This window comes from Pelobates fuscus, chromosome 9 (assembly GCF_036172605.1).
Source record: "Pelobates fuscus isolate aPelFus1 chromosome 9, aPelFus1.pri, whole genome shotgun sequence".
NCBI classification, from domain to species: Eukaryota; Metazoa; Chordata; class Amphibia; order Anura; family Pelobatidae; genus Pelobates; species Pelobates fuscus.
In genome coordinates, this window is record NC_086325.1 from 71,173,043 (window position 1) to 71,461,400 (window position 288,358).

The window sequence follows — 288,358 nt, forward strand, 5'->3', positions numbered from 1 at the left end:
ATTTTCTAATATATTTAATTTGCATGTTCTAGGAATTAGTTTGGTTATGCCCAGAATTTTCTTAATTTCGGCCCAAATTTCCAAAGACTGAGCCAACGATATTAAACAATTCGGCAAGTCCGTCGGGAGCTTCCCAGGGTCTGACCATATATAAGAATAGAGACTAGAAGCATGTAAAGCTTCAGATTCCATATTATACCAAGGTTCAGAAAAAAAATGTGGTTCTTGTAGAGTGTATATATGTCGTATAGAATTAGCATAATATAAGTTGATAATACTTGGAAAGTTTAGTCCGCCCTGAGACAATTTTTTTGAGATATTTTTTTGACTTATTCTAGGCTTTTTATTTTTCCATATAAATTTATTAATGGCAGATTGAATCATCAATAGCCACTCCTTAGGGATTTTAAGAGGGACCATTGAAAATAAATATAACCATTTTGGTAGAATATACGAGTTTATAATATTTATTCTACCTGTCCATAGAGTTTCTAAGTTTTTCCATTTTTTTAAGTTTTGATTCATATCTTTCATTAAATGCATAACATTCCTCTCTATGATGTGGGAGGCATTAGCAGGGAAACTGAGACCCATATAATTAATTTCTGTATCAGTCCAAATAAATTGATACTTTTGGGATAGCCTTTCCACCTGAGTCGAAGATAAATTGATGGTTAGAGCAGTAGATTTTGAAACATTTAACTTGAAATTAGAGATATTAGAAAAATTATCATTTTCTTCCATTAGTGCTACTAATGAATCTTCCGGAGATGTAAGAGTGATCAAGGCATCATCGGCGTTTAATGCAATCTTAATATCATAAAATTTCATAGGGACCCCCTTTATTAACTGATTATTTCTAATATTAACAGCGAGGGGTTCGAGAGATAAAATATAGAGAAGTGGCGACAAGGGACATCCCTGTCTTGTTCCGTTTTTAAGATCAAACCAAGTCGAAGTAATATAGGGTAATATATAACATAGGGTAATATAGTTTGATTAATATATAAAGTGCAAATGCAAGATATGTGCAAATATCTCACTCACATTTTACTGAGCCTGTGAAACACTGGCTCAGGTAAATCAGCGTAGATTAGACACAGTCCAATGGATATGTTCTCCACCATATATGAGAGAATATGAGAAAATTCGAAGTTAAAAAGACATCAATTTATTTTAAAAAATACATAAAAGTTCTTACATCAAAGTAAGGTGCCTTCAGCAAAGAATATTTCTCATTGAGTTCACACACAACGCATTTCAACTTAAAAATCTTCCTCAGGTGTTTAGGATTCCCCTCCCTTCCACTGTTTATATATTCGAATTTGGTGCCATCTCTGCAGTATAGCTCCGCCCCCAATGTGACGTCATCTTTGTAATCATAATCGGAAACTCGTAGCTCTGCCCACTGACGTCTGCCTGGTGACGCACGTGACGTCACTGTCAGGATCGGGACAGGGATCCAACACGCAGAGTACAAAGTGTAGTAGGTACGTATACCGGACCTTAGAATGGCCGGACTTAACGTAAGGAGTAAGTAGAGAATGGTCAGAGGCAAGCCGAGGTCGAGGGAACGAGAAGACAGGTAAGCGAGAGACAAGCCGGGTCAAAGGATAACAGAGATAAGCAGAGTGATACAAACAAGCCGGGTCAGAACCAAAGAGACAATAGACATACAAGAGCACTGAGTGACTAGACTGGCTAGAACCACGACAGGGCAATGAGCAAATGCGGCAAGCTCTATTAAATACCCCGGTTCTAGGAGGTAATCACACCCCCGACGAGTCCTGGTTCGTGTTCAGGGTTTGAGTGACAGGTCGAGCCGGCTTGGCGTCATGACGTCGGCTACTGGGCGTCACGTCATAAAAGGGCGTGTAACCGACCGGAGGGACCGCGAGGAACGGAGGAAACAGCCCTTCTGAACGGGAAAACGTCTAAGTCTCTCCTCTTATCAGAGGTAGAGACTACAGGTACCCTGACAGTACCCCCCCCCTCAAAAACGCCCACCGGGCGGAAGCATCCGGGACGAGATGGAAAGCGGGAGTGAAAAGCCCTGCGGAGGCGAGGAGCATGAACATCCTCCTGAGGTACCCAAGTCCTCTCCTCAGGACCATATCCCTTCCAGTCGACAAGATACTGCAACCTCCCTCGAGAAATTCGAGAATCGATGATGGAGTTGATCTCGTACTCCTCCTGGCCCTCAACCTGAACAGGACGGGGAGAGGAAACAGAGGAAGAAAATCTGTTGCAAATTAACGGTTTCAGCAAGGAAACATGAAAAGAGTTAGGGATGCGTAAGGCAGATGGAAGTACTAGACGATACGCAACCGGGTTAATACGAGCCAGAACCCTGTAAGGGCCAATGTAACGAGGCGCAAACTTCATAGAAGGAACCTTTAAACGAATGTTTTTTGTGCTCAACCATACCCTATCACCAGGAACAAAAACAGGAGCCGCCCTTCTGCGTTTATCAGCGTGTTTCTTGAACAACATGGAATTGTGTAGGAGAATTTGTTGAGTCTGATCCCACAACTTCCTCAGATTGGCAACATGAACATCAACCGACGGTACCCCTTGGGAAGGAGAGACCGAGGGAAGAATGGAAGGATGAAAGCCATAATTCATGAAAAAGGGGCTAGAACGAGTGGAATCACAAACAAGATTATTGTGTGCGAACTCTGCCCAAGGAATCAAACCGACCCAATCGTCCTGATGTTCGGAGACAAAACAACGCAAATATTGTTCAATTTTTTGATTGGTACGTTCAGCAGCTCCGTTAGACTGAGGGTGATAAGCAGAAGAAAAATTCAATTTGATGCCCAATTGAGAACAGAAAGATCTCCAGAAACGTGAAACAAATTGGGAACCTCTATCAGAAATAATTTCGGAAGGTATCCCATGTAAACGAAAAATTTCTTTAGCGAATATTTCCGCCAATTCAGGAGAAGTCGGAAGTTTAGGTAAAGGCACAAAATGAGCCATCTTAGTAAACCTATCGACTACAGTGAGAATAACAGTCTGTTTTTTAGAAATAGGCAAATCAACAATAAAGTCCATGGCCAAACCGGACCATGGTCTTTCTGGAATGCCCAAGGGCTGTAATAGACCACATGGAAGAGTATGAGGTTGCTTAGTCTTAGTACAGATCTCACACACTGCAATGAAATCCTTAATATCCTTTCGTAAAGAAGGCCACCAGAAATCTTTAGAGATTAAGGAATATGTCTTGCGAATACCAGGATGCCCCGCCACCTTACTCTCGTGGAAACACTGTAAGAGCTCCCTTTGGAGTTCAGGGGGAACGAAGTGTCTTGCCACAGGAGTCTGCCTAGGTGCCAGATGTTGCAACTTCATGATACGGTCAAGCAGTGGAGAATGAATTTTAAGACTTGTGTTGGCGATAATATTGCACTTGGGGACTATAGAGGACAACACTGGCTCAGACACAGTAGAGGGTTCATATTGGCGAGACAAAGCATCGGCTTTAGAATTCTTAGAACCAGGTCTGTAAGTGAGTACGTAATTGAAATGGGTGAGAAATAAAGACCAACGAGCTTGCCTGGATGACAATCGCTTGGCCTCCCAAATATAGGACAAGTTCTTGTGGTCCGTCAAAATAGTAACAGGATGTAAGGTCCCTTCCAATAAATGTCTCCATTCCTTTAAAGCCATGATAACTGCTAGTAGTTCCCTGTCACCAATGTCATATCTGCTCTCCGGGCCAGATAGCTTTTTGGAAAAAAAAAACACATGGATGTAATGGTTTATCCACACCTAACCTTTGGGACAGGATAGCGCCTACACCTGTCTCTGAGGCGTCTACTTCGAGTAGGAAAGGCAGAGTAGTATCAGGGTGAACTAAAATTGGTGCGGAAGCAAAAAGTTCTTTGAGGGTTTTGAAAGCAAGAAGTGCTTCAGTAGACCAATTCTTAGTGTCAGCCCCCTGTCTGGTCATATTGGTGATAGGAGCAATAATTGACGAGTAACCCTTAATGAAGCGCCTATAATAATTGGAGAATCCAATAAACCTCTGAATGGCCTTGAGACCCTTAGGTAAGGGCCAGTCTAAAATGGACTGGAGTTTATCCGGATCCATCTTAAACCCTTCCCCAGAAATCACATAACCAAGAAAGTTTGTCTAGGACTGATCAAAACTACATTTCTCCAGTTTGCAGTACAAGCCATGTTGAAGAAGTTTGCGCAAAACCCTTCTGACTTGTCTGTGGTGAGTCTCAATGTCCCTAGAATGTATAAGAATATCATCCAGGTATACAATAACGCAGTCCTGTTGAAACTCCCTAAGAACTTCATTGATTAAGTCCTGAAATACTGCCGGCGCATTGCAGAGACCAAAAGGCATTACGGTATACTCGTAGTGCCCATATCGAGTGTTGAACGCCGTCATCCACTCGTGACCCTGCTGAATCCTCACCAAGTTATATGCCCCTCTGAGATCTAACTTGGTGAAAATCTTGGAACCCTTTAAACGATCAAAGAGCTCGGTAATCAAAGGAATCGGGTAGGCATTTCTAACGGTTATTTTGTTCAAACCTCGGTAGTCAATGCAAGGTCTCAGTGTACCATCCTTCTTTTTAACAAAAAAAAAACCAGCCCCGGCAGGGGAGGAAGATCTCCTAATAAATCCTTTGTCTAGATTTTCACGAATATACTCCTCTAGGACTAAGTTCTCTTTAGTAGACAAAGGGTATACATTGCCCCTGGGAGGCATGGTACCAGGGAGTAGATTAATCTTACAATCAAAGGACCTGTGTGGGGGTAAAGTATCGGCCTTCTTTTTGTCAAATACCGCCTTTAAGTCCAGATACAGTGGAGGTATTTGTACTTCTGTAGGGTCGGTAGACTGAGTGGATGCATTAACTATGCAAAGCGGTGAGACTTTCTGTAAACACTTCTCCTGACAATTCTGACCCCATGAGATTATCTCCCCTAATTCCCAATCAATAATAGGGTTATGTCTCTTTAACCAAGAATACCCCAGGACTATGGGAACAGAAGGAGATGAAATGAGTAACAGAGATATGTCTTCCTCGTGTAAAATACCAACAGTTAAGTTAACGGGTATGGTTTCACGAAAAATCACAGGCTCAACTAAAGGTCTACCATCTATGGCCTCAACTGCCAAGGGCGTCTCCCTTAACTGAGATGGAATAGTGTGTTTAGTGACAAAAACTTGGTCGATAAAGCTCTCAGCAGCTCCGGAATCTATCAATGCCACAGTCTCTACTACTCCCCTTTCCCAAGTTAAGGAAACGGGTAGCACAAGCCTATGATCTTTATAATTATGAGTAGAGGACAAAATAGAAACACCCAAGGCCTGTCCTCTAGAGAAACTTAGGTGCGAGCGTTTCCCGATCGATTAGGACAATTTAGGCGTAAGTGACCTCTGACTCCACAGTACATACACAGCCCCTCCCTTCTCCTGTACTGTCTCTCCTCTTCTGAGAGATGATTATTGCCTATCTGCATAGGTTCTGTAAAAGGTAAGGTTTTGATCTCAGGACTTAGAAATGAGGGAGCTAGTTTGAAGGAAGGTCTACAGGTTCTATCTCGAGTGTTCTGTCTCTCTCTTAAGCGTTCATCAATGCGAGAGATAAAAGAAATTAAATCCTCCAAATTCTCAGGAAGCTCTCTAGTAGCAACCTCATCAAGTATTACATCTGATAATCCGTTTAAAAATACGTCTATATAAGCCTGTTCATTCCACTTAACTTCTGTCGCCAAGGACCTGAACTCTAGTGCATACTCCACAAGAGTTTGGTTATCTTGTCTAAGGCGCAACAGTAATTTGGCTGCATTGACCTTTCTACCAGGAGGGTCAAAAGTTCTTCTAAAAGCAGCTACAAAGGCATTATAATTATATACTAACGGATTATCGTTTTCCCACAACGGATTGGCCCATCTCAGAGCTTTCTCAACGAGTAAGGTGATAATAAATCTGACCTTTGCCCTATCTGTAGGATAGGAACAGGGTTGTAATTCGAAGTGGATACTGATTTGGTTTAAAAAACCTCGACACTTCTCAGGAGAACCACCATAACGTACAGGTGGGGTAATACGAGAGGAGGCACCTACAGTGGCTACCTCTAAACCTGAACTTACAGGGGAGCTAGAATTATTACGCATCTCTTCTGGTGGGTTATTAGGACGAGATAATAACGCCTGTAGTGCTAAGGCCATCTGATCCATTCTATGTTCCATGGCGTCAAACCTAGGATCGGAAGGGGCAAGCAGACTACTTGTACCTGCAGGATCCATTGGCCCTGTGGTAATGTCAGGATCGGGACAGGGATCCAACACGCAGAGTACAAAGTGTAGTAGGTACGTATACCGGACCTTAGAATGGCCGGACTTAACGTAAGGAGTAAGTAGAGAATGGTCAGAGGCAAGCCGAGGTCGAGGGAACGAGAAGACAGGTAAGCGAGAGACAAGCCGGGTCAAAGGATAACAGAGATAAGCAGAGTGATACAAACAAGCCGGGTCAGAACCAAAGAGACAATAGACATACAAGAGCACTGAGTAACTAGACTGGCTAGAACCACGACAGGGCAATGAGCAAATGTGGCAAGCTCTATTAAATACCCCGGTTCTAGGAGGTAATCACACCCCCGACGAGTCCTGGTTCGTGTTCAGGGTTTGAGTGACAGGTCGAGCCGGCTTGGCGTCATGACGTCGGCTACTGGGCGTCACGTCATAAAAGGGCGTGGATCCCTCGCGGCCGGCGTGTAATCGACCGGAGGGACCGCGAGGAACGGAGGAAACAGCCCTTCTGAACGGGAAAATGTCTAAGTCTCTCCTCTTATCAGAGGTAGAGACTACAGGTACCCTGACAGTCACTTCCGTTCTGACGGCGAGATCGGCCTCAATAGTCTTCCTGGTGTCTCACCCTCACACAGGAAATCCTATTGCGGCCATATTAGGGTATTACTTATACATATAGTGTATTTTTATTTAAACTTTGTACATCCATTTACATTTATTTATGTATGGGTGTAAGAAATATATATGGTTTTATTTTGTTCAGTTATACATGCATATATATATATATATATATATATGTTATATGTATATGTTTTATGAACTTTGCCAATCTCCAAAATGGCCGCCGGACTTCTTGTATATTGTTTGGATATTTGAATTAACTTTATGCATCCTGTTTGAGGACATGAATTTATATGATTTCAGAAGATGGTCCTGCAATATGGCCGCAATAGGACTTCCTGTGTGAGGGTTAGACACCAGGAAGGCTACTGAGGCTGATCTCGGCCGTCAGAACGAAAGTGACGTCACGTGCGTCACCAGAAGTGATGCGTCACTTGATGGATGTCAGTGGGCGGAGCTACGAGTTGCCGAATATGATTACAAAGATGACATCACATTGGGGCGGAGCTATACAGCCGAGATGGTGCCAAATTTGAATATAGAAACAGTGGAAGGGAGGGGAATCCTATACACCTGAGGAAGAGTTTTAAGTTGAAACGCGTTGTGTGTAAACTCTATGGGAAATATTCTTTGCTCAAGGCACATTACTTTGATGTAAGAACTTTTATGTATTTTTTTCAAATAAACTGATGTCTTTTTAACTTTGAATTTTCTCATATTCTCTCATATATGGTGGAGAACATATCCACTGGACTGTGTCTAATCTACATCGATTTACCTGAGCCAGTGTTTTACAGGCTCAGTAAAATGTGAGTGAGATATTTGCACATATCCTGCATTTGCACTTTATATATTGATCAAACTATATTACCATATGTCAGCCACCATTTTTTACAGCTGTATCTGATAAAGAATATACATAAGGGTATTTATACAATCCTATACGTGTTATACTCACCATTTCACTGTGTATAGTTGGTATTTTTTCACAGTGTGCAACACCCACTATATGTTTTCTATGTTCTGAGATTGTATGGTGGAATTAGGTGATTGATTTCACTGTGGGGTTGGATGCACCTTCCTGTTTAGCGCCTATTGTGTGTTGCACTCTGTTTTCTTTTTTGTAGATTTGTGTTAGCTAGGTTTTTATTGGTCCATGTCACCACCACAACCCCAAAAAGTGCAGAAATGAGACGACCAATTGTGGACCAAAAGTGATGTTGCCAAGTTTAGAGCAATTAAGAATGTGCCCCTAGAGCTGGCAAGCCACACTTTGGATCTGCATGATCTACGAGAGCGGTTCACGTGGCGCTCCAGACCAGCAGCGCCAATCTGGAAAATCCTACCATACCAGATTGCATATCTACAGAGTCTGCACTGATGTTCCTTTTCCATTTTTGCATGGCATTGCTGTGAGGATGTGATGTCATATTTCTTCTTCCCATTGCAAGAAGGAAGTTGTGTGTCATGTTACCTGGTCATCCTGCTTCCTTCCTGCACCGCCACCACTCACATTGTGACTATGCATCGTTGTCATAAATGACACAGACCACTCCATCTCTGCTTAAATATAATAAGAATGATTCAAGCCTGTATTTAAAATTGTACTGTAATGTGTTGATCTGCGACTTTTGGAAGTTTGAAACTGACTGAAATAAACTCTGATTTCTTATCAATATTTTGTAATGTTCTAAATTATCCAGACAAAATTTATTGAGTGCAGATTTTTTTATAATGTGAGACATCCTTGGGTGCCTGGCCAACACTTCAAGGATGCGCTGATATCTTGCATATGTCAGAAATTGAAAAACGAATTAAAAAGACCATAACACTCCCCTGGCTCCCTGTTCCTCTTCCCCTCTATTAGTTCTGCGATCAGTGCTTCTCTCTGTACCAACCCCAGTCCTTACAACGAACTAGAGTTTCCCAATCTTGTCAGTGGGACATATCTGTGCTTCTCCTGGAACTGTATCTTCGCCGCGAACAGCACACCGCTCCGGTCATATTTACCCATGGTTCTCACTACTTTCCCAAATCCCTACGAGATCGCTTTTTGGAAGGGAGTTACAGTCCATCAAGGGAAACAATCGCTACCTATGAGCCAAGGGGAGCCCCCTTGTCTTGGCCTACCAGAGACACCATTTAAACGCCAGCATGTGACACCAAACGCCTGTAACTATTTTCTGCCAGGACTGTTCTAGCGGCCAGTCTAAAGTTATAGGGGTGGAGATTCCCCAAACCTCCAGGGATCAGGGTGCTTTTTGGCCAGATTGGGCGCTCCAACAAGAGCTATTTGAGAATATATAACATGTCCGGAGCTGGTATAATGCAAATCTTTGGAAATAAAATACAGCAAAAGATTGCAATATTAAGTACAAATAATAGAATTAGGAGTATCACTCACAAGTGGAGAGCCATTATTATCATATGGCTCGGATGGAAAGCGTGGAAGGAGTCTTGAAGGAGGTCCAACTCCTATTATCTCCTTGGTCCTCTATGTATACCTCTGGCAATCTAGACACAGGATGCTGAAGATTTTCTTCCAAAATTTTTGGTAATATAAAATCTAATGAATAAAAAAAATAGGTACAAAACCTCAAGTGGTGTATGGACAATATAGTCCTAAAACGTCCGAAATAGTCCAAAACGCATTTCGCCCCTATAATGGAGCTTCCTCAGTTGGTTGTGTTGCTCATCTGAGTTCCCATTCGCTTTAAATTCACCACCTTCCCGTTACTTTCGGTTTGACGTTTTTGGTTCGCCATTACCGGCGTGTTTCTCCCTTGGAATGCATCGTGCATTCCAAATATCACGTGGGCATAATTCTGGCATCAGGAGATGATGTATACGTGCTGATTTGAAAGTGTCCGTGTTTATTATTTAGAGGGGGAAGATTTTCTGTATTAGGCTCTCTGTATCCGGGAGATAATTAGTTTAGCAAGAGTTGAGTCAGTTATATCATAGGCACAGAGATGCCTGGGCGGGACATGTATGTGATGAATGGAGACCCCATACTGGGAATCTGTGCATAAAAGGCTGCATTCTATGCAATAAAAACAGTTGTTCTTTCCAGCATTATGTGTTGTCTGATGTCTGGGGAAGAGCGTTATAATCACTGAATGGTTCTTATTCCAGCTGGGATAAGTATCTAACAGAGGTATCCAGTCGAGTTACCAGGGTGTCGCTATACGGAGTAATGAAATGCGCATGACACTTGCATAAACTAGTCATGTAAGACCCTTTTGGTATCATTCTAAAAGCTGGGACTCTTTGGATTTTTGCCAGAAGCATCATCTTCAAGTGGACACACTGTGTAGGAACCTTCCCGATTAATCTGAAACTCCTGGCAGGGCTATAAAATTGGGCTTCTCAGCCATGATAATAAGCCTGGATGTAGTTCTACAATAAATTGATCGGTGTTGTATTACTTTATTATTGGAAATTTCTTGTATATTGTGTTATCCTTAATAACTTGTAATTATAAAAATTACACTGTTTATCCCTAAATTAAGAAACTTGTATTATTTCACCCACTCAATTGGTGTCATATCCTGCATCCTTGAACCTTGTAAAATAAAAGCAGAACAAAGCCCTTTGTCATTTCTGCAAAAAATCCAACTTCAAAACCTTGCCCTGTTATGGTCTATTGTCTCATACAGTACTTTCTTATTATTCTTATTGGCTTTTCCAGTTTTGACTTTTGTTTTTTTCCCTTGACTACGCTCTCCTACGCATTTCTGACCTTGGCTTGTCCTGCCATATTGTCGCCCCCATCTGTAAGCATGTTACTTTACTGTATAAATGTTAAGCACAGCCATTCTAAGTGCTGGTCATATACTATGTGCTCTATACTTTTTGCTATGGGGATAGTTACCCAAACCTAACAGTAGGAAGGAAGGGAACCATCAGATTGCTATAGCCTACTCCCCACAAGACAAAGCAAAAATGTAAGAAAACAGGAAAATAAAAGTAACAAAAGCAACATATTTTAATGTTTTTGGATAAGTGTATGTGCATGGCATTGTGCATATGTGTTTGAGTGTGTTTATCTGGTAATGTGTATCTGTGAGTGAGTGTGTGTAAGCATCTGCAAGTGTGTCTGGGAATACATATATATACACGTTAGTGTCTGTGAGTAGGTATCTATGTTTCTGGGAGTGTGCGTTGAGGCAGGGGGATGGTGCAGCAGCCAGTGGTTTTGTAAACCAGATACATGACAATTGCTTTTTAATTGCTTTTTAATACAATGGGATCAACAGAAATAAGGTCTCTCCAAGATTACTGAACTTACAACCTAACATTAATACACTCAACTAATTATATTAAAGGAACACTGTAGGCACCATAATCACTTTGATCGAGGTAGAGCTATGCATCCACATTGAGACATACCAATTCATACCATAGCACTCAGGTGATACTCTAAGGTAATTTGTTCTGTTACCCCTGGTAGGGTGTGAAGTGGAGCATAGCTCTTCTTCTGCCATTTTGTCATTGGAGGCCACCGAGGATAGAGCATCTCTACTAAATGATGTGAGACCTGATGCCCATGGACTCTGAGCACCATAACTACTTCAAAAAGTTGAAGTGGTTATGGTGTGTACACCATTGCTTTATTGGACCTAATCACATTAACATGCCAACTTAATCAAATTAGCATACTGCCTTTACTTAGCGTATTTTATTGAAACCAGAAGGAAAAATACGTCAACAATAGTCCTAACACTAATCAATTTACACAAAGTTAACATCCACCAGCAAACAATAACAGTCTCTGGAGTGTGAAGAAGCAAACAATCTCTTCTGGAGTCAGTGGATAGCCTGTACTGTTACAATACACCATTCTATTTCAGAGCCCAAATCATAGTCTCTAGGCCCATAGTTTTTTGGAAAATGGCTAGCTGACAAGTCTCTCCACTGGCCATACGATCTATGATGCAGAAGGAGTGATACAAATGTCTAAAAGTAATATGACAGAAGAGAGGCAAGGGGCTCAGTAGCACAGGAGATGAGACATGCCATCACATATCCCACCCCTCCCCCTTGAAATCTGGTTTAGTACCAGATCCTGAGTCTGTACCTAGTTTAGTCGGCTCACAAGCAGTTTTTTTTTCTTACTTTAACAGTCCATGGTACCCAATCTCCAATAGTATAATGTAAAAATCAAAATAAAAAAATACTAAAATAAAATGGTGCTACAATCACCTATGTGGGCCACACTACCACAAATACAACAAGTGATAAAATAAAATACAAATGGTGAGAGCACTCTAAAATAATATTACCCAAACTTGGTCAGTCAATCTAAAATAGTAAAATAAGAGAGAAAGACATAGGGTAATACAGTTGAGATAAAACCATATAGTCACAGGTGTTGGTCTCACTCAAATATATAGAGCCACTTTAAAAGCTGGCTCAAACTTCAAGCTTTGAAATCAGTGGAAAACAGGACTTCTCATAGGAACTTCCAAAATTTCTGTGTCTGGTACCTCCAAATTCATTCAGGACGCCGAATGTAGGGGGTTACAAATAAAATTTATTGAAATAAATATAACAGAATAAAATAAATCGGAAAACAAGTCCCATAAAAGATAAGTCCAGTCCCTCAACACGTTTCGGCTCTCGCCTTCATCCGGAGTAGATGTGAATCTTTTCTGCTGGGGAGAGGTGATGACTGCATTGGCTCACAGAATCTCCCTGTGTTGATGGGCAGGCATCCAACCCGCACTACCACATATGTAAACATGCTGTTGTTGGTGAGGAGGGTCAGCTGCACCATGAACCTCACTCTGTCATTAGGGATGGGTGCAACGTTCGCCAACTCCCTGGTCCTTACTCTTTCATTGGGGAATGGTTCTATCAGCATCAGCTCTGAAAGACCAACTATCTGTCACTGAGTAGATGTGTTGATTGCACCATCTCTCTGGTCCTCACTCTGCCATTGGGGTGGGGTGCTACCTGCACCGACTCCCGGCGCCAACATTCTTTGTTCGGGTGAGATATTGCCTGCTTGAGCTCTCAAAGATACATTCGATCTATAAGGAGACAAATCTACTAGAACATTCACCTACCTACTATGCACTGCCGCTGGTGAGAGATGCCAATCACACTGTGTCCCAGAAAAACACTCTGTCGCAAGGGAGTCGCGCCAACTGCATTGACTCCCTAAGTCACATCAGAAACTACATTATCTTCAGGTTGAATCCAGGCAGTGGTTGAAACTATATGAGAAGGGATATCCCACCTCTTGCCCCCACTTGTAGTGGAGACCATTACTCCTAGAATTTACTCTTTCATATGATGAATACAATGCAGAGAAGGGAGTTACATGCCCATGGTGCTTCTAATATGAGTACAATATAGAGAAAGAAGGTACCCGCACACACAGAGCTTATACATAGTTGAATATGATGGTCATTAAACATAAAATGTTGCCTATGCTCACAGAAATTACATTTAAAACATTTGTTTTTACTTTTTATTTATTTGCAAGAATTGCTTGTCACGAGGTATTAGCAACAGCTGCACATTACTACAGTCACCCACCAAGTAACAACAGTCAAAGTGATGAGGTGTTACAAGGAGCAAAAAAAAAAAAAAAAATACCAAGTATCAATACTAGATTTGCTTTCCAATTACTATGTGTCTCACAAGTTGAGATACCAACAGTGTCAGGTAGTTTGACTAGACATTGCATCTGTAAAAGTGATTGTGTATTATATGCAACAGTGTACCCTACAGTACAGTACCAGTAGTAACAAGCTTTAAATATATGGTTAGACCGAATAGGTCTGGGGTGCCCGTACGGTCAGTCTACCAAGATAATAATAACAACATCTTAGTGGTACATTGTAGACAAGTTTATTGACAAGGAGGATTAACACACAGTATAAGTTATGCAGGAGAAGCGTGGTTAGCAACGTGTTCAACACACTGTATACCTTACCTTTGTAAAAATGTCAGCCAGGGTTCCCACACTTCTCTATATTGGGGGTACGTACGGGTAAGAGAATATTGTTCTTGTCGAAGAAGATCCTAAAACAGGGAAAGGTGTTTGGTCTTAACATCGTGTGTAGTACAGTGTAATTCAAAGGCTGTGGACGCATGGTTGCCAATTAAAAGTTGTGACTTGGAATGGATGAAATGGGATAGTTGTATATAACAAAATTTTGAAAAGCAGAGGGCTTTTTGTTTGGCATGAGGTTGGCCAGTGATTTGATACCCTGTGTGTCAAGAATGGTGACTAGAGTTGACTAGTTGACCCAAGGAGAGGTGACTATAGTTGAGAAAGGCTTACATACTACTAAACATAACATGCTACACTTGAGATTGCATTTTGGTGCCGGGAGCCTTAGTAAGAGGGCCCTCTAAGCCTTAAGCGATGAAATAATAATTATTTGAGACTACATGTATAAATTAAATACAAATTAAAATGTTAGAGTGAGACATGAGATAGTATACTTACGGCTGTCTCTATCATCCAATTCCCTCTATTGGGAGACAACCCGAGTCTGCAGGTGGGCAATGGAGGGCTGCTGCAGCACAGGTGCGAGTAAGGGTGTCCCTCCAGTCCCAGGCTGGTGTGTAGATCAGAATCTCTCTGACACAAACTCGGTGGCTTCTGGAGCCTGAGTTTCCTCCACCTCCTCTGGGAGTGCCAGAGGGCCTGATGGTTGGCTGCTGCTTCGGCGTGTGGGCCTCCGCTGGCGTGGACGATGCTTCTGGGTCAGGACCCTTGTGACCTTCAGCCCGGGTGGGCTCGTAAGAGTGAGAGTAGGTGGGTATACGGGTGCTGAACTTGAGGGTGGCCCCTTCACTCCCCGCTGCCTGCATCTCTGTTCATCCGTCACTGGCAAGTCTTGCTGCTCAGTCCAGGCTGCCTGCGTACGCTCCCATAGTCTCTCCCAGAAGCGTTGGAAGATTTCTTTTAGGAGCTGCAGGGTAGTGTCATGATGAGTTCTTGGCGTGAGAGCAGGTTCGGCTTGTGTGGTGAAATAACAGCCGCCATCTTGAGTGCTCCATATGAGGTTTGCTGGTTTTCTGCTTGAGGCTCAATCAGGACAGACAGCTCCATACGCCCAGTGGGGACCGGGATATCCCCCGCCGGTCTAAATGGGTGGGGGGAGGGTAGGAGAGCTGAAGGACTAGTGTACGAGTTTGCAAGCAAGAAGAGTGGCTGCCTCTCCCCGGCTCGATCCACAGAAAGCCTCAGCAAATTAGTACGGGTTCCCGGTTGGTTATGGTCTTCAATCGGGTGTCAGAGAGTTCACACGGGTGTCCCCAACTCATCCGTAGCCCTCCAGAGAGTGGACATGCTGATTATGTGGGGTTATTTTCCCGGATTTGTGCTGATTTTCAGGAGCTTGGTCTCAGCACGTCTGTTCAGCATGGAATCTAGGCTCTGCCCCAGAAAAGGGTTTACTTTCCTCAAATGATCAGTTGCACTACCTGAAATCTAGATCTATAGATTCTATACAATTTTCACTCGATGATTTGTAGTATTTTCACTCTAGGAACTTACCGGATATGCCATGTGATATGCAGATCATGGATATCTTCCTCCGTGGCTCTAATCCGGCCTGTCATAGTGCCCTAAGAAGGCTTTACGTTCTGTGACCATTGTAGTAAGTTCAGATTTTGAAGCCAATGGGGGTTCAGGCTGCAAGGTGGAGATGGATCCTCTAAAAGGTCTTTGTCCTTGTCGTCCAAGGACAAAATCAAGCCTAGGGGGGAATCAGGCTTGGGGTTGGCCATCTTAGGCCTACATGGCTGGGATAAAAGTAGACCAATATCTTAGGTTTGTCCCTCACTGGGCCCTCGAGATTTAGGGTAATGTTTTCCTCTGGTACCTCTGCATATATATTTTGTGCTGGTGGAATTGTATTGAAACACTAGCTACTTTGCCTCTCGTGTATATTTCTATATTAAACATTTTTTTTTTTTTTATTTTATTTAAAAATGGAAGATTATCACCACTGATGTACAGACTACAGCAGTTGACACACAACAGTCTACTGCACTATGTTAAAGTTTGTTTCTATATAAAAACGCACGCTTGTTCACCTCGTGCGAACTTGGATTTGTCTTCAGAATTCTATTTCTAACCCTGTTGTAATGCATGATTTCATTTGATGTCTTGCCTTGGAATAAATTAAGAATTTGAAAAAAAAAAATGGAAGATTATTGCCTTCTTGTTATAATATTTGTCTTGCTCCACACAAAGATAGAGATAAAGAATTAAAAAAAAAAAAAAAACATCAAACAAAAATACAACACATGAAGTCCAAAACTACTGCATGTTTCTAGCAATGTCACAGGTAATGGAGTTTCAGACCCAAACAGAAAGATCTTAAAGGGTTATTTACTAAAGTAACACATGTGGGGCATTCACAGTGAATAAAAAGTGAATTTCAAATTTAAGTCCAAAATAGCTGCAATGGAGAAAATACTCCAACTAAGCCATGCTTACAGTTGGGCTATTTTAGTTTAAAATGTTAAATTCACTTTAAGTTCAATTTGATTTGCCAAAATATCTCACTTTAATAAATAACCCCATTATAGTGTACTTATACTTTGTTTGAGTAAATATTTAGGATTTTTTTATCAGAATAAATCCATGGAACTATTCTCATTTATAGAAAAACTGTTCAGCTTGTTTTGTTTTTCCACCTCTTTTCTTCTTACTCCCACAGACTATCATTCCGATCTTCTGCTTTAGTATACTAGCCACTCAAGGACAAATAACTGAACATTAATAATTTGTCTTGACGTCATTTGAGCTGGTTGAGTTAGAGTTCAGGAAGTAACATTGAAATGGCATTTATTGCTTTTTGGTAAAGGTTCTTTTAAGAGAGGAACACAATATTTTTCATTTTGATACATTTTGGGCTCATATCTTAAGTTGGAAAATTTAAACTAACTTACTTATTTAGAGGAAAAGCATATTGTCAAGATTGAAAGTCACTGGTCCATTCATTGTTTTTTATATAAAGGAAATATTTTGCTGATGAGCTCTTCTCAGGGCCGACTGTAATATCGATTGTACCCTGGGCAAGCATTTGCTTGGGCCCTCTGCACCCTGCTCCCCCCCCCCCCCTCCAAACCCCCAGCTCTGTGGCATGCAATCACGGCCTCCACCCCAGGCTACTGATGGAACTAATGTAGAGAGGGCTGTGGTACAAGAATGTTTTTAGGGTCTCCCCTATAGCACAAAAGTGGAGAAGAGATGGATACCCATCTGTCGTACAAATCCGACGATGCTATGCCAGCTGGGGACAGGGCCGGCCTTAGGCATTTAGACGCCCTGTGCAAAAAATCTTAACAGCGCCTCCCCCCCGTCATCCATGTATGCTGTTATGTTTGTGTTGTCTGTGTATGTAATAGTGCGTGTGATGACTGTGTGTGATATGTATGCTATGTGTGATATTTGTAATGGGTATATTAACAGTGTGTGATATGCATGTATTGGTTGTATGTGACACACACACACACACACAGAGTCAGACGGCCATACACACACAGGAAGACATCCACACACACACAAGCAGACAGTCATACACACACAGGCAGACAGTCATACACACATACACACAGACACACAAAGGCAGACAGTCATACACACAGACACACACAGACAGTAATACACACAGACACACACAGAGGCAGACAGTAATACACACAGACACACACAGTCATACACACAGAGGCAGACAGTCATACACACACACACACACACACACACACACACGCAGACAGTCATACACACAGACACACACAGGCAGACAGTCATACACACAGACACACACAGGCAGTCATACACACAGACACACACAGGCAGACAGTCATACACACAGAGGCAGACAGTCATACACACAGAGGCAGTCATACACAGTCACACACACAGAGGCAGACAGTAATACACACAGACAAACACACAGAGGCAGACAGTAATACACACAGACACACAGTGGCAGACAGTCATATACACACACACACACACAGACAGTCATACACACACACACACACACAAACACACAGGCAGATAGTCACACACACAGAGGCAGACAGTAATACACACAGACAAACACACAGAGGCAGACAGTAATACACACAGACACACAGTGGCAGACAGTCATATACACACACACACACACACAGGCAGATAGTCATACACACAGAGGCAGACAGTCATACACACAGACACACACACAGAGGCAGACAGTCATACACACAGACACACAGAGGCAGACAGTCATTCACACACACACACACACACACACACAGACAGTAACACACACACACACACACACACACAGAGGCAGACAGTCATACACACAGGCAGAGAGTCACACTCACATGACAAGCACACAGTTACCTGTGGAGTTCATTGTGGAGGCAGTGCAGCTCCTGGTGACTGTTTGGTGGGGAAGCAGGGACTCCTTCCTGCTTCCCCTGCAGCAGTTTTCCGGCGCTTTTAGCTCCGCCCCCGCCGCACGGTAAGCTCCGCCCCCGCTGCAAATGTAAAAAAAAAAATATATATATATATATATTTTTTTTAAATCGGCTGTGCGGCCGCACGGCGCCCCCTGCTCCATGGCGCCCTGTGCGGCCGCACAGCTCGCACACCCCTAAGGCCGGCCCTGGCTGGGGATCTACCATTTTGCCATTCTTGTAGGGATGTATTTGTGAGCACTGTTTGTGAATTTGAATGTAATCATGTTTTTGTATAGAGTATATGTGTGTGCATGTAGGAGTGTATTTGTATGTACTGTTAATATTGGAATGCAGCGGTATACTTGTGTGTAGTGTTTGCGTTTGAATGCAGGAGTGTGTGTTTGTACGCAGTGTTGGTTTTTAAATGCAGTTGTGCTTTTGTGTATTGAGTTGGTGTTTGTATAAAATGTTAGTGTTAATAAAGGGGTGTGTTTGTATGCAACATTTGTAATTGCATGCAGGGGTGTGTTTGGATGTAGTGTCTTGTAAATGTATAGTATCGGTGTGAGTGAAGGGTGTGTTTTTATACAATTTTGGAGTTTGTATTCAGGGGTGTGTCTGTATGTAATGATTGTGTTTGCAGCGGTGTGTTTGATTGCCTGGATGTATGCACATACATACTAACACAGATATACATACATATTGACACAGAGATACACACATAAACACACTGATACATGCACACATTTTAACACACTAATACATACTAACATAAACACACTGGCATATATACAGGGAGTGCAGAATTATTAGGCAAGTTGTATTTTTGAGGATTAATTTTATTATAGAACAGCAACCATGTTCTCAATGAACCCAAAAAACTCATTAATATCAAAGCTGAATATTTTTGGAAGTAGTTTTTAGTTTGTTTTTAGTTTTAGCTATTTTAGGGGGATATCTGTGTGTGCAGGTGACTATTACTGTGCATAATTATTAGGCAACTTAACAAAAAACAAATATATACCCATTTCAATTATTTATTTTTACCAGTGAAACCAATATAACATCTCAACATTCACAAATATAAATTTCTGACATTCAAAAACAAAACAAAAACAAATCAGTGACCAATATAGCCACCTTTCTTTGCAAGGACACTCAAAAGCCTGCCATCCATGGATTCTGTCAGTGTTTTGATCTGTTCACCATCAACATTGCGTGCAGAAGCAACCACAGCCTCCCAGACACTGTTCAGAGAGGTGTACTGTTTTCCCTCCTTGTAAATCTCACATTTGATGATGGACCACAGGTTCTCAATGGGGTTCAGATCAGGTGAACAAGGAGGCCATGTCATTAGATTTTCTTCTTTTATACCCTTTCTTGCCAGCCACGCTGTGGAGTACTTGGACGCGTGTGATGGAGCATTGTCCTGCATGAAAATCATGTTTTTCTTGAAGGATGCAGACTTCTTACTGTACCACTGCTTGAAGAAGGTGTCTTCCAGAAACTGGCAGTAGGACTGGGAGTTGAGCTTGACTACATCCTCAACCCGAAAAGGCCCCACAAGCTCATCTTTGATGATACCAGCCCAAACCAGTACTCCACCTCCACCTTGCTGGCGTCTGAGTCGGACTGGAACTCTCTGCCCTTTACCAATCCAGCCACGGGCCCATCCATCTGGCCCATCAAGACTCACTCTCATTTCATCAGTCCATAAAACCTTAGAAAAATCAGTCTTGAGATATTTCTTGGCCCTGTCTTGACGTTTCAGCTTGTGTGTCTTGTTCAGTGGTGGTCGTCTTTCAGCCTTTCTTACCTTGGCCATGTCTCTGAGTATTGCACACCTTGTGCTTTTGGGCACTCCAGTGATGTTGCAGCTCTGAAATATGGCCAAACTGGTGGCAAGTGGCATCTTGGCAGCTGCACGCTTGACTTTTCTCAGTTCATGGGCAGTTATTTTGCGCCTTGGCTTTTCCACACGCTTCTTGCGACCCTGTTGACTATTTTGAATGAAACGCTTGATTGTTCGATGATTGTCAGGGTACCTGAGGTCTCTACCTCCGAAAGAGGTAGAGACTTAGCCGTTCATCCATCCGGACGGTCTGATTTCCCCCTTCCTCGCGGTCTATCCGGTCATGCAAAGCCGGCCGCGAGGGAGTGACTCCCTTTTATAGCATGACGTCCGGAAGTCGACGTCAGGACGCCAACCCGGAACGACCTGTCACTCAATTGCTTCAGGACCAATCAGGACGCCTCGGAGGCGTGTTTACTTATCTGAACAGGGCCTTTAACAGTGCTTCTTTCATTAGCTCATTGCCCTGTCGTGGTTCTAGCTTGTTCTAGTCACTCAGTGCTCGTGTATTCTAGTTATCCCTTTTGGTTTTGACCCGGCTTGTTTGCTCTACTCTGCTTATCTCTGTTACCCTTGATTCGGCTTGTCTCTCGCTTACCTGTCTTCTGTTACCCTCGACCTCGGCTTGTCTTTGACCATTCTCTACTGTACTACTTACGTTAGTCCGGCCATTCTAAGGTCCGGTATACGTATCTGGCTACTGTTTGTACTCTGCGTGTTGGATCCCTGTCCCGATCCTGACAATGATCACGCTTCAGAAGCTTTGCAATTTTAAGAGTGCTGCATCCCTCTGCAAGATATCTCACTATTTTTGACTTTTCTGAGCCTGTCAAGTCCTTCTTTTGACCCATTTTGCCAAAGGAAAGGAAGTTGCCTAATAATTATGCACACCTGATATAGGGTGTTGATGTCATTAGACCACACCCCTTCTCATTACAGAGATGCTCATCACCTAATATGCTTAATTGGTAGTAGGCTTTCGAGCCTATACAGCTTGGAGTAAGACAACATGCATAAAGAGGATGATGTGGTCAAAATACTAATTTGCCTAATAATTCTGCACTCCCTGTACACACACTCAGATACACACATTTTGATACATACTCTGGTACAGACACAGATACACACTCCAATACACACACACACAGGTTTACATGCAGGGTTGTATTTGTGTGCAGAGTTAGCATTGGAATGCTGGGATGTAGTGATGTACCGAACTGTTCGCTGGCGAATAGTTCCCGGCGAACATAGCATGTTCGCGTCCGCCACCGCGGGCGAACACATGCGGTGTTCGGTCCACCCCCTATTCGTCATCATTGAGTAAACTTTGACCCTGTACCTCACAGTCAGCAGACACATTACAGCCAATCAGCAGCACACCCTCCCTAGCAGACCCTCCCACCTACTGGACAGCATCCATTTTAGATTAATTCGGAAGCTGCAACCATTTTTTTTTTTCAATTTATTATTATTATTTTTTTTTTTAGTGCATATAAGTGTTACAAGCAGATGCTCCCCCAAGACACTCTGTATTACTGCAGATACTCCCTCCAGACACCCTGTGTTACTGCAGATACTCCCCCCAGACACTGACACAGAGCAGAATAGGGACTGTTCCCCCTACATAGGGTCACTTGGCAGATATGGATTGACACCTATCCTAAGGATCCCTGATAAACACTGACACGGAGCACTCCATGGGTGAAGATGGATAATTTTTTTTGGCGCTCTGGTTTTTTATTTTATTTTTAAGTTCGACGGGTATGATGGCTTTTTATTTGGCCTTTTTTGGGGCTGAAAAATGAAGATTTTAGAAAAAAGAAGACGCCAAATGGTAAGTTTAATTTTTGTTTACAGGTTAGTAATTTTATCCCCCCCTCACTATTTTTAGGGTGAGGGGGGTAGGTAGGGGCTTTTTTATTTGGTTTTGTGACTAGGGGCTTAGGGACCCCTAGTCACCTTTGATGGGGGAGGGGGGGGGGATTTTCATTTAGGGCCCCCACCCGCCACTCTACAGACACTGCATACACTCTACACACACTGCAAACACTGCACACACTGTACACACACACTATACACACACTATACACACACTATAAACACTGCACACACTATACACACACTGCATATACACTATACACACACTGCACACACCCTATACACACACTGCACACACCCTATACACACACTGCATACACCCTATACACACACTGCATACACCCTATACACACACTGCATACACCCTATACACACACTGCATACACCCTATACACACACTGCATACACCCTATACACACACTGCATACACACTATACACACACTATACACACACTGTACACACACTGTACACACACTGTACACACACTGTACACACACTGTACACACACTGTACACACACTGTACACACACATTTAAAAAAAATTGCAGTTGTTTTTTACATTTCAAAGTTGGGGAGGGGGGTGCCAAATAAAGGATCCGCCCCGGGTGCCAAATGCTCCAGGTACGCCCCTGTATAGAGGGGAGCCATGTTACTCTGTATATAGAGAGGAGCCATGTTTACACTGTATATAGAGGGAGCCATGTTATTTTGTATATAGAGGGAGCCATGTTACTCTGTATATAGAGAGGAGCCATGTTTACACTGTATATAGAGGGAGACATGTTACTCTGTATATAGAGAGGAGCCGTGTTTACACTGTATATAGAGGGGAGCCATGTTACTCTGTATAAAGAGAGGAGCCATGTTTACACTGTTTATAGAGGGGAGCCATGTTACTCTGTATATAGAGGGAGCCATGTTATTCTGTATATAGAGGGAGCCATGTTACTCTGTATATAGAGGGAGCCATGTTTACACTGTATATAGAGGGAGCCATGTTTACACTGTATATAGAGGGAGCCATGTTACTCTGTATATAGAGAGGAGCCATGTTTACACTGTATATAGAGGGAGCCATGTTTACACTGAATATAGAGGGAAGCCATGTTACTCTGTATATAGAGGGAGCCATGTTACTCTGTATATAGAGGGAGCCATGTTACTCTGTATATAGAGGGAGTAACGGTATATAGAAGGAAGCCATGTTACTCTGTATATAGAGGGGAGCCATGTTTACACTGTATATAGAGGGAAGCCATGTTACTCTGTATATAGAGAGGAGCCGTGTTTACACGGTATACAGAGGGGAGCCATGTTACTCTGTATATATAGAGGAACCATGTTACTCTGTATATAGAGGGAGCCATGTTTACACGGTATATAGAGGGAAGCCATGTTACTCTGTATATAGAGGGAGCCATGTTATTCTGTATATAGAGGGAGCCATGTTTACACGGTATATAGAGGGAAGCCATGTTACTCTGTATATAGAGGGAGCCATGTTACTCTGTATATAGAGGGAGCCATGTTACACTGTATATAGAGAGGAGCCGTGTTTACACTGTATATAGAGGGGAGCCATGTTACTCTGTATAAAGAGAGGAGCCATGTTTACACTGTTTATAGAGGGGAGCCATGTTACTCTGTATATAGAGGGAGCCATGTTACTCTGTATATAGAGAGGAGCCATGTTTACACTGTATATAGAGGGAGCCATGTTACTCTGTATATAGAAGGGAGCCCTGTTACACTGTATATAGAGGGAGCCATGTTACACTGTATATAGAGAGGAGCCGTGTTTACACTGTATATAGAGGGGAGCCATGTTACTCTGTATAAAGAGAGGAGCCATGTTTACACTGTTTATAGAGGGGAGCCATGTTACTCTGTATATAGAGGGAGCCATGTTACACTGTATATAGAGGGAGCCATGTTACTCTGTATATAGAGGGAGCCATGTTACTCTGTATATAGAGGGAGCCATGTTACTCTGTATATAGAGGGAGCCATGTTACTCTGTATATAGAGGGAGCCATGTTTACTCTGTATATAGAGGGAGCCATGTTACTATCTGAGGTGGTTAACTATGATTGGCCCTGGCATGTTTGTTAGTCTGGCCTGCATGGTTGTCTGGCATGAATAAAACATGTGCAAATGGGGAGTTTGCGGTTGTGCAAATGGACTGTTTGCGGATGTTTGTGGTGCGTTAAACGGGGAGTTTGGTCCGTCACTGTGAAGCGGGCGTAACCCTTACACTACCTGATCGATACAACATCATACCTGATGTTTTAAAGCACGTTATTCCAAACAATTTAGGAATGTTAGGGGATTTCTGCCCTTTATGGATTAAAACCAGACTCTGCATCAACTGTGTAATTTTCCATGGGAGTTTTGCCATGGATCCCCCTCCGGCATGCCACAGTCAAGGTGTTAGTTCCCTTGAAACAACTTTTCCATCACTTTTGTGGCCAGAAACAGTCCCTGTGGGTTTTAAAATTCGCCTGCCCATTGAAGTTCGCGAACGTTTGCGGAAGTTCTCGTTTGCCGTTCGCGAACCGAAAATTTCGTGTTCGCGACATCACTATTGGGATGTATGCATTGCCACTAACACTGAGATACACACAGGAACACATACAACCATGCAGTGGTGTATTTGTGTGCAATGTTGTTGGAATGCAGGGGTGTATTTGTGTGCAGTGTTAGCGTATGTGTGTGCAGTGTTGGCATTGGAACGCTGGGATGAATGCATTGCTACACGCATAGATACACACACACATACATATACATACACACATGCATGTACGCATACACTTTGACACACAAGTACTCATACACAGGTCTACATTCATACAGATACACAGACACATATAGCCAGATACACACACTGACACAAGCACATACAGAAACACACCACAGCCAGATACACACACACACACACACACACACAGACAGATACACACCACAGCCAGATACACACACACATAGCCAGATACATACACACATACAGCCAAATACACACACTGACATACACACACACACACAGTCAGATAAACACATAAATCCAGATGCACTGACTCAGACCCAGGAACACACATGTCAATTTACATCATATTTTAGCCACCCTCTTGTTTCCTTACCTTTTGGGTACAGAAGGGGGGCTTCCCTGGGGTCTGGTGGGAGCTGGATGGCCAAGGCTGATGGGAGTCTGACTTCCTCAGTCCATTTCCTCCTCCAGTATATGCCTCCTCCACCTCCCCAACGGCACTCTTATTTGGGAGGAAGTGATCTCACCTCACTTCCTCCCAGCAGGCAACATAAAAGGGGCCCAGGCAGGGCTGAGGGCCCCTGATTACATCAGGTGCTGCAGTCCACAGGGTTTGGATGCCGGTCCCAAAGGGCAGCTACTTTGGGCCCCCCAGGAGTAACTGGGCCCCGGGGCAGCTGCCCCTTTTGCCCCCCTTTAAAGACGACCCTGTTGTCACTGGTAAAAGTTTCCAGCCTTGCTAACTTTATTACATGTTAATATAGCACCTCAGTTACACCTTAGTTTATTCATCTGAAAAGAGCACTCTTTAATTAAAGTGAAAGAACAGTTTCCAACATATAAAATCCAAATTTTTTTTTATTGTATCTACAAATAATAAACTATTTGATATTACATGACTGTTTGTTCTGCCTTATTAGAAACATATGCTGCCAATATATGAGAAGACAGTCGTCTTAAATTGTTAATTTTTCTTCTCAGTACATGTATCCTATATTTTATTACATTTAATCAGGCTATGACATTTAGATTTTACCAGGCTCATTCTTCTATTTTTAATTTTATTACCTTTACTATTCTCCAAGGGCAAATGTATTTTTTTTCTTATGCCATTGTTTATAGACATATAATTTATATTTTTCCTTACCTTCACAAACACCGTCTCTCCAAAGTGTTTTCTTTCTTATATAGTTTACTTTTTATCTATTATTTATTTCAGTTATTCTTGGAAACCAACATAATGCTTGCCTTCTTCTAAGAAAGTGTCCAGAATGTTGCTGCATCACTAATAAGACAAAAGTAGAAAAAAAGAAAAGATAAAATGTTGGAAATGTTCATATATATTTTGGGGTAATGTTACCCTTAATATAAACAAAACTGTTAAAGGAACACTATACACACTAACATGTATTTCTGATCCTATAGTATTAAAGATTATGTAGCCCCCATGCCCTTTGCCCTCCCTAAATATAGTATATTCTTACCTTTACTCCAGATTCCTACTGCTTGTTCTGCCCCTGATCTGCCTGCTTGGCTGAGAGCATCAGAAGTTGTATTCTGAGCCAATCACAATGCTTTCACATTGCATTGGCTAAGACCGTGAAAGAGGCAGATCAGGGGCAGAACCAGCACAAGTTAAACACAACCCTTGCCAATTAGCATCTCCTAATACAGATGAATTGAATCACTGCATCTCTATGATGAAAGTTCAGTGTCTCCATGCAGAGGGTGGAGACATTGAATGTCAGTGATGCACACTGTGCAGCAATTCCACAGGAAGCACCTCTAGTAGCCATCTGAGAAGTGGCCATGGAATTATGCCTAGACTGTAATGTAAACACTGCATTTTCTCTGAATGGGAATGATTTTACTCACCTGAACAAATACAATAAGCTGTAGTTGTTCTGGTGACCATAGTGTCCTTTTAAGATTAGGAAGATATGTAGTGCTAGGCTTGTGTGACAACATACAGTGTTAATTGATAGCACTGATAGCGTAGCTGACTCGGATAACTTTTCCAATTTAGCTTTGCCTTAAATTTTGAGTTCCCAACAATTTACATTTTAGTAAATAACCCTGTAGGGCAGTGTTCCCCAACCCAGTCCTTGTGGACCACCAACATCCAGGATTGATGTATTTCCCTGTTTTATTCCAATGGAGATACTGACAAAACCTGGACCGTTGGTGGTCCATGAGAACTGGGTTGGGGAACACTGCTGTAGGGGACAAAGAGACACAAAAAGGTGCTGGGAGGGAAAAGATACACAGAGAGGCTGGGGAAGAGGAAACAGAGACACACAAAGGTGTTGGGAGAGAAATACACACAAAGTTGGCAATTTTTGTTTTGGGTGGGTGGGGATGGAAGTAGCTGGTCTTGCCTAGGGTTCAAAATAGTATTGCACTGTCCCTGCCCAGAGCACCTCCTAATCAGTATTCTAAGCTCCCTGTTCCTGAGGCCTTGTAATTTTCCTGACCTGCCTCTCTACTGATTTATTTCCTGGTTTCTGACTCCGGCTTCCCTTCTGAACACGTTTTCTTGCTTGTCTCCTCCTTCTTGTAAACAGGCACTTGTTTTCTTATTAAGGCCCCAGTGCTACCAATGACCTATCAGGACCCTGTTCTCACCTTCGGGTGCCTTCGAGGGTCGTGATTGTAAGGGAGTGCTGTTCCGCTGAAACGTAGTTCCTTATCAACACTCAAACTCCGGCAGGTTGTCAAACTAGGTCTATATAGCATCTTACCAGCACAAGACCTTTTCCCTGTTGTGGTCTGCTATAGCCCAGGAGTGCATTCTGTTACTTTTCTCTGATCATCCGATTATTTACTTTGGCTTATATTTTACTTTTCTCATTTCTCCAATCTTGATCTAGGCTTGCTTACATGTGTTGTTGTCACTATTCTGGGCATTGCTAGTGATACAGCTTTGTCCTAATAATTCGCCTGGTCTGTGCTAGCTGTAGAAAGTTAACTGGTGTCTCAGAAGGCGTACCCACAGGACCCAAAAATATTGACTGTTCCGACGAAAGCGGGACAGTTGGTAAGTCCGAGCTTGAAAACAGGCCAAAAATCCCTGAGGTCAAAAGGATTACGTAAGCAGGCTGTGTATCTGTCTGTGATAGTCCCGGGGAGTGACCTCCCCCATCCGCAGCACCATTTTCTTGCAAACCAAACATCACGAATCACAAAATGTGCCTATAATACCAGCTCTGTACCCATTACTGTACAAAAGTAGAGTTACCTCATCGCCCAACTTCAACTACATCTAATTTCTACTGAAAAAAAATGTGGGGAGTCCAATCAAGGGCAGTGTGATGACTTCAAGACTGTGGATGACCAAGTGTGAACCAGAATAATAAAATCACATTTATTTTTTGTTTGACTGCCCTGATTGAATTAGGAAAACTACCAAGTTTCCCATGTTATACCCCCAGGGCACACTGAGCCTTCCATCATTGCTCTATTCAACAAAGGAATCCACAGCCTCTCTATGGGCCCAGTTTGCCTGGCATTGGGTTGGTGACGTCATCGCCGCCAGCAACACCTATACCCCCCGCCTCCCCTCCCCCTTGCTGTGCCGTCCAATCGGAAGCGTCCCTCCAGCCAGCGGCCGTCCAATCAGAGACGTGCAGCGAGGGAGGTGGTAGAACGCGCCAATTCAACACGTCCCACCCTTTCCTCCTCCCCGACAAGATGGCGGCCATTGCTTTGTTTGTGGTTCTCCGCCGTGCAAAGGGTCTGTGATCCGGGGTCGGAGAGGGCGGGCCTGGCAGTCTGTAGAGCAGCAGAGCGAGGGTCCCGGGAGACGAACACCGCGCAGCACATCCCCCGGAGGAAGATCTCACCGAGCCGGGTTACAGGCCTCACTGCCGCCCGGGTTACAGGCCTCCCAGCGCACTCTTAGCTCCTCCCTCAGGCTCTCGGGTGCATGGCCGGGCGCCGGTGAGAAAGGCCGAGCGGCGGGTCGGAGCCTGTGAGAGAGATGACAGCGGAGCCCAGGAGGTAGGCCTCAGCCGCGATTACCGTGTGCAAGCGGGGAGCACACTAACTCAGCATGCTGGGTAGAATATAATAAAGCAGGATGGAATATTGTATAATATAACTCAGCATGCTGGGTAGAATATAATAAAGCAGGATGGAATATTGTATAATATAACTCAGCATGCTGGGTAGAATATAATAAAGCAGGATGGAATATTGTATAATATAACTCGGCATGCTGGGTAGAATATAATAAAGCAGGATGGAATTTTGTATAATATAACTCGGCATGCTGGGTAGAATATAATAAAGCAGGATGGAATATTTTATAATATAACTCAGCATGCTGGGAAGAATAGGGCAACTCTGTCTATAATATAGCAGGATGGAATATTGTACAATATAACACGGCATGCTGGATAGAATATGGCAACTCTGTAATAGGATGGAATATTGTATGATATAACTCGGCATGCTGGATAGAATATGGCAACTCTGTCATAGGATGGAATATTTTATAATATAACTCAGCATGCTGGGAAGAATAGGGCAACTCTGTCTATAAAAAAGCAGGATGGAATATTGTACAATATAACACGGCATGCTGGATAGAATATGGCAACTCTGTAATAGGATGGAATATTGTATGATATAACTCGGCATGCTGGATAGAATATGGCAACTCTATCTGTTAAATAGCAGGATAGAATATTGTATAATATAACACGGCATGCTGACTGTAATATACAGCAGGATGGAATATTGTATAATATAACACGGCATGCTGAATATAATATGGCACTACTATCTGTAATAATATAGCAGGAAGGATTATTGTATAATATGACACGGCATGCTTCTATGCTTAGAGATATATATATATATATATATATATCTCTATCTCTATCTCCTCTCTACCTGTAATATGGCATGCTGGCCGGTTTTACAGTATGAAACCCTATGGCGGCATGCTGGCCTGTTTTACAGTATGAAACCCTATGGCGGCATGCTGGCCTGTTTTACAGTATGAAACCCTATGGCGGCATGCTGGCCTGTTTTATAATGTGAAACCCTATGGCGGCATGCTGGCCTGTTTTATAATGTGAAACCCTATGGCGGCATGCTGGCCTGTTTTATAATGTGAAACCCTATGGCGGCATGCTGGCCTGTTTTACAGTATGAAACCCTATGGCGGCATGCTGGCCTGTTTTATAATGTGAAACCCTATGGCGGCATGCTGGCCTGTTTTATAATGTGAAACCCTATGGCGGCATGCTGGCCTGTTTTATAATGTGAAACCCTATGGCGGCATGCTGGCCTGTTTTATAATGTGAAACCCTATGGCGGCATGCTGGCCTGTTTTATAATGTGAAACCCTATGGCGGCATGCTGGCCTGTTTTATAATGTGAAACCCTTTATCTGTAACGGAATGCATGCTTTTTAATATGTGCTACATATTTCTAACATTCGTGGCAAGGTAGCATGCAATACACATGGTTTGTAAAATATGAATATATATCTGTTACACACTACATGTGCATTGCATGCTTTAAGTATGTTAGCTTTGTTGTATCTACCTGCAATTGTTGGGCTGCGTTCTCCACTGCTTTATCAAAGACGTTGGTTGTTCCTTTTTTGGTTAGTTGATATATTTTAATAATGTGATATGCATCGGGTGCAATATGATTTTTTATGAGCTGTTAATACGTTATACCAGTTTAACTGATGGAAAGAGTGGTCATCTTGGCTTTAAAACAAATTTTATATATATATATATATATATATATATATATATATATATATATTTATTATTATTATTGTTGTTCAAATCATCCACATTTGAATGCTAGCCCTATCAAGGAATCTTGTTTGCCTCCCCTCAAGGACAAATAACTGAACATTATTAATTTCCCTTTCCATCAGTTGAGTTACAGTTTGGAAAGTGACTTTAAAATGGCTTCTGCTGCTTTTTTGTAAAAATCGCATGTTTTTACAAAGAAAATACATTACTATTTTGTTACATTTGTGGCACGTGACTAAGAAAAATATTGCTAAAGTTTATCATTTGGACGAGTAACAAGCTAGTGAAAATTGGACATCCCTGGGCCATGCAGTATTTTATATTTGAAGGAAATAAGCTGTTGTAAATTTCCACCTCTGCACATCTGTGTTGCAGAATATGCACCTCCCTGACCTCTTAGTTTATTTGGTGTTGGGGATAGTACCCTGTTTTTCTTTTATTTATTTTTAGGCATCAATGAATGGAACAACTTTGAAATATAGAATACAATGTTAATATTGAGATTTTGTCAGTTATAACTCATTTTCATTGTATAGGTATAAATGTTTATCCTCGTTATTTGACACTTGGCTGCTAAAACGTATTGGCACATCTACAAATGTAAGGTCAAACTTTAGTCCTGAAGTAGTTTCCTGGCCAGAACTGCCATGCATGCATCTAATATATTTCAAGCATTTTTATTTTGTATTTATTATCGAACGTATTCTGCAGTAGTTGGGGGGGGGGGGGGGGGGAGAAGCAGTCAATAGCTTAGACATACCAATACGAAGGGCCCTGCTATAAGCTAAAGACTGCATTAACAGCACTTTTATGCCACTTAACCAGGTTACATGTTTAGATGGATTTTGCTGGGTGTTGTGCTTGATCCCTTGACTCATTTGTAAATAACATGGCAGCACATTAACACACAAGTATATTTAAAAAAAAAATATATATATATTTTATAAAAAGACAACCAAGTGTGTTTTTTAGGGGGCGTGGTGACATCTGTAAACATGGTGGCCAACATCCGTTTCAGTTCCTGGCAAATTAAGTCACTAGTGTACTTTAATGCATTACCAGGAATCTGTGTACCAAGCATTGGATTACTCTATATTGATCTGTTTATTTGTGCATTTAGGTACCATAGACATATATAGTGCACCATGGAAGGTGTCTGTTCACATCTGCCTTTGCTTGACTTCTAATTGTAAATGTAAAGCTGTTTGAAACTCTACCTGTTCCCCCATTTTGACAAAAATTGTGCCTATACTTTGTCCTCTAAAACCCCCATTTTGATTGCATTGGAATGTCAAACAATTTCCAAAGTAGTTAAAATTGTTTACCTAAAGGAAAAACTATAGTCCTCAAAATAACTTTAGCTTAGTGAAGCCAAATTGTGTATGGATCATGCCTCTGTAGTATCACTGCTCAATTCTTTCCATTTATGAGTTAAATCACTTCTGTTTCTGTTTATGCAGCCTTCCCTTGGCTGTGACTGACAATCTGCAAAATGGTTTCATTTTCAATCAGATAGAAACCTTTACAGTAAGTTACATCTCCTGCTCTGTAAATTGAAAGGGACACTATAGTCACCAGAACAAGTACCGCTTAATGTAGTTGTTCTGGTGTGTATAGGTAGTCACTGCAGGCATTTTACTGTAAATACTGCCTTTTCAGAGAAAAAGCAGTGTTTTCATTGCTACCTAGGGATAGTGGCAGTCACTCAGTGAATAAAGATGCTCAAATTTCCCCATGGGGATGCGTCGGTTCAATGCATCTCTATGAGGATTTGCAGATTGTCTCTGCCCCACCAGATTGTCTCTGCCCCACCTCCTTGGCTGAGTTCATGAGAATTACAATCTCAGCCAATTCAATGCTTTCCTTTGGGTGAGATCAGCTGAGATTGTCATTTCTGCTAATGTCCGTCAAGTAGGCGGATCGAGGGTGGGGTCCAACACAGCGAGTCAATAAAGGATAAGGTTTTACTGTATTTAAAGGACCACTATAGGCACCCAGACCACTTCAGCTTAATGAAGTGGTCTGGGTGCCAGGTCCATCTAGGATTAACCCTGCCTGCTGTAAACATAGCAGTTTCAGAGAAACTGCTATGTTTACATATGGGTTAATCCAGCCTCTAATGGCTCTCATTGACAGCCACTAGAGGCGCTTCCGCACTTCTCACTGTGATATTCACAGTGAGAAGATGCCAGCGTCCGTAGGAAAGCATTGAGAATGCTATGGACTGGCTGAATGGGCACGCGGCTCTTGCCGCGCATGTGCATTCAGCCGATGACGTCCAAAGGAGGAGGAGAGTCCCCAGCGCCGAGGGAGCGCTGGAGAAAGGTAAGTGTTTAACCCCCTTCCTCCAACTTCAGTCCGGCGGGGGCACCCTCAGGACACTATAGTGCCAGGAAAACGAGTTTGTTTTCCTGGCAATATAGTGGTAGTTTAAGGGAGACCAGGGGGATAAATGGTATTTTAACACTATAGGGTCAGGAACACAAACATTCCCCCTCCCCTAGCGTTCCTTTAATTGCATACTGGAGGCTCCAGCAGTGTCTAGCAAGCTATTAACAGGAGATAAGAAATTCTAAACTAAACCGACTTTGCTATAAAGGAAGTATAAACATTAGATTACTCTTTACAGGAAGTAATTAGGAAGGCTGTGCAAGTCACATGCAGGGAGGTGTGAATAGGACTGCATAAACAAAGTGACTTACCATAACTCCTGAATGGCAGAGAAATGAGCAGTGAGATTGCGAGAAGTGAGATTGCAGGGACATGTTGTATATACACAATTGACTAGTGTCCCTTTAAGACAAAGCTGGTTTAAGATAATTTTCCTACGAATAGCATGTATCCATACATCAGGGTGTGTATATATGTGACGTAAATGTTACTCATACCACCATGACCACTTCTGTGATTTGCAGTGATCAAGGTGATAGGAGTCTGGGTGTGCAGTGGTTCAGCTGGAAACGCTTGGGTGGGGTCCTGATGAACAGCGAGCGCCACATGCTTCCTAGTGCTCATCCAAGCATCCCCATAGGTAAGCTATGAGTCAATGTTTTCCTGTGCTGGCTTCTGTGTCACGAGGCTGAGTCTTACTTGGTCAATGCAGCAGAAGCACTTACAGTGGCAATCAGTGGTTTAACCCTAAACATTGCTTTTTCTGCAAAATGGCATTCATTTTCCCACCTCTGTATGTTTACACTATTTAACCCATTAGAGGGACACTATAGGCTCCCAGACCACTCCTGCTAATTGAAGTGGTCTAGGTGCTGTGTCCGTGTCCATTTTAACTCAACAGTAGTAATTATTACAGTTATTGAGAAACTGCAATAATTACTATTCAGGGTTAATTCCACCTATAGTGGCTGTCTACCAGACAGCAACTAGAGGGACATTCGGGTTGTTAGGCGACTTTTGGTCTTATAACTGATGCTGGACATCCTCACGCTATGTGTGAGTACATCCAGTGTCACCCAAAACCCCATAGGAACGCATAATACATTTACTATCTGGCTGTCCTAATGCGTCACTCAGTTAAAGGGACACTAGTCACCAGAACTACAGCGTAATGTAGTTGTTCTGGTGAGTATAATCATTATATGCAGGCATTTTAATGCAAATACTGCCTTTTCAGAGAAAAACATTGCCCCTAGGAACACATCCAAGTGGCCTCTCCTCAGATGGCCACTGGAGGTGCTTCTTGGCTCAGTGCTGCACAGTAGGCAGCTCTGCAGTTCGTGGGGACTCTGAATTTACCTGAGAGAGAGATGCATTGGTTCAGTGTATCTCTATGAGGAGGTGCTGATTGGCCAAAACGGCAGGGGCAGGGGGGCAAGCCACCTTTAACCCCTTAAGGACTGAGCCAAATGTACACATTGTGAACAAAACGTAAACAAAACCTGGCAGGGCTTTCATTTAATATCAAATATTTAGCTATGAAACATAATTTAATATGAAATAAATGGGAGAAAATAAGAAATGTTATTTTTTTAGTTCTACATGACATTTTAACTGTCAATGTCATAATACTGTTTGCTTTTACTGCAATAAAATACACATATTTATATTCAGCAAAGTCTCACGTGTAAAACAGTACTCCCTGTGTACAGGTTTTATGGTGTTTTGGGAAGTTACAGGGTCAAATAAAGCACGTTACATTTGAAATTGAAATTCGCCAGATTGGTTAAGTTGCCTTTGAGACTGTATAGTAGACCAGGAATTAAATTACACCCATAATGGCATGCCATTTGCAATAGTAGACAACCCAAGGTATTGCAAATGGGGTATGTCCAGTCTTTTTTAGTAGCCATTTGGTCACAAACACTGGCCAAAGTTAGCGTTAGTATTTGTTTGTGTGAGAAAAATGCAAAAAAACGCCAATTTTGGCCAGTGTTTGTGACTAAGTGGCTACTAAAAATGACTGGACATACCCCATTTGCAATACCTTGGGTTGTCTACTATTGCAAATGGTATGCCATCATAGGGGTAATTTTCATTGTTGGGTTACCATAGGCTCACAAAGGCAACGTAACCAATCTGGCGAATTTTAATGTGAAAAAAATGAAACCCAAGCCTTATATTTGACGCTGTAACTTTTGAAAACACCATAAAACCTGTACATGAGGGGGCACTGTTGTACGCGGGAGACTTCGCTGAACACAAATATGTGTTTCAAAACAGTAAAAAGTATCACAGCAATAATATTGTCCGTGTAAGAGCTGTTTGTGCACGAAAAATGCAAAAAATCTTCACTTTTACTGGCGATATCATCGTTGTAATAAATTTTACTGTTTTGAAACACTATTTGTTCAGCGAAGTCTCCTGAGTAAAACAGTACCCCCCATGTACAGGTTTTATGGTGTCTTGGAAAGTTATAGGGTTAAATATAGTGCTAGCAAATTCAATTCCCTATACTTTCGGCATGGGTTGTCAGGCAGGTCCCGCTAATTGTAATTAATTAAGATACCTAATTATGTAAAAATATTACATAAATATATGTGTAGAATTAATGTGTGTATGGTATGTCCTGAAGAAAGTTCACAACGGTGGACTGAAACGTCGACCCTTTTTTTGACACACTGGAATAAAGGTTTTTACTTTTTATTTACTCAAGTCCTAGAGTGCTGGCTTGTATATATATATATATATGTGTGTGTGTGTGTGTTTTTTTTTTAAATTTTTTTTTTTTTATTTATATATAGGTACCGTATATACTCAAGTATAAACCGAGTTTTTCAGCACATTTTTTGTGCTGAAAAACCCCAACTCGGCTTATACTCGAGTCACTGTCTGTATTATGGCAATTTACATTGCCATAATACAGACAGGGGGCTGGCAGCGAGCGCTTACCTCTCCTGTAGCTCCTGTCAGTTCCCTCCTCCTCCTTTCAGCACCTCTGTCAGCTCCCAGTGTAAGTCTCGCGAGAGCCGCGGGGTCATAGTGCGGCTCTCGCGAGACTTACACTGTGAGCTGACAGAGGAGCTGCACGAACCGGCACGGAGGAGAAGGGAGCTGACAGGAGCTGCAGGAGAGGTAAGTGCTCTCTGCCAGCCCCCCTCCCTCCCCCACTGAACTGCCAATGCCATTGGACCACTAGGGAAGGAGAGCTCCCAGCCATGTATCAAGCAGGGAGGGGGGACGAAAAAGAAATACAATAATAAAATAATAAAAATAAATAAATTATAACAACAAAAAAAATCTAAATAAGAATAAAAAAATATTAAAAATGCCCACCCCCCCACTAAGGCTCTGCATTCACACACTGCACTCATACGCGCACTGCACTCATACGCGCACTGCACTCATACGCACACTGCACTCATACGCGCACTGCACTCATACGCGCACTGCACTCATACGCGCACTGCACTCATACGCGCACTGCACTCATACGCGCACTGCACTCATACGCGCACTGCACTCATACGCGCACTGCACTCATACGCGCACTGCACTCATACGCGCACTGCACTCATACGCGCACTGCACTCATACGCGCACTGCACTCATACGCGCACTGCACTCATACGCGCACTGCACTCATACGCGCACTGCACTCATACGCGCACTGCACTCATACACGCACACGCACACTGCGCTCGCTCGCACGCGCACACTACGCACAGCGCACGCTGCGCACGCGCACACTGCGCACACTGCGCACGCGCACACTGCGCGCTCGCACGCGCACACTGCGCGCTCGCACGCGCACACTGCGCGCTCGCACACTGCGCGCTCGCACACTGCGCGCGCGCACACTGCGCGCGCGCACACTGCGCGCGCGCACACTGCGCGCGCGCACACTCATACCCACGCGCACGCACGCTCATACGCGCACGCTCATACGCGCACGCGCATACGCGCACGCGCATACGCGCACGCGCATACGCGCGCACACTCATACGCGCACACTGCACACTCATACGCGCACGCGCACACTCATACGCGCGCACACACTGCACACTCATACGCGCGCGCGTGCACACTCATACGCGCGCGCGTGCACACTCATGCGCGCGCGCGTGCACACTCATGCGCGCGCGCGTGCACACTCATGCGCGCGCGCGTGCACACTCATGCGCGCGCGCGTGCACACTCATGCGCGCGCGCGTGCACACTCATGCGCGCGCGCGTGCACACTCATGCGCGCGCGCGTGCACACTCATGCGCGCGCGCGTGCACACTCATGCGCGCGCGCGTGCACACTCATGCGCGCGCGCGTGCACACTCATGCGCGCGCGCGTGCACACTCATGCGCGCGCGCGCGCACACTGCACACTCATACGCGCGCACACTGCACACTCATACGCGCGCGCGCGCACACTGCACACTCATACGCGCGCACTGCGCACTGCGCACTGCACACTCATACGCGCGCACTGCGCACTGCGCACTGCACACTCATACGCGCGCACTGCGCACTGCGCACTGCACACTCATACGCGCGCACTGCGCACTGCGCACTGCACACTCATACGCGCGCACTGCGCACACTGCGCACTGCGCACTGCGCACACTGCACACTGCACACTCAAAGCAGTTTTAGTGTATAGATCATTCCCCTGCAATTTCACTGTTCAATTCACTGCCATTTAGGAGTTAAATCACTGTTTCTGTTTATGCAGCCCTAGCCACACCTCCCCTGGCTATGATTGACAGAGCCTGCATGAAAAAAAACTGGTTTCACTTTCAAACAGATGTAATTTACCTTAAATAATTGTATCTCAATCTCTAAATTGAACTTTAATCACATACAGGAGGCTCTTGCAGGGTCTAGCAAGCTATTAACATAGCAGGGGATAAGAAAATCTTAATTAAACAGAACTTGCAATAAAGAAAGCCTAAATAGGGCTCTCTTTACAGGAAGTGTTTATGGAAGACTGTGCAAGTCACATGCAGGGAGGTGTGACTAGGGTTCATAACCAAAGGGATTTAACTCCTAAATGGCAGAGGATTGAGCAGTGAGGCTGCAGGGGCATGTTCTATACACCAGAACTGCTTCATTAAGCTAAAGTTGTTCAGGTGACTATAGTGTCCCTTTTAATTTCATTTTATTTTATTAGTTATCTGTTAAATGATGTAGGAGATGAGAAAATAAGACAAGTACAGCTTCTGAAAGAGGAGGAATCAATGAGAGGAAAGTTAAAGGTGACAGAGTAAATTTACATAATTGATTAAAAGGGAGCTAAGATGGAGGTTTTGTGACAAACTCATGAGGTTAACTGTGTTTGAGGAGTGATTTGTTAAATCTTTTTTGTGAGCTCCGGATAAATGTAAAGCAACGAAGTCATTTTATTTTGTTGCATGTAAACCAAATAATTTGGAGAAACTAACCAGCATCTGAATCCAAAATTGGGTGCTCTTTTTATATTGGGTCATTATCAGATATGACCCAATCTTTCAGAGTTTAAAGGGACAGCAGAGGCTCCAAAACAACTTTAGCTTAATGAAGTAGTTTTGATGCATTAGTCATGCCCCTGCAGTCTTACTGCTTAATTCTCTGCTATTTAGGAATTAAATGTTTAGGAATTGTTTATGCAGCACTTGCCACACCTCCATGCTTGTGACTTACGCATAATTTCTTATCTCCTGCTTGTCTAATAACATTTTAAAGCTTGTAGGAGCCTCCTGTATTAGATTAAAGGAACACTAGCGTGCAGGAATCACTGTTTATTTCACCAACCCTCCTCTCCGTGGAGTTTAAAGGGACACTCCAGGCACCAAAACAACTTCATCTAAATTAAAAGTTATGGTGCCAGCATGCCCCTGTTCTCTAACTGTTTAACTCCAAAGTTGCCTCCAGCATCCGCTTTTTAAGCCTTCAGATTCAGGAAGTGCGGTATGCCGCTGGGCAGGTTCGCCACTGGTAGAAGTGCCTCTGGGGGCCTCCTGGCAGCTTAACTTCATTTAGATGAAGTTGTTTTGGTGCCTGGAAAGTTCCTTTTAAAGGTGGTTTTACTCGCCTTTTCCTATTCCTCATCGTTCTTGCCACAGCAGGCCCTGCCTCCATATGAAAACATCGGGAGCCCTTTGCACTAGGGATCGACCGATTATCGGTTTTACCGATATAATCGGCCGATATTCGGTATTTTCGGCAAAATCGGTATCGGCCAATAGGGATACCGATATTGCTGATAATACCTCCCAGGACCGCCAGGCTCATTACAAGCCCGGCGGTCCTGGGGGGGTGGGCAGCAAGTGTTTACTCACCTCCCAGCAGCACCTCCAGCTCCCCAGTGTAAATCTCACGAGACCCGCGGCCAGCTCTGACGGCCGCGGGTCTCGCGAGATTTACACTGGGGAGCTGGAGGAGCTGCTGGGAGGTGAGTAAACGCTTGCTGCCCACCCCACTTCCCTCCCCTCCCCAGCTAAGCCAATGCCACTGGACCACCAGGGATTAACATATCCCCCCTCCCTGGCAAGGCAACAAGCAGGGAGGGGGGGACAACAAAAAAATCAGTAATAATAATTAAATATATAAAAAAAATAATTTAATATAAAATTTTTTTTTAATAAAAAATGCCCCCTCACACATACACTCTATTATTATACACATACACTACACAAACACACTGTGTATATAATGCAGTGTTTGTATAGTGTGTGTATATATAATGCAGTGTGTTTGTATAGTGTGTGTATATAATGCACACTACACACACAGCATTATATACACACACAGCATTATATACACACACAGCATTATATATACACACACAGCGTTATATATACACACACACAGCGTTATATATACACACACACACTGCGTTATATATACACACACACTGCGTTATATATACACACACACACTGCGTTATATATACACACACACTGCGTTATATACAGTGTTTGTGTATATAATGCAGTGTGTGTATATAATGCAGTGTGTGTGTATATAATGCAGTGTGTTTGTGTAGTGTGCAATATATACACACACTATACAAACACACTGCATTATATACAAACACACACTATACAAACGCACTGCATTATATACAAACGCACTGCATTATATACAAACGCACTGCATTATATACAAACGCACTGCATTATATACAAACGCACTGCATTATATACAAACGCACTGCATTATATACAAACGCACTGCATTATATACAAACGCAGTGCGTTTGTGCAGTGCACACTACACACACACTCTGCATTATATACACACTATACAAACACACACTCTGCATTATATACACACACTATACAAACACACACTCTGCATTATATACACACACTATACAAACACACACTCTGCATTATATACACACACTATACAAACACACACTCTGCATTATATACACACACTATACAAACACACACACTACACAAATACACACACTCTGCATTCCTTATATACACACACTACACAAATACACACACTCTGCATTCCTTATATACACACACTACACAAATACACACACTTTGCATTCCTTATATACACACACTACACAAATACACACACTTTGCATTCCTTATATTCACACACTACACAAACACACACTTTGCATTTAGTATATACTGCATTCACTTTATGCACACTACCCACACACTACACAAACACTCTGCCTTCATTATATACACACTAGACAAATACACACTGCATCCACTACACAAACACACACTGCATCCACACCACTCACACTACACAAACACACACTGCATCCACTGCACAAACACTGCATCCACTACACACACATACACAGCTCCCCTGTCTAAACACACTGCATCCACTACAAGTGGCATGTATATTTTGTGCATTTACCTTTAGAAATAGTTTTTTATTTTCCAAAATGGTAAATGTACAGACTATCGGCAAATTATATTGGCTATCGGCCTGACAGTTCACAGAGTATCGGTATCGGCTCTAAAAAAATCAATATCGGTCGATCCCTACTTTGCACATACATGGCAAAATGCCACCCTGCACCAATTAACATCTCTTCAGAGATGCATTGAGTTAATGGGGAGCATTTAACACCTCCCTGCAGAGCGTGGGTGGTCATCTAAGTGATTGCCACGCGAGGTGTAACTAGCCGCTGCCTTTTCTCTGAAAATGCAGTATTTACAGTGCTAAGGACAGTGCTATAGACACCAGAGGCAATACATTAAGCTGTAGTGGTTTAAAGGGACTATAGTGTACCTTTAAAATGCAATTTACGCAGCATGAGATTAAAAACAACAAAAAAAAACCTTACAAAAAAAAGTTAACTGATTAAAAATGAAACCACTTTTTTTTTTCTCACTTCTTCATGCAGCCGGTGTCAGTCCAACCAGTGGAGGTGTTGCTAAGGCTGCAAAGGTGATTGTAACTATTCAGTTTTCAAAATAATTTCCCAAGTCCCTAAAATACTTTTTTTTTTCTCCCCCTTTTTTCCCCCTAATTTGTATTTTATTGAGTTTTCACACACAAAACACACTTTAACAATTTATGAGAGAAATGGTAAGTTATAGACAACGGTGCAACAGTTTCTTGTTCTAGTCTATCTGTGTGGTTTACATTTGTATATTGCAGCTTTTGGGGACCCTCTCATGGGCTAGTATGTATGTAGGCTGCCCTGGACTTGTGGTCGCTCTTTCCCCTCCTAGGTTAACTGGGTGTTAGTGCCCACCCATGCAGCAGTGTTAAATTAGTACCTATATATAGTAACTATATACAGATCCTCTGAGTGTTCCCTGTTTTGTGGGCTATGGAGGAGTGTAACATGTACTTGTCCTGGTTCTAAGAGGTCTTAACTTCCCTTATCTGGGCTAGCTTTGCAATGTCATGCAATGGATAGTCTCCCTGGGGCTTGCGTGGTTGTAACGGGGAACCTGCGTCGGCCGTGCGACTGCTCTGGGTATGCAGTGTGTGGGGGTTTAGCGGCGAGCGCCAGTTTTGGCTTTATGGGCCCGCTCTGGATCCCTCCCGGCTACCTGCAGTCGTCTGAGAAAGGCCGCTTGATCACCCTGGGGGGTTAACCTTAATGCTTCCCCTTCCCTCTGGGCCACTAAGTATCCCTCTGCTCCCCACCGATATTTGATGCCTGCTTCCCTCAGTTATTTCGTCACTGGCGTGAGGTGCCTCTTTGCCATTAGTGCGGCAATGTTTATCATTAAAGGACCACTGTAGTGCCAGGAAAACAAACTTGTTTTCCTGGCACTATAGTATTAATAGGTCGTCCCCTCTCTTGCTTGGCTGAAGGAGAAGGAAGGGGTTAATCCCTTACCTTTCTTAAAGCGGCACTGTCATGCCGAATCCCATTTTTTTTTAACCCTCCTCCCGCCTCCACTACATCCAATTGACCCCTTAGTCACCCCCAAATGCCCCGAAGCCCCCACATTACCTATTTTTTTATTATTTATCTTCTGCCCCGATCTTTATTCAGGGCACCGCCATCTTTGTGTGGGTAGGTGAAGTCCCTGTGGGACACGTCATTTGCCCACACTAGACAGACTGTAAGATTCCCGCACATGCCCAGTGAAACACTTGGACATGCGAACGGGAATTTCGTCTATCCATTCATTCATTCATCAGACAGACGAATGAATGAATAGAAAAAATCAAACGAACAAACAAACACTGAATATCAGTGTTCGTTTGTTCGGTTTATTACAAGGAGGGAGCTACCGGCGTGCAGCTCCCTCCTTGTAATATGTAAAGACAGAAGCGGCAGGGAGCTGTGCTCCCCACCACTTCATAAGCCCCCCAGGTCCCCCCCTCACTCTATGGGGGTCCCCAAGCCCCTAGTCACCCACCCAAATAAAAATGCCCCTACCTACCCCCCTTACCCTAAAATATAGTGAGGGGGGGGGAAATAAAATTGCTAACCTGTAAAGTAAAATTAAACTTGCCATTCGACGTCTTCTTTTTTCTAAAATCTTAATTTTTAAGCCCCAAAAAAGGCCAAATAAAAAACCATCATACCCGTCGAACTAAAAATAAAATAAAAAAAAAGACGAAAAAGAGAAAATCCGAGCGCAAAAAAAATAATCCATCTTCACCCATGGAGGGCTTCGCGCAGACTGAGCTCCGCAGTGCTCTGTGTCACGCTTGGAAAATGACACAGAGCACTGTGATTGGATGGCTTGAAATCCATCCAATAAGAGTGCTCTGTGTCATTTTACACAGCGTGGGAAAGTTCTTTGGAATTTTCCCACGCTGTGTAAAATGACAAAGAGCAGTCTGATTGGCTTAAACCCACCAATCAGTGTTCTTAGCCTAATTGCAGGGTGGGGCAAGGCTTTATAAGCCTTCCCCCGCCCTGCGGAGTTCAGTCTGCGCGGAGCCCTCCATGGGTGAAGATGGATAATTATTTTTTTGCGCTCGGGTTTTTTATTTTAGTTTTAGTTCGACGGGTATGATGGTTTTTTATTTGGCATTTTTGGGGGCTGAAAAATGAAGATTTTAGAAAAAAGACGTCGAATGGTAAGTTTAATTTTACTTTACAGGTTAGCAATTTTACCTCCCCCTCACTATTTTTTAGGGTGGGGGGTGGGGGGGGGGTAGGTAGGGGCGTTTTTATTTGGGTGGGTGACTAGGGACTTGGGGACCCCTAGTCACCTTGGGGGGGGGGGGGGAGGATTGACTTAGTGCCCCTACGCGGGGGTAGGACAGTAGGTCCCCCCACTCATTACCATTATGGCCCCCACCCGCCGCCTAGGGGTGGGGGCCGGGGTGGGGAGGACAGTAGGTGTCCCCCCGTCCCCCCCCCATTACCATTAAGGCCCCCACCCACCGCGCAGGGGTGGGGGCCGGGGGGGAGGACAGTAGGTGTCCCCCCGTCCCCCCCCTTATTACCATTATGGCCCCCACCCACCGCGCAGGGGTGGGGGCCGGGGGGGGGGAGGACAGTAGCCCCCCCCCCCATTGTAATTTAAGGCCCCCACCCACCGCTCAGGGGTGGGGGCCGTGGGGGACAATAGGTCTCCCTCCCTTATTTTACTTTAGGGCCCCCACCCGCCGTTTTTTGTTTTTTTTTTTACAGTGAGCAGCCGAATTGCGTTCTAAAACAAACGAACATACTGTTCTCATTCAGTTAGAACGCAATTTCGGCAGTTTCGTCTAAAATGACAGGAAGCATCGCGGGAACACAGATGAAAGGTAAGGATTATGGGAAAATTGCTCTGACCAGCGGAAATGAAGCACACTTTACTCCTCCGCTGGTCAGAGCTGGTCAAGCGGAGGAATCCTCCATAAGACAAAGAGTCCCTACTTTGTCTTATGATTTTAAAGAAAGCTAAAGAAGACGGGAAGAAAAGAATAACAGATCCTGAGAGAGGGGGAGAAGAGGAAGAGATTGAGGAAAGGCAAGTTCGGCATGACAGTGCCGCTTTAAGAGCCGGGCTCCCTCGGCGCTGGGGACTCTCCTCCTCCTTCGGTCGTTATCGGCTGAATGCGCATGCTTCTCAACACTTCTATTTTTAAATAGCCATGAGCTCCATCTTTGTTATATAAAACGAAAGAAGCGATTGCATGAACAAAATTTTGTCCAACAAGCAATTCATTCTTTGTTTCATTCATAATCTGTATTTGTTTGTCTTTCTACAAATGGACAAATACCTGAAATTTGGCTAAAAGTTCAGTTTTTCTGTGAAAAATGCACAAAAGAAAACCGAACACTCTTTGGCCAGTGTGTGAAGTGACTACTGAAAAAAGACCAGACATAACCCATTTTGGATACCCTTGGTTTGTCTACATTTGCAAATGGTATGCCATGGTGGGGGGTAATTTTCATACCTTGTCTGCCATACGGTCTCAAAGGCAACATACAACCAGCAAACCAATCTAGTTACCCTTGGTTGTCTTTTTTTTTTCTTTCTTCAAATGGTTTGCCATGATGGGGGTACCGTATATACTCGAGTATAAGCCGACCCGAATATAAGCCGAGGCCCCTAATTTTATCCCAAAAAACTGGGAAAACTTATTGACTCGAGTATAAGACTAGGGTGGGAAATGCAGCAGCTACTGGTAAATTTCTAAATAAAATTAGATCCTAAAAAAAATATATTAATTGAATATTTATTTACAGTGTGTGTGTGCATGAATGCAGCGTGTGTGTGCATGAATGCAGCGTGTGTGTGCATGAATGCAGCGTGTGTGTGCATGAATGCAGCGTGTGTGTGCATGAATGCAGCGTGTGTGTGCATGAATGCAGCGTGTGTGTGCATGAATGCAGCGTGTGTGTGCATGAATGCAGCGTGTGTGTGCATGAATGCAGCGTGTGTGTGCATGAATGCAGCGTGTGTGTGCATGAATGCAGCGTGTGTGTGCATGAATGCAGCGTGTGTGTGCATGAATGCAGCGTGTGTGTGCATGAATGCAGCGTGTGAATGCAGTGTGTGCAGGGCCGGTGCAAGGATATTTGCCGCCGTAGGCAAACATTTTTTTGCCGCCCCCTCCCCCCCATATGTCCTGACTTCCCCTCCTCCTCCCTCAGTGGTCCTTACCTCCCCACCCCGTGTTCCTTCACTCCTCCCCCCCAGTGGTCCTGACTCACCCCTCCCCTAGTGGTCCTGACTCACCCCTCCCCTAGTGGTCCTTACTTCCCCCTCCCCTCCCATAGTGGTCCTTATCCCACCCCCTCCCTCCCATAGTGGTCCTTATCCCACCCCCTCCCTCCCATAGTGGTCCTTATCCCACCCCCTCCCTCTCATAGTGGTCCTTATCCCCCTTCTCCCTCCCATAGTGGTCCATATACCCCCCCCCTCCCTCCCATAATGGTCCTTATACCCCCCTCCCTCCCATAGTGGTCCTTATACCCCCCCTCCCTCCCATAGTGGTCCTTATACCCCCCCTCCCTCCCATAGTGGTCCTTATACCCCCCCTCCCTCCCATAGTGGTCCTTATACCCCCCCTCCCTCCCATAGTGGTCCTTATACCCCCCCTCCCTCCCATAGTGGTCCTTATACCCCCCTCCCTCCAATAGTGGTCCTTATCCCCCCTCCCTCCCTCCCATAGTGGTCCTTATACCCCCCTCCCTCCCATAGTGGTCCTTATACCCCCCTCCCTCCCATAGTGGTCCTTATACCCCCCTCCCTCCCATAGTGGTCCTTATACCCCCCTCCCTCCCATAGTGGTCCTTATACCCCCCTCCCTCCCATAGTGGTCCTTATACCCCCCTCCCTCCCATAGTGGTCCTTATACCCCCCCTCCCTCCCATAGTTGTCCTTATACCCCCCTCCCTCCCATAGTGGTCCTTATACCCCCCCTCCCTCCCATAGTGGTCCTTATCCCCCCCCCTCCCTCCCATAGTGGTCCTTATCCCCCCCCCTCCCTCCCATAGTGGTCCTTATCCCCCCCCTCCCTCATATAGTGGTCCTTATCCCCCCCCCCTCCCTCCCATAGTGGTCCTTACCCCCCCTCCCTCCCATAGCGGTCCTTATACCCCCCCTCCCTCCCATAGCGGTCCTTAACCCACCCCCTCCCTCCCATAGTGGTCCTTAACCCACCCCCTCCCTCCCATAGTGGTCCTTATACCCTCCCATAGTGGTCCTTATACCCTCCCATAGTGGTCCTTATACCCCCTTTTTTTTTTATTATTAATTTTTTTTTTTATTATTTTATTTCTTTTTTTTTTTTTTTTTTTTCGTCCCCCCTCCCTGCTTGATATATGGCAGGGAGGGGGGCTCTCCTTCCCTGGTGGTCCAGTGGCAGTTCAGTGGGGGGGAGAGGGGGGCTGGCAGAGCTGTACTTACCTTTCCTGCAGCTCCTGTCAGCTCTCTCCTCCTGCGCCGTCCGTTCTGCTCTTCTGTCAGCTCCCAGTGTAAATCTCGCGAGAGCCGCGGCTCTCGCGAGATTTACACTGGGAGCTGACCGAGGTGCTGAACGGACCGGCGGAGGAGGAGAGAGCTGACAGGAGCTGCAGGAAAGGTAAGTACAGCTCTGCCAGCCCCCCTCTCCCCCCAGTCTGTATTATGGCAATGCAAATTGCCATAATACAGACTCTGACTCGAGTATAAGCCGAGTTGGGGTTTTTCAGCCCAAAAAATGGGCTGAAAAACTCGGCTTATACTCGAGTATATACGGTAATTCTCATTCCTGGGCTGCCATACAGTCTCAAAGGCAACGTAACCAATCTGGCAAACTGAAATACGCAAGTCTTATATTTGATCCTGTAACTTTACAAAACTCCATAAAACCTGGGCATGGGGGTAGTGTTCTAGAGCAGGGATAGGCAACCTTCGGCACTCCAGATGTTGTGGACTACATCCCCCATAATGCTCTCACAACCAAAATGCTAGCAAAACATCATGGGAGGTGTAGTCCAAAACATCTGGAGTGCCAAAGGTTGCCTATGCCTGTTCTAGAGCAATAAAACATAATGCTGCTGATGTCATCAGTGAAAGGGCAGTTTCTTTGTGGACAATGCAATAAATAAATATGAACGCTTACTTTGGCCAGTGTTTGTGACTAAGTGGCTACTAAGAAAGACTGGACATACCCCATTTTAAATACCCTGGGTTGTCAACTTTGTCAAATGGTATGCCATGATAGGGGTGAGTTTAATTTCTGATGGGCCATACGGTCTCAAAGGCAGCATAGCCAATCTGGAAAATTTCAATGTGTGAAAACTGAAAAGGCTCTATTTCACCATGTAACTTTACAAAACACGATAAAACCTGTACATGGGGATAGTGTTGTACTTGTGAGTATTGCAGTAAAAAGCTAGCAATGTTCTGACATGCACAGTTAAAATGCCACGCTGAACTAAGGAAATATTTTTTAATTTCTCAATTTTTCATATCTAAATATTTGATGTTAAATTAAAGCCCTGCTTCTCCTGAACACAATGATATAGAAGTGTGGGTGCACTTAATATGAAAGAGGTGAAATACTGTTGAACAGACATGCAAATGAAAGGTTTTGTCCTCCCCCTGCCCCCCCATGAGTGGAATATTGTCCGCCCTGGCCCACACCCCTGAGCTGCGGATGGGGGGCCCTAAAATAAAAATGTAGATGGGGAGGGCTATTGTGCTCCTCCCAGCGCTGAGCAGTGGGTGGGGGCCCTTAATGAAAAGGGGGGGCTGTTGTCCTGCTCCCACCCCTGAGCAGCAGGGCACTCGCACACAACCAATTGTCCTTCCTGTTATATTTTTATGTGGATTTTTCTGCAACCCCCACCAAACTATGTGGAAATAGAGGTAAAGAATTGTCATTCAGTTTTGGCTTTTACAAGTAACTGAATGTAGGAGAACTTTATTCGTGCAAGTAACAGATATTCGATACAGAGTATCGGAAACTCTGCAAACCAGCAGTGTGAGTTAGCCTAACATCTTTTGGTTTCTATTTAATTTACTATATACCACCATTGAGCCTGAATTCTTTCATGTTGGTCCTCTGTGTCCAGATGTAGCGCAACATTACTTAATCACGTATTCCCCTTGTCTTTTCCAAACTAATTATGCACAATTACCTTAAATAGAAATGTACAGCTTGCAGCTGATATAATAAACAGTTGAGCTTTGATACAGAGTATCTGAATGTCATGTAAACCTAGACAGATCAAGGATAAATGTCATTCTGTTCAACTATATACATTTGCAACAGCTCCACCTGCTGTTTAGGTTAACAAATGCACTCTTATATGATGTTGAAGCACAAATATTTTGAACATTCCTTCCTTTAATTCAGGATTTGTAAAATAAATCTGTCATAATGTATTTTTCTTTACAACACTAGTTTGAGTACATATTATTCTTTAAAAGATATTGAGTGGTTAAATAGCTTTTTATGTTTGTCTACTCAAAATACTTAATTTGTATTGTGAATTATGAGGTGCATAAAATGTCTACTAGATTCAGCTTCACTTGTGTTAAACTTTACATGGTCCCTCAAAGATACATATAATTAATATATATATATATATATATATATATATATATATAAAACACATACACACTGTAACTCCAAGTCAATCATACTTCTGTGAAATCAAACTGTCCACTTAGGAAGCAACACTGAGTGACAATCAATTTCACGTGCTGTTGTGCAAATGGGATAGAAAACAGATGGGAATTATAGGCAATTAGCAAGACACCCCAAATAAAGGAGTGGTTCTGCAGGTGGTGACCACAGACCACTTCTCAGTTCCTATGCTTCCTGACTGAGGTTTTGGTCACTTTTGAATGCTGGCAGTGCTTTCACTCTAGTGGTAGCATGAGATGGAGTCTACAACCCACACAAGTGGCTCAGGTAGTGCAGCTCATCCAGGATGGCACATCAATGCGAGCTGTGGCAAGAAGGTTTGCTGTGTCAGCGTAGTGTCCAGAGCATGGAGGCGCTACCAGGAGACAGGACAGTACATTAGGAGGGCAACAACCCAGCAACAGGACCGCTACCTCTGCCTTTGTGCAAGGAGGAACAGGAGGAACACTGCCAGAGCCATGCAAAATGACCTCCAGCAGGCCACAAATGTGCATGTGTCTGCTCAAACAGTCAGAAACAGACTCTATGAGGGCCAGACGTCCGCAGGTAGGGGTTGTGCTGTGCAGGACTTTGGCATTTGCCAGAGAACACCCAGATTGGCAAATTCGCCACGTGACAGAGTCTGGAGACGCCGCGGAGAACGTTCTGCTGCCTACATCCTCCAGCATGACCGGTTTGGCAGTGGGTCAGTAATGGTGTGGGGTGGCATTTCTTTAGGGGGCCGCACAGCCCTCTATCTGCTCGCCACAGGTAGCCTGACTGCCAGTAGGTACCGAGATGAGATCCTCAGACCCCTTTTGAGACCATATGCTGGTGCGGTAGGCCCTGGGTTCCTCATAATGCAAGACCATGCTAGACCTCATGTGGCTGGAGTGTGTCAGCAGTTCCTGCAAGACGAAGGCATTGATGCTATGGACTGGCCCGCCCGTTCCCCAGACCTGAATCCATTTGAGCACATCTGGGACATCATGTCTCGCCTCCATCATCCAACGTCACGTTGCACCACAGATTGTACAGGAGTTGGCAGATGCTTTAGTCCAGGTCTGGGAGGAGATCCCTCAGGAGACCATCTGCCACCTCATCAGGAGCATGCACAGGCGTTTTAGGGAGGTCATACAGGCACGGGGAGTCCACGCACACTACTGAGCCTCTTTTTTTTTTTCTTTATTTTATTCGTGCAGATAAGTTACACGGGGATGTGCACTGCCACAACAGCTGGTACCCAAATTATTTTAAAAGTTTTTTCTATAATTTTATTAATATTAGACTTTTTAATTAATTTTATGAATCGAATATGAAAAACTACAAGCAAATAAAATAAATAACACTCTTATTGAAAGTAACACAAAATTGACCAGAAAATAACTTAAAAAACCAATGTAAATATAAATGTTTTGTTATATAGGACTAAAGAATAATATATTGTTGATATTAATGTAATGTCAATCTACATTCTTCATTTAGTTCTATGCAACAGAATCAGATTTAAAAAAAAAAAAAAAATTGTCTGTGTATTGCAGTCAGTTTATAATGTAGATATGTGGGTGTAGAATAGTCTCCTGTCTGTAATGAACTTTTCCATTTTCACTCACTCAGTCCATGTGTTACAAAGCATGTCATGTTACACATTGACTCTGCAGCTTTCCTTAACCAATAACACTGCCAAACAGGTCTCACACTCGGCCCATACTCTCTATAGAGCTTAACATTATTCCTGCCCTCATCCAAAATGGCTGCTCAGTAACTCTCACTTCCGGTGACAACATATCAGTGTTCTGTAATAGTGAAGGAGTTCACATCTGCAGTGAGTGCAAGCATTGTGCTCCAGGGACAGACCTAAAGTGGCTTTCCTGAGGACACTGGAGCAAGGAGAGGGAGTGGATACAGGCCTGGGAGACCCAGTGCGGTGGCCATTACAATATCCATAGTAACAGTGTGTTTATATAGAGAGATAGCTGTAGGGTGCTATCGCGGTACCGTACGCAGGGGAAGCGGGTGGGCGCAGCAAGGAGAGAGGTGTGATTTTCGGCAGATTTAACCCATTTTCGGCCGCCTAAATTTCGGTGCATCCCTAGTTATGATGATCTGCATAGGGAGAACCTCAGCATTCAGCCTTATAGCTGCTAAAACTCTCCTTGCTGTTAAGGTAATATTAAATAGTTTTGTGCGTGTCTTGAGAGACCTTCAAAAGGGCGAAAAAGTAGAAATTGCCAAAGATTCAAATCCAAATGTCTTTGAAATATTTTCACTGCTAGATTATCCTTTTTTATTTGCATATAAATGTCATCGATGGGAGTAAATATTTAAGACTTTTTTTTTTTATTCCTTTTTTACTTTAGTGAAAGCAAGTTGAATACATTAATGCAAAAGCTTCATGAGTTTCTAGCTCACTCCTCAGAAGAGGACACAACTTCTCCTTCAAGACAATCTGTGAGCAAAAGTGCAGGTGAGTGTGGGTAACTTAAAGTGGCACTGTCATACCGAACTTACCTTTCCTTTTGTATTTACCATTACAATAGGCAAATATCATTACTACTAACAAGCAGCATTTCTAATTTCGAGGATTTTGTGACACACTTTAATCTTGTTTATGATAGCTAATTGCCTCAGCTAATTAACCGTTTTATAAGTTAGTAACAAAGTTGACACTGGAGACAGATTTGTTTATTTGCACCACCGCTTAGTGGTGGGGGCCGGGGGGAGGACAATCGGTCCCCCTTATTGTAATTTAGGGCCCCTATCCGCAGCTCATGGGTGGGGACCGGGGGGGGTTGGGGCGGTCGACAATAGGTCCCCCCCATTTTAATTTAGGGCCCCCACATGCCGCTCATGGGTGGGGGCCAGGGTGGAGGTCAATAAGTCCCCCCTCCCCCTCCAGGTCACTGCACATCTTAAGTTTTATTTCATATGTCAGGTTTGCAACTATTTACAAGTGCATGTTTGCTCATTCCATTTGTTTTCTTTTTACCAAAGTAGTATTCTAGCATTTTTCACACAGTATATATTTGCCAATAAACCGATATGGTATGTTAAAGAAATACAAATAATTTTTTAAAAATTATAATCAAAATTCTGCAAGACACTCAAAGTGTGTGCTCTTTAGAAGGACATTCCTGTTGATGGTATATTTAAACATCAACAGCAGAAGAAACCTTTTACTAATTACTAATGCTGGGGTAAATCTGGGGTGGGCTCTTGACAATACCATGGGCTAATTTCTTTCCAGCTCTAGCAGCAGCTCAAGTGGAAGAAACTGAACACATTGCAGTGTGGTGATAAGTAACAGCCAATTTAGCTGCTTGCCATTTATAATGTAAATTCTCATAACTGTAAACTATGCAGATATCAGTGGCAAAGATATTATACATTTTTTCCCCCAGCACTGTTATGTACATTTGGTGGGTAAATTTAAGCATCTAAAAAAAAACAAACAAAAATAAATCCAAAAGTGATGTTTGTGTAATAATTTTATTTGAAAGAGCAATTGACAGAAACTGGTACTAGGCATCCTTCTATGCTAGTGCATTTAGAGTCATATCAAACTAAAATAAATGTAGTCCTCATAGTAGTTGGCATATTTTCTTAGTTCATACACCGGGTAAATTATATTAGGTTTTTTAGGTTTTTACCTATTTTATTTCAAATGGTCCCATATGTATTTGAATCATCAATACTAAGGTTAATTTGTCTTTGCTACCGTATATACTCGAGTATAAGCCGACCCGAATATAAGCAGAGGCCCCTAATTTTACCCCAAAAAACTGGGAAAACTTATTGACTCAAATATAAGACTAGGGTGGGAAATGCAGCAGCTACTGGTAAATTTCTAAATAAAATTAGATCCCCCCAAAAATATATTGAATATTTATTTACAGCGTGTTTATAATGAGTGCAGCGTGTGTGTGTGTGAGTGCAGCGTGTATGTGTTAGTGCAGCGAGTGTGTGAGTGCAGCAGAGCCTTGGTGGGGGGGTGGGCAAATATTTTTATTTTAAATTTTTTTTATTTTTTCATTATTATTTTTTTTATTTAATTTAATTATTATTATTATTATTATTAATATATATTTTTTTTTCGTCCCCCCCTCCCTGCTTGATATATGGCAGGGAGGGGGGCTCTCCTTCCCTGGTGGTCCAGCATTGGCAGTTCAGTGGGGGGGAGAGGGGGGCTGGCAGAGAGTTTACTTACCTGTCCTGCAGCTCCTGTCAGCTCCCTCCTCCTCCGCGCCGTCCGGTCAACTCTTCTGTCAGCTCCCACTCTAAGTCTCACGAGAGCCGCGGCTCTCGCGAGACTTACACTGGGAGCTGACCGAGGTGCTGAACGGACGGCGCGGAGAGAGCTGACAGGAGCTGCAGGACAGGTAAGTAAACTCTCTGCCAGCCCCCACAGCCCCTGTCTGTATTATGGCAATGCAAATTGCCATAATACAGACTATTGACTCGAGTATAAGCCGAGTTGGGGTTTTTCAGCACAAAAAATGTGCTGAAAAACTCGGCTTATACTCGAGTATATACGGTATTTATGTAATGTTTACCAATCATTGAAATATGGCTGGACTGGTATAGATCTCTAGGTTATGCATTCTAACTTGCTAGTAGATCAACACACAAACTCCTTGTATATCTCTCAGTAAATTAGAAGACATATAGTTATCCTGGTGTGCTCTGCTCCTATCTTGCTTAGAGCCACATAGTCTTTGATTTCTCTACATGCCTTTTTAATGGCGGGCATTCAACCTAAATAGCCACTGATTGACCTAAAATCATTCTTATGCTGTACTGTGAGAGCCCGGTTATTAAGACTTTATTTAAATCATTTTTTTATTTTATTTTTTTTAAACCTAAAGGCTCATTCTTTTGCTGGTTGTTATAGTTTTTTTACCTTTGCAACCAGATGTTTTTATATTTGAGTAATATTTGGTTTTGACATATTTGTTCATTTTAAAACCTTTTTGTTATGACAAGTTTATGTTATCTCTGTAGTCACACATACAATTAACTTGGTTTAATGGAATTTATTTACCTAAATGTACATATTGCATGCATGTTCAGTTGCAGTGTGTATATATGTGTGCGTATATGGTGTGTATGTGTGTACATATATATTTATTTATTTTTTTTAATATTAAAATCAGTTTCTTCTAATAAAATTATTTTAAATAAATTCGGATTTAAATAAAATTCTATATTTAAAATGTTGTTGTGGTGTGTTTTGTTTTCTTCTTCCTCCATACAATCCACTGGTTAGCAACATTGTTCACAATCATGGGATTGGGAATAAAATTTGGATCCCTATGCCATTAATTTATTTCTTCACGTGCAGATTGATGGAGGAACTGTGACACCTCAATGTACATGAATGTATCAGTGTTGCACAGCAATAATACCTAAAGTGACCATTTGGTACATAAGAATGCCAAGAGTTCTAAAGCAATTGAACTCAAGTTAATTGTGGTGTGTATGAGTGTGATTCACTTTATTGCTATGGAGCTCTGTGACAATCATATACATTACACTTTTTTTTTTCTTTATCATAGATGAAGTAGTAAATGTCCAGCTACAGATATCTCTAAGTAGTAAGGTGAAAAACACATTTTATGGTTTTGTCTTGCCATTTTATTAAAATACTTTTTTTTGTTTTTAGTTAAATCAAAATCCCTTCATAGACTACAACCAATGGACAATATGGAAGAGGTAATGTTTTCTGTGGGTTTGTAATGTACTCTCTATTTTTTTTGGTGGTGGTTTAAATAAATAAATAAATATCATTGTTTGAAGCTGCCGCAGTGAATTTATGGCAAAACAGCAATTGGCTCAGTTTGAGCACAGAGGCATACATACTTTATTTGGCACCTCGTGTCTGTGGCACAAATTCCACTGTAAACGGTGAGGGAACCTGTTTGGGACGAATGGTATGTATATTGTGTGCTTTCTGGCTGTACAGTTAAGCAAAGACAGGCAAATAGATGGAGTGGTTGTTCTGCACATAACTGCAGAGGTTTACATCCGAGGATCTCCATGCTAAGTTGTGCAAAGAACATAAATAGTTATGGTGCTTGAGTAGTCAATTGCCACATTGCAGTCCTTCGGGCGGAAACTCTGTCCTATGTTTACAGTTTTAGAAAGCATCACACTTCCATAGACAGATCTCCTATGAAACATTAGTGATGTAGATATCTATGCAAGTTCGTTGTTTCTAAAAGTTATTTCTTGTATGTCTCAAATGACCTATAATTCATGAATGCAATGAGATAACATGTACATTTTAACGTTTTGGCATTCTAGACTAAATAAAGCTGATTTTTTTTTTTTTTAAATCTTCTAGATTTTACATTAGGGGTTAGCGACGTTCGGCACTCTAGATGTGGACTACATCTCTCAAAGCATAGTGGAGAAGTAGTCCACAATATCTGGAGTGCTGAGGGTTACCTAACCCTGATGTAAAATCTAGAACATTTTTAAAGACTATTTAAATAAAAATTTTCATACTAATTTTTCCATACAGGAAAGCAGTACTTTAGCAGCAATGATTTTCTCCTTCAGTCTCCTCCTTCTAGGACAGGCTGCTTTTATCCCTAATTTTCAAATTCTAATCTAATTTAGTATCACCCTATGTGGCGAAACCGACCTCGCCACGTGTCCTTGGAGGGGGCTGCTTGCCCGCCTCTTGCCTTTGGACTATGGACAAGACCTTATGTGAATGTGTTAACCCAGATAGTTATGCCATGGAGCCCATTCGTGTAGTTAAAGACTTCGGCTCCGTGGCGAGTGAACTGTGTGAGTAGGATCTGCGCGCTATTCGGTAGTTTTGTGCGCGCAGATCCCAGCTATCTGGGGATAGGTGAAATGTCTGCGTGTTATGTGTAAAAGGTGAATTTATGTATTTTAAAGTGTTTTACTGTCTTTGTGCTCCCATGTGCTCAATGGAGTCTGTCTCTGTGCTGGAGATAATTGAATTACTTCTCCAGCACAGAGAAGGCTCTGTAAAAACCCATCTGAGCTGGAAAGCTAGGGGTTTTAAAAGATACTGGTCTGATCCATGCCATTTTTTAATATGTTGTTCCCCTGAATGGATTGATTGTGGATATGTAATTTTGTGTGAATGTGATGTATGGTTTTGAAGTTATAAATATTGTGTAAAAAGTATATTTTAAACTGTATGAATAATGGGATTATGTGTCACACTAAGGGGAGGGGATGTGTGGGAGGTAACATCTATGTCATTGGTTATTTTATGCCTCCCCCTGGGTGTGGCCTGTATGTGTACTCTTGTAATAAAAGCCAGGCTGGATGTGCCAGTCCAGAGTTCCTGTTTTACCCTCAAAGTGAAGTGTCGTCTCATTATTGGGGGAAGGATTGATTGCATGCTGTTCCAGTTGACTGCTAGGAGTGTAAGCCTATTCGCATGGTTTTTCCTATTCAGCTGTATACAGCATTCATATGCTAGAGAGGATTTATACGCTTCTCTGATTCGGTGGTTGTGGTGTCTGCTGCAGTGCTTGGAGTCCTCAGGAAACACTAGGAGCATCCTTTAACGGAGGTACCCAGTCGGGGTGCCAGGCGATCCGTTACACCCTAGTCCCTCTTTTCATGAGTATAAGTATGTATTCGGTAGCATTGGTCACGTTTTAGACTTACCTGCAGTAGATGTGGCGACTAGGGCAAGTTGTAATCCAGGGAAGGTGCATACTGGGGGGCCTACTCATCCAGGTGGGATCTCTGTGCACTGTTGCTGGGTGGCCAAGGGTTGAAGCACCTACACTGCTGTAGAACCTTGTTGCTTCGGTGGAATGCATGCTTAGATTGGGAGCCGTAGCATGCACTCTTATCTATTTAGCTTTCCATAACCCGGAGGGCAAATTGTAGTCTAATGCATGCCCACGTTCTTCTAATGATACATTATCGCAATCAGATCATAGGGCGCTTGACTGAAAAATTAAAATCTAAAAAAAAAAACCCTGTAAAGTGTTCAAGCCCTTAGTGTGGTCATAAGAAGAGCAGTTTGGGGGCGGAGTCTAACACCGCACCGGAGCAGACGCCATTACTCGGCGCTGCGAGAAAAATAAACTAAAATCCGCTAACATCGGGACCACGCAGCGAAACCCATGGTCTCAGGCACTGCTGCAAACCGACAACCTCATCAATTAGGCTGATGCCGGTTTTTTCAACACCCGGCACGAAAACCCGAAAACGAGGCGGTAAGGCCTACCACATGGGCGGACAGCACGGGGATCAAGTGGAGAGGGGCTGGCCGTGGTACATACCCGCCTCAGGAGACCAGCAGACAAACCAGCACAGTGCAGGTGAGATGGGATGGAAAACCCAAAAACCGACCCCAGTCACCACAAAACCACGGCAGGACATTAGCCAAATGCTACAAACACCCAGGGTGTCGCAGGCACCCACTCCCCGTGAGGCCTCACCTGAGGACTACACATATGACAGCCCCCCACCAGACCCCCATGGGCCAGAACCCTCACTGGCACCAAAGGACTGTACCCCAGCCATGAAAGGGGACATTCAAAACATGCTGGCAGGCCTCCAACACAACCTTAAACAAATGTGTCAAGCAGATTTGGCAACGCTCACCACAAAAGTGCAGGCAGTGACCGCACGCACTCAAGCAACGGATGGATACATAACGGATCGTAAACACAGCATCCACACAATGGACGACAAGATCCGACAAATGCAAACTGCCCAGGAAAATCTCTCCAACCAAGTCCACCTACTGGACGACAGGAGCCGACGCAAAAATATAAAAATCAGAGTGGTACTAGAGACCGTGCCACTAGAGGAACTGCCCCACTACATTCGACGCCTAGTGTCAGAGGTACTGCCGACGAGACAGGCTAAATCTTTCCTATTTGATGGGGTATGCAGAATTTCCAAATCACCGCAGGCCCCTAGCGCAGATCCAAGGGACATTATACTCGGATGTCAAACAATGTCAGACAAGCTCGGGCTATTGGCGGCACTTCGGGGGAAGACCCCATTGGAGTTTGAATCATGCCGACTCATTTTTCCAAGACTTAAGCAGAGCCACACTCCTATGGCGCAGGGACATGCAAACGGTTACCCAAACCACTTCACGCAGCTGGAATAACCTACAAATGGGCAACTCCCAGAACCTTATGGGTGACTGTAAATGGAGAACAACACAAGGCCAGGATGGCCAAACTATACTGGACATATTGGGACTCTCAAGCCAGAGTAACACGACAGCTGCTCACCCTCAATCAAGGAAAGCAGACAAGGCTATAGTCTTCCGGCCCAGAGAGACGGGAACTCCCTTCGCATGATCCAATGGTCCAGTAACAACCGTATAGATCTGCTCTACCTTTCAATTTTGTTTAACCAGTTTATTTTAAGTTTAATTATGCTTTAGAAATTGCAAACACATTGCTCCCCAAAGGCGGAGAGAAAACCCTCACAGGGGGACATGCACACAGAGAGCCACCAATATCTAACCCACGCCGCGACTAGCGCTATAGCGCGACTTGGTGGTGCGCACTCACCTAGGCTCTACACTACATAGGATTAAAATAGATGTGCCTTTTAAACGGCGATGAACAGCGCTAACACATAGCCCTAGTATATCACGAGGATACATTTCGCCCTCAATGCAATCACTTGCTATGACATCCCTGCATATAATGTTATGCTCTGTTATGTTTTATCTTTTTGTTCCATGACGTGTCTCACAAGTAGAGAAGTTTCTCACCCTAACCAGCCTCACTTCTAAGCAGCACACATACACTCCCTATTACACTGCAAAACTGGCTACTTCACTTGGCTTCTCCTGTATACATGTACAAGCTTCCGAAACAGTACATAGAAACGTACCAGGTTTAAAGTTGACTCAAATGTTATGCTGTATCTAGAACCGTTATGTAACAAGTGCCACATTTACTCATGCTACACCACTGTTGTATTCTGATGTACACGAAAGAGTCTGTGAAAGCTGTTGTGGCAATGCAGACTCTGATGTATTTACGTGCACAACAAATTTGTTTTTTGTTTTTTTAAAAGAGCAGTTTGGCTCAAATCATATACAGCAAACTTGGAATTTAAGTGTTCTACAAGAAATGCCTTTCAAAAAGAAGAGAATATATGGCTCACCTTTGGAAGATGTAATAAAGTGCATGTCCGAAGCAAAGTCTTGCCTCAGGAAAAAAAGACTTGGTGGAGCAGGAGCCTTTTTAAAAAAAAAAAAAAAGTTAACGGGGCCAACAGTAGATTCAAAATTAGAACACCTCATATAAAGGCGATAAAAGCAAAAGTAGGAGGCAAGTTTTATTCCCATCAAGAGAACAGATAGTGTTAAACTATGGACACCCTGTAATGTTTATGGAAAAACTTACAGCACATTTCCTTTGCTTCAAACCTGGTGAAAGAACAAAACTTACTTTCAGAAACATTAAAGCTGCTAAAAAAAAGTTGTAGAAAAAGTTCTGTTCAAGGAACAATTTCAGGGCATTTACTCCAAGCTATTTTTTGCACAAAAAATTGTTCTTTAAAATTTGGCCTGTATTATTCGTAAAAAGGAAAGAACAGATGTACAGAATACCTGAAATATCTCTTGGAGACTATTAGATCAGTAACTCGTTTGCTGCAAGTTAAAACATTTTTTTGGTTATGTCAGACCTGAATGATGTATATTTGCATTTACCAATTGCAATCTCATCAAGAAGATACCTAGGATTTTCAGGCAAAATGTTACATTTCCATCTCAGAGCCCTGCCCTTTGGTTTGGCTCCGGCTCCAATAATTTTTACTAAAATTCTTACGCTGAGAGCAGCGAAACGAAGGAAACAGAAAATTTTTATGTTACCTAACCTAGATAATAAATTTTTTTAGAAGCAAGTTCCAGAAAATAGTTGGAAATAAAAATAAATATTCAGAAAACATTAATACTGCAAAATTCGGGGTGGATGATACATTCTTGTGGTTATGGTGCTTAGTCTTTGGCTGCAACAGTTTCTCTTTGAGAGGTTTTGGGCCTGATGTTTAACCTTAAACACTGTTAAAGTTACACTATAATCACCTAGACAACTTTAGCTCAATGAAGCAATTTTTGTGTATAGATCTTGCCTCTGAAGTTTCACTGCTCAACTCTCTGCCTTTTAGGAGTTAAATAACTTGTTGGTTTATGCAGCCCTAGCCACATCTCCCCTGGCTGTGACTGACACGGCCTGCATAAAACCAAAATGGTTTCATTTACAATCAGATCTTAACTTGCTTTAAACGTTTGTATCTCCTGCTCTGTAAATCGATTTTAATTGCATACAGGAGGCTATTGCAGGGTCAAGCAAGCTACTAACAGAACAGTAGTTAAGAAATTCTAAATTTAACAGAATTGGCAGTGAAGGAAGTGTAAACATTAGACTAATATTTACAGGAAGTGTTTTAGGAAGGCTGTGTACATTTTTTACATCCCTTTTAGCATATATATTTTTTTTGTTACTGACCACCCAATAACCTGATTCACCTTTTTTTTTTTATTATTTTTTTCAGGGAAATAGTTCTGAAAAATCAAAAGTTGTGGGATCATCTCGCTCAAAGAGGTGAGTTAATCGATGCGTGTTAAAAAAGTCACATTTCTCATATCATTCCTTCTGTAATCCTTTACGTTTACCAGTAACATGCTAAGCCCCCTCACATAAATTTAGACTTTCAGCGAACTGACAACTTTCCTTATCTTAATGATAAAGGTGTTCTGAGCCAGGAATTTTATTAATTGCTTAAGTTAGTGACCATGCAGAGAAAGATTAGACTAGGCTTGCAAAAAACAAGACCAAACTAATCCTATTACCCTTGTTTGAATTAAAGGGACACTATAGTCACCTGAACAACTTCAGCTTAATGAGGTTGTTCAGGTGAGTGCTACAGCTCCCTGCAGCCTTTTTCTTGTAAGCACTGTATTTTCATAGAAAATACAGTGTTTACATTGGAAGCTTGGAACACCTCTTGTTGCAGTCAGACGGCCACCGGAGGAACTTCCAAGTTCAGAAGCCCTAAAAAGGCCTCATTCACGTCTGACGTATTCACGCATGGGTGAATACTTCAGACGTGCTATCAGCACACAAAGCACTGTGAACGCGCTTTGTGTGCTGAGGCTGTCAGCACTGCGTGGGAGTGGCTTCAGCTGACAGGTCTGAACAGGCTGAAGACCGAGGAGGGGAGGATTCAAACAGTAAGTACATTTATTTAGTGAGTGTGGGTGGATGGATTTGGGTGATGGGAGGGGATGGATTTGGGTGACGGGAGGGGATGGATTTGGGTGACGGGAGGGGGATGGATTTGGGTGACGGGAGGGGGATGGATTTGGGTGACGGGAGGGGGATGGATTTGGGTGACGGGAGGGGGATGGATTTGGGTGACGGGAGGGGGATGGATTTGGGTGACGGGAGGGGGATGGATTTGGGTGACGGGAGGGGGATGGATTTGGGTGACGGGAGGGGGATGGATTTGGGTGACGGGAGGGGGATGGATTTGGGTGACGGGAGGGGGATGGATTTGGGTGACGGGAGGGGGATGGATTTGGGTGACGGGAGGGGGATGGATTTGGGTGACGGGAGGGGGATGGATTTGGGTGACGGGAGGGGGATGGATTTGGGTGACGGGAGGGGGATGGATTTGGGTGACGGGAGGGGGATGGATTTGGGTGACGGGAGGGGGATGGATTTGGGTGACGGGAGGGGGATGGATGTGGGTGACGGGAGGGGGATGGATTTGGGTGACGGGAGGGGGATGGATTTGGGTGACGGGAGGGGGATGGATGTGGGTGACGGGAGGGGGATGGATGTGGGTGACGGGAGGGGGATGGATGTGGGTGACGGGAGGGGGATGGATGTGGGTGACGGGAGGGGGATGGATGTGGGATTGGTGGGAGGGGGTGGATGGGTGGGGAGTGAGAATGCAAACACACTATATATTATATATATATATTATATATATTTTATATATATATATATATATATATTATATATATATATATATATATATATATAATATATATATATTATATATATATTATATATATATTATATATATATTATATATATATTATATATATATTATATATATATTATATATATATTATATATATATATATATATATATTATATATATATATATATATATATATATATATATATATATATATATATATATTATATATATATTTAGGAGGGGGGCGGGCACACAGCGCGCTGAGTGTCTTCATAGGGCGGCATTCAATGACCCTCTATGAAGAACGGGATAGGTGCACCACATCGCGATGACTCTTCTCTCAGAGAAAGAAATCACACACAAAAATATGATAAATGTAGTGAGTATCAAAAAAAGTGCTTGAAAAACAAATAAGCAAAGTAAATATACTTGTGTAAAAAAGGACCAACTGTCAGAACATCAATGGTAATTCCAAGATTACACGTCCACTTGAAATCTAGATACACTAGCTAATAGACCCAATACAGTGTTGTAAAGAATTATATATCCCCAAAGAAAACATGCAAAACAAATGCGTATTTTCTTTTGAGGTTTATCTAAATTATTTGTAGCGGTTTCATGAGGGCTCTTTTAAGCATAAAGGTATATAGGAGCTTAACCCGTTCACGAAAGGTAAAGTTCCTGTAAGTGAACTTGTCATCCACTCCTCCATTTGTAGAAAACACTCTTTTAAATGTAGAGAAAATGAATTTCTTGTACTTTAATATTTTTACATTTCTCTTACATTTACAAGCAAAAACCTAACTTGTTGCCAACCTGTTTAATCTTAAATTTATTAAATTGAATCTGTTGTTCATTGACCTACTGTATACGATTGCACACCCATAGAAAATTAAGCCAGAATTTTGTTTTGTTTTTCCGAACAGAAAACCTAGCATTGTAACAAAATATGTTGAATCTGATGAAGAACCGGCACAAGAAGAAATTGCAAATGCTGAAGCATCCAATGAAAACTCTGATCATGAAGTTGATATGGAAAGTTTACCCTTAGGTATCTTTATGAGATTTTTTTTTATATATTTTCTATATCCTTTACATTGCACTTCATGATTTTCATATGATACATATTTGTTTTAATGAAGTTCATCTGCCAGTATACTCATCCCCACTCCTTTAAATCACAGGTCACAATCAGACTTGAGGCAGTCTTGGAGTAGACCATCCAGCTAGCTACATGTGTTTAATTGCTCTGGCACCATGCCACAGTGATTGTATGCCAACTGCAACAGAAAAAGTTGATAGTGTTAAATCCTGACACAATTATGGCATGCATTGAGTTATTGCTGGAAGGTTCAAGCATTCCCGCAGTATTGTTAATCAGTCTGCACTAGCCTCGGATTGCTGTTACAGGATCTCACAACACACTTATACACTGATGTAGGCTCTGTACCTAGTACGCACCATGATGTGTACCAGGCTAAACAATACTAATTAGCATGTTATTTTGGTTGACTTTTTGGGCTAAACCACTAGTGTGTGTGAGTTGGTGTTGAATAGGGTTTCCTAGGGTAGTGATGTTGATCAGTATGGTGACCGAGCTGCTTCAAAAAAAGATTCTCTAGGAAACAAGCAAAATGAGGGCATGCCCATTGCTATACTCTGGAAATGCATCAGAATACAAATCGGGTCTTAAAAGTAGTAGAACACACAAGATCTGTGAAGTTCAGTATGTACGTGAAATAAATTAATTTACTACTAAATTCAGCAGAAATCATGAATGAAATGGCCAAGTGAAAACATGTCCCATATTAAATAGCCCATTTGCCATCTTGTAAGAGTAAAGTTTGGCAATAAACACTGAAGTGGTAAATGTCCCTTCTTCTAAGGAGACTTTCCTGTAAATAGGAAGGATAGTGCCGTGCTGTCCAATGCTCTTTTATTGGACGATATTTAATTATTGCTGAAGTACAACATCGTGTTTCTCTAGTTGCTCATGTTAATAGAATATATTCACGTTTCTAGTGTATATCTTCTGTGCAGAAAAAATCCTCCGCATTTTGTCTAGAATGTCTTGCTGCAATAAAGGGACATTTTTAATTGGCAAGACTACTTTTTGTAGAAGATGGTCATTTTAAAGCGTTACTTTTTTCTAGGTACTGTTGTGGTACAGCCAGAGCCTGTTTTAAATGAAGACAAAGATGACTTCAAGGGACCAGAGTTTCGGAATCGCACTAAAGTGAAACCAGATGTACCTATAGCTAAAAAACGTACAGGTAAACATGTGAATGATACTTTGCTTTTGAGTATTCAAAGAATGGCCTATTACAATGTAAAATAATACAATCTATAAAGTTTTATTTGAAAATTGTTAGACCATTCTTTAAAATGACGCTCAGGCCCACACCCGCTCTCCAAAAGGAGCATGTCCTAAAGATAAAATTTACATTATTAACATTGTCTGAATTTCAAACCCAGTCAAAAATTATAGTAAGGCATGCGGTGGGCTACTTTGTGTTATTGTTTTTCCTAAACTTGACAAAAAGCACAGTTACCTTTTTGTCAAGCCCACATCTGATACCAAGGATAGTAAAAATGCTCTTTTTACGGGAGCACCCTGCAATATTCAAGGATACTCAATAGACATTAGTGTTCGCGCACATTCACAAAAGGGAAATGCTGACGCCTGCCCCTGGCTGCTGAAGTGCCAGGAACTGAAGAGGACCAGCAGGGAAGAGATGGCAGGGCCTGAGAGGGATAGTTTCAGGTGAATATAACTTTCTTTTCCTGGCATCCCCTTGACCATTGCACTTGAAGTCTGTAATTGGACAGACACAGAAAGTCTGGCTGGTGTTAGAAAGGGAGGGCTATGTATGCATATATACATTGGTGGTATATCAATTGAACAGTGAATTTATTTTGTATTCAAGCTGTGGAATGTCCCCTTTTAAGTTAATTATAACATATAGCTTGGTAAGTGACCAAGTGACTTTAACTGCATGTGTTGATGCATTCTTTTTCTAGAGGAAGGACTTCATGGGATTGTCAGCTGCACAGCATGTGGGCAACAAGTGAATCATTTCCAGAAAGATTCCATTTACAGGCACCCTGCCCTAAAAGTACTGATTTGCAAGGTATAGTACAAATAGCTTCTTTAAAAAGAGGGGGAAGTGAACCTCATTCTGAATTTATTCAATCCTTTATGAGCACCACACATTTTCATAGAAAAAAATATGTACACAAGCAGTGCAAAAACAGTGTTTCAGTGCAATGTTATAGCAACAATTTTTAAGGCATTTTATTTGGGGATAAACTATTTAGTTTTCCCATCCCAAGGTCTCATACAGTTAAACATGAGAGCAGAAAAATAAAAAAAATTTTAGTCCCTAAAAGTGATTCTCCTGGTTGAGAGACTTTCACCTTTCTTTATCAATCCCCACTTGTTTTTAAAATTGGCGATTTATTCACTTTCATGTCTTGGGGCATACCGGACTGTCATGAGCACAAGTGATTTGGCTCTTATGAAGGGATTACACTACTCCTCTAGTGAATGAGATATGCCAACAAATTTTAGAACAGAGGACAAGCTAGCTTACGATGGATGATGGTAAAGGCTATATTTACAAAAATTAAGGCATAAGGAAGAGTTTTGCAGACATTACATTTTCCCTACCCAACAATTCCAAATTGTTCTGCTGGCAAAGTTAGGAATTTAAGTTTAGGAATATCTCTAGAGGCACGTTTAATAAAACCAATCTCAAAGGAACTTGGTCCACTTAAGTAGTGACTTACAACTTTGCTTTCTATTATAATATATAATCTTTTATGCAGTATTACAAATATTCACGTGTTTTGTTTTCGTTTTTCTTTTTTTTTTTATCTTAATTTTCCTTGTAGACCTGCTATAAATATTACATGAGTGATGACATCAATCGTGATGCTGATGGGATGGATGAACAGTGCAGGTGAGTGCACAGCATTCTGTGTGTGGGATTATCATAAAGATTTTTATTTTATTTTTTCTGGTTATTTTGCTATGAACTAGACTTAAACTTTACATTTATGTGATGTTGTCCAGGTGCAAGAGACAAGTTATTAAATTAAGTTAAACAAATTAAATAAAAAAATGAAAATACTTTTAGAGCCTTTCCCCATTGTGAATCCCAAATAGTTTTTAACTTTAATTAAATTTTTATTTTTTTGTGGAGTGAGTGGGTGGCTGTGATCAGATAATCCTAAACTAGTATGTTTTTCTGTCTATCCAGATGGTGTGCTGAAGGCGGGAACTTAATCTGTTGTGACTACTGCCACAATGCCTTTTGCAAGAAATGCATCCTGCGAAATCTTGGCAGAAAGGAACTGTCCAATATGATGGATGAAAATAGCAAATGGGAGTGCTATATTTGCAAACCTGAACCTTTATTAGACTCTGTTGCTGCATGCGATAGTGTGTTTGAAAACTTAGAGCAGTTATTACAACAAAATAAGAAGAAAATGAAAGTTGATGACAAGAGCAAAACTTGCGATCAGACGGATTCGGATAAACGGACCTGCAATGGTCAGGACAAAAAGTTTGATAGCAAATATTCTGGTTCTATAACATACGCTTATAAAGCACTGATGGTGCCAAAAGAAATGTTGAAAAAAGCAAAAAAACTAATTGAGACAACCACAAACTTGAATAAAAGCTTTGTACGTTTTTTGAAGCAGGAAGCTGAAAATTCTGAAAATAGTAGAAAAGTGAAGTTAAGACAACTGAAAGCTTTCAAGTCTGTCTTGGGTGACCTCAAGGAGGCCCACTTGGCTTTAGAAGAAAGCTTGGCGACTGAGATTCATTCAGTGAATAGGCATAAGACGTCAAAGAAAAGCAAAGATGCAAGCAGTGAGAATAAACTAAAAGAGAAAAAGTTGAGTGATGAAAAGCACAAAGAAAACAAGAAAACGTCTCCTACTGTGTGTGAAAATGCAAAGGTTGCAAATTCTGACCATGCAAAGCACAGAGAATCTACAGAAAATGGTGTAGCTTGCATGGAGGAGGATTTAGATCAGAATAAGGAGAATCCTGAAACAATGGATGAAAGTCCTAAAAGTACATGTGATGAAGTGACTGTAAATGAAACTGGCGCTGCGGATATGCAAGCAGAAGATTCTGATATGGATGCAGAGAATGAAGAACAAGAAGGCAATATAGAAGAAAGTGAGATCCATCAAGAAAATACAGATGCAGAGGATGGGGGGAACGTCAGAGATACAAAGGATAAACCTCACAAAAAAAGAGATAAGCAGAAGGACAGCTGTAAATTGAAGAGAATATCCAAAGAAGACAAGGGAGATACTGTAACAAAGGAACAGCATTCTAGCCATAAATCAGAGAAAGAGACTGTGAAGAAGTCTTCTGATGTAAATAGTGAGACTCTTAAATCCACAAAATCACGTACTCCTCAGAAAAAGTCCAAGGGTTCTGATGATAAATTTAAGCCCAATTCCAATAAAGCCCTTGACTTGGATATTGTGTCTGTTCCTTCTTCAGTGCCAGAAGACATTTTTGATATTGTGGACTCCGCATTGGAATCGAAAACTAACCAGAATGATTCTGAAAATGTTAGTTCAAAAGCAGGCCTTTCAAAAAACAAGAGTGATGGAATAGTGGCAACAACACCTGTTAAGAAGGAATTGATAGTAAAGCTAACACCAGTTTCCTTGTCAAATTCCCCTGTGAAAACAGACCAAACAAACTCTGCAAAGTCCTCAAAGAAGGGAAGTGATTCAGAAAACGAAAACAAAGGCAATGTTTCTTCCAATGAACATGATGAGCAGTCATCTGGAAATGAGGAAGAAGAATCCACGCTTAGGAGGTCACCTCGTGTCAAGACCACTCCTAAGCGACGTCCAACTGATAAAAAGCCCACCACATCAAATACAGAAGAAGAGAGTAATGACACAGACAAAGAAAAACCAAAATCAAAGCCAAAAAAAGAAAAAACTGTGAAAGCAAAAAGTAGTTCTTCAAATGAAAGTCCAAAATCAAAACTACCTAGTATTAAATCTGAAATCAAAAGTGCCTCTGATTCTGATGACATGCCGGAGGTCCTTAAAAAGGCAGCTTTAATGAGTAACAGTTCTTCTGAACCTGATAGCAGTACCGAGGCAAAGGCTGATAAAAATGCAGCGGCACTTAAAGAAAAATCTGCAAAGAAGGACTGCAAAAGAAAAAGGAAGAGCTCAAGTTCTGGTTCAGACATGACAAAAAGGACTACTAGAAATTCCACTGCTGCAAAAAAGAAACGTGTTAACCATTCAGACTCTTCAAATTATGACTCTGAGCTAGAGAAGGATATAAAAAGCTTAAGCAAAATCGGGTCTGCTAAAAAAGGCAAAAAAAAGAGGGCAAAAGAGGAAGAAAGTGGTGTATCATCAGAAGAAAAAGATGATAAAAAGTCTAGAAAAGTCAAAAAATCTCCTAGTCGGCAAAGCAATGTGGCAAAGAAGAAAGCTTCATCGTCTTCTGACATGTCTGAAGATGAGCAGGAGAACTTAAGCCATGATTCCGAAGATGGAAGTGGGGATGAGCAAAAGATTGTGCCACTGGTTGAAAATGAAATTATATCGGCTGCTGGATTTTGTCAGTCCTCAGGTATTTTTTCTTTTTAATAAGTATGTAAACACTACATTATTTAAATAGGTAATCTCTTTTTGGAATCTAAGCATAAGAATCATTCTCCTGGGTTTTCCCCTGATGTTATTCTGGTCACTCATTGAGGAAAATAAGTCTCATTAACCCCTTAAGGACACATGACATGTGTGACATGTCATGATTCCCTTTTATTCCAGAAGTTTGGTCCTTAAGGGGTTAAGCTCCCTCTGTCTATGGTGGGGATAGTATTCCTTGCTTACATTCTGGGTACATTGCAGTTCAGTGATGAGAACATTATGACAAAGAATAAAAGAACCTTATGTTCATTTTACAATTTTGAAGAGTTTGTGGAAACGCTGAGAGGTTTTTACTTTTCCAGTATTTTGTCTTATTTTTGGGGTTTTGGATTCTGGTAAGAATTTCCTAATTCTATTTACCATTAGGTATGCTAGGTCTTCAGAAGTAAATTATATGTAGGAAATACTGGAAATTGAATGAAGGATGAGCCCAGTCTTCACAACTTTTTTACACTGATAAAATGCCAGATATGATTTATGCTTGTAAATGGGCAAACCCTTAAATTGAATAAGTGTCCGACTTTAAAGACTATTTCAAACCATAACCATTCCATACTTGTTTCTCTTATGTTTAAGTACAATTACTACAATTGTAGTGCTTCATAATCAGAGCCAGATTGTAGCATAGGGCCTTGCATAGTTAGCCATAGTCGCTCCATGTGCTCAATTTTTACATTTTTAAATATTTTACACTCCCTCTCCCCCCCCCCCCCCCCCACATTGTGGTTATAGAGTACCTGCATATTAAATGATTGTTGTACAAAGGGTGATTAAACATACAAATGTAGATGTCCATGCTCAGTTAAGTTTGAAATTGGGTCTACTTGTACAAATTGTGCGTCTAAACTATTGCACAAAGGCACAACATAGAAAAAGTTGTACAGATAGTTTATAAAGGTTGAATATATATATATATATAATTTTTTTTTTAAATCAGAAATCAAATCCCTTTGAATAAAGTAACTTTGGTAGCGTGCATAGATCTCATCCTAAATAAAGTGACAAATAGTTGGAATAGAGTTTACGGTATATATGCGAGCATTTTACAAAGCATAAAGGAAAAAGAGCAGTAAAAGTTAAATATGTAACGAGTTATGAAAGTAGTTGAGGGTTGACTTGTTTACTTTTTATTTGCAGAATATATGTGTGTGTGTATGTATGTATGTATGTGTATATATATATATATATATTTAAATTATTTGTGTAAAAATGTATTTATTTATTTTTTTTCTTCTTGGTCATCAGAATATAACATAGTAGCTGCTAATTGCTGTTGGGATAATGAATAATGAATTGTTGCTTATGAAGTTGGCTGTAGATTGTGATTTTTTTTAATTTTTTTTTTCTTTAAAAGCTGAAATATCTTTTACATTTCCAGGTGATGAAGCAGTTACAAAATCAGGGGCTGTTGCTGCAGAGGATGAGGACGATGATGACGATGATCCTGAGAATAGGTATGATTCCAACCATACGGACTTAAAAAAGATTATAACACACCCTAAGCGTGGGCCCAAAGCAAAGCAACGGAAGAGCAAGCAGGTTGTACAAACCCGGACTTCCTGCCTTGTAAAGACTCGATTCCAGGCCGCTCAAATGCTTGAACGAGTGGCCAGCAAACCAAGGCCAAAAAAAAGAAAACCAATGAAAAAATAAAACTATAAAGTATTCACACACCTTGCATAGGGTGTGTTATAAACAGAGGCACTGCCTGTTTTTGTGTTTTCAAAGCTTTAAGGAAGGTATTGTTGGTTTGTCTCAAAAGATACCATGCAACGTGGTCTCTCTTCATTGTGGACTTCCATTATCTTAGTTACTTCTTGATGTTTTAGGAACAATAGTGCAACACCTTTGCAGTTGGTGAGAAAAAATGCTATATATTAAAAAAATATGATCCATCAATACAAAAGCCTTTTTAATTTTCAAGTTTAGGACTGGAATTGCTTAATCACCCACTCCACAGTTGTGGACAGAATTATATTCTCCACTACAGTATCGTAATGCACCAAAGTGTAATGAATACCTCTTGTGGACGTGTATGCAATCCTACCGGTTTAAATCAGTCATTTTTCAGCCAAGTTTTCATTTAGATTTCTACCATTTTTGACAAATACTTGGCTAGTTTTAGCACAGCCTGAGTAATCCCTAGAAGGGCTCTGCTATGACAACTTTTTGTGAATTAATGTTTTGTGATATCAGACAACACACTCCCTAACAAAGTGTGTAATAGATACAAAGGACTGCTTTTCCTCGGGAATTCACATGAAAACAGTTAATGCCCAAGTTGTTCAGTCCCAACTGGGTAGATGTATAACATTTGTGTAAAAATGAACAAATAGTAGCTGGAAAATTATGTAACACTTTTACCAACCAACTCTCCCTTTAAAAGCCATTTACTGTTTTACCGCAGAAGTAATTTGTTTTAATTGAATAACATTTTTTTTTTTTTTTTAAAGTACTGTTAGTGCAACATTTTCCGTAGCTGAATTTCTTAAAGTTTTGTATCTTGTGTTCTGACCACTTTTTTTTGTTTAGTTGAAGTGTCTGACTGAACACCAATCCAGATTCTTAATGTAGTGGTTTTGGTCCATAGTTGCCGTCCCGTTACTTTGACCCTGAAAATTATTAGGGGTTCTGTGAAATAGCAAAGGTTACCTTTGGCTGAAAACAAACCACTAGTGACTGTCAGACAGCCACTAGTTGCATTTGCTCCTTACATCCTTTGATTTTCAAAGGACTTTATGTTTGACGTCACCGTGCAAGATGACGCTGAATGTAGTTAATGCTTCTCTATGAGAAGCATTGAATTGGTGGATTGAGGAGTTTGCCACATGTTAAATGTTGCCTTGTTTCCACTGAGTGGATCGGTTCGGGTCGGTACAGTTTGGAAGGTTTAGAGAATGGTCCAGCCTATTCTGGTGTGCGTTTCCACTGCAAGTCAGACCTTCAGGGGCAATGCAGGGTTTAGAAAAAATGCTCTTCCTGTCCACCAATCAATAGATTGTATAGTAGCTCTGCCCTAACCGAACCATGCCATTTCCTATGGCCCTACATCTGAAGCAGGACCCTGAATGGTGCAGTATGGTTCGGTTGTATGGGCCACTTTCATAATGGAAACACTCAAAATAGCGAACCGAACCGTTCCGCTCAGTGGAAACGAGGCATTAGTGTCCTTAATGCTTCTCTGTGAGAAGCATTTGACTTGGCAAAAGTTATGCTTGCCTTCACTGGAGAAGGATTTGCAGTCACAGCACTAGAATAATCTTTTAATAGCTATTTTAAGGTGTTTTATTTGGGAGTGGACTGGTAATCTAATCATATAATAAAAACAAATATATTTCTTTAATGCACAGTATGATTTGTGGTAAAACCTGCAGAGGTTGCTGGCTGACCTTCAATCACTCACTACAGCCTCCTGGAATATGTGACTCAGCTTTATGTGAATTTAAAAGCAGAAACCTTTAGTTGGGCTTTTGTGCCAATTCACACACCTTGCCCTCAGGTGCCTCATCAACTGCTGGCAGTACACATGACCTCCTTGATCTGCTCTCAAGAGACCAGCATGGGCAATGTAAAATGGAGGTGATCAGTTATACTTTATGACAGCAAACCTACTAAGTTATTTTATTTAATACAAACTAAAGTAGATGTTTAATGTCAATGGAAGTACTAAGTAGAGTAAACGGTTTCTCTTTAGATACCACTGGCGTATCTGCCACAGTGTTTTAAATGAAGCTTTGTGAGTTATCATTAATGCCTTGAGCACACATTCTATAATTATTTAATACAACTTTTAAAGGCCCTTCATATTCAAAATGTGCAGCACTGTTACTACCTTTCCTTACACCCATCCCAACAGAGTAAAAACACTTTTATAATACCAAAATTGGTACACTGGAAATACAGCAGCTTTCTCCATGGAGAATTCTAGTCTATTTTGCTATATTGTATTCAGCTTTTTTGACCTTAAATTCGTATATCACTTTGAATTGTCTTTGCATAAAAGAAATTGTTCTAAATTTTAAAAAGAAACCCTTAAAATACATATTAGAGACAGATTTGGGGGAAATAAAAATGCTTGTGTTATCAACTGTTTGCTACCTCAAAGAAGATTAAAGGGACACTATAGTCACCTGAACAACTTTAGCTTAATAAAGCAGTGTTGGTGTATAGAACATGCCCCTGCAGCCTCACTGCTCAGTCCTCTGCCATTTAGGAGTTAAATCCCTTTGTTTATGAACCCTAGTCACACCTCCCTGCATGTGACTTGCACAGCCTACCATAAACACTTCCTGTAAAGAGAGCCCTATTTAGGCTTTCTTTATTGCAAGTTCTGTTTAATTAAGATTTTCTTATCCCCTGCTATGTTAATAGATTGCTAGACCCTGCAAGAGCCTCCTGTGTGTGATTAAAGTTCAATTTAGAGATTGAGATACAATTATTTAAGGTAAACTACATCTGTTTGAAAGTGAAACCAGTTTTTTTTTCATGCAGGCTCTGTCAATCATAGCCAGGGGAGGTGTGGCTAGGGCTGCATAAACAGAAACAGTGATTTAACTCCTAAATGACAGTGAATTGAGCAGTGAAATTGCAGGGGAATGATCTATACACTAAAACTGCTTTATTTAGCTAAAGTAATTTAGGGGACTATAGTGTTCCTTTAAGATAATGGAAAATTTGTGACAAACTTTCAATTCTTTCTTTTATTGATTACTCTCCTGCTTTTTGTAACACTTTGGTTAGCCGTCCTTGAAATCTAAAGTGTTTAACAAAAGACAACTGGAATTTTGCTGTTTTGTGAAACTTGTTTTAAAATGAAACAATACCATAAACATGTTTTCAATCTATGTCTCTTCTCCTGAAACAGTATGAGCACAGTTCCTACATAAGATCTTTGACTTTTGAACGGATACTGTGTTGTAAAGGATTTATAGTTCTCATGATTTCATTTTGTTATGTGATCTGTTATACAGTACTTACGTATTAGCATAAATCCATTAATGAAAAGTGTTTTTTTTTTTAATCTTTTTTTTTGGTTTTAGATTTGTTGTCTTTTAAAGACAGGGAATTCCTGTCCCTATTAGGTTCAATGCAAATAAAACCTAGCTGCTTTTTTGTGCCCACATATATCAGTACCTTCCAGCTCTAGTTCTTCAGCTGCTAGATTGATTGAATCTCCTTGGTCCTCTAACCTTCAAAGCAGACCAATGACTATGTAGGTTGTAGTTCAGCAGCTAGAGGTCCTGGACGTGAAATGAATAATATTTATTGTTCAGATTCATGGTGTTTAGTTTCTCTATGGGTTTACTGTTTGAGTGTGAGATGCTTGTGAAATTCCACATTAAGAGTATTGAAGCGCTGGTCTGACTTGTGTTCTCTTTTAACATTAGGTATGTATGCTGCTATTAGTTGAAGAAATCTAAATATATATCATATCTATCTATCTATATATATATGTTAATTTCTTAAAACGAAATATTTAATATTTTTCTACATCTGATTCTCTCAATATTTTTTTTGTCTTAAAGTCAGGCCCACTACCTGTGAAGTATTTTATTTTTATTTTTATTTTTTTTAAACTGTCCATTACTGAAGGAAATTAGGATAGCCATTTCCAAATCTTAGTTTTAAATTTTTAATGAAAACACAGCACTGGTTTATTTCTACTTTCTTACAACACAAGGTTGGTAAAAAAATATTTTGGTACACATAGAAGGTGCACACTCTGTTGCAAAAAGGTTCATCTTTAATATGCTTTTTATTTTTAATTATGCTTTTTGCATTGCATACTTGATTAACCAACTTTCTTAAATAATGAAAGGGACACATTTTAATATTGAAACAAGTCTTGCACATTTAGTGATAATACAGTTAAAGGAGGAAAAAATGTCAATCTTTATTCCTATTGGTGGAAGGCACCAAACATACAATCACAATATATCTGGAATTCAACTTGTGGTCATTGACCAGCATATCTATAAACTATAAACACAGCCATAATCAAGTGAGGCTCCCATTTCCCTTTTTATTGAGCATTAAGTAATGTGGTCTGAAAACTCTGCACACCTTGTAAGTGATTCTCTTATTTACATTATGCAGATTGGGTGATCCCAAAGCACCTCAGGCAATCAAACACATTGATTTGTATATTGTGATGTGCACGTTACTTGTATTACTTTGTAACAGGGTTAATGCTACAGTGCTGTGTACTTTATTAAATTGTATATTTTCTTTTACTTTCTGCTGCCTTTTAACTGGTAATGTTTAAACTGCAGTATTATTGTTGACAGGCATGTGGTGTTTAAAATGCATTTTACTTTGATGAATGCAATAAATTTTTTGAAACTTTTCTTGTCCATGCATTTAATTTTATTTTTTTTTCTCAATAAATACATCTCGCACAAGGTGATGCAAGCTCAACAGGGTCAGTGTTTCTTTTAAAGCTTCTTAAAGTGAGCAAGAAACAAGTTTTCTGGGTAGTGCAATCTTGTTCTTTTGTTTTGGTATTATTCACTTGTAAAGCTTTGAGAAGATAGAAATTTGTTTTGTTTGATCCTGACGTAAAAAATAAGTAAATATTGAACAAAATATACCATAACACTGACCAAAAAAAACCTGCAAAGTAATGATTTTAATTGCGTTTATTTTATTTTTTTGTACTTGATATTTTTAAAATAATTACTGGAGTGAAAGTAACATTTAATTTTTTTTTTTTTTTTCATTCTACAAAAACATTTATACAACTATAACTCAAACATTTCAAAGCAAATATTATGACTGTAACATTGAAGATATTTCACAGTGAGTTGCAGTATTAAACATTTAAAAATAGCAGACACAGGTCCTACTACTCCAGGGTGGATAAATAGATTTTGAAATTAATTTAAAAAAAAAATCTTAATCAGTATTTTTTTATTTTTCAAACACACAAAATTTAAAGTAACAGTCCAGGCACCATAACTTCATCAGAATGACGTTGTGGTGCAAGAATTTCCCCAGGCGCTGGATTATCTCAAGGGGCTAAATTGTTAAAGTATGATTTAAACCCAAAGTGGTGACTCCGATGCCCATCTCCTTTTGCTGCAGTTTGATGCCCACAACAGGAAGCCGTGGACAGGGACAATACTGATAGGCTGAGTGCATCAGAGTGTGAGAAAAATATGTAAGTTTCTAATGCTATTTTGTGAATGGGTAGCTACAGGGATACTAAGATTGTGTGCGGTGCCACTGTCCGAGATTCTGGATTCGAAGCTGAAGGAGATGGGCAGAGCGATCTGGCATAATACTCCGCACTTTAAGGTTAAACCGTGCGTTAACAGTATAACCCCTTCAGGTAAGCAGGCACCTGTGGACCTCCTTACACCATAACTTCATTCTGATGAATTTGTTATGGTGCCTGGAGTAATGTAATTCAGATTTATTTTATATAATGCTTCATCTAAAGTTTTCTTAATATACCTTAGTCCATATGTTATTAATCATGAAATAGGGGTGTGTGTATATCTCTCTCTCTCTCTCTCTCTCTCTCTCTCTCTGGACTATATCCACGTAATGTTTTCATTTATTCAATAAATTAATTTCATTAATTCAATTAAATTCATTCACAATGCAATGTTCTCCCAGAGACTCTTGAAAAGTTTTTTTTCCATCTAGAAGGTATTACAGATGCTTGAATTTGCTGTTCTCAAAACATACATCAGTCCTCTTGCTCTGCAAATTTATGTACTCAGAAACTCCACCTTGCCTCTTAAGTGTTTAGATTCGAGAAGTTTAACAAATAGACCATTCTTGGAGTAGGATAGATGTGCACAAGATGCCAAGTGTGGGGACGGGTAAGCAGTAAAAATTAGTTTTGGGATGTTAGTGTCTATAGCTTGAGGCTCATTTCCTACCTTGAAGAAAGAACTTATAACGCCAGTGAAAAGAGCTTTAGGGAGTATTTTAATGAAGTTCCTCTACCTATGGGTAGATCAGGCATGCTTGCCAAATGCCCACAATATAACAAATGAAAGGCCTGATTAAGTTATTTTAAAAATTTAAACCACCTTCTGGTTACATAGAAAACCATGGTTTAAATCAAATATTACTAAATAGTGATTTAAATAGACTTGATCTAAATTATATCCACCCTGTCCAACACACAAATAAAATATATCTGGTTCTTGCATCAATAATCAAAGCAAAAACTACCATAAATTACAAAAGAAAAGCAGATGGTCATTCAAGGGATCTACAAGTTGGTCGTCAGATGATTTTAATAGTTCAGTTCAAATTTTAAAAGGAAAAATTTAAATGGGCACTCTTTATACTCTAAGCGGCTGTTCTCTGAGGCTGTCCCACTTTTAGGAGTTTTGGTTTGCAATGCCTTGAGTGCCCCAGACTTATGAACTCTGGATCTTCTTCACAGATATCTATATATATCTCAGAAGTCAGTACTTCTGTAGATCTGATATCCGTTCTGTACCTCGTCTTTGATGGATTGTCGACTGATGCTCCTCAACCAATGAATGCTGTCAAAATTAGGCAACCTTAATATTCCTAACTTTAGAAGGGGGAAGCTCTTCTTTAGCGATAACTGTCAAGAGAGACTGACCTTTGAGTATCTGGGAGACGAGATTAAAAAGGATTTAACTCTTTAAAGCTCCTGGCGCCATGACTATTACATTGCTGTGTAGTAGTTATAGGATTCTTAAAGGGTACCACTTTTAAATTGTTCTGATAGCTGATAACCAGTGGTCTCTGTTTTTGTTGGGTGGATTGTAGACTGGCTAATCTGGCAACAAGTATAAAACACTACAACAAATTGCCCTCAACATGATGATGGATACATAGGATAATGCCCTATCTATCCAGAAGTATTGGGGAGAATGGTGTTATTTCTCAAGTCATTATTCTGGACTATGCTGAGAAATCCTGCATTTTGGATATGGAGTAGGCTAGGCTATTTCTTAATCATGAAGATTTACATGCTAATACTCATGATCACTGTTTTGATTTGCATAAAGGGAAGGCTGATGGTCACCAAAAAATAGTCTCATAGCTTATATTTTCTTCGGTGAAGATGGAGATAAAGGTGTGTGTGTGTGTGTGTATATGTATATATATGTATGTATATATATGTATGTATATATATGTATGTATATATATATATATTATACACATAGTTATGTTTTACTATTGATAATTTCTCGGTACGGTTGTTCTGATTTATAAAGAGCTAACATGTTCAACAATGTGTTAGATAAATTCCACTTTATGAGCATATTATGAATTATTTATTTAGTTTTTTTTTCTTTAAATTTTTTTGGCAAGTATTTATATATATATATATATATATATATATGTGTGTGTGTGTGTGTGTGTGTGTGTGTGTGTGTGTGTGTGTGTGTAATATTATATATATATATATATAATTTTTTTTTTTTTTTAACACTTTAAAAAAAAGTCCAGATTTAAGTAGAAATCGTCACATTTAAAACAGAGGGCAGTAACACCTCTGTAGCTGTCTAGGATAGCCAGAAAGATTTTTCTCTGCAGAGCTGACCGAAGTGGCAGTCGTGCTGGGCTACATAGCGCCTACCTCACCCTTCTCAATGAGATGCACTAGAAAGCCATGATCCCACGCACTTGCGGCTCCAGTCCAAAGGCTGAATGAGAAGCCTCTTACTAGTCAATTCCTTTGCACGTAAAGCAGAAGTCTGCTTTGGTTAAAAAGGGGCTTACAAAGGTTGCAGTCATCAGGTCAGTTGTTTTTTGTAAGCTGCCCCCCCCCCCCCCCCCCATCTTTCTTTGTATATCCCAAAGAAGACTTGCAAGAACTTTATTTTTTTTGTAAAGTAAGTAAAATAAAATAGGGGAAATAAAGGAACACTCAGTTTTATTTTAATAAACTTTCCAAGCACGAAAACTGTAGTGTGTTCTTGTGGTGCCCTGGCACTCCTTTTTTTTCTTCTTGCATATAGTCTACTGGATGCTACTCCCCATCTCCTCTTAGCAAGTAAAGGCTGGAAGCTCCTGCAGTGCAGTCTAGCTCACTGCTGCAACTACCACCTAGAGTGAAACCAGAAGTGTTGCCTGGTGCACCACAGTTAAGAAATCAAACCATTGCCAAATGGTGTGGCTACTTACATTGACGTGGGGCAGGGGTTGCTAGGACACATTTTTAGAAATTTGTACTTTAAACTTAGTTTTTCTTTTTTAACAGACATTAACTTGCATTGTTAAGGGTCTCTAATAAGTTCTGAATTTATATTTTATGTATATCAGATTTTTAAACTTGTTATGCCACATATTCAAAAGAGACTTATGATCTTGATCTTATTAGGTACTCACTGCCCTGATTTCTACAACACCTTGCTCATTAGGTGCAGTCCTCTCAATATCATGTACTTCTGGACTGTAAATCGGAAACCTTATTAAAATCTAAATGAAAAAGGTGCAATTATCCCATACTTATCCTGACAAATTGTATTGAATATTTACAATGCATCTAATCATATTGTATATACATGCAAAAATAACTACATATAGAAACTTAAAACAATACTCAACTATTAGCACTTTTTAATCTTAATTGCTCAAATAAGTGGTGATCATGTTGTACTGAATGGATCACCAGTATACTAGCCTAGACTTTAGAAGTGGTAGCATGTATTCCAGTAATTAAGTGGACTATCTTTCTTTGGGTCTACTGACCTATTTCTGCTATATTTTATTTTTATAAATACTGTAAAGTTAAAATGTCAAAAAAAAAAAAATCAAATTAAATACGGTACATGTTTTATGGAAGGCAAAGTAGTACATTTTATCTAAGCACACATGTAAATTTATATTAAGACTTCCCTCTAACATTTTTATTCTCAAGCAGTCCTGATACCTTAGAATATTTTATAGACCATAAAATACCGGTGTATATACTTTTGTAACAGTTAAAATATACTTTTATTTATTTTTTATATTCCACTGATTTCTCATTCAGCTGTTTTACATTAAATTGGCAAAGTTATGTAGTTTTACCTCTCTTCAAAGAAGAGCCACATTCTATTTCCTACCTTCTTAACAAAGGACTAAAACTGTAGATTCAGTCTATACTATGGAGGGACAACATAGTTTAGTCACCATTTGTTTTTCGGTGACCGATCAGGTCCAAACTCCTTCTACACATGCTATATTGCAGTTTCCATTATCGTGAAGGTAATGTATGGAACACTCCTTAGTAACCGCACATATTTTCCTGTTTGTGTTGGACATTGCCCACTCCGAGGCCTTTTCAGAAGTTTTGTGGACCTATCTTAGACTTGTTACAAATCTTTAAGAAGTCTATAAGAGGCCAGTGCCGCAGTACATGCACAGCTGGTGAGTTGAGTGTTAGTCTGCTTGGCTCAGAGAGTATGCCTGGCTTTCTTCAATTCTCCTTTAAACTATATTTTAAAGTAAGCAAGGTATTATAAAAGTGATTCCACTTGAAATTGACATTCTATAAAATAAGCCTACATGGGCATGCAGTTTAACCCTAAGGCATGTCACCATGTTAAAGTGCTTTAGAAAACTGGAGTGTTCCTTTCATTCTTGATCATTAAATCAGATCACTTGTGATTTTAAAAAAATCTATATATTGCAAAATTCTGAACAGTTTATAGGGTGCACTATATCTTTGAACTTGTATGGGGGAAGTTTACAATAAACTGAACTTCTTTTTGCCGCCATCTTCTGCGTAATTCCTGGCAGTCTCAAACTGTGTCCAATCTTGTGTTAGAAACCAGAATATACAGAAACTGCTTATGGAAGACCGCAAGCTGGGTGACGTTAACAAGAGCCAATGCAATTTTTCTCTCCCATACATAAAACAAGTATTGGCATCTTGCGCATTAGAAGAGAACATGCATATAAATGTCTGAGGTGAAATGGAATTTAAAGTTACATCACAACATTCGTATTTTAATAATTTTCTATATTAAAAAAAAAATCTGTCTTTTCCTTCAGCTGGTGCATTCACTTGGGTGGTTTTAAAATACTGTCATTGTAATAGTCTAATTCTAACATTGTATAATATTTGCATTTACTGTCAGAATTTTCCAACCAAAAATGTTCTAGTGTTACCATCCAATTTATCAATCTTTCAATACCATATCTAAAGTTTTTAATTATACTACTTTGAAATATAAATGTCTTTTTTTTTTTTTTTTTTTTTATTGTTGATAATCATGGGCAGTAAGACCCTATTCCATACCGTTCTGTTTTAAAGGAAATGTTAATAGCGTATTTGTACTTATCACTTGGCAAAATAAACACACAAAATGCCTAAATCTCTAGATATGTGAAATAACTATAAACCACATAAGGAAAGTTTCATTCTCTATCTCTATTATTCTCATACAAATTCAGATTTCAAGAGATTTAAAACTTACTCCATAATAGCTGTATTGCAGTATGAAGTTATCAAAACCACCTCTAGTCTGTTTGTAATGCTGGCATATACCATGCCTCTGCAAATTAGAAGAATTCAATAAATGCAGGGTTTATCATGGTTAATGGTTGGGCGATTTGTAATTTATTTATTTTTTCAGTGATTTAAAACAAATTGTGGCAATGATGTTAAATAGACTGCAAATTTACAAATACATTAATTTAGACTTGTCTTTGACTGAGAGTGGATAGTGCATGCATATTACATTAACCTTTTTCAAACCACCTTCTGAAAATCATTGACATTCATAATTTATCATGTTCATAACAATTGTTTTGTTTGTCAGCGCCTTAGATTGTGAATCTCAAAATAATTTTTTTTTTCTTCACTTCATAGGATTGCTAAGAAAATGCTTCTTGAACAAATTAAGGCCAACCTTTCCTCTGATGAAGAAAATGATTCTTCTGATGATGAACCTGAAACAGACAAAAAGGCAGCAGTGAAAGCATCTGCTAAAGCGGAAGATAATGAGGGTAAATATGTACAAATAAATGTTTTAAGTGTTTTTTGTTTTGTTTTTTTCCTCTTATTCTTTCACTGTCAGAGGTTTCCTTTTGCAGATTATATTAAATATTTTCTTACTTAACCCCTTGAGGACCAAACTTCTGGAATAAAAGGGAATCATGACATGTCATGTGTCCTTAAGGGGCTAAAGTGACTGTAGGCAGTTTAACCAGTTCATCTCATTGAATTGGTTACAGTGCCTGGAGTTCTTTGGTATGGTACTTTCATACAGTGTTAAACTAAACTGCTCAAAAAATAGTTAAACACTATGCAAGGGTTCCTGGCCAGCTAAAGACCAGCCCTTACTGGAGGTATAGCTAAGGCAGAGAATGCACGCTTCCTACTTGCTGTATCAATTCATACCTCCAATGGGAGATGTAATAGCCTAAAGGTGGTAATCTGACACTCTCAACCAATCACTGCCACCCGTTGTCACTCAGACTAATGCTTCCTCGTTAGCCCAAGCAACGCAGTGGGGATTGGCTGATGGAGACTTGATTCGCAATAAAACATTTAAAACAGTTTCATGCTGATTGGAAGGATGGCATCAGGGGACTCTGAGACTATAACCATTTCAGTGAGATTATGCAGTTAGTGTCCATTTAAAAGAGCATTCCAAACATCATAACCACTACAGCCCCATTAATGGTGCTCTGGCACCCTCTGAGATTAAGTAGACAAATAGTGTGACAACTTACCCACGTCCTGCTCTATGCCCTTGGCTTCCGCCTTCTTCTGCTTGAAGACTCTGGTTTCCTTCACTGAGCTTAGCAGGGTTGAGTGTGTCAGCCGAATGCCCTGAGCCAATTAGTGTGGCTTTGTAGTGTGCTGTGCTTACCGTATATACTCGAGTAAAAGTCGAGTTTTTCAGCACATATTTTGTGCTGAAAAATCCCAACTCTACTTATACTAGAGTCAATGTCTGTATTATGGCTTACATTGTCTTACATTGCCATAATACAGACGAGGACCGCCGGGCTCATTACAAGCCCGGCGGTCCTGTTGGGGGCTGGCAGAGAGCAGTAACTTACCTTTCCTGCAGCTCCTGTCAGCTCCCTTCTCTCTCCTCCGGTCCGGCCAGCTCTTCTGTCAGCTCCCACTGTAAGTCTTGCGGTCTCTCGCGAGACTTACAGTGGGAGCTGACAGAGGAGCTGGCCGGACTGGAGGTGAGAGAAGGGAGCTGACAGGAGCTGCAGGAAAGGTAAGTTACTGCTCTCTGCCAGCCCCCTCCTAAACAGCCCATCCACTGGACCACCAGGGAATGAGAGCCCCCCTCCCTGGCCATGTATCAAGCAGGGAGGGGGACGAAAATAAAATTAAGTAATAAAATAAAAAAATATTACAATAAAAAAATTATTAAAATTAAAAAAAAATAAATAATAAAATTAAAAATAATTCTTAAATATTTCTTTTAAATATTAAAATATTAAAAAAAAATAATTGAAAATAATAAAAATGCCCTCCGCGCGCACACACGCGCACACACACACACACACACACACACACACACACACACACACACACACACACTCTGCATTATATACACACTCATATATACACACAGCATAATATATATATACACACACACACACTCATACAATCTGCATTATACACACACGCATTATATACACAGTGTGCGTATATAATGCAGAGTGTGTGTTTGTATGAGTGTGTGTATAATGCAGATTGTTTGTATGAGTGTGTGTTTGTATGAGTGTGTGTATATAATTATAAAAATCACATAATTTCATAGTCCCAAGTTTTACCCTCGACTTATCCACGAGGCATAGCATATTTCACAATTGTTGGTCACCAAACTGCACTCTACTTATACATGAGATCGACTTATACACGAGTATATAGATCAAGTGAGACATTCAGGGGTTCTTGCTAGAGAAGCTGGATGCAATGTGGGCACCCTGGATATTCAGGTAATGTGTCAAACTGTTCTTAAATGGTTTGACTAGTTCCTTTGGACGGTGACAGGGCATATCTGGCCATATAGCAAATACAGGAGATTTTTCATATCGAAGAAGTGGCTTAGGTGACCAGATGCCACATTTGCTTTCTTACCTTTAAGTGTTTTTTTTTTTTTTGTGCAGAGTTAGACAACCATATGTGCACTGCCACAACAGCTGATGCAGACATATTACAAACATTTGCTAACCGTGTAATGGCATTTAAAAAAAAAAAAATTGCACTTTTTGGTGTAAAAGGGGTAACCAGGATTAATCTATTTGCTTTCTAGTTGTAGCTCTAAGAGATTGAATGCTGTGGGGTGTTAGTCGATGCTAAGAGTGTGGTTGGACACGGGCCCGATGGCATTTTGAACCGCTTTACACTATTTCTCAGTGGAACTAGAACATTATTACAATAAAAGGATTACTCTCCTTTAGGAGGTATATGGACCGTCTCAGTCTCAGCCTATGCCTGCTGCAGAACTTGGCATGAAGAGGACAATATTTGTAACATCCTACGAGCTTCCAGCGGTGGTGCTGGGACAGGTAGGCTCACTAGCCATAGGCTTTTCAGGAAGGCACAGGAGTCATCGGGCGAGGGAAGTCGAAGGCTGTGTCTCCCTTAGTGACTGAGGGAATGGGTTGGCCCCCCAACTGTACCTGATGACTTCTTGGAGGGTCAGGGTTACCTGACTATAGGAGCGCCTCCAGTCCAGTGTGGCTTTATCTAAATCCTGAAGGATGGTGAGCTGCATCTTTTCGAATTTGAAGGGGCTCAGTCTTGAGTGCAACCACAACTGCCATCTTGTCGCGGAATGAATAGAAGCAAATGGCAGCTGAAGCTCTTGTGGACTTGAGGAGCCTGTGGAATCCCTCTGAAGGGGTATGTTTTGCTTGCCTGGGATGCAGGATTGCAGAGAGTAGCCTTCGGAGAAAGTGGGGAATCTCTGTCATCAATTGATTCAGCAAGGCCCCTTAATGTCAAAAAAGGGTGGGGGAGAGGGGGATATGTAAGTGGATTTCTCCTACTTGGGGGTTAACCCCTAGTGAAATAAATTCACCAAAAATACAAAATAATAGAAGGAACGTAGAGAGAAAAGACAGGAAAAATAGGTAGAAATAATCCTGATAGAGTGGGTTTCCCTCAATCTGGAGGGAAACTAAAGTGGGAAAAAGTGGGTAGTTAATTCCCAACAATAAAACTTAGCTTTTAATTATAACTAAAAATAAAAGTAGCGGTTGGTATAGTGACCCAACAAAACACAAATATAAATATATATATAAAAAATGTGGCACCAGGAGACAGTGGAACAAAACAGTGAACCACTGTGACTTACAAAGTCGAAAGGGTTATACTGTTAATGATACAAAGCCACCAAAGTGTATACAGCGGTGTAAGCTGCTAACTAAATTCCTGCTATAGAGTATATATATATAGCAGAGCGTCTGTGTTCAAGCGGTATGATCATTAAATAGATGAGCTTGCCGTTTTCAAAACACTATTTAGAGACATTATAGCGGTAAAGTAGCTGTATGGATATAATTGACAGTTTTACCAAAACACTTATGTCAGATATTTTGTAGAGCGTGGTGCAAGCGGTCTGTAATGAAATAAGCTTGCCGTTTATAATGCACATATATATAGACGTTTAGGTAGTAAGTAGCTGAGTCAGTATATTGGCCAAATTGACCAAACAACTTTTGGCAGATTCTCAGACTGCTAAACCAAGGTTCTGAGAGGGACCGGTAAATTTGCAGTATTTTAATCGCTAATACTGGTAAAGTGTGAAAGGATGACTGAGCTACTGAAAAGCTCAAATACAAAACTGATACTCAAAAGGGGAGGTGGAGAGAAAACTGCAGATAATATGGTGTATAGTAAAGGAGACTATCTGCCTGTCACTAGTGACCCTAGCAACTCGTTCCTTCGAGGGCACCCCTTGGCAAAAAGCCTGATTTCTCCTGATCGCTAGTGCAGTGATATAAAGTCCCAACCTCCCAGCAGAAAGCCAAAACAGGCTAGAGAGAAATTTAGCTGAACTTGCTTCTAGATAGAGCAGATGAGTCAGTGTTGCCGTGTGTCTAACCCTGTTAGAAAATCTTGGCAGGGATAGAATGTGACACTGATGATGCAGTGTGCTGGATAACGCCAGGTGAGAGCCCCTTATTTTTATATTGGCGCCGTGTGTCGTCAAGCATGTCAAGTCTGTTCTGCAGGATCTTGTGGGAGGCCTGGAGTTTCTGGACCTGTGTGCTTGGCAGTTTGTCGTTGAATGGCTGTAGATAAGTCCTCTTCTGTGTCTCTCACCCGGTCAGTGACAGCCGACATGTCTTCTCGCAGTATTGCCTTATCAGTGTGAAACCAGGAGCGCACATTTTTCAGGAGGTTCACTGTCCCTTTTAGCGGCTAGTGGTAGTCCATGGGCACTATGGATAACTGATCCCTGGCCTCAGGTATGTTGTCTGGGACGTCCAGAGGTTCCTCCTCTGAAGTAGAGCTGTGGGAGTCCGGTATGGCTGCCATCTTAGGAGTAGGCCGCGCCTGGAAGATTTGCCCAATCCTGCTCCCGTCTCCCAGTTGGGTTTTTAACTTTTGATCATCTTCCCCATGACATCGCACAGTTCGGGAGCACTTTTGTGTACAGATCCCCACCATGCTGCGGGTAGGATTTGCCGCTAAGAGTACAGAACACCGCAGGCATGAGACTACTCGCTGTAATGGTCCGGCCACACCCCCTCGCCTTTAAAGTGACACTCCAGGCACCCAGACCACTTCTGCCCATTGGAGTGGTCTGGGTGCCAACTCCCACTACTCCTAACCCTGCAACTGTAATTATTGCAGTTTTTTATAAACTGCAATAATTACATTGCAGGGTTAATTCCTCCTCTAGTGGCTGTCTACTAGACAGACACTAGAGGGAACTTCCTTATTTCTAGCAAAGATTTTCTTTGCTTGAGCGTCGCTGGACATCCTCACGCTGTGTGAGGACCTCCAGCGTCGCTCATTTCCCCATAGGAAACCATTGAAAATCTTTTTCAATGCTTTCCTATGGGGAGCGCTAATGCGCTGCGCGTTAGGTCTCCTCGGCCGGTGGGCGGAATCAGAAGGAGGAGACAGCGAAGTGGGACATCTCTGCTGCCTCAGGTAAGTGAGTGAAGGGGATTTCACCCGTTCAGTAACCGGGGATTGGTGGGTGGGAGGGAGAGGGTACCTCCAGTGCCGGGAAAACTGTTTTCCTGGCACTGGAGTTTCCCTTTAAGTCTTTAAAAAATACTTTTTTTTTTTTTTTGAAGCATTACTCTCTGGTCAGTGATAGGCTGAAAATGTCAGCTGACATTCTTAGACCATGACTGCAGCTCAAGCCTTTTCTTTCGCATTTGTGAAGAGGCACAGAATAGAAAGCTGGCCCTTGAAACTACACTTAATATCAAAACAGTTTAACCGTTAGAGGTAAGAAGATGCCAGTGGACACCTGGTTCCACAACCATTATATTGACGTAAAGTTGTTTTGGTTCCAAGAGTGGCCCTTTAAGAGGATTCTCTAAGCACCAAAACAACTTTTGCTTGATGAAGCTCTTTTCATGTATAGGCCATACTCCTGCTGTCTCCATTATCTGCCATTTAGTAATTACTTTTGTTTGTTTATACATCCCTAGCCACATCTACCTGCCTTTGATACCCAATGTTCTACTCTTATATTTAAATATATTGTCATGCTTTATTTCTTTTTTCCTTTCAAGCAGAATTAAAGTCAATCAGTATGTTTATCAATCCCATGACAATTTCATTCAGTAGTTAAATTTTTTTTAATGGAAATTAATGAGAAAACCTTGCATTTTCTGCTTTATCAGGTGATGAGGATGAGGATGAAGATGAAGATGAGAATGGAGAAAGCTCAAACTCAGATAGTGACTCTGAATCTTCAAAGAAGCCAAGATACAGGCACCGTTTATTGCGACACAAGATTAGCTTTAGTGATGGAGAGTCTGGAGATGAAAAGGGGAAAAAAAAGGAAAAATCTAAAAATTCCAAAGATGGTAAAAGAAGAAGTAGAAGAAAAGGTAAGCTGTACTTGAGGGGCATTCCAGACCCGTAAAGCACTTGCTGAAGTGCTTTATGTAGGAAGAGTGTTTTTTTTTTTTTTTGTTTGTTTTTTCCAGAAAGTGCAGATTTCAACAGAAATCAAACATTTTAAGCCCATGGCTTTCAATCAGACAACAGGTCCTGTTACTTGCTAGCTGTTCAACTCAGTGTAGCTAAACAGGCAGGCAGTCTCTCAGAGCAAGCAAAGACTTCTCATTTAGCTGCATTGGGAATCTGTCATTGGACAACCACAGAAAATCTCGGCTGTTTTAGAAGGGGAGGGCTAGCAAAGGCTTCAGACAAAAGATTTACAACTTTTGCAACTTGTTTTTAGATATACCCCCAGTGATAAAATACATAATTCGATGCATGCATATTTTCAATGGGGATTTATCTACTAGACAGGTTCTGGTTTGTGGATTGGAGTATCTTGTTAAATACTAAATTAAAACATACAAGCAAAAATATAAATATATAGTCGTTTTATGCTGCTAGCCAGGCGTTAAGTCAGTGTACCCATCAGGAGTGAATTTCTACTTTCCAGGGTTAGATTGTCACTTGCCAATGGATAGGAGAGAGTCTGAGCCCTATATGTTTGTTATATACAGGACTCAAAATTTCCACTAGCCATTGGCAAATGCAAATTCAGGCAAGTAGAAATTCACATCTATTAAGACCTAGCCAGTAAACTTAAAATTGTAATGTATATCATTTAAATATGGAGATGTATATTAAATTTGAAAGAGCGTGCTCAAATGAAATCTTAGTTAATATACTTAATGATATTATGAAACCAAAATCACTGTGAGCAGAGGCTGTAATCGGTCTCCATAAAAAATTACTGAAACCAGTAAAAAGACTTTAAGACTGCTGAGAAAAATCGTATTGTAATAACAAATTTTAGGTATATATGGTATGCATCACTTTGAGACAACAGTCTCATTTAAAAGCTCTAGATTTGAATGAGACAGTTGCCTCACACTGAAAGTTGAAAAAAAGGTAAATAAGATTTATTTTTTCTGATTTTGTTGCTTTTTCTTATGCTTCCTGAACCCACTCTATGATGAGACACTGATCTAACCAATCGGTGTTCTATCCTTAGGAATGCTGGAAAAGCGCATTCGGCATGCCTGACTTTCTTGCACATGTGTAGTTCGAAAGTCTTTTCACTTGCAGCATCCTGACAAGGGGAGAAGAGGGAGTCTGATCAGTATGATCATGCAGAGCAGGCTTTTGTGTCAGGTTTCTCTCTCCTGCTGCACAGATGACCTGTTTCTGTCATTACTGGATTGGTCTGAAACTGAGCTGGGTGGGTATGAGGGAGGAGGGGGCAGGTGAAGCAAGTCCCCTAGCTAAAAAGTGTGCCCAAAAATGCAATCTGACAAAGTTTATAGTAAGTTTTTATAAACCTTTATTACATAATGTTAAGTTTTTCTTTATTTATTTTGGTTTGTATATTTGTGTTTCCTGGTTATAAAATTAAAACCTATTTTTTTTTTTTTTAATTCTTTATTTTTGAAGTGCATGTTAGAAATAGATGACATAGTATACACTGTGAAATCAGCATTGAATTGACATGTTCAGATATTGTAAGTGTACAATGAAATCTACACTTTCTTAACAATAAGATGGTAGAGGAACACAGTGCAAGGTAAATACAACGTAAGGGTAGAACATAAACAGGCTGCATGCACTATAGAAGAGTAGCTGAAGGTGAAAGAAGACTCCCAGAGGCACCCCAGTTAAGTAAGCAAAGAGTTCCACAGAAAAATAAGTCCCAGCAACATTTGGTGTTAAAACCTATTTTTTAAATGAGGCATGTCCCTTTTAAGTAGCTGTCCTTCATAGTCCTGTGTGGTGTTTGAAGGACAGAGGTTAGTGCAGTCCTTGGTATGTCTTGTCTAAAGAAAATTGATGCCTTCCTCTCCAGAGGTTAGCATTTGGTGACAATACATAAAATGTTATGGAAGAATTAAAAAATAAAAAGTGACATCCATTTCTGAGGATCTTGGAAGTGGAAATATTCATTGTGTTATGTCATTTAAATACACTAAAGTGCTGTTGTGCTGCAGACCCATTACAATGGCTGTTCTTATTAGGGATTGACCGATATTTTTTTTTTAAAGCAGATACCGATAATCTGTGAACTTTCAGGCTGATAGCCGATAACGTGCCGATATTCTGTACATTTAACATTTTGAAAAAATGTGTAAAGTGAATGCAGTGTGTGTGCGTAGTGTGTGTAAAGTGAATGCAGTGTGTGCGCGTAGTGTGTGTAAAGTGAATGCAGTGTGTGTGCGTAGTGTGTGTGCGTAGTGTGTGTAAAGTGAATGCAGTGTGTGTGCGTAGTGTGTGTAAAGTGAATGCAGTGTGTGTGCGTAGTGTGTGTAAAGTGAATGCCGTGTGTGTGCGTAGTGTGTGTAAAGTGAATGCAGTGTGTGTGTGTTTCTGAAGGGATGTAATTTTTGTAAAATGTAAGTTGTGTAAATTTTTAATTTTTTTATATTTGTTTTATTTATTTTTTTGTCCCCCTTCTCTGTTTGTTACCTGGCCAGGGAGGGGGGCTATGGCATTCCCTGGTGGTCCAGTGGCATTGGCAGTGCAGTGGGGGCCCGCAGCAAGCAGTTACTTACTTCCCCGCAGCTCCTGCATCTCCCTGTGTAAATCTCGCGGTCGATCCCTAGTTCTTATTACTGTGCCACTGTACTTTACCCAATAAACCACAAGGTGTAATGGTGTTCAGCGTTCAATTATCCATTTTCGTTATGAAACATTGGGGGACCCCATTAAACCAGTATAGCCTGCTTGATGTGGTTCTAATATAGATTGGATTAAAATGTTTCTACTTAAACTACGCAAGATAATAGATGGTTTTTGAATGATGGGTACACTATTTTTTCCTACTTATGGCTGCTATCTACTCTATGGTGTTACACTTGTGTGATGTTTTTTTCTGTTGACTGAGCAATATATACAATTGAAATTACTTTTCATGTGCTGTTTCATTGTTGGTGTATTATACCTGTACAGTGAGTTATTCACTGCAAACATGTTTATTGGCAACAATACAGGTTGAAGCAATTTGTATTTTCTTTACTTCATATTTTGTGTAATTGTATTTATACACTTCTAAAGAACTTCCGCAAACTAGTAGTTCAGAGGTTGAGAGTTTTTCTATAAATTTAACAGAGAATGTATTATTGACCCATGTGTTTATGTATATTTCTTGTGTTCTTCAGTGACCAGTGAAGAGTCTGCTTCTGAAGAAAGTCAGTCTGGTGTTAGTGAATCAGTAACTGAAAGTGATTCTGATGACCAGCGCCCTCGAACAAGGTTTGCTTTCATTTTTACGCACACAAACTTGTACAATAACACATGAATAGTTTTGGGTTATTTTATCGCTTTTTGCACTGTTTTATTTTGTTGTTGTTTGTTATATTTATATATTGCTTTCTTATCTGTTATATAATTATACTAGAAATTCCAAAGGTGCCAATTCTGTGTTTTTATTCACTTGGGTTATGCAATTAAATAACTATATTGCCGTTATTCACTTAAAGGGAAAACTCAAAGTAAATTTAAAATATAAGTTCAAAATAGGCAAACTGGAGAAATTCTGTAAGCCACCGATGCTTTCACTAAAAAGGAAAGAGGGTGGTGGTAATGTGGCGCTATGATGTGCTGCTAAAACCACAGTAAAAATCAACCACACAGTTTCACAGAAAAGCATAAAGCAAAAAATATATAGGATATATAGTGGATAGCGCACTGATGTAACCAAGAATGTGTATTAGAGTATTTTTATACAAATAAAAAATATAAAATACATATACCCATAAAGCTGATCTTTATCCAAATGTCTCTGAAAAGAGTAAAGCTTATATAGGGCAATATCGTACTGGTAAATATCCCAATATCAAATATATGTGTACAAATAGTAAGATTTCCTACTCACATTTAAATGAGCCTGTATTCAAACTGGCTCAAGTATATATAGGCATGAGTAGGATATACAGATCAAATCCTTCAGTTGGTATGTTCCTCCCCGATATGTCTGAGGATTGGAGATCAAAGAACAAATGTGAGGAAAAATGTTTAAAACATTTATTATAAAATGAATAATAAAATCTTACATTTAAGAAGTATAAGTTCAGCACAAATCAGCACAACGCGTTTCGGCTAGACGCCTTCATCAGGTGCATACAGAATACAGGCTCATTTAAATGTGAGTAGGAAATCTTACTATTTGTACACATATATTTGATATTGGCATATTTACCAGTACGATATTGCCCTATATAAGCTTTACTCTTTTCAGAGACATTTGGATAAAGATCAGCTTTATGGGTATATGTATCTTATATTTTTTATTTGTATAAAAATACTCTAATACACATTCTTGGTTACTTCAGTGCGCTATCCACTATATATCCTATACACCGATGCTTTCAGTTTACCTACTCTGGCCTTAAAGTGACACTGTCACCTCAACACCTCTGTATTATATAAAGATCAAATCTATATGAAATACTCATATTGACTGCAGTCAAAATATATACTGAAACAAAATAGTGTCTATTTTGTCTCTGTATTTTTCCTCCGTTTGACAAAGCTTGACGATGGGCAGAGCTACCGCCGACCAGCTTTCCCCTTACTAGTGACGGCTGTAGGGAAATTATCTTTTTGTGGAAGGTCTCGCGGGATCCTCCATAGACATCACTGCTTTACTCTTCCGCATGTTGAAACGCCAGGAACAAAAGAGGAGTGGCAGGAAGACTATGGCAGCACTCTCAAGGGACAGGGTCAGCTAAACTCGCCTTTGCCTGCCACCCCTGACCACCGGACCCTCAGCGGCAATGTCACCAAATTAATTCACTGTGAATTTACACTTTCATGAATAACCCTGTTACATACTACATTTAGAAGTACTTTAACCATGATTTGTATTTTAGATCTGCAAAGAAGGAAGCAGAAGAAAACCGTAGCTACAAGCAGAAACAGAAGAAGAAAAGAAGGCGGATTAAGGTTCAGGATTCCTCCAGTGAAAGCAAGGTACCATCTATTGATATTGTCTCCTCAGTTAATTCTAGTGAAAGGGAATGACAGTGAAACAGTGCATCAGGGGTTTCTGCTTGGTGCACATAACACCTGTCTTGCAAAGATTCCTCACTGAGCTGCATTTGGAAGTCTGTGATTGGACAGTTACAAAAAGTCTGGATGGGGTTAGAAAGGCTTCAGACAAGTGATTTTTTTTTTTTTGTGTATTTGGGAAGTCGATTGTCCCTTTATTAAATTGTCTAGTTTGGTTGGAGTCTGTGACCCTTCTTACATCTCCCAAATGTTAGCCTTTTCTGTTAAAAAAAAACAAAAACCTTAAAATAAATATCCGGAATCGTTGTTTAATCTATGTATTTGGACAGAGTCCTAAACGTTGGGACAAAAACTTGTTGGAACTTTAATATAGAACATGAATATGACTGTGCACTTGTTTCCTTAATTAAGTGGGATTACTTTTTTTCACCTCATTTTTATTTCTATATATTTTTTTTTTATATATATGAAACACCAAAGTTCACGGGTATGGTGTCAGTATAGTTGATTTTGTTATTGGTTATTAGACATGGCCTGGACCTGATGCATACCAAGAGATCGCTCAGTCATTTTTTTCAAACATTTGTGACTTACAAGTTAAAATAAAAAAATTTGCAGATGTGCTAAACTGTCACCTACTTTTTCCTCAAACATTTATAGTGATAGATGTTCACGGTTTTGGATATTTCAGCAGTAAGACTTTAAAAATAAGTAAAAAATAAATAAAATATATATATATATATATTGGCTTAGTGGAAAATATTCCAGGCCAAATATAACCCAGTTTTTGAGTGCTACAGGGGAAAAAAAAGAGAAGTTTAAAACATTCAAAAAACAAAAAGAAATAGGCCATCACCAGCAGCTGTGAGCTCATGGTATTTATGTTATATGTAGTAGTATAAGCAAAACCAGTACCATTAACAATGGACTGAGAGTAGGACAAGCTCATAGCAACTGTAAAGCAGCTATCACATTGATAAACCCCTTTTATGGTTGTCAGAAAGGGAGTATTTAGAGCATTCACTTATGTTTGTGTGCCACTGCAGCTTGGGCTTCCCTTCACAGCTTTGGAACGGATGTCAGAACATTAATGTTGGGACCTAAACGTACAAAATGTTGTATTCGTAGAGAGAGGAGGAAGTGAAAATTATTCTTGTGGTGAGGGGTGGAGGAACAGGTCTAAGGCTGTGGTGATATTTGCAGTTATAAATAGCTTTATGCATGGATACTGGAACCTAATTGCACTTTGGGGTTTAACCGCTAGAGGTAAGCTGGCACCGTAACTTCATTCCAATTAAATAGTTATGGGAACTGGAGTGTTCCTTTTAATAACAGGTTGACCATTTAACTATGCCCGTTTATGTAAGCAGTGTCATCAGAAGTGATTATTTCTAACTCAAAGCAAAATGAGTCTCTTTGCTAATAAGGCTTCAAATGAGGTGTTCACTCTATGTATGAATTCCCTCCTTAATCAAGTAGCATATGAAGGTCTTTCCTTTGCTAACCCTTTAAAAGTTATTTTGGATCGGTTTTGTTTAGAATTTTTTTGTTGTCCAAGTATTGTTTTTAATGAAAGCCTCTCAAGGGTAGAATTTAACATTTTGTTAAATCATTTACTTTCTTTTTCTTTTATTTTATTTTCATGTTCCATGTAATCTCATGTGTTATTTTTGTTAAAGAGCAATTCAGAGGATGGAGACAAGGATGACGACGACGACGACTCAGATTCAAAATCTCCAGCCAAAGGCAGAAAGAAAATTAGAAGGATTCTCAAAGATGATAAGCTTCGGACAGAAACTCAGAATGCCCTGAAAGAAGAAGAAGAGAGAAGAAAAAGAATTGCAGAAAGAGAGCAGGAACGTCTGAAACTGAGAGAGGTAATAGAATCACAAATGTGTTTCGTGCATTGTCTGTCTTTGTGAACATGGACATATTGGGACCGTCCTAGCAATGGATCTGCCGAACCCAGTGTACTAAAGGATTTTCTTGATCATCTTCCCATGTTGTGCAACTGCAAAACCCTGTGGTTGACTTTCAGTATGAGAGGGTTCAATGGGTTTATTAGGAAGCTTGCTTTTTTTTTTCTCAATGAAGTAGTCTGGGTGCAGTGGTCCTATCATTTTAACATGTATAGTTTGGAGGAAAGGTGAGACAGGAGGGGGGTGGGGGGAGGAAAATATGATGGTAACATTTAAATACATAAAGGGAATCAACACCGTAAAGGAGGAGACTAAATTAAAAGAGTAAAAACTACCTCAAGAGGACATAGTCTTAAATTAGAGGGGCAAAAGTTTAAAAATATCGGAGAGGGTAGTGGATGCATGGAATAGCCTTCCAGCTGAAGTGGTAGAGCTTAACACAGTGAAGGAGTTAAGCATGCGTGGGATAGGCATAAGGCTGTCCTAGCTAGAAGATCAGGCCAGGGACTAATGAGAGTATTTAGAAAATTGGGCAGACTAGATAGGCTGAATGGTTCTTATCTGCCGTCACATTCTATGTTTCTATGATACCTAAGTAGGTAGGGCAACACAATAACATTGAGAATACATTTTTGCATTCCTTCTTCTGTAGTGTGCCTTCATTACCTTCTTCTTGGGCTAAAATCTTTTACTGTGGAAAAATATAAACAAACTGTTGCCATCATCATTTATATTGATTAGGACATGTAGTAGTTTTTTTATTTTTTTATAATTCTTTATTTTTGTAGTGCAGATAACATATATGCAGATAGTGACATTATATCAAGATTAATACATTTCAAGAAACAAGACATTTTTATGTCTAAGTGCCTTTTTTGTTTTTGTTTTTGTTTTTTTTTGGTGTAGTAACTGTTAAACAGGTATAATACACAACTCGTCAGAAGTCAAACATTGTAGGGTAATATTATGATATACCGACACTGCAGCTGTATGCTTAAACTGCATTAAAATCAAGCTTGCTTAAGATAAGTTAATGTTGCTAGTGTGGAGATTGACCAGCCAGGGGGCCCCTGCATAATTACAGTGACATGCCAATGCAAATCCGAAGGGAATAATGAGAGATAACAGAAATAAAAGTATGATTAAAGAAAATTAAGACATTTCACATTTGCCGTATACTAAATGAGCCAGTCTCCCGTCAGCCCACATCCTCCGATGGGAAACACCTTTCTTTTTCTGGCCATATCGACCTTTTTGTATTCAGCCTGGTAGGGTGTCATTGCAGTGCCCGCTGGAGGTGGTGATGTATGATAATCAGCTCTGGACATGATCCCCCGGGAGTTCCAAGCTCTCAGGGAGGTTTCACTCGCAGACCCCAGCGACACAGACCAATGGATGAGCACGCTGCAGCCTGGTTCTTTTGTGGGCGTACAGGTTTCAGCCTCCAGTATCCGGCCCGTTCACGGGTTGACGTCTGACTTGCCATGCGGTAAGCCCTGAAGTTATCTGCTCTGCACCTCATGTTGCTGAGAGGAATGTAAGCTCTGGTGGATTTTTCTCCAGAAATCATAAAAGAGCTTGTCAAGCTTGAGTAGGGTATCCGCTGGTTTGCGGCTGCGATCTGGAGGGCACGTGGTGTATGCCATTAGGGTGGTGTGCTGGCTTGACGTAGCTTTGGTTCAGCTCCGAGGGGTGTTGCAGGCTAGACAATCACCCCCACCAGTCCAGGGTGGGGGGGGGGGGGGGGGGGGGGACTGGGCAGCAGGAGAATGCAGTGGGTGTACAGACCCTCACAGACAGGGAGAGCGGCCGTCCGCCTAGGCTGCACTTCTCCCTTCGCCAATATCTGTAGCTGACACTGCTTTCAGCTGCTCCCAAGTAAACCGTCAGATCAGGGATTCAGTAAGTCCCTGCCACAAGCAGATTAATTCTGCTGGATGGCCGTAGTTAGGCAATAGTGAAGGCCAGACGAGGAGCTCAGGCAGAACACACACGTCTGGTTGCCATGAGTGTCAGGCCCTGCCCCCAGGACATGTAGATTAAATCCTACTCACACTGCTTTTTTTTTTTTTTTTTTTTAAACTTTCCAAATAATTTTCAGAAAGTTGCTGAACATGTCCAATAACCTTCTTCTGTTTTTGAGTCCAGTTTGTAGACTTTCTTCTCAAATGAATAAACCGTTTAAATTTAATCTTTTATAGGACTTGTTAAGGAGTGGGTTTGTCAGGATGGTGGAGATAGTCTTATGCTTCGCTCTTTGTCACGCGTAGGAAAACTACATAAGACAAAGTAGTCCCTACGCTGTCATGTTTTATTGAGAAACCGATCAGAAATGAAGTAAACGAGAATAAACTCTGAAAGAGGAAACTATGAGAGAGGCAGGTTTGAGGTGACAGAGCCACTATGGAAACACAGATAAAAACAAAGAAAACTAAAAATTATATAAATGTTTTTAAAACAAATGAATATTAAATGGCTAACATAACCGAACATACTTAGTAGCATAATATTACTGTCCACTGTGGTGGTTATGGTGTCACGAGTGCCTTGTTACCCTCCAGGGGTAAGGAGGTAAACTATTTGGGTGTCGGCCACTTGCCTCCTGTTCTGCTGTTAGAAGCTGCAGTAATGAGCTAAGCCTGAGTTGGCTCTGCAGCCCCAGCTCAATGGTGCTAGCAGAGGCTACACACTTCTGGTTCCAAACAGTACCCAGCGAACCCCAGATAAGTTGTCAGTCTGTTCAGATATAATACTGGCACCATAACCACTAAAAAAGGTGTAGTTTTAACTGTACCTGGAGTGCTCCCTTAAATAAATCAGGAATGCTTGAGATGTAATTAAGACGATCATAATAAGAAATAAAAATATGTTTGAGGTGACAAACACTTTAAATGCACTGATAACGTTTTGCTTAATAATCCTCATAATAATTTGTTTACCTAATTCAAGACCAAAAAGAGCATACTAGTAAACTTGCATTTAGATTGTATAGGAATGCTTTAACGATTTAGAAAATAAATTTTCTTGATTTCATTGCATGTATTTAATTTGCTTGTTTTTTTTTCAGATGGTCGTCGTTGAAGATGCTTCTCCTGTCAAGTGCCCAATAACAACAAAACTAGTATTAGATGAAAATGAAGAGACAAAGGAGCCTATGGTTCAAGTTCACCGGAGCATAGTTACAAAACTTAAACCTCACCAGGTTGACGGTAAGAAATGCTTAGCCTACTTGTAGCTTAGTGATGGAGTAATGTGAAATAAATTGAACCATAATTTAACGTGATCCCTGGTGACTAGCAGTTAGTGATAGTTCTCTGTGCGCACTGTTGGCCAATACTGTTCAGGAGCTACTATCTGAAGTCAAGCAGAATTCAGGGCTGTGCCTTTGTATTGCTTTCTCTTGACACAGTTGGGATATAGGGGAGACCTATCTATTTCTATATTACTGCATGATGCAGTGCCTGCATCTTGGCTGACCAGAGGACCAATTGGGGGAGATCTTTTGATGCCATCTGTCCATCAGGAAGATCGATTTCCAGCTTTGAGTCACATTATCTATGCTGTGGTTTTGTCAAGTCTTGGGTTTACTAATATTTCTAGAGTCTACTCATTTTACTGTATCTTGTTCTATTGATAAATTGTATCTTTCCCACTGGCATATGTCTCTGTATAGTAAATCATTTTGCCATCACTTGTATTTTTGTTTTAAATGCTTCTTCAGGTGTCCAGTTCATGTGGGATTGCTGCTGTGAATCTGTGAAGAAAACAAAAAAAGAACATGGTTCTGGATGTATTTTGGCTCACTGCATGGGTCTTGGGAAGACCTTACAGGTACATTTTCAATATGTTGTCTAGTGTGAATATGTATTGCATGTTGCAAATGTCTATTTTCACATAATGCAATTTTTGTAAGAATTTAACGCCTTAATAATTAGAGAGGAGGTTTATCAAAGTGTTCTAAAAAGTGGTGCAGAACTATAAAGTCACCAATGAAATGTGCATGCTGGTTCTGCTGGTTTCTATGGTATTGCCCCACTTTCAGTAATTGAGATCACTTTTTATACAGCTTCAGTGTTTCCAGATACTATCTGCATCAGGCAATTAAATGGTTGGCATATTCCTACTTCAGGTTAAAGTTAAAATGGACATATCATGTCAAAATGAGTGATAGTTGTAGAATTCAACTGTATATACTACTACTGTCGACTGGTTTATACGATGAGCTTTGTCATATTTTTTTCACCAAAATTACAAATTGCAGTTTGATTATATTTCATAAGATAAAAAAGGTGCGCTTTACCTTTAAAAAAAAATTTTTTTGTGCAAATCAGTGCATATAAATAGTGCAAAAGTGTCTATTCAGTACAATCACACTCAATATAACAAATGTGCAAAATTTTGCACATTTGTTATATTGGGCGTGATTTTACTGAATAGACACTCTTTTGCACTATTTATATGCACTGATTTGCACAAATTTTTTTTAAAGGTAAAGCAAAGCGCACTTTTTATCTTATATTCTTTGTACGGTGTTTTCTTGAGCTTATGCACTTTTAGGTGCTGCTCTACCTTCATTTTTAATATTTGCACTAATATATTTCTAATTTTAGCGCCTATATTGCTTGTTTATTCTTTATTTCTTTGATTATATTTCATGTCTGTCTGTAAAGTACAGTAGAGCATACGTGTGTGTATGTATATATATCTATCGATCAAGATCAGTGTGCCTCTGAACAAAAGTTGCACTTGCGATCCTCATAATAATCTAAAAGCTAATATCGGAGTGTTTTTTTTGCGGTGTTTTCTGCCATGCATATTTTTTTTTTTTTTTAATACTAAAATATTCCTTTTTTATTTATGAAATAGTTTTAGTATTTTGTCAAGTACACAATTAAGGACAGTTTATAGACAGAACTATTCATCACTGGAAGTGTTATGGTGCCTTCATGTAGAATTTTTTTGTGTTCTCATTTAAAATGTCCCCCCCCCCCCTTTTTTTTTTGGATATATATGGTGGCATAAAGTTCACTCTGCTAAAATATATGGTTATCGATGTATAGTATTTTTTTTGAAATGTTACTCAGAAGGACGATAACCTACATTGAATGGCACTATATGTAACAAAATGATTGCTTAGTTGTTTTTCATAGTCTTTTGATAATATTGAACATGATTGCATAGGAAAGATGCCTTTAATGTTACCAGCATAAAAGTTTAATGTCAAATTTAGTAATGCCATAATGTTTCTAAGTAATTTGAGCATGGAATGCTGTTAATTCTCTTGTTCCCTTTACATATGTTTAGGTGGTCAGTTTTCTTCATACTGTACTCCTGAATGACAAGTTGGAGTTTAGCACAGCTATCGTGGTGTGTCCCCTAAACACAGTCTTAAACTGGATTAATGAATTTGAGAAATGGCAAGAATGCATGGAGGATGAAGATAAGCTAGAGGTTTGCCCTGTGTATTTTAGTACAAAGTTTTGTTCCGTAAAAAAAAAAAAAAAATCTAGCTAGCTTTAAAAAAAATAAAAAAAATAACTGGTTATTATTTATTGACTTCACAATAAGAAGGCATGCCACTTCAATTCTAAAACACACGAAGCATAATGACAAACAATTAAACTAACCTTTTGAAAAACCTAAACCTTTATTGATCTATACATATACTTGCATATCTGTTGGTGTGTGTATTTTTGGTTCTACAAGCATTTAAAATAACATTTAGATAACAATAAGGCCTGCAGTGTTGTAATCAAGATCTCTTGGACGTGCTTGCAGTTCATGTCGATCTCGTAAATCTGCTCTATAAAGCTTTCTGCAGTCTAGTTTTCAAATTCATAAAAATTTATTGGGGCATGACTCTATTAACCAGATCCTCGTTTAAGCAGGTAAAGTTGCTTTCATGTCATGAGACTGGTGCATTAAAGGGACACTTGCATGAAGAGTGTACCCTATTTTTTAAAATGTATTTATTTTTTGCCAAAAATGCAGATTTCACTTTTATAAATTAAGCTTGTTGCACCCTCTGGTCCTGTTAGTTCATTGTTGTTTAGCTCAGTGGCAAGCACCTGAGTCCTGCAAAGATTTCTTATTGAGCGTAAGTGGAAATTCTCTAATTGTTAGCCACAGAAAGCCTGCCTCGGCTTGGGAAGAATGGGAATGTCTATGCATCCGGCAAGACAGCTATAGATTTTGCAAGCTGTTTTTATGTATATTCCTAGTGAAATAAATACATAATAAAATGCATGCATGTTTTCATTGGGGATAAATCTTCTAAACAGCATTGTTGTTTTTTTTTTTTTTTTGCATTGAACAATCCCATGAACAATTACAAAGACTCTTCAAAAGTCTAAACTATTTACTGCTAGTACTTAGTCAGGACCATTCAAATATGTCAAGGGCCTTTATTATATAATTAATTAATAAGGCCAGAAAACTTTTACTTTGTAAGTTGTTTGTGTACAGAATTGGACAGTCCTAATACCACTTAATCAAAAATGTTTTGTGATCATCAGGTCATTGAGCTTTGCACCATAAAACGTCCTCAAGAAAGGGGGTACATGTTGCAGAAGTGGCATGATGACGGAGGCGTTTTGATTATCGGGTATGAAATGTACCGGAACCTTACCCAGGGGAGGAATGTAAAGAGTAAGAAGCTTAAAGAAATTTATCAGAAGACCCTAGTCGATCCAGGTGAGGCATCTAGTCATTCTATTTTACTGTTCATTGTAAATATGATTGCAACTAGATGACTGATATATTTTAAAATATATGTTTCACTGTTAACAATTGTTTACCAGATCTCAAGTTTGGGGGGGGGTTAGGGGGGGTTTGTAGTTCTATTATTGTGCATTGATTTTTACAAAACAAACATGGGCACACCTTTTTAAATTGCACCTTCATCTGCACAGTATGTCCAAATCAATACATTTTCTTCAGCCAAATAAATACACTTCAGCTGGAAAGCTATTCAATGCTCCCACTACCTTCTCAGTAAAGTAATACTTCCTGATATTATTTTTAAACCTTTGCCCCTCTAATTAAAAACTGTCCTCTTGTTGTGGTAGTTTTTCTCCTTTTAAATATAGTCTCCTGCTTTACTGTGTTGATACCCTTTATGTATTTAAATGTTTCTATCATATCCCCACTGTCTCGTCTTTCCTCCAAGCTATACATGTTAAGATCCTTTAACCTTTCCTGGTAAGTTTTTATCCTGCAATCCATGAACCCGTTTACTAGCCATTCTCTTACTCTCTCTAAAATATCATGGCTGTAGTTGGTCTGTTACATCATTCCATTTTTGTTTGTATAGTCCTGATTATGAGAATTTCCAGAGGTGTTACGGTGGACAAAAAAACACTGACTTCAATCTTTAATATTCCTCTATTAACAAAGTAAAAATGATTTGGTAGGTGAGAGTCCATTTAAATGGCTGCAGGTTAAAAAACAATGCAATATTTGAACCTATGTTATGAATTGAAAGTATATATTTTGATATTATTTTTGGACATTGTGTAATGTTTGATTTTTCTTTTTTCTTCGAGAGCAACTATTTGACCTTCAGGAGAACTTGAAGTTTGTTTTCTTTAGTGTTGTGCATTTTAGATTGAGTCCAACATTGCACAACTCAGCCACCTAAAGCAGACATAACGCACTGTTACCGTCCAGTAGTTTCTGGCCACAGCACACAGGGCTGAAATGCAGCTGTGCTATTATTTGCATCTGGTTATGGTGGTGAGTCAGAGCTGGCAATGAATCTGGTTGCCAGTAAAAGGCGGCCATGAAGTGTTGCTCTGGCTCACTGCTGTGACTTTAAATAGGAAAACATTAGTTTGCCGAGAACCATTTTAATTAAAAACATGAAAGTTTGGGGGGTGGGGGTGGCAAGGCTTCATTAAAGATTTGGGTTTATAGTGTGTATACATTTGTAGTGTGTTTGCATATGTGTGTACATTTTAGTTTGTCTAGTGTCTAGGGCTGTCACATGTTTATAAAATGTAAAAGCAAAGCTGATTGATTTTTTTTCTTTATTTATGATATTTTTCCTTTTTGACATTTTAACATAAAAAGGAAGTACAGAAAGGAGAAACATAGACATTAGATCAGAGAGGCTGCATTTCCAAATAGTATAAAATTGTTAGACAACCACAATACACACAAGAATATCTTGTAATTTTAGTGTTGGTCAATAGCTTGTCGGGTGTCCCAAGTGCCAGCCTGGGGTGGTGGGGTGTACATTGTTACACATGTTCAGGGAAATACCGTGTTGGCTGAAGAACGGTGAGGACCACGTGAGTCTGTGATCGGAAGTCCACCACCATCGAGCTTAATAGCAGGCTTAGGGTGGGTACACAGATGTATGCTTTAGAATGCGAGCTATAGGTGTGTTGATAGCTGGAGCAAGACCACGTATGTATTTAGTGGTTTGAGGATCCTTGGCTCCTGTAGCCCGTAGGGTATGATAGGAGGATGCGCCGCCCTAGTAAGCGGTCGGTAGTTTCAGTTCAGCTACGTACAGGGAAGTGTGCGTAAGTGTTAGCGATTAAAAGTTGGTAGTTGAGTAGAGAGGCAGATACTGGGGGGAGAAAGGGTTTTTGGTAGGGATCTAGGTCAGCAATGCGGAGTCGGGTATAGGGGTGATGGGGTGTGGGGGGGGAGACAAGGAGGGGAGAGCAAGAGAAGGGGAAAAAGTTTATAAAAAAAGAAGAAAGGGGAGAGAAGGGCGGATTTGAGTGATCTCTCATTAAGGGCCTCGCTGGGGTTCCCGCCACACCCCCTCCAAGGATGACTATTCATATGGGAAGTGGAAATTCATACAACCAGTGTTCCCATATTTTATCTCAGTGTTTAGTGGTATCGTGAACAAGAGCAGAGTTTTTCCATTTTCATGGCGTTGTTTATTTTGCGTTTTATCAAGTCAAGAGAAGGGACATCTGGACTAGCTAGTGCTAGTTTGGCGACTAGTTTGTTTTGGGCACGTGTGGAGTGTTTTTGAGGCGTCTAGAGGATCCACAGCTATGGGTCCATCGGTGCAGTACCTGGTATGTGAGCTGCGCTACCTGTTGCCACAATGTCGCTATGTGAGTGCATTCCCACCACAAGTGGATGTATGTGCCTTGGCCTGTCTATTCGGAATGAACCCCACTTGGTCCGGATAGCCGTGCATAGAAAAGCTCCGATGTCCCTGGATCCCGAGCCGTGATCGGCATTAATTTTTTTAGCCTTCTTGCCCATGGTGTAAGGCACTCAGGAAGCGTTGGGTGGCTTGTTAATTGTGCCGTGTGTCACCAATATTTAGCGTTAGGGTGGATTTCTTAGCAGAGCTACTGCAGGATGCGTCCTACTCGCTCGGGGTGCTGGCTCCGCACCCCTGCCCATAAGATTTTAGTCGAGGTCACCGATTCTTTGTTTAGGGTGAAGTAATCAGAGATGGTCGGCGAAGTAGACTCCTGAATAAGAGGGTTATGTAGTAACAATGGGTTCAATCGCCAGGACCACCTTCTGGATGTCTGGTAATGTGAGAGTGAACGTGATGTCGGCATTATCATACCATGTGATGGAATCAATGGATGCAGATCTGACCATTGGGATCAGGGAGGGGGGAAATTAAAAACATGTCGATGCTAGAGTGGGACTGATGCAGGTGGGGGGAAAAAAAATGTATAGTCCCGAGAGGCTGGGTGTAGGGATCTCCACACGTCGACGAGACGTGTCTGTGTGAGAAAAGGTTTGTCAGATTTGGCAGGGGTGGACTGGAGTCTCAGGGCTCTTTTGATCACTGAAAACAATCTTGGACACCTGTGATAATTAGTTTGCCAGGTGAGCCCAATTTAATGAAAAACTACTAAAGGAGGGTGTAACACATTATTAAGCAGAGCACAATTTTCATGCAATATGCGGAAGAAAAAGGATCTCTCTGCTGCCGAAAAGAGTGAAATAGTTCAATGCCTTGGACGAGGTATGAAAACATTAGATATTTCACGAAAAGGCACCCAGACCACTTCAGCTTAATTAAGTCGTCTGGGTGCCAGGTCCATCTAGGATTAACCCTTTCTGCTGTAAACATAGCAGTTTCAGAGAGAGTGCTTTCCTATGAGACTGGCTGAACGCGCGCGCATTCAGCCAATGACTGGAAAGGAGTAGCAGAGTCCCCAGTGCCGAGGGAGGCCGGCACGGGGAAAAAAAGGTAAGGGATTAACCCCTTCCTTCCCCCTAGAGCCTGGGGGGAGGGGGGCCCTGAGGGTGAGGGTGGACCCAAGGACCCTATAGAGCCAGGAAAAAGTGTGTTTTCCTGGCACTATAGTGGTCCTTTAAGCGTGATCATCGCACTATTGAGAGATTTGTGGCTGATTCAGAGCACAGACAGGTTCATGCATCGGATCAAGAGAGCAGCTGCTAAAATACCATTACATAGCAGCAAACAGATATTTGAAGCTGCTGGTGCCTCTGCAGTCCCACGGACATCAAGGTGTAGAGTCCTCCAGAGTATTGCAACTGTGCATGAACTTTCTATTCGGCCACCACTAACCAATGCTCACAAGTAGAAACTGCTGCATTGGGCAGAAAAATACATGAAGACTAATTTTCAAACAGTCCTGTTCACTGATGAGTGGATATCAGCACGGTTTTATGAAGCACAGGTCGTGTCAAACTAACTTAATTGCATTCTACGAAGAAGTAAGTAGAAGTATAGATCAGGGTGTTGCAGTGGATGTAATCTTTTGGACTTTGCCAAGGCGTTTGATACAGTTCCACACAGAAGATTAGTGTTCAAACTCAAGGAAATCGGTCTAGATGAAAATGCTTGTTCTTGGGTAGAACATTGGCTTAAGCCCTTAAGGACCAAACTTCTGGAATAAAAGGGAATCATGACATGTCACACATGTCATGTGTCCTTAAGGTGTTAAAAACAGAGTACAAAGAGTTGTCGTTAATGGTAAATTTTCAAGCTGGACAGAGGTGGCAAGTGGTGTCCCGCAGGGGTCTGTTCTGGGACCCCTTCTATTTAACATGTTTATAAATGATCTTGAATACAGCATTGAAAGTCATGTTTCAGTGTTTGCAGATGACACAAAACTTTGTAAAATAATACAATGTGAGCAAGATATTACTTTGCTGCAGAGGGATTTAGATAGACTGGAGGACTGGGCACTCAAATGGCCGATTAAATTTAATGTTGAAAAATGCAAAGTTATGCACTTCGGCGTAAAAAATACACAAGCAACGTATACCCTTAATGGAAGCGAATTAGGGATAACACACGAAAAGGACTTGGGAATTGTTATAGACAACATACTATGCAACAATGTGCAATGTCAATCAGCAGTGGCCAAGGCCAGTAGGGTATTGTCATGCATGAAAAAGGGCATTCATTCTTGGGACGAGAATATCATTTTGCCTCTTTATAAATCACTGGTAAGACCACACATTGAATATGCTGTGCAATTTTGGGCACCTGTTCTAAAGAAGGATATTATGGCACTAAAAAAAGTGCAGAGGTGGGCTACAAAATTAATAAAAGGAATGGAACATATCAGCTATGAAGAAAGGTTAACAAATTTAAACCTATTTAGTTTAGAAAAACGTTGCCTGAGAGGGGATATGATAACATTATACAAATATATTCGAGGCCAATACAAACCATTGTGTGGAAATCTATTCACAAACCGGACTTTACATAGGACACGAGGTCATGCGTTTAGACTAGAAGAAAGAAGATTTCGTCTAAGGCAAAGGAAGTGTTTTTTTACTGTAAGAACAATCAAGATGTGGAATTCTCTGCCTGAAGAAGTGGTTTTATCAGAGTCCATACAGATGTTCAAACAGCTACTAGATGCATAATTGCAAAAACAGAATATTCAAGGATATAATCTTTCAATGTAGGGTAATAACTGCTTGATCCAAGGATAAATCTGACTGCCATTCTGGGGTCAAGAAGGAATTTTTTTCCTAGCTTGTTGCAAAATTGGAAATGCTTCAAACTGGGTTTTTTTGCCTTCTTTTGGATCAACAGCAAAAAACAAATGTGAGGAAGGCTGAACTTGATGGACGCAAGTCTCTTTTCAGCTTTAACTATGTAACTATGAGTGCCGTGCAACCCTGGATGGTCCAGATGGATTGGGTAGTGGATGGTTGGTGGACAGCCACCCTGTTCCAACAAGGCTGCGACATCAGCAAGACTGGTGGAGTCATGTTTTGGGCCGGAATCATGGGAAGAGAGCTGGTCGGCCCCTTTAGGGTCCACGAAGGTGTAAAGATGACCTCTGCAAAGTATGTGGAGTTTCTAACTGACCACTTTCTTCCCTGGTACAGAAGGAAGAACTATGCTTTCTGTAATAAAATCATCTTCATGCATGACAATACACATCTCATGCTGCAAAGAATACCTCTGCATCAATGGCTGCTATGGGGATAAAAGGAGCGAAAGTCATGATGTGGCCTCCATCCTCCCCTGACCTCAATCCTATTGAGAACCTTTGGAGCATCCTCAAACAAAAGATCTATGAGGGTGGGAGGCAGTTTACATTCAAACAGCAGCTCTGGGAGGCTATTCTGACATCTTGCAAAGAAATTCAAGCAGAAACTGTCCGAAAACTCACTCGTTCAATGGAGGCACAACTTGTGAAGCTGCTATCAAAAAAGGGTATGTTTAAATGTAACGCGATCTGTAAAAAAGTTAAAATGTTGTTATATGTTTGATTGAAATAGCTTTTGATTTCAGTAAATATGCTGCAATCACAACAAATGACAATTTTCAGTTCTTTGCAACCTATAAAGTGTTTTGAAACTTACTGTGCGTAATAATTTGGAACAGTGCATTGTAAGTTTATTTTTTTAAAAATACTGCTATCATTAAGAGGTTTGTTCAATAAAATGTAATTGTACTCTTAATAGTTGATAACATGATAATTATGCTGACTGTTATTTACATCAATTATTTAGGTTAATGAGAAAAATAGAATATGCATAATAATTTGGAACAGGGTGTAGGGATTTCTGCCAAGGAGGCCCCAATGTAGCTAGGTCAGGGCCTGGGGGGTGCAATATGTGTACAAGTCAGGACTATTGGTAGGTGTTTCATCCCTGTGAGTGGGTACTGATTATAAAATGTAGGGTTGTAGGGACAAACGGGCCCCCTAGCCAGCTCTCTGTGACTATGTGCATGTTTGCACAGTTGGGTCAATTAGCTTTTCAGGTTCTTGTAGAGGGGGCTATTGGGGAGTGAGCATAATGTCTAACCCCTGTAGGTTTAAGTCAAAAGAAGATAAGGGGGGGGAGGGGGGGGCTTTTACCAAACAAGGCAGCATTAGGGATAGGACAGGAACGGCCGTTGCATTAAGTAGTGTCCATAGCTCCAGGTTCCACTTTCAAGTGTTCGTGTGGGATGAGCACCATGGTGCCGATGGTGGTCTCTTCCAATGGGGCAGACTGAGTGGAAGGGGCCCTCCCCTTGCTTGTTCCTGGTTAGGCCTTGGGCGCCGCTTGTGGTGGATGCAGGTTGATGAAGTAATGGGATGCCGAGGTGGTTTGCGAAGTTGGACTTCTCTGCGGAGCGTGTAGGTCTGATTGTCCTTCCGCACCATGAGTTTAAACGGATGGCCCCACATATATTTCCATCCATGTTGGGTCAGAGAAGCGGTCAGAGGTTTAAGCTGTCTGCGTTTCCGCAGGGTGGATGGTGCCAAGTCCTGGAAGAAATGCAATTGCGGGCCTTGGTATGATGGTGGTTTGTCGCGGGCTGCAGCCATCAGCCTCTCTTTGGTTATGAAGAGTAGTAGCTTCACCATGTCCCTCGGCATAGCAGGGTTAGGCATTGGAGGGCGCAGTGCTCAATGAGCTCAATCTATAGTGAGCTCCTTCTCTGAGGCCTCAGGCAGGAGGGAGAACAAGATTTCCTTGGTAATGGGGAGGATGGCGTCAGGGGGAATTGTCTCGGGTAGGCACAGGATTCTGATATTGTGCCGGCGGGACCGGTTATTCTGGTCCTCCATGCATTCTTCCAATTGTACTATCTGGTCTTGCAGTGCGAAGATCTCTTGTTCTTGAGCCTGGGATTTCTGTGTAAGGCCAGAAATGTCCTGTTCTGTCTGTGAGGTGCGTGCCTCGTGGTCGTCTCTTAGGCCCGAGACGTGTCTCCAATTCTGCCGCCTTGTTGTCCGTAGATGTTTCCCAGAGTAGTTTCCACAGGTTGCCCATGGTGAGGCAGGTTGATGGGTCCTCAGAGACATCACTGTCCTCCGTGTCCGATATGTGTGAACCCTGGAATAAATACGGCTGCCCCTGTTCAGAATTCAGTGGCCACGATGTTTCGCAATTCGGGAGTTATTTCTGCTTCTTTTGGCCTCCCATGGTGGCAAATCGTAGGGTATCAATTTGTCTGTGTATATCGGTGTCAAAATCGGGTAAAAGTGCAGTATTTTTGGCTGATGGAGGCAGATTGTGTGCTCAAGGGAGAGGGAGCTCAGGACTCACACGTCCGTCTTCATTGGCTGTCAGACTCCACCCTCTTCTTTATCACTTTTAAAGTGTTTTCCTCAGTAGGTAAGGCAACTAATGTGTTTAGCATCATTGATTTGTTATTTAAACTGTCATTAGTTCTCTAACATTTTCATTCTAAATGAAGTTCTCAATATGGAATAGACTAGAGCAAGTAAGGATATTTTGTGGAGCATTGGCAAGCCATATCAAACGCTCTATGCGGATACCAGTGTATTTATATTTATATATAATCAATCTTACATTTGTATGTTGATAAATTTATATATATATGTATTACTGCTAAGCAAAAAAAGTTATTTGCCTTACATTTTTACCATTCAATTTTCTACAATTTAATTGTAACATGATCTAATGGGATCTTAGTTCCTACAAGAATTAGGTAGATTAATTTATTTTGGTTGGTATTTGTATTTAAACGCTAGGGTGTGTATATAATATATGGTATAGTTTAAAAAAAAAAAACTCTCTAAGGAACCTAATAACTACAGTTTGGTGTTGTGGTTCCTTTACCTTTAGCACCCTATGTTTGGCTACTGGTTTAATATCAAATAGTTGAATGGTTTAGTATAAACCAGAAAGACCACTCTCATCTGCATTATCGTTGTTAAATTTGTCTAAACTCAGGAGTACACGCTACAAAGAATGATGGGTAAGAGAAGGGGGGAGGGGGGGTGCCATGTGCACCACTTGCTGCCTGACACAGGGAAAACTGCCCTCTGTATGCTGCTATGCTTTATAAACTTGAGGTAATAGATTTCATTAGTAAATCACAGCATATGTCCTCTTATGTTGCTGTTAACAAAATGTTTGCTTTTAATATCTATCACATTTTGTATGTAAAGTTTTTAAGGTTGCAATAAAAACCAGTCATAGACTAGACATGGACTTTGAGACGTTCTTACTAGGCAATGTTACATAACTGAAAAGAGACTTGGCCCATCAAGTTCAGCCTTCCTCACATATGGTTTTGTTGTTGATCCAAAAGAAGGCAAAAAAACAAGTCTGAAGCACTTCCTATTTTGGAGAAACTAGGAAAAATACTTCTTGATCCCAAAATGGCAGTCCGATATCTCCTTGCATCAAGCAGCTATTACCCCACTAATTAGAAAATTATATCCCTGTATGTTATGATTTTGGAAGTATTTATCCAATTGCTGTTTAAACATCTGTATGGACTCTGATAAAACCACCTCTTCAGGGAATTCCATATCCTTATAGTTCTTACTGTAAAAAAAACCCTTTCCTTTGCTTTAGATGAAATGCGTGACCTCGTGTCCTATGCATAGCCCTGTTTATGAATAGATTTCCAGGTAATGGTTTGTACTGGCCCCAAAATATATTTGTGTAATGTTAGCATATCCACTCTGACGTGCCGTTTTTCCAAACTAAAGAGATTTAAATTTTTTAGCCTTTCTTCGTAACTAAAATGCTCCATTCCTTTTATCAATTTTGTAGCTCGTCTCTGCAATATCTTAATGGACAGAAGGCCTGCAGTGCCAGAAAGATCACAAGGGATAGTTTACTTACTAATGTAATTATATTATGCAGTGTAAAGTCCAAACTTGGTATCTTTAAATCATGAAGATGCACATGTGCCAAAGTTTTTTATTTTTTATTTTATTTTTGTGAATAGAATTTTGCCTATACAAACACCACAAAATGACCTGATCTGTAACCCTGACCTTGCTGTCAGTATCTGAAGTCATTAAAAAAATTATATATATATTTTTTTTAAAAGTGATCAATTGACTGTGCAGACTTAAATCTTTTGTGTTTTAGCTCCTCCTCCCCACCTCTTTCCACTGCTTGTTCCTGTTCAATATTGCAGATATGTGCTTCCCCTCTGGCTTAATAGAAAGTTGAAGGGTTTTGTTGTAGCTGCTTTGTAAACCGATCAAAAAAACATTTAAAGTTTTTTATTGTTTGTTTTTTGTGCGTGCAGTTTTTGCCACCTAGTAATATTTAGCTGTGTACAGAGGAGGTAAGATGGATTTCATTGTAACCCTCCTAATTGACACAAGCAACTCATTTTTCTGGTTTGTATTAGCAGTGTATAATTCATTTCTGCCAAGGCCAAGAAAATAACCTGGAGCTTGATTGCACTTGCCTTTGAATTCTATTTTAATAATGCATGCATTCATTTTTGCTTACTTGGATTTAGCACAAGCCTGAAGGCTTCACATTTTATGATTCCAATGAAGGAGTGCTTGAGAAATCTATGCGCTCTGTCATCTGTGCTCACTTGTAATCCAAAGTATCTTTCTTTTACTACTTTGCACGTCATAAAACAGGAAAATGCTTCCCTTCTCCGGAACCTTTGCTTGTGGGATTGTGTGAAGGAATAAAGAGCACAGCGTGATTCTTCTTAATGATTTAGTCCATGTAGCAGAGGCCTACATCTACTCACTGGGATGCCAGTTTGTGGTTAGTAGTTATCCGGTGCTAATGTTGCAAATATATTTCACTTTAACGCTACCACCTGGTGTAGAAACTGGTTTTGAATAAAGAGAAAATGGTTTTTCTACCACTTTGTGTGAATGTGGGAAATGCCACAGTCAGAAATCCATTTTAACCTTTTTTTTTCTAGATCGTGGTGTTTAAAACTTTGTCTAAATGTTTTCAAAAGCAGTTAACCTCTCAGAATTATCAAATCCGTTACCTGCGAGAATGAAAAATGGAAAGAATTACTTATTTTTGTTAATAATTAACGGAATAACTTTGCTAAATCCAAGTTTGTCTTAAGTAAAATGGTGTGAGAGAGGATCAACACTACATTTGAATTAATATTTAAACCAATCCAGCCTGCTTTTGAATTTAAGACAATCATGAGCTGTTACTGTGGGAAATTTGCAATGTTTGTGTGTGTAATATTTTTTTTATTTTTTGTGTGGCATTGTTTTAGAAGTTTTCCAAGATGCTGCTGGCATTGCATAATGTTTCTTTTCTTTTCCAATGCTCAATCTCCCCCCCCCCCCCCATTTTACAGACAACGGGTTAAGCTGGGTTATCAATATTTATACACAATGTGGCAGACTATTTCAGGGTAAAATTGCTAAGCTGGATTCTGCAGTATTTATGCCAAGTGCCCTATTGATGGCGTTTTCTGCTTTAACCGTGCTCTCACTCTGTCTAATGAGTGTAGGATTAATGAATCCTAAAAACAGAAACGTCTTTAATTTGAAGGATTTGCTTATTCATATTTTGCTTTCAGGAAGTTGGCGTATTATCAGACTTTTTGTTTTTCAACCACTTTTATACAATGAACAATATTCTATTTAACATGCTTAGCCTGCAAGTATACTAAAGTATTACCTTCAAGTGCCAGAGGAATGGTGTGGAAAAGAGTCCGTTTTTTGTTTCTGTGACTGATACATTTTTTATAGAAATGTTTATATTCTGCTAGAATATCTAGCAAATGTATAATTTAAATTTGCTAATTTAATTTTAACATTTACAGTTGTGCTATCTGCAGTGCACTGTGTACAACCATTCAATGCAAAAAAGTAACCCCTATGCACATGGTGGCTCTCGTAATTCACTTGTATTACAGAGGGTAACACTTTAAAGTCAAGTTTGATTTGCAATTTTGAAATGATTGCAACACTACATAATTAAAAGTTTAACAAAGTTAAACAAGTCAATTTTTTTAAACTTGTAAATGTCCTTTGAGTTCATAAAATTGTGTATTATGTATTAATTGATCACTCCAATTTCAATATATTTCCCATCGGTATGGTATGTCTGTTATCTGGCTTAACACTTCCATGTGAAGTTGCCTTTGAAATTATTAGGAGCCCAGTTCAGATCATTTCAGCTTGGCAGAATTTGCAAAAGGCTCCAATCTAAGCTCTGCCCAAATAATATTAGAAAATAGTTTTAACCAAGCTGCAACTTGGAGTTTAGTGCGCAAGTTACAACAGGTGTGTGTGAAGTTTGCTGTTTATTTCACATGAAATAATGGGTTATGCCATTAAAGAGACAGTTATTTGAAAATACATTAGGTGTTTCCGGTCTAAAGGGTAAATATTATGAACTCTAAAATGTACCTTAAACTAATTGACTCGCATGACCAAATCCTTAACATACTTGTTTCAAACTAAGTTTTTGTGTAGCTTTTTAAATATCCTGGTGGACAGTAAAATTTGTATAAGGCCACTTCGTCTAAGAATTGCACGTAGCTACTTATTAAAAATAAAATTAAAAAAAATTGTATATAATGTGGTTTGCATATTATAATGTGATCACACAAGCTATAGTATGCCCCATAACTTGTCTAGTACCATGTCATGTATAGTATTTGGTGATATTCGTTTTTTTTGGTAAAGTTTCCTTCCCTACTATATACTGGGTATTACATCACACATTTTTGCACTAGGTTTGAGAGACATTTGAAAGGTCAAAGCCTTACCTGATTTTAATACCAAATAAAATAATGCTTTTCTGGATTAGTGCTTTCATTTTATATCTACTAGTTTTGGCAAAATATTTTATCAATGGTATTGGTGTCAACACTGTCAAACCGTTCGGTTCAGTTATCAAGCATCTTATGACCATTCTAAGCACATGACCATGATCTAAGTACCATTTATATTACAGTACCATCTCTAGTAGTGCCTGTTAAGTAATAGGCTTGTTTTGCTTCCCTCAGGTCCTGACTTTGTTGTGTGTGATGAAGGGCACATTCTGAAAAATGAAGCATCTGCTATTTCCAAGGCCATGAATTCCATAAGAACGAGAAGAAGGATCATACTTACAGGAACTCCCCTGCAAAACAACCTCATAGAATGTAAGATATTTCGGCTCCTTTAAATTGTTCTAAATAAGAAGTAAAAATTTAAACACTTCCTTTATTTTACTCTAGATATTGATGAGAAATGAGTTTGTCCTTTTGAGTTTTGCTTGTCTTGTTGCTTTCTGGTTATAGCATTTTGTTTAAAATAGTTCTTGTGATCTATGTGTAGCACTTCTTTTGCAAGTGGCAACATCAAAAGCATTGAATTCTTTTCAGAAAAAAGGGAAGTGTAGCTTAAAAATAAGCCTGCTGGCTCTTATTTTTATTTTTGCTGTTCTCATGATGGCCAATAAATTGAGACTGGACATAGGATTTTGACATCTCGCTAAAGGGGTACGCTAAAAAAACACAAAGCAATTCACACTGCATCTGCTAAAATAACACAGAACATTGACGTCTGTATTTTCTGTCCAAAGCTATCCAACCTTGCATGGCAATGGTAGACTGTGATTGCCAAGAACAGGTTAACCCACTGTTCTCAGTCTTCCAAGGTTGGAAAGATAATGTAAATATTATCCATTATTCAAGCAGCTACAGCAAGGCCATGCTTTTGAACCTGGGAAGAGCACTGGTTTTTGTTAAGTTGCTCCAAACCTCTTGGTCAGAAAACTATAATAACCTCTACAAGTGCCCCTTTAAAAAGACTAGTTTTCTTGTACATTCATGAAGAAAGAAAGCTATCATCCAAGAAACACGTGAATGATAAGATGTCCTCTAGAAATATATCTAACCTATTTTATGTATTGATAAAATCTCCAGCAAATTTATTTAAAGTGTATTCTTATTTTAAGATAGTAAGTTGCTGCATATGCAGTGGCATACCACAAGCTTTTTGTACGTTAGTAGTTGTGTGTGCTACAGCAGTTCTTGGGATCTATTTTCATAGAATTCTGCTCAGGAGGAGACCCAGTAGGTGAGCTAGGTAAATTACATTATGCTTGTTTGTGCTACCAGTCCATCTCATTTGTCATTGGTAGAAGAGTACTAATTGTAGTTTTGAGGTTTTATTTATTATATACTTTTTTTTTCTTTTCTTCATTTGCAGATCACTGCATGGTTAACTTTATCAAGGAAAATTTGCTTGGTTCGGTTAAAGAATTCCGAAACCGCTTCATAAATCCTATACAAAATGGTCAGTGTGCAGACTCTACAATGGTAGATGTTCGAGTGATGAAGAAGCGTGCTCACATCCTCTATGAGATGCTCGCTGGATGTGTGCAGGTGTGTTAATGTCCTCAGCTGTGATGTTAGACATTTTTGTCCTCAATAGGAGAATCACAGGATATCTCTATTTTTAAATATGTAATTATCAGTCTTACCGTTTTCACATCAGTCTTCATTTTCCGCCTCTTAAAATGTATCTGCAGTTTTCCTAGAAATTCAGCTCTTCATGGTTTCTCATTCTGTCAGTGTTCTTTCAAGTATTCCAGTTGTATTTATTTTATTTATTAATTTTTTTTTCCCTTAAAGGGACATTAGAGGCACCCAGACCACTTCAGCTCTTTGAAGTGGTCTAGGTGTAATGTCCCTTTTCCCCACATTCTTGCAATGTAAAACATTGCCGTTTTTGAGACCAAGACGTCCTCTGATAGCCAGCAGAGGCACCTCCTGGATTCTAGCTGACTGAGTCCCCTTAAGCAACACTGAACATTGCATGAGGACCAGCACTGGTGAAATCCACATAGGAAAGCATTGATTCAATGCTTTCCTACGGAGAGGGCCCAATGCATGCATGGCACTTGCTGCGCATGCGCATTAGGTCCCTTCATCAGATGATGCCGGAGGAGGCTTAACCTTGGTCTTGATAGCCACTGGTTGTGTTTTAATAATTGAAAACGATGCTTGTGGTATGTTTTGTCAGCTCGCCTAAGCCTTTTTGGTTCTTAGCTGACTAAAAATAACAAAGTGCTTGCATGCTAGCTCCAGTGAAAGCACTGATATGAATTCTCGTAAAGTCTGAATATGGCTAGATTGTTCTGCAGCTACTCCTGTTCAGTTTCTGATGAATGGAACTGCTAAGTGAATACTTAACTGATATTTATAGGATATGTTCAGCATACCCACAAAAAATTTAGATTTTCAAGATTTGCGAACACCTGTCAACTATTTCTTACTATGGGCAGAGCTCACAGCAGGAAGCTACATGCAGCAAACTAGAAACTTCAAAAGGGAATGTATAGAGTGCATACTATGGTGGTTAACTCAAGCCTGAAATGTCCACTACATATTTTCTACATTATTCACTTTTGAGTGTAAGTCACATTCTAACGAAGGTTAGAATTTGCATCAAATAAAATGCAGTTTTTACCTTGTTTTGACTGCAATGCAAATTCACAGATTTTTGGTGAGCCTTCTGTTCTTTGATTTGCCCTGCTTGGGATGTGTCCCCGAGCGGCAGTCTAGTCAGTGACGTTGGCTGCTCCCCTCCTCCCAACCTCAGCACTAGTTTTGTCTATTTTAATTTTCTAAATGTACAACTAATTTTTTGATCCCTGATATAATAACTGTTTGGTATGTGTGTCTTCTTGCATTTCAGAGGAGAGATTACACCTCTCTCACAAAGTTTTTACCACCGAAGTATGAGTATGTTTTATCGATTAGATTGACTCCGATTCAGTGCAAGCTGTACCAGTATTATTTGGACCATTTGACAGGTAGATCATAAATTACTTTTGTGCTTGCTCATGCATGTAAAATAATGGATTATTGAATTAAGATTCATCAGATCTTGTTTTAATAACTTTTTTTATTATTATATTCTAAATGGCATATTTATACTGTTTTACATAACACCAGGATAATTATGTCAGGATGTTTTTTGGCACTACTTCACTTAAGGTTTAGTTGCACATATACCATAACTATGATTTAGAGAAGTTTGTTTCAAATTAGAGACTTGCCCATTTCAGATTTCTCATTCCCCTACCAATTGCAAATCACTCCCATCTTGACAGACCATTTGTATTCCATTATGGATTATTGCCACAAACAGCAATAATAATTTCACACACACAAACACACTCTAATTTTGTGGTGAATTTTACAAACTATTCACTTCCACAGTCATGATTCCTGATTTATTTTCTACTACGTTATCTTAATGTATCTTAATCTTGTTTGCTGGCAATCGTAGGGTCACATTTTAGACATCCTCAATGTTAAAGGGACACTCCAGGCAACAATACTACTTTAAAGCATTTGATAGGTTTTAATTAATATGCTGTATTTTTTGCCATGCTCAAATCTTTATCGTTTTTGCATAAAATAAATAAAATGTTTGCAAAATGCTGCACCATTAGCCTGCCCATGTAGCCACACACCTTCACTTCACACAGCTCAGTCACTGACCGTACTCCATAACCTGAGCAACAAAACAAACTGCATACTCAGGGAGGCATAGAGCAAGTATATTACTACCAGTTTATAGCTTCTCTGACTGTTTGAAGCCAGGTTGTGAATTAAAAACTGCTCACTCTATGCTGTTGGGGCTGACACGGTACATACGTTTGATATCTGGCATGAGGGGCATGTCCAGGGAGGCTGGCTTATGGTCAGAATTCCACAAAACTTTTTATATTTTTTGTTCACTTTGTTTTCCTAGCACTATAGTTTCCCCTTAAGGTGACAGGGGCACTGCATCCAGACCACTTCAATGAGATGAGGTGGTCTGGTTACTCAGTGTCTTTTTAATAAGGTCAAAATCTTTCAAATGCATTTTAAAGTTGTTTTGGTACCTGGACTGTCATGGTAACAAAGGCAGTTAACCTATTCTGATATTCAATAGTAGGTTCCATATTCATATTGCCCCATCATTGAATACATTTTGCAAACGGAAAGCCCTCAAGGCTATTTCACATGTCTGAGTGTTTTTCAGAGTTAAAAACCACCATCCTAATTCCACTTGACAGAGAACACACAGAACTTAAACTTCAATAACACTTTTTAAAGCTAGCTGCGTTTTGTGCCCGTTAGCAGTATGGTTTCACATTGTATTAATGCTGCAGCATAGAGCCTTCCTCAATTATTTTATATAACAGGTTTTGATGTAGCTGGAGCAATTTGTTACGTACTTGTACCTTTTTTTTTTTTTTTGCTTAGAAATCATATTAGAATACTTTATTGTGCAAAATGATACTATACATTGTTCTGAGCTGTATCACTGATATTCCTCTGCAGCCAAATCAATTGCAGTGTTAGTGTAAATCATATCAGCATATGCCTTTGCAGTACTGTTTTTCCCTTTATTGCATTCTTTGACTGAAGAAAATGTAAGTGGACATTTGAGTTTTGAAGATTTAAAAAAACGACTCCAGTGTTGGATTTGAACGTTTTTCTATAGTTACTGTAGAACTTTCTGCAGCAGATTTCGTTTTCCTCCTACCCTCCCTTGCTGGAATTGGCCTCTGAAGTTTAACAACTTTAATTTGAAAACAGAATGATATCATAAGCCTAATTACAGTCTGTACCAAGACATGATGGACAGCAGATGTTAAATTTGGGTACAAAAGTGTACCACTCTCAATTGTTTTGCTTGTGCTTTTGTGCAGTTAAGAGATGCCTTAGATAGTTTGCCAGCAGCTTTTTTTTTTGTCTTGAATTCTGTACAGTCTATTATCATTAGGCTGGATTTGATGGCAATAAGATACCAATTCAAAAATATTAATAAATCATGTTGCATTAGTAATGCCGCTTTACCCTCAGGGATCTGAGTAAGTAATCTAATAAATGCTAAACATTTCTTGTAAGGTCTTTATAGAGCTATCAAGTTTTTTTTTTTTTTTTTTCTTATATAGTTTAAAATGCACTCATTTCACAGTAGCTTAAAGTCTGAAAATTATCAGACATTTACTAAACACTTTGTTTATATAGTAACAATCTATTTAGATACCTGATTTTAATTTGAAATAACATTTGTGTTGAACATAGAGCACCACAACACCAACAATTAATGTAGCTGATAGTTTACTGTTGTCAATTAGTTGCAGTATTTTGTCTGCAATGCATTTAAATGGGTCATCTCTATCCTGGAGTGTTTGTGTAATGTATATAAATTACTTTGCTATCATCACAATCGGATCCCTAAAGTTCTTTTTTCCAGCATGAAATATCCTTCTTTATTTAGCTTTGGCTGCTTTTTACATTTTATTTGTAAACCTGGCTGAAGCGTGCTTCTCTTTTTTTTTTTTTTCCAACCAGCTTTATTGCTGGTGCTCTATACATCTCCGTTGTCATTAGAGAAGCTGGTTGTTCCGTTTTGGAATAGAATTCTGACCGAATGTGTATATGTTTTGTACTAGTTATTGTTTTAACAGAAATTTATTTTTATAGTTCAAACACACCTCTTAAAAAATAAATAAATCTTAAAACAAAAAACTAGTGACTTGTGGGCAGTTACTCACATAAGTCTTTGAAATTCAAGCATTGAGAAGATCTGTTTTCACAGTCGGATGACATAAATAAGAGCAACATTAAATGGACACTTCAGACACTTAACCCCTTGAGGACAGAGGCAATTGTCAAAGTTCTGAACCGAAACAAAACCTAGACTTTAAGCTATCCTTAATACTTCTCTCATATTAAGTGCACCACACTTTTTTAAAAACATAGGTACCCCTACTAAAATATAAGTGTGTGTGTGTGTGTGTGTGTATATATGTGTGTGTATGTGTGTGTATATATGTGTGTGTGTGTATGTATATAATATATACATACACACACATACAGGGAGTGCAGAATTATTAGGCAAATGAGTATTTTGACCACATCATCCTCTTTATGCATGTTGTCTTACTCCAAGCTGTATAGGCTCGAAAGCCTACTACTAATTAAGCATAGTAGGTGATGTGCATCTCTGTAATGAGAAGGGGTGTGGTCTAATGACATCAACACCCTATATCAGGTGTGCATAATTATTAGGCAACTTCCTTTCCTTTGGCAAAATGGGTCAAAAGAAGGACTTGACAGGCTCAGAAAAGTGTGAGAAAAATAGTGAGATATCTTGCAGAGGGATGCAGCACTCTTAAAATTGCAAAGCTTCTGAAGCGTGATCATCGAACAATCAAGCGTTTCATTCAAAATAGTCAACAGGGTCGCAAGAAGCGTGTGGAGAAACCAAGGCGCAAAATAACTGCCCATGAACTGAGAAAAGTCAAGCGTGCAGCTGCCAAGATGCTACTTGCCACCAGTTTGGCCATCTTTCAGAGCTGCAACATCACTGGAGTGCCCAAAAGCACAAGGTGTGCAATACTCAGAGACATGGCCAAGGTAAGAGGCTGAAAGACGACCACCACTGAACAAGACACACAAGCTGAAAAGTCAAGACTGGGCCAAGAAATATCTCAAGACTGATTTTTCTAAGGTTTTATGGACTGATGAAATGAGAGTGAGTCTTGATGGGCCAGATGGATGGGCCCGTGGCTGGATTGGTAAAGGGCAGAGAGCTCCAGTCCGACTCAGACGCCAGCAAGGTGGAGGTGGAGTACTGGTTTGGGCTGGTATCATCAAAGATGAGCTTGTGGGGCCTTTTCGGGTTGAGGATGGAGTCAAGCTCAACTCCCAGTCCTACTGCCAGTTTCTGGAAGACACCTTCTTCAAGCAGTGGTACAGGAAGAAGTCTGCATCCTTCAAGAAAAACATGATTTTCATGCAGGACAATGCTCCATCACACGCGTCCAAGTACTCCACAGCGTGGCTGGCAAGAAAGGGTATAAAAGAAGAAAATCTAATGACATGGCCTCCTTGTTCACCTGATCTGAACCCCATTGAGAACCTGTGGTCCATCATCAAATGTGAGATTTACAAGGAGGGAAAACAGTACACCTCTCTGAACAGTGTCTGGGAGGCTGTGGTTGCTTCTGCACACAATGTTGATGGTGAACAGATCAAAACACTGACAGAATCCATGGATGGCAGGTTTTTGAGTGTCCTTGCAAAGAAAGGTGGCTATATTGGTCACTGATTTGTTTTTGTTTTGTTTTTGAATGTCAGAAATGTATATTTGTGAATGTTGAGATGTTATATTGGTTTCACTGGTAAAAATAAATAATTGAAATGGGTATATATTTGTTTTTTGTTAAGTTGCCTAATAATTATGCACAGTAATAGTCACCGGCACACACAGATATCCCCCTAAAATAGCTAAAACTAAAAACAAACTTAAAAACTACTTCCAAAAATATTCAGCTTTGATATTAATGAGTTTTTTGGGTTCATTGAGAGCATGGTTGTTGTTCAATAATAAAATTAATCCTCAAAAATACAACTTGCCTAATAATTCTGCACTCCGTGCGTGTGTGTGTGTGTATATATATGTATACACGTGTGTGTGTGTGTGTATATATATATATATATATATATATATATATATATATATATATATATATATATTTATATTGTGTGTGTGTGTATATATGTATGTATACACACACACACACACACACACACATTCTATGTTTATATTAGTTATATTGTTAGTTCTATATTGGGGAATCTGCCTGACCAACTATCAAGCCTATCCAAGTAATGTTGTCGCTGTGTCACAGCAATCACATGGCTCAGATCGGCTGGGTAATTGTCTGGGATTGCCGCGGAAGGGAAGTAATTGGGCTGGAATGAGGGCCTCATCATTGGGGTATCCTATTCTGTCCTAACTGCATTAAAGCCTTCCTTTTGTGGGACGGCATAGCACACCCTAAAGTTGAGTTAAAGCTTTCTCAAGCGCTTTGTGTGTTTGTTTTTTAAATTAAATATTGTGTTCACCCCTGTCTGTCTGACCACCAGTCTTGTCACTTCCTGGTTACTTAGCTGAATGGACCCAAACTTAAGAAGCAGGCAACCACTCTCTGCCTTGCGACTTTAAACTGCATTGGGAAGTCGGTGATTGGATAGCCTGGGCTAGGTTAGAATAGTGCATGTATGCCCAGCATGAATCCTCTTATTCTTACTTTAAACTTGTGCAGTGTAGCCTGACATATTAAGCTTTAGCTATGCTCCTGTTTTTCTCTTGTTCGATTTTTACATTATATGTCATTGCAACTCTGACTGTACACTGCACAACACTCGTGAATTCTCTGAATTCTCTCCTTAAAAAAAAAAAAAGTGCAATACTCTTGACATGTCCTGTCCCATATATGCAATGTCTTTGAAGTATTTTCTCTTGATGATGTCAGGCTTGTCTGTCTATCTACGCACTACAAAAATATATAGCAAAACCCCAAAAAGTTATGGTGGGGAAAAATTGTGATTGAAAACCCCTTCCACCTGAAGTCTGAAAGCAAAACTTATGACTTGACTATTGTGCAGATTTTTGTTTTAACATAGTATTGAATGTATATAGATATATCTATATCTATAACATTTTTGTAATCCAATACTTAGATTTTCAATCCCAATGAAGCATATAATAGATCTGTACATGATTGCCCTTGTTACTTCACCCAGCACACCAGTTACACAGTGAACCGGTTCACTTTTTATTTCCTACATGAATACTTCACTCTAACACTGTTGAAATACCACTTTTAAGAAGTGAATATTAATAGTTTTAAGTTAAGATACATTCAGCTGTTTGTATGTTTCAACATGCTGGAGGTAGATGTTAAAGTTGACATGTCCGTTACAGAGTTTTTAACATATATTCACTTACGGGTGATTTATAATTTTTATATATTAACCCCTTCAGGACGGAGTCAATAGTGCACGTTCTGATCAAAACAAAACGTAAACAAAAACTGGAATTTGCGCTATATGTCTGTTCAACCGTAATTCACCTCTTTCATATTAAATGCACCCACACTTATTATAGATCATTTTGTTCAGGAGAAACAGGGCTTTCATTTCATATAAAATATTTGTATATGAAACAATTTATTATGAATAAAATAAAATAAAAACTGAGAAATTTTAATTTTTTTTTTTAAATTTGTAGTTCCGCCTCACATTTTAGCTGTAAATGTCATAATACTGTTAGGTTTTACTGCAACAAAATGCACATATTTGTAATCAGCTATGTCTCACGAGTCCAACAGTACCCCCCATTAACAGGTTTTATGGTGTTTTGGAAAGTTACAGGGTCAAATATAGAACGTTCCATTTTCAAATTGAAATTTGCCAGATTAGTAATGTTACCTTTGAGACGGTGTGGTAGCCCAGGAATGAGAATTACCCCCATAATGGCATACCATTTGAAAAAGTAGACAACCCAAGGTATTGAACGTGGGGTATGTTTAGTCTTTTTTTAGTAGCCACTTAGTCACAAACACTGGCCAAAGTTAGCGTTCATATTTGTTTTTGTGTGAAAAAAGGAAAAAACTAATATTTGGCCAGTGTTTGTGACTAAGTGGCTACTAAAAATGACTGGACATACCCCGTTTGCAATACCTTGGGTTGTCTACTTTTGCAAATGGTATGCCATCATGGGGGTAATTCTTATTCCTGGGCTACCATACGGTCTCAAAGGCAACATAACTAATCTGGCAAATTTCAATGTGAAAAAAATGAAATGCAAGCCTTATATGTGACTCTCTAACTTTCCAAAACACCATAAAACCTGTACATGGGGGGTACTGTTATTCTCGGGAGATTTCACTAAACACAAATATTAGTGTTTTAAAACAGTAAAACATATTACAACAATAATATAGTCCATAAAAGTGCCGTTTGTTTGTAAAAAAATGCAAAAAACTTCACTTTTACTTAAAATATCATCGTTGTAATACAATTTACCAGTTTTAAACACTAATATTTGAGTTCAGCGAAGTCTCCCGAGTAAAACAGTACCCCCTATATCCAGGTTTTATGGTGTCTTGGAGAGTTACAGGGTCAAATATAGTGCTTGCGAATTAAATTCTCTGCTCTTTTGCCCTGTGTTGTCAGGCATGTCAATCAAATTTTAATTAATCAAATGACATAATTATGTTAAAAAATTACTTAAATATACACGTAGAATTTTAATATATATGCATTTATAGGTATATAAATTCTACTTGTATACTAATGTAATCTTTTATGTAATAATATGTATTTATCTATATATATATATATATTTGCGGTTATTTGTATTTTATATATAGATAGATATATATAGAATGTCATTCTAAGTGTATTCTGTTTCCAATATATATATATTAATAACAAAATACAGTTAGAATGAAATTACATATGAATATATAATTTATTTTAAATTTTGTTTCAATATTTTATTTTTATTTATTTATTATTGTAATTATACGTATATATATATATATAATATATATATGTAGATCTATTATATATATAATATATATACATATTATATATATAACGTCATTCTAAGTGTATTTTAATACTAATATATATACTAATATTAATATTAAAATACATTACGTATGACGTTACATATATATAATATGTATATATATAATATATACATATATTATATATATATATATATATATATATATATATAAAAATGCATTTAATTTATTTTATAATATGTTTAATATTTTTTTTTTACACTACCTACCAGCAGGGGGACTGTCTAATATTTTAGACAGTCCCCCTGCTGGCAGATCCATAGCCAGCTATAGGGGGCCATGTGATCGCTCTTTGAGAGCGATCACATGGCCCCCGGGGGCCTCATTTGCCGGAGGGGGGCTGCCTGGGCTCTCAGACAGCCCCCCAGAAGAGGATCGCGGCGGAGGTGAGTACCTCCTAGCTCCTGGGGCTGCAAGCCGTTACGGCGTTCTATGCCGCCGCAACGGCTTTAAAGCCCTTTAAAGCCGCGACGGCATAGAACGCCGTAACGGCGTTAAGGGGTTAACAAAGATGAATTTGTGAAGTATTTAAAATAAATTACACTTGGATATCTCTGTATTCTACCTGTTTGTGCCTCCATATTGATTCTTTTGTCTTTCATTTTTATTAACTCAATGCATTGCACAACATAGTGAAAGAAAACAAATAAGAGAAATTAAAAATGTTTATATTTTTCCTCCTCGTTAACATAGAATGCCATAGCTGTGGCTTGACTGAACTGGCTTGCGATGTCATTTGCTAAATCTTCAATATACATTTAAACGATAACTTAGCATCATATGAAAAGGCTTTACACAAATTCTGGGTTATTTGTCAGTATTTTACGCATAAGTGTAATTTCCAGAGAAGTTAGTTTCTCTTTAGTTGTACTCATTTTATTGAACTTTTAAGGATGAAAAACTGACGCAAGTGTAGAATCAAACCTGTGAGTCAGATACTGGAGCCCTGTCTTCTGAACCATCTCAACCACAGTAAATCCTTTTTATTTTCAAGAAAATACACACTTGAAAGTGAAAATGTTATCCATCAAGACACACCTCGAGAAATATGCATAATTCTTGGCATGTTAATTGACTTTTTTCATAAAGAAAAATTTAAAAAAAGTTAAATTAAATCTGTTTATTGGGACTTGAACAGCATCCTGTTTTGCCTCTATATTTTTGAAAGGTGTTGGTGCAAATCCTGAAAGTGGAGTCCGAGGCAAATCTGGAACAAAGCTTTTCCAAGACTTCCAGGTTTTAAGCAGAATCTGGACCCATCCATGGTGTCTGCAGCTGGATTATATTAGTAAAGAAAATAAGGTAAGACCTATATCAGACTACATACATTTGTCTGTCATATGTTTTCCCAACAGATTGTGCCAAATAATGGTTCGAAATTCAGTGAAATAATGAAGAAAAAAAAAATTGTGTGTATGCATGCTATAGATGTGCCTACATTTCTTTCATCTCCGTTCAGGTTCCCTTATGTATCAAGATATATGCCCATTATTAATGCTTTGTTTAAGATGATGTAAGCCAGACTTTTTCCCAGTGACTATACAGATGTTTAGATAGCATTTCAGTTAAAACGACTGTACTTGCTGGCAAGTAAGCAAAAGATGTCATATGCGCTTTACAGGGCTATTTTGACGAAGACAGCATGGACGAATTCCTCGCATCTGATTCTGATGAGTCTTCAATGAGTGTAACCTCTGAAGAAGAAGTGACCAAGTAAGTTGGGCAGATGGAATTGGCCTATTGATTGACATCTGCTTTCAAAATCCTGGTATTGAAGGGGTTACATGGCTTAACAGATGTGCCATTCAATTTTTCTCTTTGATTTTTGCAATTAGTGTAATACTGTTATGAATATAATCAAAGTTGGCCTTTACAGAAGAGTGTTCTACCTACCAGAACGATTATTTTTTGTTTACTTTCTGTTGCCAGAAAATCACTTAACAATAACGTAATGCGAAAGATCACCAGGAATTAGTCAAACAATCAAAGATAACTTCCAACTGATCTTATTTGTGGTTTTGAAATATTCTGCCAAAATCTGAATTAAATTTACGAAAGCAAATGGTTTTTCTTTACACACTTTTGTAAAAGGTATTTTCACAGCATATGGCCAATTTTAGTGCAGTAATATTTTGGTCATCTAATTTGTGGCCTCCGCAAATTCAAAACCTTTGCAACCAAGTAAACGTTATTGATAAATGTATTTCAATGCAACAAAACAGTACATAAATTCATTATAGGAAAGTTATTTACTAATACCATTTTATCCTTTAGGAAAAAAGCAAAAGGGAAGGGCAAACAGGACAGCAGCTCTAATGATGAGGAAAGTGACGACGATGTTGAAGTCATTAAAGTATGGAATTCAAGGTCTCGCGGAGGAAATGGAAATGATCCAAAACCAGATGATGCTTCAAACAGCGTTCCTGTTAAAGCTGAAGAGAGTAAGTAGAAATTTTAAACTGTGAAGAATGCATTGTTGTGGAAGATTCTATACCAGATCTCATCTTTAAGAACTTTGAAATGAGACCAATAAAACCTGGTACGTTTGAAATAAATGCTTATATTATTTCATGTATGTATTTTGTAAAATGTGTTTCTATTAAATGTCAAACTATAGATGGTTTAAATTCATCTTTGTCTTTAATGATGCTAAATTTAACGCGGTTCTGCCAATGCCTGGGGTCTTTGCATGATTTGCAAAGACCCCTGATAGTAGTAGAAAAAGTTGAGATTTACTAACCTAAACCTGTCCCTTGTAAGCGCTACATTCCTCTTCCATTTGGTCCTCGACAGCTTCTGACATTTCAGCTACCTGGTGCCGACATCAGCACAGTACTCTTGAGCATGCACAAGAGTACATCATTAAGGTCTATGGAGGATCCAACATAACTGCGGGATCCTCCACAGAAAGCGTTTGATTTCCCTTACAGCCGTCACTGGTGACGGTTGGGGGAAAATTACAAGCTTGACTGCGGAAACTCTGCCTTTATGTCAGCTGGTGAGAGGCTGAAAACGTCAGCTGTCATGATCAGCCTGTCACCAGCTGCTAAGGCAAACCTTCCTGATATGTACAGAGGCTAAAGACCAGCATCAGGGGACCAACTTTCTGAAGGTTATAGGGTGCCCCATATGAAGTTTGTGGAGATTGAATTATGGGGTGTGCTGTATTCCTTTTAACCCCTTAAGCACCGGGCTTTTTTTGCGATGTTGTACATTTGCGACCAGGCATCTTTTTACACTTTTGTGGTGTTTGTGTTTAGCTGTAATTTTCCGCTCTCTCATTTACTGTTCCCATACAAATTATATATTGTTTTTTTCAGGACAAAAGGGGCTTTATTTACATACCATTATTTATATAATCTCATGTAATTTAATTTTTAAAAAAATGAAAAAATATGATGAAAAATTGAAAAAAATACATGTTTTTTTACTTTTATGTGAAAAATCTTTTACTCATCTACAAAAGCGAATGAAAAAAAACTGCTAAATAGATTCAAAATTTTGTCCTGAGTTTAAAAATACCCAGTGTTTACATGCTTTTTGCTATTTTTTTGCATGTTATAGGGCTATAAGTACAAGTAGGATATTGCGGTTTCAAAACATACATTTTTAAAATGTATCAATAGTGACATTGTAACACTATTATCTGTCATAAATCGCTGAATAACATCCCACATGTACATATTTTTTTTAAAGTAGACAACCCAGGGTATTCAATATGGGGTATGTCCAGACTTTTTTAGTAGCCAGTTAGTCGCAAACACTGGCCAAAGTTAGCGTTCATATTTGTTTGTGTGTGAAAAAAGTAAAAAACTAAATTGAACTTAATTTTGGCCAGTGTTTGTGACTAAGTGGTTACTAAAAAAGACTGGACATACCCCATTTGCAATACCTTGGGTTGTCTTCTTTTGCAAATGGTATGCCATCATGGGGGTAATTCTCATTCCTGGGCTACCATACGCTCTCAAAGGCACGTAACCAACCTGGCCATTTTCAATGTAAAAATATTTGACCCATATATTTGACCCTGTAACTTTCAAAAACGCTATAAAACCTGTACATGGGGGGTACTGTTATACTCAGGAGACTTTGCTGAACACAAATATTAGTGTTTCAAAACTGGAAAATGTATCACAACAATTATATCATCAGTAAAAGTGCTGTTTGTGTGTGAAAAATGCAAAAAAAGTCACTTTCACTGACACTATCATCGCTGTGATATGTTTTACTGTTTTGAATCACTAATATTTGTGTTCAGCGAAGTCTCCCGAGTAAAACAGTACCCCCCATGTACAGGTTTTAGGGTGTCATAGAACGTTACAGGGTAAAATACAGTGATAGCAAATTAAATTCTCTGGACTTTCGGCCTGGGTTGGCAGGCAGGTCCCTTAAATTGCAATCAATAAAATAACTTAATTATGTAAAAATATTACATAAATACGCACGTAGAATTTAAATATATATGCATATTTATATATTTGAAGTCTACGTGTATATTTATATAAATATTTATGTAATTTTTTATATGGACATATGAATAGTTCGTATTCTTTTTATTTATTTATATATACATAGATATATATACAATTTCATTCTAAGTGTATTTTGATATAAATATATATATATTAATATCAAAATACAGTTAGAATAAAATTTCGTATAGATATATAATTTTTTTTTCTTTTATTATTATTTTTTTTATTTAATTTACTTATTATTTGTATTTTATAATAATATATATATACAATATATATAGTTATTATATATAATGTATATACGTGTATAATTTAATTATACGTGTATTTTTATATTAATATATGTACATATTAATATAAAAATACACTTAGCATGACATTATATATATATGATATATAGACATATATTATATAGGTATAATATATGTCTATATATCATATATATATATACACATATATAATATTTTTTTTTTTATTAACTTTACCTTTTTTTAAATGATTTTACATTTGCAGGGAGACTGCCTGTCAGCACAGACAGTCCCCCTGCAGGCAGACACTAGGACACCTATTGTGACCATGTGGTCGCCCTGTTGGGCGATCACATGGCCACAGGGGTCCTAATTCGCCATGGGGAGACTGTCTGGGCTGCAGGCAGTCTCCCCACAACGGGAGCGCCGCCGGGGGAACGACGGCGATCGGGTAAGTACATTTTAAATTAAGGACGGTTCAGGACCGTCGTTGGTCGGCAATGGGAAAATGCCGATGACGGTCCTGAACCGTCCCGCGTCCTTAAGGGGTTAATGCTGAAAGATTGTATATTTTCCTCTTTGGGTCCATGGTATTAAATCCCAGTTGAGCTGCTGGCATCTACTAAATGTGGTAAGAACTCTGTGCTACCTAGCATGTTTGGTGCAATGCCATCATGTTTTGCTGGAGGTCCACTGATCTCCATCTGAGCTCTGCTTGATGCAGTACACTGAATAGTGCATTACTGGCTTTGCTACACCAGAGTTCATGACTGGTGTGGCGAAACCAACCTCGCCACTGGGCCCTGGAGAAGCCTGTTTGCTAGCCTCCTACCTGCTGACTATGGCCCCTGGGTTATTTGGGGCATATTGTACTGTATATTGCTGCTACTGGCCCTTTTAACAGCATCTATGGACATATTGGGACTTTTGGGACTACTGTCCCTTTAAGACTGTGATACATATTCTAGTGTACTGCCTGTAATATTATATGTGTATTAAGTTTAACCTGGGATATGTATGCAGCATTCATCTGATTGTTCGGTAGAATCACTCCATTTATTATATTGAGTGAAACTACCGAACAACCAGACCACCCAGGAATAAGTGTGCCTCCAATTACAGTTTGCAACAATGTTGCAAACGGGTAATTGGCAATCAGTGTAATGTATTCTTTGTCCTCTGGGTGGCCGCCATTCGGGAAACAAACACGTGGCGGCGGCCATCTTAAACTACCGAACAGCGGTGTTTTCCCGTCGAGTGTCTGGAACTAAAATCGGACACTTGACTAGGCAAACACCGCTGAGACCTCCATACTTCCAGAAATTCGTATGGAAACTACCGAATGACCCACCGTTCGGTAGAAAGAACCCCATAAACAAGGGAATTCATTCAAACCCTCTCCAGGCTCTATAACACAGGCAATTCGCCTGTTTTCATTCCCTTGTTTGTGACCGACCGCAGGGCCAAAATGCATGGAACTGTTTTCGGATACTTTACCCATGCGGTCGGTCAAATCTTTGGAACCCCATATCTCACGAACCATTCATCCGAATTACTTGAATTTTGGATATGTTGTCCCCCTGAATAAGGGCTATCCAGCGATGCTGGATTTAAAGGTGTACCCCCGGGTTTTGGGGTACATCCAGAACTTGGCTGAAAAAGTGTACCGGATAATTGAGTTTAATGTTATCTGAGGGGAGGGGATGTGTGGGCTGAACCATGTATGTGATTGGTTATTTTATGCCTCCCCCTGGGTGTGGCCTGTATGTGGATTAGTGTAATAAAAGCCAGGCTGGATGAGCCAGTCCAGAGTTCCTGTTTTAACCTCAAAGTGATGTGTCGTCTCATTATTGGGGGAAGGATTTATTGTATGCTGTTCCAGTTGACTGCTAGGGGTACAAGCCTATTCGTATGGTTCCTATTCAATGGTCTACAGCATTCATACGCTTGGGAGAATTTAAAGGTTTCTTGGATTCGGTGATTATGGTGTCTGCCAGAGTGCTTGGAGTCCTCAGGAAGCACTAGGAGCATCCTTTAACGGAGGTACCAAGTCGGGGTGCCAGGTGATCCGTTACAACTGGTAATTGCAGTTGTTTTTAAAAGAGTTCTTTGTGTAATGCCAAAAAAAGAAATTAAATGCAAATACAGCATCTTGTTTTTAAACACTTCGTATGTATTTATATGAGAGACTTTTTCTTACCTATTTCTTTATCTACTACAGGCAAAACTTTGGCCGCCTCGAATCCAGGAAGTCCAGCTGCAGCTGCTGGCGCTGACTGGTATAAAGAATTTGTAACTGAAGCAGATGCTCAGATCTTGGAACACTCTGGGAAGATAACAATCTTATTCGATGTTCTCCGCATGGCAGAGGTGTTGGGAGACAAAGTGTGAGTTCTGTTGCTTGTACACTAATATTTATTTGTATACATCTTTAAGTAATTCTCTTCCTGCCTCTTATTGTTATCTAGTATTATACTATTGAAGAGGGACACTGCTACACCTGTCTTTTCAGATAGCCATAGTGACATATTTGTCCTTTTACAAGCTTATAATCTTATTTTAATAGAACTGTTCTAGGTAAATGCTATCTGAGTACACAATGGTTTAAGGGGCACAATCTTGATGAAAATATTCATAATTAGTGGCATACCTGGGGGTGGGAGTGAGGGAGGGGTTTAGAACATGTCCGTATTATTCAATTTCTTTCCAACGTCTTTTTAATACTCAGTGGCATCCTTACTCATTAAAGGAACACTATAATGTTAGGAATACAAAGCTGTATTTTTAACACTATGGGTCCCTCTTCTCCCATCCCCAGTAGCAAATAAAGGGTTAGTAATCCTTTAAACATTTAACTGATTCCAGCATCGATGGGGGCTAATGCACTTGCACATTAGGCCTCCCCATAGAAATGTGTTGAATCAATGATTTCCTACAGGGTTTTTCAACACATTTGTCTTCCTCATGCAAAGCGTGAGGGAATCCAGCATCGTTTCAGAGTCTGGTAGACAGCCACCTAACCCTGAAAGGTAAACATTGCAGTTTCTCTAAATTTGCAATGGCTTACATTGCAGCGTTAAAGTGAAATTATTAGGAATCATTTAAGTTGCCTTAAATTGCTTCTATATACTTTCAATAGACCATACATCATGAAGATACATGGTATATAAAATATAAAGGTTTACTTACTCACTTTCCCACTGTTCCAGCGCTGCAATATTCATGCTTCATGGGTATTACTCTTCATCCACATCTGAACCGCCCTCCACCTCCTCTTTTTTTTAAATTGCCCTGCTTGGTACCCATCCTCAAGCGGATCAAATCTCATCAGTGACCGTGCCGTGCTAAATTGTTTGGGGCATGACGGGTGTTTTTTAAGGGAACAGGGACACTGTAGTGTCAAGCTCAAGAAGTGCCAAATAGTGTCCCTACATTGGGTGATGGCACTTGAAATTCAGAAAATGTATCTAGCACCTCACAATTGTTTCAAAACCCACTACTACCTACTAAATGCTTTGACTTACCGTAGGTTGTTACTGTGCAAAAACAAAGAATTTCGGAAAAGTTTCAGATTAGCTAAACTGAATTATTTTATTTCTGAACAGTGCATATACACATTTTAATTATCTATACCAGCGATTCCCAATTGGTTTTCCACGGAACCCTAGAGAACACAATCAGGGTTCCGCCAAAATTTCGGAAAACAAAATGGCCGCCTGCCTCAATTATCGTGGTGGCCATTATTGCGGCATGCAGAGCAGTGATGCCGGAGCCATAATATGACATCACTCCAGCATCACTAAAGAGGTGCACGAGGGAGCTGAGCAGGAAGATTACTGCTGCCCACACGCCAGCTGCTTAGCCCAGCAGCCCCACTGGACCCTAGGGCAATAAACATGCCAGCGAAATGTAAAAATATAGTGTGTGTGTGTCTGAGTCTGATAAGGAGTTTGTGTGTGTGTGTGTGTGTGTGTGTCAACGAGTGTGCCATTGTATATCAGTGTGTTTGTGGGTGCAAGTGTGTGTGTATGTCACTGCGTATCTGTGGGTGCAAGTGTGTGTGTATGTCACTGCGTATCTGTGGGTGCAAGTGTGTATGTATGTCACTGTGCGTATCTGTGGGTGCAAGTGTGTGTGTATGTCACTGTGCGTATCTGTGGGTGCAAGTGTGTGTGTATGTCACTGTGCGTATCTGTGGGTGCAAGTGTGTGTGTATGTCACTGTGCGTATCTGTGGGTGCAAGTGTGTGTGTATGTCACTGTGCGTATCTGTGGGTGCAAGTGTGTGTGTGTCACTGTGCGTATCTGTGGGTGCAAGTGTGTGTGCAAGTGTGTGTGTCACTGTGCGTATCTGTGAGTGCAAGTGTGTGTGTGTGTGTGTGTGTGTGTATGTCACTGTGCGTATCTGGGTGCAAGTGTGTGTGTCGCTGTGCGTATCTGTGGGTGCAAGTGTGTGTGTGTATGTCGCTGTGCGTATCTGTGGGTGCAAGTGTGTGTGTCGCTGTGCGTATCTGTGGGTGCAAGTGTGTGTGTGTATGTCGCTGTGCGTATCTGTGGGTGCAAGTGTGTGTATGTCACTGTGTATCTGTGGGTGCAAGTGTGTGTGTGTGTGTGTATGTCAGTGTTATCTGAGTGTGTATTTGTGTTTATAAGTCACTGTTATCGGAGTGTCTGTATTTGTGAGTCATTGTGTGTCTGTCTGTGTCAGATATATATATATATATATATATATATTATTCACACACACACTGGCGCACATACTTTGGTGCACACAATTTGAGGCACACACACACACACACACTGTGTGTCAGTGTGTGTATCTGTTTGCCACTGTGTGCCAGATAGTTACACACACCCGGGACCTACAAAGAACTACAGGTGGCAGGGGTGTGGGGGAGTCTCCACATGTTCATAGGGTTCGGCTGATCTATACATTTTAGAGAACATTACAGGTCCACAATAACATGTATTTATTTGGGAGCACTGAAGGCAGTTGTTTTTTTTTTTTTCCATACTATACATTTTTCTATAGTGTTTTCAAAAGTATAATCTAGTTGGAGGAAGTGAGGAACGTTGCAGTATAGTGTGTGACAAGCTTTCAAATAATGGCTTTAATCTATTCTAGTTTTAATGTATCCTTAGTTTCAATCTTTTTATTGTCCTGGAGCAGTTTGATACACTTTGAATATATGTAGTTACTTGCATGACATTTAATTTATGAAACGTATGAAAAGAAAATTAATTAAAATATACAGCGAAATACACTAAAGTAATCTTGACGCGCTCTCTTCTTTATAGGTATTAGGGCTCGGAATTATTTCGATAGTTTCACTATATTCTTTAGCAGTATTGGTTGTGAAGTTTTTATTTAAAGATAAATTAATATGCTCAATTAAGAGATTATACATAAACATTTAATATACTGTTTAAAATGGTTTGAGATCTGTAACGCTGCTTTATTTTTATAGATACTGTAAACATCAAAAATGCTTTTAATTGTCTTGATTGCCTCATTGAATCACTACTAAAATAAGTACAATGTGTACAATGCCCTTCAGATAGATTTCCGGCCTTTTGAAGATATCACTAAATGTTTTGTGTATTGCCATAATCCTGTTTATTTCAAATTACTTTTTTTTCTTTCTTCAGTGACTTTGTCCTGGTTATTGTAATCACCATTTTTATTTTTCCTGTTCCAATTGTAGTTTAGTTTTCAGCCAGTCGTTAATATCTTTGGATTTGATAGAAGATTTCCTGGAATTGGCCAGTGCTCCCAGGGAAGAGGATGATGACAAACCCAATTTTTATAAAGGTATGCAACTTGCCATAAATCTTTCATATATATTTTATAGTAAGAATGCAAATTGACTCTAACTTGTGTATGCCCTCTAAACTAAAATGGTTAAAACACATTTATTTCACCTTGTGTTGCAGCTGATTCACAATAACTGTTTTCTTTTATCTTCCTAGGGGAAGGGAAATGGTATAGAAATATTGACTATTACCGTTTAGATGGTTCCACCTCAGCTCAGACAAGAAAGAAATGGGCAGAGGAGTTCAATGATGCCACCAATGTGCGGTGAGTAGTTTCGTAGTTTCACTGCAGATTAGTGCTGTGTGTTTATTATTTTAAGTAAACAATTGACCTTATTTTATTTTTTATTTTATTTATTTTACCAGAGGTCGTCTGTTCATCATTTCTACTAAGGCAGGATCACTTGGCATAAATCTTGTGGCTGCAAATCGTGTGATCATCTTTGATGCCTCATGGAACCCATCATATGACATCCAAAGTATCTTCAGGGTTTATCGATTTGGGCAGAACAAGCCTGTCTTTGTGTACAGGTTTTTGGCACAGGTATTTAAAGAATTTTAGTTCAAAGTGAATATTTCTTTCCTCTTGAACATTAAACAAAAGTTGTGTGAAGAAATGGACCCCAGCAATGCTTTTTTTTTTTTTTCCACCTTTTTTTTTTTTTTTTTTTTTTTTTAAATCTAAGCATTTGTGGTTTGATTCTATGAAAATAATAAACTTTATCCTTACTAAACTTGAGTAGTGTAAATATATTCCAAGATATACAATGACCAAAATGCTAGTTAAAAACAGCTTAACTTTTATAGACTTGCTTTAAAAGTAATACCATTGTAGGGTCAAAATAGGAGTATGAAAAAAGGTTTAAAAATGCCCTGTATATTTCAGGCTATATCCCTTTAAATTAAAATACCCATTCTTGAGGGATTTTATCCAGTCATTTGAAGATTTAAGGAATCTGGTAATTATTCTAGTGATGAGATGGTAGCTATGGTGTTAGCTGTAGTATCACAGTTATTAGACCTGCCCAGCAACTACTGATAAATGCAGACAAAATGTGATCTTACAAGTGAAGTGGAAGCTGTAATTAATGTTTTTGTAGTCTGTATGTAGTACAGTATGCAGTACTTGCTGCATACTGTATGAGAGAACATTTTTTGAGTGTCCTATTTCAACGTTGTGCCTTATCAAATCATTTACTAAACAAAATATCTAGAAACACAAGTTAGAGGTTAAACAGTCATATGGCAGGGTAAAAATGTTTTCTGTTTAGATTTGGCTTATGTAACTTTACCTCTGACATAGAGCTTTAAAATGCAATTATGGCTCGTTTAGGAATCCTCACACATAGTGTTGCAAAACTTTAGATATATTTAAAGTAAAACAGATACTTTTATGTAATCAATGCAGCAGTCTTCTATTTTCAAAAGTATCTCTGGTGAGACCAAAACAATATAAAAGTGGAGAAGACAAGACAATTTAATTCACACATCTATTGCACTTAACTAAAAAAATAAAAGGATATTAAAAGTATATTGCAATTTCACCAGAACATGGTCTAAATGCCATATGTGTTTCTGTCATATTTTGTTTTCACTATTTTTATTGTATTTATTTTTTTAGCTTAAGGTTATATATTTTTAATTTAAAATACTTTCAGGATTAAAATGTTGGCAGGGTGGACTAATCGAATATGTAATTACAAAATAAATTTTAAAAAATAGTTTTTTTCTTTACAAGGGTACCATGGAAGAAAAGATCTATGATCGACAAATTGCCAAGCAGTCATTGTCATTTAGAGTTGTTGATCAGCAACAGATAGAGCGGCACTTCACAATGAATGAATTGACAGAACTTTACACCTTTGAGCCAGATCTTTTGGACGACCAAAATCCTGAAAAGAAGAAGAAGCGAGAGACACCAGTGCTGCCCAAGGTAAGCGCTGCAACAGTTTCCCCGACATCTTTTGCTCTTCTGAATAAGTGGAATTATCTTCTTTTCATTGATTTTGAGAAGTACTTTCTATACTAATGCTTATTAGTGGTACTGTACGCAGACATAAAGTTTAGTTTTATTTATTTGTAACTGGTATTGTAGGATTTTTATTTTTGTCAATGTGTGCTTTTAACAAAGATTTGTCTGGTATTTTCTTTTCTATCTATGGAAATTTTATACATTAGAAGTCATGCTGCCCTTTGTGGCAATTTAGAAATCTCTCCTACTGTCAAACACTATTATTGTCTTTTTTTTTTTTTTTTTGCATTTACTACATAGTATTTAGTCAGGTCTCCAAGCTGCAAGCATTACGTTATTTTTAACTGCTCAAATGCTCAAACTGAGATTAACAAATAAACTCCCCCCCCCCCCCCCCCCCCCCCCCAAAAAAAAAGTGACACATGATACACCTCTCTGGGTAATCCATGTGTTAGATTGCAAGCTATATCAGACATATATAATGTTTTCTTGGGGCACAGCATTGTTTATATTGGCATCTCATCACACAAAAAAAAACCTGTGCTCTCCAAATAACCTTTTATGTAATATGAGTGTTTGGCACAGCACCAATGTTGGATGGCCAGTTTTGTAATGACCCTCCAAGTACATTTCACTGTTATTGAAAGAAATGAGGAGATAGGGCATTGCAGTGCTTCTGGCATGGTTTTGATAACACTTATATAGAACGGCAGGCGTGTTCTCTGGTGAACTTAGTAGACACCAGAAGCGAGACTCTCTTCCAACATTAGGTGCATTATAATAAACACCAAAAGCTTTCATGTGTGTCCACTGAAAAGAAGAGGTGTATCAGAACCTGGACAAAAACAACATTTTGCAGAAGCAGTGCGAGCTACCAGACGTCTGCTGTGCATATTCCAAGAGTAATTCTTTCCTTTTCACATCAGAGATTCTTTGAAAGGTAACCCGCTACCCTCTCCTATTACCCCTCCTCCCCTTCCCTTCAAACACACACACTTATCCAGCACAGATCTTTCCCACAGACAAAGAATGCCAGAGAACCTAGTGTGAACTGAAGCTTGACTTGAATATTATATGACTTGCACGTTAGAATAATGGCTTTTCCTTCAGAGTGGAAACACGTCCCTTTTCAAGGAGAGATTGATTGGATGTCTTACCTTGCAGATCATATTTAAGCTAGAAAGATAAGATTTAATGAAGTAAACAAGTTTTTTTTTTTTTAACCTCTTTCACTGGTAATGCTGTTACAGTGCTTTCTTTGCCCTCTTCCCCATTAATAGAATGCTTTCGAAGCAGACCACCAACAATGACCTTGCAGCTGTCGGGAGAGTTTTAGGGGGCAAGTTGATATTGCTACAGCCAGCAAAACACATCTTAGGCAGAACCTTTGCATTCCTCAGCACAGAGACTTTCAACACTAGCCCTGTGGCACACACCAGGCTCTTTCTTTTTTTTCCCCCTCTCTTAATTGCAGCTGAAAATGTTTTACTTCTCAACATAACATTATTTTTTATGTTCTTATGTTTGTTCTTGAACAGGAATCTTATGTGCATTCAATTTTCTTTTTCTTTCAAGTACAATTTATCACTGTCCACCTGTATTACTTAAAAGTAACCTAATTTGTGCCAGAGGATATAGCTGTACCATTGAGCTCATTGTTCCATACCACGGAGACATGGGCAGGAAACTAGTGCTATTTTGCGAAGTATGTTCAGATTGTGCCGGACTGAAACATAGGCTTTAGATGCAGAAAGCAAAGGCAACTTTATTTCGCTTTGCAACCCAATCAAATTGTCAAGGCTTTTCTTTACGGACAGACTAACCATGTAACATTTTTAGCATTGCAAACAAGGGTGGATGAATGTACAGATAATTAAGAGTGAAGACATGTTTAATTGAGTTAGAAGTAGTCTTTATTTCAAACAATAATTGCTGGGCACAGCTGCTTCCATACCAGTTTCTGGTGATTGGAAACTTGGCTCGTGGAGCCTGAAACTAGTTGGAAAACCACAAATACTTGCACTGGGTTATTAAAATTATTTCACTCAGGTTGAGGGGTGTTGTACCTCCCCCCCGCGCCCCCCCCCCCCCCCCCCCCCGTCTCAACATCCTTCCGATAGTTAATCTTCTTAATGTGTGATTAAAGTACTGTCAGAAATATTTTCTCATCTTTAAGTGTTTCAGTTCTCTGGTTGTTAATATTCATTATTTTTTATATATATTTATATATATATATATATATTTTTTTTTTTTTTTTCGTTGTCTTTTATATAATGTTTCACTTTAAGTCCCTATCCGCATTGTTAGATGCTTCATCATAACTTAAAAAATAAAAATACATCAACTGCCACTAGACTGATTGTAAATGTATGTGCATGACATAATTGTAACTAAAATAGAAAAAATAGTTTTGTTAGCGTTTTACAGGAAAAATAAGTTCACGTATCCTTACAGTAGTTCATATTCTAATTTTGCTAGAATGTTTTCATCTACGCACTAACCAGCAACTTAACTTGGCTAGAATAATGCATGCATAACAATATACTTCTTAGAAATAATTTTTCAATTGTAGTTTAATTGTTGAGAGACAGAGCTTGCTGTGCTGAGTGACTGCTTATTCTTCTCATCAGATTGTGGTTGATTATTTTTCTTGTAATATCTCAAAATAACTCACTCGGCAGTGCCTATGAATCCTAAAAATATGAAAAATTGGAATCCATTATTTCAAAAGACCACCTGTTCCAGACCGGCGGTCTGTTTTGCATGACCTAGCGTCCCATTTCAGAGACTTGGTGATTTTCATCCTCCCCACCATCAATTTCTTACTAGCCTAACCCTAGGATGCTGAAGTATTGGATGCTCAAATTTCAGCCCCACATTTGTTCTGTGCGGGAACAATCTTTCCTCTTTCTTTTTTTCCCATGCTACTATATGCAACTTATTAACGTATTATTTCCAAGCTGATTATCCGGCATTTCTGTGTATGTAGTTAATGCTGTCTAATACCAGGCTTAATGTAAACAGGTGGAATCCATGTGCCCAACCTCCATATTATGCGACATATTTGGATTAATTTTTTTTGGGGTGGAGTGTAAGAGGGGGAGGGACAGCTTTAGGAGGGCTGAGAGAAATCTTGATACTTTGCCATTATCCCTGCAAAACAAAATAAATACTCGTGCTGATAATAAAACCTAAACAAGGATAGTGCCTGTTTATCTGTTTTTTTGTTTTTTTAAATTGTTTAACAATTTTTTATTCAATTTTTGACAATGGAGAATAGTGCACACACTACCTCTCTGCTGCTTGTGAAGTTTATTATAGACCCTGCTCTGTGCCCTCACTAAGGAACTTGCCATACACCCGTTATCTTGTAGTAATACACGAACGAGAGTCATGATCCTAAAGAAACAACTGCTGTAATAGTTTGCTTAAATGACCAAGTTTCAGAGCTGTACTGAGGCACTAGTCTCTGGACAATATTAAGTAGACTGCACCATCTTCCTTATTAACTAGAATCTCAAAAACAAAATATACAGTCATACACTTTTTTTCTGCCACTGTGATTGATTCATATGATTTAATCCTGTTCAACCCTTAGACTACAAGCTCAGATCACGAACTGTGTTAAGCAGACTACCAGACACTTTTCTAGATTGGTGATGCTGGATCTATTAACAGTAGTATGTGTACTATTTTAACTTGTGCCCCATTTTCTCTGTGCCCATTGTTCAATGTTAACATTGAAATTATTTTTGAAAGACACCATAATTACCCTGTTTTGACTAATTATGGTCGTGTCTATTACTTTATTTTTAACCTTTTTCTGTCTATAGCATTTGAATAGACATAGACTCTATAATTTAACACAAAACTGTGTGGTATAAGAAAAAATGCTGTTTTTAATCATCTTTATTAACCTGCTGTAACAAGTAAAAGAAAAAATATTTCTTACAAACCTAGACAATGTAAGTAATGCAGAAGTGTTATTCTGTGTGACACCAAATGAGAAATCTGTACTTCATCCTTTTAATTGTACAAATGTTCATGTACATATGCTTTTCAATCCCCCATGCCGAACTGCTGAATTCCAAGAGTGCGTTGGTTGTTTTAATAATGTACAGAAATGTTTTCGAAGTGTTATCTACATCTACGCACACCGTATTAAAATAAATATTTTTGTCCTGTAACAAAATAGTTTTAAATGGATGCACTTGATGTAAGAGGGGTACATTTTGATTGACCAAACTTGGGAAATATGGAAAATATTGTAGCTCTGTTCATTAAGATTCAAATGTGCAATGGTACTTTAATCCTTTGCATAGTGAAGTTGGAACCTAGCTGAAGATATTATTGCGGAAATGTTGGTGCTCGGACAAGTAAATCTATATAAGAAAAACAGATATGGGGATACGGCTGTGGAATCTAAAAAGAACATACACAAAACATAGTTTAGTACAATTTTAACAAATGTGCGCTGTACAAAAATGCACTCACAAGAAGTAGACTTATTATGCACTCAAAGGGTGCCTCCCCGATGTAATTGGGGGGCTATGGATTCCTCTCCGCAGGAAATCAGGACCACGAATGGCAGTATAAAATAGCAGCTCTCCTTATAAATCAAATAAAAATGGTGAAACAGTCTACGCTGGGGACACCCTAAGTTACCCAAATATAGTTGTCCAGATATATCAGCGAAAATACCTTTCGACCAAGTAACGGAATTACCTGTCGGTACCTCTAAGGTACGCTGAAGCAGACGAGTTATTTAGCAATATGTTTATCGTAGTTCATTCATTAATGCCTAACGTATCACTATGTTCGTCAAAAAAAAAAAAAATTATGTGCAATTTCTCTATGCCACTGTTTTACCCATATACGTTTCAATATAAATGCACGCTGTTGTGGCGTATGTAATTCAGATGTAATCACCTGCACACCAAAAATAAAGAATTCAAAAAAAAAAATGGTGAAACAGCAGTAGTTGTGGTCTTACGCGTTTCGTCCCACACTTGTAACTTCCTCAGAGACCATCAAATCAAAGTAAATTACAGATGGTTATACAAAGATAACAGCCTAACAATTCCCACCCCAGAGTCCCTTTAAATAGGGCTAATCCCTGAGTTCATTGGTGGTTCAGAGGGTTGTTTTCTCCTCTGTGGCCCTACTGGTTCCCTTCTTGCACTGGATAAATTTACTTTGATTTTATGGTCTCTGAAGAAGTTCCAAGTGTGAGACGAAATGCGTAAGACCACAACTACTGCTTTTTTTTTTACTAGTTTTATTTGATTTATAACGAAAGCCACTATTTTACACTACCATCCGGAGTCCTGATTTCCTGCTATCCTGCATACAGCGGAGAGGGATCCATAGCTCCCCCAATTACATCGTAGGAGGCAGCCTTTGAACGCATGATACATCTACATCTTGTGAGTGCATTTTTGTACATTACACATGTTTTGCTTGTAGTCTGGTCTAAAGATCATTACCTGGGAAGTGATCCTTGGGAGGCTGTCCTCTTGATTTACCTGATAAGTATATTGCATACTTATTTCACACTATTCACACGTGATTGTGGTGATAGTATTGTTTTATTTTCTAAAGTAAATATATATACAGTCTTGGCTGTATGCCCCTCAGATTCACAATTTTAATGTCTTACATAATTTTCCCTTTTTATTTTAGGCAAAATACATCAACCCACATTCACCAAGTTTCTGTAAATTATGCCATAGCTCTTTGGAAGGGTATGGGTTAATAGATACGTGCTAAGTCTGGCTATCTTCCCTGGTGCTGGCAGATTATATATGACAGGTTTTATAATTGAGAGTTGGCAGCTTATCACCAATCTCAAAAATGTAATAAAAATGCAGCTTTGAAACGTTAGCTTTATATGTGGGTTTTGTTTTTTTTGCCAAGTTGTGTAATGTAGATCACAAAAACTGATAGTGTTACTCCAATTTTAATAATGGTATGTACTTGCTAAGCACTGAGTTTGCTTTCTTCTGTTATGTTGATTGGATGCAGGGGCCGCTGTAGACCTGTTGATCACATTGTATATGGGGCATATAGTGAATATTGCAGCTATGAGCTGAAAGGAATTGATGGAACGTAAAAATGACACGGGTGATGATAGGTCTGAGCAAAAGCACATAAGTCACAAATCTGGGTAAATGTGCTCAATTTGACAGCCCAGTCTTTAGTTTCTGTTTGCCTATTGTTCTGATAGGTATCTGTGTTTTCTGCTTATTTCCGAATATTCATATTGTATGTGGCAGTACTGTCATCGTAGGTTTATCTTCTGTACCAAAAGAGGGATTGCTTGAAATACAGATTAAGCTGCTTCTGAGACATTCAGTTATGCAGTCCTTGATTGTGCAACAAATCTCGAGTTTCATTACCTGACATGACCCTGCAGTCTTGTTTATATATTGAATCATATTTTTTGATAATTAGAGCCAGCAAGTTTAACGATCTGAGGAATAGTGCAGAGGATAAAAAAAATACAACCAGGTCGCAATACTAAAAGAAATGATCCATGGAGTGGTCAATAATATGTTTGGACCCACTCCATTCAGTTATAATCACTGATGTACTTGACAGCTATTTGGCAAGCAACACAACTATTGTAGTAATCTTGTCCTGTGAGTTATGTTTAGTGCTCTGGCTGGTGAAGTGGTTCAGATGGGATTCCAGGAGTTATTCTTAGTTTTTTGGCATTATATTGTGCCAAATTGTTACGTTGAATTTTATTTAGTGGTCAGTGTACAAGTTAGTGTCTTGGTCTGTCTGAATCCATATGTGTATGACTAAATATGTATTGTAATGTAGCTGGTGACCAAAATAGTACCAGTGGTTATGGTTATGTGCACATGCAAACACGCACACTTTTTTTTTTTTTTTTGGATCAAATCTTTTTGGAAGTGGTTTGACAAGAAACAGAGCTCTTCTCCGCACCTAAAGCGCAGCTTCTCTGCAGCTGCACAGATAATGCCAGAAGTTACACGTCTGCTTTATCCGCATGAAGCCTAACTTTATATGGTGGTTTATGGGTCACAGATACCCACATTTGATCTTAAATTGTAGTTTGCATGCCTTCTAAAGTCAGTTTAATTGTGTTTTCAGAGGGTTACACTGAATAAACAGATTTGTTTCTAGAGGCCGTTCCTGGTCTTTCAGAGGTAATGTCAGTCAGGAATTGGCCCCTGGATTTAGCGAGTTGGAGGTTTGTTAGCAGGCTAATTGGTTTGTTTTAAAGCAAGGCTCGCTATGTACACTGCCAAAGGGAAAATTGTTAAATAACTTGCAGACCAGGAGCTCTTCTCTCATCCATGTGTGAGATGTGATTAGATGAAATTAAACCTGTATAGGCCCCCACTCAGCAGGAGAGGGCTTCATTTTGTGCGACTGTAATTCCAAAGGTAGGTTGGCATATGAATGGTGGACTTGTCATATGTGACTGGGTAGGTCAATGGTAATAGTGGTTTTTTTTTGTATGCTGCTGGGTGTGCAGGAGAATATGAGTTGGATAGGTAAATTTGACTAGGTTAATGCATTTACTGGTCGATGTATTGAAAGTGAATGGAAGCTGGGAGATGTACTAGGTGGCTCTAGGTAACGGCTGGAAATAGATTGGAGTCATGTGTAAGGTGGATGAAAGAAAGCTTTATCCTTGTCATAATTTCTTCACCCAATGCACATCAGCAAAAAAAAAGAAAATTTTTTACTTCGGGCATGCACTTGCAAACCCACTCAGTCTTTCCTAATTCATTGACAGATTTAAAGTCAAGTTAATGAACATAAATGGCACCAGGTTGCCTTGTAGCGCAAATACTTGTGTTATAGTATGGTGAAACAAAATTAGTTCTGGGTATTGCTGACGAAAGCCAAGGGCACTGTGAGTATTGATCTCTTACTCATAGCCATTACTGATTCTTTTAGATATAGATGTATTATTTGCCTAACCATTCTAATAGCTAGACCTGCTTTGCTTCACCAGGATACTGTGCTTGCTGAAATGCTGCAAAACAGGAAGGAGCAGATTGTGACATACCATGAACACGACTCTCTTCTGGACCATAAAGAGGAAGAGGCTCTATCAGAGGAGGACAGAAAGGCAGCTTGGGCTGAATATGAAGCAGAAAAGAAGGTTGGGCCTATATGAAACACTTAAATAATTATCAATCTTTATATTGTCAGTGTGTGTTTTTGCAAGTAATGTATTCTGTGGGATTAATACACATGTTCATTTAGATTATATAATGCACATCAAACAAATATTACATGTGTGAATGATATAGCCCTATAAATGCATATTTTTGAGCTCTCTAAGAGCATCGGTAAGTAGAAGTAGTGGTCCATGGTTTAAGCCTGGCAGTCTAAGAGGGGCACAGAGATTTCTAATCTTGTGTGTCATTTTCTTCTTTTTTTTTTTTTTTTTTAAATTTGATGCCTACTTTTGTTACATTTGGCTAAAACGGAATCATTTTAATATTAAAATATGTTTCCACTCTTCCACCATTATAGTGTGCCCTGATCAGGGTTGGGCTAATTACAGGAGCTAGATAGCCATGTTTTATAACATCTTCACCGGTCTTAATAACCCTTTTGTATCTACTAACAAAATTAAAAACAATTAAACCAGCTGATATATTCTACAGTAGAAATTATTGCTTATTACTTAATTTTCTAGGTTAGACATTGTAAGATGTTTGTGGAATTTAGCCAGTGAAAGGTTGTATCAATAATCAGAATTCTGCTTTGGTTTTGCTGTGGATATTTATTTACCGTATGCCACATATTTGGATGGTTTACCCGTACAATCACCTTTCCATAGATACCAGTTAAAGAAAGAAGGCCCAGGCACATCAATGCTCTAGTCATGGTCTAGCTAAGCACTTATTTGGCGAATGTGAATTGAGTGCAGTTCCTTTTGTTTTTAATGTGATCGCCTTTAGAATAGAACACATATGTAGCACTTAAATGAAAAGATCACATCGTAATTTGTCATATTGGCTTAATTCTGGCATCCATTTTATGTATTGCTCCACTTACATTTTTAGTATATGTACATGACTTTTCTGCTTTCCTGTTGTCTGGCATACACTTTTTTTTTTTTTTTTTTTTTTTTAAAGTCTGTTATGGACTTAAATGTTTTTATGTGAAATGTTACCTTAGGTGGCATCTGCAGACTACTGGTAACTTTCAAATACAAGAATTTAGTTGTTACATTACATAAACTCAGTGGAACTACTATTTGCCTTCACCATAGGTTTTAGATCCCTGTTTGTAGAATGAAGTTGTAGCAGTTTTTAAATGTGTGTGTATGGAATTGTGTTTGTGGGGTCTGAAAAATAAAACTAAATGTAGACATCCACAGCACTGTTATAGTTCTATGCTGGAACTTTTTGGCTCTTACCATCATTCTAGTAAATCTGGACCAAATATATCCCTTGCACTTCTTAGCATAGAAAAGGAGGAGAAACCGAAACAATATTTTGTATTGTTTGAGTGATATGTATTTTAATTTTGTGAATGGTTTCACTGCTAGCAATGATGGACCTTGTGTTATCCTATGCTCCAATATTGGTAATCAAATATAGCCAGGTACTGGCAGACTCTGCACAATTTTATTGTGGGGGGAAGCTATAGGTTTTTCACTTTCCAATTTATGGATCCAGAGAGGGACAGAAGGCAGATGTCCCCAAGCGGTTTCAAAATTGACAAGTGAATTTTATTTTTACTCATTTTCTAATAGGTAGGAAATTAAACAATATTTGTCTCTCTGCAATAAAATGTGTGTCCTGGCTGTATTTGGGTTGAACTGGATGGTTCTGTCCATTGCTAAATCTTTTGAGATACATTTTTAAATGAAAACAGAGCATTCAAAGGTAAGGTTATAGGAGATTTTCAGTGTTTATAATCTAAAGTAATTACCAGAGCTATGATGGTTCCCCTTTAAACGATGCCTGTTTGTTATTAAACAAAGCTCTAAAATAGATTTGTACAAATCGAATTAATAATAAATTTATTTCATATATTTAATTTTGTATTTAAAGGGCTTGACCAATAATTTAAACATGGCAGCTGGCGCTGGAATAAATTATGCACAGATGAATTTCAACTCACAATCTCCTTACATGCCCTTAAACTTGGGAGCATTATCTTCACTGACTAATCAGCAGCTTGAGGTAAGAAATAAAATCTCAATGTAATATTTAAGAAGCCTACGGTGTTCAAATGACAATTTACTGCATCAGTGTCCAAGACTATATAGGCAGCTTGAACAGTGAAGCAGAATCAGCCTGATTATTCCAAGGATGTCTTAGCTAGCAGATACATTTCTAACCGTTTGCAACAAACATACATTTAGGCATGGTTTTTTTAAGCAAGTAATGTTTCAGTATCACTAATTTGATCATTCCATTACATGCAGAGCCCCTATCTTGGGTAAAAGTTTTCCATTTAAACAGTGAAAATTTTAGGTATGTGCCTGATTTTTAAGATGGTTAGGATATCACACTCTTTTTAGGATATCACACTCTTTTTAGGATATCACACTCTTTTTAGGATATCACACTCTTTTTAGGATATCACACTCTTTTTAGGATATCACACTCTTTTTAGGATATCACACTCTTTTTAGGATATCACACTCTTTTTAGGATATCACACTCTTTTTAGGATATCACACTCTTTTTAGGATATCACACTCTTTTTTAGGATATCACACTCTTTTTTAGGATATCACACTCTTTTTTAGGATATCACACTCTTTTTTAGGATATCACACTCTTTTTAGGATATCACACTCTTTTTAGGATATCACACTCTTTTTAGGATATCACACTCTTTTTAGGATATCACACTCTTTTTTAGGATATCACACTCTTTTTTAGGATATCACACTCTTTTTTAGGATATCACACTCTTTTTAGGATATCACACTCTTTTTAGGATATCACACTCTTTTTAGGATATCACACTCTTTTTAGGATATCACACTCTTTTTAGGATATCACACTCTTTTTAGGATATCACACTCTTTTTAGGATATCACACTCTTTTTAGGATATCACACTCTGGTTCATGGATTGCAGGATAAAACTTACAATGAAAGGTTAAAGGAACTTAACATGTATAGCTTGGATGAAAGACGAGACGGGGGGATATGATAGAAACATTATAGAGAGAAGAGAGGAATACTATGGAGTGGGTCAAATCCACACCTAGATTCCTGAGGGGTTACAGAGATATCAAGGGGCATGAACCCCAAACACTAGGAGAGAGAAAAGACTAAAGTGGAACAGTAACACAACTACAGCCGAAGCAGTAGGGTGTCTATTCCACTAGATGATATCTCTAAATATAAGGTAAAAATAATTAATTGTGGGATATACCCTTTATTAAGCCGCTTGCGGACAAAACAGACACACAGTGATGGTGAAACACTCGTGTAAACTAGAAGTGAATTAAAAAACTAGGTGGATGCGGTATTGGATATTACCCAGTAGCAGTAAAGTTAGTAGAGAGGGATATCTGAGATATAGTATTAAGTAGATGCGGTATACCGTATGTTCTATATTCGATCAGATATTTATAACCCCCTCACCCATACATGCACGTAGGGTTTAGTAGATATCCTGGCTTTTTAAACTTAGAATGACAGTTCCTATTTTTGACTCAGTTTAGAGATACATATAATTAAGAACGGACCCACAGAGTCTCTGTGTGGACGTGTCCGTCCAGAAATGCTACTCTAAGTATACAGCAGTATGGTAGTGCGTACGGAACTGTTCAGTCGATGGGGACAAGAGTCAGAATCCATTAGTTTATATATATCTCTAATGGGTACACAATAGGAGCCTTGGTATCGAGTTAAGTCAGGTTTAGAGTATCACAGAGGCAGACGTCATGTATTGTCTAGTAGCCTCCGGATGGTAGAGGAGTAACCTGGTCCCCACTAGCCTTTATAGTTGTTCAGATCGGAACACAGATTGTGAACCCTGCTGAACAGCTGATGCTACAGGGTATGCCTGGGCAGCTTATATGGAGCACATCTATATACAGTCTCCTCCAAGGAGGTCAGCAATAATATTTGGCAATTAAAGTATATATACATATGTACAATAGTAGAAGATGTGTAACACAGCCGGTCCAGTGTTTATGTACACTTATTTAAACTGCTGCTTCGAGGCAGCCTGCCGCTAAATTGTGCAAATAAGCATTCCAGCTAGCTAAAATACCCTCACCCTCCGGTCTGACTCATGAGTATATTTGATTTCAATAAACTGCTGCTTCGAGGCAGCCTAGCGTTAAATAGTCCCCACTGTCTGACTGACTAAGGAGATATGAACTGCCTCAAAGGTCGTCTAAATATATATATGAAGGCACAAACTGCAAAGCCCCCTAGTACAATGCACTGCCAGGACTGGATATTGCTGTTGCTGATTGAGAGATTGCTTATCACTCTGGTCGAAGCCCAGTCACCCAGTCCAAAACATTAGCAGGCTTCCCCCATTATTAAGTTAGCCAAAAGCATCCCCCAGTATTAAAAACAAAATACGGCAAAAACGCTCGACGCGCGTTTCGGCGTGCTCACACGCCTTTCTCAAGAGCTACTGGCACAGCTGAGGGGAAGTGAGTATATACCGAGGCAGAACCCGCCCTCCTACCCGTGTCTTCCAATTAGCATGGTTGCAGGCGGACCGGGGGCGGGGTTACGTCTCGATATGCGTACTCGTTACTCAAAGGTTCATTCATTAAGGAATCGAAAGTCTCTAACCTATCAGTTGCGTTTGCGGTCACCATGGTGACATGCGTCGCTTTGTGATGTGCGCGCGCAGTGTCTAATAGCTGCACATAGTCCTAGGTTTTAGAGACTCGGTTCCAACATTCAGTCACCACTAGATTAGTCCTAAGGAGATAGCGAGATAGCTGAACTGACTCTCGATCTTTCTGGGGGAGTTAGTTCAAAGAGTCGATCCGCTTGTTTTATAGGGGAATATATATTGTGGTTATCCCGATCTAAATAAAAAAAAAAGGTTAGATCGCTATATCTATTCCAGATAGAATTCATTCCCGATAGGATTCCGCTTACCAGGGCAGTCACTCTAGTGGAATGCTGATGTGTGTAAATGTACCTTGCTCACTATTACTAGTGAGTTTACTGAAGTTCAAAAATGAAAAATAGAAGATAACTTTACATTTATTTTATCAATCATTTACATACGTTAACTGGTATGGTAGATTTGGCCAGAATTTACTAGAATCATTTTTCAGTAATGGACCCAAGTGTACGTAGATCTATCTAACTACTTGTCATTATCTTAGTATTTTGAACCTGTGCCAGGTGTAGGGTATATATAGTATGAAATTATTATATACAAATCAAAAGGTTATTATAATTACACATTGACAATATATACAGGTGAGGGTTTATTCTTAAACAGAATGGTTCCCTTCATTTTCTATTATTTTTATCATTATTCATGTTGACTGGAAAAGTGGTGTTTTACATATATGTGTTGCATGATTAGAGAGGTCACAGAGTTGGAGGTAGATGGATCTTGTGTAGATGGTTATATATAAGGGGAGAATGAAAAGCCTTCATTCAAGCCTTTCGGGCTCAGAGTCTTGAGTTTATAAATCCACCTACACTCCTTTTGGCGTAAGAGCTTGTCAAAATCGCCTCGTCTCTGATCGCGTTTTACCCATTCCAATCCACAAAACCTAATCCCACTCGAGACACCTTCATGAAAATTCTTCAGATGTCTGGAGATTGGGGTTTCCATGCGGTTTTTTGGGGACCTTACGTGCTCTTTTATCCGTTCCTTGAAAGGTCTGAAGGTTTTACCCACATATAGCATACTGCAACTACAAACTAGAAGGTATACCAAACCAGCTGTGTTGCAGTTGAAAAAATGGGTAATCTCAAACTCTTGTTGTCCGTCACTATCTTGGATTTTCTTTGAATCGCGTAAGATATATTTGCACGCGACACATCTGCCGCACCCGAAAGAGCCACATGGGGGATTGCGTCCTAACCATGTTGTTTTACTCTGTTTTATTGAAAAATGGCTTGGTACTAGCATATCGCGGAGGTTTTTGCCTCTACGCGCTGTGATGGTTGCTTTAGAGCTGAGGACGTCTTTCAAGTGGACATCCTTCAAAAGGATGGGCCAGAATTTCTCAATAGAGTTCTTCACTGTGTTCCAACCTGTGTCAAAAGTACCAATCATACGAATGAGTGTATTAGATGGTGTATGTTTCGGTTGGTCTAGGATAAGGTCCTCTCTATCCATTTCCAGGGCTCGTCTATATGCCTTTTTCAGACATTTATTTGGGTAACCTTTCTCGCGGAATTGTTGCCTTAGTAGGGCTGCTTTTATTTTAAAATCCGATAGATCTGTACAATTTCTGCGTATCCTTAGATATTGCCCAACTGGTATGCCCTGCTTCAGAGGCCTCGGGTGATAGCTGTCCCATCTCAAGAGTGCATTAGATGCAGTTGGCTTCTTATAGAGAGTTGTTTTTAGAGAGCCATTAGTGTTAATAGAGATGGTTATGTCCAAGAAGTTTAGTGATTGCCCCCCAAATTCTGCTGTGAATTTAAGGTTCTCCTCGTTGATATTCAGGAGGGAGACGAACTCATTGAATTCATCCTCTGTGCCCAGCCAGACAACAAAGACATCGTCTATATACCTGAGCCATGTGTGTATTTTAGGTATGTATGTTAGGAGGGTATCCGATTTCATGATTTGCGACTCCCACCAGCCCAGATGGAGATTGGCGTAGGAGGGTGCACACGCCGTGCCCATCGCTGTCCCCCTTATTTGATGGAAGAATTTATCATGAAACAAAAAGTAATTGTGGGACAAGATATACCTTAATAGTTTCAATACAAAACTTGTGTGTAGGGTATGGATTGGGCCTCTCTGATCTAGAAAGTATTTTGTGTGCTCGATGCCTCGTTCGTGGGGGATTGAAGAGTACAATGCCTCAACGTCAAGGCTACATAGTCTTGCTGAGTTGGGTAGTTGTAAATTCGAGAATAGTGATAATGCCTGTTTTGTGTCCCTGATATACGAGGGGAGTTGTTCCACAAAAGGTCTTAGTATTTTCTCGATATATAAGCTACCATTCTGTGTTAAATTGTCTACACCGGAAACGATGGGACGGCCCGGTGGATATTGAGTGTTTTTATGGATTTTGGGCAGGCAGTAGAAGGTTGCTATCCTGGGACAACGGTTCAGAATGAATGCATATTCGTCCCCGGATAGCAACCCCCCACTGCGGCCCTCATCCAGTATCTCTTTGTATTTAGACAGAAAGAGATTTGTAGGGTCAGTTTTCAGCAGGTTATATGTGTCATCATTTCCCAACACTTTCTGCACCATGTTTTCATAATCAGATGTATTCATGACCACCACATTGCCCCCCTTGTCCGCTGGTTTAATAACCAGCTGGTCATTTTCTTTCAGTGACTTCAGAGCTGTATATTCAGTTCTGGAGAGATTATCATTGGGGAAGGATTCAAAATTACTGCTATCTATACCTTCGATTTCACTCTTCACTGCTTCTAAGAATAGATCCAGGTTCCTGAAGCTAGAGAAGTTTGGAGTGAATCGGCTCTTTGGTTTCAATTTGGTATAGTCTGTATGTAAATGGACATCATTTTCGTCCAAAAGAGATACTAGTGTGTTCACCAGTGCTAGGTCTTTACAAGATAGACCGTAGGCTCTTGCTTTTTTCTCTTCGTTGATGGTGTGATATTTGTGTAAAGCTAATTTACGTACGAATAAATGTAGATCCTTGATCCAAGTGAATTTGTCGAAAACGGGCGTTGGTACAAATGACAGTCCCCTCTCCAGAACCCTAATGTGATGTATATTCAGCTCAAATGTAGACAAATTTATCACATGTTGTTTTTGTAATGGGGTTGGTGGGGCCTAGGACTATGTGCAGCTATTAGACACTGCGCGCGCACATCACAAAGCGACGCATGTCACCATGGTGACCGCAAACGCAACTGATAGGTTAGAGACTTTCGATTCCTTAATGAATGAACCTTTGAGTAACGAGTACGCATATCGAGACGTAACCCCGCCCCCGGTCCGCCTGCAACCATGCTAATTGGAAGACACGGGTAGGAGGGCGGGTTCTGCCTCGGTATATACTCACTTCCCCTCAGCTGTGCCAGTAGCTCTTGAGAAAGGCGTGTGAGCACGCCGAAACGCGCGTCGAGCGTTTTTGCCGTATTTTGTTTTTAATACTGGGGGATGCTTTTGGCTAACTTAATAATGGGGGAAGCCTGCTAATGTTTTGGACTGGGTGACTGGGCTTCGACCAGAGTGATAAGCAATCTCTCAATCAGCAACAGCAATATCCAGTCCTGGCAGTGCATTGTACTAGGGGGCTTTGCAGTTTGTGCCTTCATATATATATTTAGACGACCTTTGAGGCAGTTCATATCTCCTTAGTCAGTCAGACAGTGGGGACTATTTAACGCTAGGCTGCCTCGAAGCAGCAGTTTATTGAAATCAAATATACTCATGAGTCAGACCGGAGGGTGAGGGTATTTTAGCTAGCTGGAATGCTTATTTGCACAATTTAGCGGCAGGCTGCCTCGAAGCAGCAGTTTAAATAAGTGTACATAAACACTGGACCGGCTGTGTTACACATCTTCTACTATTGTACATATGTATATATACTTTAATTGCCAAATATTATTGCTGACCTCCTTGGAGGAGACTGTATATAGATGTGCTCCATATAAGCTGCCCAGGCATACCCTGTAGCATCAGCTGTTCAGCAGGGTTCACAATCTGTGTTCCGATCTGAACAACTATAAAGGCTAGTGGGGACCAGGTTACTCCTCTACCATCCGGAGGCTACTAGACAATACATGACGTCTGCCTCTGTGATACTCTAAACCTGACTTAACTCGATACCAAGGCTCCTATTGTGTACCCATTAGAGATATATATAAACTAATGGATTCTGACTCTTGTCCCCATCGACTGAACAGTTCCGTACGCACTACCATACTGCTGTATACTTAGAGTAGCATTTCTGGACGGACACGTCCACACAGAGACTCTGTGGGTCCGTTCTTAATTATATGTATCTCTAAACTGAGTCAAAAATAGGAACTGTCATTCTAAGTTTAAAAAGCCAGGATATCTACTAAACCCTACGTGCATGTATGGGTGAGGGGGTTATAAATATCTGATCGAATATAGAACATACGGTATACCGCATCTACTTAATACTATATCTCAGATATCCCTCTCTACTAACTTTACTGCTACTGGGTAATATCCAATACCGCATCCACCTAGTTTTTTAATTCACTTCTAGTTTACACGAGTGTTTCACCATCACTGTGTGTCTGTTTTGTCCGCAAGCGGCTTAATAAAGGGTATATCCCACAATTAATTATTTTTACCTTATATTTAGAGATATCATCTAGTGGAATAGACACCCTACTGCTTCGGCTGTAGTTGTGTTACTGTTCCACTTTAGTCTTTTCTCTCTATGATAGAAACATTTAAATACATTATGATTATTATCATTTGATATATATAGCGCCTTCAGATTCTGTAGCGCTGTACAATGGGTGGACTAACAGACATGTAATTGTAACCAGACAACTGGACGTACAGGAACAGAGAGGTGGAGGGCCCTGCTCAATGCGCTTACGTAAAGGCAATCAACACAGTAAAGGAGGAGACTATATTTAAAAGAAGAAAAACTACCACAACAAGAGGACACAGTCTTAAATTAGAGGGGCAAAGGTTTAAAAATATTAGGAAGTATTACTTTACTGAGAGGGTAGTGGATGCATGGAATAGCCTTCCAGCTGAAGTGGTAGAGGTTAACACAGTAAAGGAGTTTAAGCATGCATGGGATAGGCATGAGGCTATCCTAGATATAAGACAAGGCCAGGGACTAATGAAAGTATTTAGAAAATTGGGCAGACTAAATGGGCCAACTGGTTCTTATCTGCCGTCACATTCTATGTTTCTATGGTTTTACGTTTTGAGACAGTGGCCATTTTTTCATGTGAAAGCAATGCATTCAATATAACTAGTCTTCTTGGGGGAAAATAGGATGTTGAACACAAGCTATTAAAGGATTCTCTTCATATCTGATTTGTTTCTGCTCTCAAGGATCTCATTAATCAAGGCAGAGAAAAGGTTGTGGAAGCTACAAATAATATAGCATCGGCCCGCATTCATCCATTGGATGACATCATTGCAACAGTGGTAAGATGTTTAAATGTCAATTTCTTGTTTATTTTTTATTTTATACATGTCTCATATATTTTACCTACTCGTGTGCTGTGCACTAAATTCAAATTTTTATTTTCCAGTGGAAGGAAAATCCAGCTTTCTCAGAGGCACAGGTTCAGTCTCTGGCACTAAGCAGACAGTCAAGCCAAGAGTTGGAAATTAAAAGAAGAGAGGCAATTTATAATGATGTTTTGACCAAGCAGCAGATGGTAAATATTTTACCCGTTATCTCATGTAAATTTGCTTTTTGTTTTTATGGCCAAATTGAAGACTAGCTGCCTAGTTAATAAACACAATAGGTGTTTTGCAGCCTTTTCCTTAGGGTAGAACCCATCCTGTTTAGTGCATATTTTGAAAAGTTATTTTCCCACCAATGACCATTTAATAAAACAATAGAAATAAATATGCAGTTGGCGATTTTTTTTCAGGTGATCTTTATTTCTGAAATTACCCTACATGTTTATCATTGTTCTGTATCCTGTATATAATTATACAAGTATATACCCAGGGCTCATAATGTCCACTTGCCACTGTCTATTAGCAAGTGAAAATTCAGCCCTGACAAATAGTTCAGTCCTGGTAAACATGCCATGGTGCCATCAATAGATAGTAATTTTTAATGCATGGTTACTAGCATAGGAGTTGGAATTTTGATCTCTGATAAAACTATGTATAATTTACATTTCATGTATGAATTGGTGCTTTTACCGATACTGTAGTTTGCCAACTTGACAGTTGGCTATTAATGATATACTTTTGTTTACGTGTGGCCCATTTGGATGCAATATTTAAGAAATTTAAATTATAAGCCAACGGTCCAGAAAACCTGAAAGGGACACCCCAAATGAAAACTTGCATCCATTTAATGTATTTTTTTTCCGAAAATCAGCTTGCAAAACCTACAGTTATCTTGTCTGCTGCCTTTGTAAACCCTCCCTGATTTTCTGTGGCTGTCCAATCAGAGAATCCTCAATGATAAGTCTTTGCAAGGCAGGTGCTCTGAGCAATTGCTGCCTCTTGAGTTTAACTCCACTGAGTTAACGGAACCAGGAAGTAACATGACCTGTTGTCTGCTTTTTAGAGCCATGGGGATTTAACTATTTTTATTTATAAAAGTGTAAATTTCTCTTGAAATCTGCACTTTTTGCAAACTGAAAAGAGGACACATTTTTCACACAGGTTTTCAACAAGCTAAAGTGCTTCAGGGGTTTAGCGTGTGCCTTTAATTATAACCGTTAAGGTAGCAAGAGGTTATAGGCCTATCCTGGCACCTTGTCGATTGTATAGTCAACATTTTATTTTTGTAGTTCAGAACAGGTTCAATTACAGACACTGGCAGGGTCAGCATTTTTGAGCCCTTACCAAAGAAGCAAAACACTATCCTTCCTGCGGAATCCCTTTGACTTTTTCATGCAAATGTTTCCTGCACAGTTATATCCAGCTACAGGCTTCACACAATTAAAAATCATTCCAGCCAACAGGTTCCAAGTTATTCGGGGTGCACATTGCTTAGGAATGTACTGGCCTCTGCACTGCTCTGGACAGATCAACGGCATTCCTGTTTGAAATGTTCGCCATCAGTAAATTTTTGTTTCCACTTGAGGGTTGTCAACTTTTTTCCAATGCTGTCTGAGGAATTGCCCCTCTTCAGAATATAATGGAGAAACCCCCCACAAATGAAATCACTGTGACAAATGTGTGAATTTCTTTCTCCTTTTTCTCCTTTGCAGTGTAATATGGCCAGACTGCGTGTGGCTTGCATTACAATAGTTAAATCATGAACAAGCCATAACTGCGTGGCTTTGCCGCCTGAGACAGGGCACTTACAGTAATTGTCCATTGGATACCAGCCATTAGTGATGGTGATAAGTTTAATGGCTTTCCCATCTGGTTGTGTGTCCCTTACTAATTGATTTCAGACCAGAAAGTATTTTTTCTTCACACTGGACATCTGAGATTGAAACACCATGCTCTTTTGTTTAGGATTGCATTATATTACTTTTATTAGTCACCAAGCTTTTTGTAGGTTTCCTTTTTCTGCAAAGGTCATAGTCATTTTGTGCTGTCTTTAATTTTTATTTTTGGCACCCCTAATAAACCTAACAAAATGTACGATCATGCTAGCTATTGTCTAAAAGCATAGGTCAGTGGATTCTTTCTACCCGTGTTTTGTGGGATGTGAATGGTTTAAACATCAACTCTGTTAAATAATGTTTAAAAGCCCCACTTTACATTGAGAACCACTTTTAATTTAGCATATTGCATGTGATTACTGCCATGTATTTCATTTCCTAGTCATATGTTAAAACAGTAGACAGACTTTACAGTGTGTATCTATTGTGGGCACTACCATCGATAAGTCTTTTTTTTTTTTCTTTTTTCTCTGTGCAGTTAATCAGCTGTGTACAAAGGATATTGATGAGCAGGCGCTTGCAGCATCAATTCAACCAACAGCAACAGCAACAGTTACAGCAGCAGCAGCAACAACAGCAACAACAACAATTTGCTTTCCAGCAACAAGCTGCAATGAGCCGCCTAATGATGCCGAAGGGCTCAAACATGATGCTGAACGCTTCTAACTATCCGCAAATGGACATACGAGGAATGTTCCAACCAGGGATGCAGACGCACCCATTGCAGCGCCCTCCACCCCCAATGAGAAAAAGTGCAGGCGGTTCCCAAGCGAAAAAAAATTGATTTTGCACTAGACTAATCTTACATGGACTGTTTTAATTAAAGCATCGTTTTTCCATTTTGTGTAGGAATTGATGGCTTAATATACCTTTGCTGTAAAAAAAAAAAAGAGAGAAACACAACAGTTTGGTTTTGTTCCCTTTAAAGGCCAAACTGTATTCTGTATAAGCTTTGCTGTGTAATTATTAGTTTTTGTTAGTTACTTTTCGGTTCGAGAAGAGTCCGCAGGGCTGCACGGAACTTCTTGCTTCATTAGTGCAGAAGAGACATGTTTTCAGTGAAAACACGCCTTCCGTAATCATACCAGCTACTCCAACTTACATTAACCCCCTTTTACTTCAAATTTACAAAGCCACCCTCGAAGAACACTTATACATGTCAGAAGAGATGTTCTTCAGAGGCGGAGCATATCACCGAAGGCCACTACCTAGATCACAAGGGCCTTGACAATGCCTGTTTAGTGGCAGATGTTGCAAGAGCAGCAAGATTAGGTTTGTGGGTTGTTTTTTCTTTATTTATTTTTTGTGTGAGAACTTCTTAATCACCTGAATCTGTTTACCCACTCTGTTAAATGCATGCAGATCACAAACTACTTGACTTCGCTGCTGCCAGGATTGAAGCGCATCACAGTGCATAGTTACTCTAAGGAGCATACAAAAATATTAAATAAAAGCCACCATATTTGTCCGCTGAGTTCGTATTGCTTTAGTCTGTGTAGCGTTAATTACAGAACCATTAGATTTCAGAATTTTTACATTTTTAAACTTTCTCGAAGACAGCTGGTAAGCTCCTTTCTCGCCCTTGAGATTCATGTAATAGTATTCTTACGTCAGTCGGCTTTTTAAGGTTTCATCTGCATCCCTGTGCCTTTGTAAATAGTTTAGTTTTTTTGCTTTTTTTTTCCTCACTTTTTTTTTCCATATTGTTATATTCAAATATTAGTTGTTTACAGGAATAAGCTTTCCTGCAGCCGTATTTGTCTACCCTTATGTAGGGCAAATTGTTAGAATTTATTTTCTTTGTATTTTTTACGCATTTCAACTTTTACGTCTATTTGTTCTTTCATTGAGAAAGAGTGTTCACTTGGGATTGTGACAGCAAATGTCTAGGAGGAATTATTTTTGTATGAAGTTTTGAGTCTGTGTGCTAATGGCATTCAGACCTCTGCTACTATTAAACTCTCCAATGGGCTGCAAATGTGCATTCATCATTTACTCCAGTGTGTGTCCACTCACTATAGAAGCAAACTTCCGGATGGAAAACCTTTTTTTGTTGTTGTTTAAACCTTTTCTATGCGTTTGAATAGCATGCTGAAACATCCTGTAGGCTGCAGATGAGGAATAATAGGTGATCTTAACTTTAAGTGGCAGAAGGGGGACGCTAATTTACACACTTTTCAATAAGCTATGTCCCGACTAATTTACACTTAATTGTGCTCACAAATAATATCTCAATATCATTAGGTGTATCATGCAGCTTAGGCAAGGTGATACTATGTTCAGCCCAATCTATTGTTTGGTAAAATTTAGGCTGTTCAGGTTCCATGAAAAATACCTTAATTAATATGTGACAATTAAAGACCGCTTTTATTCTTTAGAATGGTGATCTCGGTGGGTTTATTCCCAACTGATATGCAAAATGTAGGCCAGAATATTTTTGCACCATCTCTATTTTGGTGGTTTGCCAGGGGTACATTAATTTGGAATATGCAGATAAGATTAATCTACAGTAAGGAATTCGACACTAGCGGGTTGCATATGTCAAAGTATTTTTCACTATGCCTAATATTTAAAATTAACACTGAATGTCTTGAAAATACTTTTACAGGTTGACCCTACAGGGTTATGAAGCCATCATAGTCTTCAATGCACTTGAAGTGGAATCATTCCCCTTCGAATATAGCTTTTCCTGCAATTGTTCCTTTTGAGGTTTGAAATATTGAGCAATACCAAAAATTTCATTTATTTCAATAAATAAATGAAACTTTCGATCATTCTACCAACTTTCATACTACTCTAGAACTAGCACTCATTTAACTATTCAAATGCACTTTTCTGTTATCTTACCAAAATTACCAACATGACAGGTAATCATATATCATATATATGATCACTCACGTATAAAATATCACAAAAAAAGTGAAGAACAAAATGTTTTCACCATTCAATTCCAAACTAGATTGTATATGCCCAAAGTAAGATGTAATGCCCACCATTCTCTGCTTGAGCAAACCAATTACTGAAGTCACAATAAAAACCCGGAACTTCCTTTTAGAGTGCTTTCCACCACAGAGTTATTTAGATGTCATAGATATTGTGCTATTTGTCTTTATGGGACAGCTCACATTCCTGTTTAATATATTGTTCCCATCCTTTTCATGAGAGGCTGCATCAGTGGTTGAGCACTGTGTATTGATTGCATCTAACATTGCAAAATACTAGTTTTAGCTCTTTGGAAATTCACAGTTGATCATGTGCATGGTATTTACTTGCGTTGCAGATGCTTAGTAAGTTGTTTTTTTTGTTTGTTTTTGTTTTTTTGTGGGAGCTATAGTGAGAGTATTTACTTTTGCTACTATGCCATGACCAGGAATGAGTCCTCAAATTATTATTTTAGTGAAGGAAACTCCCCCAAAACTATTTTATTTAATTTAATTTTTTTTTTTTTTTATAGCATGTTAAACCAATTTTAGAATGATTCATCTTGATGGATAAGTATTAATAGCTCTGCTCTACCATATAGAACACAGTCACTTTCTTTAGTTTTTGGTTCATTGTATGTTTACGTGTATATTTTTGCACATGCATCCATACATCTTCTTTTGTTCTTTTATTTTTGTGTAGTGTTTTCTGTTAACATACGTGTGCACACAGCTGACTAGAGATGTTTTAGAAAAAGTAAATTTCTTCTCCTTTTTCTTTTCCACATGGGAAGTATCACTCAGTCTCGTAGAGTCTTGAATTTTTTTTTTTTTTTTTTTTTTTAAGGACCCCTTAGTAATAAACTGACATTTTTGTTTAACACTTTGAGCAACAATACAAAGATTTTATTGCTTAGAAATAAGAACTCCTAACTTAAGTAAGGATCCCCTTGCTCAGCAGTAAATTATGACCTGTCCTTAAAGATAAAAATGACAATTTCTTTTGTTTCATAATACTTATCTGGTTGATTAAGCACAGTGTATTTGCCCTAGGTGAGGGGGCAGCATGCAACTATTGACTGTATTATTTGCATGCTGCTCATGACAACCGTAGTGCAACAACTGCTAGTGCACCCTGTATCTTCCTGTTCGGCACTAGCACCTTATTCAATGATATAATTTTTTTTTAATGCTAAATTGAGTGTTTTCTCTATTTCAAAACTCCACTCTGTGTTTCAGAAGTAACAGTGTGTTAAACAGTCAGTCATGTCCTGAAATCGGTTTAAGTAGTGTGACTTGAGTGGGATTTTGGTTTGCTTTCATCTTGGCACAAACGTTTTATAACCATCAAAACAGTGAAACTTTTTCATGGTTTCTGGTCTTATGAGTTTTTCTATTATGGAATTCCGCCTGGCATCAGATTGTATTTCTCAGTTTGCAATGGTATTAACATTATCCTTTCCATTTAACAAATGTTTAATGTTTCCTTTGTAGTACAAAAAAGTTTTTCTGAATGATGTTACTGTAAGACTTATTTCATTATTTTTTTTTCTTTTTCTCCACTCGTGACTTAAAAGAAATGCGTTTTAAAAAAAAAAAGTTGCTCCGGAAGATAATCTGCCTTTTGAAGGGACAGCTGTTGACATAATGTCCAAGATAATCTGCATACTAAATTAGGTGGATATCCTACTAACCATACTCTTGGATGGAAACTAACAAAAGTGCAACTTGGACCACTCATATATTAGTCACTAGAAATTCTAGCTTCATATACTATTTGTACGTTTAACATCAAGCTTTAACAAATATATAAAAAAGACTTTGGGAAGATGTGGAAAAGCTATTTTCCTTTTTATTTTATTTTAGAAGTTTTAACTAGTTGCATTTCAAACAGTTGTGTACTACATTATTGCCTGCTAAATTTTCCACATTTTGAATATGTTAATTTGGATGTAAAGCGTTTTGGCTCTGTATTTGTGATATTGTACATGTATGTCTCAGTTGTATAGTAGTTTCGGTCCATTTAACCAGCTTTGGCTGCTGCAATCATACAGCTGTGAAGATTTGCTTTTTTGTTTTCCTTTCCTGCTTTTTAATTTTCTGTATTTAATATCCCAAAGTACTGTAGAGAGTCACTTCTTCCCACAATTTTTTTTTTTTGTAATCTACTGAAGGACTGAAAATTGTGTTTTTAATGAGCAAGCATTCTGGAAATATACTGTGTTTTCACCATTCAAAGTGCTGTTTAGTAGTTGAAACTTAAAAAAATAAAAAAATATATTTAATATCTCATTTAATAAAGTGACCAAAACAATTTTCCAGGTTTTGTGTTATGTTTGATGACCTAGGTGTTGGCTAAATTGAACAAGGTTATTGTCCTTGCAAAATTTGACAAAAAACGGAATGTTTAATACTGCACACAAGAATTATCATCCTTGCGCATGACAATCTAAACAAAGCTCAACATACATTCAGGACAGAAATAAAGGAATGCATAAAGGGCAATGATTTATGTAGTATTACACAGTCCAAATATACGTCAAAGACTTAAAGGAACAGTCCTAGCACCATAACAGAACAGTGCACTGTAGTGGTTACGGTGTCAGGTGTGCCCTGGTGTTTTTTAATGCAGATGAAGGGTGCTTGTAATCCGACAAATACTGTCTTGGGGAGGAAATTAATTTCTTTCTTACCCATTTGTTAAAGGAACGCTATAGTCACCTAAACAACTTTAGCTTAATGAAGCAGTTTTGGTGTATAGATAATGTTTCTCAGGTTTCACTGCTCAATTCACAGCCATTTAGCTCTGACACAGCCTACATTAAAAAAACAAACTGGTTTCACTTTCAATCAGATGTAATTTACCTTAAAACAACTCTCTCTTTCTCTGTAAATTTAACTTTAATCACATACAGGAGGCTCATGCAGGGTCTAGCAAGCTATTAACATAGCAGGGGATAAGAAAATCTAAATTAAACAGAACTTGCAATAAAGGAAGGATAAACTTTAGATGACTCTTTACAGGAAGTGTTTAGGAAGGCTTTGCAAGTCACATGCAGGGAGATTTGACTAGGGTTCATAAAGTGATTTAACTCGTAAATGGCAGACAATTGAGCAGTGAGACTGCAGGGACATGATCTATACACCAAAACTGTTTCATTAAGCTAAAGTAGTTTTGGTGACTATAGTGTCCCTATATCAATATCTTGCACTTCTGATGAGAATAGCTCATGATCTGAGAATTTACCACGTTGCTCTTACCGTTTTAGAATATGATGCTTATAGAGCATCAGATTTTATAGTTGTGTGGTATAATAGTCTCCTGCTTATTGTCTTTAGATACCATTTTTGTAATTCCTCTCCATAACACGCAGAGGAGTCAATCAAGTGGTCTGAGTTTGGTGCAGCCACTTGAAATTCGTCCAGACACAGCCTTGTTCTTTGTTTTGCTTTGGTTCTGTAATCTATCCATCCTTCTCTTCAGTAATATTAAAAATTATGGTTGATTCTGGGTTTAAAACGGGTCTACAGATTGTTCTGTGCTCAATGCATTCCCTTACTTATAACCTAAAAAAAGACTAACTTGACTACAACTGAGTCTTATCAAAAAAAGAGTAAATTATGAAACAAAGGTAACTAAACCTAAATATAGGAAACTATAGACAAAATCAAATATATAAAAAAAAATCATCTAAATTAGAGAATTAATGTTTTCAAAATAGTTCAAGATATTTAACAAACCCTAGTGGTTACCGAGAATACCTCTTTAAATTCTCATTGCATATGGCCCAGACACTTTAAAATGTCTTAAAGGACCACTCTAGGCACCCAGACCACTTCAGCTTAATGAAGTGGTCTGGGTGCCAGGTCCAGCTAGGGTTAACCCATTTTTTTTTATAAACATAGCAGTTTCAGAGAAACTGCTATGTTTATAAATGGGTTAAGCCTTCCCCCAAAGCCTCTAGCGGCTGTCTCATTGACAGCCGCTAGAGGCGCTTGCGTGATTCTCACTGTGAAAATCACAGTGAGAGCACGCAAACATCCATAGGAAAGCATTGATAATGCTTTCCTATGCGACCGGCTGAATGTGCGCGCAGCCAGCCGACGGGGCGGAACGGAGGAGGATCGGAGGCAGACAGCTCCCCGCCCAGCGCTGGAAAAAGGTACGTTTTACCCCTTTCCAGAGCCGGGCGGTAGGGGGATGCTGAGGGTGGGGGCACCCTCAGGGCACTATAGTGCCAGGAAAACGAGTTTTCCTGGCACTATAGTGGTCCTTTAATGACCTTTTCATCAGTCCTATTAAGTATAATTGTTTCCTTAAAATTTGATTTCATACATATTGGCACCCTTGGTAAGTACAAGAAGTATAGAAGAAAAATGAATTTGAAAATTGTCTATTGTTTAACATTCTGATCTTTTGTTAAAATATACAATGCAGAGATTCATTGCTCTCATACATATCAATTGCAAACACAAGTTTAAAAAATGAAAAAAATCTTATGCTGTATAATTAATGGCACCCCTATGAATTCATACGAGAAAAATAGATTGAAAGTATATTCCCAGTGATAGTTTATCATTTTTAGTACACCTGGGTGACTGTGAACAGGAATTTGTTCAACCAGGACTTACTGTTTCAGAGGGTATACATGAGATAATATCTAGGTGTAACTTCTTTAGTTACCACAAATATGAAAGATAGGATAAGCGCTAAGAAATCAATTAATATAAACGGGGGGAAAAAAGCTGCTAGCACTGAATGTAAGGAATACTCCCAACACCTTACTGACGAGAAGCAAAACTATACAAAACAGGTTAAGCCCAATAAAACAATTATTTGGAAGCTAGTGACTTGGAATCGTCCAGGCTTCAGTCGGCGATGAGTTTATGTAACAAAACAGAAAATAACCCCTCAAAGGGACACATTGCATTGTTTACATTGCAGCTCTAAGTCTGCCCTCTGTGGCTGTCTAACAGACAGCCACTAGAGGGCTTCCGTAATCGAAACCGACCTTTGGTCGATTATCTGACGCTGGACGCCCTAAGTGTCAGAATTTCTCCATAGGAAAGCACTGAATAATGCTTTCCTGTTGGGAGGTCTAATGCACGTGCGGCCATTTCCATGGATGCGCATTAGGTCTCTCCCGCCAGCAGAGCCTGACCCAGTGCCAAGGGACATTGGCACTGGATTCAGGTAAGTAGCTGAAGGGGTTTTAACCCTTTCAGCGACATGGGATGGGGGTCACTCCAGGACTCAAGTGCCAGAAAAACGGGTTTGTTTTCCTGGCACTGGAGAGTCCCTTTAACCCCTTAAGGACCAAACTTCTGGAATAAAAGGGAATCATGACATGTCACACATGTCATGTGTCCTTAAGGGGTTAAGGACAGCTTCAGAAGCTTGTCTTACCCTTAAGGACACAAGCATTTTTGCTGTTTGGTTTCAACCGCAATTTGCATCTCTCTCATTTATTGAACCAACACATAATATATACAGTTTTTTAGAGGACAAACAGGGCTTTAATTTGATTTCCCATATACATATATAAATTCTCATTAATTGTGTAAAAAAAACAAAACATTTTTTAAATGGGGAAACGTGTGCATAATATGTTCAGCTTAGGAAAAGTAATTCAATATAAATTCATTTGTGTCTTGATTTATAGAGTACATAATACCGGTATGTATAGAATTTAAACTTATTTAGAAAGTTACAGGTCACAAAATACAAGGACTAAAATAAAATTTAAATTTGAAACAATTTTAGAAGTTGGTATGTTTGTTTTGTAAGTTTAGTAGTCATCACAAAAATCTAAATTGCCACACAAAAGTATATATTTAAAGTTGACATCACGGGCTATTTACCGAAGGTTATTTTGACACTTTTTACGTAGCCATTTCATCGCCAATCTCTGCTAAATATTGGAGCAAAATTGTGTTTTTCTTTATTTTGGCATATACACATATAACAAGGTTTTTGTAATGTGTTTTTCGTTAAACTGGTGTGGTGTGTGCCATCCCTATACAGAACCCCATGTTGTGTTCAGCTACATCTGCTAAGTATAACGATACCCCCATTTTATGCCTTTGGAACTATTCTGTGAAGTGACAAGGCTATTTCAGTTTCTATAGTTAGAATTTTCATACATGAATTTGATGGGCCTATATCTCATTTTGGAGTATTAAATCAGTTTGTTCAAATAACACCACAAAGGGTATCTTAGATGGCGCATATTGTGCCTTAATTTGTCACAATTGTTTCACCAGTTTGTGGTGAGAAAATAATTAAATTTTTTACATACATTTTTGCTGGGTATTTCTTACACTTGATATGTACCACTCTCATAAAATACCCCAAATGATGCTCAGTTACATCTTCTGAGTAAAACAATATGCCCAATGTATGACCTAGACACTTTTGTGACATTATAGTGCTGTAAAAGAGACGTGACAAGTTCAGGTTTTTAAGTGTTATTTTTCATAGATGGTGTTGATGGGTCTGTGTTCCATTTTGGAGCACTTTAGCAGGCAACATATTCCGACTACACCATAAAGGCATACCATTTCCTGGCTAATCCTGGCAGCATCACTTATGGGTAGCTTCACCCTCAGTCGGATCAGGACAGCAAACAATTAACTAGACTGTAGGCATAAAAAGGTTCGTCCTCCCTCCATACCTCAGTGTTTTTTCTGTTCTCAGTCGGACAACAGGAATTTTATTTTGATTACTTTTTATTTTTTGGCCACCTCCCATGTTTACCGTGAATTTACCAGATAAAGTTCAGCTTCTCTTCATCTGAAGAACTCTGTAATCAGGCTGCACGGACAGAACTAACTGAGTTTGTTGTGTTCAGTTTACATACTGTTCTACAAGAGTGGAAACTGGAGAATTCTAATGACAAGTATAGTATCAGGGGCTTGTATGCTTTTCATAATTACTTATACTCATAGTAAGTTGTGCTATATGCAGGGGTCGGTTATCCTTAATAGCCCCTTCTATGAGCTCCCATTTATGGAATTTAGTTGTTTTTTTTCTGCTCTTTTTCCATAGGAGTCAAAGTTTTTTGGAGAAGCACTACTTGAGTAGAGGCTCTAAAACCTGTAGGAATGTATTAGATTGCAATATCAGTGTGGCGAAAGTAACCTCGCCACTGGTTCTTGGAGGGGCCTGCTTCCAGCCTCTTGCCCCAGGACTATGGCCCATGTATTAGACCTTGGTTCAGGACTGTGGTAAGGCTTTGTTCGTGCCTTTTACCCTCTATGGTTCGGTATATGGGGTTTACCAAACATTAGACTAATGCTGTTCATATACCAAATGAACTGTCGAGCAGACCAACCACCCAGAACAGTCGCGTGCTGCTTATTACCCTTATTGATTTCACTAACCGCAATGTTCTAGCTGGGTGGCCGTCGTTTGTATGTGCGAACACATGGCAGCGGCCATCTTTAGTCGCGAACACATCCAGCGCTGTTTGGTCATTGAGTGCATGGAACTGTAATCGGACACTCGACTGCGCAAATACTGCTGATACTTCCATCTCTACATATGTTCGGCTGGATTCGTATGGGAAGAGCGGCGTTCGGTGGGAGCAAGCATCCAAACGAGGAATGTAGACTGAACCTGACCAAAAAATCAAAAAAAAATTTGACTGTACTAAGTATTCCCAAAAGAGACCGACTGCACAGCCTGAATTCATGGAACTCTTTTGGGCAGGAGCTTCGTTTGCGGTCAGTCAAAATATGACTTCCATGGAAATCCTGAACCGATCTGGGTGATTTTTAGATATGTTGGTCCCCCAGATCAGGGTTATCAGGAGATATAACTATATTGGGGTTTTCGTGTGTTTTGGGGGTATTTTTAATATGTTATATTATATTTATATGTTATAATGTGTTTTTGTGTCTGGAGATAATTAAGTTAATACAGTACTTGACTCAATTATCTCACAGGTACAGAGGAGAGCTTAACCTATTATGTATGGAAGTGTCCTGAATATGAGAGTCAATGTAATTGTGTATTTGTTTCTACTGTGGTTTACTCTCAGGTCCAGGGGGGAGTGCCCCTTGCATGGGGGCCTGCATTTAAGGCCAGTTGTGGCTACCATTAAACGAGTTCCTCTTCACCCTCAACATAGAGCCTCGTCTTATGTGTGGAGGAGACAGCTATATTCACTCTGGGGATTGCTATATCACTATACTCCCCATGGATTATAATCACTTGCTTTTAAGAGCATATTGCTACACTCTCTTGGAGGAGAGGCCTACCCACTGGAAGCTGGATCCTGGTCTTGGGTCCAGGGTGGTTGGAGGACAGCGAGACCCCAACCAAGCTGTAATGCTGGAAGTGGGGACTACAGTGCTGATGGTGTCTGGTAGGAGCATTGTAAACAGAAAATGCTGATTGGGGGGAGTGTGCCCCTCTCTTTTCTGTTGTTTGAAATAAAGTAGCATGATTGGATGTGAAGCTGAGGGCATTTTCTCCTGGTGTGCTCGGTTCTCTGTAGAAGGGAGCCTCATGGTACTTTCATTTTCGCACCAATTCCGCCGAGCAGCGCTGATGTCAGTGGGGAGCCTCAGAAGATGACGTCATCAACATGCGCCTTACTTGGTTCCAGCGCGCGCATGTGCAGTCCCGGGAAATAGGTACTTAAACTCTCAGATAGAAGTAGTCCCTGGGCATGCGCACAAATACGGAATGTGGGATTTAAAGGGATATGAAGCGAGATTCAAATTCTGGTGCTAGTTTGTTTTTTCCTGCTATTAGAAAGTGCTTCCCAAACAGTTTATTCTGCTTGAAAGTTAAGAGAAGAATTATTTAGAAGCCTTTTTGTTTTCTTTTCCTTTTTGGTTACAGTTTTCTTAATTATAAAAATTGTTTCTTCTTAGTATGGCTTCTCCCTCTGCCTTAAGACATTGATAGCAGAAATAGTTGAACCAAATTTAAAAAATTTCTTGGGGGAACTAAAAAGAGTGCCAAACGGTCCAGTAATATATTTATATATGGCCTTACTATTTTACAGTCCCATCAAAGTGCTGGAATCTTCCTAGAAAACCTAAAGAAAAGACCAAAAGATGTGTGAATTGCAATGGGATTGCTATGGAGGAGAAGAAATTGTGCAGGTCATGCTTATTGGATGCTGCTGAAGAATGTAGTAGAAGGTATTCACCTCAAGAAGATCTTTAGAAAATGGATTTCCCAGGCTATCGCTGACGGGTTTAAATCAACATCAGAAAAATTTATGCCAGCCAAGCGTTACAGACATGAATCCGGGACTTCTGAATCTGAAGATAATTCGGATTTCTTGTCTCTGATGAAGAGGATGAGGAGATGGATCATTTGTCTAGATCATGGGTCGTCAACCTGGTCCCTACCCAGGGCCGGACTGGGGATATGAAGCAGCCCTGGAAAAAAATCTATGCCAGCCCCATAAGTGGGGTGTATATAATATATATATATATATATATATATATATATATGTATTAATTGAAATAGTTGGCTGCACTCTCAGATTTCCTTAAAACGGAACTTTTATTGAAGTATTTAAGAGAAGATCAACGTTTCAGTCCCTCTTGTGGACTTTCATCAGGATCATGAGGGACTGAAACGTTGATCTTCTCTTAAATATTTCAATAAAAGTTCAGTTTTAAGGAAATCTGAGAGTGCAGCCAACTGTTTCAATTGCCGGGATACTGGAGCCCTGGTGATGCACCCGGTCACACAACTTTGAAGCCTGAGTGCAAGGTACAACAGCATATATATATATATATATATATATACAGGGCTGCCATCAAAAATTTTGGGGCCCCTGACACAGCTCAAAGTCTGGGCCCCCCGGTGTCCAGTCCGCCCAAAGTGCTGTGCCCTCTGCCCAGTGTAGAGAGACTGCTGTTAACTGTTTATGTTAAACAAAAAAAAAAAATGTCCATACTTTACTTCTTGTTGTCTGTATCTGGCGGCCTGCGTGCCTCAACAATAAATTGTACACATTCTCAATAAAAACAGATTTACAAAAAAAAAAGATTCCTGAAGAAAAATTACGATGTCCCAGAATCTGATGGGTATTTTGAGGACTTATGGCCCAATAGACCTACCTTTCTGGTTCATTCAGCTATTAAAGGGGTCATCTCTCAAGAGTGGAGTAGACCCGAAAAAAATGCTACTCTGAATAATAAAACCTCTAGAGTTTATCCCTATTCTCCAGTGGATTAAAAATCTTGGATGTCTATTCCAAAAATTGATGCGGCTGTAATCCGTATGGCCAAAAAGACTACACTACCAGTAGATTGGATGGCATACTTACGTGAACCCATGGAGAAGCGTTTGGATGCTGATTTGATAAAAGCATACCTGGCGTTGGGTTCTGCTCTACACCCGGCGGTTGCTTTAATTACCCTTTCTAGAGCCTTGAAGGTATGGCTAGAGAACTTGGAAGAGGACATTGCAGGCTGTTGTCAGCAGGGAACATCTCATTGAAAGCTTGAAGGATTTCCATTTGGCTACTGAATTTTATGCAGAGGCATCACTTGATATCATTAAGATGGTGGCTAAGGGTATGGCTCTGACTGTCGCTTCCAGAAGGGCTTTGTGGCTAAATTCCTGGGGTGCAGACTACGCGTCAAAATCCTCTCTCTGTACTCTTCCATTTCAAGGAGATTTGCTTTTTGGTAAAGTACTGGATAAAGCCATCCAAAAAGCAGCTGATGGTAAAAGAGCCTTTCTCTCGTCAATGGAAAAATAAGAAGTTTAAAGATTGTTCATTTCGAGACAGTAGGACATATAGTCCAAGGAGAGAATACTCAAGATAATTTAACTGGAGATTGAATCAGCCTTCTTCTTCTTCCAAGTTCTCCAGGGGTAGAGGAACCAGATCTTCTAACAAGAACTTCTGAAGGTGTGCAGGTCCAGCCAGGTGTCGTCTTCAAAAATGGTACCCTGTCTGGATCAAAAATGTCTGACTCCTACCAGCATGATTACATTTAAGCATTAGATCTTACCAACCTTATATGTCGAGGCTGCCTTAATGTGTATTATAGCTCCAGCCTCACATAAATTACAACCACTCTCTCAAAGCTCAGGCAGCCAAGAAGAGATGTCTACTCATTGTTTTAGTTAACCTGAGAAGAGCTTAACTGCTAGCATTCAGAACTGTATCATTATCAGCCATCAACTACTCAAATAGTACTGTTTTGCTTAGCCGGATAAAATTTACATGCCTATTTACAGTAGTCACTAGCGTGTATCTGATGTTGGCTTAAACAGTCAGTAAACTCATTACCATCGTAACAACCACTTACTTATGCATGTATAGTTTAATTAAGCCAAATCTATGTTACTCATCCTAAGAACCCTTAGCGTGTCACTACACAAAATTGTGCTGATAACTCTGCCATGACATTGTATACCGATGAATAGCTTGTACTCGCTGTCGTGGCGCTACAAGCCTGTTTTGTAACCGTATGCACAAGAAAAATAAAGAATTTAAAAAAAAAAAAAATGTCTGACTCCTGGGTTTTGTCAATAATAAAAGCAGGATACCGAGTCGCAAGAGGAATAAAAGAAGCAGCAATGAAAGAGTGTATCAAGAAACTGCTTCTACAAGAAGTAATCTAAGACGAAACGCGTTGGATTGAGTATATTATATATATTTTTATTGTATTTGTTTTTATTTATATTTGTTCCTGTATTTACACGGTACTTCAGCTGATACACCATCTGCATATCTATCCATTTACCATCTTGGTCCACTTGCTAGTGGAGACATGCTCGCTGATTGTTACCTTGATGTAAGTACAATCAGTGAAATAAACTTTTGATATTTTTGTACAGTACTACTCTATGTATATTCCTTTTGTATCCCTTTGAGGATCTAATATCTGGAGGATTTTTACCGTACAAGCCAGACATTGAATTGCTACACATACCCTGTAAGGGAGACAAGCGCAGAACAACTATACTTTTTGTAAGTTTTCTACCTCCTGGATATCTAACTCTTTGTCCTTTCATACTTCACCATATTGTTCCATTTTGTTCTAGATCTGTTGCAAGATCCCGCCCTATTTTAAGGTTGTATCTTCTATTTGATGTGCTATCTCTCTTTTTAGTGGATATTGCTTGTTTAGCCATATTTGCTATTTCTGTTTTGGTATTATTGCTTTGAGTGAGTGAGGTACACTCTTGGTGATAGCACATTCTTTATTCTTAACTTGGATTAAGGTTATAGTACACACCGTTTGCAATTTCTTGTATTTTTTCCTCACTTGTTACTATACCGTATATCCTCATGGCATCAAATAATGTTTTTAATGAAATGCGTCAAGAACGCAACAAAAGAATTAACTCACTATTTCATCAAGAAATTTCCCCCACAGATAATACCCTTTCAAAAAAAATTCAAACACTTGAACATTTATTAGAAAAAGAGACAAAAAAATGGTGGGAAATCACTTCATTGGAACAGTATTTGGCATCAAATATCATTCCAAGAGGCCTTAGAATTTTAAAAACACCAGCCTATGGAATGGAAGATAAACAATTAATGGAAGAATGGTTTAAGGCGAGCGATGAGTGTTCCAATAAATATATTCAAAGTCTGATAGACTTTCAAAAAAGGTCTTTAAAACAAATAGAAGATGAAATACAAAAATTAGAAAATGAAATTATTATTCAAAAAGATACCAAAAATGTAGAAATTAATTATAAGACTTTAAAAGATAAGATAAAAATAATAGATGACAGAATTGCCACAACTAAGTCATCAAAATTTAAAAGGGATCAAACAGACTATAAAGAAGGTAATATTAGAAACTGGTCAAAAAACAAGTTGTTCAATGAACCTCCTAACAGATATTCTTCTAATAGACAGAGATATCCCAATACTAGGTATCCTCACCATACATGGAAGAACTCAAAACCATCTCAAAAAGCAGTTCCAGAGACATCGCAAAATTCCTATACTTTTCCACCTCCTTCACCTTTTTTAGGAAAAGGGCCAAAACCAACCAAACCCAATTTAATCCCTACCAGAAACAGATTCCAACACTTCAGTTCCCCTCAAAAAAAGAGATCACATATAGAAATGGAAGAATCAGACCACCTAGTATCCCCAACACCCACTCACAGATTCAACCGAAATTAATGGAGGGTATCTTTAATATCTCCGGGGTAGATTTAACCATCCAAGAATTATCACTTTTGGAAAAAGGCCTGAAGTTCGCCCCTACGGCAGGCGCAAAACCCTTTGAATTGTTTATTGACAATCAGAAGTTTCTTAAGAAACTAACTGTAAAACGTTTTTTTGAAAAGAGGAAAAACATGGCATCTTGTGATACCACCATCCCCACTTCAAATAGGGTGACAGATCCGACGGATATGCCCCCTATTTCAACAGACACCACATTTGTTCATTCCAACCTTAAAAACAAGTCCAACTTCTATCCTACATTTGAGAGAGGGAAGTTTTTGGAAGTTTTCAACGAATTGGTTCAAACAGACTTGGACAAAATCCAAAAGAAAGAAGAAGCGAGACACAAATTTAAATATAATTTAACAAATAAAGAAAGACAAGCTCTAAATAAATTAAAAAAAGATTCTCAAACGATATGGGGGCTTCAGAAACAGAATGCAGCGTTCGACACCAGATTGGCGATATTGGAAGATATGCGGCGCAAAAACAATTTAAAAATCCGAGGCATCCCAGAGGCTATACCCACAGAGGAGCTTCCACATATGATGAGGCGCCTCATGACAGCATTGTTGTCTCCACGACAGGCCAAAGCCACGACTATGGAGGACTGTTTCCGCATACCAAAAGCACCGAAAGCACCAGCAGCAGCTCCGAGGGATCTAATAGTCCGCTTCCGCAATGGCAGGGACAAGGCGGCTATGCTCACGGCCCTCAAGGACCGGGATTCTTACACTTTTGAAGGTACGCACATCGCCTTTTATCCAGACCTCTCGGGAGGGACACTGGCGTGGCGGAGATCCCTCAGACCAGTTACCTCCCTCCTCAGGCAGAAGAGCATTCAATACAAGTGGCGGCTGTCACGCACCCTATTAATACTGCACGGAGAATCCCAGCACACAGTCCGCGACTTCACCAAGGCTCAGGCTCTATTGCATACTATAGGACTCTCCATGGACTCACTGCCACCAGACAGATCCCAAAGGCCCAATCCTGCACCTCCACGCTGGGACCCGGCAAAAGTGACCGCATTTGTACCGCGGAAGCCTCCTCCGGCCGGAGCCGCAACGGTCACCACTTGAACTTTTGAACTCTTGCCTCTATTACGGGGTACCCACCACCCGTAGCTACTCAAAGTTACCCTAAGCTACTATAAGTAATGTTTTATATGTTTTCTTAGCACTTACTCATGTTAGGCTTCACCCTGGACGCAGACACATAAGCACACTCTCGTAGAGCGACCCTCTGACCGCACACCAACCCCCCTATACCCGACTGACTCGCACCAACGATGGACACAAGCAGCCCCTTAACCGGGTGCCAAACTCCTGGCCCCTGCGATAGCCCAAGCGAGACTAGCAAACACTGGCAGTAGACACTTAGCAGACTAGAGCCTGGAAGGTACCATGTCTTCCGTGAACACCCACACCTGTGGCAAGAGCTTAGTTGCCCAGACATCACCCTCACCCACAGTGTTTACGGATGGCATAACTCTCTACAACTGTCACATACCTTCAGCAGCATACCCGACGCATCAGTCACCCAATATGACCGTTACTATGTTACATATATCCTGCTTTACATAACGACGTTTCACATACGGTATCTCTCTAAACAAAAAGAATGTGCAGAATTAATGTTAGCCATGTTGGAACTGTATATTAATGTTTTGCCCTGGAATGCTATTGTGGCACCAAGGGCCCATTTGTTCTTAACCGCACAACAAAAATAAAGAATTGAAAATAAAAAAAGATTCTCAATTGGTAATTAAAGAAGCCGACAAGGGAGGGAGCACAGTTGTTATGAGTAGACAGTACTACATGGAAGAAGCCCTTCGCATTTTGGAAGATAATACAACATATAAAATTTTAGAACAAGATCCTACCAAGCCCTTTCTGGATGACCTCCGGTCTTTACTCCAAAAAGGACTTGATAATAACATCATTTCTACAGAAGAATTTAAATATATTTTCAACCCTACATGTAAGATAGCAATCTTTTATTTTCTCCCAAAAATCCACAAAAGTTTGTCCTCCCCCCCTGGCCGCCCCATTATCAGTGGGATAAATTCGTTATCATGTAACCTCTCAGAGTATGTGGACTTCTTTTTAAAACCTTTTGTACCATTATCCCCTTCCTTTATTAAGGATACAAAACACCTCTTACAAACTTTAGAATTTTTTGTCTGGAAACCGTCTTATATTTTGGCTACAGTTGATGTAACTGCTTTATACTCCAACATTCCTCATCTTAAGGGTTTAGAGGTAATTAATGACATACTTGTCCAACAAAATACCTTCTGTCCCATTCAGATTGAATTCCTTTTGGCATGTATTAATTTCGTACTAACTAAGAATTTCTTCTGGTTCGATTCTAGGTTTTTTTTACAGCTATGTGGTGTCGCCATGGGGACGAGGTTCGCCCCCAGTTTTGCCAACCTGTATGTTTCCCATTGGGAGTCCTTATGCATACGGTTGGGCCCACAGCTGGGGGGGAACCTTGTCCTATGGCGACGCTACATAGACGATGTACTTATTATTTGGGAGGGTGATGTAAATAGTTTGGAATTGTTCATTAAGAACATCAATTCCAATCAATACAATCTAAAATTCACCTCAAATATACATAAAGAGACCATCGATTTTCTGGATCTCACTTTGTATGTAGAAGCAGGATCATTAAATACAAAAACCTTTTTCAAAAAAACCGACTGTAACACAGCCATTAAAAAAACTAGTCTACATCATCCTACGTGGCTAAACAATGTCCCCAAGGGACAACTAACTAGGATACGAAGGAACTGCTCCAATATACAAACTTTTGAAGAACAGTCAAAAATAATAAAACACAGGTATTCGGAAAAAGGGTATAACACACAACACATAGAAAAGGAAATCCTACATATAAAAGGAAAGGATCGTTCAGAATTTTTGGCTGATAACAAATCAAAAATTAAAAAAGATAACACCCATATAGAGTATGCATTCATCACTAAATACAACATACATGCTAATAAAATAGAAAAAATCTTGAAAAAACATTGGGCAATTTTAAAAAAAGATGAGGTCCTGGGCAAGGTCATACCTGATCGACCAACAGTTATTTACAAAAAAGCCGATAATTTGAAAAACCAATTAGCTCCAAGTCTCCTACCTATACATAATCCCAAGCCTAGTAAAAACTTCCTGCTTTCCCAAAAGACGGCGGGATTTCACAAATGTGGTGCCTGTTCTACATGTACGTACCAAAAGAAGAAAACCACGACCTTTATAGGTACTTATACAAATAGGACATATTCCATTAAAAAGTTCATTCACTGCACATCCACATATGTAATATACTTATTGCAATGTGGGTGTGGAGCACAATATATAGGCAGAACCACCAGACCAGTACAGACCAGTACATGCTGTGCAATTTTGGGCACCTGTTCTAAAGAAGGATATCATGGCACTAGAAAAAGTGCAGAGGCGGGCTACAAAATTAATAAAAGGAATGGAACATATCAGCTATGAAGAAAGGTTAACAAATTTAAACCTATTTAGTTTAGAAAAACGTCGCCTGAGAGGGGATATGATAACATTATACAAATATATTCGGGGCCAATACAAACCATTGTGTGGAAATCTATTCACAAACCGGACTTTACATAGGACACGAGGCCATGCGTTTAGACTGGAAAAAAGAAGATTTCGTCTAAGGCAAAGGAAAGGTTTTTTTACTGTAAGAACAATCAGGATGTGGAATTCTCTGCCTGAAGAAGTGGTTTTATCAGAGTCCATACAGATGTTCAAACAGCTACTAGATGCATACTTGCAAAGACAGAATATTCAAGGATATAATCTTTCAATGTAGGGTAATAACTGCTTGATTCAAGGATAAATCTGACTGCCATTCTGGGGTCAATAAGGAATTTTTTGTCCTAGCTTGTTGCAAAATTGTGCTTCAAACTGGGTTTTTTTTTTTTTTTTTTTTTTTTTTTCTTCTCTTTTGGATCAACAGCAAAAAACAGGTGTGAGGAAGGCTGAACTTGATGGACGCAAGTCTCTTTTCAGCTATCTAACTATGTAACTATGTAACTATGTCAGACTCCGAGAACACTTCAATAACATCAGAACTAATAAAATAGAACATAGTGTCCCAAGGCATTGCAACACCTGCACATCCTTCAATTGGTCCAATATGATTGCCATTGGCATAGACTCTATTGAGAAACACTGGAGAGGAGGTAATAAAATGCAGGAGTTAGCCAAAAAAGAGGCGCAATGGATATATAATTTAAAAACATTGAAGAACGGGTTAAATCAAGATATTGACCTCATGGGATTATTATAATATTCCCAGTTAGGCATTCCCTTCTTCCTCTCTTTTTCTTTAAGTTAAATTTCTGAATTTGGAATAACACATTAAATATGTATCTAACTGCCATTTCCTCTTCTTTATAGAATATCTAAGGAGGGTACGCCTCTAATATTGCTATTTTTATATGTGTGCAAGTTGGAAATCCCATCGTATTAACATATATCTGAACACACATGTCTGGGGTTTATCCTGATTTCATTTGTCTCTTTTGGAATGTACATATATGCGGATCTACATGATACCTAACTTCATTATTCCATACTTGGTATTTTTTTTATATATTATATATATTTTTATATATATATATATTTTTTAGAATTTTTGTAAATAATTTTTCTCGGAATATATATAATAATAATAATTTTTTGTAGTTTTTTTCCCTTTATATACATATTTTTTCTTTATTTATTTTTATTTTTATTTTTATATTTATTTTTATTTTTATTTTTATTTTTCTTCCCCTCCTTCCTTTTTTTATATATATATATATTTTTTAATAACATTTTTTCCATTATATATATATATTTTTTATTTTTATTTATATTCTTTTTGAGAGTACCCAGTGGTTAATATCTTAATAGATGCCAATGGTCTCTTTTAGATCCGCATAGATACCTTTTTATTAAGTCTGGATTCTTATCATTGTACTTTATTTTATATATTTTTTATTGTATATGTTCTGTTTCATTTTGGATTGGTTATATATTTCTCATGGGGGTTCCGGCTGTCAGTGAGCGTTTTTTACGCCCACTGCCACCCGGGTTTTGGAGCTCGTTTCACTACATGCGTTCCACGGTTGGAACGCAAGAATCATTATGATGATATGCGTTCCACTGCTGAAACGCGGAAGTACGTACACGCCAGTAAGGACGTACGACGTCAATCTAAGATTGCCCAATGAGAAAGCGGATGACGGAAACCCGGAAGTGCCCGATCCCGCTGTTTTTCGGAAGACCAAATAGAAGTCACCTGGAGCCATGGATATAAAACAAGAACTTTTCGGAACAGCACTCACATCCCTGAAGAAGTCTTCTAAGACGAAACGCGTTGGATTGAGTATATTATATATATTTTTATTGTATTTGTTTTTATTTATATTTGTTCCTGTATTTACACGGTACTTCAGCTGATACACCATCTGCATATCTATCCATTTACCATCTTGGTCCACTTGCTAGTGGAGACATGCTCGCTGATTGTTACCTTGATGTAAGTACAATCAGTGAAATAAACTTTTGATATTTTTGTACAGTACTACTCTATGTATATTCCTTTTGTATCCCTTTGAGGATCTAATATCTGGAGGATTTTTACCGTACAAGCCAGACATTGAATTGCTACACATACCCTGTAAGGGAGACAAGCGCAGAACAACTATACTTTTTGTAAGTTTTCTACCTCCTGGATATCTAACTCTTTGTCCTTTCATACTTCACCATATTGTTCCATTTTGTTCTAGATCTGTTGCAAGATTCCGCCCTATTTTAAGGTTGTATCTTCTATTTGATGTGCTATCCCTCTTTTTAGTGGATATTGCTTGTTTAGCCATATTTGCTATTTCTGTTTTGGTAATTTTAGAGGTACCAAAAGCACAAAGGTTATTACTCTACAATCTTTCTGGCTCCAAACCTCTGGGAAGGTGGAGACTAATTCTGGACCTAAAAGTCACCAATTTAAAGATAAAGTCATTCAAGATGGAATCCATTGCCAGGATAGTATCAAACATGAAGAAGGGAAATTGGATGACGTCTATAGACCTCAAAGGCGCATATTATCAGATCCCCATTCACCAGTCTCACGTAAAGTATCTGCGTTTTTGGATTTGGGTAAACATTTTCCTTTCAGAGGCCTTCCTTTTGGACTAAGTCTGGCTCAAAGGACTTTCTCAAAAGTTCTTATAACTTTGATTGCTTACCTACATTTGCAGGAGATATTCCATTACCTGGACGACATACTCATAGTGGGATCCTCTATCCAGGAGGTATTACTTCATACACAGGCGACTATACTCTGTCTTCAGGAACACGGATGGATACTGAACCTAGAAAAAAGTACTCTGAAACCATCTCAACAGATCATTTTCCTGAGTGCTATGATAAACACGTCTCTAGCAACGGTATCTCTGTCTCCAGACAGAATAGTGAAGATTCAGGAGAAGATTGTGAACATTCAAGCTCATCAGTTCTTTTCTGCAAGAGATTATATGAGCTTCTTGGGATGCCTGACATCTACAATAGGGCTGGTGAGATGGGCCCAGTTGGAAATTCAACCTAATCAGATGGAATTTCTGAGGCAATTTGACCGGGACATATCCGACTGGGATCAAAAGATTTTTCTTCTCAAGAATACAAAAGATCAGATGAAGTGGTGGACAAACCAGAGGAATTTTTGTCGGGGTTACCCTTTGGAAGACCCAAACTGGTTGGTAGTCATGACAGATGCAAACTATGAAGGATGGAAAGCCCATTTTGGGTCACTATGGATGCAGGGACAGAGGTCCAACAAAGAGAAAAAATTGCACTCCAATGTAAAAGAGTTAAGAGCTATTCTCAAGGCCCTTCAAGGTTTTCTCCCTTATGTGAAGAATGCTTGGATTATGATTCAGACAGACAACAGGGCAGTGGCTTTTTATGTAAACCACCAAGGAGCGACCCAAAGCAAACTTCTCTTCAAAAAACTGACACCTCTTGTTATTGGCTCAGAAACATTTTCAAGGTCTAAAGGCAGTGTATCTACCAGGGCCTCAGAACTTTTTGGCGGATTACCTAAGGAGATCGATAGTCATGCCAGGAGAATGGAAACTTCATTCAGAAGTCTTCAAGGCAATAACTCTTTGGTGGGGCATACCCCAGATCGACTTGATGGCATCTGCTCAGAACTCGCAAGTAACAAGGTTCTTTTCACTTTACCCAGACCATCAGTCTGTGGGAAAGGACGCTCTATCACAAGTTTGGGAATTTGATCTGGGGTATGTGTTTCCTCCTCTGCCTATCATTCACCGCCTGCTGAAGAAAATCTTGAAGTAAGAACGAGTGATAATAGCCATCATTCCAGTGTGGCCAAGGAGACCCTGGTTTCCTCTCCTGTGCAGGATTAGTGATGTACCGAACTGTTCGCTGGCGAATAGTTCATGGAGAACATAGCGTGTTTGCGTTCACCACGGCGGGCGAACGCATGCACGGTTCGATCTGCCCCCTATTCGTCATCATTGAGTAAACTTTGACCCTGTGCCTCACGGTCAGCAGACACATTCCAGCAAATTAGCAGCAGACCCTCCCTTCCAGACCCTCCCACCTCCTGTACAGCATCCATTTTAGATTCATTCTGAAGCTGCATTCTTAGATAGAGGAGGGAAAGTCTAGCTGCTGCTCATTGATAGGGAAATTGATAGCTAGGCTAGGGTATTCAGTGTCCACTACAGTCCTGAAGGACTCATCTGATCTCTGCTGTAAGGACAGCACCCCAAAAAGCCCTTTTTGAGGGCTAGAACATCAGTCTGCTTTTTATTTTTTTTTATTTTTTTTCTGTGTAATGTAATTGCAGTTGCCTGCCTGCCAGCTTCTGTGTCAGGCTCACAGTGGATACTGTGCCCACTTTCCCAGTGCCACCACTCATATCTGGTGTCACAATAGCTTAAGCTTGCATTTAAAAACAAAAAAATGTTTTTCACTGTAATAGATTGAATAGCAGTTAGTTGTCTGCAAGCGTCTGGGTGTCAGGCCTTCAGCGTGTACTCTGCCAACCTCTGCAAGTGCACTTTGCCACTCATATCTGGTGTCACTATAGCGTGCCTTTAAAAAGAAAAAAGTTTTTCACTGTAAGCTAATAGCAGTCAGTGTCCTTAAAGCAGGTGTCAGGCCTTCAGCGTGTACTCTGCCAACCTCTGCAAGTGCACTTTGCCACTCATATCTGGTGTCACTATAGCGTGCATTTAAAACCAAAAAACGTTTTCCACTGTTATAGATTGAATAGCAGTTAGTTGTCTTCAAGCGGGTGTCAGGCCTACAGCGTGTACTCTGCCAACCTCTGCCAGTGCACATTGCCACTCATATCTGGTCTCACAGTAGCTTGCACACATAGTACCACTAATCCCCCAAAAAATGACAGGCAGAGGCAGGCCACCCCGCAGGGGCCATCGTGGTCGTGGTGCTGTGATTCCCTTTTGCCCTGGAATAATGCACAGTTTTCAGAGGCCACGTACCCTGAACTTGAAAAGTTCTGAGGACATAGTTGACTGGCTAACACAGGACACCCAATCTTCTACAGCTTCCGCTCGGAACCTTGACGCACCATCCTCCTCCAGCTTAGCTTCGGGCACCTCTCAAGATACCACTCACCCGCCTGACGCCACCACCAACACTAGCACCACAGCCGCTTCACTTGGTATGTCAGAGGAGTTATTTACACATCCGTTTGAATAAATGAGCGATGCACAACCATTATTGCCAGAGGATGTAGATAACAGGGATATGTCTCAGGCAGGCAGCATTACACACATGGACGTACGGTGTGATGATGATGATGTTGTACCCGCTGCTGCTTCCTTTGCTGAGTTGTCAGATACAAGTGAAGCGGTTGATGATGACGATGCGTCCATGGATGTCACGTGGGTGCCCGTTCGGCAAGAAGAAGAACAGGGTGAAAGTTCAGATGGGGAGACAGAGAGGAGGAGGAGGAGACGAGTTGGAAGCAGGGGGAGGTCGTCGCAAGGAGCTAGTGGCACAGTCAGACAGCATGCATCGGCACCCGGGGTCAGCCCGACAGCACGCCAATCAACGCATGCTGTGTCCACCATCAGAATGCCGTCATTGCAGAGCTCAGCAGTGTGGCATTTTTTTGTGTGTCTTCCTCTGACAACAGCGATGCCATTTGCAACCTGTGCCAAAAGAAACTGAGTCGTGGGAAGTCCAACACCCACCTAGGTACAACTGCTTTGCGTAGGCACATGATCGCACATCACAAACGCCTATGGGATCAACACATGAGTACAAGCAGCACACAAACTCAAAGCCGCCATCCTCCTCCTGGTCCAGCATCTTCAGCCATGTCAACCACTGCTGTCCTCCTTGCCCCCTCTCAACCATCCGCCACTCCGTCTCTCGCCTTGAGCAGTTCCCGCTCATCTGCCCAAAGTCAGGTGTCTGTCAAGGACATGTTTGAGCTTAAGAAGCCAATGTCAGAAAGTCACCCCCTTGCCCAACGTCTGACAGCTGGCTTGTCTGAACTATTAGCCCACCAGCTTTTACCATACAAGCTGGTGGAGTCTGAGGCGTTCAAAAAATTTGTGGCTATTGGGATACCGCAGTGGAAGGTACCCGGACGAAATTTCTTTGCACAAAAGGCAATCCCCAACCTGTACTCGATTGTGCAAAAGGAAGTAATGGCATGTCTGGCACACAGTGTTGGGGCAAGGGTTCATCTGACCACTGATACCTGGTCTGCAAAGCATGGTCAGGGCAGGTATATCACCTACACTGCGCATTGGGTAAACCTGCTGACAGCTGCCAAGCATGGAATGCGTGGCTCTGCAGAGGAGTTGGTGACACTGCCATGACTTGCAGGCAGGCCTGCTGCCACCTCCTCTACTCCTCCTACTCCATCCTCTTCCGTAACCTCCTCGGCTGAGTCCTCTTCTGCTGCTGCATCTTGCTCCACATCAACGGCACCCCCCCCAGCTCCCTAGATACTATTCCACATCCCGGATACGGCATTTTCACGCCATCTTGGGTTTGACTTGCTTGAAAGCAGAGTCACACCGGACAAGCACTCCTGTCCGCCCTGAACGCACAAGTGGAAAAGTGGCTGACTCCACAGCAACTGGATATCGGCAAAGTGGTTTGTGACAACGGAACAAATTTGTTGGCAGCATTGAAGTTGGGCAAGTTGACACATGTGCCGTGCATGGCACATGTGTGTAATCTGAACGTACAACGCTTTGTGCATAAGTACACAGGCTTACAGGGCGTCCTGAAGCAGGCCAGGGAGGTGTGTGGCCATTTCAGGCGTTCCTACACGGCCATGGCGCACTTTGCAGATATCCAGCGGCGAAACAACATGCCAGTGAGGCGCTTGATTTGCGACAGCCCGACACGTTGGAATTCAACACTCCTAATGTTCGACCGCCTGCTCCAACAAGAAAAAGCCGTGTGAATGGAGTGTGTGGGGGCAGTGTGTGTGAATGTGTATGTGTGAATGTGTATGGTGTGTGGGGGCAATGTGTTTATGGGGCTAGAGTTCACTCTCACCACTGCGACCACCAGGAATCCCTGGTGGTCACAGTGTTGAGAGTGAACTCTAGCCCGTAGCTCCAGGGATAGAGTTTACTCTCGCAAGAGCCGTAACGTTGCCGTGGTAACCGTGGCAACGATCTGTGCTCGCGCAAGAAGGACCCAGAGAAGCTGCAGGCTGAGCTCCCGTGTCCTCTCTTCCTCCCTCCCCTGCCAGCTGCCCGCACGGTGCCTGCGGACAGGGGGGGGGGCAATTGCCCTCCTCTTACTCCCCCCTCCCCCTCTTCTTACCCCCCTTCTTACCCCCCCTCTTCTTACTCCCCCCTCACTCTCTTCTTACCCCCTTCTTACTCTCCCCCTCTTCTTACTCCCCCCTCCCCCTCTTCTTACTCCCACCTCTTCTTACTCCTCCCTCTTCTTACTCCCCCCTCTTCTTACTCCCCCCTTTCTCTTTTTACTCCCCCCTCCCCCTCTACTTACCCCCTTCTTACTCCCCCTTCCCCCTCTTTTTACTCCTTCTTACTCCCCCTCCCTCTCTTCTTACTCCCCCTCCCTCTCTTCTTACCCCCTTCCTCTCTCTTCTTACCCCCTCCCTCTCTTCTCCTAACCCCCCCTCTCTCTTCCTACCCCCCTCCCTCTCTCTTCTTACCCCCCTCCCTCTCTCTTCTTACCCCCTCCCTTTCTCTTCTTACCCCCTCCCTCTTTCTTCTTACCCCCTCCCTCTTTCTTCTTACCCCCCTCCCTCTTTCTTCTTACCCCCTCCCTCTTTCTTCTTACCCCCCCTCTTTCTTCTTACCCCCCTCTTTCTTCTTACCCCCTCCCTCTTTCTTCTTACTCCCCTCTTTCTTCTTACCCCCCTCCCTCTTTCTTCTTACCCCCTCCCTCTTTCTTCTTACCCCTCCTTTCTTCTTACCCCCCTCCCTTTCTCTTCTTACCCCCCTCTCTCTTCTTACCACCCCTCCCTTTCTCTTCTTATCCCCTCCCTCTTTCTTCTTACCCCCCTCTTTCTTCTTACCCCCTTTCTTCTTACCCCCTCCCTCTTTCTTCTTACCCCCCTCTTTCTTCTTACCCCCCTTTCTTCTTACCCCCCTCCCTCCTTTCTTCTTACTCCCCCCTCCCCCTCTTTTTACTCCTTCTTACTCCCCCTCCCTCTCTTCTTACTCCCCCTCCCTCTCTTCTTACCCCCTTCCTCTCTCTTCTTACCCCCTCCCTCTCTTCTCCTAACCCCCCCTCTCTCTTCCTACCCCCCCTCCCTCTCTCTTCTTACCCCCTCCCTTTCTCTTCTTACCCCCTTGCCTCTTTCTTCTTACCCCCCTCCCTCTTTATTCTTACCCCCCTCCCTCTTTATTCTTACCCCCCTCTTTCTTCTTACCCCCCTCTTTCTTCTTACCCCCTCCCTCTTTCTTCTTACTCCCCTCTTTCTTCTTACCCCCCTCCCTCTTTCTTCTTACCCCTCACTCTTTCTTCTTACCCCTCCTTTCTTCTTACCCCCCTCCCTTTCTCTTCTTACCCCCCTCTCTCTTCTTACCACTCCTCCCTTTCTCTTCTTACCCCCCTCCCTCTTTCTTCTTACCCCCCCTCTTTCTTCTTACCCCCTCCCTCTTTCTTCTTACCCCCCTCTTTCTTCTTACCCCCCCTTTCTTCTTACCCCCCTCCCTCCTTTCTTCTTACCCCACCTCCCTTTCTCTTCTTACCCCCCTCTCTCTTCTTACCGCCCCTCCCTTTCTCTTCTTACCCCCCCCTCCCTCTTTCTTCTTACCCCCCTCTTTCTTCGTACTCCCCTTTCTTGTTACCCCCCTCCCTCTTTCTTGTTACCCCCTCCCTCTTTCTTCTTACCCCCCTCCCTCTTTATTCTTACCCCCCTCTTTCTTCTTACCCCCACTTCTTACCCCCTCTCTGTTCATTCCCCCCCCTCTCTGTTCATTCCCCCCCCTCTCTGTTCATTCCCCCCCTCTCTGTTCATTCCCCCCCTCTCTGCCTATTAAGATATTGATAATTACGCCTCTGATATTTTGATACTGTCTGAAATATTATTTGAGTGTCTCAATTTTGTTTATTTGCAACAGAATATTCTTTACAAAATACAGCAGCAAACGATCTATATTTGCAAAGCCTGATTAATTGTAATAGAGTACTCCTGTCAAGTTGCAATAAGCAGACAACATTAGACAGTTTCTATTCAGAGCCAGATACCTTAGGCTATCCAGACACTGCTAACTACGCCTCTGATATTTAGATACTGTCTAAATCTTAAATCTTATCTTTCTCACATTATCTCTTTACGTCTTGGTATATATATATCTAGACGCACCAAGATTATATGCGTAAAAGATCACTTTGTATTTCCTTCACTATTAAAAGTTACATTTTAGAGCATATCTGTTTAGGCAGTGTTCTTTCTCCTTTCTCTTCAACCCCACACATATTTAGGGTTAACCCCTTCACTGCCTCGATACTTTACTTTTGTACCAGGCTTTCACCTCATTAAACTTTACTTAACACACCACTCCTATCTGGTGGCACATTAGAGTGCACACGCAGTGCCCCAAATTTGAAGTAGGAGGACCGACCAAGCATCTTTTTCCATCTCCCGCTTCCTAAAATCGATGCCATATACACGTCCCCTGATAGGGTGCCAGCTCGTTATTCTCTTTTTCACTTCACTAGGGACACTTTACTGCACTATGGGCACTTAGACCCACTCTTTGTCTTGCACAGTGTTATTCCTAGCCAGCATCTCTGATGGGAAATCAGGCAGTCATCTAAACGTTTAGATTGAGCTTTAGCTTAGAACACCCTTGAAGGTGTTTAAGGAGATTAGGGCTAGTTTAGAGGATTCTTCTTAGACCTCTCTGAGTCTAAGCCCTTCTACCTATCCAGCATTTCTGGAAACTAGCTAAGAGAAAGGGTGGCTGTGTGTCTGTGATACATTTAACTTTATATCACCTTATTGACACTTTATCACTCCAGTCTTCATACTTTCTGCCTATACCCATCTATTTAGAGGGGATTTCCTTGCCCCTGCCAATATTATATAATAGGTAATAGTATTACCATTATTACACAATTAGCCACTATGAGGGAATGAGTATAGTATCCCTTTGTTATTTATAAATGATACAATAAAGACTTTTGTCCATTACTCAATTTACTTTAACAAAGGGTACGAACCACGGTATTACGAAGCATTACTCTGCTTTCCCTTTCTCCATCTATTATACACCTATGCTCACTAGGATTTGTAGGTATCACTTTATTATAGTTGTCTAACCTTTTCCTATGCCAGTTTTAGATCTCCTTCTTGGGAGATTTTTTTCTTTTTTCAGTTTATTAGCATACTTTCGGGGACCCTTGGTGTTGTACGTGGCTGGGTACGTGGAGGAAGAGACCTTCAATGACATCAGTGAGGACAAGGAACTGACATGGCTAGCTTGGTATCCAACCTTGTGCAAATGGGGAGTTTGCGGTTGTGCAAATGGACTGTTTGCGGTTGTTTGCGGTGTGTTAAACAGGGAGTTGGGTCTGTCACTGTGAAGCGGGTGTAACCCTTACACTACCTGATCGATACAACATCATACAGTAGGTCCCCCCCCTCATTATTTTTATGGCCCCCACCCTCCGCTAACGGGTGGGTGGCGGGCGGGAGGACAGTAGGCCCCCCCATTGTGATTTATGGCCTCCACCCACCGCGCAGGGGTGGGGGCCCGGTCGAGGACAGTAGCCCCCCTCCCCACCCCCTTAGCCTTATTTACTGAATATTCCCCTGTATAACAATGTTTGGCATTTAGTGAATATTCCCTATTCTGCTCTGTGTCAGTGTGTATCAGGGTCTCTGAAGACAGGTGTCAATCCATATCTGCCAAGTGACCCTATGTAGGGGGAACAGTCCCTATTCTGCTCTGTGTCAGTGTGTATTAGGGGCTCTGAGGACAGGTGTCAATCCATATCTGCCAAGTGACCCTATGTAGGGGGAACAGTCTCTATTCTGCTCTGTGTCAGTGTGTATCATGGTCTCAGAGGACAGGTGTCAATCCATATCTGCCAAGTGACCCTATGTAGGGGGAACAGTCTCTATTCTGCTCTGTGTCAGTGTGTATCATGGTCTCTGAGAACAGGTGTCAATCCATATCTTCCAAGTGACCCTATGTAGGGGGAACAGTCCCTATTCTGCTCTGTGTCAGTGTGTATCAGGGTCCCTGAGGACAGGTGTCAATCCATATCTGCCAAGTGACCCTATGTAGGGGGAACAGTCCCTATTCTGCTCTGTGTCAGTGTGTATCAGGGATCATTAGGATAAGTGTCAATCCATATCTGCCAAGTGACCCTATGTAGGGGGAACAGTCCCTATTCTGCTCTGTGTCAGTGTGTATCAGGGTCTCTGAGGACAGTTGTCAATCCATATCTGCCAAGTGACCCTATGTAGGGGGAACAGTCCCTATTCTGCTCTGTGTCAGTGTGTTTCAGGGATCATTAGGATAGGTGTCAATCCATATCTGCCAAGTGACCCTATGTAGGGGGAACAGTCCCTATTCTGTTCTGTGTCAGTGTGTATCTGGGTCTCTGAGGACAGGTGTCAATCCATATCTGCCAAGTGACCCTATGTAGGGGGAACAGTCCCTATTCTGCTCTGTGTCAGTGTGTATCAGGGATCATTAGGATAGGTGTCAATCCATATCTGCCAAATTACCCTATGTAGGGGGAACAGTCCCTATTCTGCTCTGTGTCAGTGTGTATCAGGGTCTCTGAGGACAGGTGTCAATCCATATCTGCCAAGTGACCCTATGTAGGGGGAACAGTCCCTATTCTGCTCTGTGTCAGTGTGTATCAGGGATCCTTAGGACAGGTGTCAATCCATATCTGCCAAGTGACCCTATGTAGGGGGAACAGTCCCTATTCTGATCTGTGTCAGTGTGGATCAGGGATCCTTAGGATAGGTGTCAATCCATATCTGCCAAGTGACCCTATGTAGGGGGAACAGTCCCTATTCTGCTCTGTGTCAGTGTGTATAAGGGGCTCTGAGGACAGGTGTCAATCCATATATCAAGGTGTCAATATGTCATATGTCAGGTGTCAATCCATATCCATTGTGATTTAGGAATGTTAGGTGATTTATGCCCTTTATGGATTAAAACCAGACTCTGCATCAACTGTGTAATTTTCCATGGGAGTTTTGCCATGGATCCCCCTCCGGCATGCCACAGTCCAGGTGTTAGTCCCCTTGAAACAACTTTTCCATCACTATTGTGGCCAGAAAGAGTCCCTGTGGGTTTTAAAATTTGCCTGCCCATTGAAGTCTATGGCATTTCGCCCGGTTCGCCGGTTCGCGAACGTTTGCGGAAGTTTGCGTCTGCCGTTCGCGAACCGAAAATTTTGTGTTCGCGACATCACTATGCAGGATGTCTTTGGAAAAACACTGGCTGCTACTGAACAGGCTCGATCTATTGAGTCGGGGTCCTGTCCTCCATCCCAATTCCGAACAGCTGAAATTGGGGGCCTGAAAGGGAGAGGCTCCTGCAATCAGGATTATTTACATCTAAGTGTTATTACCATATATTTCTTGCATAGTGATGTCGCGAACATAAAATTTTCGGTTCGCCAAACGCAAACACAAATTTTCGCAAATGTTTGCGAACCGGGCGAACCGCCATAGACTTAAATATGCAGGCGAATTTTAAAACCCACAGGGACTCTTTCTGGCCACAATAGTGATTGAAGGGGAGGGGGGGCATAAAGATAATGGGGGGGACCTACTGCCCCCCCCCCCCAGGCCTCCACCCCTGTGTGGCAGGTGGGGGCCATAAAGATAATGAGGGGGGGGACCTACTGTCCTCCCCCCAGGCCCCCACCCCTGTGTGGTGGGTGGGGGCCATAAAGCTAATGAGGGGGGGGACCTACTGTCCTCCCCACAGGCCACCACCCCTGTGTGGCGGGTGGGGGCCATAATGATAATGAGGGGTGGACCTACTGTCCTCCCCCCCCTAGCCCCCCACCACTAGCAGAAATTAAAGCAAAAGAAAGGATTCAGAAAACTTCAGAAAAAAATCAGTGATCGATCAACAGAACGCCTATTTCTTCCACTTACCTTTCACACGAATACTTCACAAATCAAGGATACCATATATAAACACTGGGATATACTAAAAGCAGACAAGCATTTGTCACCAATTTTTCAAAATCCACCAGTCATCAGTTATAAACGAAATAGAAGTTTGAGGGACATGTTAGTCCGTAATGATCTAGTAGTACATTGTTATCAACAATCTAAGGTGATCAAGAAAAAAGGTTGCTACAGATGCACAGGATGTGTAACGTGTAGCCATATGGTATCTGGTACATCTTTTGCCCACCCACAAACTGGTCAACATATTTCTATCCAGCATTATATCACCTGTACAACAGATCATGCCCCTGCGGGCTATCATATGTGGGCAAAACTGATTTAACACTTCGTGACAGAATAAGAGGACATAACTCAGGAATAACCACAGCTTTCCGGGATCAACATTCTGAAAAAACAGTTGCCAAACATTATTTGGCTTTACAACACCAATTGCCCACACTGAGGTTTATTGCGATTGACCATGTCCCACCTCCGCATCGAGGTGGAGACAGATCCAAAATTTTTCTACAGAGGGAAGCATATTGGATCCACTATCTCCTCACGGCATCCCCTAAAGGACTTAATGAACACGTTACGTACTCTATGTTTCTTTAAATCATGGTAGCCTAAATTCTGGCTTCTATGCAGCATAACAGTATATAATTTATGTATTTTGACATATATTTAGTATTTACAATTTGTATTTTATTTAGTTTATTCACTACTTTTCAAATTGTCTAATTTTTTTTTTTTTAAATGTTGGTTTAGTGAATAGTCCCCTTTTTGGGGGCGTTTACAGCAATATGTCTCAGCACAGTTCAGTTGAATTTTGTATAGTATCTGCTGCTAAGTAGGATGGTTCCTAATGCTTAATGTTTATTTGTTTTGTAAGTTCCTTTTGGATCGTTTGATTCCTTTTTTTTAAAAAAATAAATAAAAATTATTTAGTGAATAATCCCCTTTTTTTGTTTAGAGCAGAATGCTTTAGAATATTTAAGAGGCATTTTTTGATTAGCTGCTAAGTAAGACAGCACTCAATGTATAGATTAGTATGATGTTAATATTTGTGACCATTATTTGGTTCTTACATAGTGGGACTAATTGTCTTTAATACTTTAGCATATATATATATATATATGATGCCTAGATATCACTTGCTTTGTCACTTAGTTGATTACTTACTTTGAATGCTTTCACTGATTCACGTTTTTTGTAGATACACTTTGTCACTTTCACAGTTGTTTAGGTGTTTTGGGGATTAAGTACGCATCATTTTATTTGCCAATTATACTTTCTAAGTGCTCTAAATTTCTTCCATCTTGATGTTCCTTTATCACAACCTTGGATTCACTTTCTCTCATAGACACGGGTTCTATATGTGTAGTTTACATGTCTCCATGGAAACCACTTAGCATTCCGCCGGACGTAATGATGTCACGTAGGCGGTCCTATCTCACCTCCGGGTATTGGTAAGTGCACTTACACGTTATGTATATATAGCCAATATTTTGCTTGTTACAGTAACCTTGAAAAAGACCCGCAGAGGTCGAAACGTCGGTTTTTGGTTTGCACCTTGATTAAATAAAACAACAGATTTTTTTCACAAAGTCCTGTGAGTGCATCCTATATTCTCTATTTTGTTATATATGGAACGTAACGTGGATTGCACCCAGGCAGGTATCCTATTATATTATTAAGGAGAGTGCCAAGCTAATCTTATTTATATATATATATATATATATATATATATATATATATATATATATATATATATTACTAATAGTATATATTCTGCTTACTATCTTTATGAAAAAACTGCTTTTTCTATAAAAATCTGAGCTGTTAGCAAAACAGTGCAGTCAGGTAGTGAGATCTGTTTTAAAGTGTTCGTTTTACAACTGAGACTGAGACATTTACGTTAAAATCTTTCTTAGAGCTTTGTAACACAAAGCATCCTTTGCAATCAGGTAGTGAGATCTGTATTAAAGTGTTCGTTTTACAACTGAGACTGAGACATTTACGTTAAAATCTTTCTTAGAGCTTTGTAACACAAAGCATCCTTTGCAATCAGGTAGTGAGATCTGTTTCAAAGTGTTCAAATCTTTTTGCTCCAAGTCTGACTCAAAAACCCTGCTTAAGTTAAGTTCTTCCTAATACCTTTATAAAAAAACAGCATCCTGGGTGGCCGTGGCTTGACCCCGAAGCAAGCTGGACATGCTTGTCTAGACCTCTGCACTGGCCTCCTAACAAAAAGCTAATTTAATCATACTCATAGCTACCGCAGACCGAGTTTTCTTGCCATGAGGAGACATGGTAAAACATAACCCTCGCAAACCGTCCAAAAAACGCATCCAGCATCACATAAGCTCCTCTAGCGGCTGTCAGGAAGACAGCCACTAGAGGCTGGATTAACCCCAAATGTAAACTGCTATGTTTACATCTGAATGGTTAAAACCTTGGGGACCTGGCACTCAGACCACTTCATTGAGATGAAGTGGTCTGGGTGACTGTAGTGTCCCTTTAAGTAAATTCTAAGAGCTTTATAAAACACAGCATCCTTTGCAGTGAGTTACATAGATCTGTTTCAAAGTGTTCAATTTATTTTTCTCCAAGTCTGACTCAAAACTCCTGCTTAAGTTAAGTTGTCAGGTAGTGAGATCTGTAAAAGACTAAAGATCAGTGACTACAGACTACCAATACGTTGCCCAGTCATCTTGGCGCATGGTACAATTTAATATTAATCTGCGACTCACACATACATCAACAATATAGGAGGGGGCGGAGCAAGCAGGGCAACGGAGCGGTCGCACTTCCTGGGGCTCCGGCTATAACTCACTTAATCAAAGCGGTACATGGTGGAATCTGAGTCTAAAAGACCCCACAAACCTCCCTACCGCCGGCAGATAAATCATGGGCAGAAAAACGAAAAAAGCAAAAGTGGAAAAAAGCTCCCACGGCAGAGATATTGGAGACATGCTACGGAACACACAACAGGTCGCATGGTCCAAAATGGTGCTGGCAGACGATCTCTCCTCATACTCCTCTGAGGACTTTGGCGCGGATCTCTTGGAGGGAGCGTCCTTCAGGCCCCACCAGACCGCAGAATTGAACCACAGACTGCTGGGGATCCGGTCACTGCGGACCAGCTCAAAAAGATGCTGGCGGAGCTGCGCAAAGATTTGGCGGCAGATATGGCCTACTATAAAGAGGCCATTGAAGGGGCCACGTCCAAAATCACACTGCTGGAGGCCTGCTCCAGCACCCACGACACCAGACTCACCAAGAGAAAGCAGCAGGTAGCAGACCTAGCACAACAGCAGACCACCACAACAGACAGGCTACACACAATAGAAGACCAGAGGAGACACTATAACCTGAAAATCTGGGGGATACAGGAGTCAGTCGACCTCGCTGATCTACCCCATTACATAAGGCGCTTCCTTGGAGTCTTGCTCCCACCAAAACAGGTAAAATCCCAGTGGCTGGACGGGATGTTCCGGCTGCCAAAGCCAACACAGGCGTCGGCGTCCGCAACTGCAGACCTCGTACTGAGATTCCAAACCCTTTTGGATAAAGCCTTACTCTTGGCCGCTCTGAAGGGGAAAACTCCCCTGCTGTTTGAGGGAACCTCGCTAACAGTGTTCCCAGATGTCACCAAGAGCACCCTAACCTGGCGGAAATCTCTGCAACTTCTCCTGCAACACCTCAGTGCCAAGGAGACTCCCTATAGATGGGGAACACCTCGAGCCATAGTGTTCATCCACAACAGGACTTCATACAAAGCGCAAGGCTACCAGGAGCTTGAATCGCACCTGCAAGCTGCAGGCATATTGCAATCCACATCAATAACCGGAACAGGACTATCCCAGATAAACCCGGCTACCATTCGAGAATTCACCCCGAGAAAAATCCCCAGAGCTTCACCTGCCAGACCACTTGAGAACTCAGAGGCTGGCCCACCCACGGGGACTCTCCATTCCACCATTCACACTCAAAATGTTTACCAAAGGTTAGAGACTGCCTCATTTTATGTTTGGATGTTTTATTTATGTTCATTCTTTTATTTTATTTCCTCGTTTTCAATCTTACTCTTCTCTCATTGCCCGCGAGACTACTAGTCTAATTAGACACAAATGTTCAGATATTTAAATATGCACGCACTACGAGCTATCTGCAAGCCGAAACTCTCACAGTATGCGACTGATACTAAACATGTCTACTACATAGCTATACTTGCGCAAAACTCCTTATCCTCTCCCCCCCCCCCACGGCCGACTTACGGATGGCCTCACTAAGAATACTCACATAGTCCATAGGCAAGGGGTAAACCCCTCTTAATAACAAAAAACCTGCACACCCCCCTTATAAAAACCCTGCACACCCCCTTAACAAAAAAAACAAAAATCTGCAGTGCACATCCTCCCTTAATAAATAGAATACTGCAACCCCCTTAATCAAAAAAACCCTGCACCCCCATTATTTAAACCTCCCCCTTTAATTCTTTAATCCACAGCCCCCTTTAATTAATCCACACCCCCCTTAATTAATACACCCCCCTTAATAAATCCTCACCCCCCTTAATTAATACACCCCCTTAATTAATCCTCACTCCCCCTTAATTAATACACCCCCTTAATTAATCAACACACCCCTTAATTAATACACCCCCTTAATTAATCCACACACCCCTTAATTAATACACCCCCTTAATTAATTCTCACTCCCCCTTAATACACCCCACTTAATTACTCCACCCCCCTTAATTAATCCACACCCCCTTAATTATTACACCCCCTTAATTAATCCACTCACCCCTTAATTAATCCACTCACCCCTTAATTAATCCTCACTCCCCCTTAATACACCACCCTTAATACTCACTCTCCCCTTAATTAATAAACCCCCCTTAATTAATCCACTCACCCCTTAATTAACCCACACCCCCTTAATACACCCCCCTTAATCCACACCCCCCTTAATTAATACTCACTCCCCCCTTAATTAATACTCCCCCCTTAATTAATCAATACACCCCCCTTAATTAATACACCCCCCTTAATTAACACACACCCTTAATTAATACTCCCCCCTTAATTAATCCTCACCCCCCCTTAATTAATACACCCCCTTAATTAATCAACACACCCCTTAATTAATACACCCCTTAATTAATACTCACTCAAACCTTAATTAATACACCCCCTTAATTAATACACCCCCTTAATTAATACACCCCCCTTAATTAATACTCACTCAAACCTTAATACACCCCCCTTAATTAATACACCCCCTTAATTAATACACCCCCTTAATTAATACTCACTCCCCCCTTAATTAATACACCCCCCTTAATTAATACAGCCCCCTTAATTAATACTCACTCCCCCTTAATTAATACACCCCCCCTTAATTAATACACACCCCCCTTAATTAAACCTCCCTCCCCTTTAATTCTTTAATCCATTATCCACCCCCCCCCCCCCCTTTAATTAATTTAGCCCCATCACATAAAATTACTACTTACATTTTATTGATGCCTTGACCGACTGGGTGCCTCACCGCCCGGATCCTTCCGCTGAAGATCCGTGAAGGCGGGCTGACGGCGCTGCGCACGACGTCATCACGTTGCACGACGCCGCGGCCCGCAACACTCCTCCCCTTCTCATCCTTGTAGTAAGTCATGCCGGGCCGCAAAGGTGCTGCGGCTGTGCACAGCGTAATGATGGGGGCCGGGGGGTGACACATGACACCGGACGTCATGGCACCCCCCTAGTCAGTGGCACTCGGGGCGGGCCGCCCCCCCCCCCCGCCCCCCCTTAGTACGCCACTGGATCTCACTTGATCTGTGAACCAAATGGCATAAAAATGTATACTGTAAAATATATAGATAATATTTATAAGTATATATTTAGCAGTATACTGAATGATTAAATCCCCCCCTCACCCCCCCCCCCCCCCCCACACACACACACATTGGTTTATTAAAATATTTTTTCATACCGCCACATGAATGACTACTAGACTACCGGAACTATATTTAAATTTAAATTTTCGGACAAAGTTATTTTGTTGGACCAAATATTTCCACCGTGCACAAGTCTGTTTAAACATCGTGCACCCATACAATTAACGATAGGCTCTGTCTCCTCAACTGGAGAAGAACCATGGACCACGACTAGACAGTGAACTGGTCTGTGTTTAATTGGTAGCAACAGTGGTATGGTTGCTATCAGTTTATGTAGCATGTCTACTCATCCTAAGTGATAAGTGGAACTTCTCTTAGAGGATTAACTACTGAACAGAGTTTTATGGGATAAGAATAGACCCTGAGAGCAGAATTAGATGCTCTCGACTGTAGACGCAGATTGACTCACCAAACCGTGCATTGTCAGAATCTTTGATGTTAAGTTATTTTTTAATTTTCATAATGTTAAAATATTTTGTGGATGGGTTGTACATTTTTTGGGACTGATGACAATGGGTTTGCCTGGTTGTGGCTCTGAAGGGGTGCAGGGTTTTTCTTTAGAGCTAAACTATCAGCAATCTAAATGATTACTAAGACTGACACTGATCCCTGGTTTTACCTGGAACTGTTATAAGAAATACAGTCTCCGGTATTTTACTTGCTAAAATGTGGAATGAACTCTGTAACGATAGAACACAGATGTATGTATTTTTCGTAAATGAAAACTCTACCTAGTATACAGATTGCTGACTTGTTCTAATTTATTTCCATGCTTGATTTCAAAATGCTTATTTTGACTGAACCACCTGTGCTTAAGCAGGGTTATGTGTAAGAATTTTGAGCTGCCCAAGGCTACAGGGACCGATCCATTTTTACATTTAATTAAATGCAGTAATTTCTTTAGAACAGGAACAATGCCGTTTATTTTGTCTAGGAGACTAGTCTAAACTTAAGCAGCTGTTGTACTCCTGCCGACATTCACCATTGCTTTTACTGTAGCTACTCAACAAACATTACATATGTTGATTATATGTAAATATATAATCACATGTCGTAAGTCGAATACTATGTTAAACACATGCATTTTTTTTCTTAAATAGAAACTGATGACACCTATAGGTACTAGTCAACCTGTAGGAATTCTGCAATAGTCTGAGTGACAAACAAACACAGGATGACAACAACACACTAATGTTTAAATTCAGCAGTTAATGAAAGATAATGTGATGTAAAATTGTTTCATTCTCTGCCCATTTTAACCTCTAGATTATTAAATTAAATGGATACTATAGTGCTAAAAATACAAAGTTGTATTCCAAGCACTGTAGCTCCCTTGCAGCCCCTTTTCCGGCGTAGTAAGGGTTAAAATAATCTTACTGTACTTACTCAATTCCAGCGCCGATTGCCCCTAGGCACTGGGTCCGTGCTCCATCCCCTCCAACTCTAGCTCATTAGGCCCTCCCCATACAAAAGCATTGCTGCAATGCTTTCCTATGGGGAATTGATTGAAGCTGGATGTCCTCATACAGAACGTGAGGACGTCCAGCGTCAGTTAGGCGACCAAAAGTTGCCTAACCACCGAAAGTGCCTCTAGTGCCTGTCTGATTGACAGCAATGAGAGGCAGTCTTTTTAATTACCCTGCAAGGTAATTATTGCAGCTTCTCAAAACCTGCAATAATTACCATTGAAGAGTTAAGGGTCCGAAGTGGTCTGGGTGCCTATAGTGTTGCTTTAATTTCTTATCGCAACAATTATTTGAAACAGGAGATTCATAGCTAGCACAAAAATAAGGTCAACACACAAATTTCAAATTACATAGTTACATAGTAGTTCCATAGCTGAAAAGAGACTTGCGTCCATCAAGTTCAGCCTTCCTCACATACAGGCCCGGACTGGCCATCGGGCACACCGGGCAAATGCCCGGTGGACCGCGGTGGCCATGGGCCGAGGCCGGCAGGGGAAGGTCCCAGGATCTCCCCTGCCGGTCTTTGCAGGGCCGGCACTATCCGAGCGCCGGCCCCGCTGTTTGCCACGACGGGCCGGTGGGGAGATCAAAGATCTCCCTCACCGGCCCACTTTCATAGACCTGCGGCTGGGGAGGAAGGGAGAGAGAGGACCCGGCGGAGCTCTATCTTGCAGCTCCGCCGGGTTCCTCTCGCGAGATCCGGCGCGTTGCCATGGCAACGACCGGATCTCGCAAGAGTGAACTCTAGCCTGCAGGCTAGAGTTCACTCACCACGAGGACCACCAGGGATGATGTCACCGTGCCGGTCCCCCCCTCTCACTCACCAGCGTGCTTGCCTGCTTAGATTTATTTATTTGTATATTTACCCCAAAACACAATCCATAACATTTACACACAGCACTCTCACACACATCACCCTCAGCACTCACACACATCACTCTCACACACATCACCCTCAGCACTATCACCCTCAGCACTCTCACACACATCACCCTCAGGACTCTCACACACATCATCCACAGCACTATCACCCTCAGCACTCTCACACACATCATCCACAGCACTATCACCCTCAGCACTCTCACACACATCATCCACAGCACTATCACCCTCAGCACTCTCACACACATCATCCACAGCACTATCACCCTCAGCACTCTCACACACATCATCCACAGCACTATCACCCTCAGCACTCTCACACACATCATCCACAGCACTATCACCCTCAGCACTCTCACACACATCATCCACAGCACTATCACCCTCAGCACTCTCACACACATCATCCACAGCACTATCACACTCGGAACTCTCACACACATCATCCACAGCACTATCACACTCGGCACTCTCACACACATCATCCACAGCACTATCACACTCGGCACTCTCACACACAGCACCCTCACACACATCACCCTCAATACTCACACACATCATCCACAGCACTATCACACTCAGCACTCACACACACATCACACTCAGCACTATCACACACATCATACACAGCACTATCACACTCGGCACTCTCTCACACACATCAAACTCAGCACTATCACAAAACACATCACACACAGCACTCACACACATTATCCACAGCACTATCACACTCAGCACTCTCACTATCATCGCACTCACACACACACATCACAATCAGCACTATCACAAAACACATCATACACAGCACTCTCACACACATCATACACAGCACCCTCACACACATCACACACAGCATCCATCATACACACATGCTGCACCCCTCACATACACACAGAACCTCCCCAACACACTGCACCACACACATACACAATACTTCCAAACATATATACATACATATATGTATACATACATATATATATATACACACACACACTACATTCCTGACATACACACTCTGGATCCCCTATACACACACTAGATTCCTTGTAAGCAAACACATACTACACCCCTAAACACACACTCTCTACAAACACTGCATCACCTATACACACACACACACACACTTGCTACATCCCCTATACACACATTCTCTACAGCCCCCAGCCACATATGCATTACATTACACCACAAACACAACACGACTAAAACCGACCTTATTACATAATACCACACCACAATCGTCTCACTCTATACACACACACAATACCACAAGCAGGCTCCAACCACATGCACAATACTCTTTCCTGGCCCTTTTGTCTCCTGGTATCCATTTATAGAGACACCAGAGACAAGTTGCAAGGAAACACAGTGCAAGCATGTTATTAAATTTACTTGCACTGTGCAGAACTAATACAGGGCTTTTTTCTCATGCTAGAGCTCTTTAGCAGAGCTCTGCGCATGGTCTGCCCTGGCCTGCACTTTGAGAGGGGGCGTGTTTGTCGTTAGTGATGACAAAACACACCCTCTCTGCCCCGCCCCCTTCTTAGTGGGCCGCTGTGATAAAAAAATGCCCGGGCCGAATTTTTATCCCAGTCCGGCCCTGCTCACATATGTTTTTGCTGTTGATCCAAAAGAAGGCAAACAACCTAGTCTGTAGCGCTTCCAATTTTGCAACAAACTAGGAAAAAATTCCTTCTTGACCTCAAAATAGCAGTCAGATATCTCCTTGGATCAAGCAGCTGTTACCCCACTAATTAGAAATTATATCCCTGTATGTTATGTTTTTGCAAGTATTTATCCAATTGCTGTTTAAACATCTGTATAGACTCTGACAAAACAACCTCTTCAGGCAGAGAATTCCATATCCTTATTGCTCTTACTGTAAAAAAACAAAACCTTTTCTTTGCCTTAGATAAAATCTGTTTTCTTCCAGCCTAAATGTGTGACCTTGTGTCCTATGTATAGCCCTGTTTATGAAAAGATTTCCAGATAATCTAGATTTTTGTTCATGGATAACAAATATATCAGAAATATGTACATTTACAGAATGTATATTTTCATGATTTGCATAAATGGGTTATCTAAGGGCATCTACCCACTGACCAGGAAGTGAATTCTGGAAACACATCCCCTAGATATGTGACCTGGCAGATGAGGAAAGTTGTGATTTTCCTTTTGGTCAACAGCATGGCACTGCTGCAGGTGAACATGGGACCTAGGGCTCTGTATGTGTATTAGTATAGTAAAGGAGACCATGTTGTCATCATTTCTAAAACCAGATGGTCATTGACATCATATTAACCATACAGTAGGGGTAGGGTACAATGCATATGCACTAAGAACTAGGATGGCCACAAATTTCAACCAGGATTCTGAAAACTAATGCTCACATTATATTTGTAATCATTAGAATGTTGATGGCAAGCTACACTCTTTATGTTTCTCAAAGCAAACCTGAATTTATGGATTACACATTAAAAAATAAATTCTTAAAATTGCAATATGATAGCCCTATTTCTGATTTTCATTTATAAGCTCCATATTTGCCACAGGAGGCACTTGTGTCAATTTATATTTACATAACTATTCCAGGATAACAGGTTCTGTTCTATGCTTTCTGTCTGGGCCCTCTGTACAGTTCTGTTTACTAATTGTTACTAAGTGTTGTTAGGGCTAATGACAGTATAATTCATGGCAAAGTTGGATATTTGTGTATTCTGCATGGGAAGCAAGTATTTTATGGCTATGCAACGGGTCGTATAGCTTGACTCAACCCTAAGTCCACATCTTTGCAGGTCAGTTTTTAGCTTATATCAACTCAAATTGTCTTGTGAATAAAACCCTCACTAGTAGTTATAGATTATTCCTACATGGACTCTATGGACTGTCATTAGACAGTTATTGTGATATTGTAAATATCCTTATGCAAATGGTGACATATAATTAGACTAATAATAATACATAAATACACTATTAAATTCAGTGAAAAAACAATTTATTAAAATTTGTTTTTACATCATTAAAGGGCAGCTGTCATGACAAATACTTATCTTATTATGATAGCAAATCAAATTTCATCTATACATTGTGCTAGCAAAATAGATAGCAAATGTATTGTTTTCTATAAAATATTTAAAACAGCCCTTTTCCCCTCCTCTCAGTCAGTTCAGTCTATGCCAAACTTGTGCACAGTTCAGTGATAAGAAGGCTGTGCTCTGCATATTTGTTACCAGTATGTCTCTCATGCTTCTATTCAGCCTAAGGCAGGGATGGCCAACCTATGGCATACATGCCACAGCTGGCACGCCTAGCCCTCTCTGTTGGTACACAGCCATAGGTCAGTGGTACTGGTCGGATCCGGTGGGGGGGGGGGGGGGGGGCGCAATGTGGCAATTTTCTCCCTCTCCCCCAAAGAAACAACAGTGTCTTGCTCTCCCCTGCCAGGAGGTGCCATCAAGGACCGGAGGGGAGAACAGTGATTTCCCTCACTGTGATGGCAGCTAAAAGGCAGGGAGAGAGGACCCGGGAGCTCAGCCTGCAGCTCCTCCGAGTCCTCCTCTAGCAAGCACAGAGCGTTGCTGCAGTTACCATGGCAACACTCTGGTTTTTGCGCGAGTGAACTCTAGCCTAGGAGCTGCAGGTTACAGTTTTCTCTCACCACTAGGAACACCAGAGATTCTCCACCGGACCACCAGGGATTGCAGGAAATATCCTCCCTCCCTCAGCAAAGGTAAGAAGGGAGGGGGGGGATATAAAAATTATTATTATTTTTTTTAAGTATATATTTATCTGCCCCACAAACTTCCCACACACAAACTGCACCACAATACACACATGCACACTGCTCCCCAATATATATATACACACACACTGCTCCCCAATATATATACACACACACACACTGCCCCAATACACACACACACACTCCCTCAATACACACACACTGCCCCAATACACACACAATGCCCCCAATACACACACACATTGCTCCCCAATACACACACACTGCCCCCTCACACACACACACACACTGCACCCCAATACATACACTGTCTTCCAATACACACACACACACACACACACACATACTGCCCCAACCCACACACACTGCTCCCCAATAGACACACTGCTCCCCAATACACACGCAACACTGCCCCCAATACTCACACACACTGCTCCCAATACACACACACACTGCCCCAATACACACACAGCGCTGCCCCAATACATACACAAACACACTGCCCATAATACACACACTGCACCCGAATATACACACTGCCTTCCAATACACACACACACACTGCCTTCCAATACACACACATTGCACCCCTCACACACACACACTATTCCTTGCTACTGTCCCTATTCCCTGGGAGGGCACCATGGCACTCTTGGCACCATAACCACTACATAGAGCTGTTTCTTTAAATAATCTACCAGTGTCCCTCCCAAGATTAGGTTCTGGATCCACCCCTGGTCGCCGGGAGGGTGTCAACGGGTCCCTGGACAGTCCCATATATTGAGAGTCTGTCCCGGGTCCTGGGCACCCTTATTCCAGGACAATGTAGTGTCCCGGAATGAGTTGAGCTGCACTGCCGCCATCGCTGCAGTGGCAGATCCAGGGAAGGCAACGGAGCAATTGCCCCTCCTGAGAAATTAGTGCAGCTCCCATAGGGGAACTACTTTATCAGGGACCCGATCGGGTGCTGCAGCCCTTTGGCCGACCGGGCCCCAGTGACTGTTAATTCCTCCCAGCATACAAACTGCACGGGCTGACAGGACACTGAAGAAGCAACCGAGAAAAGAGGAGGAGGAAGGAGAGAGAACTATGCAGCATCATCAGCCAGTCCAAGGAATTAACCTCCCTGCAAACAAAAGATATGGGAGCAGAGGATGGTTAACAAATGTAAATTGCAATTTGTGTGTTTGGCCTTGTGTATGTTTAGGTATGTGTATGTGTCAGTGAGTGTCTGAGTGTGTGTGTGTATCTGTGAGTGTCAGTGTATATATGTGAGTTTATGTGTATCTGTGAGTATGTGTGTGTCTGTGTATCTGTGAGTGTCTGTGTATCTGTTAGTGTCAGTGTGTATATATGAGTATCAGTGTGTATATGTTAGTGTCTGTGCATCTGTAAGTATGTGTGTGTATCTGTGTATCTGTGAGTGTCTGTGTGTATATGTGATTGTCTGTGCATCTGTGAGCATGTGTGTGGATCTGTGTGTGTGTGTGTGTGTGTTTGTCTAAGTAGCCAGTTAATGGTCAATAAAAAACAGTTTGTATAATTGAACTCTCTGTTGTTGTGTTCTTCTTTTTTAAAAAAAGATGTTAATTAGTTTGGACAACTGTATGAGTTGTTTTTTCTAAACTTAAAGGGACACTCCAGGCACCCAGACCACTTCTGCCCATTGGAGTGGTCTGGGTGCCAACTCCCACTACCCTTAACCCTGCAAGTGTAATTATTGCAGTTTTTTTATAAACTGCAATAATTACCTTGCAGGGTTAACGCCACCTCTAGTGGCTGTCTACTAGACAGCCACTAGAGGTCACTTCCTCCTTCATAGCACAGGTTAGAGGACCTCCAGCGTCGCTCATTTCCCCATAGGAAAGCATTGGAATTATTTTTCAATGCTTTCCTATGGGGAGACGTAATGCGCATGCGCGGCATTGCCGCGCATGCGCATTAGGTCTCCTCGGCCGGTGGGCGGGATCAGTCTCGCCCACCGGCCGACGCAATGAAGAGGAGGAGCATCGCGGAGGAAGAGACAGCGGCGAGGGACATCGCCGCTGCCTCAGGTAAGTGACTGAAGGGGTTTTTACCCCTTCAGTAACCGGGGATTGGGGGGTGGGAGGGAGAGGGACCCTCCAGTGCCAGGAAAACGGATTGTTTTCCTGGCACTGGAGATTCCCTTTAAACCTCAGTATTTGGGGGGCGGAGCTAGCAGCCATACTGAGAGGACGCACATGCCTCGAGCTCCGAGCAAAACTCGCCTAAAAACGCTAAAAAGTGGAACGAAAAACGAATTTAACTACATATACAACAACCGCCCACTCGATAAACAGACATGGGGAGACGGAACAAAAAATCTAAGCCGGACAGACCCCCTTATACCGCAGATATCGGAGATCTCCTGCGGAGGCCTCAAATCTCCCCGAGGCCAGAAATGGCGTCCCAGATGGCAAGCCTGTATGCCTCATTTAACGAGGCCTCAGAGCCTGAAGAGGAAGATGACGGCGCTGGAGGGACGAGAAGATTTACCCATTCACCTCCAAAACCTATCCGTACAGAGGAGAAGCTCAAAGACATGCTGGGCGAGCTGCGTCGCAACATAGCAGCCGACATTGGAGTGTTTCGGGATGAGATAAGCGGAGTGGTGGCCCGCCTGCAAAACGCGGAGCTCAACACCGCCGCACAAGAGATCCGAATCACATCAGTGGAGCAACAACTCCTGGCCCTTTTAAAGTCCCAAAAGCAACACCAAGATAATTTGACAGTACTCGAAGATAAACGACAATGGAAGAACGACAAAATCCACGGCCTACCAGTAGCGGTGGAGACCGCGGAGATACCGCACCTCTTCCGAAGAATGCTCAACACCCTCTTCACGGCCAATCAGGCCAAAGGAATACAATTGGAAAGCTACTTTCGCATTGCAAGACCGCAATCCGGAACCTCTGAGAAGGGGCAAGATGTCATCATAAGATTTCAACAAGGCAAAGATCGCCAGCATTCATGGCGGCCGTTCGCGGCAAATCCCCCTTCCGATTTGAAGGACATACCCTGGCTTTTTACCCGGACATATCCAAGGCCACCATGGACTGGAGAAGGTCCCTGAGACCCCTGACCACGGAGCTCCTTGCAAACAACATACCGTATCGCTGGGGCGCTCCCAGACACCTGTTAATACCCAGAGTCACTGGAAACATCAAGCTGTGTGATGAAACCGAAATACCAACCACCATGCAGAAGCTCGCACTGGTCGGTCTAGCACCGGGAAGAGCCGACAATCACGAGCCGACAACAGCCACAGCCTGGAACCCCGCAACGGTGCGTCCGTTCATTCCGGCAGCCCAGCGAGGAGACAGGGCGACCACTTCGGTGCCATGAACTGATGGACATTGAGAAAAGCCTAATTACTCTGCGCTTGGCTCCATCCTCAACCACTATATATGTAAAGTTAAACCTTCTCCTGTTAAATGTTAGAGTCAATTTTAATTACATTGTTTACTACACACACCATCGCTCAGATATCTAGGTATTCCCTGCCCCATTGCTGCCCCCCCCCACCCGACAAATACAAACAGAACCTATAGTCACTGACAACTATAAAGGGGGAAATAGGCCTCTTAATCTCACCCTAGTGCAACAGTTGATGTCTAAAACTAGTGATCAAGGAGGCAAGAGTAGCATCCTGCCCACACACACTAATGGTACACTTGACTTACGACACCTACGCAGGACTTGCATACTAGCCAGATAATTGAGTACCACACTGTCTAATATACTACCCACTATATAAAAATGTGTTTTGTTACCAATGCCAACACTTGTTTATTTCTGTTCTAAATGAATCACTTGCAACAGCTGTTGTGGCTACGCAAGCATGTTTGTACCAACTATGCACAACCAAAATAAAGAATAAACCTCAGTATTCAGGTTAAATTGCTGTGTTGGCACTTTGAGGAGAAAAAGTTTGTATTGCGGTTTGTGCACTCAAAAATGTTCACCATCACTGGCCTAAGGGAAAACAATGCCTGCAAGGGGAAGTAGGGAGGAGGGTCCGATTCTGTGTGAGAGCAGCATTGAGAGAGGAGAGAAACAGCTAGAATGATTTATTAGAGCAGCTTTGGATATGCTATATAAAAATGAAGAGAGAGAACAGATACGTTTTATTACACAAAGCCAACACAAAGTGTTGGGGAATTTTAACCTGTTATAGGAAGCAAGTCTTACAGCCACTGTCTTAAGTGTAATACCCACTGAAAACATGATATACAGTGAGGGTAAAAAGTATTTGATCCCCTGCTGATTTTGTATGTTTGCCCACTGACAAAGAAATGATCAGTCTATAATTTTAATGGTAGGTGTATTTTAACAGTGAGAGACGGAATAACAAAACAAAACAAAAATCTAGAAAAACACATGTCAAAAAAGTTATAAATTGATTTGCATGTCAATGAGTGAAATAAGTATTTGATCCCCTATCAACCAGCAAGATTTCTGGCTCCCAGGTGTCTTTTATACAGGTAACAAGCTGAGATTAGGAGCTCTCTCTTAAAGGGAGTGCCCCTAATCTTAGCTTGTTACCTGTATAAAAGGCACCTGTCCATAGAAGCAATCAATCAGATTCCAAACTCTCCACCATGGCCAAGACCAAAGAGCTGTCCAAGGATGTCAGGGACACGATTGTAGACCTACACAAGGCTGGAATGGGCTACAAGACCATCGCCAAGCAGCTTGGTGAGAAGGTAACAACAGTTGATGCAATTATTGGAACACAATGGAAGAAACACAAAATAACTGTCAGTCTCCCTCGGTCTGGTGCTCCATGCAAGATCTCACCTTGTGGAGTTTCAATGATCATAAGAACAGTGGTGAATCAGCCCAGAACTACACGGGAGGATCTTGTTAATGATCTCAAGGTAGCTGGGACCATAGTCACCAAGAAAACAATTGGTTACACACTACGCCGTAATGGACTGAAATCCTGCAATGCCCGCAAGTTCCCCCTGCTCAAGAAAGCACATGTACTGGCCCCTCTGAAGTTTGCCAGTGAACATCTAAATGATTCAAAGAAAAACTGGGTGAAAGTGTTGTGGTCAGATGAGATCAAAATCAAGCTCTTTGGCATCAACTCAATTCACTGTGTTTGGAGGAGGAGGAATGCTGTCTATGGCCCCAAGAACACCATCCCCACCGTCAAACATGGAGGTGGAAACATTATGCTTAGGGGGTGTTTTTCTGCTAAGGGGACAGGAAAACTGCACCGCATCAAAGTGACAATGAACAGGGCCATGTACCATCAGATCTTGGGTAAGAACCTCCTTCTCTCAGCCAGGGCATTGAAAATGGGTCGTAGATGGGTATTCCAGCATGACAATCACCCAAACGTCAGCCAAACGTCAGCCTCGAAACCTTAATGACTTGGAAATGATCTGCAAAGAGGAGTGGGACAAAATCCCTCCTGAGATGTGTGCAAACCTGGTGCCAACTACAAGAAATGTATGAACCTCTGTGATTGCCAACAAGGGTTTTTCCATCAAGTACTAAGTCAAAGGGGTCAAATACTTATTTCACTCATTGACATACAAATCAATTTATAACTTTGTTGACATGCGTTTTTTCTGTATTTTTTATTTTTTTTTGTTATTCTGTTTCTCACTGTTAAAATACACCTATAATTAAAATTATAGACTGATCATTTCTTTGTCAGTGGGCAAACGTTCAAAACCAGCAGGGGATCAATTAAAATATGAGCTTTTAATAGTATAAATGGAAGAAACACTTAACGGTGAATACTATACTAGCAACCTAGTTTTCTTCCCTTACCTTTTGTGTCACTATACCCCACTACATCTAGCATATAAGCTCATCGAGCAGTGCCTTCAACCCCACTGTTCTTATGTGTCCAATTTGTCTGGTTTCAACTACGTGTCTGTCAGTCCACCCATTGTACAGCACTGTGGAATCTGATGGCTCTCTATAAATAATGATAATAATTGTATAACATGAGTCAAGGCAAAATATTAGAAAATTGCAACCATATATCTGTTATGACATCTTAAGTTTAAACTTTTAGTTTGTTTTATTTTTTAAACATAATTCTGTTCAAACAATTTATTTTAAGGATTAAATTAGTATTAATAGCAATAATTTTACAACTGCAGACCAATTAATTCCGACCTGTCCCAACTGCACTCTAGCAGCAGATTAAAGCATCTACTTTGAATGAAAGAGTTGGGTTAGTTACTCACTCTATGGTCAGATCCAGACTTGACTATGGAAATTCACTGTAGCTTGCCAAACTCCAAGATTAACCAGTCAATCCATAATGCTGTGGATATAGGTATTTAAAAACCAAGACAAGTGTGGGCATATCAGCAGAGTCCTGAATGGTGGATGTTCACTGATTTCCATACAGACTTCAAATTGAGTTGCAACAATCCTGAAAAAGAAGTGATAATATCTGATAATAGCTGTCTGAGAATCATGCGAATGTAATCTACAAAAACAGGAGCATTAAAGGTTTGTCATCATTAAAGTAAAGCAAAGTAAGGTTAAGCTGCATATATATAGCTGCATATATGGAAACCATTGCTTTCTTGCCTTTCACTGATGAATTCAAATATGACAAAATCCAGTGAAAATTACCAAATTCCGACGGCAATGGCAATTCTCATATTTACTAAATCCAAATACGAGCGAATCTGCAGCAATTGCCTGGCTGAAGTTGATGTCTGGATTAAAATCATTGCTTTCACATTGAAACACTATATAATGTATAGGACCCCGAAGATTCACAATGCACCGATATTAACAATATTCAGAACAGAATGTATCCTACATGATGCACATTCACAAATTATCGTTCACTTGCTTTTTTGCACGTGAATTCATCATTTGAAATCCCTCGGCTGTGAGGCTTAATTATGTGGGGTTAGCCAGCTGCCCCATTAAAAAAGTAAAAGAAAATGATAAATAAATAAGGAGATCAATAACACTCCCATATTACTAAATGGACTATTTTAAAGCTCCCCGAGCCCCTATCTGACATGTGTCAGGTGGAGGAATATCTACAAAATCTTTAAAACTAGTGATTAGGCAGTGTATATTTGGTCCTTTCTGAGGCTGAAGAAAAAAGATTTACAAGAAAGAAAACTTGAAATGGCAAGTATACTTTTTTATTTCACAGGTTGAATGACCCCATGATTATTATTAATAAAGCTCCCACCCGTCGCTAATGGATGGGTGCTGTGTTGGGAACATTATGTCCACCCAGTATAAAATTAGATTTAGTAGCCAACAGCTGGTGACCATGGGAATAAGGGAGTGGGGGGGTGGGGGGGGGGGACTCCACCAGCTGGCCATTGGTGGTGGGTGCACAATGATCTATCCACCTCCCCATTATTCAATTTAATATCCCTCATCTGATGTACACAGGGGGAACTACATCCCCCCCCCCCCCCATTATGTTTAACCCCTTAAGGACCAAACTTGTGGAATAAAAGGGAATCATGACATGTCACACATGTCATGTGTCCTTAAGGGGTTAAAGGAACACTATAGTCACCTAAATCACTTTAGCTAAATAAAGCAGTTTTAGTGTATAGATCATTCCCCTGCAATTTTACTGCTCAATTCACTGTCATTTAGGAGTTAAATCACTTTGTTTCTGTTTATGCAGCCCTAGCCACACCTCCCCTGTCTATGATTGACAGAGCCTGCATGAAAAAAAAACTGGTTTCACTTTCAAACAGATGTAATTTACCTTAAATAATTGTATCTCAATCTCTAAATTGAACTTTAATCACATACAGGAGGCTCTTGCAGGGTCTAGCAAGCTGTTAACATAGCAGGGGATAAGAAAATCTTAATTAAACAGAACTTGCAATAAAGAAAGCCTAAATAGGGCTCTCTTTACAGGAAGTGTTTATGGAAGGCTGTGCAAGTCACATGCAGGGAGGTGTGACTAGGATTCATAAGCAAAGGGATTGAACTCCTAAATGGCAGAGGATTGAGCAGTGAGGCTGCAGGGGCATGTTTTATACACCAAAACTGCTTCATTAAGCTAAAGTTGTTCAGGAGACTATAGTATCCCTTTAAGGCCTTTCTAGCGACTGAAGAGAACTGTCTGCCCAGTCACTAGTTTTAAAGATTCCGTAGATAAATCCCCACTTGCTGCATGGCAGGTGGGGTTATTTGGAAGCTTAAAACACCCCTTTACAGCAGATCAGAGTAAACAACATTTCATGTATACAGTTGAGCCTCTCCCAAGCCTGAGAAAGGCTCAATGGTATAGCCGAAATGCTGCTTACTCTGATCTGCAATAAAGTCTGTTAAGCATGAAACCTTGTGTTTCCCAACCTTTTCTTTTGCCCGTATACATTTAGCATTCTGTTTATCATTACTATTGCTTTTGATTGGCCAAAACCTTTCCAAAAAGTATTATTTAATCAGGTCAAATCTTGCATAACTTGTATTTTTTTCCTGGCATAGCTAGTTCTTGGCTCTAGTCATGTGACCTAAGGAGAGAGCGCTGAAAGATTAAATCATTTTCTTGGTGTAGCAGCATAAAAAACTTGTCAAAAAGTACATGTTGATTTCATGTATTTAATCCCACCAAGCCTAAAAAATAATGGCTATCTTGCTTAATTTTCTTTGCTTAACATGCTACAGCTTTGAATATTCAACTGATAAATTGGCATGCCTTCTATTACATAACTACAATGTGGACCAGTTACATAGTTAATACATTTTCAAGGAAATGCACATATTACATAAGCTCGTCTCTTCCAAGTACCTGCATTTGATGTGTTTGTAGTCAATAGGTGAGATAACATCTGCCTTGCTTATCAACTTGTGTTTCTGTATGTTTGTATGTGTGTCTGGATGTGTGTCTGTGTATCTCTGTGTGTGTGTGTGTGTGTGTCAATCTGTGTATCTGTGTGGGTCTGTGTATTTGTGTGTGTCTGTATCTGTATGTGTGTCAGTATTTGTATGAGTATCATTTTGGATATCTGTGTGTGTGTGTGTGTGTGTATCTATCTGCATATGTGTCATTGTTGTGTGTGTCTGTGTATCTGCATGTTTGTCAGTGTGTATCTGTATGTATGTCTGTGTATCTGCATGTATATATGTGTGTGTATGTATCAGTGTTTATGTTTCAGTGTATATATATATATATATATATATATATATATATATATTTATATACACATCTCAGCATTCAAACTCCAACACTATACACAAATACATCCCTGCATTCAAACTCCAACACTAAATACAGACACACCCTTACATTTAAGGGCAAACACAACACACAAGTAAACCACTGCTTTCAAATGGCAACAGTACATAAAAACACACAACACTACACATAAATACACCCCTACATTTACACACATACTCCATATCAAAACCTGCTTCATTCAAACTTACAAACATTGCTCAGTGCTAAATACAATCCTGCAAGGATGGACATATGGTATGTGAGAGTTGTACAACAGACGGGGAACTTTTTTTTCGATCCTTACACCAGGTCCTTCTCTACTTTAGTTTCACCACTGCAGATACACAAACAAACAGAGAGAGAGAGAGAGCATCTGAATCCCAAAAGCCTCCGCCAGCCGACTGGACCTCAGGGAAGCCATCTTCCTGCACCCAAAAGGTAGAAAACAGGAGGGTGGCTAAATATGTGAACATTTTGCATGTGTGTCTATCTTTATGTATGTATGTGTGTCTGTCAGTATGTGCGTCTATATATCTGTATGTGTCTTTTTGTCTACCTGAATATGTGTCTATGTATCTATCTTAAATCTGTATGTGTGTATCTGTGTGTCTGTATGTGTATCTGTGTGTGTCTGTATCTGTATGTGTAATCACAATTAGAACAGGTAGGCACACTCAAAATGCTAATAAAGAACAAAAAATACCAACTAATTTTGGGTGCTCACTCGTATGAGGCCATATTCCAAAAAGGCCAAAAGAGTTAAAGGCATTTTGCCGAAACGTTGGGGGCTTATTGGTGGACTCTTGTCCTTCTTCTCACTAGGTCTGGTATGTTGTCTTTTTATTTGTGTTATTTATTATTTTGGGTTTGTCAAATTTGGTATCTCAGATAGCTGTTTTGTATACGTGTATTCAATGATTTATACATTATGTAGTTTACTTATATGCAACTTTAGAACTTGTAGGTATTGCATTGTACTCTTTATTGGACATTCATTGTCTTTTTTTATTCATTGATACTTGTAACGGACCGTTTTGCTCACCAGAGGTTAAAAAACGTTTAGGCGATATTCCCCTTTCCAGATGCACAGGCAGCAACTGTAAGCACCAATCTCCCGAACTGCAAACTCTACGAATCCTGGAAACAGCCGAACAGGAAAACCATACGAAAGGGTTACACTCCTAGCAGTCAGCATACAATCCAATTCCCCCAATAACGAGACAACACTTAGTTTTGAGGGTTAAGCAGAATCTGGCTGTACTGGCACATACAATCTCTTTTATTCCCAATCCACAAACATAGTACAGCCCACAGGGTTTTACAGAACAACCAATCAATCCGTACAATACACACAGACACTCCCACACAAAATCCTCCCCTCTGCCTGTGATATGATTACTGAACACAATGGGTAATCTCATTATCACAGACAGAGGAATACAGTTTTTTACACAATATTCATAACTTTGAAAGTATGCATCACATTCACATAAAACTTACATTTTCCGAGTCAGCATACTCCAAATACAAACATATGTCAAGGACACATGGCGAGGTCGGTTTCGCCACAATACTGTCTATGAGAGCCTATTATTTTGACCCATTTAATAAACATTTTTTCATATACTTTTGTGGTTGTGCTCCTTGTTCAAATAATAAATGTATCTGTATGTGTGTCAGTATTTGTGTAATTTTGTATATCTGTGTATGTGTGTGGTAGTGTATATGTATGCATGCTTACCAGTGGCGGCTCTAGACTTGGCGAGGCCTTAGGCGAAACTCAAACATTAGGCCCCTACTAACACCATTAGTGAAAAAAATGGCGGTTGACTTGTGTGTGTATAAGAAGTTGTAGATATATTGAAGGGGGGGCATTGGATATAGAGAGCTAGTCTCTGTATACATTGTTCAAAGGCTTGCATTGTTGCAGCTCACTGTGCTGCTGCGTTGTGAGCTCTCTGACTGTAGTTATGGCATAAATTGCAATAAACAAATTTAAATTTGCAAATATGCTAATTGTTTATTCACGAATGTGGGGTATGGTTGCATAGCCTGGCAGTGTTGTATATATAAGTGCTGGTGTGAAGAGGTTATTGGAAACAGAACATTTTATTTTGGTTGGGCTTTTTTTTAAAAAAACAGTCACAATGTGTATTTATCTGGCTGTGTGTATTTCTGAGTGTGTCTTGCATTGTCTACCTGAGTGTGTGTCTAACAGCATAGGCGTGCGCAGCCTATTGCATTAGGGTGTGCACCCTAAAGCACAAACACACGCCGCATGTATATGTATGTATGTATGTATATATGTATATACATATATACACACACATATATATATACACACACATACATACACTGCTGTCTGTGTGTGTGTGCTGCTAGTGTGCTGTGTGAGGGTGCTGTGTGTGTGTGAGGGTGCTGGTAGTGTGCTATGTGCGTGAGGGTGTTTGTGAGGGTGCTGTTAGCGTGCTGTGTGTGAGGGTGCTGTTTGTGTGTGAGAGTGCTGGTAGTGTGCTGTGTGTGTTTGTTAGGGTCCTGTTAGTGTGCTGTGTGAGGGTGTTGTTTGTGTGATGTGTGTGTGTGAGGGTGCTGTTTGTGTGCTGTGTGTGAGGGTGCTGTTTGTGTGTTAGGGTGCTAGTAGTGTGCTGTTACACATGCTCACAAACGCACAGTATTGCATATATTCATATTCACAGATACACACATATACACATGCATATTTATACAAACTCAAACTATTACACATACTTGCAAATAAAAACAAACACGAATATACATACACACTTAGACACACACACCAATTGTGCCCCTCCTCCTGCCTGTTTCCCTGGTAGTCCAGTGTATCTGCATTGAACATACAGCGGGTGCAGGCAGTGTAAGCTTCACTCGCAAGCTCCGGCACTCAGAGTGTTGCCATGGTAACCTGATGCAACTCTCTGAACAGCCTTAGCTCATGGGAGCCATGTCTACAGTCCTCTCTGCCCACCCCATTTATTTTGATATTTATTACTGGAGCCCTAAGTCCCCTGTTCTTGCCAGGCACAGTACAGGGTACTCAGGGCTAACAATAACAAATAGATAAATATTGATCCGGTGCTTTTTGGTCACCCACTCAGGGCTCTAGACATAACGCCAACTGGGGTAATACTTCCACAGTCTTTGTTGCAACAAAAAAGTCAATTTATTGGGTTGGTAAGGTCCAATTACAAGTGGTGTGTGTTAGAAAAAAACCTGTATTGTTGGAAATTCAAAGAAAATGTCAAATAAAGTAGCTGGACTGGTAGCCTGGCTGAGGATGTTTCCAATTCAGCTAGCTTGGCCTTAAATTTTAAATTCACTTTGAGTCCCTGCCAATCCCCACTTTAGTAAATAACCCTGAGTGTGTCTATCATGATTAGTCCTTCAATTCCCTCGTTATTAATGGCTGGAGATCCAGTTGAAAAGCAGAGCTACTAACCATGTCAAGATTTGGGGGTATTTTAAAAAAGTGTCCAATTATCTGTTAATAGAGTGAGTATCCATGCTTAGTCTACCCTAACTTCATTGCTGTCATCACCCATTGGTTTTGCATTGGGCTGTCAGATGATAACAGACAGGTCTGCATATTTTACTGTCATTGGGTAAAATCATCAGGGGGTGGAGTCAGTTGTCTTGAAAGTGATCATTGTTTCCCAGACATATATGTCAAGATTTATGATGCGGAATAGAGTGTGCCCTCTTATTGAATCAGGGATTGTGGACAGGGCCGCAAAGACCAAAACGATCTACCCTAAAATCTAGCACCCCATTATTTTTATTTCACCAGCCTCCACTGATTTAAACACCAGTATGTGGTATTATTATTATAATAATAATAATAATAATAATAATAATAATATCAGTAGAATCTTCTAGAAAAAGTGAGAATATCATACCTCACATGAGGAGGTATGCAATTGGGAAATGGTGAGGCCTCAGGGGTCATAACCAGTGATGTGACTTACTGGAGGGGCGAGTCAGTCTGTTATCAAACACACCAGGCTGACTGACAGCCTGTATAGACTGCTTCTTACCAACAATATAATGCAGGTAGTGCTCTGAACTGCCCCAGGTTGAAGTTTCTTTGGGTCCATGGATGCACACACCAGGGCACTAAAGCGGCATACTAGGGACTGGACACTGAAACTGGGACTGTCCCGCTTAAAGCTGGACTGCTTGGAGGCATGGAATGTAAACATGTCTGTCCTTGGGTGTGGATTTTTCTCCCTCTATTTTTATAGCAGCACCTATGGTTTAATGGCTTAAGTATATTTTTGACATATGGCAATTGCATGACTGTAGATCAGGTGAATGATTGGGTTTCAAGAGGGGCACCAACCTCAAATTACATTTCCCCCAAAGGAAGAAGACCAGCCATCTTTACACAGGCAGTGGTGCTTACATGGGTTTGTAAATTATGTGAGGTTTGTTTACCCAGATCAAATAGCGATGATTATTAGAGTGGCAGAGGAAGGCTTAAAGGACCACTATAGTTCCTGGAAAACATACTAGTTTTCCTGGCACTATAGTACCCTGAGGGTGCCCCCACCCTCAGGGCCCACCTCCCGCCAGGCTATAGGGTGAGGAAGGGGTTAAATTTACCTCTTTCTCCAGCACCGGGCAGGTGGACTCTCCTCCTCGGCTGAATGCGCATGCGCGGCACGAGCCGCTCGCGCATTCAGCCAGTCCATAGGAAAGCATTCACAATGCTTTCCTATGGACGGCAGCGTCTTCTCACTGTGAAAAGCACAGTGAGAAGCGCCTCTAGCGGCTGTCAATAAGACAGACACTAGAGGCTGGATTAACCCTATTATAAAATTCTCTGAAACTGCTATGTTTATAGAAAAAAGGGTTAAACCTAGCTGGACCTGGCACCCAGACCACTTCATTAAGCTGACGTGGTCTGGGTGCCTATAGTGGTCCTTTAAGCCCAGAGCTTGGGTGTGCATCAGATGGCATACCCACACAGTATGACTGAGGTCAATCACATCAATACAATTTTGGGAGACTAAGCACAACCAAACAAGCAACTGTATCACTAATAATTGCTACTGGTACACATAGACTGTAAACGTATGTGCTACATAGTACATGCAATGCTAAGACTCACAATGTAGGCCAGACTGCTTAGTAAAGTGGCAGCAGGAGGTACCTGTACACAATCTGTGTTCCCCTGCCTTTTGGCTAGGATAAGGCAAGCACGAAATTGTCTATATCAGGGCTCAAATGGACCGGTGAATGTAGTAACACAGTAAATTAATCCAAGAATGCTTGGGATTTGCGTTCAGCTATCATGACTTCTAAAGAATAAATAAGTAAAATAGTTGGCAGGCTAAACAGGCCAATTGGTTCTTGTCTGGTGTCAGAAATTACTTATGTTTCCAGGAGTGTGCAATTTAAATGATGGAAAGATTACTGATGAATAACATATTCCTCTGCTTTGTAGAGTTAACACACAAGAATTAATAATCAGTCTGCCATTTAAATATTCAGACAGAGGCAAGGCGAGCGCCGGTGTCACCTCGATGTCATCCCTCTCAATGTCATTTATCATATCTATTTAATGGTTCACTGTGACTTTGGTTATTTTTATCATTTAATTATAAGGCATCAAGATATTTCAAAGGGATTTTCAGAGCACATGAAATTATGATGTAATTGTGATTAACTCTTCAGTAACTAGACGAGTTGCCAGCAGGTGAAAGGGTTAAGATTGGGCTGATTTACAGAGGAATGCAGGATTAAATGGCTCTATCTTTACTGCTATAATGGGTGTTTCTTTGATTCTGTAGTTAATGAAATGCATCACAAGCGTGATTTATGACGGAATAATTACCAACAAGCAGGATTTAATGTACAGCCCTTTAAAGTCTGAAGTTATTTCCTGAAGAGTTACTCACAAGAAAGCATTCCCGCAAATCCAGAGAAAATGTCATTAAAGCCGCATTTGGGGTTTAAAGTCGAGACACCCCCTCCCACCCCTCCTTTCGTTCTTGCCTGGAAATGAACATACGGCTTTGTTTATAATAAGCTCCTATACACATCTACCAATAGGAAACATGGCCTACTTACAAGTGTTACACTGGTCGTAAAAGTTGGAGATGGCACCTACAGCTTCTCTGTGGCTGCCTTAAGCCTTGAAAATTGCCTAATAACATCATTGTTTAAAGGGACACTATCTCTTTTATAGCTTGATGGCCCTTCTTTAGTTGATGTGCACAATAGAAATTTAAGGGTAGGTCTTCATATGTAGTGATACAGATCAATATTGTTCCAAACTCACTAGTCAGCAAGTGTAGGGCTGCAAAAGAAAGGCAACGGGGAATTTTAAATAATGCATCTAGATCAGTGGTTCCCAACCAGTCCTCATGCCCCCCCACCAGTCCAGAATTTAGGGATTAGTCAGTTGTGTTTAAGGTGTTCCTTTTTTTTTTTTTTTTTTTAAAACACCTTAGACATGACTGGGTTATCCCTAAATCCTGGACTGGTGGGTTAACGTGAGAACTGGGTTGGGAACCACTGATGAAGATAATGGGTTAGAATGTGCTTTAAAGGCAAGGGTACTGATGGGATTATAAGTCTGGGGTAAGATATGTGGTGGTTAATAAGCATGAGTTAGAGATGAAATCTGTTAAAAAGAGTGGGTTATTGTTTGGAAAAAAATAATATGGCTAGAATAGGTATGGAGGGGTTCTTACTAAATCTATGGATGTACAGGCCTACCATTAATATGTCTGGACTGAGATGTGGAAGTAATTAAAGCAACACTCCAGGTTGTAGATCACCTCGTTATATAGATAAAGCATGCAAAATATGTAAAGCCAATACATTAAAAAAAAGTCAAAAGAAAAAGAGAGAAAAGTTACCTCTTTGCCACAAAATCCCATAAAAATTATAAATGAAAAAAAAAAAAAATAGTACTAATAACAACAACATCTAGACTCGTGGATGTACTTGGAAACCAGGAACAAGCTAATCGTATCTGCCTTAAATACATTTAAATAAAGTGAGCTGGACTCTTCATGGCAGGCCCCACCTCCATAGATGAGATCATCTATCTTGATGATCTCAACCAATCCAATGCAAACAAGACAGAGAGGGGGCTTGTAAATACACCTCTTTGCAGTAATGCAAATTCCTGCTACCCCCTAAGACCTGATGGTATGTGTGAAGGCTTAACCTCAGAGAAGAGAGTGACATTAAGCTTGTGTATGGCAACTGTCGATCACTGCAATCATTTTGCAACACATTTTAGCCTTAAAATCCAACAGGAAGGTTTTGTTATTTTATTTGCACCAGTCTGTGTAATTATTGGTAATAATTAATAGACTAGGGTTTAGGATCATAACCCTTGATTTTGTATAAAATGTTCTGTTTAATAACTGCAATACGCTACTGCTAAAGGACACGCTGAAATGTTGGATAGCATCTAAAAAAAGAGATTCATGTTTGTGTTCATTTGCATACTCAACATAGCATTCTGGGAGAATTGCAGAAATATATATTTTCAGAGCTGCTGGGTCCGACGCAAACTTTCTCTAACATTTGCTTGGGATAAGATATGTAGATGATGTAAAGTGGTAGATTTGTGATCATATGTGATTATATATTCCTCTATGTGTGCCACTAACTATTATTAAAAAGAGAGCCATGGGTTGTGCTTTTATCTTTAAAATTATCAGTAGCTTCCATTTTTTTTTTTAATTTACACGATATGTCAGGCTGTCTGGACCTAGCTAGGGCCTGCCATTTATATGAAGATAACCCCCAGAGTTGGATATATGTGGGTGCATGTCTCCATATGGCACTGCTGAAATAATTCTTGAGTGTGCATATGCATGCGTTCATACATTTCTGGGAACGTGGTTGACGCATGAAAAAAGAAATGCAGAGCAGGTAATTAATATTAACAATAAATGCTGTTAAGGTTTTTTACTGGGGACGACTGTATGTGGATCTTTAAATATTTTAAACTTCTCTGGAAAAAAGTGATAAACACATAAATAAACACATACATTCACCTCTTGTCTCTGTCATCTCTACTTTGTATGTTGAAACACTCTATTATTGTAAAATCCTGTGCAATATATTGGCACTATATATTAATGCTAGTAATAATAATATAGCATTAAAACCAAGCCATAAAATGAGTTCAGGCTGCAGTTCGTATGCTTGAGAAATCATACACAAACTGTATCATTAATTGACAGGCGAAAGACTAGTAAAATAAATAAATAAATAATAACCAAATAAAAGGATCGATGTTACATTACTAAACTAAAGCATGCCATTTAAATACAGAAACAGATCTTTCATTCGTTCCCATGAATTTGATCAGCTATTTAATTTTATGTGTTATAGCGTCACTCCTTACAGTGTCCTGAAGAGCTCGCAATCCAGATCAGTGGCTGAGGTACTAAATTGTAAGAACTGCTGAGCCCAAGTCCTCTGTTGCTATGGCAGTGACATTAACCCCGATTCGCTTGAACAGTCCTCTTTGGCATCATATAACTGGCGTTTTAAAGTGCGCATTAGCTCATGTAACAAGAGAACCAGAGCTTCCGCTCTGAAGCTAGAGCCTGGTAGACACTGAAATAATCACATTATAATCTTCTCTAAGAAAGCTGTGGGTTCATATAATGGTCTCACAGCAGAGTTGAAGTGAAGGAGTTATCTTCTGCAACAAACTGACTTTTGATCTCATGTTCTGATCAGGTGACTTATACAAACTAAGCCTTAGACTTTAAAATGCATCTGTCACTTTTGATACGGAAGTATATTTTTTAAATTCAGAAATACTAGCCATTTTTTTTGCATTGTTCTATACGGTTCCATTTTATATATATTTAGATTTATACAATTTAAATTTGGAATCATAACTCTCTTCTGAAAACATACATACAGGCCATCTGTTCCAAATCAACAATAGTTCAAATGGTTCATAACTCCCTTAAGGCAAACTTACTGGGCAATCTCTGTAAATTAGATGAGTTAAATCAATGTGGAGGCATGGTCTGTAAGACCCTCTTATAATATTGTAAAGCGCTACGAAATCTGTTGGCGCTATATAAATGCCAATAATAATAATAATAATAATAAGCCCTATTAGAGTCAGTGACACCCCATCTCCCCAGGATGGCACAAGTTTCAGGAACTGGGGTAATTATAGAGGAACGAACAGTAACCTTGTAAGAAGGTTTGATTCAAGGTCATTGTGAGCTTCAGAAACACCTGGGGCTTGAGCCCAAAGCTAACTCTGATGACGTTAGGAGCCATGTCCCCACCTCTCTATGCAAACGTTACCAAATATGAGAGCCAGGATAACAGTGAAAAAAAATAACATAAACAAGAACATGTTCCATTGCAATTGATATTTAATGCAATTCTAGCATACTACTAAAGCAATAAAGAAGGGGACAACCCAGCCCCTCAGCCCAGCACCCCTTTTGTGATTGTCACCTGGGGCCATTATTTGACATCCTCAGTTTTTGCAAGTTGTTTTTAGATATATCCTTAATTTAAAAAAAAGCATGACTAAATCCACGCAAGTTTTTATTGGGGTATATCGACTAAATATATATATTTTTTTAATGGGGTGGAGGGGGGGGGGGATGTCTATGGCGTGTTGACATCAGCAGCAGAGTGATTCTAACAGCTTCTTTAAAGGTTACTATACTCTGCACTCCTCTGAAGGGTTAGCGTGTGAAATTTTGGTCACCCAGAAAGCAGCTATCACTCAGTAACTGAGACTCTCCCACCTAAACCCTCACACAACCCAGCACATGGGGAGGATGACTAGAGTGTCAGTGTAGTACTATTTGATTTGAGAAAGGTTCTACGTTCTTGAGGCTGGAATAACACAACTTGTCAATGACTGGTATACAATGTTTGCATTGCCAGCTGTACATCCACTTTTGAATGCATGATTTTAAAAAGGCAGGGATCTTACATAACTGTTGTCTGTTAACCCTTACATCATTATAATGAGTTGATCTCGCTATGGAAGCCATCCTAGAAATAAAGTAATTCTGTTCTATAATTCCATTCTCCGGTTTAATTGATTATAAAAATGATAAGCGGAATTTTGTTCCCTACACTGAATTAACCCACGGAAGTCAAATTCTATTTCTCCATCTATAGGATTTTTTTTGAGGATTTGTTTTATTAATGAGTTAGTGACCACGTAGTGGCCAGGATAGGTGCATGGATGCACATACAAGGATACATGGTTTATGTCGTTGCTCGGTGCTTGGCATTGCATTTGTTAATGGGGAGAGGGGGAGACACCCTTGGGAAAATGTCAGACTTGCTTAAATAACCAAGCTTGAGTAATCTCATCCTCTCAACATCCTGCGGACCAGATAATAAAGGGTTTGTCATCCCCCTTCCCCACCCATGGAAATAACAGGGGCATCTAATAACAGCTCAGCTTATCTTGCTTTAGTGTTGACAAATCCTCTAATTTCAGAGATCATAGGACCAGGACAATGTCTGTTCTCATTACCCCTCAGGATATGTTGCTGAACCAGGGGTTTCCACTGGGAGAGAGTGGAATTTAGATCTGTGGCTGCATCAGACATCTTTAACCCTCTCCTGTAAGAAGCAACACAAATATATTTACATTTTTTTTAAGACTCCAACTACGTATTTTTTTGTTGTTTTTTTATTAGTCTTAGTCTAGACTGAATCGACTCTATAATCTCCATAAAAATTGCCAGTCGTATCCCCACTCTTGCCAAGTTCCATACCATTAGATACTACAAACATTTTATTATTAATAGCCATTGTAGAGTCCACATTATGAACTGCTTTTAAATTGATATATAAGACAGATAAAAGAGTAGCAAATTACAGAGCGCAGAAAGAACTGCGGTGAGTCACGCTCTAATACGATTACAAAGTAGGAGAATAGACCAGTACAGGATGACGTCTAGTGTTAAAATACTAATTTGTGAAAGTATTCCTGTGTACCGAACCTTTTCCACGTTTTGTCTAAGCACCATAACTGCCTTGCATTATTGCACATTGCATGGTGCTTATCACGTCCTGCACCCATTCTCATGTCACAAGGACTGTTAATTATGTAGGCATGAGTTCTTTAAGGAAAATGTATCAAAGTATTAGGTTATTTAAAAGATGGTGTAAAAATTTAAATGGGGAGTAGTTATCAATAGAATGACTCTGCTGGATTCCATAGTGATTGCCAAACTTTAGACCAGGGGTGTCCAAAAGGTAGATCTCCAGATGTTGTAGCACTACAACTCCCATGATGCCTTTAGACAGAGGCGTAACTAGAAACTACAGGGCCATGGTGCAAAAATTGCCCTGGGCCCTCCATTTGTACATTATAACACATACAGATACATACACGGACACACATGCTAATACACAGCCACACAGAATGACACTTCTACAGATACAAACAATGACACACATACAGATACAGACACACACTGACACACATGCGGATACACAGACACATATACAGACAGATACACACATAGACACATGCAGATACAAATACACAGAATGACACGCTTACAGATACAAACAGTGACACACATACAGATACATAGGGGTACATACTGACACACATGCAGACAAACAGATACACATACAGACAGGTGCAGAAAAACAGATACACATAGAGACAAACAGATACACATACAGACACACATGCAGACACAGATAAACATTTATACACACATACAGGCACACAGATACAGACATTCACACACACACACAAACTGTTAATATTTTTAGTCACCATCCTGTTTCCTACCTTTAGGGGTAGGCCATGGAGTCCAGTGGCTGCCTTTGGCTGATGGGAGTCAGAGCTCTTAAAGCGCCCCAGCGCTGACCAGGCCCCAGGTAATTCATTGCCATCGGGTGGCCCCAAGAGCATTGGCCACCCGATAGTCCCCTTCAATGCGGCCCAATGGTTGTCCCGGGGCCGCACCACAATCTTGCCGGGCACCACGATCGCAGGGGGGGCGGGCCCCCTGGAGTTACTGGCCCGGTCGCAGCTGCGACCCCTGCGACCGCAGTATTTGACAAAGCATAATGGAAGCTGTAGTTTTGAAACATCTGGGGATCTACCTTTGCGGCATCCCTGCCACTTTAGACCACTTTTTAGAACAGAGCACTGATAAATCCCTACTTAGTTTTGTGTGAATTTTGTGTCCCTATTGTTCTGCTACCAATTCTGCTTCCTTTCCCCATATATCTCTCCACGTCTGCTATAAGACCTCAACTTCTTATAAAAATATTAAATCTGGTCCTCACTCCCCGACAGGCTTCATTTAATCTTCAATGTTATTGATACAATCAAGAGCTGCCTGTTCTGCCCTCACATTCTCTAGCCTTTGTTTTGTGTCAGTGAACGCACACGTTTTGGCACAAACAGATACAGAGAGTAGAGTGATGATTAAAAACGAGGAATGGACTGCGCAGTCTCATTACTGAGGATACCCTCTATGTATAATGAAATTCCAATAACCAGCAACGAATGAATATACAAAACACCATATGTGAAAATACAATCACCCTAACCACAATAAGGGGAATGTGATAAAAAGCGTTATAAAAGGAAGAAAAACTCTATTAGTTATATGTTAAATAGTATATCTAAGAGTTTTTCCTTTTAAAACTTTTTTATTATTTTTATATTATTCTAGAGCTTAGTTATAATATTCAAAATTATATTTACATTTTTGTGTGTGAGCTCCATTGTCACCTTATAACAGTAGGGTGATGGTCTAGTTATACTACTTATACTCATCTCAACTCTGATTATTTTCCGTATCATAGTTTCACCTATCTGGCAGTGCATTCAGAGTCCAGTATTTTATTTTGTTTTGTTCTTTATTTTGTTCTTCATTTACCAAGTTCTTTTTCTACTACTTTTTGAGTTTTTTGCATTAAAGGAACACTCCACCATAACCACTGCATCATCAGCTAATTGCTCTCAGCCATTGAGCTGAGCCCTACACTGCTGGACTCCAGCTCTAATACTGTTTAAATATGTACAATTTGGACTCATTTTATTTTTTAAACATGTTTTCCTTGCTTGTCTTTAGATATTAAGACTAGATTTTAAAACTTTGGAGAAATACATCAGCTAGTTTATTTTACTTTGTGACAAAAATTGCTATCAGCTATCAATCATTTAAGAGAGAAATAAATGGGAAGATTTAAACATTTATAAAATTAAGTAGATATTTGTAAGCTTTTTTTTTCGTTATAAAAGTCCATATTTAACCCCTTAAGGACACATGACGTGTGTGACACGTCATGATTCCCTTTTATTCCAGAAGTCTGGTCCTTAAGGGGTTAAAGGGACACTATAGTCACCAAAGCAACTTTAACTTAATAAAGCCATTATGGTGTATAGGTTATGCCCCTGCAGTTTCACTGCTCAATTCTCTGCCTTTGATTAGTTAAATCACTTTGTTTATGCAGCTCTAGTCACACCTCCCTGCATGGGATTTACACAATCTTCCTAAACACTTCCTGTAAAGAGGCCTCTAATGTTTACACTTCCTTTACTGCAAATTCTGTTTAATAAAGAATGTCTTATCTTCAGCACTGTTAGTAGCTTGCTAGAATCTTCACGATCCTCGGTATGTAATTAAAATTCAATTTACAGAGCAGGAGATAAAAACTTTTAAACTAAGTTACATCTGATTGAAAGTGAGACCATTTCTTTCCATGCAAGCTGTGTCAGTCACAGCCAGGGAAGGTGTGGCTAGGACTATATAAACAGAAACAAAAGTGATCTAACTCCTAAATGGCAGTGAGCTGAGCAGTGAAACTTCAGAAGCATAATCTATACACCAAAACTGCTTTATTAAGCTAAAGTTGTTTTGGTGACTATAGTGTCCTTTTAATATAAAATAATCAATTTTCAACAAAATACAGTTGGATTAAAAAAACAAAACAGCTAACACTAATTAAAAAACACAATAAATATGGATTGTAATGAACGCTTCCCAAGCGAGAGACTTTAATTTCATCCCTATATAGAGACACTTTTTTAATTTACTTCAGTGTATGGTAGGGGTGAATTAAAGATTAGGAAAAAGGCAGTGCTTCTGCATGATTAACATTTTTTTTTTCTGGGAAAGGCATGAGTAAACAGGTCTATTCAGATGCTGAAATTCAGAACACTCCAATAGATGCCTAAAGGAACACTATAATACAGTCAGGAATATTGTGCTCCTTTAACTGCCATGTTTAAATGCCAATGTACAAACTATAGTATTAGCAAATATTGAAAAACAAATCTTCATATTTAAATATTTATACATAATTGAAAAACGATACAGTAAATGCTCAATAAGATCAGTGTCCCTTTGCCATGAATGTATAAAAATGTTCTATAACATAAACTTTGGGAAATATATGTTTCTCCTTTCTAAATAGACTATAGGGCTTATTCGCTAAGCATAAAATTGTAGCAAATTAAAGGGGCAGTTAAAGCGCGTAGCACCACAGCCTACTGTAGTGGTTATGGTGTGAGGAATCACCTGCGGTCATCCCTTGGTAATTAGTGAAACAGTTGTCAAATGCTTTGACACTTACCTGGTTCTCTCAGATATCCAAGGTCCTTCTAGTTTTCTGCCAAATTGAAGTGGCCATTGAAGTGATTTGGGTGCAGTGACCCTGTCCTACTTAGTGCCTCCGGTGGCTGTCAGTTAGACAGACACTAGAGGCGTCTCAGAGATTCTAACAGACTTTGAGTCCCTTAATGCTCTGCATAAAGACATCCAGCGTCAGTAAAAACTCCATAGGAATCTATCTGAGGCAATGCTTTCCTATTGGGAGGATCTAATATGCTCGCAGGGCTTGCCACGCATGTGCATTAGGTCCCCCCCCCTGTCAGATGATGTCGGAGGAGGCGGAGAGCCAACCCAGCGCAAAGGGACATCGGCGCTGGAATTGGGTAACTGACTAAAGTGTTATTTAAATCTTTATGTGCCAAGAGGAGGGGAAACGCAAAAGACACACTAATTAATTGACAGACACACACACATTCACTCACAGACACACTAACAGACACACACACATTCACCCACAGACACACTGACAGACACACACACATTCACCCACAGACACACTGACAGACACACACACATTCACTCACAGACACAAATTAATTTACATACATTGACAGACACACACACATTCACCCACAGACACACTGACAGACACACACATTCACTCACCTACGCACTGAAAGACAGACACACACACATTCACTGACAGACACATTCACTCACTCACAGACACACTGACATACACACATACACATTCCCTCACAGACACACACACATTCACTCACAGACACACTGACAGGCACACATTCACTCACAGGCACCCTGATAAGGACACACACACACATTGTCTCAAACACTTACAAAGTATGTATACTTTGTAAGTGTTTGTGATAATGTTTGTGAGTGTGTCTGTATCAGGGTGTCTGTGAGTGAATGAGTGAATGAATGTGTGTTTGTCAGTGTGCCTGTGTATGTATATAATATATATATATTTATTTTTTTAATTTTAATTTTAATTTTTTTTTCTACCCAGCCTCCCTACCTTTGGGAGTGCTGGAGTGGATTCTTCCCTGGAGTCCAGTGGGGCTTGCTGGGCTGGCTGCTGGTGACTGGGCTTGCTGCTGCTGGGCTGCTCCTAGGCTTGCTGCTGCTGGGCAAGCGGGCAAGCGGGCAGGCAGGTGCACAGTAAAGGCAGCAAGGGAGCTCTTGGACCCCCCATGAAAGAGGCTAACAGCGCATCTGCCAGGGTATTTTGGGGAGTTGCAGGGGGGCCAATCAGCATCCTGTCATAGATATACATTAAATTAATGCATCTTTATGTCTCATGGAGATGCTGAAGGCTGAATTAGGAAGCACCTCTAGTGGCCGTCTGAGTGATTGCTACTACAGGTGTTATTAGACATTAATGTAAACACAGCCTTTTCTCTATGCTAGAGAAACTAGAACCACTACATTAAGCTGTAATGCTTCGAGTGACTATGGTGTCCATCTATGGCCAGAGTAGCCAAAATGAAAGCATAGCTAACTTAGAGAATGTTTGCAGTTCGGCTATTTTGATCCTAAATTCAAAATTCACTATGAATTCTCACTTTAGTGCATAACCATGCAAAAGTTAATAGGAACTTAGTTTAGACAACTTGCGGAGTTCTGGGATGTTCTGAGATGCCGCTTTGTACTAGAATGTAATTACTGTGACATGTTAAAAGAGCTAAACTGTCTGTCGCTAGAATCCTGATGCACTCTTCATCTTTCCAGCCTTGTGCATAAGAGCATTTCTGGGAAGCTCCCTCCCTACCTGAGTAGAATGCTCTCCCCGGCGGTTCCCACCTCATATAACTTCCGATCCAGTACTAGCACGATATTTAGCATACCGCAATACAAAAATAAAGTGGCTCGATCCTCCTTTTCCTACATAGCACCGCAATTATGGAATAACCTCAGGGACACAGTCAAATCTTCATTCAATCTAAAATCTTTTAAGAGATCTATGGCAATATACCTCAGCACAGAATGCACCTGTCATGGTTGAATATATTTATTACCTGTTATGTACTACATTTATATACGTGTGTGTATATATATAGTTTGTATATTGTATTTTTGTAATATTGTATCCTATTGTAATAATGAATGTTTTGTGGACAAAGACCCAGGACATGAGACAAATGAGAGAAATCTCAATGTATCCATCCTGCTAAAATATTTTCAGAATAAATAAATGTTTGTTGTATAATAAACATCAGATTTCCTAGTTGCCCCAAATCATATCTCTCAAGGTTCATCCATAAATAGTCCAATATTTTCCATGTCTACCAGTAGTAATTGTTCCTGTTCTGTGATTACCAAGATTTATTGTACACTGTCTCTTCTACTGCCCAGTGATAAGGGAAACGGAACATTCATACGTGATTTCAATTTCACAAGTCAATGTTCTAACAGATGACATTTTAATGTTACGTTTAATTTTTACTTTCATGTTCATCCTGTGCCTATTTTTTTAAAATAAAATACATTTCAAATTTGTATTGAGCGAGATGCGTGACAGAGATGCCAGACTTTGTGACAGAAGATTTGGTAAAAAGTCCATCTTTTTCCCGATACTTTTCCAAATATTCATATTTGTTGATGGGATATATATACTGATCAGACACACCATTAAAAGTATCTGCTTAATAAAGTGTAGGTCCCCCTCGTGTTGCCAAAACAGCTCTGGTGCGTCGAAGCCTGGACTTCACGAGACCTATGAACATTACCTGTGGTATCTTGCACCAAGACATTAGCCGCAGATACTTTAAGTCCTGCAAGTTGCGAGATGAGGCATCCACGGATCAGATTTGTTATTCCAGCACATCCCACACTAATGTTTTCGCTTGCCTATTTTTCCTGCTTCCAACAAATTAAATTCAAGAGCCTGTTCACTTGAGGCCTAATATATCCCACCCCTTGACAGGTATCGTTGTAACAATATAATCAATGTTATTCCCTTCACCTGTCACTGGTTTTAATGTTGTGGCTGATCAGTGTATATAACCCCTAAATAATCAGAGTATTGCAGGATACAATTATACATTTGTAGTCAACTAACATAATATTACAAGACAAGCTTTTTAGAGATTTCTCTCTTTCTAAGCTCTAAAGAAACACGATGACGGAGAGAGAAAAACAATCTCAAGCTTGTCTTTTCAATCTTATGTTAGCCCAATAAAAAAGGTATCATAGATAGCGATATACTCTTGTTATTTTAGCATCTTGTGTACTGGACTAATGCAACTAATCTAATTTTATATATATATATTTGCGTATGTGTGTATATATACAGTATATATATATATATATAAAACAGTATACGTACTGTCAAAAACAAAACAAAACTGTAACATTTAGTTACCATGGTGACCATAAGTTATAATGAGTCATTTACTTTTTTTTTTTTGTTACAAATGTGGGACTGATAATTGTTTTATAAACAGATATTCAAATGCATATAGCTAGGTAAATTTTGTGGCATACAAAATACTTTCCTTGCAGTGGGATTTTAATCTTCCCTGACAATGAAATAGTTAAGGGTGGCACAGCTGGTGGGAGACATAAGTTTTGGCTGTGTGACAAACTCTGCTCTCTGAAGACAGGACCAGCTCCTGCTAATAGCCGGCAAGGGTGATTAAATGCAGCTGCCTCGATACAGAGCCGTACAGGGGATCCCCTTTCAGATGCCTCCGATGCTTTACCCTTTCAGTTACAAACAGGCTCTCGCACTTCTGCAAAGATCCATAAAGATTGAACACCTTCCCTACACATAGTCATCTTCAGGTATAATAATTAATCAGCAAATTGTGCACGACAGTAGTGCAAGCCCTTTTTCAATTTAAAACTATTGATTTTTAAGAGACGTCTTTAGATCATTTAAATAGACCCTCAAGTGACAATACAACTTTTTCTTACCTTTCATATGTTTTTTTTTAGTCAATCTGTCTTTTATTATGGTATTTGAGTCACAGGGTACCGAATAAAGAGAGGTGTTATTGCAAGGTAATACAAAATAAAGGTATCAGCGTGATTTGGAGTACACTCCCAAGAAAAACTGCCTCATTTTTATAATAAGTGAACATAATCACACAAGCTAGACTTAACTGTAGCGTAAGAATATTTAAAGATTACTTAAACTGCGCTTGTCATAATGCAAATATGGGAAATGAAACATGCTAAGTGTTAAACAAGCTAGTACAATTAGACATACTGGTAGTCTGAGTAAGTAGTTAGGTGACTATGTACGAGTTAACCCGCTAAAGTCGTAATAAGTCAAGCTAGATTTTCATGAGACAGGCATGGTAAATGAAAAATGCTAAACAAAAGGTACATTCGAGTAAACTATGTGTGTGGTAGCATGCTAAGAGAGACTGAGCATCTATAAAGTAGTTAGTCAAGCGCAGGCTCAGTAGTCAAGCTAGGATTAGACATGAGTAGGCCCACATAGTGGTGCTTAGAACCACCTGATCGGCATGTAGGTCGTGAGTAGGGTAGGTCAGATTGTGCCGGTTTGCAGGCTCTGCTCCGCCCCCCTTTCATTAACCTTAGTAATATGCTGTATTTTTTGCATGTTTAAATCTTTACAGTTTTTGCACGAAAAAACATGTTTTGTAGAATGCTGCACCAATATAAATTGGAGCAGACATATCCATAAAAATCCATATCGTTTTTCGACTCCATAGTGCTAAAATATAACAATATAGAACGGAAAAGAACAACCATGCTTAAATTAAAGTATATCAAGTAGTTCAAACCTCAAGCTTGACAACCACCATCTACGTGTTTCACTTTTCCAACTTTATCAAGATTTGCATAGATGGTGGCATGCACACACTGCCAGCAATCGGCTGGTGGTGGAATTCAAAGTCCACAATCAACCAATGAGCAGCATGCATTCTGGCAGGGTACCAACCTCCATCCATCATAGTTAATGTCAGATATCAGCTCCCAGTGCAGCTCATCTTCTTGTGTTGACTTAATATATAAATCCTGCATGACAGTATAAGTAAAAAAGAAGAGGGGATTTGATGTATATCATGTCCCCCATCCTTTGCACCCATAGATCTGCCCAACTCAAAGGATATTGAACCCGCTAATTCCCTTTGGATCTGTTTTCCGACCTTTGCTCTTCCTGGGTGCAGAGGGTAAAAAAAACACAAGTCACTCTGTTAAGAAGAAAGTTCCATCAAATCGAATGCATTAAGTTGCCTGCCCCTGCTGAACTACAACTCCTCCCATGCACAGTGCTATTTTGGTAGGGTGGGCGTTAAAATAGAAATATGATGTTATGGGATATTTAGACAGGCACTTGCTAAATAGCTTATGTAGGATATAACTCCAATCAACCTCGCCTGGCTGGGTGTGTCCGATGAAAATTTGAGTGCACAAGTTACTGTTTTAATGGGCACATAAAAATTGATACTTGAAAAGGCACTTGAGTGGGCAGGGTCTGATTGCCATGCCAGATAGATGTGGTTTATGAGAGCTTCTTGCAGATTTCTGAATTCTGGCTAATAAATCGTCAGGTTTTGATACCTGAACGACTTTTGTTGATACTTACTGGCTTTTATGCTTAGCTGGACACTCTTCTTGTGGCTTTTATCTGTATTTTAAGGAAGTATCCGACAGTTTGAAGTTGAGGCCTGGTGCACCATCCTTCTTTGGGGAGAGGTCAATCTCTCGATTTGGAGCAGCCTGTGCTTTTAGCTGGTGCCCCATTCCTGCCCCCGACTGGTTGGGGTTATCTTGGTCGACCCTGTCGCAGCTTCTGCACTGCTTAGCTCCAGCATTTATTCTCTGTGACCCTCAGGGGAATGGTGGCTAACATCTAAGATGACTGCCTTCTCCTTACTGGAGGGATCACTGAAACCAGGCCTGCTGTTTATTTTACTCTAAGAAAATGTCTTTGAATATGCTATCGTGCTGCTACTCAATACTGCTCCAGTGGCTTTTAATTTGAGTATTCGTACTGCAGTTTATTTACTTAACCTATATAGGCATATATTAACCAGATACCTATCGCTTGTCACCTGATGTTATGCCTATAATATCTGTAAATGTATCAATGCACAACATAAATAAAATAAAAAGGCACTTGAATTATACTTCCCTAAGGTATCATTTAAAAGAATTTTTTTTTTTAAATCTTTAAATCTCCCCACTGCTTTTCTATGAGGAGCATTTGATTGAACAATGCCTAGCACTAACAAGGCAGTAAGTGCTGGGCAAAAAAATATAGTCCCATGCAAGTCTCATGAAAGAAGAGATGTACAATAAAATAAATATTTTTCACTCTCCTCGGTCTCCACTGACATTTTAAAGTGCCCCTTGAGTGTCCATCCATGAGCGGTGATTGTTGGCTAATAATCGCGGTGTTGGCTAACAAGCCATCCAATCAGAGCGCTGTACGACATTTAATAGAGAGGGCTAATCTTTATAAAGGCTTTTCCTGCTCATTCTGGGCAGGAAGAAGAAGGATTATTTTTATGTGGTGCTCTTTTCGTATTTTTTTTTTTCTTGTTTAGCTCTTTTTATGTTTTTAATAATAGAGTTGCCTGTTGTTAATTCAGTTTGACTAATAAACTATATGCATAATTTGTGATGCATTCTAATTTCTGACAACATATAGAAGGTCATATCTGAGATAAAATGATATACTCTTTATTTATTTTGGACAGCTTCTTCTTAGGATAAAGTCAGTTCTTAGTAAGGGGACTTATTATATGCAGGATGTAATTGATGGCTCATTCATAGGGACACTGAAAGCAGTTTCCCACCAGATAATTGTTTGGTAAAATAGGTGGTAAAAGAGTAAACTACTGACATTATTCCCTGGGGGAAATGGTTAACTTGATAATTTGTATTAAATGATACTCATATACCATACACTATTGCAGTACTGTAATTTTCATTCTCTACCTTGTACCATAGAACAAACTGACTCATAGATAATCTCTGGTTAAGCTGTTGAGAGCAGCTGGGCACATGTATTCTTAGGTCATTTCTGGAAAATGCCCAAACTGAGAGCACCTCAGACATGTTCTATCTGCTGTGAAAAGTGATTTCTGTTTTCCTGTGTATAAAAGTCTTCATGCGTGTGTTTTTTTTCCCCCCTCTACTCTTTAATGTGCATGTCAGATCAAGGTGGGTGTAAGATCTATAACAGACATGGTGATGTTTTTGTGTTCTGCAAATTTTTTTCTCATTTACCAAGTGTAATAATCAAACTTATATTCCAATTCAATATATGTATATTATCTGAATATATTTTGTGAAGGCCCTTATTAAAACAAATTGGACAAAGTACATTAATTTAATTAATTGGTCATTTCTGTAAAATGAACTTACAAGAGAGAATAGGTTGACTTATTTATGTGTTGATCCATATAGAACAGGTTTAGGCAACCTTAGGCCCTCCAGATGTTTTGGACTACACCTCCCATGATGCTCTGCCAGCAATATGGGTGTAAGAGCATTATGGGGGATGTAGTCCACAACATCTGGCCAAAAGTTGCCTATCCCTGATATAGAATAATATATTCACTGCATGTGATACCTCGAATAACGTGGGCTTTGCCTAATTTAACGAAATCCCTAAATGAAAATTTTTATGCCCATACAAGAATTGCTCCCTGGCTGCCAGGGTGAAAACCGAAGCACTGAACCACTAGAGAAGGTAAATCTTGACATTCCATATGTGGGGAGTTGTGATCGAAAGAGAGAGGGATGGAGTCAACCTGGAGTCTGGTACCCCACCATCTTAACATTTCATCAGACACCACTGCAGTATATAATTCTCCATGTGAAAGGAAAATAGAATACATGTACAGCTCAAAATAAGCGAGGTATTACGATGGCATGACTATGTATTGAATAAATAGAGAGTGCAGAATTTTGAGGATGCAAAGAACTTGACTGGGTCTTGATAAAGTGCATTGAGCATGAAATATGTAGATTACTGTGGTTCCTAGTAGTATATTAACCACTTTATGTTCTTTTTATTTTATTGAATGGTCAGTGGTGAAATTTTCTTCATTGGTGACAGCTTAATTTTCAGCATTATATTTGAAAGACGGACCATCTATCTGGTAGATCACAAAGTGGGGGCTTCAAACCTGCTAACTAGCTAGATAGAGCTGTGTTGGCAAACTTCCATGTCATATCCATGAATGAATGCTGAGAAAGGTACTACCTATTATATATTTTTTGTTGATTATGTGCTATAAATAGCCTTAATTTTATATTTTTGGACAAGCTTTTCAAATTGCTTAATATTTCTGAATAAACTTTGAAAATGATTTTTCAAAATATTAAAAAAAAATATCATACTGAAAACAATATAAATATATATTTAAAAAAAAAACCAAAATATTAAAATATGTTTTAAAAATATTTAATCATTTCAAAAACTTAACCAGAAATATTAAATCAAAGCCTTAACATCTACATCTGAATGATACAGTGTTTTTGTTACAATTATTCTAGTGGTTGTAATATTTGAGATACTTATTAAAATACCTATTATACTATTATAATAATTCGATTGTACAAATGTTCTGTATGGAATGGCCATTCGGAAGGGAAACAGGGCATGAGATGGTTAACATAACCTGTACATATTGATTTTTTTGTGATTCGGCAAGACCTTAGTATTCCACAAATAACCAAGATTTAACTTGCAATAATGTAAGTAAAGAACAGAAAAATGTACGAGGTGTAAATCCAATGTCTTATCAGACGCATAATCATCTTCAGTTTTGTACAAGTACCAGCATCCAACAGATTTGTCTCTTGAAATTAAAGAAAACATTACAATTACACAATGCAATGCAACCTTATGACAGCCTGGTGATTTCTTACAGGCCTGTCTGATCGCAAAAGATTGTTTGAAGTGTAAGTATTTCTTGGCAAGTGTCTGACTTCAAAAGCGTAAAACCATAAAACTCGACCATCTCACAACATAAAGACAAATTTATTGCCAATAAGCTCTTAGAAACTCAAAATTATTCTTATTTATTAGTGTTTCAGTAGGACGGCTTTCTTGTCCCGATGAAAAATCTGGTCATAAGCATCTCTCATTAAAAATAAAATTATTTGAAATAAATAAATATATAAAATAAATATCATATACATTTCATAAATAGTTTTCATCCTTATGCACAGTATCCATGCTTGCATCTGTATAACGTTCCTTGAAAACAGGAGCATCATGTGTTGGGGGAGAGGGGATTCCATTAACTTGTGCAACCAGAAGGAAATTCTTCAGGAGAACACAATCCAATAGACTTGGGAAAGTTGATTCCGAACTCAATAGCAGCAACTGTGTCCAGTTCATTGTGAGTTAGATCCTCTTAGACAGCACTGATTGTAGTCTTCGTCCTCATCTGTCCAAGCCAGTTGCAGATACTGAGTTGACATTTAAAGATTATATAGATATATATAACAAAAAATCCAAGAATTGAAACACAAAAACCAGTTGGCAATCTCAGCCGTTCAACCTGCTGTGCACTGCAACTCCCATCATGCACTGTCAGCTTCTCCACACAATTACGGAGGCTTAAGCCAACAGTCGTTGGAGTCCAGAGGTTTCTTATCCCTGCCTAAAAATTATGACCATGCAAATCTGAAAGGATTAATTGTACATATCTGTGAAAACTAGAAAGATTAGTGGTTTTGCCATTGTTATCTTTCATTTGAACTATATATTGGGTTTGACTATGAGGTAAACAGGCTGTGTTGCTAAAACTCCTATGTAAGCTATCTACAGAGTGTCTCTTTAAATCTGATTAATAGGATCTATAGACTAACACGAGAGTTTTCACTGCCAACATTTGACGTCTTAGACACTCTATCCTTTTATAGTCAGAATTTGTATCATATAGGGACAGGGTTGTCAAAATGTGACCCCCTCCCCAGATGTGGATAGATTGCAATTTACGAAATTCTTTGAATGCAACATTGGGCAGAGAATTATGGGATTTGTAGTTCAACAACATTTGGGGGGGCAGAGTGTGACAACCCTGATGATGCTGGGAGTCCACTCCTAAATTCCAGTCAAATTGTGGTTTTGTCCCCCCTTGGGGTATTGAATACTTCGTTATATACAGTATTCAATTGTGGGGCCTAAGGAAGCAGTTAATGGCTTTTAACCATTCCAATTTTTTTATTTAGCTATTTTTGGGGGGGAAAGTGGCAAATGTAAGTTTCCCGCAATCTTTTTTTTTTTTTTTTTTGAATTTCTAATTTACAGCAACCAACATCTTCTAGTCGAGTTCAGCTGTTGCTTATGAATGGAGTGATTTTTCACAGTCATTAAGTATGGATTTGTAGAAGTGGATTCCTATGTTATGTTTATTCTCAGATTACCTAGTTTTTGATTTTTGTATTATATTTTTTATTGTGTTTTTGAAAAGCCCTGGGGGCAGTTTCAAAAGTCAATACACCGCAGCATTAGCCCTGCTCCTTGCTCCACACAAAACGTTCATATTCTACTTAGCTGGGGATTCCAAAAAGAATCCCCCCTTACATTTTTTTTAGTAAAGCATGAACAAAATATATGTTCCCCCCCCTCCCCCCCTATAGTGATAATGTTCTTCTACATTCAAGCACAGTACCATTACTCTTGTTTCTCTGCACCCTTCAGCAATAGAGGCGTCAAAAATACAGAAACATCCATCGCATGCCCCTACTGTACTGAAGGTGTTAGCTTGCCAGGAATGGCTATTTATAACAGGTTCCAGAGTCTGGTAACCAGTGGTAAAAGTTTGTTGGTAGAGAATGGTACAAAGTACCTATTGTCTTATTATTTACAAATGTAAGCATCTTCTTAATAAGAAAAAGTGGTCTATACTCAAAAGGCCCTCTCCCTTTCTCTAAAGGCACCAACCTTTTAAACATGCTCTCTCACAGCTTTCTAAAAGGATTGGGCTATAACACAGGTAGCACTCCAGCAACTGTACGAGTCCCAAGTATGTACATTAGTGTCAGGAGTCGGCCATTTATCACCTATAATGAAACAGGTCTCTATACATGACTGGTATTTTTGTGTCATCCACGGGTCTTGGTAGGAAGTGTGTGAACTTTTGGTGTCTTTTAGTCCTATATCCATCTCTTGGAGAACCATCCTTGTTTAGAGCCACGTAGAACTGCCTTTCCGAGTCCGAATGTTTATACAACGTTGACGCATAGGTGTTGTACCAGTTCTCTTCAAACTGCTCGCGGAAAACACATTCCCTGTTCAGTTTCTTCTGTGGAATAAACAAAACATGTAGGTAAGGCTCACACCATTCTAGATATTTATTTTTACATTTTTATATTAAATGCAATACAACATAGAGTAAACACAACATAGAGTTAATACCCAAAATTTCTTTTTCTGATTGATTATGGACCACCTGCAGTAGAATCAAAGGGATTTATCCATAAAATAGAAATAGTGGTCACTTGACGACTAAAGTATACAATTTATAACAGAAAGACTAATTTGGAAAAATGCTGAGGATTTATGAAACTTAACATATTTGGCTTAAATTACGTACTTGTACCTGGTTGATCTCATTTTGAAATATGCATTTGATGTCTTAGTAACTCTTGGGAAAAAAATCAGGCCAATTATATTTTATCTTTATACATTCATTTATTTTGAAATATCTTGAGGTATAAGTAATTTTGAAAGGTATCAAGATGTGTGTTGCTGGGAGATCCCACTTGCATGTTTCTGCAAAGTACAATAAGCCAATAAAAATATTTATTAAGATGTACTAGCAAGATAGGAATGGCAAGTCCCATCCGAAGGAGAACTTTGTTACAGGTTACAGCTATCATGTATTAACCATAGCGTGCAAACTGGCAAAAGTAAGTAAATTAAAATTAAACTATGCTACTTTTAGATATAACTGCATCTTACAAAATAAGGATTAGTTTATTGATTAGCATAGAGAGCACACTGAGAGACATTCTTATTGGTATATATATATAATTTTAAAGGGACACTATAGTCACCCAGACCCCTCCAGCTCAATGAAGTGGTCTGGGTGCCTGGTCCCTGAGGTTTTAACCCTTCAGATGCAAACATAGCAGTTTCAGAGAAACTGCTATGTTTACATTTGGGGTTAATCCAGCCTTCCAGACAGCCGCTAGAGGCGCATCTGCGACGCTGGAGGCAAATTTTGCCTCCATCACGCAGAGCGTCCATAGGAAAGCATTGAGAAATACTTTCCTATTGACTCTTTGAATGCGCACGCGGCACTTGCCGCGCATGCGCATTTGGCTCCAGTGACGTCGGATGGGGGAGCCGACGTCGGACGGGGAGGAGAGGTCACCAGTGCAGAGGGAGCCCGGTGCTGGATTAAGGTAAGTGGCTGAAGGGGTTTTAACCCCTTCAGCGCCACGGGAGGGGTACCCTGAGGGTGGGGGCACCCTCAGGGCACTATTGTGTCAGGAAAACCGCTTTGTTTTCCTGACACTATAGTAATCCTTTAATATAATTATTTTCATAATGAAGGGAGGGTGTGTGTCTGCAGATGGTAACTTTGCTGTATACTCCATAGTCCTTCTTCTGAAAACTTTGTGTTATACAATTTTTTAATAATGATCTTTCCTTAGTGTCTCCGACTATGATTTCTCCTAGATTTTGGGTACCATGCTGGAAGAGATTGGGTTAAAATAAGGTAAATTGTTGTGCTTGCATTCTTCCAGCTGGGGCTCAGGGCAAAAAAAATATATATTTTTTTTTTCCCTTGGACTCAGAATGTTTTCTTTTTAGCATTGCTAATTGTGTCTTTGATCATTTTAATAGGAAAATCTCCACCTGTACATAGAATTTTTTGAAGATTGTTCCCTTATGCCTTGGCACAGACAATATATGTTTTCAACATGAATTTTACAGCTTTGACATAAAAGAAGCTGGCTTGCAAGTGACACATAGCAGGGCCAGCTCAAATCCACAGAGGGAAGAGAGCAGGCTATTGTAGAAACACATTTTTAATCATGAAATGACTACCACATGTATATGTTTTCTGAAAAGCGAGACTTTTCAGCAGAATTTTTTTCCTTCTTCAAAAGAAATAGTCTAGCAAAAAAAAAAAAAAAAAGTATAATGCAGAGTTAAAATCTGCAAAAATTCCACAACTAACCCCCAACCCCTCCAAAATGCCTACTTTACCCTTTAACTCCAAAATATGGAAAATAAATACAATGTGTGTGTGTGTGTGTGTACCCCTCCAGCACTTGATAGGCTAAAAAAAAAAAAAAGAAGAATAAAAAACATGTAGGTATACCCCCACCACTTTCATAAAGTTCTTTTGGCAGTAAAACTGCTGTGATGTTCAGTCTGGAAGGTGAAATATAATGAGTTATTTGGCAGTAGATGCTGACAAAGGTACCGAATTAGTGAGAGGAATTTTGGTTTCCTTTACCACCTCAGACTGTTTTGGCTGGACTGACAATTTTTTTTTTTTTTGGAGGCCGCACAAAAAAAACATGCTAACCCTTTTAGTGACAGAAATTTTAATTTATCAGAATGAATTGAGATTTTACTAAACATGAACATAGCAAAACAACTGAGCAAACCTCCCTTAATTTTTCTTTGTTGTGGTTACAAATCTCATGTATTTTATGTTTCTAGTAGTGTCATAAATATTTTTTTATCACTATCTCTAAAATAAGTAGTTCTCCTGGGTTTTGTGAACTACAACTCCCATAATGCTCTGTCAGAAGAGGTCTAGTTGACAAGAGCGAATCTCTGCAACTCCTGTGCAGCCTTGCAGAAGCTTTCCAGGTCTAGCAGATTATTAGGCGTTCTTATATATAAGGAGTAAGGCTCCAGACAAGCAAGCTATCACTGGCCACCAACTGTCAGTAAGGCTTCAGACAAGCAAGCTATCACTGGCCACCAACTGTCAGTAAGGCTTCAGACAAGCAAGCTATCACTGGCCACCAACTGTCAGTAAGGCTTTAGACAAGCAAGCTATCACTGGCCACCAACTGTCAGTAAGGCTTTAGACAAGCAAGCTACCACTGGCCACCAACTGTCAGTAAGGCTTGAGAACGATCTACTGAAGTTCCGCCGGAGCTTAAAAACAGCTTTATTTGCTCAGGCGTACGGGATGACATGAAAATTTTTAACTTGGTCCAAATGCATGTGATTATAATGCTGTTGTTTGCTGGATATTGTTTTGTCTGTTTTTTATTGCTGGTATGCGCATCGAGACCCTATGGGTAATAAGACTGCGTTTCTTAAGAATTTTTAATAAATAAATAAATAATAAATAAATAAATATATCAATAGCTAATGAGTCACTGTTTGAAACCCTGTGATCTAGGACCAAAGAGTGTACACTTCCACCCAAAAAGCATGATTATTTTTTTTTTGAAAAATGCCTGGCATCTATACCCTATTTATAAGAACTAGTCACAGTTTTACAGGACTATTTACTAAAGTGAGAATTTATAGTGAATTTATAAAGTGAATTTCCAAATATAGATCAAAATAGCTGAATTGGAAAACTCTCAGCTGTGCTCCAAGTTTGGCTACTTTGGCCTAATATTTTAAATACAGTTAGAATGCATTACGAATTCTCACTGCAGTGAATAGTACTGTTAATGTTGGTAGGGATTATCGAAGAAATCCATTAGTGTCATGAGATCTCTCTTCTTATCAAATGAAACTTACAAATAGATAAAAGTGAAGAGATATGTTGATTGGTTTACGAAGCACCTATATGATATGTTTCCTGGCGGTAAAACCAATACAGTTTTTACAGTGTAGCAGCTGTTCACATATGCATTCCCACGTGCCATAACTAATGCTGTTGGTTCTTAAACCTAACAACCCTGGGGGATGATGCATGGCAGTTTAATAAATTTGCTTTCTGAAATGACTTTATTTCAGATAATTCAATTAATCAATGGCCAGCCATTCATCAGCATTTTCATTTTATATTATTCCTGATAAACAGGTTGATGTATTGCATTGAAAAGTGAGTCTGCAATAATCTCTGTTCCAATGTGTGTCTATTTATTTTACCTGTGCAGTGCATTAGTACATTGCACCTGGGTGTGACACTGTCTGTTACTATACACATGCAGTTCTACATGAGCTCTGCCAGGTTCTCTGTTGGCTGCACGCTATACACAGTACCATCAACACCTGCACGAGTCTTGAGATGTGACTAAAACGCAGTAAAACTGATTTAGTTTCTAGTCGTTTTTCTTGTAATTTGGCAAATGTAAAATGGCTGTAACTGCTGCAGAACTAGTGATAAGACCCTGCCATAAATAATCCAGTTCCTCATGACGCAACCCTGTAAAGGGTTAAATCTGTAGGCATATGTTTCACCAGCTGAAATGTGAGGCACCTCTGGTGTAATTTTCAAATATTAGGCCCTTAGGCATTCAACAGGTGGGGTTTCTGCGGGTAACCTAATTACTGATGTTTTATCAGTTTATGAGATCAAGATTTATTCAAATTAAAGAATGTGGTTATCACAAGCCAATTCAGCTTAATGAAGAAAAACTGGGTGAGGCTCGACTGAAATCATAAGGGACATTGGGAGTGTTTCACAAACAGAACCGTGGAGTTAAGTTCCAAATGTAAGCATTCACAATTGGACTTAATAGAATTATCCTGCTGATTTTATTGGTTACCATGGTGACTGCTCCACGTTTCGATTATCAGTACTTTCATCAAGTTCTATTTGTTTTGTTTCTGTGTGTCATATTAGACTATAAATTATTTGATGTGATTGTACCAATTGTAAGGAAGTATGATAAGATACCTATTGGGAACGGGTTTTCTGTATTCCCTTCCAAACTCACATTAATGCAGTTTAGTTTATTCTCAAACTGTTTGAAGTTGACAATGAAATAGCAGAATGCCTACTAAAATAGTCAGTTTGCAAAAAATACTTCATTTCGTTTAGAGTTCCTGTACTACATAGATTCCTGGTTCTACGTTTTGTAATTCGGTTTTTAGTTCATCCCACCTCACTTTGAATAAATAAACATAAATAAAAGTGTAGACAAAGTGAATACGAATAACTTCACTTACCGAACCATACAGTTCTCCCCTCTCATTCATGCCCAGGTATAGGCCAGAGTCCACTCCGCGTATGCTAACAAGTCCAACGGCCAGGCTGATAAATTCCAGGATTCCTGGGGACGAAACATTGAGAGGTATGGATTAGAATGGAACTGCATAAAAGGTGTTAGTGTAGATAAAGATGGTTTTTAAAGAGATTTTTATTTTTAAAAAATCTACTCAGAATCTACTCAGATTCTAAATAAGGTGAGCAATTAAACAAAGGATTCTTAATTTAAAAAAAACAACAACAACATGAATGCAGCCAGTAGCGGACAAGTGAAAGCTGTATAAAATAACCCAGGCATGCAGCTATAGTTTGCAGGTGTAGACAACTTTGGAACTCCGGATGTTATGGACTACATCTCCCTTGATGCTTTGCTGGCATTATGGCCGTAAAAGTATTACTGGAGATGTAGTCGTGGCATCTTGAGTGCCAAAGGTCGTCTACCCCTGATTTAGGGCCTTTGGTCTGAAATTCCATTATATCCGAAAGTATAAGATATGAGGTTTTTTACTGAACTGGGAATTATGGAAAAGTGTATTGTAAAATTTAGGCCAAAGTTATCTAAATTGGAAAAATTGTCATATTCAGCTATTTTTTTAACTTTATTTTGACCTACAAGTTGAAATCCCATTTTCATGTCTCCACAGTCAGGACTGACAGACTTATTTCAAATTCAAATTCTAAATATTCCCCATCAACTATGGTTTTTTTGGGGGGGGTTATTTTCTCTTAAAATGTGAAATTCACAATGATTTCACTTTGCATTCCTGACAATTCACATTTTAGAGCATAACCCTATACTAGAATTTAAATGTTTTCATTGTACTTAAAACAAATTGAAAAGTGACATAAATGTAATGGTAATGTTGTGTGTTTTTTTCCAAAATGTATGTTTATAGAATATATTCATTCAGGATATTGTCTTCTTCAACCTTCTACTTACTGGGTCTATTTCTCTGTTGTGAAAAATAAAATTTAATAAATAAATTTAAAAAATGGATAGGTTTATACATATTCCCGTATCTTAATCTATTCTGTTGGCAATGATGATGCTCGATGAAGTCACTATATGATCCATATCTCAGTTCTTCTACCTTTCCTTCAAAACTATCTAAACAATCTATGGCTTACATATTGTAAAGATGAATATACAACATACAACAAAGGTGAAACGTTGTATTTGTGTACAATTTAAATTATAAAATAATAATAAAGAAACAACACTAAACACGAGAAATCTGGTAGCAGAACTTCAGGTTTTTCACAAATATGTGGAGTATAGCAGAGAATATGAGGACAAAAAAAAAACAGAGCAATTGTAACTGCCAATCTACCCCAGTAAAATGCTGTAACATTTTAAAATTGTGCAATAACACTACTATCAATTGACTATCAATGCTTCCCAATTCTAATGTTTAATATGGCTTTTTATTTTTAATTCTTTGATAATTTTTAAGTACATTATGCACAATATTCTATTCCACTCTTTTTATATCACAGGTATATCCGGTTGAGAGCAGAAGGGGTCGTCTATTTTCCTTCAATACATTCACCAAATGTAAGGTTCAGAGAAGGCTATGTGATAATCTGGTGGTTACGTCATACCATAATTGTATTATTTTAAGATGAAAAGCCCAAATGCTATGGGTTTTACGATATAGCTGTGTTTGATCATTTCTCCCTATGATCTGTGCGTCAGATCTTTCTATATATATTACCTATATAGCATTGTCATGAAAGATAAGACCAGGACAGCATCATATAAAGTGACTTGCCTAGCCCACTTCAAGAAAATACATATATTTAATTGTCAACTTTCCAGGAAATAGTAGCAACGGCAAATTTCTCCCAATTAGTAATGTGTATTTTGTTCAGCCTTCATTAGCTCGCGTTCGGCTTTTTCTATGTGACTAATGCAATAAAATGTAATGAGAATTCCCACAGCATTCTTTAGGAGATCCCCCCTGGCCTTGTATCTGCTGTGCCGCTGGCTCTTGTACCACTGGCTCTTGTGACTTAGAAGAAACCTCCTATGAACGAGAGCTTTCCATTGGTACAAATATGTTGGTATCCAGGGGTTTTCGGTTTTACGTCAGTGCACATGTAGCATTGGAAATAACTGGAAACAATTATTAGACATTTCAGGATGTTTTAATGTGAAGAACAAGATGAGTATATTATTAGGGAAGGTACATCTTGAGCCCAACTGCATGCACAGATGGGTCTCCAGCAGCAAGAGAAATGAGAAACCAAGGGAAATTAAACTATGTGCAAATGTGCTTTAAAGCGGGGAAAAGGCAATTATTATTAAAAGCAGGGAGTATACTACTTTCCTCCAAAAAAAGTGAAGTACAATTCGTACTCAAAAAGACAAGCTCCACCAAAAGGAGAAGCTGGCATCGTAACTTCTAGACATGTTTAACTATTGACCTTTCAGTTTCAAAGGCATTTAATTATTATCCTGTACAGCCCTATAATACACACTCTCCTTTGGCAGAGCAGATACAGTCTATGGGCCAGATTTAGACTCTAATAAGATCCCAAATGAGACTCTTTTGGCTCACCGAGTACACCTGGCGCCACACCTAAAAAACGAACAGGCTTTTATTTTTGGTTTTCCTTTGATTCCATTTCTTATGCCATTTCATCCGATCCAAGGTCAATATAAACATACTGAGTCACTATATATCTCAGCTGTCAACGCCGTGTGTTTGCAACCTATCGCTCTCCTCCTCCTCCTGGGCCACTACTCACATCATGGTTTGTAAAAATTTAAAATAAGAAGAGTAGTATAAACAAAATAACAGCTTTGGAACTAAGAATGTCAGCCACCAAGACTAGACTGATGACTGTCACAAAGTTTTTGCCTGCCGACACTTACAGAACTTTTTTGTGTGTAAATTACTAGAAGGTGAGATACTGTTGGTAATTATTTCTTTTTGGAGAATCAGATCTCCCACTCTTCATCACTTAATAAATCAAGGGTTTCAAGATCTCAATTAACAAGCCTAAAATACTCTGGATTACTCTGTCTAGGAGTTGTCCTACAGGCAGTTTAGTCTCTCAGCTTCCAGGGAAATGCTATCGGGAAATTTAAGTTGTTTGTCGAGTCAGAGAAGATTCAAGTGGCCTTAATAAGAGATGTCTCATATCTAGGGAAATCATGAAATTGATTTGATTTAATAATAGTAAGTCAACCTGTAGTGATCGCTGAGAAGAAAGACTGTACAATTTATAGTACAGGAAAGCAAAGCATAGGTAGTCATGAGAAAGGGACAGAGTTATTTGCTATCTAGTTTATAATGTCAAGTTAGGAAATCTGAGCCCATCTTTCCATTGTAGATCAATTGTATACATAAGCCTATAGCTCGTTGTCTAGAATTGGTTGAGGATGGAGATGGACCGTAAGATACTTGGAAAGGTTGATTTACACAACAAACACCCTATCCAGACCAATTTCACATTTCCTATTATGCTTAACCCTACTTTACATCACACATTTCCCAGTATGCTTAGCCAATAAGGTTAGGCATCATTGCTTCAGTCTGCTTGAGCATCTGCGAACATCTACAGTGGCTAGGGTCGACACTATTGATCTAGGCATGTAAATTCATCACAATTTTCCCTAATTAATTTGTTTGCCTATGAATCCAAAACATTTGAGAAAATAAAATCTACAGGACGGAAGGAACTCACTGAAAAACATTTCATATTTCTTCTCTTAATAGTAGCTTATACTCCGGAGCTTCCTAAGGAATCAGAGGCACGCACTTGCTCACACTGCATTATGTCAAAGCCAGTTCTCTACATGTGCGTCCAAGTCAACTCTAGACTCTCCCCGGTACATGTAAAAGTGCCAGTTTTACAGCTAGCACTCAAATAATAAGAGTAGTAATGGAATATACTTATATCAGACATAGGACAGTGTGTACATTGTAACCAGTAGGGTTAATAGTTATTCAATTAAAATGAACCAACTTGTGGTTCTCCACAGTCTGGTATTGACAGTATAATCAAAAAGAATGGTTCGCAACCTCTGGGCCCATTCTTTTTTTAATGGTTTCCCAGTGGTCGGAACACAACAGCTTTTTCATATTGCTTTGACTATAGGCAACTTCCCATAAATAGCACTTAGTTTTCTAAACTGGCAGTGTGAAATACAGACAACAAACATTTTGAAAATGTTTTTATGTACCTAGAGTTAACCTATTAAAGGAAGTCAAGTGGCTTATGCTAACAGTTTCTAAGTGAAACTGCTACATTAATATTTCAATAAAAGCTATTATTTTGTATAAACTGTATTGATTTGTCTCCCATTGTGTCTCTTGTTTTCCTTGCATGCACCTGGGCATGTCTGCTTGACTGGCTCTTCATGTTATAATTTTGTACAGGGGCTCTGGATCAGCTAGGAGGTGCTGGTAAGTGTAAAATGTGGTGTGTCTGTAAAGATACATGTCTACAACTGTGAGAATGTAACAAGATTTTACATTTTGCTTCTATTAAGCACGCACATGCTAAAAATGAAATGTCACTTTCAATCTTCGTAACCTGCTTTAGAACTTGCAAACTAAATCTAAACCAGTGAAGGGGTCAGATGTGTATCTTTATTATGCTTTAGCATAATGAATTCCAAAGCACGTGGATTTAAATCTACTGTTAGAAATAGCTCAACAGTATTAAAAATGTATCTACATACCTTGTAAAATCACAACGTCAGCCCCTGCGCTCACGCTCCCACAACTCTTGGGCGGCTATAGTATTCATCAGCCCAAACCAAAATAAAAAACAACAAAAAGAAAGTTACCTGCACACTATCTCAAATCCCTATGCATGTGCCTATGGATTTGGGATAGTGTGCATGTACCTTGTGAATATTTTAAGAAGGTACGCAGAAGGCGTGTAGACTGTTTGGGATAGTGACCATTTACCTTGTAAACGGTTTGGGAGAGTGCGCAACTAGTTTGTAAACTTAATGTGTGTTGGTTTCTACACACTCACTCGCCTATCAAACTTGTATTTGCCTAATTAAAACTTATTCAGTGTATTCAGTAAATAGTAAACCATTGAATTAAAGAATTAAATTGCAAAAATGTATTCCCCATAAAGAACCAAATAGGAACAATTTTGCTTACTAGAATAATTTCCAAATCTGGTATTTTAGTTATATCTTGCCAATCTATTTTTTTATTCACAATAGATCACCTTTTTGTGCAAGTTTTTTTTTTACAATTTAATCTCTTTATTATAGTTTTCTTTTGTATACAAAAAAAGACATTTACATTTTTTTAAATACATGTATCTATTAAAAGCATACAATTATGCATTCATTTACATATATTATAATTAGTAATTACATCACTTCATCTCCTAATAGTGTACATTGTGTGTTACCCACTCTGAAAAGAAAGAAAAAAGCAACAACAAAAAAAGCACCCCTCCCTCTCCTTACATTTATCATTTTCTATGTGTCTCTTCCCTTATTCATTCATTTGTCCCTGATGTGAATTTTGCGCACGTTGATTGGATCTTTTTTTTCCAAATTTTCTTTGTAGCATTATCAGGGTAAGCATCTTGTATTGTGTTCTGATATTTTACCCTTACTCAAAAATAATATTTGCTCCAATTCACATATTTCATCTCTCTTTTTGTGCAAGTGTTTGCCCCTCAAACTAACAGAGTTAAAGGACTACTATAGACACCCAGACCACTTCAGCTCAATGAAGTGGTCTGGGTGCCAGGTCCATTTAGTGTTAACCCTGCAGCTGAAAACATAGCAGTTTCAGAGAAACTGCTATGTTTACACTAGGGTTTATCCAGCCTCCAGCAGCTGTCTCACTGACAGCCGGTAGAGGCGCTTCCGCGCTTCCCACTGGGAAAATCACACTGAGAAGATGCTGACGTCTATAGGAAAGCATTGTGAAATGCTTTCCTATGGACTGCCTGTGCTCGCGGCTATTGCCGCGCAAGCACATTCGGCGCTGACATCGGAAGAGGGAGGAGAGTTCCCCAGCGCCAAGGGAGCCCGGCGCTGGAGAAAGGTGAGAGTGGGATCCTGAGGGTGGGGGGGGACCTAAAGACCCTACAGTGCCAGGAAAACGAGTTTGTTTTCCTGGCACTATAGTGGTCCTTTAATTTACAAACTTTGAATTATAGCCAATAATCCAAATAGCAAATTATAGGACAAGAAAGCTGATCTAGTAAAATTCTCCAATTTAACTATAATAACATCTTGGCTATTTTAGCTCAAATTGTGTCAATTTTGTTTATTTAGTACAATTCAACAGTTACCGAATAACCCTGTATGTTTAACCCTGTAGAATAATAATGATAAATAAACAAAAAAAAAAAGAACCTACTTAACGCTTATAAGCAAACGTGCCATCATAGGTAGAAAAACGAGAAATACCCAAATGTACGGTGTATATCTTAATACATTGGTGTACAGCATTGCTAACTTCACCTTCAGATCATTGCAGAGGTGGTGGAGAGGACAAATACACAGACACACTATGAAATTTGACCTTATTCTTATGCTCTGACTTTTTCCTCTTTTGATTTTATTTCTCTTTCACATGAATAGGTTAACAGGAAATGGCAAGATCTGTTTATCTTCTTCAGTAGAAAGCCCATTATCTCAGGTGAGAAATAAATGACTTCCTTTCTTTTGTTATGAAACGCTTTATACTGTGTCATTCACTAACAGCTTCTCTCTGGAGGGCTTGTTACAAAAAATCTCTACAGGGGTCTGCATGCAAACAAAATGGATGTCACAGTGGATCTCCATGTAATCACATGGCAAAGAAAGAAAAAATGAGTCTCAGGAGAAACTACACCTTGTTTAAACATAATTACAAACATTTAAAGAAAGTGTTAGACTTCCATCAGTTGTTTGGGATTCACTGTACTGTTTTTAATTAAAAGTGGATAGGAGATACATTTTAAAACGTTGATGATTCAACTGAGATTTTTTTTATTCTATAGGAAAGGATTAGCACAATTATAATGATTATAACTATTCTATACGTTATCACTTTCCAGTAAATATTGATTTTTTTGCATTGTAAGCCAACACCTCAATCATCAGAACTGAACCCATTTTTTTCTGTCTCTGGTTCTCCCCCTGTAATCCATTCCCCATTCCACTTGATCTCTTTAATTCCATCAGGATCCTTAGAGGTTTTAATAATTAATAAAAGGGTTGCATATTCTGTGATAAGTACCATTCTCAACAAAAAGGTGCATTGTACAAGATATGCGTAGTGTTGTTTTATGTGCTTTAAAGTTATTAAATAAAGCGTTTAAATCAAAACTACAGCATAAATCCTTTGTGATATATTAAATACAACATTTTGGTAGTGTGTGTTTTGGTAGTGTGTGTTATCAATTTAAAATATACTTTATTACTAACAATAAGAGGATGAATTAATATTTTACTAAAAAAGTATCCCCAACTCTAGTTGGAGATTATTCTAAACTTCTAAATTTAGATATTTTGCCCTAAATTTCACAAGTTATTTGTAAACTTAGCACAACGTATGTTAAGTGAATATGCAATTATGACACTGCCACTTCTGGATGCACTGGGCTTGAAGATATGAATAAGTGTACATTACATCAGCGGTTCCCAACATAGTTCTCAAGGCACACCAATGGTCCAGGCTTTTTCATAATCCCCATCTGAACAGAATAATACTAAATCCTGGACTGATGGTGTGCCTTGAGGACTTACTTGGTAACCATGGTACTAGCACATTGACACTGTGTCAGTCGCTTACATGGTTACTCCAAGTACCAACACCACTTCAGTTATTTGAAGTGGTCATGGTCCCTGGAGCCTTTATGTGCAAAGTTCTGCTTTGAAATGCTGCACAGATAGAAACTAACCCATTAGCTGCCTGAGGTGTGACTTCACCACCTGTAGCATCATAGGTGTGTCATCAGCCAGGCCGGAATTAGAGTCTTGGGCTGGCTAATGCCACTTTTGGCATTAGCCAGCCCAGGACTCTAGTTCCAGGCTGGCTGAAGACACATTTGTGCAAGTTTTGTGGCACAGGATTGTATTCATTAGCTGAGGGCAGTTAGCTGCCACTCTCCGCCAATAAATGGTGATTACTGTGGCTTTCGGCCTCTGCAGCTCTACAGTAGTCGGAAGCATATCATTAAACCACCAGAGGGCATCAGAACTACATGGTGTGCCGTATTACTTGGGGACCATGTCAGGGTACTCCATGAACCATAAGCACTACAGCAGGATCTAGTGGTTATGATGCTTAGAGTAACAGTTTACCTTGTTGAGAGACAATTTATACTAGATTACTGTACTTTCATTGTAAACTTTTGTCCCATTCATGGCCATATGCCAATGTAGCGGACAGGTATATCAATTTATTAAAAATACCACCATTCAAATAAGTCTCCAATAAACACTGATTTTAATACTGTGCATCAATAATATGGGATATGATTTCTGTCAGTGCACATAATAATTATTATTATCATTATCATCATCATCATTTATATGTAGTGCAAATATATCTCACAGTGCTTTACAATTATTATTATTGATGTAAATTTTTGTAAGTATGTAATAAAATATAGCAAAAAAATAAACACTGCCATGCCAAACTAGACCAGATTTGGTATTAATGTTAAATTTGTATGTTGAATTTCTAAGCATAAAATACCTTTTACATAGAAACCTGCTATTGCTGAACAAGTCTACAATCAATGGTGCGAATCTGCATCCCCTACACTTAAAACAACCAATGACACTAGCCTCCATCACCATAAACAAGCATTTAGGAACTTCAAAATTAATGTTTAGTCTTAAATCCTTACACAATAGAGCATTAGATTTTGTTTATGGAATTTGGTTTAAAATTGTGTTTTTTGTGGAATTGTTTTGTTTGTCCAAAATAGCTTCTAGTTCACACAGTTTACATGTTCAAATAGCATTTGTGGCTCAAAATAAAAAAAAAATTACTATTTTCATGATGGATAAGATTTTTCACAATTACAATTTGATCTGATTGTTAATCTTAGAAATATCTGGTCTTCACTCATACAGTTTACTGGAGGGCTATCTTGAACGGAATGTGGAATAACGGCTGCAGTAATTCGGAGTCGACGTTGCAAAGGGAATGACCATGCATCTGTTAATCCAAATGGACATTAATAACTAGTACAACTGAGTGTCTTTTTAGGGATGCTTATTTATATATTTTTTATATGAGATACTATAGCTGAGAAAGAGGGTTCTAAATCACCAGCTAAGAGAGCCAGTTGGATTCCCACATGTCCTAATTTAATACTAGGATAAAAATAGGAATATGTTATAGAGTATGCGTTCAGATTTCCTGACCTCAGCCATAGGAACAATATCCTGCACATTTTTCATGATACTTGGTTTTCCAAAAAGATCTATGTTTGATTGCATAGAAAATGTTAGACTAGGCAAACCGGTCAAAAGCCCTCTCTATGTCTAAACCCAACATAACCAATTAGACATCATATGTAGTTTGATGGGGATGATATAATAATCAATGCCTTCGCCAAAATATTCACATTAGAATTATTTAATTAGGCAGTGAAATTGGACCAGTTTAGAGTCTGTACCTGGTGTAATAGTTATTAGTCTGTGCACCTGGGTCAAGGGAGTCAGTGGTGGGTCACCCAGTAAGAGCACTTTATATATCTATTAGAATGCCTAACAATGCCAAATTATGTTTAAATGATCATTATATAACTTAAATGTATCTGTATAGACCCAATGTTTCAATATCAATGAGTATTAAGATTTTACATTTCATTTCTTCCTCTGATTTGGTGGGTTTCCGGTGATAGAAATACATTAGGAAGGGGTATTTTAGTAAGGTTTCGCCTTTTTAATTGGCATTGAGTCTACATACACGCTAAGATAATCATTGAAAGGAAGCAGCAACCAACACATTTAAGTGAATGATTGAAGTAAACTGATCTGGTTTAACCAGCACCAAAAATGGTATGAAATAAAGTGACGTTGCAAAGTGGGTCTACTTATTAATTTCTTCTCAGAAACCTATACGGACATTCTAGTTGAGATTAGAAGTAAAACCAAGGGCAAAGTGAGCTTTATTGTAATGTCCCCCCACTAACCCTCTCAACTCACATTTTTCAACCTTTTTAAAGTCACAGAATCCATGGTACTTATTATCTACCAGCTCTGTTGGCAGTCCGACCCTGCCTTGATAAGTCTCCACAAAGTATGTATAAATGCAGTTGTGCATACTAACTCTTGGCTACCTGCCACACAAACACTAAATAATCAGCAGATTTATACATGAATGTTGTAAAAGTATCACAACCGCACACATTTTTTTTATTTCCATGTTGCATTCCTTTTGAAATATATCTGTGTGTCCGATCTGGTCTATTCTCTACCGATTTGCCTGTCAAAGAGTTAATGGCACATGAAGGTAGCAGGTACACCATATGACCGGTTTGAAGTGCAAAATTTAGCTCAGCTTTAAAGACACGAGTTTCCAATACATACTATTGGGCTTCTCTTTCAAATTCAGCACACAAGTATTCATTTTACACTGCCTTGGGGAGTGCTGTAATGTACAAACCCAGAGCGTCTTATATTGAATGTCTAGACACATTCACTCACACGGATAATGTAGAATGAAACACTTGTGGAATGTTACGTGTTAAAAACACAGTGTAAACGTAGAAAGGGCAAGACAAGGACCAGATGGAACAATCAGACAGAGACAGATGTGATTTGCACACCTCTCTCTAATTTCTAGGCGAGAATGTCTGTCTTCTCAAGGATAACCTACTGAAGTCTAAGGAGGAATTGCTGATCCAGACTTAACATTTTCTGAAGCGTAATGTGCTGTATATATTTTTTCCAGAACACCTGTCCACTTTTTAAATTCTCTTTACAGTCCTTGGTAGTAAGACCATTTTTCCCCCAAAAGAGTGAAGTCAATTTAACACAAATTGGTTCCTTTTGTACCAGACTCCAGGTGCTTCAAGATCTGAATTTCATCTCTTCAGGAATAAATGTATAATCCAGTTCATTTACATTGTCTCACTCTCTACATTTGCATAGGTTTTTTTCATAGCATTTTCTAAAAGATAGGTGCTGTGTTATTCTCAGTTTTCCGATTGCTGATGTCTTAGTCAAAATTTAATATCACGTATTGACTGAGTCTGGCTGCTAGTGCATGAAAATGTAAATGTTTATAAAATGATCATTAAGACTATGTTGGAATTTCATTGAAATTCCAACACAGTCAAAAATCACAAGACAAACTAGGGACAACCTTGCCCTATGGTAAATCCTCTGCTTGACAAAACCTGACAAAAGGTGGGGCTACCACATCCAAATTTTCACTCTTCCCCTAGCCTTCTCTAACCATAACTGTGTGAATAAGACATTAGCTCGCCCTTGCTGGATCCTACTTAGACTTTAGTGTTGAACTTGAGCATGTGATCTGACATGGCCTCCTGGTGGATGAAGTTTAAGGGAATCTGAAGATTGAAGATGCAGGGCCCGCAGGTAAATCTCTAACTCACCTACTTTGCACTCCAAGGCCACCACAAACCAACGGATGAGGTCATCATCAGGGTCTGTACAAAAATATGCAAAGATCCAAAAAGGTGGTGGGGTGTGATAATGTGCTGGTTTGGCCTTAAATTAATTGTTTATATTTGCCCACTAGACTACCTGTGCCCAGCTGTCCTCTGGCTCCTGGCATATGAAACAGCTACTGAAAGACGCATTACTGGAGTACTCTTGTTTGTTTGCAAAAGTATATAACAGGGTTCTTCCAGACGTTCGGCTGTGATCACGAGAGAATGCAAATTTCAACATTTCAAGTTATTAAAGTATGGAAATATTTGTATATATAGAATGGAATGTTAAAAATGCATTAAAAAAAAAAGGCAAACATTTTGAACTTTAATTATCATTTGGCTTTAGATATTAGCAATCCTATAACCAAGGTTTAAGGAAAGTCATGAACTAATGCTGTCTGGTATTAAAGACATAAAACATACTTTATTCCTGCGTAGCAGCATGTCACAGTGTTGAAAAGTAACACTATGTCATACATATTGAATATATTTTTGTGTAGACTAATGTAACTGGGGCGAACTTTATTTTAATCACAAGGAAATAATATTCCCTAAAATACCTCAGATCTATATTATCCATGATTGTAAAAGCAGAGTGTATGATTAATTAAAATGCTGGCATCAAAGCACATTACCACTTAAGGGCCAGTATTAAACATTCTGTTGAAAGGTGCAACATTTCACACATTCTTGGTAATGGAGATTTTTGCAATAACGTGGAATTTCTGGAAAACACAGAATTTAAGAGAAAACCCATACATGTGAGACTTTGCCTAGCTCTACCAGCGTAACTGTCATTACCTTCTCTGTTCTTCTGTAGTGAATTTAATGATAACTTCTGGTAAAATGTCCCTCTTCAATTGGCATAGCATAGTGCTACAATAATAGTCTTCTATTTACATTTCTTATTACTCTATCAGCGATCTCTAGCCCCAGGGGAGTTCTATCCTGGCAGACTGGTAATAGTTTTAGTGAGGATTAACAATTATTTTATGGTAAATAGGAGATTTCTCTTACAGAAATGTTTGCAGTTACATAGTTACATAGTTCCATAGCTGAAAAGAGACTTGCGTGCATCAAGTTCAGCCTTCCTCACATTTGTTTTTTGCTGTTGATCCAAAAGAAGGCAAAAAAACCCAGTTTGAAGCACAATTTTGCAACAAGCTAGGAAAAAAATTATCCCTGGATCAAGCAGTTATTACCCTACAGTTAAACCGAAGTAAGTTCTGTGTAGGACCCACACACCCATAAGTCTAGTTATGGAAACCCCTCCATTGCTGCATGATGGAATAAGCAGGGGGGAAAGCAGTGATTTATAAAATGGCCACCTGATTGGACATAACAAATTATATACTATGTTAGACTCACTTACTCTACTTTTTAAAAGGCTATTTAATACTTAGACATCTTTTATAGACTACTGCGCACAGGAGTACCGTAAGGAGGGCAAGATACACATTATTTGGTACAGGAGTAGCATTCTTCTATGGGAGTGCACCAAAACCTTTATTAACCTACTATAGCAGCATTGCAGGCCTTCATTCCTCTACTTTAGGAGAGTTGCAGGCCCTAATTTCTCAACTATAGGAGCATAGCAGGCCTGTATTTCCCTACTATAGGAGTGTAGCAGGCCTTCATTCGTCTACTGCACAAGTGTAGCCGACCTTCATTCCTCTACTATAAGAGCATAGCCGACCTTCATTCCGCTACTATATAAGCGTAACATGCCTTCATTCCTCTACTATAGGAGTACAGTCAGCCTTCATTTCTCTACTATAGGAGTGTAGCAGGCCTTCATTCGTCTACTACACAAGCGTAGCCGACCTTCATTCATCTACTATAAGAGCATAGCCGACCTTCATTCTGCTACTATATAAGCGTAACATGCCTTCATTCCTCTACTATAGTAGCACAGTCAGCCTTCATTTCTCTACTATAAGAGCATTGTAAACCTCTATTCCATTATAGGAGCGTAGCAGACGTTTATTCCTCTACGATATGAGTGTAGCAGGTCTTTTTTTTTACTTTATAGGAACATAACAGGCCTTCATTCCTCTATTATAGGAGGTAGCAGGCCTTCAGAAAGCATTTATTACTCTACTATAGGAGAATAGTAGGCCTTTATTTCACTACTATAGAAATATAGTAGGCTTTTGTCCTTCTGTAGGAGAGCACCAGTACCTTTATATTCTACTATATAAGAGTAACAGGCATTTATTCCTCTATATGAGAGCACTTGAACCTTTATTACTTTTTTACAGTAGCGTAATAGGCCTTTATTCCTTCATAGTGGTGAATCAAAATAGGGTTATAATCCAGATTCACCATATTTAACAGACACATATCACTAGTCCATGCTGTTCGTCAGCACTGGTACATGTACATCCGAATAATGCAGGATGTAAGTAACTTCGCTAATCAAGAAGGAATACGTCTGTCACTTTATTGGTTCCATCAATTCATGCACTTGTATATTATAGACAGCAAGGGATGTGTTGTAATATGACAGATCTCATTGACATTTTAATTTCAATTTCAGTAGCTATGTATAGGCCTCCCAGGACTAAATAGGTTTTAAAAAGAGATGTTTAACCCCTTAAGGACCAAACTTCTGGAATAAAAGGGAATCATGACGTGTCAGACATGTCATGTGTCCTTAAGGGGTTAAACAGAGGGAAAACTGGTGATAGAGAGGCAGTTTTATGTCTTAAAACATTTTTTCACTGTGTAGTCACTTTGGCATCAATAGCATTAACAGGTAGATGGATATAAGATAAAGATGCACCTTAGATTGTCTTGTGGGAACCTCACCAACTCACTAATCCGGGAATGATGTGAAAACGTTGATCCCCTGTTTGTTATTCCCTAGGCTAGACCACAAACTGAGCTACCTGAACTCTGAATGGTAAAATTCAGACTATAATCACCAAACCGTGACTATAGGTAAGTTAAAATTTTGTCCAGATCACCACTTTAACCTCATTTATGCCATTCTGATTTACTACAAATTGTACTTTAGAAAATGGCCCTGTTTGAGTGTAATGTCAGCAAGCTGTTTGAGATGTAGATAGTTAAATACCTTCCAAAATAGTAATCCCCCCCCCCCCCCCCATGTCTCATTTATCACTATTATGAATTCCATTCTATTGTATAATGTGTTGCAAATTAATAAATCAAGCAACATATGTGACATGATCAAAAACGAGAGAGTGCATGGGAACCTGCTCTGTGATTTCGGAAAAAGGGATGTAGGGAGGGAAGGACCTGGGATGTGTTGACTAATCCCAGACATTCCTTTAAAAATATATATATATATATATGTGCACCTGCACAAAAAGGGAAGTTGGAAAAAAAAAAGAAGCTGACATTTCCTGAAAATGAGCACATTTGTTTAGCATTTTAATTCTACCCAAGCGGAAACTGGAGGGGAGAGATGATTTATATTAATCATGTAATTAGTTCTGTATGGGGCACTGGCGGCTGCGTCTCTTGGATGGTATGCAGGTTGGCAGGGAAAGGGTTAACCCCTTGGCTGCCAGACCGAGCGTGCACTCCATCTCTTAACGTTGTTAAAAGGAGAAAAGACATGTAAAGGAAGAACACCTGTTTCCTCTTGGGTGGGACGCACACTACAGGAGCATGGGAGAGGGTCACTGCTAATCTACTGGAAGAGGGCACACCTGGAATTTATTTAACGCTTTCACTGCTGCGCACCTAAATGTTTATTCAGAAATTATCGGGGTTTATCGACTAAGCAGTGGATTGGGAAAATGGAAATTGAACGTTTCAGGCCAAAATATCTCAACAGTTGAATTGTAAATGGAAAAAAAAAAAAGCTTAGATCTGATGGATTGTCAGATTCCTTGCTTTTGGAAATTCACTTTTTAACTCACTGTTTATTAAACAAAACCCCAAAACAGATTAAAACTCCTTTATTTACAGTGTTGTTACAAGAGAATTGTTACCAATTACTGGTATGCCTATTCTTCAGCTACTCGTTATTCTTTATACAATAATAACAATAATAATAATAATAATAATAATAAATAATGACAATTAATCTGAATTAATGGTGAAACTTTTCAATGAACAAGTTTGAATAACATCAAAGCATAAATAAACCCTGAAAGTAAATTAAATGTAAAGATCCCTTGTATCAGTATCTGAAATGTTGGCACAGCATCTTGGGGGTTGTATTCCAAGCCAGTTGGAAAGCTAAAATTTCATTTATCCTGTATTAATAATGTATATCAGAAACAAAGTTACTGAAAGTCTTGGCATTCTCCTAATATAAGTGAATAACCCATTGTTTTTTTCCTAGTACAGCACACATTCTCTTGTTACACAAAGAGTTAACAAGTCAGGTACAGGGAACAGTACAGAGGTACTTGATATCTTCCTATGAAGTCTTTTTGAAGGAAGCCTAATTGCTTCCTGCACAACATCCAGCCATAAATGAATGCATCAACGACCTTCCTAAACAAGCCAGCATTGAGCAGCAATGTCTTAGACCTTAACCCTGCCAGTACCACAGATCACAAGCAGCTATCACATCCACATGGCATGCTTACATCCCCTGCCTCTGAGAGTCATATTTATCAAAAGGAAAATAAACTCATAAGCTATTTTTGGGTAAAGTGCAAAACAAATAGCAATCACCATGGAAACCAGCAGAATACCCCACAACATTGAACTAGTTCATCTCCTGCCTTGATAAACCCTCTGCACAGCCCTTGCTCCAATCTCTGAGCGGAGACACAGAAACCTTCTGGCACACCAGCTGTTGTGTGGACTGGGCATTGCCTTAGAGAGGCTCAAATCAACTGATGTTTTGTAGTTCCCTATGAGTTTGGTTAGAAAACAACTCAAAACAGCCCCAGTATTTATGGAGCAGGATAATTGCAGCCTTGCCTACTGTAAGAGGTTAGGAGAGTTTTTAAAGCACTCTGGGTTATGTAAGAGAATGCACCTTCCACTCGCTGGCTGATTACAAGTAATACCCTGGGGAACATCATTGGATAAAAAAAATGCAACTGTAGAAATATAGTTAACTTTTTTATGCCACAAATTATCTCCTGCACTTGCTGCAGACTGTAAAGCAGAATAAGGAATGAAAATGTATTTTTGCAGGTAGTACAGCTGGCTGTTTGACTTTTCAGCTGCACGCATTATTCTGTTTTCATGGTTTTAAAATGATGCTCTATATAGGTTTCTACCAGTTAATGAGCAGAAACGTTAATGAACTAATTGCTACATGTTACCGTACGTTAAATCACTGCATGTTTGAAAGGACATAGACCAAAGAGCTTGCAATCGAGTAAATATGATTTAAGAAAAGTATCAGAATGTTTGTGCTAACTTCAGCATGCATTAACCCTTTAATGACATACATTAGAGGAGAGAGAAAACTTTCAAAAATAGTGTTATAGCAGAGCTAGGTAAAATCTCGTTATTTAACTTTAGATGGCACAACAATGCTAACAGGCTCCTGTTCTGCTTAAAATCTATAATCATTCCTATATATATCGGGGATAATGTACAGATAGTCGCTAAGTGGCAAAGTTCGAAAAAAATGGTGCAATCTCCATGGAAACCAACAGAACGCTCTAGCTGATCGTTCCAGTTTAGAACGTTGCCCCAGAACTCGGGAAACCCCGGCGTTCTACGGAGGTCTACACTGACAGGTTAGGGGAGAAATTCCAGCATCCCAGCGATCAATGAAAACAGCACCACTATCACTGCCCATCACAACGCACAAACAAACAAAAACAACAACAATAGAACATCGAAATGATGCGCTTAGAGGAATAATTGCAGATTTTGGGACATTTGCTAATTTAAAGATATTCAGACAAGTCACGCACATGACATTGAGAGAAAGAAAATCTGAACATAATAACGTTTCTCTTACCGAATCTGCTGTGATCCTGCCTTGTACCATGTACAGTCCCATTGGGAAAGATCTCCAGGTGGAATCCAGTCCTACAATAAAGTTGCCTCCTCCTCAGGATCCCCTTCAGGTGGGCAAAATCAGTGGGTGATCCCCTTTGCAGCCTGCCTTCAATCTGCCCCAGCCTCTCATTAAGGAAGCCGGGGGAATCCGCTAAGGGTAAATTCCCAATGGAAGAGGAAAATCCGTGCATGTCCAAATCCAGAGATGCCAGGAACCCTCCAACCTCAGCCATGGTGATAGACTGATCAGGATTGACACAGTGTATCTGTCTGTGGATAGAATCGAGGTCGTAAAATGTGCGAAAAAAATAATTAAGAAGTAAAAAAACAAACAATGCAATATGCACTGCAGTTTGTCCGATGTGCGGAGGAATTAGATAAGCAGTTTGCTGTTGATGTCCATCAACTTGTCAGAGCTTTGGAGTCCCAGCAAGTCCCTCTGTGTAGTTACCGTGTCCACCAGTGACCTTGTGCACATGGGTAGTTATAGACTTTAGTCTCTTCATTAATCTGATCTTGCCTTTCATAGCTGGGCTCTGTCTAGCTATGAGATGAAAACTGCACTTTATATATATACATAACACACTCCCCTTAACATTGACTTACTGGATATTTAAATACAAGCCACACCTCATTATTATTCCCCTTGGCTAAAACTTTTTTTTTCCCCTCTGATCCATTTGGTTCTTTTGAAAGAAAAGAGAAAAAAAAAATGTTTCACTCCCTCCTTTATTAAAAAAAGACCAAAAAAAAAAAAAAAAAACCCCAGGAAAAATCTGCACATTGCAGTGAGGGAGAACAGATTTTGGCAAGTGCCTTTAAACCTACTGATGATATCATGTGTGTGAACTTGCTGGTGTACACAATTCATACTGCACTCAGATACCCACCATCTCTGCCTTTATGTGTCTGCTCTAAGCCTCCCAGCAACTGTGTGAGATTGTGCCTTCCCTGCAGACACAAGAGGGGCAACTGGAGCCCAATCCAGGGGGGAATCCTCGAAATCCCTATGTAGAACTATATGTATTACTAGTCTCAGTGAAAATTGGTTATTTTTTGCACACTCCACAGAGAGTCTCAGTGATCTGAAAGGCTCAGTGTATGTTGTCAATAGGAAAAGTGATCTTTTGAAAAATGATACAGCATATTTTATGACTTAATTTTACAAGGCACTGGAGAGAGAGAGGGATATATGTCAAGCGGTTTGAAGTCTGTCTTGGGCTATATTCCCACCTTTTTCATGTACAGAACAGGTGTTTCCCTCCAGATCGTTTTGCCCTGTGATAGTGTGACTGGTGTGCAGCTGTTAGATTTGAGATTGGAAGGGGGGTTGGGAGGGGGGAGTTTTGGAAAACACTTGAAAAAAAAAAGAAAAAGAATAATGGGTATGTTCTGGAGACATGAGAAACTAACACTGGGAACTAAGAAAGATATTAGTGATGACTTCTAATTAACACACGTTTTGTCCAAATCTTGAGTGATGACCCAGATCTCGCCTAAACATAGGGATAATTTAAATAGTAAATAAGCCACTTGAGGTGTGATCTCCCTTAGGCAAATTAATCTACTGTCAATCTTATATTGATTTATCATTGGTACATTCAATGTAAATTGCCTTAATTGGTTCCTTAATTTAATTTTCTCCCTGAAACACACGAATTCTAAAAGTGTTTTTAGTTAGAGCTATTTGCATTTTCTATTGAGAAACCACATGCAATCAACAAACTTGCCCTGTGATTGAAAGGATGCAGCAGTGTCTGTCTGGGTATGCAGACTTGAACCCCTACCTGATTTTGCATTCCAGCTGGTAACATGTAATTCTCAGTTGTAGACACTAGACGGTGCTGTTGCTCATTCGTTGTTCCAAGCTGAAAAGTCTTCACCTGCACACTGTCCTGTGGGATCTGCTCTTCTCAGACCTTTTTGACTGTTCAGGATGTGTGTACTGGGGTCCTATAGTATTCAGGTGTCAGCTCATTTACCAAGCTAAAGCTGGAGGGCTGGCACTTGTCATTGGGGAGGGAGATTCGGAACATTCCATAGTCTGAATGAGGAAACCTTTTGTTAGCTTACAGGGTTATTCTCAAAAGATTTTGAAAAAGGTACAAGTCAGATATATTTTCAGATCAGTTATTTTCGTCTAAATTTTGAAATTCGCTTAACGTTGAATTCCAGACAATTTACACTTTAGTGAATAACCCTGTAAACCCCCTCCTCCCCTCCCCTCCCCCCTTTTAGTACAATGGTGCCAGTGGCTCTCCTATGCTAGCTGTACTGTAGTGTCTGGCTAAGATACTGAGATATATAGAAAGCAATAGCGGCATGATACATTTGTAGCAAGATTGTGTGTTAAATAAATCAGTGATATAGGAATGCATATAATATCTGGCATGGCAGGGAGTGGTGCCCATGTCATGGGGCAATGAGGTACATGGATGTTTTTGCACAATGAAAGACTGTGGCCAAGTTAACCAGAGATACAGGTCCGCAACTCCCTCTCCCAATGCCGGCCCATCCCTGTCACTTCTTTACTACAGTGTTTGCCATGTGACGATCCTAGAGATATCTCCTATGCAGCCAGTGTATCTTTATTACCTCACCTCTCTACCCAGCACGCCATCTTGTCGTTCCCCCCCATCTTACTGGTACACTCTCAGAGCCCAATGCAACTTGCCCTCTCTTTTTTAGTGTCCTGCCCCCCACAATTCTATCCCACCATTCCCATGTACTGTTAATTCAGGTCAGAAGAGAGCTTACTTCCTGACTGGGAGCATAACTCTCACTAGTCCTGGTCAGGAGATGTATATCACCACAGTGCTGTTTTGCTCTCAGATGAGTGAGCCGCAATATACAAACAGTATATTACTGAGATATGTGTGTGTATATATTTATATATATCTATACTTTATCTTTAGAAAGAGACCACTGGTTTCCAAAGGTTTGTTGCTCCCGCTTGCAATCTGATATCTTGTAGTTACCAAAATGGTTATATATGCTTTCAAAGTCAAGAAGGGCATAAAATGTGTTTAGTTTTAGCCTGAATCTATCAGCACCATTGTAACAGCTGTAAAAGGATCACCGTTCGAAAGAGCAACTGTCTGGGACCCCCTCTCCTTAACCAACAGAGAACAAAATATTATAATCTGTCAGTCTTACAATGGGTAAAATGGGAATATGGGTGTGTGGAGGAATTAAATTAATTCTCATTTAACCATCTATATCCAGTTGGATGTATAAATATAAGTACATATATCATAATGTAGATTGGATTAGCCGTATTAGTGCATTAGACAATATACTAAAATAACCAGAGTATTGCAGTATGCAATGCTCTCTTTGTTACTGGACTAACATTATATTCAGAGTTTTATAGTTTTTCATATTTTGAGAGTTTGCTTTCTTTATGTATATACATACATATAAACATACATACACACATGCACACGCACATGCAGACACACACACACACACACACATACATGTTTCCAAAATAGGTAAATGCCACTGAGCAACATAGCCAATTAATATAACGGGGGAAAAAATCATATATGGCAGTACAGGATCATTAGGAAAGTCCTGGTATTGAAATGAAACATTGCCCATTTATTTTGTGTTATATATGTAAAATAAAGGCGGCATATATACGTTAAGAGAAGTCCAGTGAGAGCATTTTTTTCTGTGAAATATATATATATATATAACACATAAAAGATCTAGAGCATTCACTAAAGAGAAAGTTCAAAGCTCACAGAATGTCATAGCTTTTTTTAAAACACCTAACCTACGCAAAAATGATGTCAGCACTGTAACATGGCTGTGTAATACAAAATAAAATACACACATACAAAACTAAGCCTTGTGCTCCAACTTCCACTATTTCTATATTCTATACTTCACCCACAACATTAAAACCACCTTTATAATATCATGTAGGTCCCCCTTGTGTTGCCAAAACAGTTCTGATGCATCGAGACTTGGACTACACAAGACCTCTGAACGTGTCTTATGGTATCTGGCATCAAGACACTAGCAGCAGATCCATTAAGTCATACAAGCTATGAGGTGGGGCCAGGGACGTATTAGCCACGAGGCAAACAAGGCATTTGCCTTGGGCGGCATTTTCCAGGGGGCAGCAAAAAAAGCCGCCCCCAAACGCCCAGGGCAAATGTCTTGGTAGCCTTGCGGCTAACTGACATGCCAGATGGGCTGGCTGCTAGACGCGGGCGGCACTGGCGAGGGAGCACTTTCCCCTGAGCTCTCTGCTCAGCTCCCTCGCGTGCCGCCCGCAGAGTGAGGCTGGGAGCCGGAATATGACATCATATTCTGGCTCCACCTCCCAGCCTCACTCTGCGGACGGCGCGCGAGGGAGCTGAGCAGAGAGCTCAGGGGAAAGTGCTCCCTCGCCAGTGCCGCCCGCGCCTAAAAGCCAGCCCAGCAGCCCGACCGACAGCCCCAGGAAGAGGGAGAACCCCCCCATCCAGCATTCCTAAAGGTAAGGAGGCTGGGGGGGTTGTTAAATAAATAAATAAAAAAAAGTGAGTGTTAATGTGAGTGAGTGTGTTTGTCTGCTAGTGTGTGTGTCTGTCTCTTAGTGTCTGTCTCTTAGTGTGTGTGTCTGTCTCTTAGTGTCTGTCTCTTAGTGTGTGTCTGTTAGTGTGTGTGTCTGTCTGTTAGTCTGTCTCTTAGTGTCTGTCTCTTAGTGTTAGTGTCTGTCTCTTAGTGTCTGTATGTTAGTGTTAGTGTCTGTTTCTTAGTGTCTGTCTCTTAGTGTGTGTCTGTTAGTGTTAGTGTCTGTCTCTTAGTGTGTGTCTGTTAGTGTCTGTCTCTTAGTGTCTGTCTGTTAGTGTCTGTCTGTTAGTTTGTGTCTGTTAGTGTCTGCCTGTTAGTGCCTGTATCTTAGTGTCTGTCTCTTAGTGTTAGTGTGTGTCTGTTAGTGTGTGTCTGTTAGTGTCTGTCTCTTAGTGTATGTCTGTTGGTGTTAGTGTCTGTCTGTTAGTGTCTGTCTCTTAGTGTCTGTGTCTGTTAGTGTGTGTCTGTTAGTGTCTGTCTCTTAGTGTCTATCTCTTAGTGTCTGTCTGTTAGTGTGTGTCTGTCTGTTAGTGTCTGTCTCTTAGTGTCTGTCTCTTAGTGTGTGTCTCTTAGTGTGTGTCTGTCTGTTAGTGTGTCTGTCTGTTAGTGTGTGTGTGTGTCTGTCTGTGTGTGCTTGTCTGTTAGTGTGTGTGTCTGTTAGTGAGTGTGAGTGTGTTTGCCTGTTAGTGAATGAGTGTCTGTTAGTGAGTATGTGTTTCTGTCAGTGAATGTGTGTGTGTGTGTGTATTTAGAATGCGGGGCAGGGTGGAAGGGTTGGGTGGGGGTGGTGCCTGGAAGGGTTGGGTGGGGATGGGGGGGGGGGGGAGGGGGGTGGGGGCGCCTGAGTTTTGTCCTGCCTAGGGCAGCACAAAACCAGGATACACCACTGGGTGGGGCCTCCATAGATTGGATTGGTTGTTCCATCACATCCTGTAGATGTTCCCTCAGATTGAGATCTGAGGAATTTGGAGACCAAGGCAACACCTTGAACTCTTTGTCATGTTCCTCAAACTATTCCAGAACAATTTTGCAGTGTGTCACGTTGCATGTTCCTGCGTACGTGGTCTGCAACAGGTAGATGGTATACATCAAAGTAACATCCACATAAATGCCATGTCCCAAGGTTTTTCAGCAGAAAACTGCCTGTTCCAGCCTACCTTCTTCCCATAGTGCATTCGGTTACCATCTTTTCTCCAGGTAAGCGACACACATGCACCCGGCCTTCCACCTAATCTAAAAGAAAACTTTCATTGCTCCTTGGTAAAGTTCAAATGCTGACGTCCATTGAAAGTGCTTTCAGCGGTGGACAGATGTCATCATGATCACTCTGACTGTTCTGCAGCAAACTGCAATGCACTGTGTACCCTGACACCTTTCTATCATGGCCAGCATTCATTTTTCAATAATTTGAGCTACAGTAGCTCTTGTGATTGGACCAGACAGGCTAACCTTTGCACCTTATGTGCATCAATGACCGTTGGGCACCCATGACCCTAATGCTGGTTCACCAGTTGTCCTTCCTTTTGGTAGGTACTAACCACTGCATAGCAGGAACACCCCCACAAGATTGTTTTGGAGATCCTCTGATCCAGTTGTCTAAACTTGTCAAAGTCACTCAGATCTTTTTGCTTGCCCATTTTTCCTGCTTCCAACTCCAGAATAAAAATATTGTCCTCTAACTAGTTTCCATGCTGCTGTCATTAATGGAGACATGACCAGAACCACAAAGTAATTTTGAGTCAATCTTAATGACTGATTAACATTCTCTGCTGAGTAAGATATTTGTCCATAGCTCACATTCACTTTCTAGATTTTCAATACATTCATTATTTTTTACTGGTGTCTGAAATGGTGGGAAGTCATGAAATAGTGTATTAGTTACCATAGCAACACCACCATGCTACAAAATAATCTGTGGTTAGTACCCGCGCACTACACCTATGATTAACGTTAACAAACAGATTAAATAATTCTCTATGAGAAGCATTGTTAGTGTGCCCTAATGCTTCTCTGTCACAAGTATCTTATGGGACACAAGTCATCAGTAATGATGACTTAACATGAGAAGTATCGAATCTGCAGTGAGGAGAAAAAAGGGGAGTTTAATTGCTTTTTACCCTAACAATATTGAAATTGTGGGCAGTAAACTAAAGAGTTTAGGGAACACTCCAATTAAAAAAAAAAACATATTTTTTAATTGGAATTTTACTTTAAACCACATGCTATTTATTTTTCTTTTAGTTGAGATGTTAAACCTTTCATCGGGATCTCATTGTTCGTTATGAAAATGTTTGTTTATTGTTGCATGGAAGCTGGCAGAAGACATTGTTAGTGACAGCCATTTTAGTGATTACCAACTTATCCGTAAATCATTGCGAAACCCATTGGAACAAGGTTGCGGTGGGGAGGCCTAAAATCTTGTTAACTGAACATACTTGAGGTGAAACTGACTGGAAGATTTAGGATTAGGTAACTAGACAACAAGTGACAAAGAGTGAAGGGAAAGGTATAGATTTAAACCCTCACCCTCCTGCAATTACAGTCTAATTACTCTGCACATATATGTCTATATCGTAAAGTAACACTGCTTAAATATTCATTGAAATCAGATTAATAAAAAGGTTTAACGAATTGACATACATGTGCACACATATGTCATTTAATATCCATTATCGTATACCCTTACTTGTAATATTAACCCTTAGAACTCTTGCCAAATCATTGCCAAAACAAACAATACGTGTTTTCTTTAAAATATTATAAGGAATGCTATTGGCACAAATCCAGTCAGACATATTCGAGATGTTTTATTGATTTATTTTTTTTCCTTAGAGTTATTTTTCTTTTTAGAAGCCATCATAATAACCAGCAGCTTTCAAATAAAATGCACATAAAATTTGATCGAAGAACATATGTACTGAAACATATCTTTCATCACTGAAACATAGAAAACAAGGTGATATATTACAAAATAAAGGATAGTTGGAGATCAGAAGATTTAATCCCCCTTATATTTTCTTTCAATATTTTTGCATACGTGTGCGATGACAAGTGGTTCTAGAACATGATCTAGAGCTTGTGAATGCGCTGTCTCTTCGTCTGATGGCAGAAGTAAATAATTCTATTCTACTTTGCTACTGGACAACTTTTGTGTTGAGGTTCCACCTAGAAATAGTCAGTTGCATAAACATCAAGAGCCCTCTGCTAGCCAATCTCCCTCACCCTGAAATGTTTCAACACAAGAATATGTCTGCAGAATGGCTCTGTTATTAGAGAATGGAGCAACAGGAGTTGATGATATGTATTGATAAGGGGTGAAAAGTCTGGTTACTCTTACAGGCCCTATTTCACAAGACGGCCTCTCAGTGAGGATATGAGTGTACAACCTGTATAACAAACCTTAACAATATTGATAACCAGAGATGTACTGGCACAGAAATAGCATGGGTTAGGAGAATAAGGGTAAGGGGTCTATGGTAGAAATACTAGTTCTAAATAATTAGGTTTTAGATAAGAGTTGGTTTTAGGAGAGTTAGGAGCACTTGTTTGAAGCTTTGCAACCTTTCAACTAGCCACAGCATGAGTGTCTCAGGTCACTTTAAAGAAGATAGTGAGTATGTGCAGTAGGAGTTATTAAAATTAGAAATGTTCCCCTCCCCATGTTAACCATTGGCTTTTCTGGCTTTATATATATATATATAATAATTATATATTTGAGTAAATTCCTTTATTTAATCAGCCCTCACCTCGGGCAGTCACTGGGTCATTGGGGAGAGAAAAAGATAATGTTATACAGTTCTATTTGGCATGGGCCACAGTGTGCTGCTACTATACTCTCCCTGGGTTACTTCCAAGGTGGCCTCTTGCTTCTCTCTCCCATGGGCACTGTAACACGACACCCTGGTGCTATCAGCCAGTGATGACCCTTAAACAGAAAGGCCAATAACATGCCTCCACTCACAGGCAGCCGACTCTGCTGACTGAATGGCAAATCAATGGAAATTCCTGAAATTCATTCTTAAAGGACACTAGGCATGTGCAAAACTTGCTGAAATGGTACAGAGTTTAAAACTGCCCCATTTTTTTACATGCCTAGATGCTCTCAAGTAAGCTTCTCCAAACAGCTACCAATGAGGGGTCCTGCAGAACATATTATAGAATTAAAGAGATACAAATTTTTCCCATATTTTTGGTTTACCACCCTCCCCTCCAAAATATAATATGATTGTTTCCTAGTAGTAACCTATAGTTAAAAAAATAGTAACTTTTTTTCCACAAATAAAAACTGATGGGACTCTGCCCCAAGTGTCCATATAGACGATCCACCACTGCCTGTACGTCTGTGTCTATATTGTTATGTTTGTCACTGTATGATTGTGTGCCTTTGTTAATCAGTTCTGAAACTGGGCCGAGGAAAGAGCCTGTCAAGAAAAGCAGACAGATTTGCACAACCTGGCCACACTACACAGTTAAAAAAAAGCAAGATATAGTAATTAATAATTGAGTTATAGTTGGCAAGAAGGAGAGGTAATAGAGGGATGAGGAGAGAATCAAAATGTAGGAGGAAGAAAAAAAATAAAATATCATACTACCTGCACAAACTACTACACCCAAACTACACTACACTACAAACAGTATATATATGACACAGCCTCGTCCCCAGCATCTTGGAAAGAGTAATTAATGCAATACTAAAAGTGTGGTAAATCTTGTTAGTAAAGGTTGGCTAAACCACATACCAACCCCTATGATAACAAGTTCAACATTGCTAGCTATGAAGCACTAACCCAATGCCAGTCGTAAGTGATAAAGAATGAAATATAGCACCAGTAACATTGATATATTCTAATAGCTGTTAAGTTTCTTAAAAGGTTACTCCAACTCTTATAGCTTAAAAAAAACAAGAATAATGCCAGATTGGGCATTATCTGTAGGACTCTCCCTCCCAAACACTGCAAACTATTAATAAAATAAAGTATTACTTACCTAAAACCCAGAACTACCAGTGCTGCCTTCCATGCCCTCTCCTCATATCATGGCTGTTGTTTTGCGGTCCAATAAGTGGCTTCTCACAGAGAATAGCACACGCTCTGAGCCAACTAGTGGAGGGGGAGACATTAGACTTCCTTTGCAGGCCCTGCTTGCAAAGGGTGAAGCAGATTACGACTGTCGCCAGTGTGCAGTGCACAGAATTGACATTAAAAGGACTCTCCAGACACTTTAAGCACTTTAGCTTGCTGTAAAACTTTATGAGTGAAGAGTGTGTCCTCTTTTTTTATTTTGGAAATAGTGCAGATTTCAATAGAAATTTACACTTTTATAAATTACACTAGTGACTCCCCCTAGCTTTTTAAGAAGACAACAGATCTTGTTACTTCCTGGTTTGGTTAGCTTAGTTGCACTGAACAGCCACAGAAAGTCTGGTCAGGGTTCGAAGGGGAGGACTTGCGAAGGCTGCAGTCAAGAGAACTACAGTTTTTGCATGTTGTTTTCATATATAACCCCAATAAAAAAGTTTTAATTTGAGGTATATCTACTAAACACTGAGTTTAATTTGTATTTTATTTGTGAAGTGTCCCTTTAACAAGACATCGGCATACAATTGTTAATAACTCTGAATTTGCAATGCTTTAAGCAGAAACACTGCACAGTCAGATTTCTTTCTCAATGACCACTTAAAAAACAGAAGTGTGTATGGATATTGGAATAACCCAGGGGCGTACCTGGAGCATTTGGCACCTCCTCCACCCCGCCTCCCCCTCCCTATTAGTATGCCACTGTAATAACCCTTTAATTGTGCAAATATATTCACAGATTAAAAGTATTTTAGCAGGCTTTGTAAGGTCCTGTTTATTAACAGATTATTTCCTAAAATTAATATAGTCAGTGTGCTTTGTTTTACACTATTAATCACAGTACTGTATATACATATATTTTGCATTTCACAATCAAATAAGAAAAATAGACTAAATAATTATTATAGCAACTTTTTTCACATATTCATTTTTACAATATTTTTTATTTAATAGCTTCAAAATTTGCAGCTGGTATGTTCATAATTTCTCATTCTCTCATCCGTATCTATTGTTTGACCTTCTGTTTTCAGACATTGATTTTATTAAAATCTGAGAATTAGAGAAAACGTATATAAAAAGATATATAATAATATGTTGGTGTTTTTACGCTGGATTTTGTATGTTGTATATATTGACCTCAGCAACACGCTTATCATGTATGCAAGTTCAGGTGTGTGCAACCTTCATGGTTTTATATGTAAATATATTTGTAACACCAAGCCAACTTCCTTGGATTTGCACCACTCCCTGTCACAGGTGTGTTAATCTCATAAGAGCAGGCATTAGGTTTTTAGCAGGGCTGGTGCAATTATTGTTGGCTGCACAGGGGAAGATGCATTTTGCCACCCTTCACCTCCTCCCAAAAATGCATCTTTGCCTCGTTATGCCCCTTATGAATTTCTTACCCCTTTTAGTGTTTCCCCTCTCTTAAAATGTCTTACCCTTTTGACCCTTTTGTGTTCTACACCGCCTTTAGTGTATTTTATCCCCCCTTTAGTGTGCCTTATCCCCACTTGAGTGTCTCTTACATCCCCCGGCCCCTTTCTGTGTCTCATCCAGATAGACATAGATATACAGGCAAAATTGCATACATGCACAAAGACACAGACAGACACACCCCCCTCCCCCCCACCCCACACACACACCAGAAGAAGCACTAGGAGATTTGTTGAGATTGTTTGCTCTATTTAGGTGTATCCGAAGCCCATCAGAATTTAAATTCCTCACACCTGGCAGATGTTGACATTTATCAGCTGCTGAGATCCAGATTGACCAGAAAATCCTTCTGTAAGTCGATTAGCCTACTGTCTGTGAGCAGGAGAATCATTAAGCAGCAGTACGATACAAGCCAATAACTCAAGGGGAATTTATATGTAATATCTGTATTAGGTACACACTACTCTTGACAGCTTGATATCCTTGTTTTTCTTTAAGGTCAATTTATCTCAGCCTACCGACTTTCTTTGTCCACGTTCACACTGATATTAGACAAGGCATTCTAAGTTTCTAACATCAACTTTACGTGTTTACCTATGTATGTATGTATGTATGTATATATGTAAGGCTTAGGGTACATATAGTATTAAAAATATATATCGAATAAACTCCTAAACTCATCGGTACTAACTACTCTTATGTGGCTACCTAAAAAAATAAACCAGTTGCGGAATCCACCCCTCTACCTATCAAATAGTTTCTTAAAACCTGGGATAAATATAAAATTAAGTTGCGTTGGGACGGAGGATTGTCACTTGCGACCACGATTTTAGCCCTACCGTATTGCATCCCGACCTTCAACGCTAAACTCTGGCATGATAGAGGTGTCATGCACCTTTATCATCTCTACCAAGCAGATACTCTTCTAGACTTTCACACATTACAATCTACTTATGCCTTGCCTAATACCTCTCAAAAGTCGTACTTACAATTACGTTCCTTCTTGAAAAGAAAACTAAAGGCAGATGCAGCCCTTGGTGCTTCTACGCATAACTTTATAGAACCAAATGTGCATTAATGGAAAGATGGAAGCCAAACTGTAAGCCGATCTCCATGTGTTGCAAATTCCTGTCTAACCACATACCCTTCTCCACATCCAAACCCGCACAAAACTGGGAGCAACACTTAAATTGTACCATATCCCCAAAACAATGGGGATATATACTTAATATAAACCATGGGAATAATAAAATGCTCAACTCATATTGAACAACAGGGCAAACTATTGTACCAATGATATATGGTGCCAATGATTAAACTATCCCAACTGAATATTCCATTAGATATAACCAAATGCAAAAGGAAAATGATACTGACAGCCCAATAATAATAGCGAAGGCTTGGAAATCTCCTTTGGTATCATTGATGCAGGAACTGATTGCTGTTATAGATAATCAGTGTATACATGAGAGACGCTTTACTACTATCTTTCCCCCATCCCCATATATCAGCAAGCACGTACCCTAATATATATATATCTCTATCCACTCGGTGATGTTAGAAATTTCCTTTCGTTATGGGTTCTTATAAAATCTAGAAACATGTTCCACAACATTGTGCAATGAGCAGAAACCCCTTAGAACTAGATAGTGACATTACATGCTAAGATATAATTAATCAAAGAGTGAGATCCTGCCTAAATGCTCATGAATTTTAAAATATTTTGTGTAAATTAATTATAAGACCTCATGGGCAAAATACAGAAATTAAATTAGTGACGTGAATCTACCCTCCATGTCAAGTTGCTGGGTAAAGCACTCAAATCTCCCTCCAGTTCTTAAAGTAGGGCAAATTCAATAAGGGAACCAAACAGGCTTTATGGAACAGGATTTTAATTCCACCATTTGTGGACCAGGCATCATTTCAACCCTCTATGTGGTATTTTTTTTTTCCACCAAAAAACGACCACCATGCAGGTTAAACACAAAAATAGTGACCTTTTTAATTTGGATTAATACAGGCAGGTCCATGCTGGTGCCATACAGTCATTGGTGACCACTGGTTTTTGGTTGGAGTAACAATTTAATACACAGAATCTCCATGGACGTGAATGTGAAATGATAGTCAGAGGAATTCCTAGGTCAAAGGGAGCTAGAAAGTCTCTAATACAGATGCACATAGGGTGTGAAGGCTAGCCCGCCTGGTCCAGTCACACATAAGATCTACTTTAGCTCAAATTGCTGAAAAAAACATCTCTGCTCTGCTCCTCCCGCCCCACCACCTGTTCCCCTGATCCTATTCCCTCGTATCTCATCCGCACTTGGTCTCCTTCTCTTGCTCTGCCTCTCACTAAAATTTTCCTCTGGCACATTTCCTCAACCCTTCAAACATGTAACTGTAACCCCGATTCTGAAAAAGCCCAACCTTGACCCTAATTCCCCGTCCAACTACCGCCCTACTCGCTACTGCCATTTGTCTCCAAGCTCCTTGAGAGAGTTGTGCATGCGAGATTGACAGACTTCCTTGAATACAACTCTCTGCTTGACCCGCTTCAATCTGGATTCCATGCTCATCACTCTGTTAAAACAGCTGTGACCAAAGTATCCAATGATCTTAGCACTGCAAAATCCCATGGCTACTACTCTATCCTAATTATCCTGGACATTTATGCTGCTTTTGACACTGTTGATCATCAACAAGCTTCTTCTCATCCTCTGTAATCTTGGTCTATGAGATGCCACTCTCTCCTGGTGCTCTTCCTACCTCTCCCAGCGCTCATTCAGTGTTTCTTTCGCTGGCTCTGCCTCTTCTCCCCAATCCCTCTGTTGGTATTCCCCAAGGGTCTGTCCTTGGTCTCCTATTGATCTCAAGCTACACTACCTCCCTGGGTAAACTTATAAGCTCCTCCGGCTTTCAGTATAATTTCTATGCGGATGACACGCAAACCTCCCCTGATTTCTCACCACCCCTCTTAACTCATGTCTCTGACTGCCTCTCTGTTATTTCCAACTGGATGTCTGCTCATTCCCATAAACTGAACCTGTCCAAAACAGAACTTCTGGTCTTCCCTCCCTCAAGTGTTGCTACTCCCTTGTCTGTTTCCCTTCAAGTCAATGGCGCTACCATCCACTCTACCTCTAAGGCTTGCTGTCTAGGTGTTCTCTGACTCCAACCTCTCCTTCACCCCTCATGTCCAATCAATCGCCAAATCCTGCCACTTCCATCTAAAAAAATATTGTGCGCATCTGACCCTAAACACCTGATATGGCGGCAAAGGCTCTTGTCCATGCCACTGTCCTCTCTCGCCTTGACTACTGTAATCCGCTTCACACTGGTCCTACATGTTTCCAACTTGCCCCGTTACAGTCCATAATGAATGTGGTGGCAAAGCTAATCTTCCTGTCCGGCCACACCTCCCACGCCTCCCCCTTTGTCAGTCCCTCCTTTGGCTTCCCGTAAGATATAGGACTCAGTTTAAGATCCTGATACTTGCTTACAAATCTCTGCACAATGCTGCTCCAACCTACTTATCTTCACTAATAAACAAATATGTCCCATCTAAGCCCCTACATCTAACCTGTGTTCGTACTGCTACCTCTGATGCTCGTCTTAAAGACTTCTCTAAGGCTGCAACGGTCCTATGGAACACCCTTCCCCTCTCCGTTAGACTTTAACCCAATCTTCACTCCTTCAAAAAAAATCTTTGAAAACCTACTTCTTTAGGAAAGCATATAAATTAAACTGTGAACAGCTTTCCCTCCTCGCATCCTGATTCCTCTCCTGAAACTGTCATCAAAACAAAACACTAAGCCTACAATGAACACTATCCTAGCAACCTATTTTTCTACCCTACCCTTATCTTTTGTGTCACTATACCCCATGCCATCTAGCATATAAGCTCATTGAGCAGGGCCATCAATCCCTCTGTTCCTGTGTGTCCAACCCGTCTGGATGATAATAATAATAATAGAAATATATTAAATTGCAAAGAAGGAACATGTAAATTGGAGGCTCTAGACTTTGTGACACCCAAAGTGAAAAAATAAAATAAAAAATAGGGGTTGCATTGTGTGTATAAGGTGCTGTAGTTGTATTGAAGTGTTGTATTGAGAGCTAGTCTCTGTATTCATTGTTCAGAGGCTTGCAGTGTCGCGGCTCCCTGTGCTGCTGTGTTGCGAGCTCTCCGACTGTAGTTATGGCGTAATTTGCAAACTAAATTAATTTGCAATAAACAAATGTAATTAGCAATTATGCTAATCATTTACACATGACTGCAGGGTATGATTACATAGCCTTGCAGTCGTGTATACATTACTGCCAGTGTGTGTATTTCTGAGTGTGTCTAGCATTGTCTACCTGTGTATGTGCATGAAAGTGTGTGTCTGACCGAGAGTATCCTTGTGTGTGAATGTATGTCTTTATGAGTATGTGTCTGGGACTGTATATGTGGGGTAGCTGCTTGCGGTGTGTGGTGTTTATGGTGGCTGCCTGTGACCTTTGTGCATGTGTGTATGATGAATGTCTTCAGTTTGTGACCGTGCCAAGATGAGTAAAGGGGTAACTGTGGCAGGGTGAGTGTGACAGGGTAAGGGGGGTAAATGAGACAGGGTTGGGGGGGTGAGTGCGACAGTATGAGGGAGGGTGAGAATGATAGGGGGCGATTGTGACATGGTTGGAGGAGGGAGTGTGACAGGGCATGGGGAAATAAGCGTGACAGAATTGGAGTAAGTTAATGTGACAGGCTGCATGTGGCATAGTTGGGGGGTGTATCACAGGGTTGGGGTGAATGTGCCATGTTTGGAGGAGGCAGTGTAACAGAATGTGGGGAGGTGAGTGTGACAAGATTAAGGGGGTTAATGTTGCATTATTAGATTAATGTGGAAGGGTGATTGTGGCAGGGTTGGGGGGCAGAGTGTGACAGAGTTTGGGGTGAGTGTGGCACAGTTGGAGGGCAGGATTAGAGGGGCTTATGTGAGTGTGGCAGGATGAAAGGGGTGAGTAGGACAGACTGATAGAGGATGAGTGTGACAGGGTTGGGGACTGTGTGTGACAGTGCAAGAGAAGGTGAGTCCGACAGGATTGAGGGGGATTAATGTTATAGGGAAATTGTGGTAAAGCAATGGCAGGTGAGTTTGGTATGGTTGGATGGGGTGATAGTGACAGGATTAGTAGGGTTTATTGTGAGTGTGGCTGGGTGAAGGGGGAGACAGTGTGTGGGGGCTGAAAGTGTTTGGGAATGGTGATAGTGTACATGTATGGGGTGACAGTGTGTGCGTGTGGGGGTGAGCATGTGTGTGGAGGGGTGCTGTGACAGTGTGTGTGTGTGTGTGTGGAGGGGTGACAGGGTGTGTGGAAGGGTGGGGGACTGTAATCCCACTTCCAGTAAGGTGGGTTGTGACAGGGTGGGAGAGAAACTGACAGCGTAGCGTGGGCTGTGACAATATGTATGGGTGGCTGTGACATGGTAGGGGGGCTTTGAGAGGGTAAGGGGGCTGGGGGGACTGTGACATGGTGTGGGGCTTGAGGAGCTGTGACAGGGTGGGGGTGGAGTGGCTGTGACAGGGTGGGGGTGGAGTGGCTGTGACAGGGTAGGGGGTGTGGAGGGACAGTGGTTAGGGAGAGAACTACATATTTCAAAATGGAATTTCTATTCATAGATTTTGAATATAAAACTGTAAGTCATCTTATAAACATGATATACACTGATAGTGGCAAAAAGTGGCAACTTGATGTAGTTAAATGTCATGGCAAATTTTATAATGTCCGAGATGGAGTTGAAGAAATTAAATAACTCCTCCAAAGGCTCAAACGGGACCTCCCACAATGCAAATATGTCGTGTATATATATATATATATACATATATATATAATTGTATTGAAAAAAGATGCACTCTTCGGTCTTTTTGAAAGTATTAACGGTCTTTAATCCATAAAAGGTTTACAGGTTTCTTGATCAACGTTTTGACCCGTTCGGGTCTTCCTCAGGGGTCGAAACGTTGATCAAGCAACCTGTAAACCTTTTATGGATTAAAGACTGTTAATACTTTCAAAAAGACCGAAGAGTGCATCTTTTTTCAATACAATTATTTATTAGCGTGAGATTGCACCAGGGCACTTCTACTATTTATTATATTAGTAAGGGTGAGTGCCATTATCTGTGATATATACATATATATATATATATATATATATACACACATTTTTACTCAAGACAATTCTCAATAAATCCATTACAAAATTTCTTTGTTGTATGTCAACCTCAACCTTTGTTGTATGTCAACCATCGTCTCAATTACTGCCAACGTGGCCTATAGCCCTTTATCACTGGAAATTTTACAACATCAATAGATACTAAAATAGATCCACTTTGTGATTGTACTTCTTTTTTTTCCAAAAAGCCCATAGTGTCTGATAGGTAGGAACATATCCTCCCCAAATACTGGGATAAACATACCTGAAGCAGGTATCGATAAGGAGTTACAAACAAAATTTTTGTTTTAAACTTAATTTTTAATTTTCTGAACAAAATATGCTTTATAACATTTTTGAAAGAATGATTTTTAAATGAAAGGGATCCTTAAAGTTTTATTTATTCTTGAGTTCTAAAAGCTGTTGGCAAGTTGTTAGAGTTCCAATAAGCGACCAAACAGCATTCGTGGAAACATTCTGAAATACAAATTTCAGTTAATAACATTTATAACAATGAATATTTTTTTTTTTTTTTTTAATTCTTTATTTTATTTGTGCAAGGGTTAAACAAGTCATGCTTATCATGCCACAACAGCAAGGAAGACATGTAATGAAACATCATGTTACAATAGTCAGGCATTAGAGGGTTCTGCACATTTTATATATAATTGTCGCTTATCAAGTAGTTTGTCAGATCGTCTTATCTGAGAAGGTGTGTTACAGGGTTAGGTCAAACATTACAACTTGAAACAATAACAGGTTAATATCATAGATTAAGTTAATGATTAGCTATATAGTAACCACTGGGTATTTACTTTTATAGAATGTAGAAATAGCTTATTTTATACATAAATAATTCCTGGGCATGGCATTTGCTAGTTATGAACAGTAGGTAACATACTGAATTATCATAAGTGACAGGGAAACATGTTGGCGAAGACTAAGGCTGGATCAAAGTAATAAAACCAGTGAAAACCGTAAAACTAATATGGAAAGGAAATATAATTAAAGCACGGTTTCCACTGGTTGTACATCTGCATTGCCTTAGAGAGATACTGCAGAGGCATATATCCTGACTGTTAAGGGATGGAAGTAAAACACAGAGAGAAAAAAAAAAAAAATGAAAAAGGCAACAACAACATAGCCTTGCATTAAAGCTTTGCATTAAGGGACCTGTATGTCTCTGCCAGCGAGTGCTTAACCAATGCCTGCTGATGGTAGATTGTTAGCCTTGGGGGACCTGATTTGCATGGGAGGGTCTGGTAACTTGGGCACAGGAGGACATGTCAAGTCCACGTTCAGCCGACTCCTGATATTGGGAAGCGCTGGAAATCTGTGAGGCAGTCCCTCAGGGCCTTAAGCGCATGTAGAGGCCAGTATTGCTGGGCGGTCAACGGGGCTCCATGCTTGGTCTGTATTGGTACCTTCCTCTGGAGCAGTTTGTATGTTGCTGCACTTCGCCTGCTGTATGGTCGCCCCTGCAGGGGTCTCCCCTCCTTCAGTGCTGATCGCTCTAAGTGGTGGCGGCATGCTTGTGTGGGTAGTTTGCTCCTCGTGTTTGGTCGCTGCCGGTGGGCCTTTCTTTTAGTGACTCTCAGCCCAGAGGGGTGTTTGTTGCTTGGGACTGGTGCTGGGCGCCCTTGGACGCCTCTCGGCGGTCCGCGGCCATTTTGTGCCTTCCGCCTCTGGTCTTGCGCCTGGGGTTCCCATTCGGGGCTCACCAACCTTGCAGCCAGCTTTGCCCAGAAGGCCTCCAGAATCGCATCCAGCTTTGCCGTTAGGCTCCTCTGGGGCTTCGGTCTGCTGTCGGCGGTCAGCCACTGTGTTTGGCTGTGGTTGGTGAGTGGGTCCGCCATCTCGTGCGTCGGGTTGCCTTCCATGCTCTTGCTGTGCTGACTGTCGGGGACTGTCCCCATCTTAGACAGTAGAGTGTGGACCGGGATCTCCCCCCCGGTCCAGGGGGGGGGGGGGACGGGATTCTCTGTGGTCCAGCCGGGGGAAGAGACACGGGGCGGGAGACCGGCCGACTCCCCCGCCCGTAGCCCCCGCCAGGCCGCAACCACGCTGCAGCGCTTTTGGCAGCCGGCATCCCGGTTTTGCGGACCGGGGCACTCCAGCCGCCTTCCGTGACAGATGTATCGCCGTTTGGGTCAGGTCGCATGCCGCTGGAGTCTCTATACGTCGCTTGGGCCAGCATCTTGCTCGGGAGCTCCAGCAAGCTGCGACCGTCCGCCATGCCGGTCAGGCCCCGCCCCCAACAATGAATATTTTTTGAAATAATAAAATGTATTTATAGTTTGCAAATATGGGGAAAGGAAACAGAAAAGATGAAAGGGTATATAGAGGTCATGAAATAAGTCCAGTACCGTTGATTCCAAAGGGGAATATTTTAAAGTCTGATAAGTTATAATAAATAAAAAATAGAAATAGAAAGAATAGAATAGAAAATAGAAATTTTATAATGAACAAAAAAGTTTGGCCAAAGTGCAGCCATGATTATGAATGGTAAAGTTTTGGGAGAGATATATAAAGGGATTTAGTGAGTTAACGCAGGTCTGTGGTGTGACTTGCACAACCAAAGTCGTAGTAATGGCCGTACGCTTTTATAAATAAAGCTTATCCTGGAAATGATGTGGTAAAGGATCATATGAGAATTAGCGAAACGGCTAATAACTTGCTAATGTGAGTGTTGATGGCATCTTACAGACTGCCATTTGAAATTTGGCCCGTGAAAGGGAATTTCTGAGACTTTTAAGTTAAGTTAGTACAAATTTACTGACAGGGATTCCTGGAACTACATAGAAAGACGATCTGTTGTGCTGGGAAGGAGTTAAGGTGTTAACATTTGTGCTGCAGGTAAATAAACACTTTCATTTGGCATATGAGCTACAGTGAGGAAATGGGTAGTGTTTTCGGCAGTAAGGAGTAGTCAGTACACGATGTCCTATTATGTGTACACTGTAAAAAAAACAATATATCCCATCTAACACACACCACACCTATTATTTCTATCTTCACACATCTTTAGCCCATTTCCTTAACATACCATACTCTATGTTGTACTTATTCTCTCAAGAGAAAGCCTAACTAACCGTTTCCTGATTAAATCATTAGTATATTCTGACAAACAAAGAGGTGAGTTAATTTAACAGCTCATTTTATTGTTAGTACTTATCAGCCATCAAATCAATAGAAGTTCTATTTAAATAGATTATTGTGTCAATCATGATTTAGATGGACATTCTGAGCAACAAAATCAAGATACTTATTAAGTAATTTGGGGGCATAGAGGCTATCCTTCAAGCATTGCAAATTAAAACATTTTTCTCATTTTTGAGAAGCTGTGCTATTTACATTTTGCAATACCCACGTCTACTAGTAGCTGTCAAACAGAGAACCACTAGAGACTTTAGACATATATAAATTGAATTATTGAATCTCTTAAAGTATGCTGACACAAGAGGCTGTGTGCATCTAATGTTTCTCTGTGAGAAGTATTGGATTCAGTGCGTCTCACAGAGAAGTGTTGGATTGGTGGATTGAGTGAGTGCCGCGCATGTGCCATTAGTTTAAAATCTCTAGGAGGTGCATCTGATTGATACTTCATCAGGATTGGATGATTAGGCAGCCAGAAGTTTATCGCTGGAATAAAGGTAAGTTTAAACAATTAAAAAAAATGCAAAGGGACTAAAATCGAAATAGTTGGAAGAAAACATCTAATTACAAAAAAAATTAAAACAACCTAAAATTGTATATATAAGAACTAGGATAATGTGTTTGTAGTGCATGTAACATGTAAGCCAGTTGTAGCTTTCATTGCACAGGGTAAATTCCAGCAAAAATAGTAAGTGTGAAAATAATCAGCGCTTGAGATTGGCTCTGAAAAGACAGCAATTCAATTAATTTGCACAGATGTCCTTTGTTCTGCTTTTTTTCCTTTGCCTTTAACAAATATTTTAAAATGGGAAATTCAAATTACTCAGGATGTTCTATTAACTTTTAGACTTGTATTGAGACCTTGGATATCTAAAATACCAGTTACTGTGCAAGGCTATCAGTAATGGATTGGTCACCGTCAAGGGTAAAAACCTGCTGAGACACAGTCATTGATGTACTTTATGTCATGTGCATGCATCCTGACCATTAATGTGGTTTCATTTATAGTGCTGGAAGCCTGATTGGAGTCCGAGACATATACTATAACCTTGCCCCATATATTTGAATATACAAAATCCCAATATCCCTTTGAATATGGTCTATATTAGCCAATGGTCGAATGGGACATATCCCCTACACCCTCTTACCTCTCCCCCCAATCAAGCACCATTAAGGTATAGAAAGCCAACTGTTTCGATCAGGTGACTTGATAAATGAACCGAACCTAAAACCTTGTCAAAATCTTATCAAAATTATTTATTAGATTATCATAGACTTTTGTACATCTCTCCCTCCCTCCCAAGGCAAAAATGTATGTAAAAAGTTATCTAAAGTGTGTATATATATATTCACGCTTGGTGTATCTTCTAGACAAGAGAAATACAGGGTAAATTCTCACCCTTCTTACACCAACAGACAACTACTCCTTTTCAGCTATTTTGTTATAATTACCGTTTCAATGGCAGATTGTATTAGACAGTTTATCTTCAGTGAAACCCATGCTTAATACCAGTTTAGACCCAATAAGCAAAGCTAATGTATATCACAGCTTATATTGTGGACTTTATGTTGTGTTAAAATTAACCTGTTTTTTAATAAAATCATTTACACGAAATAGCTCCCACATCCATTGAATATACCATATATCACAGATACATGGTTTATTCAATGTAAAATATATTGATTTATTCACCATTCCTCCATTCTAGTGCTGCTTTATGGGAGTAACTCTCCATGCAACACCCACCTCCAGGCCGTCCTTCGCTTCTTCTTGCAGTATTCTTTGATTTGCCCTGCTTGGGATGCACCCCCAAGCAGGGCAAATGTTGTTAGTGATGACAGCATGCTTTGTTGCCAGTGTGCCGGCATTGGAATGGACTGACCTCATGCCATTCTGTGACTCTACATCCTAGCCGGCGCTAGAAATGCTGGCTAGGGAGTTTTCATAGCAACCACAGCATATGCGCTGTGGTTGCTATGGGTGGAGAGTAGAGGGTCCTCCTGTGGGAGGTCTTTTTGCTTTCCCTTGTCAGACAATACCTCGGCACGCCAAGGCATTCACCGATAGCTGGGAGAAAAACCTATTTTTAAATAGGTTTTTCTCCTCATTTATACATTTTCTAGAAAAACCGCTAGCACAATATACAGATATAATTTTATGCTCATTCTAATGAGCATGAATTGTTTGAGGCAACTCAAAAGATCAGAAATAATCTTTAGAGCACTGGTTTTGGTTAGGATAACCAATGCTGTGCTTGTCCCCTCTGATCAGAATTTATAAAATCTAAAATAAAACATAAATTTACCTTTATTTCAGCGCCCGGGCCGCGTTCTTCCCTCAGCCTCACCATTCTCTGCCTCACCATTCTCATCATTCTCTGGACAAGCTGAGAGAGGACATTGGCAACACAACTGTGCATGCAGATGACAGATGCCAAAATGTTCTCAGAACTCACACTAGCCAGCTCAGAACAAATATTCCGAACCAACTAATTCCACCCCAATGCTGCCTAAGGTGTAGTTACACTTCTGACAGCAGAGGGGCTAAACTCTGTATGTGCAGCAATTCACAGAGAAATTCTGCACACATAGACTCCAGGAACCAACAACACGTAAAAACAGTGATCGGGTGTTTTGGAGTAACACTTTAAACAGAAGCAGAATAAGTTGTGCGATATGTGTTGATTTACACTTGCTATGTTGCGAGAAAAAAATTTCGATTGTGGATAAGTCTTTTGAAAAGTTGACTCTAAATCATGTTCAGGTTAAAACTTGTTAAATATACTTTAGGGAAAAAGTTCAATCACTTACTTAAAAGGGAAATTAAACCCAAAAAAACTACTTTAACACAATTATCTGTACATAATATGTAGTGTCTGCTGCCACGAGCATTTTTGATGTTCGGAAAAGCTTCTGATATAAATTACTACATTCAGTAAAATATGATTGCTTGAAGCAACCATCTTGATCTTCTAATGGACTAACACCAATCAGGTTGGGCAGTGACATCATATGTTAGAAATATGAAAGTATTTTTTTCAACATAATATTGATTATATTTAATAAAGATATATGTGTTTTCACTGGATAAATCTCATTTTCACATATTACCTTCTGAGCATTGTTAGTGAGCAGTTCTGTACATTTCATATACATTCCAAATATACAGAGGATGCATAACAGTGCAGCATGTACTACGGGAACATAATACCATTGAAACCTCCTAAAGACATAATAAATCACACGAGTGAAGGCCAAGTGATTTGTGAATGTCTCCAAAATACTTAAATTGAATTCCTTTCCCTTTAGTGTTACGCATATTTTATATAATATGATTTTTTGATTTTTTTTTTAAAGAGATTTTTTTTTAATTAAAGGTTAGGACTAGGATTAAAGCTAGGATCCCTTTAGTACTTTGGCAGCACTGGACATATTTATGTCTGTCTGGCATTTGGATAGTAGCTGTGTTTGTAGCTACTGTTTTTTTTAATGCAGTCCCTCATTGGTTAGAGAGAGAATCTCACTTTCTCTGTCTCCCCAGCTCTCCCACTATATCTGTTTTGGGAGAGGAAATGAACTAATAGCAGAAGCTGCAAACAGCAGAGTATTCTCAGGAGCACAACTCTCATTAACCTTGAGCAGGGCAGGACATGCAAGTTCAGAAGCAGTGTTGGAATTAGGAGCCCTACACTGCACAGTGCTCTTTACAGCATGCATTATGGCTTTCAATGCTCATTGTTACATAACCCCCTAAACATTAATGTCCCATGAAGCCGGACGCTGATAGGCGGAGTAAAAGGGGGCAGGCCAATGAAGTGAACTGCGTCACTGGCACCGCACAAAGGGGGCGGATATGTCCAGCAAGGGTTTGGGCCTGGCAGACCCACCCAGAGTATAGAGTAGGGCTGCCCACCAAGACCATGCATGGAGTACTGTTTCAGTGCTCTGCATGGTCCTCTGAGCATAGTACAAGCACATCTAATGAGGCACTTGTACTATGCTTTTTGGAGACATTTCCCTGGTGTCCCCAAAAGCAGGAAACCAGGGACCAAAGTCAGGACAGTGGGACAGGACCATGACAATTGGGACTGTCCATCCAAAATCCACTGCAATAAAACCCATAGTAATGGGCAGTGTGCATGCATGCATTAACACAGTTCTATGGCAATAAAGCCTACAGCACTGTGACGTGTGTATGCATGGAGTCCACAGCAATCAAACCCACAATAATGGGCAGTAACAGAGCTCCATGCATTAACAGAGCTCCACAGCAATAAAACCAACAGTAATGGGCAGTAACAGAGCTCCATGCATTAACAGAGCTCCACAGCAATAAAACCAACAGTAATGGGCAGTAACAGAGCTCCATGCATTAACAGAGCTCCACAGCAATAAAACCAACAGTAATGGGCAGTAACAGAGCTCCATGCATTAACAGAGCTCCACAGCAATAAAACCAACAGTAATGGGCAGTAACAGAGCTTCATGCATTAACGGAGCTCCATGGCAATAAATCCCACAGTAATGGGCAGTAACAGAGCTCCATACATTAACGGAGTTCCACGGCAATAAATCCCACAGTAATGGGCAGTAACAGAGCTCCATGGCAATAATACCCACAGTAATGTGCAGTAAAACAGCTTCATGCATTAACAGAGCTCCACTGCAATAATACCCACAGTAAGGTGCAGTAACAGAGCTCCATGCATTAGCAGAGCTCCACGGCAATAAAACCCACAGTAATGGGCAGTAACAGAGCTCCATGCATTAACGGAGCTCCACGGCAATAAATCCCTCAGTAATGGGCAGTAACAGAGCTTCATGCATTAACGGAGCTCCACGGCAATAAATCCCACAGTAATGGGCAGTAACAGAGCATCATGCATTAACAGAGCTCCACTGCAATAAAACCCACAGTAATGGGTAGTAACAGAGCTCCATGCATTAACGGAGCTCCATCACAATAAATCCCACAGTAATGTGCAGTAACAGAGCTTCATGCATTAACGGAGCTCCACGGCAATAAATCCCTCAGTAATGTGCAGTAACAGAGCTCCATGCATTAACAGAGCTCCACAGCAATAAATCCCACAGTAATGGGCAGTAACAAAGCTCCATGCATTAACGGAGCTCCACGGCAATAAATCCCACAGTAGTGGGTAGTAACAGAGCTTCATGCAGTAACAGAGCTCCACGGCAATAATACCCACAGTAATGTGCAGTAACAGAGCTCCATGCATTAACGGAGCTCCACTGCAATAAATCCCACAGTAAGGTGCAGTAACAGAGCTTCATGCATTAACAGAGCTCCACGGCAATAATACCCACAGTAATGGGCAGGGTGTATGTATGCTTTAACAGAGCTCCACGGCAATAAATATTAATGTCCATTGTGAATGTGTAACTAATTGACTCCAACAGAAATAATCCTAACAGGAATGAGTATAAATATTTAATCACAGAGCTTCACTAAAATAAAACAATAAAAATAATAATAAAAGTGGGCGAGTATAGTATTCAGCAGATACTTCTAAACTGCAATTCCAATCCTGATCTTGGCAACAGGTAGTTCAGAAAGCAAGCATGTGAAGAGCTTGAATTAGCTTTCATTCTCCTTAAGGGAGGATTGAGGGAGGGTAGGTGGTCTGAAGTGGCAGTATGACTGGGGTGAGGTAAATTTTGGAACATCGCTGAGATACTGAAACATACGTTTTATGAAAAAACAGTTTGCCAAAAAAACAGACAGGGTAATTTACCAAAAAGACAATCTCAAGTCAGTGCCATCTTAACAACATTATGGGCCCCCAGGCACTGGTGCCCTGCCTACACAACCAGTCACAACCAGTCACAACCAGTCACAAAATGTAAAGTATCGATAAAATTAAGCTTATATTTATTGGTACCTCCAACAAATGCAATACATTCATACAATACAAACACACAGACTGCTGAATACACACACACAGACTGCTGAATACACACAGACTGCTGAATACACACATGGACTGCTGAATACACACACACAGACTGCGGAATACATACACACAGACTGCGGAATACACACATTGACTGCTGAATAGACACACACAGACTGCAGAATACACACAGGCTGCTGAATACATACACACAGACTACTCAATACGCACACAGACTGCTGAGTACACACACACACAGATTGTTGAATACATACACAGACTGCTATGCTCATAAACAGACTGCTTAATACACACACACAGACTGCTGAATACATACACTCAGATTGCTGAATACATGCATGCAGACTGCTGAATACATGCATGCAAACTACTGAATACATGTACACAGACTGCTGAATACATACACATACTTCTGAATACACACACACAGAATTCAGAATTCACACAGGCTGCTGTATACGCACAGACTGCTGAATACATACACAGAGAATACTGAATACATACACACAGGCTACTGAATACACACACAGACTTCTGAATACACACACAGACTGCTTAACGCATAAACAGACTTCTTAATGAATACATGCAGACTGCTGAATACATACACACAAAGTGCTGAATACATACACATACTGCTAAACACACACACAAACGGCTGAATACACACAGACAGACAGACAGCAGTGAGAGGTGAGAGGTGCAGTATGTGTGAGGGGTGCAGTGTGTGTGGGGTGTCCTGTGTGTGTGAAGGGTGATGTGTGAGTGGGGTGCTGTGTGTGAGTGGGGTGCTGTGTGTGTGTGTGTGTGTGTGTGTGTGTGAAGGGTGCTGGGATATGTCTGAGGGGTGCTGTGTGTGTGGAGGATGGTGTGTGTGAAGGGGGGGGGAGTGGGTGCATAGGGAAAAGGGATTTTTGTTATATATATATATATATATATATTTTTTAAAAGCTTCATGTCCCCCCTCTGTGCCCTCATACTTCTTTTTACCTTTGGTGGGAGGAGGGGGACACTGCCAACCCTGGTTGGCCGGTGGTGAGTTATGATCTACAGCTTGAAGGCCTCCTCTGGCTGCAGGCTATATTCACTCAGAATGCAGAATGCTGTGTCAGTGCGTTGCATGTCAATGCACAGCAACGCTCAGACCAGCATGCTCGCGGGAGGAACTGCCTCACAGGTCCTCCCTACCTTCCTCTCTCTAACAAAGCCTTTTGGCCGGTCACGGAGATCTTTGATCTCCCCACCGGCCCGTGAGGGCCCAAAACAAGTAAGCAGGGCCGGCTCTCCATGGGCCGGCAGGGGAGATCAAAGTATCGGTCCAGTACATGGGCAACGCTGTTGGGCCCCTATGCTTGTGGGGCCCCTGGGGAAGTGCCCAGCGTGCCCATGGGGAAAGATGGTCCTGTTTCCAGTGGATTTAAAATTTGAGGATAAAACTGTTGAAATAGAAAAAAATGTCTACCTCAGCTATGCATCCAGTTCAGTTGCTTTGGTCTTAAGCTTGAGATGCACTTTGAATTCACTTTGAATTCTCACTTTAGTGAATAACCTTGAGAGAGATTGCATTCACAGCCTCCCTGCCCCCTATCCACTACAATAAGTCCTAGAAGGTATGTTCAGTGGTGTATTTTGGATTTATGCTGCCCTAGGCACCACTAAATTCGGGCACCCCCAAAATCTAAATTTGACCCCCCAATTCGTGTCAGGGTCACTTTTTTGACTGACAGACACATGCCCTCATTGATACGTGCACTGATATACACTCACTGACAAATACACAGTCATTGGCACACACAGAGTCATAAGCACACACTGTTTAACTAACACAAACTTTCATTGACAGACACACACTGACACACCCACTCACTGACAGGCACACACTCTCAGATACACATAAAATGACATACACACCCTGACACACACTTACAGGCACATCCATTCTCACTGAAAGACACACACTTTCACTCACTCACAGACACACACTGACAGCTACACTCACTGACTCACTCACTCACTCACTCACTCACTCACAGTAAGGTGGACAGCCCCAGAACACAAGGCAAGCAAGGCATTTGTCTGGGAGCTTGGGGTGGCATTTTTTGGCGCTCCCCCCCGAAAGTGCCGCCCTAGGCAAATGTCTTGTTTGCCTTGTGGTAAATACATCCCTGGGTATGTTGGGGGTAGAGTGGTGCGAATAAACAAATCTATCTCCAGTGTCAACTTTGTTACTAACCTATAAAACAGTTAACTAGCTGAGGCAACCTATTAGCTATCATAACAAGATATATTAAAGTGTGACATGTAATCCTCGAAATGAGAAAGGCTTGTTAGTAGTAATGGTATTTATTTGCCTATTGTAATGGGAATTTTCTAGCAGTCAGCTACTTCTTAAAGGAACACTTAGAGCACCATAACTACAGTGGTTATGGTACCAAGATTGCTGTGGCGCCCTTCTAGAGAGGGTAGTCAAACTGTTTAAGAGCAGATTAGCAACTTACATGGGTATCACTGGGTGCCCACAGCCACCTCCCCTGCTGTTGGAAGCTCATGCCACGAGTTAAGTCCATCCATGCAGGAGGTGCTCTTTGGCTAAGAGTGCTCTCTGCCAATTAGTGTGACCCTGGAAAACATGTCTTAGCTCAGTGGAGCTTATTGGAGGCTCTTTGCAAAGGCTCCTAGCAGCAGGGAAGGTGG

At 40.1% G+C, this 288,358-nt stretch overlaps 2 protein-coding genes across 2 annotated transcripts; one reads left to right on the forward strand and one right to left on the reverse strand.

Annotated features, from left to right (window-relative positions):
• Positions 1-28,474: 28,474 nt before the first annotated feature.
• Positions 28,475-160,419, forward strand: ATRX (ATRX chromatin remodeler). Its single transcript, XM_063432062.1, has 35 exons — positions 28,475-28,827; positions 51,354-51,460; positions 54,656-54,705; positions 60,529-60,578; positions 62,892-63,016; positions 64,119-64,238; positions 64,987-65,096; positions 65,860-65,927; positions 66,228-68,596; positions 70,052-70,127; positions 81,473-81,609; positions 87,451-87,660; positions 90,922-91,015; positions 92,635-92,734; positions 94,453-94,650; positions 97,760-97,901; positions 98,414-98,523; positions 99,997-100,143; positions 101,208-101,385; positions 113,840-113,977; positions 115,029-115,204; positions 116,520-116,637; positions 125,444-125,577; positions 125,897-125,988; positions 126,550-126,716; positions 131,220-131,385; positions 134,703-134,809; positions 134,968-135,076; positions 135,178-135,355; positions 136,550-136,744; positions 144,780-144,929; positions 146,839-146,970; positions 154,954-155,049; positions 155,157-155,285; positions 157,468-160,419. The coding sequence occupies exons 1-35, from the start codon at positions 28,808-28,810 to the stop codon at positions 157,771-157,773; spliced, it is 6,804 nt and encodes a 2,267-aa protein (XP_063288132.1). The 5' UTR covers positions 28,475-28,807; the 3' UTR covers positions 157,774-160,419.
• Positions 160,420-235,826: 75,407 nt separating this feature from the next.
• FGF16 (fibroblast growth factor 16) lies at positions 235,827-259,859 on the reverse strand. The gene is made up of 3 exons (XM_063433551.1): positions 259,262-259,859; positions 241,692-241,795; positions 235,827-236,889 (listed from the first exon to the last, which is right to left on the reverse strand). The coding sequence occupies exons 1-3, from the start codon at positions 259,533-259,535 to the stop codon at positions 236,644-236,646; spliced, it is 624 nt and encodes a 207-aa protein (XP_063289621.1). The 5' UTR covers positions 259,536-259,859; the 3' UTR covers positions 235,827-236,643.
• Positions 259,860-288,358: the final 28,499 nt, after the last annotated feature.

What these genes read in the sequence shown, in the direction of transcription:
- ATRX (XM_063432062.1), top strand. Translation starts at nt 28,808, where the DNA reads ATGACAGCGGAGCCCAGGAG. An exon ending in TAAACCTCACCAGGTTGACG is followed by an intron (nt 97,902 to 98,413) that starts GTAAGAAATGCT and finishes ATGCTTCTTCAG; the next exon opens with GTGTCCAGTTCATGTGGGAT. An exon ending in TCTGAAGAAGAAGTGACCAA is followed by an intron (nt 125,989 to 126,549) that starts GTAAGTTGGGCA and finishes TTTATCCTTTAG; the next exon opens with GAAAAAAGCAAAAGGGAAGG.
- FGF16 (XM_063433551.1), bottom strand. Translation starts at nt 259,535, where the DNA reads ATGGCTGAGGTTGGAGGGTTCCTGGCATCTCTGGATTTGGACATGCAC. An exon ending in GCAGGATCACAGCAGATTCG is followed by an intron (nt 241,796 to 259,261) that starts GTAAGAGAAACG and finishes TTTCGTCCCCAG; the next exon opens with GAATCCTGGAATTTATCAGC. An exon ending in GGGGAGAACTGTATGGTTCG is followed by an intron (nt 236,890 to 241,691) that starts GTAAGTGAAGTT and finishes TTTATTCCACAG; the next exon opens with AAGAAACTGAACAGGGAATG.